We start from the raw sequence: 243793 nt of genomic DNA, 5'->3' as shown, positions 1-243793 counted from the left end.
GTTCTAAAGCTACAATACCTGTCTATGTATGAAAACTGCTGTTACTTGCAAAACTCCTTGTTGGTCACTGACGATTTGAGCTCTAACCAGAAGCTGCCAAGTGGCTTCTGACCTTAGCCCAATGAGCCATAGGTCCAAACTTCCTCCTTCAAACAGTAAGGCTGTGACCAGACTACAGAATGCAAAACCATGTATGGGGGAGAGAGCTATGTTTCACAGCCACTGTCCTGAAATAAAACTGTCTTTATTATACATGGCTAATTGCAGGTTTTCTGCACCTTCTCACTGTCTGGTATCTCTGCATCTATCTAGAATCCTTCTGAATTATTTTACTTCACCTTCATCAGAGAAATACCAGACAACTTTACATAATCATCTCAAAATTACTGTTCTTTTGAGGGCTGGTAAACTATATGTTCCATTCTATGCATCCGATGAAGTGGGCTGTAGCCCATGAAAGCTTACGCTCTAATAAATTTGTTAGTCTCTAAGGTGCCACAAGTATTCCTGTTCTCTTCCTTATAATTTAACAGATGCCTCCTTCAAGAAGAGAACTTCAAACTCCCTCCAGAAGGTTTGCTCATTCATTGGATATTTCAGTCTCTAAGTCTTATGCAGACAGGAAACCTTCAAAATAAAGAAGCAAAAAAGGGAATCTGTATCCTGTCTGGTTTCAGAGTAGCAGCCGTGTTAGTCTGTGTCCGCAAAAAGAAGAGGAGTACTTGTGGCACCTTAGAGACTAACAGATTTATTTGAGCATAAGCTTTCGTGAGCTACAGCTCATTTCATCAGATGCATGCAGTCTGGATCACTTAAATGTTAAAGTCTGAATGGTTGCATCCTGAGGAGAAAAAAATAAATGGTCATGACATGTACATTTACTACACTTGTTGTTTATAGTTTATGTCCCTACAATGAATGTTTATCTTGAAACTTGCAAAGAAAATGTATCCCACAACAGGAATTTGACTCCAAAGAATAGAGTGGATGACAAAACAGAAAACTCACAACTCACTTTGAGAGAGGCTTCCACTTCCTCTTTCCAAACTACTTTGTTGTATGGTAAACCGCCAGAATATCCTGCTGGTGCAAACAAATCTCTAAAGAACAACAACAACAAAAATGTTTAAATTGCTTTAAAGAGTTGTGCTCTGTTTATATTTCATGCAACAACTGATTCCAGTGACCACTCTTCTTGCATCTGCTGCCATGTGTCTTCTCTTCAATTTCTGTACTAGATATACCATATCTCACCACTTCTGGGCTCTCTGCTGGTGCAATATTCTTAGGTGATTCTCTGGATAAATCTGTGAATGAAACTATTAATCTGAAAAACCTTCAGACAATCTAAAAGACAAGAGAAGAATTTTCACCTTAGGCTTATACATAAGGCTTCTGGCTTTAGGTTTGCCCCACAAAACCCTCCCAATTAAAAAAGAAATTGGTGTTTATCCAATAAACTCTGGAAATGGTGCACTATGGAGGTGAGATTTCTAACGTGCACTAATGTGTTGCATATTAATTGGTCTACATAGGCCCTGCTGGTATGCACTAAAGCACTATACTAAAGTTCACTAAGGAACATCTCAAAGAGATTACTCATTACAGTATATGATACTGAAATAAGTAATAATATGCATGACTCATTACCATATGTACAAAGAGCCCCAAAAAACCCCAATTTTTGGACATCTTCATAAAACTCAAAAATTGCTAAAAAATAAACCCTGAAAAATGAAATGATTAAACCCCCCAAAACAGAAGTCCTATTTATACAAGAGACTACTCTCCTTATCAGCAAAAAAAAAAATGAGGCGTACTTGTGGCACTTTAGAGACTAAAAAATATATCTGGGCTTAAGCTTTCATGGGCTAAAACCTACTTCATTGGATGCATGCAGTGGAAAATACAGTAGGAAGAGATATATACACAGAGAACATGAAAAAATGGGTGTTGCCATACCAACTGTAACGAGACTAATCAATTAAGGTGGGCTATTATCAGCAGGAGAAAAAAAACTTTTGTAGTGATAATCAGGATGGCCCATTTCAAACAGTTGACAAGAAGGTGTGAGTAACAGTAGGGGAAAGATTAGCATGGGGAAATAGTTTTTACTTTGTGTAATGACCAGAGGTGAAAGTAAGCCGGTACGCCCCGGTACGGCGTACCGGCAAGAGCCCATGTGCCGTACCGGGATGGATCGGCTTCCCCAGGTGCAATTTAAAGGGCCTGCGGCTCCCAGCAGCAGCTGGAGCCTCTGGCCCTTTAAATTACTGCCGGAGCCCTGGGGCGGCGATTTAAAGGGCCCGGGGCGGTAGCGGCAGCGGAGCCCTAGGTCCTTTAAATGGCCCCAGAGCCCCACCGCTGCTTCCCCAGGGCTCCAGGGATGATTTAAAGGGCTCGGGGAGGTAGTGGCGGCCGGAGCCCCATCCCCGGAGCCCTGCTGCTGGAGCCCTGGGGAAGCGGTGGCGGAGCTCTGGGGATGATTTAAAGGGCCCAGGGCTCTGGCTGCCGCTACCGCCCGGGGCCCTTTAAACCGCTGCCAGAGCCCCCGGCTGCCGTTGTTACCCCGGGGAGCGGGAAGGAAGCACTTGCTGGTACACGGTGGGCCGGGGCTGACTCTGACCCCCAGCCCTGCCCCTTCCACCTGAGGCCCCACCCCTTCCGGGGGCCAGAGCTGGCCCCAGCCCAGCCCAGGCCCATACCGGTAAGGCCCTAGACTTACTTTCACCCCTGGTAATGACCCATCCACTCTCAGTATTTATTCAAGCCTAATTTAATAGGGTCCAGTTTACAAATTAATTCCAATTCTGCAGTTTCTTGTTGGAGTCTGTTTTTGAAGTTTTTTTGTTGGAGAATCTTCCTACTGTATTTTCCACTGCATGCATCCAATGATGTGGGTTTTAGCCCATGAAAGCTTATACCCAAATAAATTTGTTAGTCTCTAAGGTGCCACAAGTATGCCTCGGTTTTCTTTTTTTTTGCTGATACAGACTAACACGGCTACCACTCTGAAACCTGTCTCCTTATCAGATAAATTGACTTGTTCTTGGTAACTTCAATTTAAATCCAAAGAAATATCCAGACCTAAGATTACAAGTATCTAGTGCCAAAGGAATAAGGAAATATGTTGCTGCAAGCTCACAATTTAAATTAGACGTGTACAACAAATAACAGTAAGCTTATCATGTAATGCAAGTCAAGAAAAGGAAAAAACACAACCAGGAAGACCTGTGGCATAGGTTCTGACTGTGTGGGTGCGCCGGAGCACCCACGGAAAAAAAGTAGTGGGTGCTCAGCACCCATTGGCAGCCCCACCAGTCAGCTACTCCCCTTTCCCCACAGTGCCTCCCGCTTGCTAGTGGGCCCTGCTGACCAGCTCCTCCCACCTTTTCCCCCAGGGCCTCCTGCCTGCCGGTGATCAGCTGTTCAGCAGCATGCAGGAGACACTGGGGGAGGAGCAGGGGCAGGAAGAGGCAAGGTGGGGGCGGGAAGAGGTGTGGGGGGGGGTCGAGCACCACCTGAGAACTCAGGAAGTTGGTGCCTCTGCCTGCCAGAACCTCGCAGGTAGAAGACTGCTACTTTCATTAAGGTCTGGAATGGCATAATTCAGAACAAGTGGTTGTTTGAGACTATTTACAAGAAGTAACTTCCTCTAACTTTTCTGTAGTCCAATCACTTACCATCAACACTATTTCCTGTTTTCTCCTGTCAAAGAAATAGACATTCAGACTCTGTACACAAAATCTGGCCAGAGTGTGTATTCAAATATGACTCTACACCCAACCTCCACATTGAACACAAATTCAAGGTAGTTTTCCAGCTACCATGTATCGAATAAAAATTTGAGCTGTTCTGCATTTGTCACTTCTCTTAATGTCAAGAATCTAGATAGCCAGTTTACCAGTGATTTCTCTGCCTTCCTATCAACTTAGTTTTACAGTAGGTAGCCTCCTAAGGGCGCCTTCAAACTTGCATTACAAATTGTGACCTTGCTCAACCTAGAGGATAGTATCCATGTTGTTAGGGGGCTTATTCATTCACCTACTTACTTCCCTGGTCCTTCTCGCATGAACAGAGAGCAACAATACCCGAAGTCCAAAGGTGCAAACAATTCGATGTTTATTGAGGTGAACTTCCAGCAGGCATGATTCCAGTTTCCTTCCTTAGTGTCCCCCTTCCCAGCTCTTACACCACGGAGGCTTACCTGTGTCCCTGTTCCCATTTCCCCCTTTAGCTAAACACAGTTCCAATTTCCCCACCCCCATTCCCCTGTTCCCATTTCCCCCTTTAGCAAAACATGATTCCAATTTCCCCACCCCCACTCCCTGTTCCCATTTCCCCCCCACATACCCACACCCACTTCCTGACTGACTGCAGACTATATAGTAAAACTTGAGTTCTGCTTAGCTATATCTTAACCGATCATTTTACTGAAATTTAACTAACCAATCCTAACATATTGTAACATGATTCTGTAACCAATTATATCCCACCACCTTAATTAGTTTACACCCAGCAAAATTAATTATACAGCAGACAGGAACAATCACAGAACCAGACACAGATTATACAGACAAACAATAGCAAAGTGGGAACTATAATGATAAAACAATACAGAAGTGAGGATTTTACATCCCAGCTATTGATAAGTGAGTTCTTGCCAGACAGGATGCTATCAAACTAAGTTTCCTTTTACATTTTCTAGGCACTTCCCTTTCTCTGGAGGCGATAGGCATTATCAGGACAGGATTGTATTCCTAACAGCCCAATAGCACCTTATTTCAATGTGACTAGGTTGGAATGTGAGGATGTGACCGGTCGCTTCCCAGCTTATGGCTGCCTCTTGCTTAGCCAAAGGCCTTAGCCTAAGAACAGGGCCTCAGACTGTCACAGTAAGAGAAAAGAAAAGGAGTACTTGTGGCACCTTAGAGACTAACCAATTTATTTGAGCATGAGCTTTCGTGAGCTACAGCTCACTTCATCTGATGAAGTGAGCTGTAGCTCACGAAAGCTCATGCTCAAATAAATTGGTTAGTCTCTAAGGTGCCACAAGTACTCCTTTTCTTTTTGCGAATACAGACTAACACGGCTGTTCCTCTGAAACCTGACAGTAAGAGAAGGCTCTTACACCGGCAGACAGTGATTTTGATTCTTTCTTTTATACCTCTATAACTAGCCAAGTGGTAAGAATACACCTAAATTCTTAAGAGTATAGGCCTTTACAGACAGGCCTGAATATCTATATCTTAACACGTGTGCCTTTTTCTAAATAAAAACAAGCTTCTATTGGCTCTCACATCCTTGTCAAATTGAAAACAAGTATTCAGCAAAAGGGGTTCACAGCAGCTTGCTCAAAGTTCCATGGATCCCACACAAGACCAGTTACCTGAACACCAAGTTCTTCCCTCAATAAGGTTCGGTGAAATATGGAATTTAATCTCACAGAACCTAAGGAGCCCTAAAATTTCAATCAGGCAGGGTCAGTAGATCTTGATGTGATGGTTTCCTATGCTAGTCCAGAGAATAGAGCAGGGGTTCTCAAACTTCATTGCACCATCACCCACTTCTGAGAACAAAAATTGCTACATGACCCCAAGAGCGGGGACTGAAACCTGAGCCCACCCAAGCCCTGCCACCCCTGGTGGGGGGCGGGGGGGGCAAAACCAAAGCCAGAGTTCCACCGCTCTTGGTGGTGGGGAGCGGTGGGACAAGAGTTGAATCCCAAGGGCTTCAGCGCCAGGTGGGAGGTCTGTTACCTGAGGGCTCCCCCCATACTCAGGGCTCAAGCCCTAGGGCTTCGGCCCCAGGCAGTAGAGCTCGGGCTTCAGTCCTGGGCCCCAGCAAGGCTAATACCAGCCCTTGCCAACCACTTGCCACTTTGGGGTTCCGACCCACAGTTTGGGAACTGCTGGAGTACAGCAATGCCATTTGACCCCATCAGATTCAAGTTTCAAGAAAACCATAGAGGGAAAGTGATTTTACAAATCATATGGTTTATTCATTGTAGTGCCGGAGTCCAAACACAACTTGCTTTTACCAAAACCTTGATGAAAGCTGCAAATTTTCAGGGCTGAGAAGTCCACTTGGATAGGAACACTTGCCAAAGATTGCCAAGCTTCAAAGGGAAAACCTACATTTCTCAGAGTTACAGTCCATCAGCAGTGTTTTTCCTATTGCTTCTTTCTACTCAGAAACAAAGCAACGGCTTACACTTTCAAGTAAAGAAGTATGATTTGCACTATCTTTGACCAGGCTACTTGAATTCAGATGAGAGAAAAAACAATGCTAATCTATGCAACTGAAAGACTATGAGGTGGGCTGAGCAGGAGGACATGGGAAACTGAGAACTAAATTCATTCTTCACAATATTCATCTTCAAAACACAGGACAAGCGACCCTGTCCCCATTTATCCAGAATAAGAACACATCATATGTTGCACAACGCTGAAAAGGTGTATGGCTGATTGTCTCTTAAAATCTATATTTCAGACTCCTACTCCCCTTTCTCTGATCGCCAACCTGGCAAGCTTTTAAAAGTAATTCTTACTACAACTCTGTATCTATCTCCTGGGCCCTGGCTTTCCCTTTCCAGGATATGTCAGTATCTAAGTGATGGTGACAATGAAGGTGCAAAAAGTTCTGGGCAGGAATTGTATGGACACAAGATATTTTCATGCTTTGCTCCTTGTTAGTAATTTGAAAGGACTCGTGGGATTTGGCTTGTTTTGTTTTGGCATACTTATATGTCCCCACCAAGGCTGCCAGGATTTCCCACCCCCGTCCTATAATAAGGGACTCTTTTCCTTGCTTTATTTCCATACTATTCCAGGCTCTTGCTTACCTCCTTATACCAGCAGAGCTCAACAGCTATCAGGATCATATAAATGCAGAACTGCAGGAAACCTTGAGAGGTCATCCGCTCCATCCCAACACACTGAGGCAAGACCAACTATGCCTAGACCATCCCTGACAGATGTTTGTCTAACCTGTTCTTAAAAACCTCCAATGATGGGGATTCCACAGCCCCCTTGATAAGCTAGTCCAGTACTTAACTATCCTTATAGTTAGAAAGTTTTTCCTAATATCTAACCCAAGGGTCCCATGCTGCAGGCTAAGCACATTAGTTCTTGTCCTACCTTCAATGGACATGGAGAATAATTGATCACCATCTTCTCTGTGATAGCCCTTAACATATTTGAAGACTGTTATCAGGTCACCCCCCAGTCTTCATTTCTCAAGACTAAACATACCCCGTTTTTTTAACCTTTCCTCATAGGTCAAGACTTTTTATCTTTTTTGTTGTTCTCCTCTGAACTCTCTTGTCTACAACTTTCCTAAAGTGTTGTACCCCAAACTGGACACAATCCACCATCTGAGGCATCACCAATGCCACATAAAACGGAACCTCCCACTACCTCCCATGTTTTACACACAACATTCCTGTTACTACACAAGATACAGAATATTTGCCTTTTCTGAAACTGCATCACATTGAATACGAGTAATAATTTGTGATCCGCTATAACTATGAGATCTTCTCCTTCAGTGTTGCTGCTTTCCCAATTATTTCCCATTTTGTATTTGCTCATTTTGATTTTTTCCTTCCTCAGTGTAGAACTCTGCACTTGCCTTTACTGAAATTTATCTTGTTGATTTCAGATCAATTCTCCAATATATCCAGGTCCTTTTGAATTCTAATTCTGTCCTCCAAAGTGCTTGTAACCCCTCCCAGTTGAGTGTCATTCAAAAATGTGATAAGCAAACTCTCCATTCCATCATCTCAGTATTTAATAAACATACTGATTAATTCTAGACACAGGACAGACTCTTGTGGAACCCTAGTAGATATGTCCCTCCAGTTTGACAGCAAACCATTGATAACTACTCTGAGTACAAAGAAAAAAGAGTACTTGTGGCACCTTAGAGACTAACAAATTTATCTGAGCATAAGCTTTCATGAGCTACAGCTCACTTCATTGGATACATTCAGTGGAAAATACAGTGGGGAGATTTATGTACATAGAGAACATGAAACCATGGGTGTTACCATACACACTGTAACCAGAGTGATCACTTAAGATGAGCTATTACCAGCTTGGGGGGGACGGGGATGACCTTTTGTAGCGATAATCAAAGTGGGCCATTTCCAGCAGTTGACAAGAATGTCTGAGGAACGGTGGGGGGAGGGGGGGATAAACATGGGGAAATAGTTTTACTTTGTGTAATGACCCATCCACTCCCAGTCTCTATTCAAGCCTAAGTTAATTGTATCCAGTTTGCAAATTAATTCCAATTCAGCAGTCTCTCGTTGGAGTCGGTTTTTGAAGTTTTTTAGTTGAAGTATTGCCACTTTTAGGTCTGTAATCGAGTGACTGGAGAGACTGAAGTGTTCTCCAACTGCTTTTTGAATGTTATAATTCTTGACGTCTGATTTGTGTCCATTTATTCTTTTACGAAGACACTGTCCAGTTTGACCAATGTACATGGCAAAGGGGCATTGTTGGCACGTGATGGCATATATCACATTGGTAGATGTGCAGGTGAACGAGCCTCTGATATTGTGGCTGATGTGATTAGGCCCTGTGATGGTGTCCCCTGAATAGATATGTGGGCACAGTTGGCAACGGGATCTGTTGCAAAGATAGGTTCCTGGGTTAGTGGTTCTGTTGTGTGGTGTGTGGTTGCTGGTGAGTATTTGCTTCAGGTTGGGGGGCTGTCTGTAAGCAAGGACTGGCCTGTCTCCCAAGATCTGTGAGAGTGATGGGTCGTCCTTCAGGATAGGTTGTAGATCCTTGATGATGCATTGGAGAGGTTTTAGTTGGGGGCTGAAGGTGATGGCTAGTGGCGTTCTGTTATTTTCTTTGTTGGGCCTGTCCTGTAGTAGGTGACTTCTGGGTACTATTCTGGCTCTGTCAATCGGTTTCTTCACTTCAGCAGGTGGGTATTGTAGTTGTAAGAATGCTTGATAGAGATCTTGTAGGTGTTTGTCTCTGTCTGAGGGGTTGGAGCAAATGTGGTTGTATCGTAGAGCTTGGCTGTAGACAATGGATCGTGTGGTGTGATCTGGATGAAAACTGGAGGCATGTAGGTAGGAATAGCACTCAGTAGGTTTCCGGTATAGGGTGGTGTTTATGTGACCATCGCTTATTAGCACCGTAGTGTCCAGGAAGTGGATCTCTTGTGTGGACTGGTTCAGGCTGAGGTTGATTGTGGGATGGAAATTGTTGAAATCATGGTGGAATTCCTCAAGGGCTTCTTTTCCATGGGTCCAGATTATGAAGATGTCATCAGTGTAGCGCAAGTAGAGTAGGGGCATTAGGGGACGAGAGCTGAGGAAGCATTGTTCTAAGTCAGCCATAAAAATGTTGGCATACTGTGGGGCCATGCAGGTACCCATAGCAGTGCCGTTGACTTCAAGGTATACATTGTCCCCAAAAGTGAAACAGTTATGGGTGAGGACAAAATCACAAAGTGCAGCCACCAGGTTTGCCATGACATTATTGGGGCTACTGTTCCTGATGGCTTGTAGTCATCTTTGTGTGGAATGTTGGTGTAGAGGGCTTCTACATTCATAGTGGCTAGGATGGTGTTTTCAGGAAGATCACCGCTGGATTGTAGTTTCCTCAGGAAGTCAGTGGTGTCTCAAAGATAGCTAGGAGTGCTGATAGCATATGGCCTGAGGAGGGAGTCTTCATAGCCAGACAATCCTGCCGTCAGGATGCCAATGGCTGAGATGATGGGGCATCCAGCATTTCCAGGTTTATGTACTCTGAGTACAGTTTTGCAACGAGTTTTGCACCCACTTTATAGTAATTTCATCTAGACCACATTTTCTTAGTTTGTTTATTAGACTGTCATGTAAGATTGTGTCAAAAGCCCTACTAAAATCAAAATATATTTACACATAGTATTTTCCCCCAGCCCCCATCCACTTGGCAACTGACCCTGTCAAAGAAGGAAATTAAGTAGGTTTGGCATGCTTTGTTCTTAATAAATCCATGTTAACAAGTACTTATCAAAATTGATTAGTTTATAATTTGTTCCAGTATCTTTCTGAGGTATCAAAGACAGGCTGACTGGTTTATAATTCCCTGGGTCCTCTTTGTTCCTTTTTTAAAGATAGGTATTTTGTTTGCTCTTCTCCAGTTCTCTAGGCTCTCATGCATGCTCCATGAGTTTTCATAGCTTCCAAGGCCAGAAGGGAACATTATGATAATCTTGTCTGACCTCATGTATAATACAAGCCATAGAACTTCCCCAAAAAATTCCTAGAACAGACCTTTTAGAAAAACATCCAATCTTGATTTAAAACTTGCCAGTGATGGAGAATCCACCATGAACCTTGGTAATTGTTCCAATGGTTAATTCCTCTGACTGTTAAAAAATTTAGTCTGAATTTGGCTAGCTTCAACTTCCAGCCATTGGATCTTGTTATACCATTCTCTGCAAGATTGAAGAGCCAATTATTAAAAATTTGTTCCTCATGCAAGGATGTTTTAGCACTGACAAAAGGAGACTGCTAACACTCAAACTGGTAACCCAGGGTCACATAGCTTTTTCCCCTACTCACTATAGAGAGGTTCATCAGGAGTTAGTCATCTTGTTCCCTAGTGTGAATTGGTAGTCTGTAGCAGGTACCATTGTGTGCTTTATCTGTTTGGACAGCAAGCCCCAAGCATTTAAGATAATTTTCTTTCAAGTTATCAGTAACTCAGAACCAGGCAATGCCCTTCCTGAGGGAGTGCCATTCCTGTTCCCCTTTTGCCCACTTGATCTCTAACTAGGTTATAGCTATTGATTTTTAACATTCCAGTTGTGCAACTCATGTCATCAAGTTTCAGTAATATTAACTATATCAAACTTAGGCTCATAAATGAGGAATTCCAAGTCTACTTATTTTGCCCAGGCTCCTAGCACTGGTATATAGCCAATGAAAGAATTCATTCTCTTCACGTCCTTTGGTTCCTTGATTAATGTTCTCAACATTAACAACAAGGAGTCTGGTGGCACCTTAAAGACTAACAGATTTATTTGAGCATAAGCTTTTGTGGGTAAAAACCCCACTTCTTCAGATGCATGGAGTGAAAATTACAGATGCGGACATAAATATTCTGGCACATGAAGAGAAGGGAGTTACCTCAAAAGTGGAGAACCAATGTTGACAGGGCCAATTCGATCAGGGTGGATGTAGTCCACTCCCAATAACAGATGAGGAGGTGTCAATCCCAGTAGAGGCAAAGCTGCTTTTGTAATGAGCCAGCCACTCCCGGTCCCTATTCAAGCCCAAATTATTGGTGTTAAATTTGCAACATAAGTGGGCATATCTTCCCTCTTTTTACCCTCTCCTTTTGTTATTAATTTACAAAAGGGGAGGACAAAAAAGGGGAAAGATAGGAGTACTCAGTCAGATCTTGAAGATAACTAATGGTTCCAAGATTGGTTCACATAGTTCCTTAAGTAAATCTGAGGTGGATTTCATCAGGCCCAGACAATTTGAATACATCTAATTTATCATAATATTTCAACCTGTTATTTTCCTCTTCTGGTTTGTGTTCCTTTTCTCTTATTGTTAACATTGTGTTAAACATCTAGTCAGAACCTTTTCAGTGAAGACTGGGAAAAAAAGGTATTAAACACCTCAGCCTTCTCAGTGATGGCGTCATCCATTATTCACAGGCCTCTCCAGTGAAGTAAGGCCTTTCACTTTCCTTCCTCTTTCTCCTAATGTAGTTTAGGCTCACTTCTTATTACTTTTTATGTCCCGTGCTAGCTGTAACTCTGTGCTGTGTCTTAGCCTTTCTGTTTTATCCCGACATCCACATGCTAGTCTTTTGTACTCCTGGCAATCTGTCCAGGTTTCCACTTTTTGTAAGATTCTTTTTTGATTTTCCGGTTATTAAAGAGCTCCTGCTGCAGCCATATTGGTCTCATTCTCTCCTGCCTTTCCTCTACAGCGGGATACTTTCCTGTTTTGCCTTCAAAGATGACAGCTGAGCCCTCCTGGCCGGCTTGCGCAAGGGGTAGGCCTGGGGCCGGCGCTCCTGTAGCAGGAGAAGGATTTTACTACACCAAAGTGTGCAGTCCCCAACGGGGCCGGCGCTCGCTGGGTCCCGGGGGGAGAGCTCCGCTGGTGGCGCCGTGAGGAAGGCCCAATCCGGGCAGCTGAGTGAAGCGGGTCAGGACTCAGGACCAGCCGCGTCACACGCACCCGCACCTGACGGGCCCCGCTGGGGAAGGGGGGGGGGGTGAGGGGACGCCTCTGGCGGCGCGCCCGGCAGCCGGGCCTAGCGTTACGCGCTGCAGCCCCGCCATGGGGGCCACGGTGCGGCCAAGGTCCGTGCCCCACGCAGGCCTCGCACCGAGGCGCCCCCGCCGTCCCGCTGGCTCTATGCGACTCCCCCGCGCCGTGACCTCCGCGCTCCTGGCCCTTTAAGAGCCGTGCCGCAGGCAGCGTGCGTATTTCCAAGGCAACTGTGGGCGGGAGCTGGCGTCAGCAGCAGCGTGTGGGCGCTGGGGCTGCCGTGACGTAGCAGTCAATGAGCAATAACAACAGCGACGTGGGGCGGTTCGCCCGTGGCCCATGTCGTCTTGCGCATGCGCGGCTTAGCGGCCTGCTTCTATTTATGTGGGGGGGCTCCAAAATGGCGGCGGTGGTAGCAGCCAGAACGTAGGGGGCAGCTCCGATCGGGGGGGGAGGGAGGAGGAGCCGGCGGGGGAGTGTCGCCGTACGGGTGAGGCGGGGGGCCGGTGAACGGGGGGGGGGTGGGGGTCGGAGGATGGCGGAGCCGCGTCGGGTGCCGTTCATTAGTCTGGCACCCGTGAGGCGACGAGAGGGCGAGAGCCCGTCCCTGGAGCGCGAGCCCGGGGGCCGCGAGCCGGAGCAGCAGCTATTGCTAGGGCGCGAGGGGGTGCCGCCGCCCGACCCGCAGCACGAGCTCTCCCGGGCGGAGCCACAGGTTCAGCTGCCGCGCGAGACCAGCCCCCGGCCGGAACCGCCGCGTGAGACCAGCCGGCCTGAGCAGCAGCGCGAGCCCCCACGGCCGGAGCCGCCGCCGCCGCCGCCGCAGCAACAGCCCCAGCAGCAGCGCGAGAGCAGCCGGCAGGAGCCGCCGCCGCCGCAGGAGGCGCCACCGCCACGCCAGACGGTCCGCCTGGAGGTGGTGCTGAAGGACCCAACCGAGGAGAGCTGCGTGGAGTTCAGCTACCCCGAGCTGCTGCTGTGCGGGGAACCGCGGGTACGGGACCCCAACTCCGCCCCGGGGACCTGCGCACAGCGCCCACCGCACGGCCCCCCCCTCGCCCCCGCCCTCGGAGCGGGGCCTGCTCACTCTCCCCGCCCGGCTCAGAGCCGGCCGCGCCCGCAGCCTCTCGGCCCCGGCGGCGCAGATAAGGCGGTTGTTGCTGAGCGACTTTTAGCCTGGGGGCGGGCCCCGCCGGAGATGGATCGGGCAGCGCGCTGCTGAGGAGCCCAGTTGCCCTGCTCCTCTGCCCTGTGCCTTGTGCGGACGGCGGGGCTCCATCTCCGCACTTGCTGGCTGGTGTCTGCGGCACGAGCCCCTCCTTGGGCTCCAGTATGCTGCCCCAGTGCGTGGGGGAGGCCTTGCTATTACTACATGTCTCTCCCAGGTCTTTCTGCCCTGTGAGTGGGTCAAGTGTTGCCTTTCCAGCAGTTGTGAGCTCTTCCAAACAGCTGCGGAGTGAAACTGACCGCTCCTGTCAGGTCACAGTTGTCTGCAAGGTTTTGACCAGCAGGATGAAACTGAGTCAGAGCTGTGCCAGGGTCTTGGCTTGGCAAAAGTACAGTGTTAGCAGTAGCAGTACTGGAGGCATGTGTCTGTAGACTCAGGCTTATTTGGATTGTTAGAACTGCTGAAAACTTCACCTAGTGGGAAAAAACCCTGAATTCTGGAGGGGACACCCCACAACTGGTGGGCTAGGCCCCTGAACTCCCCAAGAAAAGCTTCCCCTTTGGCACTGGGGAGTGGATTACAAAAAAGCTTGTGGATACATCTTTATGGGAGCTAGGCAGCACCTGCTGCTCACTAGAGACCAGCATGTGGCGCAATGCTAAAGTAGATACTCTAGGGCGATCTTATTCTTATCAGTTCTTGAGTGCTGCCCATCACCATAATATCTGAGCATTTTTTTGTATAATATTCTGGCAGCAGTGAAGTCGCTAGAGGACTCCTGTAATTATTGCTTTTCTTTCTTTTAATATATAGAAAATTCTGGGGTATGTTTTCTCTTTTTTGGGGGGGTGGGGTGATGAAAGGGGGTAGCTGACATCATTCTGGTTATGGTGGATATATTGATTTCAAAAGGCTTAAATGCTGTTGTCTGTAGCACCACTAGACTTGGAAAACCAGAGCATTGGGTAGATAAGCCCCGGGCTCTCCTTCAAAGCCTTTCAAGAAGGTGGTACTGCAACCTTACTTTCTCACCCCCACCCCCTTGATCCTCTGCTCTGTTTGGAAGGAATAGCATCACTTTCTCCTTGAAATATAGAGGGATAACAGAAAATAAACAACTTCATTCCTAATTATTTCTGTGGGATCTGCTTTCCAAAGTGAGATCCCTCCCTGTAGCTACTGTGAGAATACAGTGCCAGTTCAGGCTACTTAAATGGCTGGTCTGCACTTTGCTGGAAAACTGTATACTGCATATGGGGCTGTATGGAATATTACAGTTATCATCTTTGTTCACTGTTCTGGTATGAACATTAAGGAGTGTTGGGAGAGGGGGTTGGAAATTGATGTTAAATGTTCAGAGTTTTGTGTTTGTGGAGGTTAACTTCTTCCCAACTTTTCTTTAGCCCAGTTTCTCCTGAAGGTCTTAATATACTTAATTCTGATAACATCTAATATTCATATCTGGCTGGTAGGTGATAATCTCATATACTTCCTTTCCACATCTCTTTTCCCTCTTTGAAAGCAAGAGAATATGAATTACGAGTTTTGACCATTGTTAGTGATTGTGCTGACAAGGGTCTTGCCTACACTAAAATAACCATATTGCTTTAACTATGCCAGTATAGTTAAAGTGTAAACTTCTGCCTGTGTGCATATGGATATACTAGTTTAAAGGTGCATTAAATCAGTATAGATGTTCCTTTAAGGGAATGGGAATAAGCTATACTAGTCTGAGTCCACCCTGGGGTAGTACTGGTATACCTATAATGGTTTAAAAAAATAATGCCCCTCACTGATAGTTATACCAGTAAAACTTTCACATGTAGACTAGTTTAAAAAATATTGGCAGGTTAGTGGATTTTAGTACCACTGGGATGAAAAGGAACATGTTTCACGTTGGGTATCGGAAAAGACAAGAATTATACATGCGCTTAGAAATCAGTGCTGTTTATCAATTCCCTGCAGAGTCCTGCTTTATAATAATAGATCATGATGTCTTCTCTCCCCTGAACAGTGTGAAACCATCAAATGGTGAGATTTTTTCCATTAAAGAACCTCCATCCTTTTGGAAAAAGAACAGGAATACTTGTGGTACCTTAGAGACTAACAAATTTATTTGAGCATAAGCTTTTGTGGGCTACAGCCTACTTCATCAGATGCATAGAATGAAACATATAGTAAGAAGATTCTCTCTCTCTCTCTCTCTCTCTCTCTTGAGAGCATGAAAAGGTGGAGTAAGAGGCTAATTACTTAAGATGAGTTTTAGCAGCAGATATTTTTTTCCTGCTGATAATAGCTCATCTCAATAAATTAGCCTCTTACTCCACCTTTTCATGTTCTCTATATGTGTGTGTGTGTGTATATGTATATGTATATGTATATATATATATCTTAGAATCATAGAATAACAGAGTTGGAAGGGACCTCTGGAGGCCATCTAGTCCAACCCCCTGCCCAGAGCAGGACCAATCCCAACTAAATCATCCCAGCCAGGGCTTTGTCAAGCCTGACCTTAGAAACTTCCAAGGAAGGGGATTCCACCACCTCCCTAGGTAGCGCATTCAAGTGTTTCACCACCCTCTTAGTGAAAAAGTTTTTCCTAATATCCAACCTAAATCTCCCCCACTGCAACTTGAGACCATTACTCCTTGTCCTATCATCTGCTATCACTGAGAATAGTCTAGAGCCATCCTCTTTGGAATCCCCTTTCAGGTAGTTGAAAGCAGCTATCAAATCCCCCCTCATTCTTCTCTTCCGTAGACTAAACAATCCCAGTTCCCTCAGCCTCTCCTCATAAGTCACGTGTTCCAGATCCCTAATCATTTTTGTTGCCCTTTGCTGGACTCTCTCCAATTTCTTCACATCCTTCTTGTAGTGTGGGGCCCAAAACTGGACACAGTACTCCAGATGAGGCCTCACCAGTGTCAAATAGAGGGGAACGATCACGTCCCTCGACCTGCTGGCAATGCCCCTACTTATACACCCCAAAATGCCATTGGCCTTCTTGGCAACAAGGGCACACTGTTGAGTCCTATCCAGCTTCTCGTCCACTGTAACTCCTAGGTCCTTTTCTGCAGAACTGCTGCCGAGCCATTTGGTCCCTAGTCTGTAGTGGTGCATTGGATTCTTCCATCCGAAGTGCAGGGCTCTGCACTTGTCCTTGTTGAACCTCATCAGCTTTCTTTTGGCCCAATCCTCCAATTTGTCTAGGTCCCTCTGTATCCTATCTCTACCCTCCAGCATATCTACCTCTCCTCCCAGTTTAGTGTCATCTGCAAACTTGCTGTGGGTGCAATCCACACCATCCTCCAGATCATTTATGAAGATATTGAACAAAACTGGCCCCAGGACTGACCCTTGGGACACTCCGCTAGATACCGGCTGCCAACTAGACATGGAGCCATTGGTCACTACCCGTTGAGCCTGACAATCTAGCCAGCTTTCTACCCACCTTGTAGTGCATCCATCGAGCCCATACTTCTTTAACTTGCTGACAAGAATACTGTGGGAGACCGTGTCAAAAGCTTTGCTAAAGTTGAGGAATAACACGTCCACTGCTTTCCCCTCATCCACAGAACCAATTATCTCATCATAGAAGGCAATTAGATTAGTCAGGCATGACTTTCCCTTGGTGAATCCATGCTGACTCTTCTTGATCACTTTCCTCTCCTCTAAGTGCTTCAGAATTGATTCCTTGAGGACCTGCTCCATGTTTTTTTTCCAGGGACTGAGGTGAAGCTGACCAGCCTGTAGTTCCCAGGATCCTCCTCCTTCCCTTTTTTAAGGATTGGCGCTACATTAGCCTTTTTCCAGTCTTCAGGGACTTCCCCCGATCGCCATGAGTTTTCAAAGATAATGGCCAATGGCTCTGCAATCACATCCGCCAATTCCTTTAACACTCTAACACTCTTCTTACTATATGTTCCATTCTATGCATCTGATGAAGTGGGCTGTAGCTCATGAAAGCTTATGCTCAAATTTGTTAGCCTCTAAGGTGCCATGAGTACTCCTGTTCTTTTTGCGGATACAGATTAACACGGCTGCTACTCTGAAACCTTCCTCTTTTGAAACTGTTGAACAGTAGAGGCTTAAAAAAGAAGTGTTAAGGTAAAGACAGGAGTGAAAGTCTGCTCAGTTAAATGAGGATAACAACAAAGGGGGAAAACAGTTGTTATATTATAGAGGCGCAATTGTGACTCCATAGCTACTAGTATTGAATTTTTCACTTAAAGCAAAGAGATATGAGACAAGAGGGTAGCCCTGCAAGATACAGGGGCCATAGGCCTTGGGGTGATAGTAATCTCTTTTGGCCCTGCTGTCTTTCAGTCTGATACTTCTCACTTTTCTGTATATATCACAGATGTAATTTTTCAAAGCAAACTAAAATATCAGGGAAATGGCTTTCATGATGTTAAAACAGAACTGATTATATTTGTCATCTAGAAGAGCCACACTAACATTTTGCCAGTTAATGCAATGAGGAAAATATCCTTATTAAAATGAGGCTTAAGAACTAACACCCTTATCCTTTATGGCTGTTTCAATAGAATCTCTTTGGGCCTGTTTCTTCCTTTTCAGCAGAGATTAACGTTGTTATTAGCAGTGTATTTCTCTCTCTTTTTTTTTTTTTTTTATAAGTAGTAGTTTTATCTTTTAGAATTCAGCATAATTTTTAGCAATATATCAGATTTTAAAATAAGGTCTTTATATAAACTTGTTGAGTTTTACACATTACTATTGCACAAGGAAGATTAGTTTTTGAAAGCTTTTGTTTGCTGTCCACTTGCGTATAAGGAGTTGCTGAATTTCACCATAACTGTTCCCAGTGAAAGTTTGGTGTTGCGTAACAAGATAGGGAATACGCCTTTCCATCTTACGGTGTCTGATAGAATTGGAATAGCCTGAGAGGAATCCCCAAGAGACAGAAGATTACTGCAAGAAGTGGAAGGGCATTTCAGTTTTCTCATACATATTTCCAAAGGAAGTTATAACTTTTAAATGTCACTATAATAATTGACCCCTTGTTGGCATACTAAGCAAAGAGTCCAAAAATGTAATGGCCATGAAGAGTGAATTCCTCTTTCTGGCCTAGAGATGGGTTTCCCACCCTGAGAAAGAAACAGATGGTGGGTTTACATGGAAGAAATATATGCAGCCCTTGCTCTGTTTTTCCTCTGGATAGATGGAGAAATTAATTTGTCAAGGCTTTTAGTTTAGCGCTGACAAGATGTGCTGTACTAACCCTAAGTATGAAAGATTGTTGTGTGTGATTAGCAGGATGTCTTGGTAAGTTGCAGTAGTAGTTGTCCTTAAATGTTAAGAAGTCTGAGGTATTAACTAACAAAGGTGATATTACAATCTAGTGTGGCTTTTAGGGGTCCCAACAGGAGGGAAATTAACCTAGAAATAAAAGGCTGAGATATGCCAGTGCAAGATTGTGCTTGTTAAGTTGTTACCTCTGCTGCCAATGTTTTGTCTTCATGTAACATTTAAAGTATAAGATATGTTCTCTAACTTAAGTATAGATCATGATTTTTCCATTTAGGAATGAAAGTGACCAAGGGGTTTAGTTTAGTTAGCCCTGCAGTAAATTTTTGATACCATTACAGAATGGTATCAATACCAGATAAGTAATTTCTTCTACCTCTTCTCTAAGCACTTGGTTCAAAAGCCCTGTGAACTTTAGAAATGTGGGCCTTGCAGACCTACTTCACCGTGGCCCTATCACATTGAATAAGATAACAGTTCACAATCCTTCGTTGTGCTACAATTGTAGCTATTTGGTCCTAGTTTGGTCTTCCATGTCCTAATTAGAGAAGGCACTTATCTTTCTGTAAGTTTAGAATGTCACTAATTTTCTTATCCTGAAATGCTAAAATAAAACTAGGATAGAAAGGCCAGGCTCAGTAAAATTAGTTGGCATCCATTAATGATTGCATTAGCCCGAAAAAACATTTTGTGGACCATTTTAGTATTTTTTGTTACAACTCCCCCATTCTATTGATGAAATCTTGTCTGAGGAAAGTAATCCGGCTTCCTTTGCTATCCCTTACTCCCAAACAAAAATCCTTATATTCTTGTCTCCACTCCTCTCCTCTTCCCCCCCCCGCCCTGTCCTTATGTCAGTATCTCCACAGCTGGGTGAAAATGGCTTTTTTGAAACCAGTACCTCTTTCCTGCTTATTTGTACAGTGAAGTCATAATCTCTAGTTTGCAACGTCCCTGTGGCTGCCATAGCAGCAGATGCGGACAGTGATGAGCTGCCAAAAGCTGAAGAACTGGTTCCTTCAGTCGCTCCGGGTCTTCGGTGGCACTTCGGCGGCAGGTCCTTCACTTGCTTGGGGTCTTTGGCAGCACTGAAGGATGTGCTGCCGAAGACCCGGAGTGAGTGAAGGGCCTGCCGCTGAAGTGCTGCCGAAGACCGAGAGCACCGCCGGGTGAGTAAAAATTCAAAAGGGATTTTCAGGGGAGCCTCCCCAGCTGAGAGCTCAGGCGGGCCAGACAGGAGGGAGTTTGCCCATCCCTTTAACAACTGGTTCTAAACCGGCTTCAAAATTTAACCACCGCTTCGTGCAAACTGGCTCCAGCTCACAACTGGATGTGGACAGTATGTACTGTGACTCCTTATTGTTCGGAGGAGCAAGGAGGAGATGGTGAGAGAATGCAAAGGGAATTACCCTCTTTTCCATTTTTGGCTATGCTTTGAGTGTCATAGTTCTTTTGCATTGCTTCCATGCTGAAAATATACCAAGTTCATCTTTTTATCATCCCAAAATATCACATCACAAAGATGTTGATAAACAATAAGGAAGTTGTAATTCTTGGAGGTAATTCTTCCTTTTGTTGCTCCTCAAACCACAGTTCTCCCATTTCTGCTAAATGCTGAGACTTGCCAGGTAGGATAATTACTTGGGCAAATGGGTATACTGTACCTTGGAATATGCCTGATTTCAGATATGCCAGCAAAAGAGTTATGAACTAAAGTGTAATTTCTACCTCTCTTCTCTCAGAAGAAACCTGCCCACTCAGAAGATCCATTTAATGATGAACAACGTGAGCGGTATGAGGTGGAAATGCTGGCCAAGAAATTTGAGGCAAAATATGTGAGTATTTTAGCAGAGCTACTGTAACACCCCATTTATTAGTAACAACATCAGTTGCTAACATTTTCAGGTTTTTTTGGGTATGGTTGCTACTTTGACTTCGCAGCTGATTCTTATAACTATATCAGTCAGGTTTCTCATCTTATTTAATTTGCTCAGGTTGTAATGGACGCACTTTCAGTCTGATAACTAATAACTATGCTAATGAAAAAAACTCAACTAGATATTATCTGTGCCTTGGAACATGTCCTTAGGTGGGTTCCCTAAGCAAATACCTGCACCTCTTATACAGTGGTCTGTACTCATGGTAGATCTCTCAAGGGAAGAAGTCAATTGCACCTCTTCAGTACTGGATGGGAAATCTCAGAGGAAAAACATATGTGCTGCAGAATACAAGGATGGTGACAATAGATGGTACTCTTCTCTCTCTATTTGTACCAGTGATGCAGACCACTCTGCAAGAGGATTTTTCTCCCCACGCTACCATCACAGTCCACTTGTCCAAGTCTTCAGATGTCAGTCATTATTTAATGCCTTTTGTCAGGCAGCTGCTTCATCAACAAAACCCCCCAGAAATTCTGATGGTGCAGTTTTTTTGGATGAAAGATAAAAATGTAGGTACTGACCACTGTGGTTATCGTGATTAAGACCATGATTTTGCCACGGGTATTTTTATTAAAAGTCACAGACAGGATATGGGCAATAAACAGTAAATCACAGAAGTGTACACATACTAATGCAGTTTTCACTAAATCAATACAGAAGCTTTTATATTGCCTATTAAACCTTATATAATTTTGACAAGATCTACTGACAAGATTAATTGTTAGAGGGTAAAATGGTCATTTACTAACAGAGCTTTCCGTGATTCTCAAAGCCAAAGCCTGAGCCCCACTGCCTGTAACTTAACTTGTTACCCAGTAGTGCCCTGCTTGTTACTCGCTAATGTTGGCCCCGGCAACAATGGTTCGCAAAATGCTATTTTCAACACTTGTACTGCAGATGTTAAAGGAAATAAGTGATTTCTCATTTTTTATAAATTCTAATGCTGTTATTGGAATTTTCAAGAACTCGAGGACATCTCTTAAAATCACCAAATCTGTGACCTCTGTGACAGAATCATAGCCTTACTCATAATCTTTTTTCCTAACACTGGTTGTGTAAGCCGTGTTGATACCGTATTCTCTCTTTCCTTGAATTGTTGTGGAGTAGTATTGGGCACTGTTAAATAGTTGCTACATTCCACCTCCAACGTAGATGCAGCAAGATAGAGCCATACTTGTTTTGGGATGCCTCTATTGGAAAGTATAATAGAAATGTCAGTCTTGAATGAGTTTTATCAGGCAGCTGCCACATCACAAAAAACTTGCAGGCTGCTAGGGACAAGCACTAACATAGTACTGAGAGTAATTTGAACAACACTGCATAGTAATGTAAACAAGCCAGGGTGGATAAAAATCAGTGATTTTTAAAAAAAGGATTTTAAAAATTTAAATAAAAATAATTTTTACTTTTTAAATAGGTTGTCATAATTTCACATATGTTAAGGCATAAATTTACTATAATCTATTAACATCACTTAAAACATTAAATAGTATGTTTGGTGCTGAAATTTTTCAAGAAAGTCAAACCACTGAACTGGGGAAGTCATGGGCCAAGCACCTGGAACCAGAGTTTGACAGCAGTAACTGCCAGTGCAGAGAATATTTTTCAGTTCAGTTCAATGAGTAGTTCATTCAGAGTTGAAAAACTGGTTGGGAATGAAAAAGCAGGAAAGCTTGTTTTCCTCTTCAAATGTGAATAAAAAGTAGGCATAAGAGGATGAGATCTGCTGGTTCTAAAATCTTGAAGGATATGGTGACTAGAAACAATTACTTTAATTCACTAACTGCAGATATTTTCTTTGTTTAATAAATCAGTGAGTTCTAAATGCAAAACTTATTTTGATTAAACTTGTTTCTTGTGTCTGGCACCTTTTTAAGGTAATTATATTTAATAAATAAACTAAATGCTGTTGTGCATTTTTCTTTGATTTCCAATTTCAATCCAAATAGAACTTGACAGAAATCATAAGTAAAAATTAATCATATAGTAAATAAAAAATCACCATCTACTAACTTGTTTAAAAAATTCAAATTCAAATATATGTTAAGCTATGTAATTGCTTAAATAAATGTGTATAGAGTATATCCTTCTGGTTAGTAAGAAATTACTGAATTTGGTGTAAAAACTACATTTAGTTGCAAATAAGCATGTTTGAAATGGTTACCAATGAATGAGACTCAACTTTTTCTTTCGGAAAATAGCTAAAACGTACAAATGCAAAACAAGATTAAAATCGGTTACTTAAATCAATGTTCCCTGCTCGGTAATTTAAATCATGATTAATTTATTTTAATTGTTTTGATTTTCTTTTAGATAGTCCACCCTGAAACAAGCTTCCACTAATAAATGCCAAAGTAGAAACCAAGAGATGTTATCTAACACCACACCCAGCCAGCTCCTTAAATTCACATGGATAGTCTTAGATGATAAATTATGAGCTGGCAATAAAAAAAATAACTTAATTGTATTTAGAAGACTTCAATATCCAGAGCTGTCAGTGTGGTGCCTTTCATTAGAAAAAAGACTTTTGGTATTAATGTCCCTATGTAAACTGATTTTTCTGACTTCTCTGGAATTTTTCCTATCAAAAAGGCAAGTTTCCTTAATAGGATAAGAAACATTCAGTCTGATATCAATATATTATGCAGAGATAATTGTTTTTAGGTACAATACCTTAGATGTGTTATGGGGGATGAGATTGCTAATGAGGAGAGATGACGTAGGTACATAAAATGTCTGGTATAGAAAAAGGCAATTGAAAGCTATTGTTTACCCTCTCCAATAATAAAAGAGCAAGATGGCACTTACTAAACTTGAGAAAAATTTAAACTGTTAAAACCAATATTTTTATACAGTATATAATTATGTTATGAAATGCATTTCCTTGATAATGTCTTGAAATATTGTGGAGAGACAATTTCTTCGTATTTAAAGGTGCAACTAAACTCCTATCCTAAGTTCAGTTTTTACCTCCCATTGCCCTTGTAACTTTAAAAAAAAAAATGTTAACTCAGTGAAGTAGAACTTTTTTCTGAAAACTTAGAGTCTCTATTTTCTGGTTGTAGAGATTTAAAAACTAACTATTTTTGGAAAATTAAACTGGTTAATGTTTGTATATATTGAGAATGCCCCTAGGGGGCATGAAGGAATGTTCAGGGAGGCACAGCGGGGCCTGGGCCAGCCCCCATAGTGTTCAGGGAGGGAGTACCACCCAGCCCTGCTCTGCCCCCAGCTCTGCTCTAGCGCTGGTCTGCGATCCTGGCCCTGAACTGTGGCTTGGCCCCAAACCATTGCTCTGATAGATTCCATTACTGGTGTGGCAGGGAGAGGGCGACAGAAAAAGTTTGGGGATCACTCATCTAGATGCTGTGGTTCGCCGGAACACCCAGTTGATTCAGCTGGTAAATAGCCAGCATCAGAACCTTATGCGTAGGCTAGTTTTCAAGCAGACCTGTGTGTGTAATATATATAAATAAATAAAAATCAGGCATAAATCTCATTGAACCAAATGAAGAAGGAAAAAAGCATGCCAGTAGAAAATTTTTCCATAAAAGTAGATGCATACTATGAGCAGGGACACCTTTACATAGCTGCTCATTTGATCAGGCAGAATTTTCTAGGTGGATTGACTCCTGCAAATGTTAGACTTCAACACAAAAAAGTGTGCTCTGAATGGGCCCCATTCTCCACTTGATCCATGCAGCCACTTCCCTTCCCTGGCTAAATCAAGTCTATGGTCTGTGATTCACATTACTACCCAAATGACCAATCCATGTAATTCTTCTAAGATCACGCTGAGCTTTCAACACCACATAGATTACAGATGCTAGGAGGGAGAGTGGACCCAGAACCTTGTTCTTTCTTTTGGATGTAGAGGCTTAAGTCACTTAGAAGGATGGAATCATCAGGCACTAGTTAAACGCATTAAGTTTTGAGTGCATATTGTGCAATGAAGTATTTTCATTGTCTTCTTGTGTTCAGAATAATTCAATACATGGTTTTCTGCACATCACATTTAATATGAAAAGACACAATTACACAGTGCATACTTTACTATGGAAAAAAAGTAATGAGCTGAAAGGTACTTGGTCCTTCCTCTTCAACTGCCACTGATATCTGCAGCTAAAACTGTATAGGCTTCTGATTCTGAAACTTAGAAATCTAAGTGCAGTCTCTCTGCATCTTAAAAGCACCACCTTTATTTCCACATTGGTAGGTGGTGTCTCTTGGATAACTTTGAGAGACATAGGCAATACCTTGAGTGATGTGTATATGTTAGATTGAATTAGCTGAAATGGCTGTAATTTTTGACTTTTTCAGTGAATGGCTTTGATTTGACTAGGGATTTTCTTTGACGTTGTTACTTTATTTTTGAAATGCAGCAGATTGTAGTATATTGCTACATCTTGTCTTAATTTGTACAGGTACAGATGCTAAATTTGCATGTGAAAAGGTGAAAGCTTTAATGTTTGGGTTTTTTTGGCCAAACAATTTTTTTTAAAGTTTGGATGGCCAGCACCAATAATAGTCTTAGTGTGCTAAGAATTTTGTTTAGTGGCTCAGTGTTAGGACACTTCACTTCATTCCAACCCAAGAATCTACTTTGTGACAACTTAAGTCCAAACCCGGTGCACCTGGGTACATCTGGTATCCACAAGCAGGTCTCAGACTCCAATATCTCAGGTGGTGTCTACAAGTGGGTCTTACAGTTGTGACTGCAAACCATCTGCAGCAGAGTGCAAGCATGCCCACGAGAAGCACTCTAATTGCAATCACAGACAGTTCAAATGTCTTCACTTGTTTGAGTGTAACTTACTGCTCCCTAGTTTTGTTTTATTCCACTCAAGCTTTCTGTTATGTTTGTTTACACTTTCCCATGCCTGCATCCTCAATTGGCTGGAGGACAGCCCCATCCTTTCATACTGAAAAACCATTAAAGTTTTACTTTGAGAAGATGACGATCCCTAGAAGCACTATTCAACTTTTTTTGGACATCTTTCCCTGGTAATATTGCTAGAGGACCATATTAAAATTACTGCCTGATGGCATTTCTCAGTGCAGTGATATAGCTGGCCTGGGTCTTAAGGAAAATGTCAGGGTTCTGTTAGTCCTTAATCAAGGCAGCTTCTATTTTCTGCTATAAAAAGATATTTAAATTATGGGGACACACAAAGTAGTCATTGAAGCCCTGCTCCATATGTTTATCTATTGGTCTTGCTTCAGTTCATACCGTCAAGGGAGATGTTTAGTTTATCATTATTAGGACATCCCTCAATCTGCTTCCTTTCCAAAAGAAGAATTCTTCCATGAGAGTGTTTTAGGGAAGAAAATGGTTGACTACATGTATCAAATACAAATATTTAATCTGGAGACCGGAGTTCTGTTCCATGCTCTGCCACAGACTTCCTGTGTAACCACAGGTGAATCATTTAGTTCCTTTGTGCCTCAGTTTCCCCTCCATAAAATGGTGTTAATACTTCCCTACATCCGATGTTTTGTGAATATAAATATATTAAAGATTGTGAAGCGCTCAGATACTAGAGTAATGGGAGCTATATAGATATATAAAATCAGTGTTTTGTATATAATTCAACTTTAGGGAGGTCTTGTTTGCCACTCTTGAAAGAAACTGTTGAAGTGTTGAACTGTTGGATCCAGTGAAATACATGGGGATGAAGCATGCTTAGAAGGACATTGCTCTTGAGCCATCTTAGAGGTGGCTCAGAAGGCCAAAAATGTAAGAATTAGCAGACTTTCCTGCATGATTTATATTGGAGACCCAAGAGTGAGAATCCTGTAGGAATACCTTGTACGTCTTTAAAGAGAATTAATTTTCCTTTCAGAACTTTGAAAAATGTTCTGTACGTGTGGTGACATGAAGTTATTCCAAGTTTGACCTGCTCTTTGAATGAAGGAGGAGTTGGGGAATGTGTTACAAAATTAAAACCAGAAAGCTCAAACCAAAAGCTAAATTTGCCCTTGTATAGTTTTTCCATAGTTGCCATTTCATATTGAAAGGGATATGCTCAAGTCATCTTGTCTTTAAAAAAAAAAAAAAAAAAAGGGGGGGGGGGGGAGGGAGGGAGAAGAGGGCTTCGGTCTTGTTCAAATTAGTTTGTCTACCTGCAGCTATAATACTTTATGATGAGGGTTGTCAAGCTATTAAAAAAACTAACCTCGATTAATTGCGCTGTTAATAGAATACCATTTATTTAAATATTTTTGGATGTTTTCTACATTTTCAAATATATTGATTTCAATTACAACACAAAATACAAAGTGTACAGTGCTCACTTTATATTTTTGTTTACAAATATTTGCACTATAAAAACAAAAGAAATAGTATTTTTCAATTCACCTAATACAAATACTGTAGTGCAATCTCTTTATCATGAAAGATGAAATTACAAATGTAGAATTTGTTTTAAAAAAAAACAACCCACAAAACCTGCATTCATAAAACAAAAACTATGTAAAACATTAAGGTCTACAAGTCAACTCAGTCCTACTTCTTGTTTGAGCAATTGGCTGAACAATTTTTTTACATTTAGAGGAGATAATGCTGCCCGCTTCTTGTTTACAGTGTCATCTGAAAGTGAGAACAGACATTCACATGGCACTGTTGTAGCCGGCATCGCAAGATGTTTATGTGCCAGATGCGCTAAAGATTCATATGTCCCTTCATGCGTCAACCGCCATTTGGTCAACTTGAATGTCAGCTTTGCTCATGATTTCTGGTGTGGATGTTATAAAGAATTTACACACATCACCAACTAATTTTTTTGCATAAGTTTAAAATATAGCCATTGGATATTAATGGCTTTTTGGTTTCTATATTCACTAGTTCAGAGTTGTCCTAGGTGTCAAAGAGGTGAAAAACTCTTATCTGATTAGTAGTCTCCTAAATTGAGCCATCCTTCCAGGATTCTTGTTTCTATGTCACAGACTTCATTTGATACCAGAACAGTGTGATTCCCAGACTGGCTTACCACAGTTTTGTTTTCTTTGCAGGGTGGGAAGTTTCACAAGCATCGAAAGGATCGTTTGCAGGATCTGATTGATATAGGTTATGGCTATGATGAAACAGACCCTTTCATCGATAACTCTGAAGCTGTGAGTAAATCTCATTTAAACAGGAATAAAGACGTGAGGCAGTACACCGGACCCTAGCTAGAACGCCGGATTTGGGATCCATGCGGGGACTGCGTTAAAATGAATTGCAATTAAAATAATAGGAATACTTGTGGCACCTTAGAGACTAACCAATTTATTTGAGCATGAGCTTTCGTGAGCTACAGCTCACTTCATCGGATGAAGTGAGCTGTAGCTCACGAAAGCTCATGCTCAAATAAATTGGTTAGTCTCTAAGGTGCCACAAGTACTCCTTTTCTTTTTGCGAATACAGACTAACACGGCTGTTACTCTGAAACCTGTAATTAAAATAATTAAATTTGGGATCCATGGCCGTGACCGTGTTATATGCAAATTCGCGCTATATATGCGTGCGTTCCAGCGAGGGTCCGGTGTACTTATTTCTAAGGAGAGTGAGGGGAACATACTTTTTACTTTCTGCTGTGTGCATGGTATGAATCCAAAAGACACAAATGACTTCAGGCACCCAAGAAACTATTATTGTATTAATTTTTATAGCCATTCACAGGCATCATTGCATCAGAAGAACAAAGGTACACTGTATATTAAAATTAATTATTTGCCTTACTATCCCATAGATAATTAAAACCAGAGATTTTAAAAATCAAATTGACTTCCTTATTGATCAATAGTTCACTTTATCATACTTCGCTCAGCTTTGTTCGTGAAATTAGACTAGTTTTGTTTGACTGCGTCTCCTGTTCTGGCAAAATGCTGGTATGTTTGGGTTTCCAACACTTCAGAGGAATGTTTGTTTTTTGGAGGAGAACCTAATCACCTTGTTTTCATTAACTTTAAATGTTTTGTTATTGAAATAAGTACATAAGGAGTACTGGTGATAAGCCAGTATGGCTTAGAAGCAAGATTCAATAGCTTATTTAACCCAAACTTCAGAAACTGGACATCCAGTCGAAGTGAAGTAAATAGAAGCATTAACTCACTCCAGGTAAAATCTTAGATGGAAATTAGGCTATGGCCTAGTCTACACCTAAAACTTAAGTCAGTCTAACTATGTTGCCCATGGGGTGTGAAAAATTCACACCCTCGAATCAGCCTAAGCCTCGGTATACACACTTCTAGGTCAATGGAGAAATTCTTCCATTGACCTAGCTAACTGCCTTTCAAGGGGATGGATTAACTACTGTGACAGAAAAAACCCTTCTGTGACTGTAGCAAGTGTCCATGCTGTAGTTCTGCTATAGTGCTTGTAGGGTAGACCTATCCTAAGAGGGTATCTGAAGAGAAGTTAGATATAAAAACAAATAGCTGGAAATTCTTTAAGTATACCAGAAGCAGTAAACTCATGAGGAATTCACTGAATATCAGACAATTAAGGGAGCAAACAGGCTGAGGGAAATCCTATTGCCTGGATGCCCCAGATAAGTGAAGTGCTATCCAGGCAAGTAAAAATGCAGGGCTTTTTGCCTGTAGGACAAGGACAATAGTGGCGGTCTGGGTGTAGGCTGAGTCATATCAGGCCCAGCAATATTGAGCTGCTATTCATAGAGGAAGGTGGCCAGAAGGCTTGAGAGAGAGTGGAGCAAAGAGAACTGAAGTGAGTCATAGCCAGAGGGAAGGAGAAGGAAATTGGACCCAAGAGAAGTGTGTTGCTTGGCCTACGTCATGCAAAGCCTCTTTTGAATGTAATGTTGGTTAGTACTTTAATCAGAGGCAGAAATTAAGTCTGGGCTTTTCAGTGATAGTTATGTGCTCAAATGCAATTAGAGTAGCTAGAAAGACAAGCAACAGTTGATTTCTTGCTTGAGGGCCACTGTGAATTCTCACTTTGCTGTGGAACTGCCTCAAATAGCAGTGTCTGTTGTAGGGTGCTCAGAAGATCTCGTGTGAGGATGACTGCATTGCCCTACTTTGTATAAAGGAGGTCAGCCAGCTCCCACCCACCTCTGTTCATTTGCTGCAACTACAGAGAGCAAACTGAACGTGCTTTCATTTCCTCAGGCTAGAACTTCCCTTAGTCTAGCTTGATGTTTACAAGAAAATTGTTAGTTTAGAGTAGCATAGGACAGGTCAGTGTAGACACCCTTCCCATGTCTTGGGAACCTGTCAGGTCTCAAAGCAGGCTAAACTAAAAGTGACATCGAAGACCAAATCAGCACCATCTATTCAGGTCCCAGTAGCATTGGTGGTGATGCAGGCAGCTCCTACATTTTGCTGCCTACCCTCACTCAGCACTACTGCCCTCTGCTCTGACACCAAACCTATCCTCCATTGTCCCTATCTTGGCACTGAGATCCACTCAGAGGCCCATCTGGCTAAAAGGAAGGAGAAGAGGAAGCACATCTCCCTACAAGAGAGACATAAACAGAAGAAAAGGAGGAAGTGCTCTCTCTTGACTCATGAGGGCCTGGAAGACACTTAAACAGTACTTAAACTGTCACCTCTTCTCCACGTGCCGCTAGAGCTAGACATCTCAGCACCAACTGGACTCCTCATTGCTGCAGGTCCTGATAAAACTTTGATCTCTCCATGCCTGAGTGGGGAATGCACCATGGAGGCTACTAGCCACCACATCACATGGTTTGCTGCCTGACTTCGCTGACTTCTCCAGTCTCAATCTGGAACTGCTGCAGGGTACCTTGGACTCTTTCAGAAATAAAACCGGAGGGTCCCCCAATTTGACCTCAAGATTCTGGTCCCCTTCCCTTGCCTTAGATCCAGACAGTCTTCACCTCATCTTGTGGCCTTACATATGGGACTCCATGAAAGACCTGCTGGAGGCTGCAAGATCAACTCTGGCATAGACCTTCACACTGACATCCATGCCAATACTCCTTTCAGCACAATCTCCTCCTCTAGCATCAGTGCTTTTACCAGCATCTCTATTCCTCACTTGGTGTCAATGCAATCTTCCTTGCTTTCACCAGATTCCTCAGATCTGCAGGTATTCTGTCCTTCATCTGAGAAATACAATGAGGTTTCTTCCTAGGAACCATATAAATCCCCTTTAGAGAAACATACAGGTGTCACCTCATCAGAGGACCAGATAAGTGCTTCATCTCTTTTCCCTTCTGACTAATAAATGTTTCAGAAACTATTGGGCAATCGCAAATACTTCTCCAGCTAGCTGCAAGCAAGGGGTCACAGCACTGGAGAAATCCTGTGATTCCCCCTGTTCAACATATTACAGGTGCAGATCGGGGAGAAACTGCCTCTGCCTACTGGCTTCAGCCTTCTCAGTCCAGCCAAAAATATGTCTTTAAAAAATATTTTGGCCCTGCCTGTATCCAAGATAGTGATAGGATATACCCTAAAAGACACCAGTTCCTGCTGCAGCCTCCTTTGGCAAACTCCATGATTGTATCTGTAATAAAGGAGACTTAAGGGGAACAAGACATAGGACACTTAAGGGCAACACTCTGTCAGAGAGAGAGATGAAATTTGGATGTTTTGGCAGGAGAGCTTACTTACGTGGTTCAGTAGGCCTTCAAGTGGCCAGCTATAAAGCTGTGATATCCCACTACAGTTATGGTTTGTTTGATGCCATAAGCCCCAGCCTTGAATCCTTGTTCAAGGAACAGAAGGAAGTGGCCAAGACTCTGGTCACAAATAGTCATATACTTGCTTGATGCTCTTGAAGAGCAGCCTGGGTTGCCTTAGATGCTAGTGCAAGAAAAATGGCCACAGGAATGGCTCTTGGGAGGTGCTTCTGGTCTTTTACCTGGATCCTGGGGTGGGATTGGGCAATTCCCTTTTGAGGGCACTGCCCTTTTTAGGGACAAAATGATGAAGACCTAGAGATGATCATGGCCACTCTCCACTCCCTGCAATTAACGCAGTTCTCTTCCTCAACTCTGAGGTTTTTCTGCCTGTCATTTTGCTTCCAAAGACAAGCTCCCAGGCAACACCAAGGGATACATCCCCAGAAGTGATATCAGCCACCTCTTAAACCTGCTACTGGCAAATAACCTCAGCAGTATAAAAGTAGGCTTCCTCTCTGTGCATTGTCACACCCCTCAACATCCGCTTCTAAAAAGCAATTTTGACTGTCTGAGTCATGTACCATGTCTCCAGTCTACATCTCCTCTCCATACATTCACACTTTCGGACTTTGTCTTTCTGCAGCACCTGTTGCATGATTACTTCTGATTGCTGGTTACTGGACACCATTTGTGACAGATTCCATCTAGTTTCATACATGACCATCTTGCCACCCTCACCTTTCTCTTCAAACACCCATCCTATAAGAGCATCCTGGTGGAAGAAGTGGATTTCCTTTTTCAAGAAGTGAGTCAGAGAGGTGGGACACTGAACAGTGTCTGCAGGAAAACTCAGGGAAAGTGAGAATAAAATCCTATTTCCTGATCCCCCAACAAGAGCAACTTTCTGAGATTCTTGACCTCAGAATTCAGAACAGATATATAAAAGCATTCAAGTTCAGGATGCTCTCTAGGGGACATCTCTTCCTTATACCAGTGGATAGGTGTGCAGCTCACAATTTAAAGAATGCCTGCTTTTATCTGGCAATCAAACATGCTTACATCAAGTATGCTACCAATTTTGACTTGTCTACAGCCCCAACAAGTGCCTCACAGTGGCTGGTGCACATCTCAGACATGAAGGAATATTTGTCTACCCATATTTTTGATGACTGGCTCCTGAGGGCTAACTCACTGAAGGACCTCTCCTCAGAGATCATTACATGTGCAACTTCTTCCAGTCTTTTTGGGACTGTTAACTGGAAGAAATTGACACTTCAACCTGTACGAAGAATCATTTTAATCAGAAGAGTCTTGGACTCCACTCAGGCCAGTCTGTCTTCCACAAGAAAGTTTTCAAATTCAAGACCCTCTGGCAATTCTCAGGGAATAACCAGTATGTACTACGTGATTTCCTCCCCCCCACTCCCACCCCCAACACTATTAGGCCTGATGGTTTCATCACTCTCTCACACCCTTTGCTTGTCTGAACATGAGACTTTTACACCACTGGCCATGCCAAATGTACGGTCTTCAAAGGAGACTGTTCCTTCTCAAGTGTTCCAATAGCTTCATTAGTGGGAACAGGCACTGCTGCAATACAAATAAGTCACAAGGACCATGTCCTCCAGGGGATACCTTTTGCTCTCCTCTCTCTTAACATCATAATCCTCACCAGTGCCTCCAATCTGGTCTGGGGTGTGCATTACAAAGACTGCCAAGGACATAGGCTGGGAAACACTTGAGTCTATACCCCTTATCAAGATACTGGAACTTAAGTCAACTTGGTGGGTCCTCAAAGCCTTTCGGCTATCTCTGCAACAGTGTGTAGTATGTGTGCTTACAGACCATACCACTGTCATGTAACACAGCAGCAGATAGGGAGGAGTACTGTGTATTTGTAGCTCTCTTCTTCCTTCCACAAATATCTTTGGCTGCGGTGCATCCAAAGCCACCCAGTAGCTCTTTGCCTTGCAGGCGAGGTGAACGTGTGGGCAGACTTGCTTAGCAGGAAGTCTCAGGATCATCCATACAAGCAGTCCTTGAATCCAGCAGCCAGTGTGCTATTTCACAGATGGGCCCAACCAATAATAGATATATTTGTGACTGAACAAAAGACCAGATGCCAAGTGTATCGCACAAGAGCACTCGGGCGAAACCCTTCTTAAGGATGTGTTTCTGGTGGGCTGGAGTCAACATCTTCTATGTCTTCCATTCCATTCTCTTAATCCTCGAGGTCATAAGAAAATCAGGTCAGACTGTCAACATCATATTAATTGCCACAATGTGGCCTCATCGGCACTGGTGTCTAGATCTTCTGCAGGTGGCCCAGAGAACCACCATACCTGCTGCCTTATATCTCTGGATGTCTGCCTCAATAGCAAGGGAAGATTCTGCATCCCAGCTCAGAGAGAGAATCATAGAATATCAGGGTTGGAAGGGACCTCAGGAGGTCATCTAGTTCAACCCCCTGCTCAAAGCAGGACCGATCCCCAATTAAATCATCCCAGCCAGGGCTTTGTCAAGCCTGACCTTAGAAACTTCTAAGAAAGGAGATTCCACCACCTCGCTAGGTAACGCATTCCAGTGTTTCACCACCCTCCTAGTGAAAAAGTTTTTCCCAATATCCAACCTAAATCTCCCCCACTGCAACTTGACCATTACTCCTTGTTCTGTCATCTGCTAACACTGAGAACAGTCTAGAGCCATCCTCTTTAGAACCCCCTTTCAGGTAGTTGAAAGCAGCTATCAAATCCTCATTCTTCTCTTCTGTAGACTAAACAATCCCAGTTCCCTCAGCCTCTCCTCATAACTCATGTGTTCCAGTCCCCTAATCATTTTTGTTGCCCTCTGCTGGACTCTTTCCAATTTTTCCACATCCTTCTTTTAGTGTGGGGCCCAAAACTGGACACAGTACTCCAGATGAGGCCTCACCAATGTCGAATAGAGGGGAACGATCACGTCCCTCGATCTGCTGGCAATGCCCCTACTTATACATCCCAAAATGCCATTGGCCTTCTTGGCAACAAGGGCACTGTTGAGTCCTATCCAGCTTCTCATCCACTGTAACCCCTAGGTCCTTTTCTGCAGAACTGCTGCCGAGCCTTTTGGTCCCTAGTCTGTAGCGGTGCATGGGATTCTTCCGTCCTAAGTGCAGGACTCTGCACTTGTCCTTGTTGAACCTCCTCAGCTTTCTTTTGGGCCAATCCTCTTGTCTAGGTCCCTCTGTATCCTATCCCTACCCTCCAGCATATCTACCTCTCCTCCCACTTTAGTGTCATCTGCAGACTTGCTGAGGGTGCAATCCACACCATCCTCCAGATCATTTATGAAGATATTGAACAAAACCGGCCCCAGGACTGACCCTTGGGGCACTCCACTAGATACCGGCTGCCAACTAGACATGGAGCCATTGATCTCTACCCGTGGAGCCTGACAATCTAGCTAGCTTTCTATCCACCGTATAGTCCATTCATCCAGCCCACACTTCTTTAACTTGCTTGCAAGAATACTGTGGGAGACCGTGTCAAAAGCTTTGCTAAAGTCAAGGAACAACACGTCCACTGCTTTCCCTTCATCCACAGAACCAGTTTTCTCATCATAGAAGGCAGTTAGATTAGTCAGGCATGACTTGCCCTTGGTGAATTCATGCTGACTGTTCCTGATCACTTTCCTTTCCTCTCCTCTAAGTGCTTCAGAATTGATTCCTTGAGGACCTGCTCCATGTATTTTTTTCCAGGGACCGAGGTGAGGCTGACTGGCCTGTAGTTCCTCCTTCCCTTTTTTAAAGATGGGCACTACATTAGCCTTTTTCTAGTCTTCTGGGACTTCCCCTGATCGCCATGAGTTTTCAAAGATAATGGCCAATGGCTCTGCAATCACATCCTCCAACTCCTTTAGCACTCTCGGATGCAATACATTCGGCCCCATGGACTTGTACTCGTCCAGTTTTTCTAAATAGTCGCGAACCACTTTTCTCCACAGAGGGCTGGTCACATCCTCCCCATGCTGTGCTGCCCAGGGCAGTAGTCTGGGAGCTGACCTTGTTCGTGAAGACAGAGGCAAAAAAAGCATTGAGTACATTAGCTTTTTCCACATCCTCTGTCACTAGGTTGCCTCCCCAATTCAGTAAGGGGCCCACACTTTCCTTGACTTTCTTCTTGTTGCTAACATACCTGAAGAAACCCCTTCTTGTTACTCTTAACATCTCTCGCTAGCTGCAACTCCAGGTGTGATTTGGCCTTCCTGATTTCACTCCTGCATGCCCGAGCAATATTTTTATATTCATCCCTGGTCATTTGTCCAATCTTCCACTTCTTGTAAGCTGCTTTTTTGTATTTAAGATCAGCAAGGATTTCACTGTTAAGCCAAGCTGGTCACCTGCCATATTTACTATTCTTTCTACACATCGGGATGGTTTGTCCCTGTAACCTCAATAAGGATTCTTTAAAATACAGCCAGCTCTCCTGGACTCCTTTCCCCCTCATGTTATTCTCCCAGGGGATCTTGCCCATCAGTTCCCTGAGGGAGTCAAAGTCCGCTTTTCTGAAGTCCAGCGTCCGTATTCTGCTCCATCTTGCAGTGCGGAGGCTAATTGGAAGACAGTTGCTGATTTTGGAGGGTTCAGACATCCCTCTTGCAATCCAGGAGGTTCTCTATCCTAAAATGCAATATGCAAAAATGGAAACAGTTAACTGTCTGGGCCATAGGTAAGGGACTCACTCCATCTCCAGTGGAGATCCTTGCAGTTCTAGAGTATCTCCTACATCTTAAGTTTCAGGGCCTAGCCATACTCTCCATAAAAGTCCATTTTATAGCAATATTTTGCTTTCTTGCAATTTTGTTGGGGACAAATCCACCTTCTCTCATCCTACAGTCTCCAGGTTCCTTAAAGTTATGGTAAATGTACTTCCTGCCTCTCCTTTCATGACCCCTAAATTTTGTTTTAATGAAGCTGATAGGTCCTGTGTATGAGCATCTTGCATGAGCCTCTTCAACATTTATTAATCAAAATTAGCTTTCCTGATCGGTATTACCCCTTCTAGAAGCATGAGATCAGTGCTTTGATGGCCACTCAACCTTATATACTGTAGTACACAAAGACAAGCCCCATTCCAGCTTCATGCATAAGGTGGTCTCAAATTTCCACTTACCTCAATGTATTTCCCCCCAATCCCATTCCCACTTAAGAATCTTGTCTACATACTGTAGATGTAGTGAGGGTACTTTTTTTTTTCTTAAACCTGAAAAGAGAGAGAGCTCTTTAGAAAATACTAATGGGCTACTTGTAGCATTTAGGGAGAAATGCCAGGTAGAACCCATTACCAAATAGACTTTCATATTGGGATAGGTGGTGTATAGAACATTCCTACATGTCAGCTAGGAAACCAGTACTCCTTGATTTAAAGACCCGTTTTGCAAGACCCACTGTATCAGTGGCAGGCCTTAGCTAAGATTTCCTGGTGGAGATTTGCAGAGCAGCAACTTGAAGTTCAATGTACACTTTCACCAGACATTGATCCTTGGATTTAGCATTCTGCTCTGATGCATAGTTTGGGAATGCAGTGCTACAGCGTGCATTTAGCGAAGAAATCCTTGCCTGGTGCACTTCTGGTAGAGCACTGTTTGATAATCTCTCTGCAAATTAGAATACTCAGAGGCTCTCCTAGGAGAAAGAGGTTATTTACCAGTAGCTGTTGTTCCTAGAGTTGCCTCTGTGTTACTGCATCTCCACCTTCCCCTCTACCTCCAAGCCCTACCTAACATAGGACTTTGCAGCTGGGAGATGTTGTCCACTGTATGAAAGCCCTTGTCTACACTACACAGTTTTGTCAGCAAAAGGTAGCTTTTGCTAGCAAAACAGTGGAGGTGTACACACTACAAAGCTACTTTTGGCAGCAAAACTCTGCTGTTTTGCAAACAAAATAAAACCACCTCGATGAGAGGCGTAAAGCTTTTTGTGACAAAGTTAAAGTGACAAAGCATCAGTGTAGATTCTGCCGTTCATTATGTTGACGTAACTGGCCTCCCCCAGTGTCCACCGTGACCGCTCTGCTCACTATACCCCTCCCCTTTCAAAACTCTGGGAAACTTTGACATTTCTCAGGGTGGAGAGCTCTCAGAGGTGATGAGGATGCAGCTCCTGGTATCTGAGGAGTATGTGGGAGAACTCAAAGGGAATCACAAAATCATTAATGTGGAATCAGCTGGCAGGCAAAGTGAGCAGCTGGAGGGGAGGAGGGGGAGAGAGCGGTGTTAGGGGAAGAGGTTGCTGAGCAGAGCTGGGGACCAGTGTGCGGAGGAAGGGGTGAACTGGGGGAGAGTGTGTCAGCAAGCTCTCGCTTAATTCAGACAGCAGCCCAAGCAACCAAACCTGGGGGACAGGGACACCCCTCCCTCACGCACATCAGTCCTAAGCTCTGCTCAGTAGCCTCTTCCCATAACGTACACGCTTCAACACACACTGTCTCTCACATACACAATCTCTCTCACGCTTCCCGAACACACACACTGTCTCCCCGACGCTCGCATGCTCTCTCTCGCGCACGCACACACCCCTCCTGTCCTCCTCCCCCTATCCATGTCAACTGAAAAGCAGCTGGCAATCTAGTAGGATGCCCATGGAATGATGGGATTGAGAAACCTGCATCATGCTACGCTGTACTTGCCCCAGGAGGTATTGCAAACTCTTCCCAAAGTATCCTGTGGCCAGTTGCTTAGTGGGATAGCTTCCCAAAGTGCACTGCTCTCTGTCAATGCAAGAGCTGCTAGTGTGGATGTGCTCTGTCACCAGACACAAGGATCATAGTGTGGACATGCAACAGCGGTTTAATTAAAGCACTTTAATTGAAACAGCATAACTTCTTTGAGACAGTTCTGTGGTGTAGACAAAGCCTAAAAAAAGTGCACTGTTACCCTCACACAAGCTCTCTTGTGCACTCCTCTATAGAGACAGCTTTTCAGGGCACAACTGTACCTCGATGCCAGGAGTGCAATATCCTGTAAGTGTGAATGCACAAAGGTTACTAGTAAGTAACCTCTAGTAAGTTACTAGTAAGTATCTTTTCTTTTTTTCTTTTCTTTTCCCCAAGGAGGACAAAGTAGGTAGTTTAGTAGCTTCTAGAACCTGGCAAATGTCACGGACAGTTAGTTTAAGATGAAGAATAAAGCTATATTGCAAACTACAGTCAGATAGTTCAAAGACAGTTGTTTTTGCCAAGCAAGCCTGAGTAGGCTTTGTAGTAAAATAAACAACAATTTGATTTGCTATTTTTATAGTGTAATTTGATTCCCTTTAGATGGGAAAGGTCCTCTGTACTACTTGTTCGTTACCAATATAATAATTGCAATTGTAGGCCTAGATTCAGCAAGGTACTTAAGCAGGGATCTAACTTCAAGCACGTGAGCACTCCCATTGACTTTGATGGGACACCTGAGGTGCTTAAAGTTAGCCATGTGTTTAAGTACCTTGCTGAACTGAAGCCTTTGGTGCTGTCAGGGCCAGGTAGCTTAACATAGTGTCAAATATTAATTTCCAAACTAAACATCTGTATTTTTAAAAATTAGCCACAGACTTAGTTGACTTTTTTTACGAAGAGAAATGTCTGGAAAACATCAAATCACCCTGAGTTCCTTGGGTTTAAAAATAAAAATAAAATCAAATAAAATCCTGAATCACCAGAAGGCAGTACTGACGGCCCTGGTCCAAGTAATCTTAAAGTTTGCATGTGGTACAGAAGAGTATGTTAAATCAATATGAAAAACTGAGGACACTTCTCACAATTCATGGAAATCTAAATATTTATTTAATAGCAGATTTTTTTGTAACTTGCCAAATGCATGAGTCTTTCTGAAAAGAGTAGTTCTCTTCTAAGTGTTACATGTATGTGACCGCTCTGCATATGAAATCTGTGGAAGCAGAAAATGGCAATTTGTCCATAAAAAAAGTTCTCACTTCTGTAAAATGAAAAATGAGATCCAGAAGTTCGTCACCTTGATTTATGTCACTTATTCAGTTACTAAATGCAACTTCAGTTTTAGAGATCTTGCAGTTGCATGAAAGGCAGTGATCAAAATTTATGTGATTGTGACCTATTTGGAGCATACCTAAGAAACTGAGCTGGGGCTGAGACGGTCAGAGTTAAGGAGATCAAGACAGGCAGATTTGCGGACATGTGTTTCATGATGGACATAACTACCACTATGACTGAAGTCTTCCTTACTTCTTTCTGAGGAGGGGATCTCTTTTTGAAAATTTAGAAAGTGCTTTGTCATTGTTCATAGTACTGAAAGACAATCCTGGCCATTATTTCTGAAAACTTACCCTTAGGGGCAGCAAACCTGAAAAGTAAATATTTCTGGATCTTTAGCGCTATAAGTGCAGAACAATCAGATCTACATACTTGAAGCTGCCAGATTACCAGGCTCCAGCAACTACCATTCACATGGTTTCAATTTCTTGACTCCATACAGTGGGCTAATGATTGTGATCTTGGTCTAAGACTGACAAAAATTACACAGGTATTGAGAGAGGAGATAAAGGAGAATGTGCTATGTCGGTGCTTAACTATAAAGTTACACTTGAATATTATCAAGCTTACAACAGATGACATTGCACATGCATGTTTAATAAAAGCTTTTAACCACTAAGCCCACCTGCATTTCAGGCTAAGTTGTGCTTGACGGAAATGTGTTCTTAGTGTCCTACAGCACTGTAGTGGAAGAACATAGATTTTCCACAGTGAGCTTAACAAAAACAAGCCCATGTGTCTATATATACACCAAACCATCTCCTGGACTTAATACAGATGTGACTGTAGAGCTCAGTGTGAATGTTTCTGCCCTGTCAGTTTTTTTTTTTCTACTGGCTTGAAGCTGGAGTGTGGGATACAACGAGTAAAATATTTGTGGAGACAACAAATGGTAGTATTAGTAAAAGGCTAAACCAGTGTTACTGCCTATGACCAGATCTAGATTTCAAAACCAAATAGACATCTATAATATTTAGATATTTGAATATTTGTTTAGATTGCATCAGAACTGAGACTATGGTAGTTCTCTTACATAAAGAGACAGACCTAAATATTTCTGTCTGAGAATTAGACATGCTCAGTATAAGAACAAAAATAAGGAGCCCTTCCACAGTAGTCCAAAACAGAATGCCTAGAGTGCATGATTGTCTGAAGAACTGCCTTTAGACAGTCATAACAGTAATTGATTTCATTCTTAACTTTTGAGAATGAGTCCACAACCCAAGAGAGGGACAACCTTTCTTAAGACTGGCCACATGGGGTCAAACCAGTCATCCATCTAGCCCAGTATGTTGTCTTTTGACAGTGGCCAGTGCCAGATGCTTCAGAGGAGGTGAACAGAACAGGGCAATTTATCTAGCGATCCATCCCTTCTTTTCCAGTCCCAGTTTCTAGCAGTTAGAGGTTTAGGGACACCCAGTGCATAGGGTTGTGTCCCTGATCATCTTGGGTAATAGCCCTTGATGGACCTGTCCTCCATGAACTTATCAAATTCTTTTTGGAACCCAGTTATACTTTAGGCATTCAAAACATTCCCTAGCAATGAGTTCCACAGGTCGACTGTGCAAAGTATTTCCTTTTGTTTGTTTTTAAACCTGCTGTCTATTAATTTAATTGGTTGACCCCTGGTTCGTGTGTTGTGTGAAAGGGTAAATAACACTTCCTTCACTCCATTTATGATTTTATAGACCTCTGTCATATCCCCCCACTAACCATCTCTTTTCTAAAGTGAACAGTCCCAATCCTCTAAATCTCTCTGCATATGGAAGCTGTTCCATACCACTAATAATTTTTGTTGCCCTCTCTGTACTTTTTCCAATTCTAATATATCTTCTTTGAGATGGGGCAACCAAAACTACACACAGTATTCAAGATGTGGGCGTACTATGGATTTATATAGTGGCATTACATTTTTTGTCATCTTATCTATCCCTTTCCTAATGGTTCTTAACATTGCTTTTTTGATTGCTGCTGTACATTGAGTAATGTTTTCAGAGAACTATCCGCTATGACTCAAAGATCTTTCTTGAGTGGTAACAGCTGATTTATACCCCATCATTTTGGAAAACACAATGTGCATTACTTTGCATTTATCAACATTGAATTTCATCTGCCATTTTGTTGCCCAGTTGCTCAGTTTTGTGAGATCTCTTTGTAACTCTTCTCAGTCTTCTTTGGACTTACTCAAGATAATTAATTTTGTATCATCTGCAAACTTTGCCACCTTACTGTTTGCCCTTTTCCAAATCATTTATGAATATGTTGAACCTCACTGGTTCCAGTATAGATCCTTGGAGGACCCTGCTATTTACCTTTCTCCATTGTGAAAATGGACCATATATTCCTACCCTTTGTTTCTTGTCTTTTTAACCAGTTACTGATCCGTGTGAGGACCTTCCCTCTTATTCCATCATTCATTTCTTTGCTTAAGAGCCTTTGATGAAGGACGTTGTCAGAGGCTTTCTGAAAGTCCAAGTACACTATATCCACTGGATCACCCTTGTCCACATGTTTATTAACCCCCTCAAAGAATTCTAATAGGTTGCAGAGTAACAGCCGTGTTAGTCTGTATTCGCAAAAAGAAAAGGAGTACTTGTGGCATCTTAGAGACTAACCAATTTATTTGAGCATGAGCTTTCATGAGCTACAGCTCACTTCATCGGATGCATACCGTGGAAACTGCAGCAGACTTTATATACACACAGAGAATATGAAACAATACCTCCTCCCACCCCACTGTCCTGCTGGTAATAGCTTATCTAAAGTGATCATCAGGTTGGGCCATTTCCAGCACAAATCCAGGTTTTCTCACCCTCCACCCCTCCACACAAATTCACTCTCCTGCTGGTGATAGCCCATCCAAAGTGACAACTCTTTACACAGTGTGCATGATAATCAAGTTGGGCCATTTCCTGCACAAATCCAGGTTCTCTCACCCCCCTCCCAAAAATCACACACACAAACTCACTATCTTATATATATTATATATATAATATATATATCTTTATATTCTCTGTGTGTATATAAAGTCTGCTGCAGTTTCCACGGTATGCATCCGATGAAGTGAGCTGTAGCTCACGAAAGCTCATGCTCAAATAAATTGGTTAGTCTCTAAGGTGCCACAAGTACTCCTTTTCTTTTTTCTAATAGGTTGGTGAGGCATGATTTCCCTTTACAAAAGCTGTGTTGACTGTTCCCCAGCAAATCGTGTTCATGTATCTAATAATTCTGTTCTTTACTATAGTTTTAACCAATTTGCCTGGTACTGAATTTAAACTTACCAGCCTGTAATTGCCAGGATCGCCTTTGGAGCATTTTTATAATTATGGTTTCACGTTAGCTATCCTCCTGTCATGTAATACATGCTGACTTAAGCAATAGGTTGCATACCACAGTAGTAGTTCTGAAATTTCATATTTGAGTTCCTTCAGAACTCTTGGGTGAATACCATGAAGTCCTGGTGACTTATTACTGTTCAGTTTATCAGTTTGTTCCAAAACCACCTCTACTGACAGCTCAATCTGGGACAGGGCCTCATATTTCCTCCCTAAAAAGAATGGCTCAGGTGTGGGAATCTCCCTCACATCCTCTGCAGTGAAGATTGATACAAAGAATTAATTTTGCTTCTCTGCAATGGCCTTGTCTTCCTTGAGTGTTTCTTTAGCACCTTGATTGTCCAGTGGCCCCACTGATTTTTGGCAGGCTTCCTGCTTCTGATGTACTTAAAAATTAACCGCAATTTTTTTTTTTAATAAGTCTTTTGCTAGTTGCTCTTTATTTTTCTCATCAGACAACCATATCTGAAGTCTTAGCTGCTATGGTCCTGTGATAAGAATTTTTCCCCATGCCTGACAGCAAATAAAGAGGATTAGGACATTTCAGAAAATCATTCAGCTTCTTTACATTAGGAACAAGGAGGAACAAACTGATAGGGGACCATATGTTTTTTCATACAAGAATTCTGAAGGAGCTTCAGAATGAAGTAGTTAAGCTGCTCCCAATATTTTGTAATCCACATTGTAATCAGCTAATACAGTGGAGCATTAAAAGTTAGCAAATGTTGTACCTATTTTTTAAAAAGGCATTCGGTGTGATCATGGGTGTTATAGATCAGTTAGCATTATTTCAGCGTTGGGTAAAGTGGTCGAAAACAAATTACATATAGAATTGTAAATTAGACATATGTGTTGTGATGGGAACAAACCAGCATAACTTCTGTAAAGGAGAGTCAAGTCTACTAGAATTTTTTTGAGCAGGATGAATTTTTGTGGACTTTCAAAAAGCCCTTTGACACTTTTGCAAGCCGCTGTTGAAACATCATCTGGTATCTTTCTGTCCATCTGTGTCTCACTGATCTTGTTAGCCATTTGCTTATTGAACCACTGGATAGTTTATATTCTGCTTGTTTGGTTTTATACATATTGAATGAAATCCTTAAAATTTCTGTTTGTCTGGTTGATTCACTAACTTTCTGTGGTATAGTTCCTGCTCTTCTCCTTCATCCCACTTCTTTTACACAGCTCTCTTCTCCGCTCATGTCAGTACTTCCTGCCCAACCCTCAACAGTTCACTCCCCGTTTTTGCTTTCTTCTCTCTCACTGCCACCATTTTCTGGCCTGGGATGACATTTGTCCCAACTTTGGCTTCCCCCAATCTCCCTGCAGAATTGCCCTTGTCATCACTTGCTCCCATTCCTTTGAACTTACATATTCTAACTTCACTAAATCTACTCCTGTTCCCAGTGGAATGCCCACTCCATCTCTAAAAAGAGTCATCATTCACAGCCTTTCTTTTCCGACTTCCTTTATCTCCTTGGATCACTAGGAGTCTATGAAGAAAGTTATATGGCTGCATTGACTTCTTCCACTACAAGTTCCCCCCCTTTGTTGATTTTTATGCCTGAAGTCACTGTTGCCTGTTACTACTGTTGATTCTCACCTTAAACTTCCCTCTGCACCTTCTTTTAGCAAGATTTTGCGGACTTTTTAAAGAGAGGATTGACATCATAGTGTACTTCTTTGCGCTGTCTGCCTTCCACTTTCTCTCCCTCTAACACCACCTCCCCCTCACACTTGCATGATCTTTTTTGTGACCTCAGTGTGTTTCAGTGATTCCTCATTCCCTTTTGCCTCACTACTACTGTTTCCTCCTTCATCTTCATTTAACCTCTTGCCTTTTTCTCCAGTGCCTTCTCCATTTAACTCTTTCTTTTTACCCATGACCTTATCAAATATTATGATTTACAACCACTGCCACATTCATCTCCAACTCCCTACTGGATCCCCTCCAGTCTGGTTTCTGCCTCCTTTATTCCATTGAAACTGCTGTCATCGAGGCTTCTAACAACCTCTTCCTAGTCAAATCTTAAGGTTTTTTAATTTATGCTCCTCCTTCTAGCGCTCTACTGCTTTTGATACCATTGATCATACCCTCCACATCTTAGCCACCCTAAGCTTTTGCTATTCTGTTCTTTCCTGGTTCTTTACCTACATCTCCTGGCTTTTGTGGACTACCTCTTTTGATTGGGTGGTGGTCCTCAGTTTCATCCTTCATTGTTTTGTTCTTGATTTTTTCCCCCTTCTCGTTTTTTATCCTTTCATGAAGTGAGCTCATATGCTCTTAGGTCTTCAGTTACCATCTCCATCCCAGTGACTCACGTTCACTTGTTTGCTCCTAATTTGTCTCCATCTGTTCAATTCTGGATCTTGGCCTGTCTCCAACATTTCCTCTTATTGGTGTGTGTCAGCTCAAGCTGACACAGCCGAAGAGCAATTCCTTTTCTTTCTTGCAAGCCGTCGCCTTCTCCATTTCTTTTATATTTGACAAGCACCAATCTCCCTGTTGCTCAGGCCTGTATCTTGAGGTCACCTTTGACTTTTCCATCTCCTATGCTTCATACCTCTAAGGCACATCCAAATGCTGTCTCTTGTTCTTTCAAAATAGTTCAGAAATCCGTTTCTCTATCCACACACTGCAGTTGTGATAGTTCTTGTAATCTTTTTTCTGTAAATGTCTTCTCTCTGGACTCCTAGTCACCAGTGTTGTACAGACTTCCCATTCTTTCACCACTCCCTACCCATAAAAAATGTTGTCGCTAGAATCATATTTCTCACTCATCAAGCTGACCATCTCATCCCTTCCACTCCCTCTTCCACATCATCAAACTTAAGATGCTTGTCTCATTTTCATTGTCCTTTCATGCTGCCGCTCAATGCCCCACTCTTCCAGTCCTCTTGCAAGCACTTCTTTCATGACACTCTGTGGAATGTTGTTCCTGAGTGAATCAACGAGACTGCTACTCTCTGTATTCAGAGCCTTCTTGAAGATTCACTGCTAGCAAAATATCTACAAGAAATTGACTAACATATGACTAGGCTGTGGGAGAGGGGGGTAATGTATGGTTTTTTGTTTTTTTTTAAGTTTTTAGTAAATTATAGTACTTACCACGACCAGTTACCATCTCAACTATTCCATTTAATATTATACCCTTTCTCTATATGTCTTTTAGTCTAAACTTTGAGGTAGAATTTGTGCTTTTTGCTTTTTTTCAATCTATCTAGAAATCAACTATAATGGTGTAGGTGCTACACAAAATAAAGAAATACTGTTGTGGATTAGAAACTGGCTGAGTGAGGGTAAACCAAGTAGGAGTAAATCTCTAGTTACGAACATGGCCTCTCAAGGATGGTCCTGCCTCAGCTCAGGGAGCTGGACTTGACTTCTCAAGGTTCCTTACAGCCCTACATTTCGATGATTATATTGCATAAGGTTAATTTTGGGGTGGTATAGGGTTTTATGCTACCATTGGTGGTATATGACACAGTCATGAGCTGGGAATGGTAAGGTGGTAACTTTTGCAGATAACCGTTCTGTAGGCTACTTGAGAAGATTGTGAGGAACTTCAGATGACTGTCAAAGCCAGTTGAATGGACAACATGGTGGTAATGTAATTTAATGTTGACAAAGTAAAGGATGGTGGAAATAATGATATGAACTATTCAGACACGCCGCTGTAATTAAATGTAATTACACAAGAAGATGACCTGGGTATCACTGCAGACAGCTCAGTGAAACAAACGCTAAACTGAGCAGAGGTTCAGAAAAAAGCAAATAAAATATTACAATATTTTCAGTATTATACTTTTAACACTGAAAATATTCTAAAACCCCAACATAAATTGATTATAAATATTATAAATCCTGTACATAAATTCATGGATCCCCTTACCTGCAATATTCTGTTTTGTCTGATCACCTTATCTCAAAATATATAGCAGAAATAAAGGGTCTAGGAAGAGGCGATGACAATAATTAGAGGCACAGAAAGATAAGGACCATTTAGAGAGAAACTGAGAGAGGATCATGGAGGCATGCCAAAAAAATGAACGGTATAGAGAAGGTATCTTTCTTATACTAGAAAAATAAGAGTGAATTCTGTGAAACTGAAATGCAACACATTAAAAATTGATAAAGGGAAATATTTTTATTCAATATATAATAAATCTGTGGAGTCTGTGGCTAGCGGACCTTGGTGAGGCCAAGATCTTAGTAAGATTTTGAAAAAAAATCCCAGTATATTAAATAAATATTAAGTCTGCATACTGCAGGATGTAAGTCATTCAATAACTGATGGAGTTGGGAAGAAATATTCTATGTTGACCTTTGGGAAGTTATTCCGTAATTGTCTGCTACGTGGTTCCATGTATCGTCATCTGAATCTTCTGGTAGTAGACACTGTCCGAGACAGAATATTGACCTAGATGGACCACTGTTGTTTCATCTCCTAACAGTTTGTGTTTTTTGGTGTGCCACCGCTGCCACTCCATGGATAGTGTGTCATCACCACTGTGGTGACCCTAGCCTTCTCCCAAAGATGAATTTTTATTAGTTTGCTTCAAAAGCAGTGGATTAGTATTGTGACACTAGCACTCCACAGCGTTGACAAATAACTTTTCAGCAGCATTGGTATGTTTTATGATTTGAAATCTAGCAAGTTATGTAAGATGTTTGTGTTTAATACCTCATGTTCAGAGATTGTATTTAAGTAAGTGAATTGTTTCCGATTAATAAGGTGATGTTGGTTAATCACCTGACTCTTCTATTTCCTGCCCAGTATGATGAATTGGTTCCTGCATCTCTGACAACCAAATATGGGGGATTTTACATCAACACGGGAACATTGCAATTCCGCCAAGCATCTGATTCAGAGGATGAAGACTTTGCAGAGGACAAAAAGCACCGGCCACCTAAAGTGAGTGATCTTAGTTTCTCTTCCTTCTGGAATTTATGGCTGATTTGAAAATCAGGAAAGGCTTCATAATCTGGCTACAACAAAATGAGAAGACTGAGAGCTTGCTGATAAATAGATACAGGTGATGCAGGGGTGAAAGTGGGCCGGTATGGCATACCGGTAAGAAGCCAGTACTGGCCCGTACCCAACCGATGTTAAAGCGCTGCCATGGCAAAGGACGCTCTGGCAGGGACTACTGGCAGGCAGTGGGGCAAAAGGGGAAGCTGCCTCAGGGCTGGCGATTTAAAAGGGTGCCTTCCCAGCTGCTGCTACCACAGCAGCGGCCAGAGCCCCAGGCCCTTTTAAATCGCCCCTGGAGCCCTGGGTGGTGTGGGCCAGCCAGTGTGGATGGTCTGGCTGGGGGAGGCTGACCCCCAGCCCTGCCCTTTCCACCCAAGGCCACGGCCCTTCCAGGGGCTTGGAGTCAAGCCCCCGTACTGATAAGAATTTAATATTACTTTCACCCCTGAGGTGATGTCAGTCTCATTATTTTGCTGCTCTCATATAAGGGATTGGGAAGTCACAAGGTTTCCTAACATAAATAACCTGAGATTTCTGCAGGCTATCTAGCCTTCCAAAGCTACGCAGCGGTTTAAAGCAGGCAAACAAATTGGACCCATACCATTTTTAAAAACTTGTTGAAGTCTGCTCATGTTATTTCAATAAAAACCAACATCGCCATATAAAATAAAATTCAATGTGAATTCCTCTAGATAGGGAGGATATTTACAATTTCATGAAATATATTTGCAAGATTAAAATTGTTCCTAATGCCCAAATTAGCCTTGGAAAAACATTCCCAAAATATTTATTTAGTTCTGTTCTGAAAAGTGACTGCGTTTTATTAAAATTTACGCTGTCTGTTTCTGTCTCTGGTTGGTTACAACTCATTCTAGAATCTGTTTATACCACCCTTTGGACGGAGCCAGTGGGATTGCATGAGTTCTGTGTCCGTCCTAGAATTTTCCATCTTCTCTGATGTCTTTGCCTGCTGTCTGGAATTTTTCTTTACTTGGCAGAATAGTTGTGGAACCAGACATGTCTTTTCCAAGGCTGCTGTTGAATATTCAATTTATGTATCTTTTAAATTTTTAAAAACATTTCTTAATATTTCAGTATTGCCATACACTCTAATAGCACAAGGGTGGTACCTTATTCACGTAGCTGAAGTAGTGTAACTTAGGTCAACTTTACCCGAGTAGTGAAGACAGGCCCTTTCAACTGTTGAGAATAGGCCACTTCCACCTTAATTGAATTGGCTCATTAGCACTGACCCCCTCCTCCCCCGCCACTTGGTAAGGCAACTCCCATCTTTTCATGTGCTGTGTATCTATACCTGCCTACTATATTTTCCACTCCATGCATCTGATGAAGTGGGTTATAACCCACAAAAGCTTATGCCCAAAGAAATTTGTTAACCTCTGAGGTGCCACAAGGACTCGTCGTTGTTTTTGCTGATACAGACTAACACTGCTACCACTCTGAAATATGTCTAATTTGTCATCTGAAGTGGTGAGAAGCAAAAAGAAAGTACATAAGAAAATATGTAATTGGGACCTTGAGCTCGTGGTTGGCTAAACAGGTGAAGGAGTGCCCTTCACTTTTTTTTTTTTCTTCTTCTTTAACCCAATTGCTTAGTAGTGATGTCAGCTCTGAATTGCTAGACATAAGGCTGAAGCACTTTTTATATAATAATAACATTGTAGAGCAGAGGTAACACTATCACCGTTTTGGTTCTTTAGGTATCCAAACTAAAAGAAGGAGAGGACCGCGGGATTAAGAAGCGGAAGCGGAAAGAGGAGGGGACAGAGAAGGAGAAAAAGCCTCGGAAAATGAAAGTTCCTAAGCAGCTGGGGTAGGTCTGTCTGTCAGGTTTTTAAAGGAGAGGGCACCTCACAGCAACAAGAGAAGCAATAGCTTAATGTTCCCTCACCCCCTGTTGAGTTTGTTTGCCAGTCTTTACTTTTTTGCTGAATATAGTTAAACATAAATAGTGTAGGCAGAATTTGAGTTTTTTATTTTTGAGGGATATCGATTTTTTTTAAAAGCTTTTTTAGATTTTTATCTGTTTAAATTTTCACAGCTCTGGAAAGTTATTTGACTCCAGCTGTTTTGGTGCTAGAACAATGGGAGGAGGGGGGAAAACATGAGAACTTTCTGCGATGAGGGAGTTTATTTCCCCCATGCTCCTAGTGAAATGGTTAAACTATTGTTTAACTTTCCAAATTTACCTTCAGATAGAGAACAAGCCTGAAAAATTTTCAGCCTAAAGGTGCAAGGTTATGAATGACTAAAGTCAGTGTTAAGGTTGACGAACAGTTTCCATTCTAAGTGCAACTGTTCTGGCTATATATGAGAGAAATGGGGATAGATCTGAAGGTGCTATTGTAGGTCTTCTGAGTGAAATAATCTGCTATTGAAAACCAACTCAAATGTTTCATAATCTTTTCTACTTTTTGTTTGACATTGAAGTCATTATGCAAACCTGAAAAAGCCAATGTTTGCAATATATACTCTTATTGTGACCCTTCTGCCAACATGTTGCAGTCATCTCTTATCTATGTAAGTTCTGGCATTTAATGTGTTGCAGTACCTAGTAAATGGAAAAATAGCAGGTTAGCCATCCATAGCAACAACAAAATATAATAGTCAAGCACAGACAGTTTTCCCGTCCAGTCTTGTTTTCCTTTGGCCTCAGTTGTTTTTAATCCTTGGTCCCTTTATTTCTTCTCTTCTCACTACCAGTTTTGATCTTAATGCAATTTCTAACAAACTTAATTGGTTGACCATTTAAAGTGGAGAAGTGCTTCTCCAAATAGCAAGTACAATTATATGTATTATTCAAGGTATTAAAGGCTTGCAAAATTATGCCGTTAAGTTTAAAGATTTGGAGTTTTTTGGATGAAGAACTTTAAGTAGTTATGCAGAATGTAAGTTTTGGACATAGGACATTTTAAAAAATGCCAATATATTGCTATCATAACTCTACCATTCCCATCTTCAGTATTCCTTCAGCATGATCTTTATCATAAGGAATTTAAGCAGTCTTCTGCAAGATGAAATCGTAAATCTGAAGAGTGATGTAAACCTAGGTGGTGTATATACATATACTTGTGTAATTGTCTCATCCATTACTATCTGCTTTTGTATACCATGGTGATAGGGTTTTCAGAGAGCCTAATGTACACAGACAAATACAGAAATAGAATGTTATGACACTCTCTGTGCTGTTAGTCCAAAAAGGAGTGTGTTATGCGCTCTACTCATAGTGCCATCTTTAGCTAAGGTTACACAGCCATTCTGCATTTCATTTGCTTAGTTATAAGTATGCCAAATTTTAGCCACGTGGGCTGAAATTTCCCATGCTGGGTGCCTGCCTCAGGCTGGCTTTTTTGTTTAAATTTCAGCAAAAATGGTTCAGTAGTTTGTGAAAATAAGATGAGGGAAAAGTAAGTTGTTTTGCCCATCAAATCAAATCCAAAAGCTGTGTCACTGAGAAGTTTAGTGCCACCATGCTTTGGAACAGTGACTGGAAATTTGACAGGGATGTCATCCTGGCCTTGGACGTGTCTCTTGCTGTTCCTGTGATTAAACCACACACATTTGTCCAAGTTCTAAAGATTTGGGGGAAAAAAAAAATCTCAATTCATACATGCTCAATAGAGTCTTGTTGGAGTTTGACAGCTAAATTCTGCAGGGCGGCAGAGGCTGAGCAAGACTTGCTTTGTAGTTGCTGCTCCTGGCTGCAGTGGCACTGAACAGCTGACTTCAAAAAAGGGAGACGGTCTCTCTTTGTAGTCTGTGTTCCCCTTGCTGGGGCTCAGGCAGCAAGGAGGAAAAAGCCTTCTGACTTAAATGCAGAGGGGATGAGAACTGGACCTGGGATGGGTGTCAGTAGAGAGAGTAGATTGGGACAAGAGGATTGGGGGAGACCAGGGCTGGGATAGAATTGTGGGAGTAAGAGCTTGCCTTGTGTGGTGGGAGGAGAGACTGGAATTGGGAGCCAGCTGTGGGGAAGGGAAATGTGAACATGAAAAAGGACTGGGAACCAGTTCAGGGGGAAGACTAGGATTCAGAGCCATTGCAATAGGAAAGAGAGATCACATGAGGAGCCAGTGGTAGGTTAGGGGCTGGGACTGGCTAGATAAGGAGGTAAGGAGACTGTAGTGAAGAGCCTGGGGTGGGAAACTGGGAGTGGGAGCTGAGGTGGAGGAATGAAGACTCCAACATGCTGTTCAGAGGGGAGGCTAGTATTTACTAGCTGAGAAAACTGAGACTGGGATTAGAAGCTAGAGGGGGGATACTGATACAAAGAGCTGGTGGAGAGGGCAAAGAGAGGATTGGGATAGGTATAACTTGGAGAGCATGGGGCAGAAGAAGTTAGGCCTGAGGGGACCATTAGAGTGCACTCCCCTCCAGAACCTGGAATGTAACCCAAAATTCCCAAATCTTGTCATTACCTCTGCTGTCAGCAAACATCTGTGAACCCCATTAGTAGTGTTTCTTTCCATATACATGATGACAATCTGATAGTGCTATCAGTAACTCTGTTAGCTTAAGTGGCAGAGATCTGTGTTGTGAATCTGACTCTGTTGATGACCATGTAGGTGACCATATGATTCCACATGATGGAATGTCTGTTTTTTCAGTTTGGTTTTTTAAAAACCAAAGGGATTACACTCAATTTAAAGTTAAAAGAATGTGAAGACATTAAAAGAATGTTAAGTTTGCAAAGATAGGCACTCAAGTTAGCAAATGCAGAATGAAGGTTACCTGTGCAATCATAATTTGGTCCCCTTGTCCATATGTGTTATAGCCTTTAGTTATGTGGTCACATACTATATGACTTTGTAAATGACTGCAGGATCGCTAATGTGACGCCACTTTTTAAAAAGGGGTCCAGAGGTGATCCTGGTAATCACAGGCCAGGAAGCCTGACTTCAGTACCAGGCAGACTGGTTGAAACAATAGTAAAGAACAGAATTGTCAGACACATAGATGTATATAATTTGTTGGGGAAGAGTCAACATGGTTTTTATAAAGGGAAATCATGCCTCACCAGTCTACTAGAATTCTTTAAGGGAGTCAACAAACATGTGGACAAGGGGGATCCAGTGGATATAGTGTACTTAGATTTTCAGAAAGCCTTTGACAAGGTCTCTCACCACGGTTTCTGAAGCAAAGTAAGCTGTCATGGGATAAGAGGGAAGGTCCTTTCATGGATCAGTAACTGGTTAAAAGATAGGAAACAAAGGATAGGAATAAATTATCAGTTTTCAGAATGGAGAGAAGTAAATAGTGGTGTCCCCCAGGGGTCTGTACTGGGACCAGTACTATTCAACTTATTCAGAAATTATCTAGAAAAAGGAGTAAACAGTGAGGTTGCAAAATTTTGCAGATGACACAAAACTATTCTAGATAGTTAAGTCAAAAGCAGACTGCGAAGAGCTACAAAAAAATCTCACAAAACTGGCTGACTAGGCAACAAAAAGGCAGTTGAAATTCAGTGTTGATAAATGCAAAGTAATGCACATTGGAAAACATAATCCCAACTGTACATGTAAAATGATGGGGTCTAATTTAGCTATTACCACTCAGGAAAGAGATCTTGGAATCATTGTGGATAGTTCTCTGAAATCATCCACTCAATGTGCAGCAGCAGTCAAAGTGAACAGAATGTTGGGAATCATTAAGAAAGGGATAGATAAGAGAAAATATCATATTGCCTCTCTATAGATCCATGTTATGCCCACATCTTGAAGACTGTGTGCGGATGTGGTTGTACCATCCCAAAGAAGATATATTAGAATTGGAAAAGGCTCAGAAAAGGTCAACAAAAATTATTAGGGATATGGAACCGTTTCCATATGAGGAGAAGTTAATGAGACTGGGACTTTTCAGCTTGGAAAAGAGATGACTAAGAGGGGATATGATAGAGGTCTATAAAGTCATGACTGGTATGGAGAAAGTAAATAAGGAAGTATTATTTACTCCTTCTCATAACACAAGAACTAGGGGTCACCAAATGAAATTAATAGGCAGCAGGTTTAAGACCAACAAAAGGAAGTACTTCTTCAGACAACACACAGTCAACCTGTGGAACTCCTTGCCAGAGGATGTTGTGAAGGCCAAGACTATTAACAGGTTTCAAAAAAGAACTAGATAAATTCATGGAGGATGGGTTCATCAATAGAATCATAGAATATCAGGGTTGGAAGGGACCTCAGGAGGTCATCTAGTCCAATCCCCTGCTCAAAGCAGGAGCAATCCCCAACAAAATCATCCAATAGCTATTAGCCAGGATGGTGTCCCTAGCCTCTGTTTACCAGAAGCTGGGAATAGACGACAGGGGATGGATCACTTGATGAGTACTTATTCTGTTCATTTTCAATGTTGGAAGACAGGATACTGGGCTAGACGGACCTTTGGTCTGACCCAGTATGGCTGTTCTTATGTATGATTGGTAGACTGTATATAGCTATAAAGCAGAATAGTGTTTGTGCATCTACTTTACAAGTCTCAGTAATGCATTATGGTGGCTGTTGTCATTGAGATTAAAACTTCTTATGGATGGGAAGGTTGTTTTGAGTTTCTTCTCTCCCCAACTTCAGAGCAGTAATACAGATGCAGAGTTGAGACTGGCTTGTTGCTCAGACAGAAATTTGCAGTCTAGATAGGTGTACATTAACAAATTGCATGGAGAGGGCATGTCTACTCTGCCCTGCATTTTGGAGTTAGGAAATGCGAATAGCTGTGTATACCAAAGAGCTGTGCTTTATCTCTCCTATGAGGATACTGTGAGTGCAGTCTTAAAGGTCCTGAGATCACACTAATATAGATTTGAGTTCACGCTCAGAGCGTCTGCATGGGAGAGTTACAGAGCAGCACTTTGGTACACACTGCTATCCACGTCTCCTTAGTCTGAACTGCGGGGCATTATAGACATGTCTGAAGTTTGGCATCAGAATTATATACCTTAGCTGGTGATTTCCACAGTTTATTTTTTATAATAATTGTAATAATACTCTGTAGTAGCACTTCAAACCATAACTGTTAACTAATGAAGTTCTTGTTTGGGAATTTCCATGGTTTTGCATTCATAATTAACGTTTAAATATCCATCGTAATGCCACAAAACCTTGAGCAGGGAAGAGAGAAGCAGGAAAAATTAAGTACAATAGAACCTCAGAGTTACAAACACCAGCGTTACGAACTGACCATTCAACCACACACCTCATTTGGAAGTACACAATCAGGCAGCAGCAGAGACGAAAAAAAAGCAAACGCAATACATTTAACTCAGTACTGTAAACTATGGGGGGGAAAGCGGGGGGGGGGGGAACGCAGCATTTTTCTTCTGGATAGTGAAGCTTCAAAGCTGTATTATGTCAATGTAAACTTTTGAAAGAACAATCGTGTTTTGTTCAGAGTTACAAACATTTCAAAGTTATGAACTACCTCCGTTCACAAGCTGTTTGTAACTCTGAGGTTCTAGTGTGTGCAAAAGGAGCCTGGAGTCCATGAAGATCAGGATCTCTGCTCTGACCAGGGCCCCTTACCAGCTATATTTTCTCTTCCCTTCTCTCTTTTTCATGTCATGAAGTCTCCTTCACATCTTTAGTCTCCTTTTTTCATTTTGCCCGTCTCTTCGTGCCCTTGCTTTCCTTTGCTCCATTCACATTGGTTAACGGCAGGTGCCCAGAGAGGCATGCAGTGAGAAATATATGTTATATGACGAGATAACTGGCTCTGTGGATGAGGGGAAAGCAGTGGACGTGTTGTTCCTTGATTTTAGCAAAGCTTTTGACACAGTCTCCCACAGTATTCTTGCCAGCAAATTAAAGAAGTATGGGCTGGATGAATGGACTATAAGGTGGATAGAAAGCTGGCTAGATTGTCAGGCTCAACGGGTAGTGATCAATGGCTCTGTGTCTAGTTGGCAGCCGGTATCAAGTGCAGTGCCCCAGGGGTCGGTCCTGGGGCCGGTTTTGTTCAATATCTTCATAAATGATCTGGAGGATGGTGTGGATTGCACCCTCAGCAAGTTTGCAGATGACACTAAACTGGGAGGAAAGGTAGATACGCTGGAGGGTAGAGAGAGGATACAGAGGGACCTAGACAAATTGGAGGATTGGGCCAAAAGAAAGCTGATGAGGTTCAACAAGGACAAGTGCAGAGTCCTGCACTTAGGACGGAAGAATCCCATGCACCGCTACAGACTAGGGGCCGAATGGCTCGGCAGCAGTTCTGCAGAAAAGGACCTAGGGGTTACAGTGGACGAGAAGCTGGATAGGAGTCAACAGTGTGCCCTTGTTGCCAAGAAGGCCAATGTCATTTTGGCGTGTATAAGTAGGGGCATTGCCAGCAGGTCGAGGGACGTGATCATTCCCCTCTATTCGACACTGGTGAGGCCTCATCTGGAGTACTGTGTCCAGTTTTGGGCCCCACGCTACAAGAAGGATGTGGAAAAATTTGGAAAGCGTCCAGCGGAGGGCAACAAAAATGATTAGGGGACTGGAACACGTGACTTATGAGGAGAGGCTGAGGGAACTGGGATTGTTTAGTCTGCGGAAGAGAAGAATGAGGGGGGATTTGATAGCTGCTTTCAACTACCTGAAAGGGGGTTCCCAAAGAAGATGGCTCTAGACTGTTCTCAGTGGTAGCAGGTGACAGAACAAGGAATAATGGTCTCAAGTTGCAGTGGGGGAGGTTTAGGCTGGATACTGGGAAAAACTTTTTCACTAGGAAGGTGGTGAAACACTGGAATGCGTTACCTAGGGAGGTGGTGGAATCTCCTTCCTTAGAAGTTTTTAAGGTCAGGCTTGACAAAGCCCTGGCTGGAATGATTTAGTTGGGATTGGTCCTGCTTTGAGCAGAGGGTTGGACTAGATGACCTGCTGAGGTCCCTTCCAACCCTGATATTCTATGATTCTATATAGAAAGTGTTGCTAGAAAGGTAAGGTGGAAAGCAGTATTGTTGCTCTTTATGCCTCCAGTCTCCTCCTCCCTGCATTTTTCCATGCCTCTCCTATACCATTCCCTGTAGTTTTCTAACTGTATATCATCTTCAGATTTCATGTGTAAAGATTTCAGTGCTGAATGTTTCAGTGCTTGAAGTGCTGTGATACTCAGGCATTCATGCACTAGTGAAATCCTAACACGTTAAATGTGGAGTTTGAGCGTCAACTTCAAGTAACTCATTGATGTTGAGCTCTAAGATGATACTGAATTCCAAGTTGATAATGCCAAATAAGACAGCATTTGAGGCACTTGCAGCATGTTTTTTCCTAATGCAGACTTTTCTCCTCTGATTCTTCATGTTCTCACTACAGTGTATTCCTTTTTACACCTATTCATTTTTACCTCTATCTGTTGTCATTCCTTTATTTACTTCTTAGTCTACTATTTTTCATCTTTTTGCCTTGTTTCTTCTCATGTACATCTTCTTTTTGCTCCCTACAACTTCACCTGCCCTTCTTTCCACAACTAGACTCTCCTGTCCTGCCTGCTCCCGTTACATTTCATAACCACATCAGGTTTCCTTTCTCAGTAAATCTCTGTTAACCTCCTCAGTCCCTAGCTTTCTGCTCCAGGCATCCATCCTATCCAGTCTTCCTACCAATTTAGTCTTTGTTAGTTGAGACTTAAAAATATATATCCAATGGGACAGTGTCATGTTTTCTGTTCTCTGATCCTGGAGAACTTTTTATAGTCCTCCAAAATCTTAAATATTTGTAACAAACAGGCAGGGTAACTAAACTATCTTTTACTTTGATCCTTCCTATTCTCTCTGGATAGTACACAAAGATAAAGATTCTTAATTTGACTCTTGGGAAATTCTCCATGAATTAAAACTGACCTGATTGTGAGTGTCTAAGAATTAAATATGAAAACCTGTTATTGCTTATAACATGCTAAAAAAATCATGAGAAATTGAGGAACTGTATAAGAACTTCATTTTTATTAAGTAGGATATAAACATTAATCCTACACTTTCAAAATTCTTTGGAAAATTTTCTGCCATATGATAGTTAAACATACCAAATCACAAGCAAACTGGTCACCATTCAAATGTTTGGAGGGCAATACAGGAAATAGCTTTAGAATATAAGTTTAGACTCTGTCTTAACTATGGAGTCTACTGATTCCTCCATAATTTGCTCTTCACCATTCATTAGGATAAGCTTTACTTCATTAATACTGTATTGTGTGCAGGATTTAGTAGTGGTGGATGATGAAGAAATGGGCAGCGTGCAAAAGGAGCAGTTTGGTTGGAAATGAGGTCTTTAATGTTTTGATTGGGTAAAAATCTCATGGTGCATGCACACAAGGCTGACTTTGCTCTTAACATAAGAACATAAGGATGGCCATACTGGGTCAGACCAAAGGTCCATCCAGCCCAGTATCCTGTCTGTGGACAGTGGCCAATCCCAGGTGCCCCAGAGGGAGTGAACCTGACAGGTAATGATCAAGTGATTTCTCTCCTGCCATCCATCTCCACCCTCTGACAAACAGAGGCTAGGGACACCATTCCTTACCCATCCTGGCTAACAGCCATTAATGGACTTAACCTCCATGAGTTTATCCGGTTCTCTTTTAAACCCTGTTATAGTCCTAGCCTTTACAACCTCCTCAGGCAAGGAGTTCCACAGGTTGACTGTGCGCTGAGTGAAGAACTACTTCCTTTTATTTGTTTTAAACCTGCTACCCATTAATTTCATTTGGTGGCCCCTAGTTCTTATGGGAACAAGTAAATAACTTTTCCTTATTCACTATCTCCACACCACTCATGATTTTATATACCTCTATCATATCCCCCCGAGTCTCCTCTTTTCCAAGCTGAAAAGTCCTAGCCTCTTTAATCTCTCCTCATATGGGACCCGTTCCAAATCCCTAATCATTTTAGTTGCCTTTTTCTGAACCTTTTCTAATGCCAGTATATCTTTTTTGAGATGAGGGGACCACATCTGTATGCAGTGTTCCAGATGTGGGCTTACCATGGATTTATATAAGGGCAATAAGATAGTCTCCATCTTATTCTCTATCCCCCTTTTTTTTAATGATTCCTAACATCCCATTTGCTTTTTTGACTGCTGCTGCTGCACACTGCATGGACATCTTCAGAGAGCTATCCACGATGACGCCAAGATCTTTCTCCTGATTAGTTGTAGCTAAATTAGCCCCCATCATGTTGTATGTGTAGTTGGGGTTATTTTTTCCAATGTGCATTACTTTACATTTGTCCACATTCAATTTCATTTGCCATTTTGTTGTCCAATCACTTAGTTTTTTGAGATCTTTTTGAAGTTCTTCAGTCTGTTTTGATCTTAACTATCTTAAGCAGTTTAGTATCATCTGCAAACTTTGCCACCTCACTGTTTACCCCTTTCTCCAGATCATTTATCAATAAATTGAATAGGATTTGTCCTAGGACTGAGCCTTGGGGAACACCACTAGTTACCCCTCTCCATTCTGAAAATTTACCATTTATTCCTACCCTTTGTTCCCTGTCTTTTAAGCAGTTCTCAAGCCATGAAAAGATCTTCCCTCTTATCCCATGACAACTTAATTTACATAAGAGCCTTTGGTGAGGGACCTTGTCAAAGGCTTTCTGGAAATCTAAGTACACTATGTCCACTGGATCCCCTTGTCCATATCTTTGTTGACCCCCTCAAAGAACTCTAATAGATTAGTAAGACATGATCTCCCTTTACAGAAACCATGTTGACATTTGCGCAACAATTTGTTCTTCTATGTGCCTGACAATTTTATTCTTTACTATTGTTTCAACTAATTTGCCCAGTACTGATGTTAGACTTACCAGTCTGTAATTGCCAGGATCACCTCTAGAGCCCTTAAATATTGGCCTTATATTAGCTATCTTCCAGTCATTGGGTACAGTAGCTGATTTAAAGGACAGGTTACAAACCATAGTTAGTCGTTCCATAATTTCACATTTGAGTTCTTTCAGAACTCTTGGGTGAATGCCATCCGGTCCCGGTGACTTGTTACTGCTAAGTTTCTCAATTAATTCCAAAACCTCCACACTAGTTATTTTTATTATTATTCTTCCTCCCTACTTGGTTATTTTTGAGCTGTTGTGAATTCCCACAGAAAGTGATTTTGTCATTGGCAGTTATATGCGTTCTAACAGAAGTTTCTGTTCTCTGCAGAGTAATGGCTTTAAATTCACACAAATCTGAGAAGAAGAAGAAGAAGTTATACAAGGACTCGCTTTCTCTGGCAGCCATGATCCGGAAGTTCCAAAAGGAGAAGGAAGCCCTGAGGAAGAAAGAATCCAATCCAGAACCCCCAGTGACTGTTGCCATCTCCACCCCTAGTAAACCCCCTTCCTCCTCTGCTACCACAGGAAATGATGTCTCAGACTTGAACCTCAGGGTTACCGATCCTGTCCTCTCCATTTTTGGTAGCACAAATGAGCATGAGCTCCTGCAGGAAACCGAAAGTGCCCTGGAGATTCTGGGAGAGATTGACTTTGACAAGCTGCTTGACGGCACCTCTAATGGCAGCCCAGCGTCTGAGCCATCAGGAGAGAATGGAAGTGCCACTCAGCCAACCAATACCTCTCAGGTCATGACACCAAAGCAGGTGCCTGCCCTCCCAGAAGGCCTACCTGTACTTCTTGAAAAGCGCATTGGAGACCTACGAATAGTAAGTGTAAACTCATTGGTAGGGGATTGCATTCAAGGATCATTGAGAGCCGAGAGTAATAGTTACAGCCTGAGCTGTGATGTCATACCCTTAAAATGCTGGTAGAAATATCAGGAAGGGATCATAATTGTTTGGTTGACCCCCAGGGGCTATGAGTAAGATTAATTAGATGAAACTAAGCAAAGATGATGTAGGTTGAATATAAAGGAAATATTGTTCTGTTTAGTTTATTTCAACTTACAATAGCTTGTGGAATGCTTTCCCTAGGGAAGTTGTGGTAACTTCATTGCTTGAGCTAAAATGACTAGACAAAACAGTTGAATATTCTGTACAGAAAAATCCAGCACTAGTGAGGTTTGGGCTCGGATAGACTAGATGACTTAAATCTTTTCCATCTTTAACTCCTAATTCCTTGCTCATTTATTTTGCTAATAATGTCTTTTTATTCATGCCCTTCTTGCCAAGTTCAGTCAGGAAGGAGTAAACCTGTGATATTTTTAAAGAGACTTTCCCAGTTTGTGTTAGGGAGAGACACCTGAAAATATGTCCTTTCGATTTCAGTGGTAATTTTTAGAACTTTGATTCTTTTGCTAATTTTAATGATTTCTAAACATTTTCATTTGTGGAGGTAGGAAGGAGGACAGAGTCCAAGTTCATTCACAAAGATACTGTCAGGTGTAAAATCTTTGAGGATTTAGGTTTTTTTTTTTAAATCTAAGTTATTTTATTGTCATCTTAATCTTATTGAAACTGAAAGTATTGATTTTTTTCACCATGCTGCTTGTTTACTGTGTGCATATCAATTTGAAGGATGAAAAATAAACTAGTCAGTTTTTCTTTGAGTGATTAAATGTCCATTCCACTTCAGGGGTGCGTGCACCCAGTGCACTACAGTCAATTTTTTCCTTCAGTAGGACCCATTGAGGCATCCCCAGCTACCCTGCACTGCTGCATGGTGTTACAGAGGGTGGGGCTGTCCCTGAGCTCCCCCTTCTCAGTTCCTTCTTACTGCCCATGACAGTTGTCATGCTATTGCAAGTTCTGTTCTTCTATTTATATATAACTTGTACACATTTTTATTAGTTTAGTAGTTTATAGTGTTAGCAATAGTTATAAGTTTTTCTTTTAAATGTTTTTCAAAAACTTCAGTTCTCATTACTGGAAACCGTACTAGGGCATGTCTTGGTCACTAGAATTTAAGCCCTGCTGATCCTGCAAGGAACTGATGCCACTGAGTGACTTGCATTCCTGTTGCCTGAAGCGTCTTGGGGGGTTGCACATCAGAAATCAGTCTCAATTTTGTAGGGACTTTAAACCTAGAACCAAGAAAGACAGGACAGGCAGACTTAAATTTCTCCTCATACAAGAAGCGCTGTGCCTTCCTGCTTGGAATGGATGCTGAGTGCTTTGGCTTCAGTGAGGAGCACTCGACCTGTATTGTGTGAGTCTCTGCACTGGTCACCTTTCCCAGTGCTAAGGAAGAAACATTGCAGGTCTGCCTCCAAAGGGAGAGGGAGAATCCGTGGCACCGAAGTTCAGCAGGCATGCAGATAATGGAAGTAGAGAGCACTCGAAGCTGAGACACTTCCTGAGGCAATCGTCCGCTCAGGCAGAACTGTCAACTCTGGCACAGGCACTGTCATATCCAGCTCCTGAAGTGGCACTGTGAGGCTCCTCTGTGCTGTCTGCATTGACCCGTCAGCCAGAGGCAATCTTGGTGTCATCAACTCCAGTGGCTTATACTGCTGCAAGTGACTTATTGAGTCTCTTGGTACCATTGTCTGAGGTGGTGTAGAGTCCTCTTATCTGGCACCAAAGACCACAGGTCAAACTTTGCCAGCTACTACAATACAGACTTTGGTACCATGGATGCCTCATTGCGTGGTGCTATCAAGAGTGAAGCTGGTGACTCCTCTGGTCCATCATCCCAGGATTTCCAATGCTGATCACCAGCACGAACATGAACAGCGCCTCCCTTCCTCCTTGATCAGAAGAGGCTGATTCATCTTCGGACTATGAGGTTAGCTCATATGTCTTGCAGTCATGTCGTATATTTCATCATTCCCCTCTGAGGTCTTAACACCCTGGCACCCAGAGCAGGCACTGTCCTGGCTGATGTGTAGCAATCTATGGCCTGGAAGTAATTAGGCTCCTGGGCCTAACCAATTGCTGTTTTGGAACCCTTGAGAATTGCCACCTACTTCCAGGTCCTTTCCACACCCACTCCATTCTGCTGCATCAAGTAGGTGTCAAGTACCATCCCACCAAGGAGATCATGCCTGGTAACAGGCTCAGTACCACGCAGGAGGATGTTGCTCAGGTGAATCTCCCCTTTGAAAAGCCAGGGGAGGGTCTACCTCTGCCAATTTTGGCTTCATCCTCTTCATCACCTGATGAGATGGTGGTTTCGGAGGATTCGTCACCCCCACCTGTTGACTGTTTGGCCCATGAAGACCTTTTAAAAAGAGTGGCTTCCACCTTGAATATCCAGATGGAAGAAGTTTGAGTCATCCCACGGGCTGATAGACATTTTAGCAACTGCAGGACCTTCTTGGGTGGTGCTTCCAATTAATGAAGCTATCGTGGAGCCCACCAAGGTTTTGTAGCAAACTCTGTCTTCCCTTCCTCCCACATCAAAGCTGGCTAAGTACAAACCCTTCAAATGTGTATGGAGAGGTGTGTGTGGGGGGAGTGTTGTGTTTTCTCCTCTTCAACCAGTTTTGACCCTGGTTACAGATGCTTCTGTCCTCGGGGTGGGCTCAGCTGGGTTCCCTGCAGGTGCATGGTTTGTGGTCTACACAGGATTTAACTCTGCATATAAATGACAGAATTGAGGGCCATTTAGCTGGCTTGTCGAGCTTTCCATTCCCATACCAAGGGAAGAAATCTGTGTGTACTTACAGACAATATGGCAGCTACATTTTATGTGAACATGCAAGGAGGGGCATGCTCAACTCTGTGCTAGAGGCAATCAATCTATGGGACTTTTCCATCACCAGTTAAATCAGCCTCAAAACCTCTCACCTTCCATACATGAAGTACAATTTGGCAGACCAGTTAAGCAGATTGTTTTACCAACCACCACGAGTGGTCTCTGCTGGGCCTTTCCAAGTCCATTTTCCAGCTGTGGGGGACTCCCCAGGTAGACCTCTTTGCAATGAAAGTCAGTAGGCAATGTCATCAGTTTTTGCTCTCAACAAGATCACAGCCTGGAATCTCTTTCACAGACACTTTTCTGTTACCCTGGACAAACCTGATCTTGTACGCATTTCCTCCAGTTCCACTCCTTCCCAGAGTATTGTTAAAAATCAGATAAGACCATACAATAGATCAGACTTATAGCTGCCAGTTGGCTGTGGCAACGCTGGTTTTCCACTTGATCAAAGTCAGTCACTCTGCCAGCAAACGCACATCTAATCTCTTGGGACCTCCTCCACCCCAAACTGCAGGCCCTCCACGTGACAGACTGGATCGTTCTGTGGCTAACCTCCTCGGAAGAGACTTATTCAAGAGGAGTTAAGATATGCTTTTAAATCATAAAAAAAAATCCACTGGATATATGTATCTAGCAAAGGGTAAGAGATTTTCCATCTTGTCCCAGCAGAAATCTGTTTTCCCTGCTCCGATTACCAGTGCATCATATACCGGATTATCTGTTATCCCTAAAACATTAGTTTAATCAAACAAAGTCCATCTAGCAACTATTTTGGCTTTTCACCCTCTGATAGTCATTGTCTTTTTCAACTCTATGGCAATAAAGTTTTTGAAGGCTCTGGAGAGGTTGTACCCTCAGGTAGAGGATCCTGTTTCCCCTTGAGACTTGAACTTGGTGTTATCAAAACTAATGGGTGCTCCCAATTAAACCTTTAACTATATTTTCCTTGCTATATCTCTCAGTGAAGCTAGCCTTTTTGGTGGCAATCGCCTCAGCCAGCAGATTAGGTGAATTATGTATTCTAATGAGGCAAGTAACATATCTTTTTTTGGGCCAATTTCTGTTGGTGAGGGACACAACCTTTCAAAAGCTTGTCTCTCTCTCTCACCAATAGAAGTTGGTCCAATAAAAGATATTGCACCACCCACCTTGTAGCCATGTTCTGCAAAAGCAGAACTGAAGGACTTGAGAGCTACCTTACAATCTCGTGTGTGTGTATGTATACACACCTACAAATAAGAATAGGTATAGTAGGTCACACACTGCCTAGAGGTCATGTCCTGGTCCATTTTCTGTTTTCCGTAGATTCTCTGAAAGAGCAAAGCAATGCTCTTCATGTTCTACATCAACAAGCAGTGGGGAGCAAGGTCCCCCTCCTTGTGTGCCAAAGCCATGAAACTCTGGTGCATAACCCATCAGATCCATATATCCATGATCTACCTCCCAGGCTTTCAGAATACCATAGTCAATGCCCTTAGCAGATGCTTCACAGGACTACAAATGGGAGCTGGATATTCAGATTCTCTGAAGTATATCCCAAAGATATACTGTCGCAGGTCGACCTTTTTGCCCTCTCTGAAAACAAGAAGTGCCATCTTTTCTGGTTAATAGGGGGTCTGGGTCACCATTCCTTGGGAGACGCCTTCCTTCTACCTTGGAAGAAGGGTATTTTTTGAGCGTTTTCCCCCTCCCAAACTCCTAAAATTACAGGCCATGGAAACATATCAGACAGGACAGAGTCATAGTTATCCTTATAGTGCCTAACCGGCCCTGACAACTTTGGTACTTGTCTGTCCAACCGAAGTTCCAGCTGTTCTTCACCTCCAGTCTCAGAATGTGGATTGCATGCTTTATCCCAGCCTAGCTGTTCAGTGCCTCAGGGCTTGGTTCCTCAATGGTTTTCAGGGAGGGCTAGAGCATTCCTGCTCTGCAGACGTACAGGTGCTGAGCAGAAAGATGTCAACCTGCACTACTTACCTACAAAAGTGGAAGAGCTTCTCTCACTGGGTCAGTTATTGCTCCTTTCAGCCTGATTCTGTTCCAGTTCCGCTCATCCTGGATTACCTGCTGGGTCTGAAGAAATTAGGATTCTCCATCAGTTTGGCTAAGATACAATTGGTACAGTTTTCATCCCTTGGTAGAGGGATTATCTGTATTTGCTTAGCCAGCATCATCTAGGTTAATTAAGGGGTTGGGCAATCTCTATCCCCACATTAGACAGCCCAACCCTACCTTAGACCTCAACCTTATTCTCAGTCACCTTATGAGACTTCCATTCGTACCGATGGAAAACTGTTCCCTGCTCCATTTATCTACAAAGACTGCCTGCTTAGTTACCACAATGTCAGTCTGTACAATTCAGGAAATTAAGGCTTTAGTGGCACATTCCTTCCCTTATGGTGTTCAAGGGTGAGGTCTCCTTATGCCCATGCTCTGAATTCTTACCAAAAGTTCTGTCAGATTTCCATCTTCATCCATCCATCTACCAGTATTTTTTCCAAAATCTCGTAGTTATCTGCAGGAATCTTTCCATACCATGGATATTAGAGCTTTGTCCTTCTATTAGATAGGACCTGACAATTTTGGAAGGTACCCCAGGCTCTTCATCTCCACCGTGGATAGGTCCATGGGATTTTCTGTCTCTACTCTGTCAGAATAGATATCTCATTGCATTTCCACAGATGTCCAATTTCCTCTCCCCCACCTTAGGATGATAGCACGTTCAATCAGATCTCAGGCAACATCTGTGGTATTACTTAAAAAAAGGGGGGTGGGGTGGGGGGGAACCAATTTCTGAGAGAGAGAGAGCTTCCAAATACACATGTACAAAACAGTATACCCATATCCATGCCGTCAGATATGGTATGGTACTTAGTTCTGCGGTATTATCGTCCGTTATGGACTCTGTTCCAAAGCTCCCTCCTCCAGGTGACTTCTGAGCAGTATCCCCTTGGAAAGTAGAGCACTCATAGGGACACTACACAAGGAAGAAGTGGTTATTCACCTTGTGCAGTAACTGCAGAGTTTTTTTCAAGCTGGCCTCCCCACTGATGCTCCACTACCCTCTGTCCTTCCCCTTCCCTTAGGACTGTTCCCTGGGGGACACTGGGATAGAAAAGAAATTGAGGGTGGATTGCCTGTGCACCCCATATAGCCTTGGTGTCTGGCATGAGGAGGCCTAGGGCGCATGTGCAGGCCAAATGGACACTACTAGCTGAAAATCTCCAATCAAGGGCTTAGGTGCACATGCGCCTCTTAACATGGAGCAACCGTAGGGACACACATCTTGAAGAACGGCAGGTATTGCACAAGGCGAGTAACCTCTTCTTCGATATGTGTGGCACATGTCCGTTCCATGGCCCAACTCCTTCCCCTCTATATTGAAGTCTCTTCAGTAAGAAGAAACTGAAGAGGGTTGGGTATACCACCATCCAGAGCGGCAGGGGGTGCATAGGCCAACTCAGTGGATACCACTGAGGGAAAAATCTCCAACAACAGTGCACTTGGAGATGCACACACGTGAGGGTGCAATGGACGTGTACAACACATCTACTCCTGGGTTAATTCTGCGCTCCAAAATTAAAAATTATGCACACAGTATTTTAAAATTCTACATACTTTTGTTTGTCAAAATAACATGATATAATCATGCTCCCGTTGTCACCTCCGGGCGACCCAGGGTTCCTGCTGTCAGCCCTAGGCGACCATGCTGGGGGGGAAACCTCAAATTCTGTGGGGAACATTAATTCTGTGCACATTCTGCATTGTGCAGTGGCACAGAATTCCAGCAGGAGTACACATCTTGAAGAACAACAATTATGGAACAGGTTAGTAATCGCTTCTTTCTCGTCCATTACTTGTCCAAGTTCTCCTATGCTAACAGAACTTTGCAATTTTTGGGACTCAGAAATTAGAGAGGAATGTTTTATTTAGAAATGTTTCCATCTAAGATACAAAAATGCAATCCTTTCTATTGGACTTTAAATTTTGAAAAAGCTTGTTTTTACTAAATTCTAATTTTTAGATCAAATATTACCTGAAAGTCTCTCTTAAATTTACTGTTTTCCCCAAGTGTGTTGGAGTTTCTTAACTGGTGCTTGGAGAAATGATTTTTTTCTGAGGATCCTTCACTTCCTTCCCTTTTTCTGTGCATAAGTTTACAAAATTCTTACTTGGTCTAGGGTAATGGTTAATACCTTTTTTTTTTTTAAATGAGTGATTAAAATATTCATAATCATCATGGTAAAAGTGAGTATTGTGTCTAGCCTAGTACATTTTTATGCCACATTTTGCTAGGCTTCACTATGTGACTTAGTCAAGGCCTCCTGACAGAGTACAACTAGAAATAAACACAGTCCAGATCCAGTATGTGGTGATGATCTGCCCCAAGTTGACCCTCCATTTCACCGTGTACCATGTTACCCAGCTGGTCTGGAGAAGGCTTTTCAAAATAACTCACACAGTCTCATCCTTCAGCATTTGATCATTGTGGTGTTTTTCTGAATAGTGTGGTAACTTCTTAGGAAAGCAAGCCTATCCTATAAGAATAGGAGGTGGCCTGGACATCAGTTGAGTAAATGTTTGGGAAAGAAAACTGTGTTGTGATTTGATTTGAAGAAAGATGCTTCCTTGGCATACAGTGAAATGTGGTCCCCTTGTTTAAACATTATCAGTGAAAGAAAAAACATTTTAAAAGGCACAGAGATAAATGGTTCCCACAGACTATATTTAAAGTTGTTTTTTTTTTAAGGTGGTTGCAGTTTTATAAGAGTTTTCTCTGTTGTTACTAGGGTTTTTTGCACAAGTTTGTAGGATGGGGAGAAGAGCTGGTGGTCAGTTTAAAAATGAGTGGGTTTATTAAATGATTTGTTTTACATGACAGCTTTTTTAAAATGTAGTTCAAAAAGCCATCAACTGAAGATTTTTAACAGGCTAAATAGTTCTTGCTGAGTCATCTTTTCATAAATGCTCAGATTGTAGGAGTATGAGTTATCTAGTCTGGTCAGCTATGGATCACATTGGCTGCAGACAGTGATGTTAACATAGGTGTAATATCTTTTAAAACCGTGACATTCATTTAAATTAGGACATGCTCCTACTAAACATTTCTTTTTTTTTTTAAGTAAAAGTAAATTCCCAAATTTGTTTAAAAAAACAAAAAAAATCAGGTAATTCCTTCCCCCTCACATACTGCTACCTCCACTGTTGTGAGACAAGTAATATTTAATTTCCAAGTAATTCTAGTGCTTTATAGAACAGAAAAAAGTCTACCGGGAAGCAGTCTAATAGGGAGACTGCAGGATGACTTTTTCTACTGTGAGAGTAGTTGTCCAAATACCATATAATCCTTACAAGTCAACAGTTGAGTATTATCCTAGAGAAATCTATGTGATAAAATGTATCCAAATCTCTAAATGTTTATCTCTTCAATGGAAAACTACCATGTGTGCCATTTGGCAGACCTACAGTGCTGAGATCACCTTTGAACCTTTATGTTTGGGGATGTTATTTTCAAGCATGTACTGTCTTCTGGGGAACAGGCTCCGAGGGTCATTACAGTACTTCAGTTATTCTTGGTCAGTTCAACTCCTCTCACCACCCTAACTAATCTTTCTCAGCAGGTGTTCTGATACGAGGCTAAAAATGATGCAAGAGAAATTAATACAAAATATCTGAGAGTGAGGTTAGAGTGGGGGAGGAAAAACACCATATCAATGTGGCTGTCAAAAGGAATGAGATTTAGTGTGGAATCCACTTCACAAAAATTAACCCTTTTAAAGACACGCTGGGGTTGAAATGCTTGCTATTAAATCCACTGTCCTGTGGCAACGTTATAAGGAAAGTTCTTGTAAAGTTTATGAATGTTTCTTAATAGTCTTTTACAAAACAAGTGCTTCAGGGTTTTAAAAATAGATACAGATACAATGCCAGATTTCCAGACTCTACAATAAGAAAGCAGTGAACACGGTCCAGCACTTAAACTAGTTTGCTATTATAGGCTTGTCTGTGCATGATTGAAGGACAAAACATATAACACAAAAAGCTTTTTTTAATGATTTATTATTGAATATTAAACTCCTATTTTCTTATGCAGTACAAAATGCACTATCCCAACAATCAGCTATTTCACTTTCAAACATACATGTGTCTATTACAAAAGAATGAGAACAGGTATTTCAGTATAACATTGTCAGCTCAAGACATCATCTGTCTGCAATTTAATTGCTATTGTCAGAATAACACATTGACTGTGGAAATAGATTGGAGAACGTTTTTCATTTTTTAAAAATTTGACATTCCCTATATAGTCAATTGCACTGCTGTGTGATTATCACATTATCTATAGACTCACATATTAGAATATTACACTTGCACAATGCTCCAGGCATTCACAGGCACACTCTTTTCAGTGGCCTAATGTGCTAAAAATAGTAGTGAAGATACAGCAGCATCGGTTAGCAACGTAGATACCCAAGGTCTCCAGGCCAGCTTGTACAGCCTGTGTTATAGCCCATGCCACTGTCTTCACTCATATTTTTAGTCTCTTACCCACGTTAGCTTTAATCTAGCTATGCCTACCAGAGCTGCCAATCACACCTTCAATTTCAGTGTAGACTGAGATCAATGGAAAGGAGTAGGAGCAAGGTCATCTTCCCTCCCACTCCCCATAGGGCTAGGAATAGGAAGATACAGGAACAGGAGGCGGGAGCACAGATAGGATCTCCACTCCACAAAACCAAAGCTGGAGAGAACACTGGACAGCACCATAGAGGAGGATGTGGATGTGGCTCCTGTCCGCATGGTTCCTTCACAGGGATTCCATCAGGAGCAGTGGAGATAGGTCCCCTTAGGGTATGTCTACACTACGAAATTACGTCGAATTTATAGAATTCGGTTTTTTAGAATTCGGTTTTATATATTCGAGTGTGTGTGTCCCCACAGAAAATGCTCTAAGTGCATTAAGTGCATTAACTCGGCGGAGTGCTTCCACAGTACCGAGGCTAGAGTCAACTTCCGGAGTGTTGCACTGTGAGTAGCTATCCCACAGTTCCCGCAGTCTCTGCTGCCCATTGGAATTCTGGGTTGAGATCCCAATGCCTGATGGGGCTGAAACATTGTCGCGGGTGGTTCTGGGTACATATCGTCAGGCCCCCGTTCCCTCCCTCCCTCCGTGAAAGCAAGGGCAGACAATCGTTTCGCGCCTTTTTTCCTGAGTTATCTGTGCAGACGCCATACCACGGCAAGCATGGAGCCCGCTCAGGTAACCGTCACCGTATGTCTCCTGGGTGCTGTCAGACATGGTACTGCATTGCTACACAGCAGCATCAACCCATTGCCTTGTGGCAGCAGATGGTACAGTACGACCGGTAGCCGTCATCGTCATGTCCGAGGTGCTCCTGGCCACGTTGGCCAGGAGCGCCTGGGCAGACGTGCGCAGGGACTAAAGTTGGAGTGACTTGATCAGGTCATTCTCTTTAGTTGTGCAGTCAGTCCTATTGAACCATCTTATGGTGAGCAGGCAGGCGATACGGATTGCTAGCAGTCCTACTGTACCATCTTCTGCCAGGCAGGCAAGAGATGAGGATGGCTAGCAGTCCTACTGCACCGTCCTCTGCCGAGCAGCCATGAGATGTGGATGGCTTGCAGTTCTTCTGCACCATCTGCTGCCAGCCAAAGATGTAAAAGATAGATGGAGTGGCTCAAAACAAGAAATAGACCAGAGACAAATGAGTACAAAAGACAATGTTTTGTACTCATTTGCGTCCCCAGCCCCCCCGTCTAGGGGACTCATTCCTCTAGGTCACACTGCAGTCACTCACAGAGAAGGTGCAGCGAGGTAAATCTAGCCATGTATCAATCAGAGGCCAGACCAACCTGCTTGTTCCAATAAGAACAATAACTTAGGTGCACCATTTCTTATTGGAACCCTCCGTGAAGTCCTGCCTGAAATACTCCTTGATGTAAAGCCACCCCCTTTGTTGATTTTAGCTCCCTGAAGCCAACCCTGTAAGCCGTGTCGTCAGTCACCCCTCCCTCCGGCAGACAATCGTTCCGCGCCTTTTTTCTGTGCGGACGCCATACCAAGGCAAGCATGGAGGCCGCTCAGCTCACTTTGGCAATTAGGAGCACATTAAACACCACACGCATTATCCAGCAGTATATGCAGCACCAGAACCTGGCAGAGCGATACCAGGCAAGGAGGCGACGTCAGTGCGGTCACGTGAGTGATCAGGACATGGACACAGATTTCTCTGAAAGCATGGGCCCTGGCAATGCATGCATCATGGTGCTAATGGGGCAGGTTCATGCTGTGGAACGCCAATTCTGGGCTCGGGAAACAAGCACAGACCTCATAGTGGGACCTCATAGTGTTGCAGGTCTGGGACGATTCCCAGTGGCTGCGAAACTTTCGCATGCGTAAGGGCACTTTCATGGAACTTTGTGACTTGCTTTCCCCTGCCCTGAAGCGCATGAATACCAAGATGAGAGCAGCCCTCACAGTTGAGAAGCGAGTGGCGATAGCCCTGTGGAAGCTTGCAACGCCAGACAGCTACCGGTCAGTTGGGAATCAATTTGGAGTGGGCAGATCTACTGTGGGGGCTGCTGTGATGCAAGTAGCCCACGCAATCAAAGATCTGCTGATATCAAGGGTAGTGACCCTGGGAAATGTGCAGGTCATAGTGGATGGCTTTGCTGCAATGGGATTCCCTAACTGTGGTGGGGCCATAGACGGAACCCATATCCCTATCTTGGCACCGGAGCACCAAGCCGCCGAGTACATAAACCGCAAGGGGTACTTTTCGATAGTGCTGCAAGCTCTGGTGGATCACAAGGGACGTTTCACAAAATCAACGTGGGATGGCCGGGAAAGGTACATGACGCTCGCATCTTCAGGAACTTTGGTCTGTTTCAAAAGCTGCAGGAAGGGACTTTATTCCCAGACCAGAAAATAACTGTTGGGGATGTTGAAATGCCTATAGTTATCCTTGGGGACCCAGCCTACCCCTTAGTGCCCTGGCTCATGAAGCCGTACACAGGCAGCCTGGACAGTAGTCAGGAGCTGTTCAGCTACAGGCTAAGCAAGTGCAGAATGGTGGTAGAATGTGCATTTGGACGTTTAAAGGCGTGCTGGCGCAGTGTACTGACTCAGTTAGACCTCAGCGAAACCAATATTCCCACTGTTATTACTGCTTGCTGTGTGCTCCACAATATCTGTGAGAGTAAGGGGGAGACGTTTATGGCAGGGTGGGAGGTTGAGGCAAATCGCCTGGCTGCTGGTTACGCGCAGCTAGACACCAGGGCAGTTAGAAGAGCACAGGAAGGCGCGGTGTGCATCAGAGAAGCTTTGAAAACCAGTTTCATGACTGGCCAGGCTACGGTGTGAAAGTTCTGTTTGTTCGTTTCTCCTTGATGAAACCCCCCATCCCTTGGTTCACTCTACTTCCCTGTAAGCTAACCACCCTCCCCTCTTCCCTTCGATCACCGCTTGCAGAGGCAATAAAATCATTGTTGCTTCACGTTCATGCATTCTTTATTCATTCATCACACAAATAGGGGGATGACTACCAAGGTAGCCCAGGAGGGGTGGTGGAGGAGGGAAGGAAAATGCCACACAGCACTTTAGCAGTTTACAACGTTAAAATTTATTGAATGCCAGCCTTCTTTTTTTGGGGCAATCCTCTGTGGCAGAGTGGCTGGTTGGCCAGTGGCCCCCCCACCACGTTCTTGGGCGTCTGGGTGTGGAGGCTATGGAACTTGGGGAGAAGGGCGGTTGGTTACACAGGGGCTGTAGTGGCAGTCTGTGCTCCAGCTGCCTTTGCTGCAGCTCAACCATACACTGGAGCATACTGGTTTGATCCTCCAGCAGCCTCAGCATTGAATCCTGCCTCCTCTCATCACGCTGCCGCCACATTTGAGCTGCAGCCCTGTCTTCAGCCCGCCACCTCTCCTTCCGATCATTTTGTGCTTTCCTGCACTCTGACATTATTTGCTTCCACGCATTCATCTGTGCTCTGTCAGTGTGGGAGGACAGCATGAGCTCAGAGAACATTTCATCAAGAGTGCGTTTTTTTTTTTCTTTCTAATCTTCACTAGCCTCTGGGAAGGAGAAGATCCTGTGATCATTGAAACACATGCAGCTGGTGGAGGAAAAAAAAAGGGACAGCGGTATTTAAAAAGACACATTTTATAAAACAGTGGCTACACTCTTTCAGGGTAAACCTTGCTGTTAACCTTACATACATAGCACATGTGCTTTCGTTCCAAGGTCGCATTTTGCCTCCCCCCACCACGTGGCTACCCTCTCAACCCTCCCCCCTCCCCGTGGCAAACAGCAGGGAACATTTCTGTTCAGCCGCAGTGAAACAGCCCAGCAGGAATGGGCTCCTCTGAGTGTCCCGTGAAGAAAAGCACCCTATTTCAACCAGGTCACAATGAATGATATCTCACTCTCCTGAGGATAACACAGAGAGATAAAGAACGGATGTTGTTTGAACGCCAGCAAACATACACTGCAATGCTTTGTTGTACAATGATTCCCGAGTACGTGTTACTGGCCTGGAGTGGTAAAGTGTCCTACCATGAAGGATGCAATAAGGCTGCCTTCTCCAGATAGCTTTTGCAAAGGCTTTGGGAGTACATCCAGGAGAGCCGCGAATGCCAGGGCAAATTAATCCTTTCACATGCTTGCTTTTAAACCATGTATAGTATTTTAAAAGGTACACTCACTGTAGGTCCCTTCTCTGCCTGCCGGGTCCAGGAGACAGCCTTGGGTGGGTTTGGGGGGTATTGGCTCCAGGTCTAAGGTGAGAAACAGTTCCTGGCTGTCAGGAAAACCGGTTTCTCCGCTTGCTTGCTGTGAGCTATCTACAACCTCATCATCTTCTTCTTCGTCCCCAAAACCTGCTTCCGTGTTGCCTGCATCTCCAATGAAGGAGTGAAACAACACGGCTGGGGTAGTGGTGGCTGAACCCCCTAAAATGGCATGCAGCTCATCATAGAAGCGGCATGTTTGGGGCTCTGACCCGGAGCGGCCGTTCGCCTCTCTGGTTTTCTGGTAGGCTTGCCTCAGCTCCTTAAGTTTCACGCGGCACTGCTTCGGGTCCCTGTTATGGCCTCTGTCCTTCACGCCCTGGGAGATTTTGACAAAGGTTTTGGCATTTCGAAAACTGGAACGGAGTTCTGATAGCATGGATTCTTCTCCCCATACAGCGATCAGATCCCGTACCTCCTGTTCAGTCCATGCTGGAGCTCTTTTGCGATTCTGGGACTCCATCATGGTCACCTCTGCTGATGAGCTCTGCATGGTCACCTGCAGCTTGCCATGCTGGCCAAACAGAAGATGAGATTCAAAAGTTCGCGGTTCTTTTCCTGTCTACTTGGCCAGTGCATCTGAGTTGAGAGAGCTGTCCAGAGTGGTCACAATGGAGCACTCTGGGATAGCTCCCGGAGGCCGATACCATCGAATTGTGTCCACAGTACTCCAAATTTGACCCGGCAAGGCCGATTTAAGCACTAATCCACTTGTCAGGGGTGGAGTAAGGAAATCGATTTTAAGAGCCCGTTAAGTCGAAATAAAGGGCTTCATTGTGTGGACGGGTGCAGGTTTAGATCGATTTAACACTGCTAAATTCGACCTAAAGTCCTAGTGTAGACCGGGGCTCAGGAAGGCAATGGATTTGCAGCAGGAACCAGTATCATAGAATCATAGAATATCAGGGTTGGAAGGGACCCCAGAAGGTCATCTAGTCCAACCCCCCGCTCGAAGCAGGACCAATTCCCAGTTAAATCATCCCAGCCAGGGCTTTGTCAAGCCTGACCTTAAAAACCTCTAAGGAAGGAGATTCTACCACCTCCCTAGGTAACGCATTCCAGTGTTGCACCACCCTCTTAGTGAAAAAGTTTTTCCTAATATCCAATCTAAACCTCCCCCACTGCAACTTGAGACCATTACTCCTCGTTCTGTCATCTGCTACCATTGAGAACAGTTTAGAGCCATCCTCTTTGGATCCCCCTATCAGGTAGTTGAAAGCAGCTATCAAATCCCCCCCTCATTCTTCTCTTCTGCAGGCTAAACAATCCCAGCTCCCTCAGCCTCTCCTCATAACTCATGTGTTCCAGACCCCTAATCATTTTTGTTGCCCTTCGCTGGACTCTCTCCAATTTTTCCACATCCTTCTTGAAGTGTGGGGCCCAAAACTGGACACAGTACTCCAGATGAGGCCTCACCAATGTCGAATAGAGGGGAACGATCACGTCCCTCGATCTGCTCGCTATGCCCCTACTTATACATCCCAAAATGCCATTGGCCTTCTTGGCAACAAGGGCACACTGCTGACTCATATCCAGCTTCTCGTCCACTGTCACCCCTAGGTCCTTTTCCGCAGAACTGCTGCCTAGCCATTCGGTCCCTAGTCTGTAGCTGTGCGTTGGGTTCTTCCGTCCTAAGTGCAGGACCTTGCACTTATCCTTATTGAACCTCATCAGATTTCTTTTGGCCCAATCCTCCAATTTGTCTAGGTCATTCTGTATCCGATCCCTCCCCTCCAGCGTATCTACCACTCCTCCCAGTTTAGTATCATCCGCAAATTTGCTGAGAGTGCAATCCACACCATCCTCCAGATCATTTATGAAGATATTGAACAAAACCGGCCCCAGGACCGACCCTTGGGGCACTCCACTTGATACCGGCTGCCAACTAGGCATGGAGCCATTGATCACTACCCGTTGAGCCCGACAATCTAGCCAGCTTTCTACCCACCTTATAGTGCATTCATCCAGCCCATACTTCCTTAACTTGCTGACAAGAATACTGTGGGAGACCGTGTCAAAAGCTTTGCTAAAGTCAAGAAACAATACATCCACTGCTTTCCCTTCATCCACAGAACCAGTAATCTCATCATAAAAGGCGATTAGATTAGTCAGGCATGACCTTCCCTTGGTGAATCCATGCTGGCTGTTCCTGATCACTTTCCTCTCATGCAAGTGCTTCAGGATTGATTCTTTGAGGACCTGCTCCATGATTTTTCCAGGGACTGAGGTGAGGCTGACTGGCCTGTAGTTCCCAGGATCCTCCTTCTTCCCTTTTTTAAAGATTGGCACTACATTAGCCTTTTTCCAGTCATCCGGGACTTCCCCGGTTCGCCACGAGTTTTCAAAGATAATGGCCAATGGCTCTGCAATCAAAGCCGCCAATTCCTTCAGCACTCTCGGATGCAACTCGTCCGGCCCCATGGACTTGTGCACGTCCAGCTTTTCTAAATAGTCCCTAACCACCTCTAGCTCCACAGAGGGCTGGCCATCTCTTCCCCCTTTTTGTGATGCCCAGCGCAGCAGTCTGGGAGCTGACCTTGTTAGTGAAAACAGAGGCAAAAAATGCATTGAGTACATTAGCTTTTTCCACATCCTCTGTCACTAGGTTGCCTCCCTCATTCAGTAAGGGGCCCACACTTTCCTTGGCTTTCTTCTTGTTGCCAACATACCTGAAGAAACCCTTCTTGTTACTCTTGACATCTCTGGCTAGCTGCAGCTCCAGGTGCGATTTGGCCCTCCTGATAACATTCCTACATGCCCGAGCAATATTTTTATACTCTTCCCTGGTCATATGTCCAACCTTCCACTTCTTGTAAGCTTCTTTTTTATGTTTAAGATCCACTAGGATTTCACCATTAAGCCAGGCTGGTCACCTGCCATATTTACTATTCTTTCGACTCATCGGGATGGTTTGTAATCCTAGGGAGGAAGAGAATCCTTAATGAACTGAGATGAGGGATTTCACTGTTGGTATAATTTATCGAGTCGTGTTTTTCCCTTCAAGTGAACAGTGAACCACTGACCCAGTATGATTTGATTTGATTTTTTTTTATGGGGGGAGGATATCATTGCTGGTGGTATCTTTTGGAGGAGACATTAAAACAAAGGACCTAATAACTTTTCATTGAAAGGTCCTTTGGCACTTTTAGCAAGAATGGGGTACTAACCCCAGAGACCTGGCCACAGTCTAAATTGAATGATTGTTTTGCCTGTTTGCACTTCTCCTGCAGTTTCAATTGGATATAGTAATATTCTTCACTTCCTATTCTAAATAGTCATGTAGTGGTTTTGTATTACACTGTTATGGTGGGTGTATTTCAGGGCAGGGTGATATATGGCCATAAAGGTAGTTTGTATATCATTTAAGTCTGTAAAGATCTTTAGGGTAAAATGTGCTATAAATTTCTTAGTACTTTTATTGCTCTCCTTCCAGGCTGCCAAGCTGTTTGATGAAGAAGGCAGGAAGAAATTCTTCACGCAGGATATGAACAATATTCTGCTGGAGTAAGTGTTCACCTCTTCAGTTCTGTATGTTTTGGGATGTTATCTTTAAATTACTCCTACAAAGACCTTAAAAAAGGAAACTAAACAAGTGGGGAAGACAAGTTAATCTCAGCCAGTTAGTGACCAGCTGGAAGATCTGTACTGGTGACAAGTTCCAATACAGAGATGCATCTGTATGGTTTATCCAGTGTAAAATATTTTTCAGTGCCCTGGGCCTTGAGTTCGTTAGCATAGTTCTGTGGAAGTTTGCATATCACTTCCCTACAGTCCCATGTTTGAATAAAATGAATAATTTCAGATTTTATTAAGAAGGAGAAACCTAGCCCATTCTAATTCTCTAATCTTTGCAGCACAGTGTCTGGTGTGGGAAGGTGATTTTGTATGGGGGGGGGGCGGTCCTTATATGATCATAGTGTAGGTTAAAAAGAAATATTTTAGAAAATGTTAAATTATTTCTGAATAAATGTAACAGCCACAGTTGACTCATTCATGGCATGAAATTGGCATAGTAATTGCAAATTTGAATGGCATACAAACCATGTTTAGTATTGCCAGGGTAATATTTATTAGATTAGCTAACAATGAGAGTACATTCAGAAAAATATGCTAATGGACTTTAATCTCTCTGCAAAAATTAGTCTTACTGACACACCTATAGAAAAACACTCCACCCTTCATGTGTGTTTGTATGCATAACTAGAGTATGTGATGTACACAAAGCGCCTTAGGTGTCTGCACAGTTTCCATCCTCACCCAGGATTGCCTCACTAGTTAGCTATCTCTTTGTTTGTTTCTGTCAGTATTGAGCTGCAATTACAGGAGATAAGTCCTATCGTCCGTCACAACGTGTACTCCCATCTTGAGGCTTTTGTGCCATGCAATAAGGACACACTGATAAAGCGTCTGAAGAAATTACACCTCAATGTCCAGGTAAAAGGGGGAGAGAGAGTGGCTTCTGCAGGAGTCATGTATGTAACAGTAAGGGCAGGGTGTGAGAGACTGAAGGCAAAGCTAGTTTTCCAGGTATTATTTCAGGACCTTTATGGCGATGGAACTGCTTCATCTTGAAGGTTAGATGAGATCAGAAGTCAAGAAGGTTGTGGCTGTGCCTGGTGTCTAGCTCTGCTCTAATGGTAGATTACACAGATAATAACACACAATGAATGGACAAAAAAATTGGGTACCTGATTGTACAAAATTCCATGCAAATAAGCCATTATCGTAATAGGAGGTTAGCCAATTTAACCCTTTTTGTGAGTAAATATGCTGCTTTCATAGAATCATAGGGTTAGAAGGGACTACAAGAATCGTCTAGTTTAACCCCCTTTTGTACTTATTATGATTGTCAGGTGATTTTCGTGCTCCATTTTCACCGTTGCTTTGCTTTTAAATATGGGTGTGTATATTTTCCCTGTGAAGATGAGTAAATTAAGGTATTTTGTGATCTATGATTGAATAGTAGAGCTGCCCTGGTGGTCTGTTTAATGCATTGCTACTTGTGTGAGTAGTTAGAGTTGGTGGTGGAAGAGCTCAGGACCAAGCCTTGTTCAGGACCTGGAAGCGTTCATGGAGGTAGACGGCTTGTCACCTATGTGGTATGGAGGAGGGGCCGGGGGTGGGAGGATGAGTAGATAAATGCCACATGTTACATGCTAAAACGTCCTCTTGCTGGTTGTAGGAATGTTGTTAAAGCCTTTCTCGGCAAATGGTTGCAGTGGCCAGGCATAAAATAATTAAGAGAGGGAAAATGGTAGGTGCATAATATAATATCAGCTTAACATTTGCTGGAGATCTTTTGCTGTGAAGATGATCATTCCTCAAAATTTGGCAGTCTTGCATATTGCCCGAATGGCTTGTATACAACTGGGAATTTTTGGCCACTTTAATTTTAAATTACTTACTAGCAAGTGTTGGTACCCACTTCAGTCCATTTTTCTTTCTTTTCTATCAAACACTTTTAGCCCCTTTTTGGTAAAAAGGGTCCTCTGAAGAGACCAAGAAGTAATGCTGTGAGAAATGCATAAAGATAGAAATGTTTTTCTTTCTAGATATTTGCCTTTTTTTTGGTCTTTCGGTTTCAAGAACATCTCAGCTGTATTAGCAATTAAACAGTATACCATTGTTTTGTATCATTGTTAACCAAAATGTGGTAGTTCAGTGCCATTTTAGAGAACCATGTTGGAATTTCCCATGCTTTTTTGTTACTACCAATAAGCAGGTACTGCTTGAACTGTTTCTAAAGTTTCCATACGTTTTGATGGGAATATTGATTAGAAATCACTGTTAAGGTCTGATTGCAGTCTCTGAGCAGCAGCTCATAAAACATGTTGGGTATGTCCTTTGCAGTGCATGTACCAAGATTACTTTGGTGTTGTTGCCTCTTCCCAGGATGACCGTTTGAGGGATCCACTGCAAAAGCTGAGACTGGCTGTCAGCAATGTCATGCCTGAACAACTATTCAAGTATCAGGAGGACTGTCAGGCTCGCAATCAAGCCAAGAATGCAAAGTGCGTACTTTTGAAGTCGGGATATTTGTATTTGGCCAGGGGATTCATACAGGAAACATGGGTTAAATTTCCATGTTTCTCAATTCTGGGGTATAAATACTGCAAAGGCAGTGTACTCAGACCATATGCATATAGGGGTGTAAAGGGAAATTGGGACAGTGCAAAGTACTCTTTGATTCCTTCAGCTAATTAAGTAACACTATCCACTAACTCTGAAAAGAAGTCTCATTAAGTGACTTTGAGGTAAGATCTTAAGGACAGGAGGAAAAGGAGGCTGTAACATATAAAGAGTGGGAAACAAGAAGAAGATGGAATTGAGATGTATTTTTTTATGTTCTTGATTATTTTTGTCCTGATTATTAAAACTCTTATCTCTTCACTGCATGAGGGAAACTGATTTGGGCTTGGGTTTTGGTATAGGAGTAAGAATTGACTGGTGAGCATCATAGAATCATAGACTAGAATCATAGAATATCAGGGTTAGAAGGGACCTCAGGAGGTCATCTAGTCCAACCCCCTGGTCAAAGCAGGACCAATCCTCCATCTGTCATCACATTCACAGCACTAGACTGACAGTGAGCAGTCCTGAAGGAGTCTACACAACTTGCCCTGGCAGCCAGAGGTTGTGCGAGTCACATGGAGAGATGGAGTGGGAGGGTCAAATGTTTGCCTCTTTGGGAACGGTATAATGAGAACCTGAGGGCTGCGCCCCTATTTTTACAGCCTGGTAAGAGAGAATTCGTGCCTTTCTAAGGGGAATACACCATGTGTCTGTGTCTTTAAGTCCTAATTCTCTCACAAAAAATTTGTTCTAGATTGCAAGCAGAAGATGAACGAGAGAAAAATGGGTCAGAGGAAGATGATGATGAGAAGCCAGGAAAGAGGATTATTGGGCCAAGAAAGAAATTCCACTGGGATGATACAGTGAGGTGTGACATAACATTCCCCTTTTTCACCTTGCACAAGTTTTTTAACACACCTGTGTGGACACTGAGCCACAGCACCATCTAGTAAACAATCCCAGTCAGAAACAGACTTGATAGAGATTTGGAAAGGGACAGGTGCAATATGGCTTTATAAAAAAAGATAGGTATGAAGGAAGGCATCTCAGTTTCCCATGCAGCTTTGTTTCTGAAACTTGAGGGGTGGGAGACCTGAATCCCCACTCCAGTCTCTTTATACCACATAAAAATGCTGGAGCAGTATAAAAGGCCATGCGTAAAATCCTGTATCCAGCCAAAGGGAGGATATCCCTGATGTAGGAATTTCAGAAGACAGTTGAAAAGCTGCATCCCAAGGACTTACCTTAAAAACTTTAATATAAGAGGATGTGCTGGGGGTGGGCTGCATCACATAGCACTGTTTTGATTTTGGACAGCACAGAACCTCACCTGACATAATGATGACTTGTTTACTCCAGGAAATTTAACAGTTACTGAAAATTGTTTGGTTTTTTTAGCAAATGGATTTCACTAAATCAGTATTTAAAAAGGTAAAAATATCCCAGTTTAGGCAAGACTTAAATTCACTTCAGAGCAGAAACTAGCACTAGTGAAAAGTGCTGGATTTGCAGCTCTTGGACACTGATGAGGTCTTTGCCCATCTACATCTGTGGCCAATATATCACAAGCTGGCCTAGAGAGACTACCTGTAGAGTCAAGAAGGGAGTTCAGTTTTTGTCCCATTCATTCAGTCTGTCCACCAAGGCCTAAAAAGGCAATTTTTTTGGTATAGCTCAATGTCAGGTGCTTCAGTGACAGTAAAAAGACAAGGTCCCTGCGCAAATGAGCTTGTGGTCTCAATAAATAATGTACTGTGATGTGGAATACGGTGTATCAATAGAGTTTTAGGCATCCTCTGTTCTAAGAAGAAATTGGAGCCATGACAGACCAGGTGAGGGAGAACGTTCCAGACATGGGGATGCCATATAAAAGAGGACATGTCAAGAATTGGAGGGCACAGAGGCAGTCAGTCATAAGTCAGGCTGCATATCTGTCACGGAGTCCATGACTTCTGCAGTGGCACTCCAGGGTTGCCTGAGCAGATCAGGCAGCCCCTAGGCCAGTTGCACCAGCTGCTGTTGGGGTAATCTTGGGCTACTGCGGTCCCTCCACCCCCAGCAGCAGCAGTTTAGGTGTGGGAGGGGGCTCAGGGCTGGGGCAGAGGGTTGGGGTGCAGAGTGGCACTTACTTTGTGGGGGCTCCCTGGAAGCTGCCGGCATGTCCCTGCAGCTCCTAGGCGGAGGGGTCAGGGGGCTTTGTGCACCGCCCCTGTCTGCAGGCACCGCCCCTGCAACTCCCACTGACTGCGGTCCCCAGCCAGTGGGAGCTGCAGAGCCAGAGCTCGCGGCAGGGCCAGCGTGTGGAGCCCCTCCCGGCCTTCCCTCCCCCTATGAGCTGCAGGGACAGGCTGGCTGCTTCCAGGGAGCTGCACGGAGCCAGGTAGGGAGTCTGCCAGCCCCACCAATCCTTCCCTCTTGGCACCAGCAGGGTTCCCAGGGCGTGTGCTGCCCGCCCCCGCCTCCCTCCCGCCCCCCCAGCACCTGTGGCGGTCCTGGACTACCCTCCCCCAGCACCCGCTGCAGCCCCCGGCCCAAGTTTTAGTTAGGGGTATATAGTACAAGTCATGGACAGGTCACGGGCTGTGAAAGTTTTACTGCCCGTGACCTGTCCATGACTTTTTTTACTCAAAATATCCGGGACTAAAACGTAGCCTTAGTCATAAAGCCTGGAGGGAATTAAGAGGGAAGTGGAGAGGTGGGTCATCAATGCCAGTTACAATGGTTGTCTTTTACATTAGCATCTTTCCTACAAAAGTGGACTGAGACTCGTGAGCTCTTTTCACAGAGTGCAGTGAACAGCCCATTACATGGCAACAACTCTTCCATTCCTCAGTCTTTCTGCTGAGCGTTCAAATTGACTTTTGCAGTCCATTGAATGGTTCATGCCTGGCTTCTCTCTCTTTCTCAATAGGGCTTTGTTGTGTAACCTTGTCAAGATCAAGCTGGGATGCTATGAGCTAGAGCCAAATAGAAGTCAGTCTCCTGAGGATTACCTCAAGACCTTTATGGAGACAGAGGTGAAACCACTCTGGCCTAAAGGCTGGATGCAGGCTAGGTAAGATACTTGCTTAGTATCTCTGATTGCCACCGTGTAACAGCTTCTTGAGTCTCACTTAGGGTGACATGTTTCTACAGACAGTTGGTATAAAGGGACACTGTCATAATTTTAAAATACTGTATATATCCTATTACTGATAACATTTTATGTCATTGAAACTGAAAGTTTAAAAACATCTAACGTTCATTACTGGTGCAGTTTATTTTTTTGCATTTCACCTGGTTTGAACAATGTAGCTACTTCAGGTTTTCTCCTTTGCTCTTTTATACTAACATGATGCTATAATATTTAGGTTCCCTTAAGGGGAATGTTTTGGTAACACATCTCCTAATTGAAATGAAATGTTCCTAAAAATATTTCAATTATGTTCTGTAAATCTCTTCTAAATATACTTAAATATTGTGCCATACTACGTGACATTGTCACTTTAAAGGGTGGCTGGCAGGCATCTTTCGCATTACCTTGTTAAAGTAGTGAAGGTCATGTAAAGTTACCAGCTGTGCTTTAAACTGTGCCAGCTGAATTGGAACAGAGTTGTAGGAAGATTGACAGATTTTACAAATTAATTTGTTTCTTCCAGCCCTCAAGATTCTGTGTAAATACAGAAGAGTGCTTTTAGTGGAGAGTTATTCTCTCTGTTGGTCTGCCAGAGGTTGAGTTTACTAACCTTCAGAGCATGGTCCAAGGCGCATCTTTTTGGAGATATACAGGAAATTATGGGGTGATTGCTGGGGAGACTTCTCCTGTGATGTTTAGGGTGATATAGGAAGTAGCGCTGTCTGTGTAATCTCTGACCAATTTAATGTGTGACTAGATTATGGTTTTAATAGGTCAGTGATCTCATATTATAGCGAGAGTGCACAGAACATTTTATTAATAATCCTTTGTACTTTTATTTCTAAACTGTCCCCTGCTAAGGCACTTATGTCATTGCACATCATCCAAAGTACAACAATTTCTTAATCTTGTTAAAATTCAAATAAACCAATGAACCAAGTACCATGCAGAAGGGAAAAGGGATGGTAATAATGAGGCTAAAATGCAAGTTTGAAATAAAGTCCTATGGTGTTCTCTAAAAATAGGAAGAGATAAACAGAGTCAGATGGTAAAGAGGTGAGTAAATTCCATACTTTAGGGCCCATCGCAGAAAAGGCATAATTGCCTGCGAATTCTAAGACATAACTAGTCTTGGAAGGATAAGATTTTTGTGAATAAATGTTGATTTCACCATACATACAGAAAATGAAAAATATTTCCATAGATGATGAAAATTTACAGATCGGAAAAGTAAGAAAAATGCTGCATGAGAACTTTTTAGAGTTAAAATCCAGTTATTTAGATTTCAGAATTAGGCTTATTACAAATGGACTAGCAAGTGAAAAATAAAAACATATATGTTTTGTTGATTTAAGGATATATACTTTGTATATTTTGACATGTGATGTTGACAATTTGTTTTAACATTGATAATGCTTTAACCCTTTGAATCTCATCATTTACTCTCGTTAAATAACTGACACCCCACCCCATACTTTCTGCAACTGTGAATATTGATAAAAATATTTGTAAAAAGCTTAAAAGTAAACATCAATATTATCCATCAAAATTATTTTAAAATATGAATTCTGCCATGCTTAAACATAATAGTTGGAGTTCTAAAAGGTGGGTGGTGTCAGAGTTTGGGTGATGATCTGAGACTCAAGGAGGTCCTAAGTGTAGCCAAAAGCCAACACTACTTATGACTGAAAAAAATAAGTAACCAACTAACTAGCTTATAACCCAGAGTAGGGAAAACCCGCGGGCCACATCCAGCCTGTGGGACCGTCCTGCCCGGCCCCTAAGCTCCCAGCTGGGGAGGCTAGTCCCCGGCCCCTCCCCCGCTGTACCCCCTCCCCCGCAGCCTCAGCACATTGCACCACCGGTGCTCTGGCCCGCCACTCCTGCCGTGCAGCATGGCGGCGTGGCTGGCTCCAGCATGGTAAGGAAGCAGGGAGCAGTCAGGGAATGGGGAACAGGGGGCCTGGGTAGGTGTGGGAGTCCCAGGGGGCCCATTAGGGGGCAAGGGTGTGGAAAGGGGGCAGGGCAGTCAGGGAGAAGGGGGCATTGGATAGGCGTGGGAGTCCCAGGGGGCCTGTCAGAGGGCGGGGGTGTGGATAGGGGTTGGGGCAGTCAGGGGACAAGGAGCAGGGGGGTTTGGAAGGGTCGGGAGTTCTGAGGGGGGGGCAGTCAGGGGGTAGGAAGTGGGAGGGGGTGGATAGGGGGTGGGGGTCAGACTGTTTGGGGAGACACAGCGTTCCCTACCTGGCCCTCCATATAGTTTTGCAACCCCGATGTGGCTCTTGGGCCAAAAAGTTTGCCCACCCCTATTCTAACTTGTCTACCATCGCATAAGCAGCCAATGTAAAGAATACAAGGGAGGATGTAATGATTTTCTTAAATTAGTGAGTAAATGTGCTAATGGATAAAAACTTTCATGTTTACATGGGTATGTCTATTATTACTAAAAAAAAGAAAAAAGGAGGACTTGTGGCACCTTAGAGACTAACAAATTTATTTGAGCATAAGCTTTCGTGAGCTATAGCTCACTTCATTGGATGCATTCAGTGGAAAATACACCCAATGAAGTGAGCTGTAGCTCACGAAAGCTTATGCTCAAATAAATTTGTTAGCCTCTAAGGTGCCACAAGTACTCCTTTTCTTTTTGCAGATACAGACTAATACGGCTGCTACTCTGAAACCTGTCTATTACTATTATTAATGTGTTTATTATTTATATACTGCTGTAAATATATCTGACTCTACAAACAGTGAAGCACATGCCCTGTCCAGGAGTGTTTACAGTCTAAGATAGACAAGACACAGGACAACAGTTTAGGTAAGAGAGGGTCAGGAGAGATTATTGGTGAGGAAAATTAAGTACCGGAGTACTGTTGCAAGGTCATCCTAGCATAAATTAAAGCGAAACCTGTGCAAACTTTGCTACTGAAAACATTGTACCACTTCTGACATATGGCTTTCGATGCAATGAATGTTTGAAAAGTGTCTTCAAGATTTTTAATCTTACTACCTCCAGATGAGTGGTCTCAACAAGTGGGGCTACATAGGAGAAGAGTCGTCTCATCTCAATTACTTCTTCCCAACAACAAGATTTCTGTTTTATCAGAGTTAAGGACTAAGCAGTTTTATATATTCATCTGGTAATTACGTGACAGAAAAATAGCTTGCTGAGTCTACAGAGAAAGACATACATAATTATATATCCACATGCTGACCCAATTGTATCCTGCATTTAGAGGCTATTTCACCAAGAGAGCTCATGTATACTGAAAAATGTGGAAGATATGTGATATACATCAGGGATGTGTCCTATCAAATCAGACATGACAGTTTTCCATCACTATTAAATATGACCTGCACCCACTCCTGGGTAGTTTTAGAACACATCAACAAAGATTTAGTCACAAAACAGCCTACTTTCAGTCATATCAAAATTGCTGAGAGGTCCAGCATGCCCATCTGACCCTGCTCTAAAACCAGCAGAATACTCTCAATCATGGTTTCAGTTCCAGAAAAAGAATGGACCAATCTACCCAGGTTGTTAATTTTAAGTTTACCTATAAACCTGAATAGCTGTTTTCTCAACAGCCAAAATAGACACATCAGATTGGGTGGTTGACTGTCACTCCAGCATCAAATGGTACCTTTTTGAGGAGGGGGTGGGCCTCTATGTGTTTGAGGGTGACCAGCACCCATAATTAAGCATTTTGTTGATGATGGTATCATATTCAGACTATTTGCTAAGGCTAGCCAGGTTGAATGATGGTCATAGTTCTCAATGGTAAGTCTTAATGAGCCCAGAAGACCACAGGTATCCCCAGCTTCCCAACATGTACAAAGGAAAAAATGGAGTACTTGTGGCACCTTAGAGACTAACAAATTTATTTGAGCATAAGCTTTCGTGAGCTACAGCTCACTTCATCGGATGCAGTCAGTGGAAAATGCATCCGATGAAGTGAGCTGTAGCTCACAAAAGCTTATGCTCAAATAAATTTGTTAGTCTCTAAGGTGCCACAAGTACTCCTTTTCTTTTTGTGAATACAGACTAACATGGCTGCTACTCTGAGACAGGAAGAAATGATGCAATCAGAGAATACAGAAAGACCAGCCTGAAGCCAGTCCTATCTACAAAGAACATAGCATACTTGACTGTAGGAACCACTAACTAGACACAAGAGTTCATGGTGTGTCTGTCTCTGAGGATAAAGATCATTTTTGTTCAGTCCTATCTTTTATGTATACCCCATGAATTCCTTGTACAGGAAATAATCTGACTTCAGGATGCTTCCCTGCCATCATCTCTAATCTCTGCCCCCAGCTGCTTCAGCTCCCACAGATGGAACCAGGGTGGTCTCTGAGCATAAGAGGCAGCCAAGTTTATATAAGTAAAGCAGTCTAAAGCCAGTTAACACGGATGATAATAGCAGTTGCTGAGCTGATCGATTTCTTCCAACACTCCTATAAGGGAAAGTTGAGCATTTCTTTACACCAGTTAGCGGGAAACAGTCCATCAGTCTGAGGGGCCGTAGAGGAATGAAAATACTCTGGTGTGGCATAGCTCCTTCACTGAAATGTGAGGTTGTAATGCAGTTCAGAAAGATGACCAAATACCCAAAATAGACAAGATCCAAAGACAGGTATATATGGCTGTCGTTATGGGAATGCACTTGTATTTCTGTCCAAAAATCTGTTTTCTAAACATTAATAAGCACCCTTGTGAAATAGGCAATCCCCATATTTTATTGATGGGGAAACTGAGGCACAGAAATGCTAAGTGACTTGCCAAAGGTTTTGCAGCAAGCCAGTGAAAGAGACAAGAAGAGAACTTAAGTCTCTTGACTCCCAGTTGCATGCTATACTTACCAGTCCGTGGAAAAAAGAAGCTAAGGCAAAACAGGAGAAATTGATCTTGTAACGCATGTTCCATTGCAGTGACATTATAAGAAACAGAATAACTAATGTAGACTTGATCATTATTATGTGTGATTCATACTGGTGTGACAGCTTGACTTTTGAATGTTGTACCATTTTTGATACATAACATTCTGATTGGCTTGCATTTCAGTTAATTGAGCTATAAAATATAATTTTAGGGGGAGAGGAGGGTGCATGCAAATAAGGTTTTGGGGTGATGCTGGCCAGAGATTTTTTACTACATCTGGTGGACTGGTCAGCAGTCAAGCTATAGTATATTCTAATGGGTATAGTAAACAAATTTGTGCCAACAAAAATTTGATTCAGCTGTGTAGGAGATAAAATTGTGCAATTTGCTACTGCCCTGGAAGATAAATATCTATCTGTACAATTTCTGGAATATTGGCAAGGCTATACATAGTGACTAGGAAGAGGAAGAAATTTCAATATAACTTTTTACAGAAACTTTTTTCTTTAAGTAAGAATGGGCATCAGCAGACTCCAAGGAGAGTACTTTGTAGTCCTTTATATTCAGAAAGCTGTCCATGGAACCTTTTAATCTAAAGGTGTACATAGGAAGGAAGAAGTGGGGGGAGGGAGGGTTCCTGTTGTCTGACAATGGTGAAGATGACCTCTTACAAACCATATACTGTGGTGTAAATAAGCAATTAGCACTTAACATGTGGAGTATCTCTTTTATTAACCAGCCTGCCTATTTGATGTGTTTGTAATTATACTTGGTATGTTCCATTATTTATGCCATTTTTTGGCTTTGGATTGGTGTTTGTTCAATGGCAGGAACTATATAAACTGAAAATTAATGAGGCACTTTATGTTGAATCATGGATAGGTGGATAAGCATGTAACATTCCAGATGAGAATGGTTTGAGGATATAAACAAGAGGTCTGAAATATCTAGATTCTGTGGAATGACAGGTTCAGCTCAGTTCTTTGCTCTTATGAACTAAATAATACATTGAATTCCATGTAGTTTACTGCTTCAGGGAGACTGTCAGAGGAAACATTCAAATCAATGTTTCGTCTATTCTGCCTGGACACTAAAGATCTCCTGGCATTTGGTTAGTAGGTTGCCCCAGTGTCACTGGCCAAAACCTGTCACCGCTCCCCTACCCGCTCCCACTGTCATGTGATGTGCTGTGTTTATATGCCATCTGCCTTTCTCCCCCACAGGGGTTATATTTCATTGGTGTGCATGTGTATAGATGAAGTGCTTTGGGATCTTTCAGGATGAAAGGCATTATATGAATGTAAAATATACTTGATAAACATTCAGTTTACTGATAGCTTTTTTTCTTCATCTGGAAACCCCACCATCCCTACCCGCATTGTATGTTGTGGGTGGGGGGTGGAGAAAGTGGTTTTTTTCATTGTTGTGAGGCTTTCATCTTTCTTGGAGGGGATTTTGCAGTTAGCTTTTGCTGAGTGTACTAGCATAGCTGTTATGGGAGCCCTGCTGCAGCCTGTGCATGTTCTTTGAACTGCATAGAGTTCTTTTTGAGTGTCTTAAACTGAATGTTCTCGTTAGCTTAAACTTTTATATATTGTTGAGCACAGTATTTTTGTTCAGAAAATTCAATATTTCCAGTTCATTTTTTGCTTTAGAATTTATGCTGCCCTGTCATTTGAGTATTGCCTCTAATTTCAGTTCCTTTAATATAGACCCATTACTTTGCATCTTGAGAACGTTGTAATTTCCACCCCAGATTCCAGGTTGATGGTGGTTGGTGTGTCTCAGTTGAGGAAAGGATCTTAAGGTAAAGAAAGTGCACAGGAAGGAGAATGAGGAGAGATAAAACTGTTTGAATACGATAGTAGTAATTAAGCAGAACAAAACAAATTTGTAGAGGAGGACATTCATATTCTCCCTGGATTTTCTTTATAGGCGTTCAGTGGCTTGGGAGCAGGAACAGTAGATGGGATGTGAGACAAGGTTGAAGACTAGTAAAATTGATGGAAGTAAAAGGGAGCGTAGGACTAGAGAGCAGCCGAGAGAATGGAGTCAAAAGAATTAACAATGGAATTGAGGAAGGGAAGAGGTTTGGAGTTGTAATGAAAAGACACTTGGGTGAGTTTTTGTATGGGATTTGAGTTTTCTTATGGGATGTATGATGATCTGCTCTTGGACCTGCCTCATGCTACAATGCTTCTTATATACTAGGAAACATGTTTTTCTGCTGTGGTGTGCCTCTACACACACAGCTCTAGACAGCTGTTGAGGATTAGGTGAAATGGTGGGTGAGTTGCCTGATAGAAGCCATACAGAAGAATGCTTCGTTATCCTAGTGTAAATGCCTTGCCTGGGGGGACGGGACGGGAAGGAGGAGGGACTGTAATTCACCACTGATGCAGCTCCATCAATGGTAGCATCAGTGGAAGTTCTAGTGTAGACAGCATGTAGGCATTTTTACCACCATGTTGTTCAACCCATCTCAGAGTAGGATCTGATGACAAGATAATAACACCTGAACCCTATCTACATTAAAACATCCACTGTTGCTCTCATTGGTAGAGCTGTACTTGTTGATTCCATTGGTGAATTTTTGACCATGTCGAAGCAGCCTAAGTGATGTAATTGTGAGTAGCAATTTTTTGGTATTCTGTACGTGATGCTGAGATGTTTGGGAGCTAGCATGTCTTTTGGATTCTGCTTTCCTCCTCCCCCATGGTAAGGAAACTATGGTGTGTAGACCCTTGCAGTGCCAAAAATTAATTTAAATCAAGGACCATGGTGTTACTCCATTACAATGTGTTGAAGTATTGATGGGATTTTTTGGTTGTACGTTGCACTGAGAGCCTTGGCAAGGGGAGGGGGACATTTTAAAATACAATACTTCTATCCCATTGAAGGTAATATTTGTCTACATTGCTTTCTGCCAGCTCAGTAGTTATCTATATCGAATGTGAATTATAATCTGTTTTGCAGCATGCTTCCGTTCATGGATGACTGTTTGTTTTTAACTATACCAAGACAACTGTACAAATAAATTGCTTGTTTCGTGCTTAGGGGGCAGATAAACAAATGGCCTATCTGAAAATCCAGTAGTAGATGAGTTGCGAGTAACCATGTCATAGTTGCTCATGTAGAATCACTGTATGTCTTTCTCTTTCTCCCTCCCTCTCTTTCAGGATGCTCTTTAAAGAAAGCCGAAGTGTTCACAATCATCTCACTTCTGCTCCGTGAGTACAAAGCTGGCACCTGCTGGTATCCCTTCCTTGTGCTTCAGTTGTCTGGGTAGCTGTGGTGAGCCTTGTGTGTTGCTCTATTTCTTAGGAGTTCAGACTGATTCTGGCTTATTTTCACTGCTTCTACCTCCTGCTGTTCGTTTGTTTTGCTTGAGGAGCTTTAGAATACAATGGGATTTTGTCTTTTAATGATTTAACTCTCTGACCTACCACTTTGGTGTTCTTGAGGCACTGTGGTTTGCGTAATTCAAGTGTGAAGTGGTTAAACAGCTGAAACAGATATTAATACTGGTATAATGCCTTTCATCCAAGGATTTCACAGTGATTTATGAATCCTAAACTTCACACCACCCTTGGCAAATAGGTATTATAGCATGTGGGCATTTCTTTCACTCTTTCTCTCTTCACTCCACAAAAACGCATCTACTAAGATATCCACTCTGATTTGAGTGAAACTCTACCTTCCCTAACCCTCAAACACTGCTGCTCTTGTCTGTGAGAACTCATTGTAGTTCAGACAGAACTGGAATAGTCATTTATAACTTTGAGCACCAAGCAAATTGTAACTCCTGTAATAAGCAAAAATAAATAAATAAAATTCTATGTTAATCTTACAAATAACAGACTAATGGTCCATCAAGTATAGTATCCTGTTTCAGAGCAGGGCATAAAAACAGTACAATGCACTAAACTATTTAATACTTTTGAGGAAATGGAAGGGCAAAGGTATGTGTGTGGAGGAGGATGCAGGTGGGAGTATGGTACTCCTCAGAGTTTGCATCTGAGGATTGTTGTTAGCCCTTATTGTTGTTCGAGCTGGTATAACGGCAGATGCTATTCATATTCATTTAAATGTTTAAACTTTTTTGCATCTTACTAAACTGGTTGCCTCAATAATATCACAGAGTTCCAAAAGTTAATTATCGACATTTTGCCATTTTATAAGCTAATCAGACAGAAGTTCAGTCTTTATTGCTCTTTTGTCCTTTTTAATATTTATTTTTCCTGTATGGTTTGATAACAAAATACAGATGTGAAAACATTCAGGGCACCCAGATGCCATAGGTTGTTCTCAAATCTAATAGCAGGTGTATGAGGAACTTTTATCTATGTAATAAGATTTCATGGTTGCCTCGGACATTAGGCTTCAAAGTGACAATATAAAGTGACAAACTGCTACAAGCATGTTTGAGAGTTCTTTTTATTCAGATTATCACCAGGTTCAATCATCATTAGGACTTGCAGTCTATTACCATCCAATTCACAAGTTTTCAGTCATTTTGACTTACAACTAAACTCATGTAACAGCAAAGTATGTATCTATGCCACATCAAGAGTTCTAGACCATTGTGATATCAGTGATAACTCAACCAATCGCCACCTTTACTGTATATCTAATTTGCATGGAACAGTTTCCTTAATCGTGTGAGGAAGATTGCACATTGGTCAATTACTTCTCCCAACTGCCACACCTGTGGAGCAGTACAGGCATTCAGCTACGGGTATAACTATCATAGATCACTCCAGATTGCACAAAGTTATACCTGCTACCAAGTAGGCAAACACAGTTGTGACTGAAATAGGCTGAAATATGAGTTTACATTAAACTGTGTAGTCTCTATTATAATTTGGAATAAAAATATTCTCTGCCTCAAAAGGGCAAAATGAGTCTCTTTTAACTTGGTATTTATGAGGCAGAATTAATAGTCAGCAAGCATATTAGATGTATCTAAGGAAGCACAGGGAAGCATGACAAGCATGATATTGCACTACATATCATCTCTACTTCCTCCTTTTTGCCCATTCCGTCTCATCCTTAACTGAACTTTTGTCTCAGGGACTTTTGCAGTTTAGATTGGGGGAGGAACAGTCTTCTGTGGTCCTGTGAACTTACTGCTCTGATGATTATGTCTTTTAGAATTAGAATGACTAACCCTCTGTCTTTTCTCTTGATTTGTGTGTGTGTGTCTCTCTCTCTCTCTCTCCTCTGCTTTAGGGCAAAGAAGAAGGTGATTTTGGCACCTAAACCCAAAGTGAAGGTAAATATTGTAGCCACCCATACAAATGTTCAGGAAGTGATGTTGAACATGGTGCATGTTAAAAACAAACAAACAAACAAAACCTTTTTCCATAGCTAAATCACTAGAACTGGTTGAAAACCTTCCAAGGGAACAGTTTTCCGTCAGAAAATGCTGACTTCATGAAATCAAAATGTTTCATGGGAACATTGATTTTGTCGAAATTTTCTACAGAAAATGAAACTTAACATTAAGGTCAAAATTTTGTTTCAACTTATTATATTATGAATTATAATATATAACAAGTCTGTTTTGACATAAATTATACATGAAAGTCAAAACAAAGTAAAAATGAAATGTATAATTTCAGTAAGATCAAACTGAAATATTTCAGAATATTTCATTTCTCAAAAAATACTGAGATTTCAATTTTTCATCCCAATTTGGGATTAAATCAAATTTTGGAATCTCAGAATTTCCTATGGGCTAGAAATTCCATTTTTTGACCAGCTCTTTTTATCACACACTTGATCCAGGTTCTTTGAGTGGACCCATTTGGTAACCTCCCTAAAAGAGCATATGCACATTTTTAAAAAATCTGCCTCCTGTTCGTTGTGGCCTCTCAAGTGTTTGGCTTAATGGCTCTGTTGACAAGGAGGAAATATGGTGGAATCCAGTTAACATCAGTTTGCACAATGCAATCTTTGTTCACATACTAAACCATTTATCATGAATATATTGCTAATGATCCTGTTTTATATCAATTAAAAATCACTGGTTACTTGTTTCAAACAGCACTTAATTGCATGTGGTGGCACCACATGCAGTTACTCACTCTAGAGACTTATGCCATAGGCTTTAAAGTGGGTAATATACCATTTGGCTTTATTGTAATTTTAAGTTATAAAGCCATTTCAAATGGGCTGTAAGAAGGTACTAAATGCGTTAAAGTATTACAAATTTTTTAAAAATGCATGTGCTTTGGTGAATTCATTTTCGTCTTAAATTAGGTCGTAGCACTGGAAAATTTTGCATATTTGGGTGGACAAGTTGTGTAGTAAGCTGATGTAGCCTCTAACTAGGCTTGACTGTATTTCATCTGAGTTCCATTGTAGTTATGTTTGTAGCTCAGATTTGCCTTAACTTTCAGCATACTGAAGACTAGCTCTGTAAGCCTCTATAATACAGTTTACTCTTTCATATTCCAAGTGGAACTACAGCTCTAGGTCTTGCTCCTGTGAGCAACACTGAGTATACTGCTAACATACTCCAGGAATATGTCGGCCTGGTACAGTAGATCATGTTGTCACTTTGTTACATTATGTACACAGGACTGAATTTGACTGAAACTACCCATTTTAAAATGTTGCATTCTAGAACCACTTCCTTGCTGCACCATCTCTTCCTGTGTGTGTTCAGTCATGCAGGCAGAGAAAGGTGGGACAGTATGCCATAATGTGTAACCTTATTGATATCTAGATATTAAGGGGTGAGTGCCTTACATATTCTAAATGTCAGTTTCTTTATAGGTCTCCTACAAACTCTGACCCAGATCCTCGAAAAGTATTTAGGTGCCTAACTCCCATTGTAAACAATGGGAGTTAGGCACCTAAATACTTTTCGAGGATCTTGGATCCTGTTCATAGCATGGTCATTATCTGGGATTTTGCATCAAGATGGCATGGAGGCCATTCCCAATGCCTTACCACTTAACTCACATTTTTACATTCAGTGTTCTTAATATGATCGCTTGCAGAGCATAATACCTGTTCCTCATAACTGAATATTATGTTTTCCCCTTCCCGTACCCTATTACCTGGTGAACAAGGTATTCTGTACTGCAGCATCTAGGTATCAGATAATGCGTTAAAGGAAATCTTTAAAGGAAAAATACAACAATAGAGCTTTGCTTCTGGATTTGCAGAATGATAGCATTGCTAAATAAAGTTATGTTGATCTGCTTTGGAGAGGGCATTGTGACTTCCTATTGTTTTTCTATATTTTTATCCCATACCCCCAACCCCCCACCAGGACTCCAGTCCAAAGAAAGAGCAGAAAGCCTGTACATCTTTGGTGACTTCAGCTTGTGTTACTACACTGAATTCCAGCGCACCTATCAGTACAGTAGCTAGCTCTATCTGTACATCAGCTCCAGAGACCATCTGTTTGGATGACTCACTGGATGAAGACCTCTCTTTCCACCCACCTTCTCTGGATTCTATATCTGATGCTTTGGCAGTTATCAACAATGGAGCCAAGATCTTGCCCGTGGGGTCCACCATAGACACACCAACCTCAAGACCTCGCCCTGGGCTGAGAGAAGAGAAACTAGCAAGCATCATGAGTAAGTTGCCTCTAGCAACTTCAAAGAAGGTAGAGCCAGCTCAGACTCCACATTCATCCAGTCTTATCGCTGGTCACACAGGACCAGTACCAAAGAAGCCCCAGGACTTAGTTCACACGGGCATCTCTTCAGGCCTTATTGCTGGCTCTTCAATTCAAAACCCCAAGGTTTCCTTGGAACCTTTGCCAGCCAAACTACTTCAGCAAGGACTACAGAGGTCAAGCCAGATCCAAGCTGCTTCCTCTTCGCAGACCCATATTTCTTCCTCCTCCAAGGCCCAAGCAGTTACTTCCTCCTCCTCTCAGAAGTGCAAGGATGCTGCTATCGTGGTATCCTCTTCAGAGGGCCAAGGTGGTTCTTCCTCAACATTACAAGTGACAAAGATGCACCAGCATTCAGCTGTCCAACAGAAATATGTGTCTCCTCTACAAGCAACTATTAGTAAGTCACAGACCAATCCAGTGGTGAAACTGAGTAGCAATCCCAAACTCTCCTGTTCATCCCCAGTCATCAAGAGTCCAGATAAGCCAGTAATGTACCGCCTTCCTTTGTCTAACCCCTCATCTGGAAGTGGTTCTCAAGTATCCCACCCTCTAGTTTCTCGGACAACATCCAGCACCTCTACCTCTAGTAACTGTTTTGCCAAGACTATGGTGTCGCAGGGTTCTTCCCAGGGTTTCAAGCCTCCCTTCTCCATGGCTGCCTCTCCTAAACCTGCTGCCTCTCCCAAGTCCACAGCATCCAAACCCTCTGTCACACCCAAGCCCACAGCATCATCTAAATTTCCATCTAAATCAACCTCATCCTCCAGGCCCACAACATCACACACTTCTTCCAGTTCAAATGCACTAGTATCCCAGAGTAGTCACTCCAGTAGCAGCCCCCTTCATAAACAGCCCAGCGGAGTAAATATCAGCAGGCAGTCTCCAACAATGAATTTGCTGCCCTCTAGTCGCACCACAGGCCTTCAGCCTGCAAAGAACCCTCAGGCCTCTTCAAAGTTGCCCAACTCTTCTCCCTCTGGGACTATTGGCAAAAATAACTTGAGTGGAGTCGGAATGAATGTACCTGCCAGCAGGGGCAGTAACCCTAATTCAAGCGGAACAAGTAGGACTAGTCTCTCTGGGGGAGCAGGAAGTGGAACACAGGGTGCTACTAAACAATTGTCAACGCCACACAGGCCATCTTCTGCCTCAGGGTCTCCAGTTGTAGCAGCCAGCGTGCAGGTATGTATCTAATGAGACTTAATTGTGGGACTCATAATGTGATTTACTTTGAAGTTTCTTTTTGTCACTATCCTTTCCCATAAATGTGATTGAATATTGGTCGTGAACATGTTTTCACTAAATCTTTCTAATGCATATGCTGAAATGGTTTCACACTGGTGAAAGGGATGCTTCCTCACAGGGGCAGGGTTCCAACTGACCTTAGGGTTCAGGAGGGAAGGAATTTTCAGCACAACATATATTGGCACGTCTGTGGTGTAATGGAGCAGATTTTGTCTTCTCTGGAATACTGAGAAGAGATATATTAGATTTTTGTGGACTACAACTACTTAATGGTATTTCTGGAGATTGCAGTGGAATTAAGCATTGGTGAACTGAGGCCATTCCTTCTGTGTTTGATTTCCTTTATTGTAATGGCACTGATAAAGAAGGGTGTCTAGTACATCTACTAGCCACTCTTCCAGGATTGACTTGTACAATGAGAATTAAGTTGTGTAGGGTTAGAATAACAAGTATGACCTCTGTTAAATTGATGGATAACCAGCATAATTTTAATATTTATGCTATGGAATACTTTCAGAAGGCGTATGAAAGCCCAGGAGTGTGTACACATCCTGGAAATGAACTAAGTAAAAAGGGCTTGGGCAAGATTTGATTGTACATGAATAAAAACAACGCTTCATAGTTGCTCATATGAGAGAGTTTGAAAATATGCCCTGGCCAGACTTGCGGAAGTTCTGGTACCACTAACCAGGGAAGAGAATTTACAATTTCCAGAGTATTCTGTTCCACTTAGTAGGAATAATTAGGTTATTGGCAGGTTTGGGCAAAACAGATTCTCAGATTAATCGTCTCTTCAGGTCTGAGATTTTCAGTTCTCAGGTTAACATTTGAGTAAAGCTGGAGTGTAAATAACTACCTTTTGTTAGCATATGGTTCTCCACACTCTTATCCATAGGCTATTGTTTATGCTTTTACAATTCTGTGTGCCAAATTCATGGGACACATCTTTCCTCTACTATCCCTGCTGCACAGAAGAACTGAAGAAAGTAGGAAATAAAAGACCTTGTGATCGTGTAATTAAACACTATATCGTAATGCATATGCACAACTGTGCTGACTTAAAGTTGCATAGTAGACAACCATACATTTGACTTTTTCTCACTTCTTGAGAGCTTGACTTTGCAACCTAAATAATATTCCTTTAACATGGCTTTTTGTATGTAGTGTCCTAGGGTTTTGTTTGTTTGTTTTTTAAGAAAAAAGTAAAAACAGATATATTATGTACATCTGTAATGGCCTCCTTCATAAAGCATCATCAGCATCCTTTGAACCCTAAATCTGTGCTGCAATGCTGAAGACTTGTAGCACTTACAGATCTCACTTTATTAGCTGGCAGCAAGAGAAATTTGTTTATGCCACAGTAAGAAGGGATTTACAGGCACCATATGCTGGATTTGGAGGTTTATGGGGGAGTCTGGCCCATTTTTTTTCTTCCTGATTGAGGAGTTGAGGGAGCACCTGCCCTATGTGGTACCCCCACCAAGGAAGGGGATGTGATGCTGGGGCCATCCACTGAATTAGAGGATTATGGTTCATAGATAAGGCCAGAAAGGACTATTGTGATAATCTAGTCTGGCCATAGTAGGACTTCCCTGAATTAATTCCTGTTTGAATTAGAGTATCTTTAAAAAAAAAAAAAATTAAGAAATTGTAATCTTTAATTTTAGAAATTCCAAGAATGTTTTAGTTCTGGCTATGGCTATGGAGGTGCGACAACTTCACTTCAGAAAGCACCTCCAGGCTCTCCAGCGGGAAAAGCGAACAGCAATATGGGCTTCCCTGAGGCAGTAGAGACAGTGTTGGTGCTTGTCATTCATAGAGAATGAGTGAGGGCAGGAAAAACAGTTCTTAAACCCAGGACTGGAAGGCACAGTCCATGGGAGGAGGAGGAGATCAGATTCCAACCAGTGAAAACTATAACTATCTACACACTACGAAAAACAACAAAGAACTATATAGGAGGTAGAATAAAAGTTCTCTTTGCGTAAACACTAAGATCGCAGAGGAACAGCGGTTCTGACTCCAGCCATGTGGCGGTAAGAGGGAACTGGAGAGGCGTCAACCCATATGGCTTGTTGTTTTTTGGAGGAGGACACAGTGGATGGCTGTGGACGCTGCTGTGTGCTGTACTGTACTGCAAACAGCGTTTCCTTCTGCATCCATGTATCCACCTCCATACTGATTACTGCTCGCTACTCATCCACGATTGGAATAAATACAAGGACCACTACTTGAAGAGGTTACTTACCTGTAACTGGAGGTTCATCAAGATGTGTGGTCCCTATTTGTATTCCAATAACTGCTCGACGGGCATCGACCTGCACGGCCTGTTATAACCTCGGCTGGGAGCACAAGGAGACACATGATGTATGGGTCAGCGGACACTGCTACAAAAACCCTCCAGTGCATGGCCTGCACACGCATCCATGATTGGAATACAAATAGGGACCACACATCTCAAAGAACCTCCAGTTACAGGTAAATAACCTCCTCTTATTTATTAACTCATCCAGCCAGCATAAACTTGTAGCACTTACAAACCAGCCAGCAAGCCAGCTGTCCAAGTCTGTTCTGAAAGTGTGAACAAAGAAATCCTTTTAAACGAACTGCCATTGCGTACCCATGGTATTGATCAGAGAGCTCTGAGAAAGTTTGTTGTGTTTTAACAACATATCCGTAGAACCTAAAGCAGCAGTTTATTTGAATTTTTTTAAGATGCACTAAGATCCTTCTCCCAGCTTTCAAAATAGCTTTATTCTTTCTGTTTAGTCATCCTCTTGCAAGCTTGAAACTGACATTTTCCCTTATTGTTCTCAGTGATTTATTCTGAGGTATGCATTCTAGTTGTAGTAGAACACTTGGGCTTGCTGGGGCTGTATGATTTTTTTTGCTTAGTTTTCCCGTATGGCCTTTACCCCTTCCATCTGATGCTGTAATCTCCTCAGATGTAAACCACAATGGTCGTACCTGATCAGAACTTGCATTAAAAACTTCCAAAGAGGAGATCCAACAACTCGTTTCTGGGAGACTGTGTGGTCTAGTGGATAAAACACTAAACTGGGACTTGTGTTCCATTTCCGGTTCTGCCACTGGCTTGCTGGGTAGACCTGATACCTCCTTTTGTAAATTGCTTTGAGATCTACAGATGAAAAGCATTTATATAAGAGCAAAATTCAGTTATTAATTTTTATTAAAGAATACCCAGGCTTCTGTGTTTTTAAAAAAAAAAAAAAAAATTCATGATATTCTTCCCACTGAGCTGTTACCGTAGTAGCACAGTACCCTGTTGTGAGGTGCTGGATTGCTGTAGAAGTGTCAGCTTTTGAATGGGATGTAAAATAGAACGCTTGACCACTCATCACCGTTAAAGATTCCATGCTACTTTTTGAAGAATAGGGACAATAGCTCTGGTTATTTGGCCAAATTCCAATTAGGGTAATTACGTTCTGCCTGCCTAAACCAAAAATTAGTCCTACAGTTACACCTAGAAAGATTCTTTACTTTCTGTTAAACAGTTGTGGCATTTTACAACATATGACTTGTTGTGGGGATGGATATATATGCTATCTGTCATAGGCAGCGATACGCTTTTTAAAACATGCTGTTTATTGCACAACAAATCAAGAGAACCATATACAACATTATATAACTCCAACTAATGAAAGCATGTATTATGTATGTGTACAGATATACACAAAGTATTAAAGGCTTCAGTTCTGCGACACATGCACTTTTGTTAAAGTACAATGCATGTAAAAATACACATAATCTACTGAAATGCTCATGAAGCAGACAGGAGCTTGATTATTAAGGTTTTCTCTACAGATCAACAGAAAGTAAACTGCCTGACGCTTAATTTATCTGTCTCAGAAGGATAAGGGGCTGGTTGAGCTGACTGTAAGAATATGAACCTGTGGTTTCTGGAAGAATAGGTATTTCATACTTGATGCTTTCTCCATTAAACTATTACCTGCTGAAGGTTGGAAGTTTTATTCCTATGGAATGTCTTTTCCAATTAATGAACATACAGCCATATTGCGTAACTACATTGGCTTGATTTTTTTTCCAAAATGTGAAATAGTGAATGATGACCATTTGAATGTCCGCATAGTTACTGTAACCTTCTCTCCAGCTTGTTAGACTCTGATATCTTCCTGCTCCAGTTAATCTAAAATGCAGTTTCCTTTTCTTAACCATGTCTCTTGCTTCTTGAATTTCTGCATTACTTCCTGCTATTTTCCTGTATGAAGTTCAAGCTTCTCTTCACCTTAATGGTTCTCAGTAATTTTACCCTCGTCTTTTTTGTCTTCATCTCCTTCCACTACCTTCTTTGCTGCTTTCTGCACCACCTCATAGGTCTGAAATACCCTTCCCATTAATAAACAATAATCTCCCCTCAACTTCTATATTAAGAAAGTACTACAGCCAAAATATATTCTGTGAAACATTTGAGCTTCGTGGCCAAACCCTAACTGTGTCTCCTCCCCTCTCTTGTTTTCACTTGTGCCTTTAGTTGATGAGCCCTTTGGGTAGAGGTGTGTTATGTTTGGCAGTGATGCATTTACAGCAATATTTAAAGGATGAATACAACTAGGTTTCAGAATAATAAGGGGGATCACATTTTGCAGTGGTGGTGGTTGTCTGTCTGTAGATTCAGGACAGAATTGCAGTTCACATTGGGAAGGTTTTCTCTACAATGAGGGAAGCTAGTAACTTGTTTTAAATGAAAGTTTATATTTTATTATAACCCTCCTCCTGCCCTTAAAACAACCAACCAGCCATGAGTGATACCAGAAAGTTGACAGTGGTTCATACACCTTCATGCCTTATGGGTGCGATCATTCTGATTATTTTAGCTTCTCCAGATTAAGTATGGAGGCTTTGTCTCCTTTGTCCACCGAGCTCTTGTTGAGAAAATCAAAGTTTTCTTGTATGACCAATCTGAGATCAGGTGGGGAAAAAAGCAATGTAACTGTCTTGAACTCTGTCCTTAGTGGTCCAAGTGACATACACAATCCTGTATTGATCCATCAGATCAGACAGGGTGCTTGATTGACAAAGGTAGTTGAAGTAACTTAAACTTCTAAATGGTATTTGACTTGATATCACTTGACATTCTGATTAAAAAATGTTGCACTATACAAAATCAATCCTATTTAATGGATTAAAAACATGTTAACTGATAGCTCTCAAAGGAATTGAAAATGGGGAATCTGAGACCAAGGGCAGTAATTCTAGTGGAGTCCCATAGGAATCTGTTTTTGGTCCAGTACTATGCACAAGAACATCAGAATGACCATACTGGGTCAGACCAGTGGTACATATAGCGCAGTATTCTGTCTTCCGACAGTGGCCAGTGCCAGGAGCTTCAGAGGGAGTGAACAAGACAGGGCAATTTGAGTGATCTATCCCATTGTCTAGTCCTAGCTTCTAGCAGCCAGAGGTTTAGGGACACCCAGAGAGTAGGGTTGCGTCCCTGAGCATCTTGGCTAGAAGCCATTGATAGCCCTATCCTCCATAAACTTACATAATTGTTTTTTAACCCAGTTTTACTTTTGGCTTTCACAACATCCCTCTCAGTGAGTTCCACAGGTTGACTGTGTGTTGTGTGAAAAAGTACTTCGTTAGGTTTGTTTTAAATCTGCCGCTTATTAATTTCGTTGGGTGACTTAAGGGGTAAATAACACTTTGTCCACACCATTCATGATTTTATAGACCTCTATCATATCCCCCTTCAGTCATCTCTTTTCCAAAGTGACCAGTCCCAGTCTTTTTAATCTCTCCTTATGTGGAAGCTTATATGGAAGCTACTCCTAATAATTTTTGTTGCCCTTTTCAGTATTTTTTCCAATTCTAATGTATCTTTTTTAGGATGAGACAACCAGAACTGCTCACAGTATTCAAGGAGTGTGTATACCAAGGATTTATATAATTGCATTGATATTTTCTGTTTTATCTATGCCTTTCCTAGTGGTTCCTAACATTCTGTTAATTTTTTTGACTGCCGCTGTACATTCAGCAGATGTTTTCAAAGAACTAGCCACAATGACTCCAAGATCTTTGAGTGTTGACAGCTAATTTAGATCCCATCATTTTGTATGTTTAGTTGGAATTTTTTTTCCAGTGTGCATTATTTTGCATTTATCATCTGCCATGTTGTTGCCCAGTCACCCAGTTTTGTGAGATTCCTTTGTAACTCTGCAGTCTGCTTTGGATTTAACTATCTTGAGTAAGTATTCAATATCTTTATCAATGATCTGGAGGGAAACTTGATTGTGGGTAAAGTTTGTAAATGACACTAAAATCAGTGGAGCAGTAAATAATGGGGACAGGTTAGTTCTTTAGAGCAATGTGGATTGTATAGTAAGCTGGGCTTACTCAAACATGTGTGCAGCTAAATCCATGCAGGACCAAAGAATATAAGTCACTTATAGGATGGGAAAATGTATTTTGGGCAACTGTGACTTGAAGAAAAGGACTTCAGGGTCATGGTGGATAACCAACTGAATGTGAGCTCACAATGCAGTGCAGCTACTTAAAAGCAAAGGCAATGTACGCAGGGGAATATTGGGTAGAGTAGGAAGGGATGTATGGCATTAGTGAGACCATTACTGGACTACTGTGTTCAGTTCCATGTCCATGCTTCAAAAAAGGCAAATTGGAAATGATTCAGAAAAGAGCTACAAGAACAATTCAAGGTCTGGAAAATCAGTTTTATGGTGGAACATTAATGATCAATCCATGTAGGTTATCCAAGAGATGGTTGGATCCAGATAACTTGATCGCTATCTAGCTATCTTCATGGGAAGAAGATTTCAGAGAGTCGAGGGTTTTTTAATCTAGCATACAAGGCATTAAAAGATCAAATGGCTGGAAGTTGAAACTCGACAAATTCAGATTTGAAGTGAGGCACAAAATTTTAAGTTAGAATAATTAGCCATTGGTGGATTCTCTGTTGCTTGAAGTAACTAAATCAAGACAGAATATCCTTCTAAAAGGAGGATGGGCTGTGTTGTGCAGGACGTCACCACAGATGATCAAAATATGGTCTTCCTGGCCATAAAATCTATGGCAATGGTGGTGTTGGCACCTAGCAACCATGTTTGAAAAGTACTTTTTCTTCTTTGAGTGATTGCTCATGTCCCTTCCATCTTAGGGGTGTGTGCACCATTGCTGGAGATTTTTCCCTTAATAGTATCCATTGGGCTGCTGTAGCACCCTCTGGAGCCACACACTTATGCGCTGGTATAAGGAGTGCTGCTGGCCCCGCACCCTCGGAGTTTCTTCTTACCACCCATGGTAGTTGTTGGAACAATCCTCCTTACTTCAGAAAGGCTTCTTGCTAGTGATTTTCAGACTTTTTCTACATTTGTGGTTGTCATAGTTGTAGTGTATATAGTTCAAGTAGTTTTAGTGTATATATTTAGTGTGAATAATTAGTTCCCATTGTAGAGGGTCATCTTCGCACCAGTGAATCGGCATGCCCCAATCCCTGGGCTGCAAGCCTATGCCCGTGAGTGAACCGTACTCCAACTGCTTAAGGTGGCTAGGCAACGCTCGTGTGAAGGACAAGTACCTGATCTGTTGGGACTTCAGATCCTGCATCAAGAAAGACGGGGACATCAGACTGAAGGCTCTCCCCGAGGAAGCCGCGCTCAGACCTGTCTCAGAGCCAAGCCACTCCAATTTGGAGCAGAGTACTTTGGCATCGGTGTGAAGTGCTCCCCTGACATTGAGCTCTTCCTGTTGCCATTCTCCATGTCCAGTGCTAAGGAAGAAGCATAAGAAGCAGTGCACTAAGAGAGGGTACTTGCTGGTGCAGAAGAGAGGCAAGTGGAGAGAACAGAGTTTAGTGAGACCCAGGCTGGGCCACTCTTCTACCCCCGGACCAACGCTGAGGGCGTTGAGCCTGGTGCGGGACCCTCCATCAACACAAGGAAGCCACCATGGTGCTAATGGACTGATAATGCCATTGACCCCACAGGCTTTTCAGGTGACTAGGGACCTTCCCTCTCTTCTGGTTCCGCCAACCCCAGCGGGGGACCTACCAGCTCCAGTGTCCAGAAGCAGGAGGGAACAGGGTGCATCAGGAACCTTCCTGGCACTGGGGCCCCCAGCACCATCTAGGAGCAAGCCATACCTGATACCAGCATCCCTATCTCTGGCATGCCACTGGTCCCCAGACTCCCAGCACCATATGGAGGCAGAAGTGGGTACCGCTCCACCATTGTTGCCGAGAGAAGAATCCTCTTTGGAGTCCAAAGAGAACCTTATGTACTGCCAAAAGCCCACCACCTTATGTACCGCCAAAAGCCTACTCTCCACCGCACTTCAGTGTTGGCACTTCAAAGCTGAAGCTAGTCCAAAATAATGGCAGTCTGATTATTAAGCGTAGCTTCATGTTGATAGCTCGTTCTACTACTGCTACTTCATGAGCTGCTGTTGGTTTTGACCTTTTAAAGCTGTAAATGGCTTGGGTCTGAGTTACCAGAGTTCACCTCTTTCATTGTACCTTGCAGCTGTAGGTGAGATCAGAGGCACTTGAGCTGGAACTCTCTCTGTATATGTCTTCAGTCCCAGAATGTTCTTCCCTGCCCTTTGCTCTGCCAGAGCCTGGATTTGTTTACTTTTGAATGTGCTAGAAAGCTCAGCTCTGTTTCTCAGACATTTCACAAGAGAACAGTTGGAAGAGATTAGAGTCATAAAGTTTAAGGTCAGAAGGGATCACCAGATCATCTAGCCTGATCTCCTATATATCACAGGCCACCAACACTCACACACTAAAGCCAACAACCAAAATTAGACCATGTGCCATAGGCAGAGAATAGGAGGGACCGAGGTGCACCAATGCCTAAGGCCTGTGCAATGGCAGGGAATTATCATATGACTTCTGTGTCTTTGGAGAACTGGTGATTATAATTATATAGGCAGTAAACAGTTGACTTAAGTGATTTTGCATATGATATATGGGTTATTTTTAAAGACTCCTGTCAAAGGGAAGGGTAACCACCTTTCTGTATACAGTGCTATAAAATCCCTCCTGGCCAGAGGGAAAACCCTTTCACCTGTAAACGGTTAAGAAGCTAGGTAACCTCGCTGGCACCTGACCCAAAATGACCAATGAGGGGACAAGATACTCTCAAATCTGGAGGGGAGGGGGGAACAAAGGGTTCTGGCTGGCTGTGTGATGCTTTTGCTGGAAACAGATCAGGAATGCAAGCCTTACAACTCCTGTAAAGTTAGTAAGTAATCTAGCTAGAAAATGCGTTAGATTTTCTTCTGTTTAATGGCTTGTAAAATAAGCTGTGCTGGAGGGAATGTATGTTCCTGTTTTTGTGTCTTTTTATAACTTAAGGTCTTGCCTAGAGGGATTCTCTATGTTTTGAATCTGATTACCCTGTAAGGTATTTACCATCCTGATTTTACAGGTGATTCTTTTATCTTTAATTAAAATTCTTCTTTTAAGAACCTGATTGATTTTTTTCATTGTTCTTAAGATCCAAGAGTTTGGGTCTGTGTTCACCTGTACCAATTGGTGAGGATTATTATCAAGCCTTCCCCAGGAAAGGGGGTGTAGGGCTTGTGGGGGATATTTTGGGGGAAGACGTCTCCAAGTGGTCTCTTTCCCTGTTTTTTGTTTAAAACACTTGGTGGTGGCAACATACTGTTCAAAGACAAGGCAAAGTTTGTACCTTGGAGAAGTTTTTAACCTAAGCTGGTATAATAAGCTTAGGGGGGTCTTTCATGCAGGTCCCCACATCTGTACGCTAGAGGTCAGAGTGGGGAAAGAACCTTGACAACTCCAGAGCAGGAATTGTACTTTCTTTTATGAAAAGCAATTGTTATCCCTGTTTGTTGTTTCTTGTGGGATGCAGTAGGCCTCCATCTAGTTAGGATCTTTCACTGTTAAGGCTAGTCCGAATGAATTAGTAGAAATAAAGCTTTCCATAAACAATCAGGCTTATTTCTTTGTCCTTCTGGGACACCAGGTATGCTAGCATTCCACTTGCTTGCTTTGTATTTTCTTTAACCACCTTCATCTTAGTTTTGTTGTTGATGTAGTTAGCAGAAGCTTTCACCATTCTGTCAAGAACTGTCCTCACTTGGTTTCTCCTACCAGAGTCTCTACTAACATTCAAGGAGATTTCCCCTACATCTTGGTGATCTCAGTTCACCTTTTAAAACTATTATGTATTTAATCCAAGTTTACTATTCGAAAACACCCTATTTCCTCGTACTATATTCAGTACATGTCTGTGACTCAGATGCCTGTTACATGTCCATGTTGGTTTCCATTCAGACAGGCTCTCCTGTTTTTTGTTTTTGTTTTTCCTTTTTACCTTGATTCTTGAATGAACAAGAATTATTTGGTGAAGGAGGAAGATTGGTGAATGAGCTGGACAGTTGCTGGTATTTAGATGGCAGGCTAATTAATGCATTTTGGAATATTCTGAATATTCCTGGCTCTTCTTTATCCATCCTGGAGATGAAATTAACACAAATGTAATTTGGATATCAGATGGTATGCAGAGATTATATTTTCTCTGAGCAAGATTTTTTTTTTCTGCCTTCCCTCTGAAATTCTCATTAGTGTGATTATGGCCACTTATTTGCAGTGCCATGTATCTCTTGAAATGGAGCCATTTTTAAATATAGTTGTGGTTTTCAGGACTCCTTATTGTAAACATCTTGTTATGAAATAAAAAATCTACTAGTGTACTCAGTGTTTTTAAAGTATATATTTTGAAGGGGAAGAGGTTCCACATCTCCAAAAAATTCAGAGCTACTCTTACTAGATTAAAAATAACAATGCAAAACATTAATGGGAAATTTCCTCTTTAGAGCTCTGATTACCCTCCTTCTCATGTACAACCAGCAAAGAAATGGTGTTATGCCTAGACTGAAGGCAATCACAAGAGATGAACAAGAATGTTATTATGCCTGAATCTTATAAAATTGAAAATTGTGCTTATATAACAAGCCAAGAATGTGAGGAAAAACTCAAACATTGATAGCAGATACTTTTAAGGAATTAAGCTTGGTATTTTAAGGAACACCAGATATAACACAAACATTTCAATTCTTTAAATTTTTTTAACTTTCTGTTCTTGGTTTTGTCTCAGTACGGCTTTGATTGTAAACTCCTTGGATCAGGAACTGATTTTTTTTTTTCTGTGTCTGTACAGCACCAGCACCTAGCACAGTGGGTCCTGGTCCATGACTAGGGCTCCTAGGTGCTACAGTAATACTTTCAAAAAATTGCTTATTGTTATTTGTAACCCCTGTCTCTGTACAGTCAACAGCAGGAGCATCATTACTGGCAAATGCCTCACCTCTGACGCTTATGACATCACCCCTGTCTGTAACCAATCAGAATGTGACATCTGCACCATTGACTCCTTTTGGGATGCTGGGTGGCCTTGTTCCTGTGACTGTACCCTTCCAATTTCCCTTGGAGCTGCTTGGCTTTGGGACGGACACAGCTGGAGTAACAACCACCTCGGGATCTACCTCAGCGGCTTTCCACCACAGCCTAGCTCAGAGTAAGTGAAGCTAGTTATTCACACTGCAATGTAATTCAGCGTCCTTACTTCACCACTTGCGAACTCAAATTGGGAAGGAAGTGATGGAAACACCATTGCTTGAGTTACTTTAAAGTTGGACTGGGCAAAGTACAGTGTTATAATGTGTTATATAATTCTGTAATTGTGTATGATTCTAAAAATTAATCACAGTTTCTAAAAATTAGTCAGTTTTCTTCAAGATGATGACCAGCACTAACATGTTCATAGTATACAATGGGATTTGAACTTACTTTTTGTATTAGTTTGTCCCACCTTTTTAGAAGAGAGAACACAGTTTTATTACAGTAGTTTCTGTGCTATAAGTTTTACAAAGCAATTAATCAAAAGACTGGTAATGCAGAGACACTTGGTCTAGGTCAGAGCCATGCTCCTCTCGGTAGCAGCTCACACAGAGCCTCTGATACTAGAACCATTTTTAACTGCAAGGGAGAATATTGACCAAGACAGGATTTATTATCTCCTAGTGTAGAAAAAGCCTTTAGATTTTCCACTTGGATTATTATTGGAGGCAATAGGGCCTTTCTGTTTACTGAAACAGTCCGAAGGATTGCATCTCTAACATGCCCTGAGCACAGGTACTGAATAAACCCATGGCTGAATGGACCAGCTTTTGGTGATGTTAACCCATTGGCCCTTTATCCCACATGTGACAGTGCTATCATGTAATTCTTGATATCTCATTTAAGGTTTGGGGTATGGCTTAAAACAAGTAATGGGAATGTGCTGATGTGCATCTAGTTATTTATGTAGCGCCCATCAACATAGCTCTGAAAATAAGAGGCTGCTGTTTTTAAACATGACAGCCTTCTTGTATACATTGGATTTGAATTCCTGCTTTTTTCCCCAATCTTTTCATTTCATTCAGATTTACTGAAGGGTTTGCAGCCAGGTGCCCAGCATGCAGCAACACTGTCTCATTCACCTCTGCCTGCTCATTTGCAGCAAGCTTACACAGGTAAGGAAATCCTTTTCCCCTCCTCCCTTTCACAGAAGTTAAAAACCTAAAGGCCAAATTTATGTTTTTGGCCTGAGAATTTGTCTGGGCTTCAGCTTCCTTACTGGGGACCAGATTGATGATGATCTGAAGATAACGAAGACAACAAAGGAAGTGGCTGGAATATTCTCAGGCTGCAGTAATGGCAAATGGTGCTCATGCTATTGCAGTTTTATGTGTGGAAATGGAATGGTGGGTCTTTCATTCATAAATTGTCACTACTATTGACTCAAAAGGTCAAAAATCTTGGAGGTAGTGAACTTTCTTGCACTGGAAGCTAGAGACCAAAGATTGCAATGAAACAGAATTATTAGTACCCATTAAATAATTTTATTGGTTACAAGATGAATGAGGGACTTATTTGTGAAGCCATTCTTCCCCTTTGGAGGTGACACTGAACTTCCATTTACCAGCTTCTTGATTTTTCTGTAATTCCTTTGTATACGTACAACACCTCATAATTCCAATAGGAGCAGGAGGTTGAAAACTCCTGACAGATTAGCTCAGACAAATATTTTCCCTTCCCTGAGAGGATTAGTTTGATTTTTTTTTTTTTTTTTTTTTTTTGCAGTATGGTCTAGAGCAGAGGTTCTCAAACTGTGGGTCGCAACCGCGTTTTAATGGGATCGCCCGGGCTGACGTTAGACTTGCTGGGGCTCAGGGTCAACCCTAGGTGGTAGGGCTCAAGTTACTGACCCCCCGACCCAGGGCTGAAGCCCTTCAGCTTTGGAACCCCCGCCTGGGGCAGTGGGGCTTGGGTTTTGGCCCCTCTGCCCATGACAGTGGGGCTTGAGTGGGCTCAGACTTCAGTCCCTCCTCCTGGGGTCATGTAGTAATTTTTTGATCAGAAGGGGGTCACGGTGCAATGAAGTCTGAGCACCCCTGGTCTAGAGCTGTAGCTCACGAAAGCTTATGCTCAAATAAATTTGATAGTCTCTAAGGTGCCACAAGTAATCCTTCTCTTTTTAAGGATACAGACTAACACGGCTGCTACTCTGAAAACTGGTCTAGAACAGTGGCCCTCTGTCATGCCTGCTCCAATTAAGGGAGGTAAATTGGAGCTGGTTAGAGAAACCTGCACCTAATTGGGAAAGGGGAAACAGCTGCCAGACTATTAGCCTGTGGCTATATACAAACCCAGAGGAAGGAAGGGGGGAAGCCAGAGAGGGAAGCCACTAGCTCTTCCCTTCCGGGTGCTGAGGCTAAGGAATCCTCAAGGCTGAAAACCCCAAGCTGTGTAGAGTGAGAAGGTGGTGGGATTGCACCCAGTAAATAAACTGCACCAGTGATTGCTGAACCTGAGGGTCTCTGAGTGGTTTTCGGAGCAGAGCACAGGCAGGACCAAGGGGGACCCTGCTACACCCTGTTACAGTCCACAAGCTCAGCATGGCTGAAAAATCATTCCACAGTTGTAAAGGATCGTGCAATTTAGGACATGGAATTTTCTTGGCTACTTCATGAGTTGTGGCTCAAACAGGGAATGGGGGTCTGAAGTGGGCAGAGTGGAGCTGGGAGTGTTCTTTATTCCACCCACACAATGCTCAGCTCCACAGGTTTTAGGAAAAAAGAAAAGGAGTACTTGTGGCACCTTAAAGACTAACCAATTTATTTGAGCTCCACAGGTTTTAGGCTGTTTCAAGAGCCTGTGAAAGCAGTTAAACCTTTCTTACTCATCTGTTTGCTTCAATAAGTCCTTGTGGCAATAAGTACCATAGGTTGATTTTTATGTGCTTTATTGCAAAGAGTACTAGAGACACCTGAGGATTAGACTTAGCACTCTCCCAAATGACAATTTAGCTGTTATTTCAAGAAAGAATAGTGTATTGTGCTGAGTGTTAAGCATCAACAATTTTAATGCAAATTAAATAAGTTGGTGAGAAGATAATGAGGGACTCCACTCCGTGAAGACAGCACATTATAGTAGTGTTTGAGCTGGGCATCCCCAATTTAAATTTTAGTTTTAAAAAATAACCAGAAGCCGCCCACATCCTGTAGACAACTTATCAGTCAGTCACAGCCTTTGGTGCAAACAAGTACATTCATTTACTGCAAGTCACAGTTGTGCACTCTCACTAGCTGCTGGAATTCACATATTTGGGGCAACCAACAGGAACACAGTTCAGTATTCTGCAGTGCGGGTTGCTTTATTTATAGTGTAACTCACATAATCACAAGAGAACTTTATACCTGTGTTTCTTTGTTCCTCTTCTTTCCCCCTTCTACCCCCACCCCCAAATTCCAGATGGAGGCCAAAGTAAAGGGGACACTAAGTTACAGCGGAAAACCCAGTGACTTCTGGATGAGCAAGGGAGCATGAAGCGGTTCTGATTGGCTGATGGAATCTGCCCAGTTGGGAAAGTGCTTACATGGTCACAGGGCTGCTGTTTCTGTCAATGTTTACATACTCTCATCCCAAGCACTGTGGTGGGAGGAAAGAAGAAAAAGAAAATACTCGATCAAATAGAGGAGGAAAAGGAGGAAAGGCTTTCATGCAGATTGATCATAGTTTGAGCTTACCTAAAGAAACTCAGCCTTTTAAAATCTATTCTGACTGGCAAGTTTCAGTTGTCAAACCCACAGTGGCACAATGTTTACTTTCTGGGTAATGCCTAATGATAAGGAGGAAGCATGAAGAGCGATGGAGTAAATTTCTCCATCTATCCTGGGAGGTAGGAAGCCACCCACTTTAACAATTTGAAAGAATATAAGTGGGCCCTGCAAAAGAATGCAAAAGAATATAAATGGGCCCTGAGTGTATCATATGGTTGTGGACCTTACGTAGTACAGACCAGAGACGGTCTGCTGCTTGGGCAGTCTGACGTAAATAAGAATAAACTTTCCACAGATAGTTTCTGATACAGACATTTGTCCAACATTACCTCTTTGGAAAAGCCTAATGAATACAGGCCTTGTTTGGTTTTGTGGGTACTGTGGCTAAAGCAGTCTCATTACTCCCCAGGCAGAGCTCCCTTTCAAAGAGAGAATCCTGTTGGAGAGGCAGGAGAAGAGTAAAGAGCGGTTTACATTAGTTTCTACTCCCAAGTTAATTTTAGCACAGAATGTTTGGTATTTAAAGAAAAAATTCTGTCTTTTTTACATAAAATGGAATCTAAATTTTGTTTCAGATCAGACAGCATTCTTATCTCCCCACACCTAATTTTTTTGGAAGATGGACACTATGGTTTTCCACCCTTAAACTTGTTTCATTTCTTCAATTGGTTCTCCTTGTGTATCTCTGCTATTACCGTATAGAATCTACATCCTTCATAAAACACAAGGGCACTTCCTCATCCTTGCTGGATCCGTTCCCTCTTCCATCCAACTACTTTCAAAAGCTAGACATGGTAGTGAACCCTTGAGCTCAGGAGAGCTGGATGTGGTTTACTTCAGAGCCAAGTTATACTGCTTCAAGCATTAGCCAAAGAGGAATCGTTCAAAAGCAATCTGGGGTGCCTTTTCTCCTCCTGGGGCTGAATGTGTTGTCTCTTTAGCATTCCTGGCCCCTTCTGGCCTGGGGTACTCATGACCTGAACTCTGCCCTGCATGGTATTACAAGACAGCAAGGCTGGCTTTCATTTTTGGATAGCAATATATTGGGTAGTCCGTTTGTATGTTTAGGAAACGTTTAGCACACATTGCACTTTTGATAATAGGATAGAAGAGGTTCTTAGATTAAAACTTTATTGTTGAGTCCCATCTTTCTATAAGCGGAAAGAAAAGCATGGCAGAAATTGCAAGGTAAAAGTAAGAAAGTATGGGATCTTCTGATCTGGAATATCACAGTTTCTGATTTGAGGTCCTTTCTGTTGCAAATCCAGTATATCCCTGTGATCAAAGATGCTGGAATTCTAGTCTGTCTTGAACTTTCCAGTAGTTCTGATCTGAGATTGTACTTGTGACTGACCGTCACCTCACACCTTCCAAGTACAAACTTTGACCTCTGGCTATTAAATCTCTAGTGTTTTTGCTAGACCAACTTTTAGCTTTCCATTTTCTTTGACATGTGAACTATTTTTCTTAAGACCAGACAACAATTCTTTTTTCTATTTAGATCTCTTTAATTTTATATATATAAATTATATATAAACATGAATTTAAAATAATATATATTGTATATATCATATAAAAATAAATGAATGTTGGGTTGAGCCCAGCAATAAAGGATTTTGCACAAGGAATTTCTGTAAAGGACAGATTGAACCAAAATAAGATCCATTAGGTTTTGAATTTCACCCCTGTGGCACTAGGCAAATTGTGTTTTTCTGCTAATGTAAGTGTTCTGTAGGTGGCATGTTGGTTAGACAAAATTACAACTCTTAGCATCAAGGTTAATTTCAAAAAGGGTGTATATATTCATACAGACCCTGGCATTCCTACTCAGATGAAAATTCTCCAAGGCATAAGACTCCATTAACTATTCAGAGGGTAGCATCCAAGTTTTGCTTTTGTGTGATCTTTTACCCCAGGAAGGGAGGAAGGAAGCAGATTCTGTGAGGCCAGAATTCTTTGACCTATGCCAAACGTACCACACTTCTAATAATGCATGTAGCTGAGGGGCTGAAGTGGAGAGCCACCCAGCAGCAATATGTGGAAAAGACCCCCCGCTCCAAGAGAACTCTGCCCTCTTCTATACTTCCTCCCTCAAAGTGTCTCGCTCATATTGCCATCCTTTACTTCCATACTACTTTTTTTTTTAAGTGAAATTCTAGATCTAGTGACAGGTACACAATTGACAGTCCTGGAGATCGGAGCCCCTTATCCGTACAGCACAGACAATGACAGCACAAGTTTCCTTTCTTCCGCAAGTGTGCCTCATTTGCAGAGCATCATCTCTAGGATTGAGAGGGGAATTCAGTCTCCACAGCCCATTCAATCATTGGCCTGTTTGTTGAGAATGGTAACAAGAAGGCATATTAGTACTAGTTTTGGAAATAGTTGTATGATGTGAAACTGAACTGAGGTCACAAACTCACTTCATATAGGCCACTGAAACAGTAACTATTTTTAGTCACTACCAGTCTTATGGGCCACTTTGGAATCAAGTGACCCAAAGGAGAAAGATTCTGTATTTCAACGCCTTCTCTATGCTCCACTTGTTCAACCCAGAAAGACCAGGTCAAAAGATAACTACAGAGTAATTCCCGGGATCTTTGCAGAATGGGGGAGCATGAGCAGATGTGCAGTGAAGGATATCTGCAACATCCCAGTGCAAAATTAGACTAATACACTTCTTGCACAGCAACTTGTTGTTTAAGCTGTTTTTCAAGAGTTACTATTTTTAAGGGCCTTTGGTAATATATATAAGCTGTTGTACATACTAAACCCTCAGTATTCACAAGCAATAAGAGCCAGTTGAGCTGTCTTTCTGGGCAGCTGACCTTAATTTGGGGATTGTTCGTGAGCTGGATTATCAAGCTCACTCTGAGCCTCAAATAATGCAAGCAATAATTTCAAACACAGGTTTTAGATGCTAAAAACCCTTTGGGTAATGCCTTCTGCTACATGTTCCAAAGCTCCAAAAGGCATAGGTAGCAATTTTAAATCCTCTGGGAACTTTGCAAATAGAGAAAGGAGCTAGGCTAGGTGAACCACAACCTGCAAAATTTCTAATAATTTGGATCATTATTGCTGTGTTCTCCGCCTCCCCAAGATAGATGTTGATGACCTAAATCGTTATTTTTTGCCCATCATTCTCTATTATTTTGCTGTTAAAATGAATTAGTAATATTGAGTCACCAAGTCATGAGTGGATGCTGTGGGTTTAACATCTGTTTTCAGCTAATCAGAAGTGACTTTTAATAACCTGGGTTCTGCTTTTTGTTTGAATCCTGTCAAGGCTGTTTGGTGCATAGATTTTGGGTGAAACAGGCACACAGGGTCTTGTTCCTTTCCCCCACTCCAACTGCCTGACACTTCCTCCACGCTCCTCCTCCACTTGGTCCAGGACATGAAAGCAGAGAAATCCTTCAACTCTCCCAAGCTGCCATCAGTTGTGCAAACCATAACCTTCTGGGGGTTGTCTCTTAAGACTCCAACTAACTTTATCACTTTTGCTGCTACATTTGTAAAATGAACTTTTGGCTGTATTTATTAGCAAATTTTAATCTAGTTTACAGTTCGTTTTTGGAGTAGTTTTTGCCCACAGATGGATTAGGAGTGATGGGGTGTTTGATTTTTTTTTTGAGTGCATTGTTAAAGGCACAGTGATCCCTCTTCTATTTTAGTTTTGGACTTTCTTTGAAGATGGAATTGCAGGAAAAAGCAACACCTGCAGTCAAGCAAAGCTCTGGAAGGTTTACACCCCGGACTCCAGCTCCCCATTTTTTGCTAAGATGGGGATCACAATAGGGACACTTGCTGTTTTGTTTTCTTAAAATGAACCAGAAGGTAAATGTGGTAGGTAAATGACTGGTTAATTAACACTTTATGCAATTTTAATTTTATAGAAGTTTAAAAATAAAAGTTGGTAGATTCTGATTGGTCCTAGCTCTGGTGAAATGGCTGTTACCCCTCCATGACTTACTTGATTCAGGCCTTTGTCCTTTGTTTAAGTGCCTTTTCTTTATTTTATTTTCCCCTCTCCCTTCCTTTAAACTATTCTCAGAGATCCTAAAGTGCTGGGAGGCATTTGGGAGAAAAATTTTAAACTTGCCAAGATGACTTTATGCTGTTATACTATTTTCCCTTTTGTAAAAAGTGTGTGTGTGTGTGTGTGTGTGTAATAAGTTATAGCTGCTGTACCATGGCATTCATTCTGTATGCTCTCTCACACACAAAGCAGTATTCCTAAGAATCCTGTTTTCCTTCTGAAAGGTGGACATTTGGGCACAGATGACAGTATAGTAAGGTGGGGGGAGTGAGAGAGAGAGGAGTTTAGTGGGAAAGGAATTTGATGTACTTCCCTTTGGAGGTCTATGTTTGAATCTTGTTTAGGTCGCAGATGAAATTAGTTTGGTAGTCTCAATCTGTCTACCTGTAAGTATTAGACTGTCTCTCATAACCACTCCTAGAGTTTGGAACAATTCCCCACAACTGATGGCCCTTTTAGTAGAGGAGACAGCTAAAATACTAGGTTGCAACAAGTCTGAACTGAGATGTATTACAGGGAAGCTTGCATGGTGCTATCCACATCTGCCTGACATTAGTCATGCCATCAGTTTCTAGCTTAAATTAGTACTTAAATTCACCAAAGTTGTGCCACTTTCTCGCATGCAATAGATGAACGGAGTGGGCTTCCTTATATTGTTCTCAGCAAATTAGTCTCAGTAAAATTTAAAACCTTGTTATAATCCACAAACTGCTTAAATCACACACCAGAAAAAGTGCATTTTTCCAGCTCTTAGCAAAGATTGGAGTAAGGTGTCATGTTGTTGAGAGACTTCATTATTTGTAGAAGATCTACTGATTAGCAATATAAAGAATTACAATACATCTTAACTACAGTGATCAAACTAAATGAACATAGATTTTCTTTGTTTATTAAATTTTGCTTGTTATATAACAAGCAATCTGCTAATAGGTGTCAAGTGATTTAATGCAAATTAGCAAGGTTTTACTATATGCTGAAAATAATTGAACAGATGTCTAGCTTGCATTTCTATAAAAATGTTCAGAGAAATCAGTGTTGACTAGTCAAAAGCAAAATTAGATGTTGACTAATGCTGAATGTTGCTCCACCTACAATAACAAACGTAAGTAGGCTATGGTGGTTCTGTGCGGTATTTCTACTAGGTAGTGTGACAGGGTTGGTCTGGATGCAATGTGGAGGAGGAAAGAGTGGGCTTTCCCCTTCCAGAAACCAGATCAAGGTTTGAGAACTTCCCTCCCTAATTAGGAGCAGAGTTAATCTAGGGAGCAAGGTGGGCTGTCAAGTACCAGGGTTTGGTTTTGTGAGAGAAAATAGGGTATGGACGTAATTTTAGTTTTTAACTTACCCAAAAGCTTTTTTTAATATGTTGAAAATCATGAATCTATCTATCTAATCTGTGATCCTGCCAGCACAAAGCAGCCCCAAAGCTGGCTTACCCACCTTTCCTGAGACCCAGCAATTTCTGGCTGTTAACATAGCCCCTTGGGGCTATGGGTAGGTGAAGTAACTTAAAGAATCTATGAATCTGCTCCAAGGGACCAGCGTGGCATGCAGCTGTCCCAGGACTGGGGGGAACACAAAGGTGCCCTCCAGCCATGTGTGCACCCCCTACCTGAGTTGTGCTGTACTCTCCTTAGCTGAGGCAAAGGATGTCTGTCTACATTTTTAGTATCCAACGTGATAACTGTAACTCTATAGAGCAACTCTTAGAATGAAGAAAATCTTTTTGCTACTTATTCCATCTTTCTAGAAATGAACTGGAACTTCTCCTTTTCTCTCACCACACCCTTCTGGCTGTAAAGCAGGAAGCTGCTAATAATTTTTTAATACTAATGAAAGTGTCCAGTACAAGTGGGATACACTACCTTTGGTTAACTTTGACAGTGTTCTTGACTGCCCAACAACAAAAGAAAGGATGTGAGGGGGAAGATCTGTTGTCCAACCAAAACAAGTTGGGAGATACTACCAAGTTTAAGATAAACCAAATAACTAATGACACCCAGAGCTTATTTGGAACTGATTAGTTTCCACCTATGGGGGGAAAAAACTGTTTTGTGTTCTCAGCTTTTTCCAGATAAGGCCTTAGTTTGATTAGTAGTCATGAATATCAACTATGCAGATAAGTATTCTTTACATATTCCAGTGTTATGTACACTCCTCACCCTGCCCCCATTAACAAATGTTAAACTTCTACCCAAAGAAACAGGACATAGTTTTTGAATGTCTGTACTACAAAAAAGTATTTTTTTCTAACAGGGAAAATGAACTTTGTATTCAAAAAAAAAAAAAGAAAAAAAACCCATTTTCTTGTGCAAACTCTAGTATCAGAAGTGTAATGAAATGGCTTTTGAAGGGAGACTAAAATCTCCAGTTGGTGATAAGTTTGATTCTGAGAGCTTTTTAGATAGTTGCACAATATTCAGCTCTGCAGAACTGGACCAAGAAGCCACAGCAATCGGATGTATAGATTACACTTTTGGGTGGTGAGGGATTGATTTCCTGTACCCTTCCTACCACCGAAATATAGGATTTAGTAAATGCAATGTTTAGTGAACTGACTGCTTTTAATTAAGGGGAGATTTTAGCTAGTCAGTGGCTGGATCTCTTATAAATGGAGCCTCTTCTAAATAGAGGCTGAATTGGGATCCCCACTGCCTTCTTTTTCACTGCTCAGTGTTGCACTTGTTACAGCGGAACAATCCAGCTCAGAGGCAAGAGCTGTAATGAATCTGTTTTAAAGTCAGTATTTCTATCTTGCTGTAGCAATTTGTGCAATTTTCTTGCATACATTCTCACGGTTTAGACTGGGATTTGTTTCTCTCCAGCATATTTATTTAGGACTATTGATTTAAAGAAGTAAAATACATTACACTGTTAATTAATTATTCCTCTCTACTTCCCCCCAAAAAGTCTCTGCTGAGCATTGTTATATTTTAGCAGTTAAATTAGTCCCCTTTCTATGTGATTTGTCTCCCTTGTCCAGCCTCCTTCCCCTGAGGGTCGGGGATCAAATGCATTTTGTGGTTAAGTAATCCTTAGAATGCTGGTAATTTCTAGGCTACCAGTCAAAGATGCGTACTACAGTAGGAGGGTATCTGTTGCTCTAATTTACAGAGAGAGAAAGCACTGTACTAGAACTCTTCCTTGTGAGCAGACATGGGCGAGTCCTTTTACCTCTGCCTAGTGAAGGCATTTGCTCAACAGCAGAGCTTCCAAGCTTAAAACTTGCTTATTCTAATTGCAGCAAGAGTCCTCTCAGTGAAAGGGTTTAGGCTGCAGTATCCGGTTTACTGTTTCATTCAAAAATATATGAAAGAGTTAACCAGCTTAATTCTACTTGGCTGGCTGGTGCTCTTGAGAATGTAGATTATGTATAGTGAGGGGCTGAAGGCCCTTTACATGGGTACTTTCCTGACTGTCATTGCCAAGTTTAGAACAAAAAAATAGCAAGCAAGTGCTTATTGTGCCTCAACTAAATTAAAAAGAAACTGTCAGTATACAGACTTTTGTGATCCTCCTTAATACCAAGAAAGGGAATGTACAATTCCTGTGCAATGGCAGACATATTTGAAGTGGGGATTCTGTGATTTTTTTTTTCTTTTTTATTCCACACGAATTCACGTCTACTTGCTCCTTAATACCTGCTTACTTCAGAACATGGGGAAAAGCCCTTGGCTTGGTGAAAGAAAGAGCAGGCCCATGTGCTTATCTGATGAACTCCCCTGTAAAATGCTTCCCCCATGTGACAAGAAGCATGTATAACAGCCCTTGAGGAGAGGGGCCTGAATAACCAAATCCAGCTACTTATTGGTGATGGGTGCCAATTACTTTGGTTTTGTTTTTTTACAAAGATGCGTTCCACTAACTTAAAGGGATACTGTATTTTTAAACAAGTGATTTTTGATTTCTCTCTCCTTATAAAACTGGACCTGAACACAAGTTTTGAGTTGATTTTTTTTTGTAATAATCTCAGGACCTGAAAGATTGTAGCATTTAGTGTGTCTTAAAAATTATGTACTGTACCAGCCATGGATTTTGTAAATACACGTGTCTCCCTTTTTTTCTATTATTTTAGGGTTTTTTTTAAAGAAAGTATGTAAGGCTCTTTGCCAGAGGAACTGGTGCCTGCTTAATTTCCATCCTGAACTGGAGCAGGAAAATGGGGGAGTTGCTGCCATAAAAGCCTGCACCAGTTCCAAATGTGTATGCTTGCTGATCAGTTTAATACATGCTAGCCATTTAACTGGGAAGCTAGAGTTTCCTGTGTGCATTCCCAAGTGTGGTTGGCAGTGCTTTGTCCACCTGGGAGGTTCCTGATAAAACTCTTCACCTTGATACTGTGATGTTTTCCCTTTCCTCCCAAATATTCAGGTTTATTGTCCTACCTTTTGCAGGACAGTTCAGTTTTTTTTTTGACAGGTCACATATCTGACATTCTGCAAGAATAGCTGGTGGAACTTAATTCCTTTTATCATGCTTTGGTCCCGCAGGATAAAATTGCAGAGAAGGCAGTGCTATCCCCTAACTACATATGTGCACTCACTCTTGCAGATCCCAGTGGGGTAACTGAATCTACTGAACCTGCCTCACAGGTCCCAAACATGTTCTGACCCTTCCTACTTTCACTGTCCTAAACAGGGTGCTGAGATTTTTTGGCAATAGGCTTGCTCTGAGATTCCAAGTGTAGCTAGCAGACCTGTGTTCTAAAGTAAGAGCCTTATTTAATTGAGTGTAGATGTTTCCTGTCCTTAATTGGGACAGGGTTCTTTTTCATGAGTGTATTTTTCTTTTGTATGTGTCATGTGTCTGTGCTGTATTAAATAAAGAGGAATGTACATATTAGCAGTGTGTGTGTGGTTGTGAGATAGATAACTTCTCAGCAGCGTAAAGACTGGACTATTTACATCTATCTAAGCTTTCCGCTGTAGCTGCCTTCATTCCACGTGTTGGTTCAAATAAGTTAGTTTCATCAGCGACCCACTGCCAGGTAACATGATCAATTCCCCCACGGTTGGGGGAAGAACGCCTCAGCTTCAGCCTGCAAGCAGCAATAATGGGACAGAGCGGGAGGAAGATTCTCAACTCCAGCGGGCGGGGGGGAGGACTGGTAGCTATGATTAAATAAACGTGTAAAGGCAGGGGTGTTAAACTACATCTTATCTTCCCCTTCTCCCCCCCAAGGGCTGGCTCTGCACACGGTGGCGGTGCTGGGCCGCTAGGTCTTGTTCTCAGCTTTGCTCTAGCGCGCCCCCCGGCTGTAGCTAATCTGCTCGTTTCTGACACTGAAGAAGAGCCCTGCACTGAACTTCGGTTGGCCCATCAGTGTTCGCCCAGCCCGCCTGCGGCTGCAGAGGGGCGAGCCTTCAATTAGCCCGGGGAAATGTCGGCCCGGGTTTGGGTGATCAATTAACCCCGACCCCGCGCGTCAGAAGCTGCTGACCGTGCCCCAGAAAACTCAGTCCGCCCGGGGCTGGTAGCGGGCTGGGTTGGGGGCGAGCGGAGCAGCGGTGCCGCTTGCTCCCCTTACGGGCCACCCAGCATGCGGCAGCCGGGGGCGGCGCCGGGCGGGGCACGACCTCCCGGCCGCGGCGGCGGGCGCCCGGTGGTGGTCCTGGCACGCAGCGGGGCCGCCCGCTTTGCTCCGCGGCCTCCCCAGTTCAACGTCGGGGCCAGGTTCCAGGGACACGCACCGCCCCCAGCGCCATCATCGCCCCACGGCCTTCGGGTAAAACTACACTTCCCAGCGTTCCGTGCAAGGAGAGCGGCCGTTCCCATGACGTAGTGCGCCTCGTTGGTGTGCAGACACGATACGTCCCAGAAGGCTGTGCACACAGCTTCCTGTCTACAGCTCACAGGAGCGTGCTACTAGATTGGCCAATCGGCGTGCATTAAAAGGAGGAGGGGTCGGATGAAGGGAGAAATGAAGGAAGGAAGAATTGCGCTTCGTGGGAGCCCCAGTGGCCTAATGGATAAGGCATTGGCCTCCTAAGCCAGGGATTGTGGGTTCGAGTCCCATCTGGGGTGAAAAACATTTTTTTCCCCTTCCCCAAATTGTTTATCCGTTTGCTCGGGACAAGTCTTTGCACAAGTGTGCTTTCAACGCGTGGGGTGGACTGAAGTCACTAAAAGAGACTTGTGCCCAATAGAGCCTTATGCATAACGCTGAACACTTGAAGTGTAACAGCTCGCCCTCCCAGCGGAGAGTGTCTTTGACTGACTGCCCCACAGTGGGGGGAGGAACCACACTCCATCTTACTGAACCTGAGCAACATACAGTTGTGTCAACGCCAAGCATTTAAATATCATTGGTTTGGTTTCAAACTTACGAGACTTTATTAAACGTGGTTTTTTTATTTACCCACATCCCAAAAAGCAAATGAAAATAACCAAAAATGTCTTATTTTAAAGTTTTTTTAGCGCTTGAGGTTGATAATATTATATGGTGATCAGGTTCAGTAAGATAGACCCCTCTGGTTGCCCACCCCCTCCCCCACTCTGGGAACATAGCTTTGGGCAGATTCAGCAAAACAAGTTGATTGGTTCATTAACAAGTGGAAGACAAAATATATGGCTATCAATGTCCCAAAAGCAACCATTAGACTGGATGAAGAACCACTAGAAAACAGGTGGGCAAACTTCTTGGCCGGAGGGCCGCATCTGCGAATAGAAATTGTGTGGCGGGCCATGAATGCTCAGAAAATGGGGGTTGGAGTGAGGGAAGGGGTGAGGGCTCTGGGATGGGGCCACAAATGAGGAGTTCAGGGTTTGTGAGGGGGCTCGGGGGGGTGAGGGCTCTGGCTGGGGGTATGGGCTCTGTGGTGGGACTGGGGATGAGGAGTTTGGGGAGTAGGAAAGTGCTCCAGGCTGGGACTGATGGGTTTGGAGGGCAGGAGGGGAATCAGGGCTGGGGCAGGGGGTTAGGAGGGCAGGAGAGGCTCAGGGGTGCAGGCTCCACGCAGCGCTTACCTCAGGCAGCTCCTGGAAGCAGCAGCATGTCCCTTCTCTGACTCCTATGTGGCGGTGCAGCAAGACAGCTCTGCACGCTGCCCCATCCACAGGCACTGCTTTGTGGTTCCTAACCAATGGGAGCTGTGGGGGCAGTGTTTGGGGCGGGGGCAGCATGTAGAGAGGAGCACCCTGGCTGCCCCTACGCGTAGGAGCTGAAGAGGGATCATGCCGCTACTTCCAGGAGCCCTGTGGAATGGCCCCCGACCCTGCTCCCTGGAGCGCCGGAGCAGGGCAAGCCCGACCCCACTCCCCAGCAGGAGCTTGAGGGCCTGATTAAAACGGCTGGTGGGCCAGATCCAGCCTGCGGGCCGTAGTTTGCCCACTCCTGCACTAGAAGAAGTAAGTTATTTTATCTAGCTAAGGAGTGAGATGTGTAATGATGATGACACCATGCTATTTGTCACACAACAAATATAAAAAAACACCAAAAATGTTCACAAACTTGAAAAGATTTGAAAAAGTAACATGGATTGGCCCTCATACAAAAATATGTTGCTGTTTTTTAATGCTAGCATCTTGTCTTCCCTCCTTTATGACATCATGGAAATCTATAAAAGACGTTGATATGAAAATCAACTCATAGTAAATGTCTATGGAAGATCTTCCAAGTCCATTGGAAAGAGTTTCTTGCAACATCAGAAACTCTGAAGTAGAGCAATCAAACCGTGACATGAAGATAATTGACATATTTAGGACACACATTAAGAATGACAGTAACATGACTTCTATGGCAAGTGATCATATGAACAGGCCACTTAAGACAAACATTCTACAGACCAATTGAAAAAGAAACCATGTCCATCAACATGACACTCAGAAGCCTGAACAGACCAGCACAAGAATTAAATAAACAGCAGATAATAATGAAGGTCCTGTCCTCCAGAGGATGAAGAGGAGAGGTGTGTATTTTTGTTTGTGGTTTTGTTTTTTTTTTGCGGCGGGGGGGGGCGAGGGTTGATATTGTTGTTTGGGGGAGAGTTGGTGGGTTTTCTTTTTTAGCTTTTAGGATTCATGTTTTTGAGGTTTTTTGCTACGTAAGAAATAGAAACTCTTAAATTAAAGCTGAGAGGCTCATGGACTCATTTGACTCCAGTGGTTGGGCTCATACAAAAACAGATAGCAAAATTCAAAATAAAATAAAAGTTAGTAACACTAGCTTGTGGCACTGAGCTGTGCACACCAGTTTGTTGCTGTGGATCTGCTCACTAGACACTAGGACTGCAAACATTCATTTGTAATTAAAGTGCTACTCATCAGTCCTAAGACTCCAGGCACTCAAAATACAGCAAAGGAGGCTTAAAAATAGCTCAGATGCCTAAAGCTCATGTAAAACACAGAAGGAAAAGTGCAAGTCACTTGTTTAGCCTGGATTATTTAATTCCTGGTCTCCTGCCCCGCATGAGTAGCCCGACTCAGTGTCCCTGGCTGAGCTCGTCACTCGCCAGCCTGCTGGAGCCACTTCGCTCTGTACGGGCAGGGTGGGCTTGTGTGTCCACACCCCGTTTGAGTCACAACGTGTTACGGGCTAATTTCCCTCCGGCGCAGCGGCTGAGGCCTGCGAGCTTGGCAAGCCAGACAAACTAACCCGAGCTGCGCCTGCCCCGCGGTGGGGCGGTAAATGCGCCAGGCCCCTGCAGGGAACACAGGGAAGTGGGGCGGTGCCTGGGACTCAGCGACTGACACAGAGGGCCGGGGCCCCGCCCGGCGGGATCTCTGGGCGTGGGGCACCCCGGCGCGGGGCGCTGCTGAATGACACCGCGCCGCAGCCCCCCGCCCGCAAGGCCCCCGGGACGGGCCGGGCGCATGGGCGGCGCAGGGACCCGACAGCGCTGTGGGACAGCGGCCCCCTGCCCCCCCCCCCGCCGAACTCGGGCAATAAACGGGACGCGGGGGAGGGGGGGGCACTAAATCCGCGGGGAACGAGAGTCGTTGGGGCTGGAAGCAAAGTCCGCGCCAGAACCGCCGCCCCGCAACGCAGCTAGCGCGACTCGCCGAGCTCCCTCCCTCAATTGCAAGTCCGCCTCGGGGCTCGATAGTCCTCCCTGCCAGCGCTTTTGGTGGCCGCCATCATGCAACTCGGCCCTCTATAGCGCAGCCTGGCGGTGTCTCTCCTGAGGGCGATTTGCGGGCTCGTGCGGCGCCTGCTCTCTCCAGCCGCCCTCCCTGAGCGCGATGGGTAATTCAGCGCCCGATTGCGCCGCCCCCGCCCCCGGTTTTGTTTGAGTTTTTTAGCGCTCTATTGCTCTCCCCTAATTGGGGAGGAGTCGGCGCCAGATGGCTGCTTCCCATTGGCTGATTGGTGAGGCGGCTGCACCCCATTGGCTGAGGGCACAGAGAGACGGGCGCGGAGGGGGAAGATCAAGAAGATGGCGGGTCTGGGCTCGCCGGTCCGTACCCTGCGGAGCCTCGTTCGGGAGCTGCGCTACGTGAGCGCCCAGGCGGGCCGCCCCTACCGGGACACGGCGGCCTATCGGCACCTCAGGGAGGCCTTCCGCGCCCACCGGGTACGGGGCGGGACGCCGCGAGCCGAGCCTCCCCTCCCCCTCCTGTAGGAAGCTGCCGGCAACACCCCCGTGGCTCCGACCCTCCCGCGTGGCCTGGGGAGCTTCGCGAAACTCCAGGCAGGGCTCCGAGGCCGTCCCCCGCCCGCACACACCACGAGCCAGGGCGGGGCGCTGCTCTCTGCTGCCCCCTGCAGCTGGAACCTGGCCGGGGCTCCGCTGCCACGTTCTTCGCCTCGCGCGGGGGCGGGGGGGGGCCGCGCTCTTCGCCCGGGGGCCTCAGCCCGGGCCCTGGTTTGCCGGTTACTCGAGCCGGCTGCTCGGGCGGGGCAGAACTTGGCCTCCGGAGTGGAGCTGAGTGGACACAACAGTCCCGCCGCTGCAGGAGCCGGCCGCTGGCTGCGCAGCGCTCACCGGAGCGAGCACGTGGCGCTCAGCCAGCCCCCGGGGGCCGTTTTTATACACGCCCTCCCCATGGTGGGGGACGCTGGCGGCAGAAAGGCCACTGCGGGGCTTGAACAGCAGGGGCCCTTTCGCTTGTCTGCCGGTCGGGCATGTGCTAAGCCTGTTGTTTGGCTTCCTCCTGCCTGCAGGTCACCAGTGAGAAGCTCTGCAGGGCCCAGCATGAGCTGCATTTCCAGGCTGCTACTTATCTCTGTCTTCTGCGCAGTGTCCGTCAACACCTAGCGCTTCACCAAGAGTACCACGCCAAAGGAGAGCGCTCCACTGAGGAAGCTGCTGGCCTCGTGGGCCTTAAACTGCCTCAACAGCCAGGCGGGAAAGGATGGGATTCATAGGAAGGGAAGAGTTCACTGGAATGTTTGCCTCTCACAAGGACTTAAAAATGACATTTGCTTGTTACAATTCCTATTTATTGTTAAATAAAACAGTTTATTGAAACTTCATTTAGGTTTCCTTGCTTAGGTTTTCTATTATTCTTAGGCTTAGATTCTCACCTGAAGGAGACACAATCTGCTTATCAGATGCTAGTTTCTGATATGACAGACAATATCCAGGGAAACAGGGCAAAACTCTCCCCTGATATGAGTGCTGATTTGTCTCATCTTCTAGAAACTTTCCTTCAAACAGTTATTTTCTAGCTGTTCTCCATGTAGTAATTGGCCCTTTTAAGAGCAAAGACAGCTTGGAAGAAAAATACCAGAGGATTCCTAAGGAGCACAAGAGGTCAAGACCTCAAATCTCTGCTTATTTGGAAAGATTTCACTAGCACGTACCACCACTGTAGCCCCTGCAATAGTAATTCAAAAAGAAGAGCACCACCTACCAAATCATCAATTTCTACTGTGGCTGGGTTTTTTAAATTTCTCCAGAGAATAAAATTGGGTTTTCTTTAATGCCTTCAATATGTTGTATATCTTAAATGTTTCACAAAAGAGGCCTGAGGGACACTTGTAAGTATGTGGATTATGAACGTAAATGTGGCTACTATTCTTTGCTTAGCATACGTGCTGGGATACTAAAGGGGGGGAAAAACCCAGCAACATGCTTTCCCCTTAGTCAGTAAATCAAGGTCTTCAACCTTTCATGATCCACCCAACTTCGAAAAAAGTTCTATCCCCAACTGCCTACTTCAATGAAGGGAAGAGGGTATGAACTCCAAAGTCATGGGGTCTTCATGGAGAATGCCCTACCAACAGCTCCTCTGTTGATCTCAAGTATAGAAGTATCACACGAAGAGAGGTGGCATCTCAAGTAGAAAGGTCCCAGGCCATTTAGGGTTTGAGAAGTCAAACTACTTGAAAGCCAAGAGGCAGCCAGTGCATATCCCAGAAAACAGATGTAATGTACTCACAGAGCTATTTTATTTAAAAAGTCAGCTGCTGCATTCTGCTCTAGTTTCATCTTCCAAATGGATTTAAGGTAAAGCCTCATGCCAAGCTTATTGTGGTAGTCTGATTGAGAGATGACAAATCACTCCAGCCAGGTCTGAATCTATGAGGAAATGTTGCAATCTCTAGGCCAAACACACATGGGAAGGAACACACCTGGTTGCTTCTGATTCTATGAAAACAGCTGGAGTTTAGCCATCTTCCCCCCAACCTTCAACGCTAAAGGTTCCAGTGTTTGGGAGGGTTCAAGCGTCATTAGAGTCAAATAGTGGGGGTGGATGTAACCTCCACTAACTCCTCAAGATGCTTTCCCCTGCCTAGCATAATCATTTGGATTTTATCAGGACTGCTATAGGCTGTTAAAAGCCAAGACAGATATATGCTGGGAACTGAAATGAGTAATGTGATTGATTTCCACAGTTAAGTGTGCCTCATTTCTGGGTCCAGCGAATGTGATGAAAGGTAGCTGTACTATGTGCATCTTCCTTGTCAGATTCAAAAGCTTGGTGACACGTAAAATTACCAAACAGCAATGTAAATTAGCTGAATGAGTTTGAGACAAATTGAGGATGCTTCATAGAGTGGTAGAAAAGCAAAGTGTGTTGAGGTTAAAACCTAGTACTACTAACTAGCACGAAGCACTGGCTCCCTGGGCCAACCACTTTTTTCCTTTCTAGCACCTCTCAACCTAGTTTTTCCTCTTCTGTGGTGGGGTGGTCTTTCATATAACTCTTGAAACCCTCCATATACAAACAAATATATACACGTTAATCCCAGCTTTACTTCCCCATTGTTGTAGTGATTACCTTCTCTCCAGCTGAGAAGAGGAGAGTTCCCTTCCTAACTTGGTTAAAGTTGGTTATTTTTGAGCAACGCAACATACTTTTCCCTCTTTCAACTCAAACTTTTATCAAGAACTTCAAATCTATTATGTTAAATCTGTTTTTTGTTTTACATTTTGGTTCATACTAGCCATGTGTAAAACTATTTTAATGTGTTCCTGGACACAGATAGAAGAGTCTTTGCCTCTCTTGGGACTTGCAGAAATCAGGGGCTCTTTGGAGACACTAGATGGCAACATTGTTCTAGGGATTGGATAACTGGGAGGTTTGTGAGCTTGGATGGATAGCCATTGCTGAGGAGTACTTGTGGCACCTTATACTCCTTTTCTTTTTGCGAATACAGACTAACACGGCTGCTACTCTGAAACCAACCATTGCAGAGTTATCTTGGTTTTATACTGGAGATCTCTTTGGGTTGAGCTAATTCCAAGAGCTCTTAGATCATTGCTCTAAAAATGTAGGAAGCAGATCCAACCCATTGATCTTGCCAGTTACACCCACAGGAACCTCACTTTTAGGGGAGGGGTTTCTGAAGAGCTGCTGTTATTACAGTCATCTTTCTACCTGAACTGCCATAATTTCATTCTGCATTTTAATATGATCTCTCTCTGAACTTACCCTGATATGAAAAGGGGAACCTTAAGGTGATGTTCAATTCCATCAAAACAAAGGAGCTCAGAAGAAAGAAAAAAAGTGTTTGCTCAGGCATACATTGTTGCAGGTGCTTTGACATACCATGCATTTGCACTCACCCCACACAATTCCTTTCAAGTACACTTTATTGGCATTAAAGTTATACCAATATTACCACACTGTAAAAGGCAACAAAAAAAAGTCCATGCATACACATTACAAAAATAGGTGGTTGACCTTTATGCGTGGCAGTTTTAAGATGGAATTGTATGGTTTCCAAGGAAACAATGCATGTAAGAGTAGACACTGGGTGAAAAAGAGATATGGGTCATATTTTGACTAAAAATGAATACATCTTCACTCAATCTTGGGTAATTTTTTCATTAAAATAATGAAAACTATGCCCCATTGCCATGGCAACCACCTAAGGGGGGGCAGGTACACCATGCTTCATGTGAGAACATATGATTCTACAGGCATTAAAGTCATTATTTTTCAACTTCTTAGATCACAGTACTTTATACAACTACCTACAAATTGATTTTATGTATTTTTCCTCTGTTTGCTTTAGATTTGATGCTATGCAGCTGTGGTTCCTGAATGAACAATGGAATCTGATTTAGAAGTTCCCAGAAAGGCTCCATGAACAGAGCAAAGGTCTAAAAACATGAGTGATATGTGATGTAGATGCTCTTTTCACAGAACTGACCAAACCAAGAGACCTGGAATCATGGACCAATCTTTGAAGACAGGGGTTCTCAAACTGGGGGTCGGGGCCCCTCAGGGAGTCGTGAGGTTACCACCTTGGGAGTTGCGAGCTGTCAGCCTCCACCCCAAACCCCGCTGTGCCTCCAGCATTTATAATGGTGTTAAATATATAAATTAAAAACACTTTTTATAAGGGAGGGGGGGGGTCACACTCAGAGGCTTGCTATGTGAAAGGGGTCACCAGTACAAACGTTTGAGAACTACTGTTTTAAGAGCCACAGAGATCCAAAAATGTGCTACCATTATGCAATATAAAGACACCAATGAAGTACCTAACATATTTCACCATCTGAGACAGGGTGTACAAATGCCACACTGAGCAACAAGGGCTTAAGGGCTCATTTTGGGCTCAGCCAGCCCCGCCTCTCACACCTGCAGCAAATGCTCCACGTGCTAGAGGAATTAAAAGTCAGTGAATTATCTCAGTTGGGGAGCAGTGCTGAAGGTGAGCAGAGCGAAACCTAAAGGCTCTGACACAGCTGCCCAAAGGAGCCCACCATGAGGGAAGAGACAACCAAAGAGGGAAGTATCCTGTGGCCCTGGACAGCGGTGACTCCCTCTTGCTTCCTTTGGATTTTCCCACCAGGCAAAGACATTGGACTGAGGTGACCCCAGGGGGAGAGATGAGAGGAAGAGGCCAAGGGAGAACAGCCTTAAGTAGTCTTGGTTGCCAGGTTACTGGTAGCTCAAAGGGCCTTGGGTCAGAGCCTGGGGGAGTGTGAGGGCCCAGGCTCCCCTCCCCACAACATCCTTGGCAGTCCAGGGTTGTAGCCATGACCACTAGGCCACGCTTCCCAACCAGACCCTGCGTGGAGACCATTATACCATCTCAATTGTAGAAAGATCACACTCACACACGAAAACTTTGCAACAGCTTGAAAAAACAAGTAGAACCTTGCAACTATAGTGAAGAAATTGGCCATGAATTGTACAAATCAATAAGGGGAATGGGCTCATCATCCACCAGAGTGTATAGAAAAAGTCTATGTATTCTGTAACAAAGTATCCACGTATGTGAAAGGGACCAAGTTCGAAGAGCCACTGTGTCTAGCAGTAGATCTCAGGTCAGACAGGAATGTGTGGAAAAGAGCAAAATAGAAGGACAGAAAGATATTGACTGTTACATCAAGAGAGCTGGTAGCAGCAGAGGCACACTGTTGCGATCTTGTTATAGAGCCTACACAAGACCAACAGAAAAGCACAGGTGTCGTTAAGATGATGATGATAGCATATACTCTATGAAAGAAAAAGCAGTATATGATAGGTTATCCAGTTATATCCATGCTGATTTATTTTCAAAGCCTTGTTTTGTATCAATGGTGAATCTCACACAGAAATTTGTGACCAATATGAGCTATCTTGATATTAAAAAATATCAAGCCACAAACAAAGAGACCCATTCAGAGAAAATTAGAAGCAGACTTCAGGAACAGCCTGGAGATTATATCAGATAATCACATACTTGTGGTGATACCAAACAACCTGTCTAAGGAAATATTAGATTCTCCCTGACTAAGAATGAATTCAGCTCAGAGGCCACTTTTCTCAGAAGAGCCTGATCAGGTCTTGAAGCCATGTACCATGATCAGATGACTGGATTTGAAGAAATCCAACACTGAACAACTATAGCCTCCACCACCAGAGAGGCCTGATGATGATTACACCCTAACGCCAAAATCTCACAGACTTCCTCAAGATGTTGTTAGCAGGGGACACAAACGAAACTATATCATCCTCACAAATTCAAAGATTCATAAAGTCCTTTTCACAAGATTTTATATATGCATTAGTGTAGGTGTGCTGAAACTTGCCAAGCATATCTTATTACCATGGGCAGTGAAATCCCTTGTGAGGGGTTGGGTCACAGATACCCGCTTGGGACGGTCACCTGATGTGCTGAGACTACCTCTGAGCCTGTTTTCCCTGCCAGCTTGGGACTTCAGAACCCTGTCTTGTTGAGTCAGACACGCCAGTCTGCTCTGACACAGACCCAGGGTCTGAACCATGGGCCCCAAAGCTGCAGACTTAACTGAAAACAGCTTAAGAAGTGCTCCTGTCTCTAGCACCCAGACACCCAACTAAATCCATTTTACTCTGTATAAAGCTTATACAGGGTAAACTCAAATTGTCTGCCCTCCATGACACTGATAGAGAGATATGCACAGCTGTTTGCCCCCCCAAGCATTACTTACTTACTCTGGGTCAATTAATAAGCAAAAGTGATTTTATTAAGTATAAAAAGTTGGATTTAAGTGGTTCCAACTGATAACAGACAGAACAAAATAAGTTACAAAGCAAAATGAAACAAAACACGCAAGTCTAAGCCTAATACATTTAAGAAACTGAATGCAAGTAAATCTCACCCTCAGAGATGTTCCAATAAGCTTCTTTCACAGACTAGACTCCTTTCTAGTTTGGGCCCAATTCTTTCCCCGGTATAGTCCTTGTTCCAGCTCAGGTGGTAGCTAAGGGATTTCTCATGACTGCAGCCCCCTTTGTTCTGTTCCACCCCCTTTTATAGCTTTGGCATGAGGTGGGAATCCTTTGTCTCTCTGGGTCCCCACCGATCCTTCTAAATGGAAAAGCACCAGGTTTAAGATGGATTCCAGAACCAGGTGACATGGTCACATGTCCTATGAGACCCCAAGCCTTCATAATTCCTGGCCTGACTCACAGGAAGGCTTGCAAGTAAACAGAGCCATTTACAACCAATTGTCCTAGTTGATGGGCGCCATCTAGATTCCAAACCACCATTAATGGCCCACACTTTGCATAATTACAATAGGACCTCAGAGTTATATTTCATATTTCTACTTTCAGATACAAGAATGATACATTTATACAAATAGGATGACCACACTCAGATTATAAGTTTTGTAATGATACCTTACAAGAGACATTTTGCATGAAGCATATTCCAGTTACATTATATTCACACTTATTAGCATATTTTCATAAAATCATATAGATTGCAACGTCACACCCTCCTCCTGAATTTACTGCCAGAGACTTGGCAGTCCATGGCAGAGGCAATATACCTAAAATTCCTCTTTCGGCTCCCCTCTGGGGAAGACACTCCAGTGTCCCCCAAAAGGGAAGGGGATCCTGATCCAGCTCACAGCTATGACAGACCCTTCACTGGCCAGCAAAATCCCGCCCCCCCTTTCACTTAGGTTGGGCTTGCTTCCAGCTATAGAGTCCTTGGGGGCTGTTCCCACTTCAGCAGTCACCAGGACTCCAACTTCCACCTTCAGGATACATGTCTCTGAGCACCTCTTCCACTTCATTACAGCCAGGTAATGCTTTTGGGTTTCAATTTGTGCTTGTCTGTGGGTCTCAATTTCTTTGTCTTTTAAGTCCAGGGTTTGCTGGTGGGCAACCTTATTTTTTTTCCAGGGCAGCCTTTTGTGCTTTAATTTTAGCCTGTTTCTGGGCCTCAAGTTCTTTGTTTTTTAAGTCCAGGGCTTGCTGGCTCTCTCTTTCCTTCTTAGCAATTTGTAACCTGTGCAGTTTTAGCTTCTTCTGAGCTTTACTCTGACCTATTTTGCTGATTTTCCTGCCTTTATTTCCCTTACCTGCAATAAGCAAACAAAAAATAACCAGTAACCACTTTGTCTGTTCTCCAGCGACCACACTCAAAACTCACTTAAAATCACTACCAGTGTCTCAAAGCAATCAGCTGCGCACAGAGCCTGCTGACTACGCCATTGTGAGGTGTTCGGTCACAGAAACTCCAAGACTGTCACTAGATGTACTGAGAACAAATCTCCCTGCCAGAGAAGGCTTCCCTCCACTCCCGTCTTGCTGATTAAGACACTCCAGTCAGCTTCAGCACAGACTCAGAGGTTGGGCCATGCCCCCTTGCAGTTCACTGAAATGGAGATCCACTTAGCTTAAGGGCTTCATAGTTAGCTAACAGAGACTTTCCCAGCTCCCAGTATTCAGTCTTTCTGGGAGCCTAAACCGCAAATAAATCCATTGTACTCTGTATAAAGCTTATACAGGGTAAACTCATAAATTGTCCGCCCTCTATAACACTGATAGAGAGATATGCACAGCTGTTTGCTCCCCCAGGTATTAATTACTTACTCTGGGTTAACTAATAAGCAAAAAGTGATTTTATTAAGTATAAAAAGTAGGATTTAAGTGGTTCCAAGTAATAACAGACAGAACAAAGTAAGTTACCAAGCAAAATGAAACAAAACATGCAAGTCTAAGCCTAATACATTAAGAAACTGATTGCAGATAAAATCTCACACCAGAAATGTTCCAATAAGCTTCTTCCACAGACTGGACTCTTTCCTACTCTGGGTCCAGCAATCACTCACACCCCTGTAGTTACTGTCCTTTGTTCCAGTTTCTTTCAGGCATCTCTTTAGGGTGGATAGGCCATCTCTTGAACCAGCTGAAGGCAAAATGCAGGGGCTTCCAGGGCCTTTATTATTCTCTCTCTTGTGGGCGGAAACCCCTTTGTTCGTCTGTGCAAAGTCACAGCAACAAGATGGAGTTTGTAGCCACCTGGGCAAGTCACATGTCTATGAATGATTCAGCTTTTTGCAGGCCGAAGCCATTGTTTACATGTTAGTGTGAACGTTCCCAGGAAAGCTCAGATGTGGATTGGCGTCTCCCGAAGTCCATTGTCAGTTAAGTGTTTCTTGATTGGGCACTTACCGAGAATAGTCCTTTCTCAAAAAGGTGATCAAATGCTTCACTGAGGCTACTTAGAATCAAACAAACACATTGAGATACAAGTACGTACCCAATATTCATAACTTCAAATAAAAAAAATGATACACACAGACAGCATAATCATAACCAGCAAACTACAACCTTTTCACAGACACCCTACTTGCCTTCCTCTGCACAAGACCCGGTGCAACCATAGGACCCTGGTTGCAACAATGATTTATACGGTCACAGATCATGTAAATAACATCACATCCCTCACAGGCAACATGGAGTTGATTAAGATACTCAGCCAACAGGTATATCATACAGTCAGTGGAATGAAATGAAATGGACACAGGCTCCTGTCTACAGAAGCTGATTAATGAGGATGAGTCAGGTGTGGCAATACCACCCATCATTCTGCCCTTCCTCCCCACACCTTTGGCATATGATAACATCAACAGACTTGGGGAAGATATTCAGTGCAGGAACATCACTGAATAATTGGTACTGCAGTGCAGCCTCAGATATCAACAGTTAGAGAACCCAAATCTGAGAACCCAAGAAGCCTCCACGTGCAGAGAAAGTAAATTGATTTTTTTCCAGTATTTGTATTATTGTGGGCTTGATAGGTCACTTGCCAATGTAGTGATGGCAGAATATACAATAACATTAGTAGCATGGAAAAAGCTTCAAAAATATGGACAGAAACATTTCTATTACATTATGTAGTATTTAGATGTCAGGAATGGTTTAATTATCATTTTGTAGATTTAGATTTGAAATTAATGTCTTTAACCGGATACCAAAATGCATCCGTTTGATTATATTTTATTCAACACGTTCATTAGCAACCAAAGCGTTTCCTTTCACTGAAGTCCTTATACAACAAACATCTGCATATTAGGAATACTTTCAGAAACTGACGGCGAACCAAAAACCACCACCAGGCTCAGTTCTACTAAACTACTCGGCAAGAAAGTCCACCGTAACTTTCCACCGTCTGTTGAGACCGAGCTGTTCCCAACACAGGAAGAGATTTTGCCCGTCCAGATGTTGCCAACGGACTATTTTTTCGGTTTCGCTCAGATTACACTAGGCGTGTGCCAGCGACTCAGCCAGGCCACAGCGGGGACCGCGCGGCCCCTCCAGCCTCCTCAGGCAGAACGCGGATTGTACTAGTCTTGGGGGAAGGGGGGGGGGCAGGTTCTTCAGCATTTATCGAATGGGGAAACGCAACGATTGGGTTCGCCCAACTCGAGGGAGGTGGTTGGAGAGGACGTCACACAGAAAGAGAGCGAGAGCCCCGTGTCCAATCAGCACGCGCGCTAGCCCAGCCGGACGAAAGGTTCTAGAATCCAATCAGGAAACGCGGAGCTGCTTGTGTCACAGACAGATATAGGTCTCCTGGCCCAATCAGGGGGTGCTCAACCTGATAGCGCTGACGTCGAAAGGGGCGGGAGTGGAGAGAGTGCGCGCGCGCGTCGCGCGGCTTTCCGTTACCCCTGGCGCGCGCGCGTGTAGCAAGCGTGAAGGGTCGCGCGCGGGGGAAGCGAAGTCGCGAGACCGAGAGCAGCGCGAAGCAGTTTCCCGCTTTGCCCTTCGGCCCGAACCGCGAACGCGAGGCGGAGGCGCCATCGTAGCCCCCACCGGCGGCGGAGAGAGGCTCCGCCCGGACCCGTAAGGGGGAGCGAGCGCAGCATCGGGCCCGAAGCGCTGTAGGCCGCTGTCGGCGGAGCTCACACAGACTCCGCCGGCTCGGCCGGGCCTCGCGCGCTCAGGATGTCGGCGCAGGCCCAGATGCGCGCCATGCTGGACCAACTCATGGGCACGTCCCGGGACGGTAAGTGCCACCCGGCCGGGGGGCGGGGCTGCTGCCCCCTGCGGTCACAGCCAGGGGCAACGGTTGGGAACAGCAAGCGAGCTAGGCTGGTAGCGATGATTGGCAGGACGAGCGCCAGCTCCCCCTGCCGCTCGGGGCGGGGCTAAGGGGTTAAAGGTCATCGGCGGCGCACGGGGCCGGCCGGAGGCGGTTACGCGCTGTGTGAGGGGCGCGGGCGGGGCTGGCCCTATTGCGGGCCCCTAGCGGCTGTGGCGAGCTCTTCCCGCAGCTCGCCGCGGTCTCGGCGCCGCTTCCGCCGCCGCAAGAACCGGGCTGCGAGTCTGTAACGAAACCCCCATTGCCCGCGGCCCCGCGCGCCCCAGCTCGAGCCCCACAGCCGCGGGCTCTCCGGTCAGGGGGTGGAAAAATCCATCCTTCCCCTTGCTGGTCGGCGCAGGCCTGTCCTCCGAGCCGGCAGAGTCCGCGACCAGCCAGGGTTCGGGGAGCAGGCCGTCCTCCGAGCCGGCCCGCGCGCCCGGCAGAGGACACCCCCCGTCCCCCCAAGTCACAGATAAACCCTTGTAAAGCCTTCCTCGTAGCTCGTTGTTCTGAGACATGGCAGTTCGCTTTGTTCGGACAGGAGAAATCAGCCTTTCAGGTCGTCAGGTGCAGAGCCATGGCGGGAGGTGAAATAGTCTGTCCGAGGGAAGTCTGACCCAAACCATCATTTCAATCAACAGGCGGGAATGATGATCACTTTTGAAAGTGAGAATCAAGTTAATAAAATTTACTCCAGTGGGGCTGAGGCATCGCCATTAGAGTTGTTCAGAAAGTAGGTAAAAGGGAAGATTAATGTATGCAGGCTGATTCTACAGGCGATAGACTAGACCATAGAAGGACCTTTCCAGTGATACCGTTTGACATTCTTGCTATTCAGTTTTCCTTTTATTAAAAGAAATTATTAATAACAAGCTGACAGAATATAGCACTGTCATTGAGACATAGTTTAGATATTTTAAATGTTATATGCAATACTGTTGAGAATGTATCAGACAGAGCATGAGCTTGACCTTCAGGCTACATTGGCAAATCTTACCTGTTTTCCCAGACTCTTTCTGGCAAGGGTATATTGAATAAGATTGAGAAATGATTGCATAGGGGCTCAGCTTTTAAGAATTTCTCATGAATGCTGTTTGGGGGAAAAAAAAGTGGAAAGTGGATTGGTAGTAGAGCATGCCATAATTTAAAAAAACAGTTCAAGTTCTGTAGTGGTGACTAGAGTGAAACTCTGCTCTGGAGGTTTGGAAAATTAAGTCATTTAATACAACTATATCAAGACTTACAAATGAAGATGCTTTAAATATAGGCAACTAAATAAGTGGTCTTATTTTCAGAGCTGCTGAAGTTAATGAAAGCTGCAGATGTAGGTGCCTAACTTTAGGTACTTAAATTTGAAAATGTTGCCCTTTTTATTGTTCCTTTTGAACCTTATAGATTTATTTTGACTGCCACATTCAGACAGAAAATAAGGTGTAAATTTGTAATTGTGAGTAATTAATCACTGGAACAGTTTACCAAGGCTCCTGGTGGGGATTTTCCATCAGTGATTTTTTTTTTTTAATCAAGATTGGATGTTTTTGTGAATGATCTGCTCTAGGAATTATTTCAGGAGGTTCTATGACTTGTGTTATACAGGAGTCAAATGTAATGATCACAGTGATCCCTTCTGGCTTCAGAATCTGTGAATCTATGCCTCAGTAACTTGCAGATCAGATTTTCTCAGTTTACAAGTAAATGGGTGATTTTTTTGATGTAACTGCCCGCCCTGCAAACTCAGTTTTGGTTCTGAAAATTCAGTAACAAAAATCCTGCAATTGAAACTTAGGAACCATTGTTGAAATGCTGAATACTTATAAGAGATAACAGTAAACGCTAATAACTAGGGCTTGAAAAATATATCAGACTCCGATTGGCTCAAATTTAGATACAAAAGATAAAGATGAGGTATTGAATAATTGCAGTGTTGCCTCTCCTCCTGAGCTTTCCCAACGGTCAGCAGCATAAAATTGATGTGGTCATTGACAGTTTCATTGAAGTTCACGGGGTTATGAGTAGCAGCAGTGAAAATGAACACAGCGTTGCTGCTGCTTAGCAAACTATGACCAGCTGCAGAAGTACTGGAACTATATGTAGATTTGTGCAGATGGTATGTTCCATCATTTACATTGGGTTCATATATGGAAGTGTATTTGCAACATTAAGGACTAGAAACTTCCCTATTTAAAAAATGGAAGCTTAGAACATAAGAATTGCCATACTGGGTCAGACCAAAGGTTCATCTAGCCCAGTATTCTGTCTTCTGACAGTGGCCAATGCCAGATGTCCCCGAGGGGAATGAACAGAACAGTAATCATTGAGGGATCCATCCACTGTTGTCCATTCCCAGTTTCTAGCAAACTGAGGCTAGGGACACCATCCCTTAGATTAAGTAGTCCTAATTTAGAGAGAAGGCAGAGGTTATATGTGTGTAATATATATAACCTACTGGGGGAAGATGAGGGTATATCAAGCATATCTCTTAGCATAGTAAATTAAGGAAATATATTTTTGCATAGTATTAAGTAAAACAGTCTCTTCCTGAATTTAGTGGTATGTGTGTTATGGCAACTTTGAAAATTCTGTTTCTTATTTTCTTTTTTTAGCGCTGGAAATATGTATCACTGTTTTGTAACAGTAATCCGTTAATTTACTTGCATGCCTTTTTTTCCTTTGCATATGCTGTTTTTAATCTAAAAACTGTAATTGGGATGAGAGGATCAGCATCCAGTTCTAACTCAAGTACTTCAAAACTTGCTAGTAAAAGGGAGAGTGGGAGAGGCCCTCAAGTTGATAACACTTAGCCCTGAGCTTATTAAATTAACTTTTTTTTTGTACATTCGATAGACACATTTTCTTTTAAATTCTTTTAACAAGAATTAGTGTCAAACTCCTACTACTGTTAGGTAGTAACTTTGTCCTGACAGTAAGCCCTATTTGCTATTTTTAAACTGAAATATATTTGAAAATAAAGACCTTTAACTAAAATTGGCAGTGACCATGTATGCTCAGTGTCAAGATGTTAAGACTAGTTTTCATTTTGCTTTACTACTGCTTACTAACAGAACTCTAGTATTTACTTAGTAGGCAGTAACATTTTATTTAAATGTTAAATAGTTCAATATTAAGACAAGGTAGAAACTTGTCTTCCAATCTCTTATTGATCTGTCATTACCATCCCACAGAACATGTTTGTTGAAATTACTTAATTTAGTACTTAAGGAAGTACATATTTAAGTTTTTAATTATTTTCAGCATTTTACATATGTGATTGTGACCATGTAAACACTCTGTATAAAGTATCGAGCAAATGGAGTCCGACTTCTTTCTAAGGTGAAGTGACGTAGCAAGTTGTAGTCATATAGTTCAGGATATGGCATTTATCTTGTATGCAAATAACCTGACAAATGCTGTAAAGTCAAAGTTGAGTAGTCTGTTGATGAGGTTTATATGAGGAAAATTAGGGATTAAAAAAAATTAAGTTATATAGAAGAAACTATTAAAATGAGTTGACTAGAGTAACCTTTACAGCTGTATAGGTTACTTGTGTAGTTTTAGATCACGAGCATTTATAAGAACTGGAATCTAAGTGGAAGCAGAGTACAGACTAAATGTGGAATTGTCTGGAAAACAAAACCTTCTCTAAACATAACGTGTTAGGATTTAACCACCTCATCATGAGACTCTCAGGACTTCTTAAATCCATTTAGTCCATATATACATGATTGGTGGGGTGGAGAACAGGCCAGCACTTCTATGTATGCCATCCTGTTTAGTTTAACCACTGCCTTTGGAGCCTTCAGTTCAATTCCTTAACTGTGGTCTGCAAAGGACCTCTCCAGTCATTGCTCCAGCTCTTTCCCCTGACTCCTGGAAACACACAAAATATAATTTCATAGTGAAGTCTTTGGCTTCCACTCTGGTCCAAATCTCTTAAATTTTGCCTTTTGCACCAGCTGTTTCAACTCTTCAATCAATGCTTACCCGTGGTCTTTGCCTATTTGTCTATTTGCACTTCAAAACCTCTGAAGCAGCTTTGCACGTGTCTCATATTTTAGGCACCTGTTGTTTAGTTTCAGTGCCAGTGGTTTTCTTGGAATTGGGAACCTGTCTTTACCACCCTGGTGCTGGCATTTGTGATGCATCTGCAGTGCTCTTCTGCATCATTTGAACCTAATATCTCTTGGAGGTGTATTTTTTTTTTTTTTCTGAAGGACATAGGGAGCCAGGAAGACCACTCACAACCTTCAAACCACATCCTTGCAACAGGACTATTAGTGACAAATGAGCATATTTGTTACATTGTCTACGCATAGAGTCAACCACAATGTTAAGGAGTGCCAGATATATTGGCAGATGTCACCTTGGGCTCTAAGAAAACATGAAGAATGTCTCAAATGCATCCTCCCGGCAACTCCAGAAATTCATGTACATCTGACATGAGTCTGCGCCAGAATGCTTCAAAGGATAAATCTTCAAGGCAGAAGCCTCAGTTGGCCAAGACATCTGAGTCATTTGACTTTGTGTCTGTGCCAGTCCTTTTGGCTCAAATGTAGCACTTCTGTGGTCAGCTCAGTGAAGCAGCCTAGTCATTGAAGTGTCCCACGCCATCACCTTGGAATACAAGTGCCCTAACAAGTCTTGTCTCTGTCATACACTGGAAGTCTCAGCTTTTAAAGTCAGTGATACTGAGCTCCAGTCAACTCATGAAGTATTAGAAGAAAATCAATAGCTCTCTGACACATTGCTGACAAAATCTCAGATTCCAGACTTCAGTCAAGAAGCCTCAAACTCCATCTGTGTTCATGTTCTTGAGATGGAGTTAGTGATTCAGTGATCCATTATATGATTGGATTTGACATCCAATACAGAATGGACAGCAAGCTCTTCGGCCTCAATCACCTCTGATCCAAGACACACATTCTCACTAAATCATTCATTGAACTCCAATATGCAGATGAATGGGCCCTGTGTGCCCACTCAGAAGACTATCTTAAAAAAATCTGAGGCCTAAAACCAACTCGGCCTCACATGCAACGCCAAAATAAAAGTACTCCTTCAACAGGCTCTGCATCACCAGGATCCTGCTCCCATAATTCAGATCAATGAAGAGACCCAGGAGAATGTCAAGCACTCCCTTTACCTTGGTAGCTGTCTGTCACAGAAAGCTTTGACATTGACAAGGAAATTCAACACTGCCTTTCATGCTCTAGTACAGCTTTCAGATGCTTGAGAAAATGTGTCTTCAAAGATCAAGAATCAAACCAAGCTTCTCATGTTCCAGGCTTTTTTTATCCCAGCTCTCTTGTATGGTGCTGAAACCTTAGCCATGTAAAGTGGACGCCTCAAGGTTCTTGAACGATACCATCAATGGTGCCTCCGCAAGATCTTCTGAATCAAGTCGGATGACTGACACATCTAGGTCCGTGTTCTGTCCCAAGCCAAAACTTCCAGCATTGAAGCTTTGACCTCCAGCATTGAGGCTTTGATCATCCATCACCAACTCCATTGGCTTCAAATGCCAGAAAATCAACTCCCAAAGCAGCTAATGTTCTCACAACTGAGCCGTGGCCAACAGACGAGGGCTGGACAAAGAAAGTTTTTCAAAGACACCTTCAAAGCCAACATGAAGAAGTGCAGTATTGACATAAACTCAAGGGCTTGGGTTTCCCAGGACTGACCAAAGTGGAAAAGGACCTTGTGGCAACGACCCCAGTATTTTGAAATCTAACTGAGAACAGGAAATGGAGAAACAGGAAAGGAGGAAAGAATCCACTGCAGCCCAACTCAACAGTCCAGATCTACCCTTTCCGTTGGGAAATGTCTGCCCCAGTTGTGACAAGATCTGTGGATCCTGGATTGGTCTCATTAGCCACTTGCAGATCCGCTAGTGATAACTGGCAATCATTTTATGGAAGACAGTCATTCTCAGACTCGAAGAGCTCGCCAATGACATGTTTGCCAAACCAGCGAGATCACTGCAGATCTTCTGTGAGGCTACCATGAGGTCTCTAGTACCAGCTTCAAACCATTTCTTTATCCCTGTGTTGGGAACAATCAGAGTTCTCAGTGTAGGTGGGTATATTTTGTATTGTGGCTTGTTCTCTCAATGCACAAAAGTTCCAGCTTTGACACTATAGGTTCAGGTATCTCTTGCACTTGGGGCTACAAGAAAATTGGTGCTTTCCAAGGCAGTTTCATGGTCACCTTGAACACATGCATTCTGAGAGTTGTTTAATGGAGCTACAAGTTCAGGTTTTCAGAAAAAACTAGCCTGATGGCTTCTCTGTCCCTACCCCACTGAGAATATGTTCATGCACCTTGTCAGGAAGAGACGCTGCAAGAAATCTAGTACTTCCTCACAGAGCCTGTGAGCCCATGTTCTTAGTTGCTACTGTGAACAGAGTGGTCAAATAAGTACCTAGATACACAGTTGTGGCCGTTGCTTTGTAGTACCCATGGTGCATCTCCACATGTGACAACCTCAGTGGACCCTGAAATCCCAGAGAAAACAAGTGTCATAGGGGGTCTCTAACATTGTATACAGGTAACTGCCAAGTCCATGCAAACCATCCTGGGGAAGCCCTTCTCCATATATTTGATGATTAAAATGTTCTTGTAAATTTTCCTTGAGAGGGACTAAAGTCCTTGCAAACTCCAGCAACTTTGGAAATGTTTTGTTTAGAATTGATTCAGTAATTTTTATGAAGACCATGTCAAAGTGGCTGGATCTGTTTTGTGTTGCTGTGACGTGGCTGGTGTGAACTAGATAGTCATGTCAAACCTCACCGAATCCAAGGCAAGTTTGTCTCCTCTGCCTCTCTCAGATACTTGGCTCACAGACATCTTCATCGTTCTTTCTCCACATGTTTGCAAAACATTACTCCTTAAATTCATCTATAAAGAGGGAATTATGTTTTGGTTTCTTTGCACTACAGAATTTGTTTACAGAGTAGGGAATAGCAAACTCTTCTGTCCTGAAAAGTTTGTTTTATCTTAGGATATCCTGTATCTGAGTTGGCTGATCTTGAGGTTTTTATACTTTTTTTAATGCTGTCTGTGTTTTGTTTGATGGTAGAAGGTATTTAACCCCTCCCTTATGTGTTTAATTTTGTTTTTATAAACCTGCCTGGTAACATTATTAGTTTTGGACTTAGTGTTGTGTGTTGCAGCCTTGCTCTCTTTTGGGACCTCCCATGTACTTTTTACTCTCCAGGAATGAGAATCTTGTTGGATGGTATCTTTAGAGAAGAAATCATTCCTGACATGCAATTCTTTTCTGAAGCTGTAATTCCAACAGGATTCTTCTCACCTGCCCACTGCTCCCTCAGAGTTTGGAGGGTTTTTTATTGAAGTGATCTTTGTTTTTTGCAGCTTAATTTTATTTCACTTCTTGATGCAGATTTTTAACATCAGGTGGCTTGTTTCTTTTGGGACGTTTACCTCCTTCGTAATTGGGAACTGATGGGAAGGTTCCCAGGGCAGTGATCCATGCTCAGTGACTGGCATCCATCTGCCATTCGGGGAGTGAGCTGCTGACTTGTGATCAGCCCCGCTGCTGCTGCCCTTTAAATAAACAAACCTAAAAAATGTTCAAGAAATTCTCTCTGCCAGTCGCAGGCTGCAGAGTTGAGACCTAGGATTTAAGATCCTGTTGGAACAACATCTCTATAAAAATAAATTGGTAGCTTCTTGCCTCTTGGGACAGGCTTGGGAATAATGTTCCTTCTTGATACGTTGCATGTTCAGAAGTAAATTTTAAGTGAACTGTTCGTGACTGTGGCGTATAGCTGTCAATTTTATATTCTCAGGGAGCAGTGTAAAGTATGAGGGATACTGTACTTAGAATATATTATTCCTATTAATATATTATGGTAAAGACAGCGTGGTAGGTATTAAACAGATGTCAACTTTTAGTGTGTAAGCTGTGAGGAAAAAACCTAATTTGTCTTGGTAAATATAGCTTAATACAGAAAAAACTAAGCGCTTGATCCTGCTCTCCAAATGCAAAGAGACATCGCCATTGTGTTTGGTTGCATTGCACTTGTGCCTTGGTATTAGAGTTTAAGGTTTAGCACTAAATGATAATTCCTGCTAGAATGTGTGATTCTAAAATGGAAGGAATAAATTGCTGTTCATAGTATGTTACAATATTGTGAACAAGAAATGGATTGAAATGAAACTAGTCTGTAGTTAGTTATTGCAAAAGATGGTTGAAATATACAAACTCCTTGCCAAAATCAGCAGTCAAAATGTACTGTAAATTCCTTCAAGCATGAACTGAAGGAAAATAGTGGATGTTCACAGCAAAGTTTGATTTTTGGAGGGTGTTTAAAATGACTTGTACTTATGAGGATCGATCTTGAGAGCTTACAGGTACTAAGGACAGGTTTCAGAGTAGCAGCCGTGTTAGTCTGTATTCGCAAAAAGAAAAGGAGTACTAGTGGCACCTTAGAGACTAACCAATTTATTTGAGCATAAGCTTTCGTGAGCTTCATCCGATGAAGTGAGCTGTAGCTCACAAAAGCTTATGCTCAAATAAATTGGTTAGTCTCTAAGGTGCCACTAGTACTCCTTTTCTTTTTACAGGTACTAAGTGTGCTCTTAGCCCTTAAATTTTATTTAAAGCTCAGCAGTATAATTGGTCTTAGCTGTTGACTTTTGTTGCTTTTTAGTCAACTTTTTTTTATTTAATGTAGCAAAACAATTTCCTAAAACGACTGTTGCATTATTACTACCATTGTTTGGGGTCTGGTCTCCTCTTGATGTGTGTATTAATACTAAGAGGGGTGTTGTGTGCATGCATCTCAGGAAATGAGATGGATAAGCATAGAAGCATCCTTGAGAATTGGCTTTTTTCCTGAATAGCTTCATTCCCATTTAAAGTTCTTCTCCCACTCGCCCCTAGTGTAATACATCACAGAAATATGGTTTGGGTCAGATATTTGTATAAAACTGAAGCTGCTGTTTCTTTAGGTGAATTAAATCAATCCTTTTGAGTTTCCATATAAATCCACTGTCAATCAACATAAATAAATAAAATCCAATTGAGAGCACTGAAATGGGTCATAATAGAATAGATGCTGATTGCTGTAACACATTAATACATTAACGTTACATTTTTAATAAGTATAAGCCCTGAAGACCAACCATGTAATACTCTGCAGGAGCAAGGTTAAGAATAGGGTTGGTTGGTCATTTGACTAGACCAAAAATAATTGACAGTATCTGACTTGTCAATTGACCAATATCAAAAATAGTCAAATATTTTAAAAGACTAATTTATTAGAATAGTAACAAAAAAAAATAAGGCTTTGGTGGTCTCCAGTAAGCTTAGCCTCAATACATATGTCTAATTACAAAAAACTAGTTACTTAACTGAGTTATTTTGTCTCAGAAAAATGTGAAACACAATGGAATCAAGGTTAAAAAAAAAAAAAGGCAGTGTGGTGCAATCAAAAAGCTAGGCTACAGCTTACGAAGGGGTTTAATTGTATTTAATCAGTTAGAATAATTTTAAAACACTTTAAAATTATTACTACTTGCATTTAGATTTTTTTTTCCCTTGTGAAAACACAAGGTTATATTCATAAATATTTCATAGGTTTGTTTAGTGACTGTTTTCATATGGTAACATATTAAAGTGAATGCTGTGGCTGCTTAATTAAATCCAATCAAACCAAGAGGAACATTCATTTTGATTAGTAGAACTCTTGTGAACCTTGGCTTATTCACACCCAAATCACTTGGTTATTGGAAAGCTTTGGGAAGGAACATCTGCTATTGCATTACAAAAATAATTCTCACAACGTTTCTCCCTTTGTAGCAGACTGAGCCCCAGGCATTTGGTGGTTTCTTGTCTTTCTCCCCTCTCACACACCTTATCCAGCAAAGGCACATACAAAATGAGCCCTCACCTTCTCATAGCAGAAGGTCATCAATTGGTTAGGAGTAGACTGCTGTGACTGCATCTTCTTCTATGATGTGTGAAGATATCTGTGCAGTTTTCGGAAAGCACCAATTCACAAAACGCTTGAGACAGAGTATTCAAGGGGATCTAGCTGTGGAATGAGCTCTCAGATGAACTAACTCAGAACTTAACCACCTTTTAGGGTATGTTGCAAGAGCCTTCTCTTTGAGAAAGCTTTTCTATGATAACAGCAGAGTTGATTAAAAAAAATCCAAATATATATTAAACCAGTCTTTTATAACCAGAGAAAAGAGAAGAACAGAATGCTATATATGTGGATCCAACTTACCCAGGAAACATTTAGGTACTAGAGTGAAGACATAATACAGAATCCATAAATAGTGACTAGAATGTAAATGTGGAACAGTTTCTTAAAGCTGTTGTCACTCATGCGTTCATTTTTGTAGCTACACTTCTACCCCGATATAACGCTGTCCTTGGAAGCCAAAAATTCTTACCGTGAATCTTAGGTGAAACCGTGTTATATCGAACCTGCTTTGATCCAGCGGAGCGTGCAGCCCCGCCCCCCAGGAGCGCTGCTTTACCGCGTTATATCCGAATTTGTGTTATATCGGGTCGCGTTATATCGGGGTAGAGGTGTACCTCTGTTTTCTCTGTATTATCCCATCCCTTCATCCTAAATCTCACATGCTAAGTAAATGGAAAGGCAAGAGAGACTGAGTACATTGCTGCTGTACAATTAGTGGTTGATTGTTGGAAAGGTACAAAGAATGCTCCCTCTGGAGCTTAGTGACATCTCTAAAAACACTCCTATCTCCCTAGGCCTGAGGAACATAAGTCCATTAGCTACTCCCCAGTCTCAGTATCCCTCTCTGTAGTTCTAGTAGGCCATCAGCTATCTTTTTTTTTTTTTTAAACACTCCAGTTGGTTTTGTTCATTTGTTATGTACAAGAATCTTTACAGTCAACATGTATTTCTAGATGCTGTGTTGAAATTGCTGGCAGAGACTATTCTATACAAACTGAACAATCTGGCCCCTTGTTTTATTTATAAAGGTTCAATGTATCTTTGCCTGCCTACTTCAATCTGCAAGGGAGTGTCAGAAAGGCCCCGCATTCGCCGAGCCGTGAGTTATCACTAACTTTTCAGATGTGTTAATGAATGTGGAACAAACGCAGTTATGTGTTTTTTAAAAAAAAAATGGACCCCCAAAAAAGCCTTTTACTGCAGTAGCAGGCGTGATTGAATAAGGGATTATTCTAAATTTTTAGTTTTACAAATAACCTATTAAAACTGAAGACTTAGCCTCTAGAAAACCTATTGTTGAACTGCTCCGAAGCTGTTCTAGCCTGTGAATTACTGGTTTTAAGATTGTGTTGCATCCTACAGGCAAATTAAGTGTGTCTTGTTCTGGAAATTTTCAGTTGTTTAACAACTTGAATGAAGTTCAGCCCATCTGAAAATGTTACGTTTTAGTTTCCTATGCATAGCAGTGATATTTAAAAATGAGATTACATAATAGAATGAAGGGCATGACCATTTTATTGTATAGCTAACAAATGGATTGGGCTTGTTGAACCATTTCATAGATTTAAAATTCTGAGATGTTTCAGGTTTATTAGAATGGAGAAGTGACTACATTCATAACTGCAAATATATCCACCCTCTTTAAAGTACTTTGGTAATGGGATGGGAAAAAGTTGCAAACTGAACTCATTGTACTTTTTCTCCAACAGCTATCCTTGCTTCAGTAATTCACCAGTAGGTTTTCATTTAATAGTGATGTTAGGAGGTTATTGTATTTTAATGAGTAGATAGACACCCTGTGAGATTTTGAGATGTTTTATAACTCCTGTATCTCTACAGGAAAAAAATCTTTGAGTGACCTCACTTCCAGAAATGGAATAGTGACTGTTCCATTTTGACTTTTTAAGGAAAACAAATCCTGCAATAAAAAACATCCCCAATAATTGGTTATTTGGAACTGAACTATCCAACCTTGTTCACAGATGGGATTTTTTAAACTTGCAATTGGACCTCATTGTGTGGTAAGCAGGTTGATGCTTCTGCTGTGATGCAGGAGCTACACCATTATGAAAATAGAATTAAAATGCTTCCAGCTCAGCAACATGCAGCAGATGGGGTCTATGACATGGGGGTTGCAAGCTTCTGTAAAAGTAATGTTACATATAGGCAATGTCTATTTGTGTGACTGGTTCTTTCAGGTTTCTAATCACTTAATCCCTTCTTTTGCCCTCTATTTACCCTGCCCCATCAGAAGTAAGGGGATGCTTTGCATCCAAGAAGAAAGTAATGGAAGAAATGGCAGATGGTGCTCAGTGGAGGCTCTAAGTGTGTATTATTATATGTTTGTAAGACTGTTATATGCTAACTGCCAAGTAGAAATCTATTATGGTAGTTTACACAAAATCTGGAACAGACACCTATATAGCATCTTACATTGATGCTATCTTAGCAAAGTGTTTTTACCTAATACACTGCTTTTTTCAAGAAAAAATATATTAAAAACACTTGAAAAAGTGGAAGCTTATAATTACATTTAAACAGCAGCATATAGTATGTAAAAATTTAATGCATAGTTAATGTTTGGGTGTGGATTAAAGGGTACTTAATCCTTTAAATTTTAGCTTCCAGTAGGGTTTCTTTGTTCATTTTGGGGTAAAGGAATTGTTAACACTTTGAACGTAAAACTTGCAAAAGCAGGCTGGCTTCTCCATTTGTGTAACCTGGAGTGTCTTCATTTCTATATTTCAGGGGACACTACTCGTCAGCGAATCAAATTCAGTGATGACCGAGTGTGCAAGAGCCACCTCCTAAACTGCTGCCCTCATGATGTCCTCTCTGGAACTGTATGTAATTTAATCTTGTATTTTGATTACAGAAACAATAACAGAAATCCGTTCTTCTGTTTCAATCTTAATTATGCCAGCAACATACCTCTTTTTGACATTTAAGTTAACTTGACTGTTTTTTTAAAATGTCCGCCTTAGTTTTCCCTCTAGTGTTGTAGGATAGTTTGGCCAACTTTGTACATAGCCAAAGTCTCTCTGTGTGTGTGTGTTAGAGGTTATAGAGAAGGAATGAATGTTTGAATATTAAATATCTTGTAATAGAAGCTATGATGTAAATTGTGCATGAAGTCTCATGTAGAGAAAGTAGTGCTTTCCATTGTAGGATCCACTACAATGGCCTCTCCTTCCAGGTATTCTGCCATTTCCACTGATCTTGAAGGTGATTTTTTTTTAAACCTATCTTGAAAATAAATAAAAAATCCTAGATACCATCACTACCTGTTCTGGCACTGTTCTGCTTATGTTATCCTGGTTGTTGGTAGTTTTTTTGCCTCCACATGCTGAGCCAGAGGTTCCTCTGCTTACTCTTTCCTGGATGGATTTTTTTGCTGTCATCTCTCCCTTTCATAACTTTTAAGTATTGAAAGGTAGCAGGAGGGCTCCCTTAGCCTGGTGGATTTCTGCAGCACTTCTCCAGTGCTAGAAGTAGTAGAAGTATTATGACTCAGAGTGATAATCAAAGGGTGTGCCACACGTAGGCAGCCCTCCCCCCCCCCCGCCTATTCAGTAGCAGCACTGGAAAAGGTTTTTGGGGGGCCATCTGAGGCAGAACCTGAATTTTTTGTTTCATATTTCTTCACCAATTTTCTATGCCTTCTCTTTTCATCGTTAAGCATGTCCTTCAGAGAGATTTTCCTAAATGGAGCTTGGAAACAATGTAAGGACTTGTTGGAAGACAGAAGAACTGAAATTAGTAGATTTGATGGATAATGCACCTGTCCCTCAGTGTATTTCCCTGGTAGACATGGTGGCTGGTTCAGTTTACCTTAATTCCTAAGGGATGGTCATAGACCCTTTTAGGGTTCTTCTCCACAGTATTCTAAGGTGCACAAAGGGCTCACAGAACACAAATACACAGATTTACCCATTAGTAATCCTTGCGTTCTCTGTACTCGTGATCTAGGAGTTGCAGCTCTATCCCTCCCTTCTCTGAAGTGGCCTTTACGAGAGCAGAAAGAGAAGAGAATGAGAGAAATTGAGGAGAAGGAAAAAGAGCAAAATAAATAAGTTATGGGGCTGATTTGGAGGACTTAGCTTTTCTCCTAACAGTGTGGAAGGTAGTGGATTCTAAGTAGCTGAACCTAGAACAGAAAGGGCCATGTACAGAGCACATCTTTAGCTTCACCGGATTACACAGACATTTGTGTTCCAACTCTCTTTCCTCATTTCCTAAAACAGACTCTTCCTTACTTTAGCATAACAAAGTTTGTCCTGGTTTGGAAGAGCATTGTTATCTCTACAGTGAGCTCAACAGCCGTCCACTCCCCCTCACCCGCAAGCCTTCTAAAAATGTAAAGCAGTTGATCCCCAAGTCACTGACTCACTTCAAGCTTCATTCTTTTTTAGTCATGTTCAGCAATCAGACTTTCTGTAGCACTCCAGGAATACCATGGCTAATCCACTACTTCTTATTCTCAAATCTTTCTGTGTGCTAGCAGGTTAGAAAACAATGATGGTCTATGTATAACCACATATATTGCTCCACCTTTGTCCTCTCCTTAATTCATTATTATAGGAAATATGAAGAAAGGGGGCACGGGGGAGTTAATATCTGTTGGTTGGTTTGTTTATTTTCTGTAAGGCTATCCATGATGTGATAAGATTCTCTGCAGATCCCTTTTACTGTCAGTAGCTGGGAGAGGTATGTGGGCCATAACAATACAACATTCAGATGCGTTGTGAAACACTAAATTGCTCAGAAAATAATTCCCCCCCCCCACCCTCCCACAAGTCTATAAAAAGGTTGCTCTGACAAGCACCTTCCTGGCCTAGTTTCCATTAATCTACAGATGAGCTTCAAAGTCCTATACTGATCATAAAAACTCCTATTTTTGGTGTGGGCCAAACTTCCTGGTTCAAGAAGAATGAAAAAACTTAGTCTATTTTCAGATGTGTGCGTTCTCATTAAGTGCATTGAAGACTTCTGTCTTTTTCTGGACCTCCCTACTCTAAATGTTGCATTGTTAGATTATTTAATGTCGAGTTCATCTCTTCTAACCAAGGCACCTCAGGAGAATCAGTCCCCTCAAGACATATCTCCATATTCCTAAATATTTTTATCAGCAACACTTTTTCCACCTCATTCAAAGGGAATCCTCAAGGTACTGAGAGTCTCCCACAGTGTAGCTCTGAACCCAACGAAAAACTGAGTAACTTACTCCCTTCATTAGGAGCAATTGGAAGGGAATCCCCAGAGGAAAGCCTTTGTGACCTATCCTGTATCCTTCTGTTTACTGAGAAGCCTTCTTTAAGAGCAGGAGTTCAAATGAACTTTCTCATGGTTCTGGGGAAATGACCATTTCAGGAAGCCTACAGCACCAGTAAAAGGGGAACATAAAAACTTGTAGTTTGTCTGACCAATTATTGCCCTTGAGAAATGTCCATGAGATTCTGCAGAATATTATTACAGACCATAGGAAAATCATGATATATCTGACTTCTGGGGAAGAATCAAGAAAGGGTTACCGAACTTCGAGTCCATCAGAATCTTCTGAAGGAACAAATTCTCTTGTTCACAGCAGCATATGTCCTAAGGTCAGCCTTGTATATTGACTGGTTTTTGCAGTAGAGGATTGGGAGTTCAACCACAAGGCTTTTAAGCTATTAGTGGCCAGATGGAGTCTCCTTTAAATTGAGCTATCTGTGGCTAATCCGATGAGCAAAGTGCAGTTTTTCATGCTACATACACACAATTCCTCTCCCCCTGCCCTGTTGACATTCTGTGTGTGTGTGTGTGTAAAAAGAAAAGGAGTACTTGTGGCACCTTAGAGACAAACCAATTTATTTGAGCATAAGCTTTCGTGAGCTACAGCTCACTTCGTCGGATGGATACTGTGGAAAGTATAGAAGATCTTTTTATACACACAAAGCATGAAAAAATGGGTGTTTACCACTACAAAAGGTTTTAACACCCATTTTTTCATGCTTTGTGTGTATAAAAAGATCTTCTATACTTTCCACAGTATGCATCCGACGAAGTGAGCTGTAGCTCACGAAAGCTTATGCTCAAATAAATTGGTTAGTCTCTAAGGTGCCACGAGTACTCCTTTTCTTTTTGCGAATACAGACTAACACGGCTGTTACTCTGAAACCTGTGCGTGTGTGTGTGAACATTCATATGAACACAAGACAGAGAAACGCAGTGGTGGGCAGACCTGTAGGCTTATACATGATCTTGTCTGGCTTAATAGCCAAGTGGCCAATCAGGAAAAGGTGTTAGTCATCCTGATTTATTTTTTCTACCTTGACTAGGGTTTCCTTGAATATTACATATGTTGGCAGAAACCCTGTATGTAGACTTTCCTGAGGATCAAAGACCATTCATAAAGTTCCTCTGAATAATCCAGATCTCTACATGTATAACTTGGGATCCATACTGATAGTGTTTTTGAGCCATGGATGCTCTAAGGAATTGCTTGATTTCCTTTAACACTTTGAAAGGACTTCACTCAGCTTCTCAGGACTGTTTGGGGAGGTTGTTTTCCTAGTGCTTTCTCAGGGGGATTAACCTGTTTTGGCTGACTTTTCAGATGAAATTCCAGATGACCTGTAAAGCTTCTGTAAATTCTAAGATGGAATTTCAAGAGTTCAAGTCTATGTATTAGAAACAATGTACACAATTTCTTCTATTTCCTACTTTTGCATCCTCTTATGTCTTGCTTCTCCAAAGCAATTTCTTAGGACGGCGCTTCTGTTGGGCATTCAAAGTAGAGTAATGGAAGCTAAACAGAGTATTTTGGGCTCTGTCAAAGACATCCTTTGAACAGAGGGCAGAAGCGTTAACCATGTTGTGAACCTAAAGTCCCTTATAATATTGGCCATTGTTTCAGCTAGGAGAGTATCTCTCTAGTAAGTGACCCTACATGCAGACAAGGTGGTTTTCAGACTTATTTCTGATTTTGCCCCTACAAAGACTATTTCTGCGTAGTTGGATGAGCACTCCAGTTTTACTAGCTGCAAACATTCAAAAATAAGTTGGACTCCAAATCATGAGTGGCTTAAAAATCATGATTTTTAATTGTCTTTTGGTTTTGAGCCTTTAGAATTCATATCTTCAAGCTTTTCTCCCCAGCCATGAGGGCAAGAAACTATTTTTTTTCTTGTGGAAGCAGAGATTCTTGCATAATGATTCCAAGAACAGGGGCTTTAAATTAAATTAAATAAAAAAGAAATACCCATCAAGTATTGCTAGTCTCATGACAAAATCTTGAGAGATGGCAACACTTTAGATTGCTATTCTCTTTCATTGCTAATCCTTCGAACAGGTTGGAATATTAACTTCGTATTCTGTGTGTGGTTAAGGGATATAAAACTGTATTTGGTATAAAGCCATATGTTTTAAAAAAAATGATTTCAAGGCCGATCAGGAGCTCCTGAAAGGAAATAGTGCTCACTCCACCAGTGACTTGCTGGCTTTGCAAGCAGGAAGCTACAGTGCTTCATATGACTAAACCAGTAGCCTTGAAAAGCCTTCTGTTCATATCTTTGGCAAACTACTAAGCCTTAATATTTGTCTCTTACCTGCTGTTTTCGTATGCAGAATCTCCTAGCCTTCTCTCAATTTTGTCTAATAAAACAAATGCAAAGCTGTATCACTTATAAATACAGTATATAAATGGTCTCACCATACATCAGATATGCTCTTGCTTTGATTGGGGAACAAATAAAACACTCGGACACAAGTGGATCTTCTGCTTCTGTCTTCCTCTCAGAGCAATGGATCGCTAAAATGTACATCTCCCTCCATATTTTTTGGAAGGGAGTTTGTGCACTTCTGGCCATTTCCCATAACTACTGCTTAGAGTGATGAATCCTACCATGGAGAAAGGATAAAACTACTTTTCTTACCTGTAGTTTCATGTTTTGTATATAGGATCTGCTACTCTGGACAGACCCAGGATATTATGGGAGATTCTGTTGATGACTGTTGAGCTGTCACTCATCTGGGATGTGAGAGACCTGAGTTCAATTGACTGCTCTGCCTGATGAGGTGAAGGGATTTGATCTAGGGTGTCGTATATTGGCTCTCTTCATCAGGTAGAGTGGAGAATGGAACTTGACTCCCAAATCACATGTGAGTGCACCCTAACTACTGATCTAAAGCTTACAAGGGAGGCTCCTCCTCTGGTTGTATCGTGAATCCTTTCCTTTTGTCAAAATGCCTGAAAGTCTAAACAATTTTGGGACAAAACATTTTGTTTTGATATTACTGCAGTGTTTAGTGTGTGTGTGTGTGTTTGTTTGGTCAATATATTCATGAATAGTTTTGGTCAACCTGAAACTTCCTTTTTCATTGAACAAACTATTCATCTGAAAATTTTGCCCAGCTCTACTTTGAAAGCCACTGCATGGATCACACAGCTGTGTATATTCCAGCAGGAGAAGCTGGCAAGGAGAGGGGGAAGAGGAACTTTTATTGTATACTCTAATACACAGTGGAACAGTGGAAGTAAGAGAATAGATCCTATTTGAAAAAGTTAAAATTAAGGTTAAAAAAACCCCCAGTGTATTCTGTTCTATGTGAATGTCTGTTTACTCAAAGCAGTCTTCAAGTTCTTTACAAATAATACTATATCATGCGGTAAGCTGTAATATATTAGTTATCATGGGCCACAGAAAGTGACTCCATGTAAAACAATGTCTCTTCTAAACCTGGTTTTGACATTTTCCTCTTTTTCTCTCACAAAAACTCTTCTTTCAGATTGATATTTTATATACTGATGCCCTGCTCTTTCAATCTGACTATATGGGCACAGGGTTCATCTCAGGCATTATGTGGATGCAGGGCTTAACCCATACATTTCAGACACAAGAGAATTTTTAGGAAGTTTGAGATTAATTGACCCAGCTCTTTCCAGTTATGAGTCTTTCCAAATAGAAAAGTCATGTTTCTCTCACTAACAATCTGTTTATATAAGATTTTTTTTGACCATTTATATCTGAAGTACTTTGTCCTAAAGGCTTCAGACTTATTTTTATGCCTTTTAAGCCCAGTGAAAACTAGTAAATAGGCTTAATTTTTCCATTTTTTAAAAAGAAGTCCTGAATTCTTTAGTATTTTTCCCTTTCTAGTATTACAAACTCTACACAATATTGGTGGAGTTTCTAAGCTATAATTAGTGGTATGGAGCTTACAAGCAGCCTGCAGGTTTAAGCACTGTGTTGGCCTCTGTGTACTTTACAAGGTTTGCAAATCAAAACCTATAGAGCTTATACATGTCTTTACAGTGTTATATTTCAAATTTCTGTATAAATAGTGAAATATCAGAATACTAAAATGAAAAGTAAGAAAAGTTTCAGACAAATAGTTAATAAAGATAAGGTCATTAATACATAGGTAGGGCCCTTCGTTTTCAGTTTTTATTTTATTTAATTTTTTCCGGGAATTTATCAGTGTGTGTTACCCAAAAAACAGGTGCAAATCAGTGCAAAAAAACTATTAATAATTTTTCTGGGTAAATACTGGGGTTTATTTTGGTGAGTGGAAAGGCGGGGGGAGAGGGGGGGAAGTATTCAGTAGATTAATGCTTTGAATTCCATTCATCAGTGTGGTTTGCTGTAGAACTAAAATAATGCCAGCTCTGAGTTTAAGATAACAATATATCTCCAATCCCCAAATAAAACTTTTCATTGGAATAAATAGTTCACTGTTGTAGACTTAGAACTATTAGCTTATAAATATTTACATTTAATAATTGGGCTACCCCATTTGCAGTGCATACACTCCACTTCATCCTTTTCTCCTGTTTTTTGTTTTGTTTTGTTTCTCCTGTTTTGTGTTTAAACTTTTGAATATTTGTATATGTTCTGAAACATATTCTGACACAGATTTTCACTTTCTTCTCATTTTAGTGTGTCAAATATTTAAACTGTTATCTGCTAACAGCTTGAAATGTGTACGTGATGGGTGTGAGATTCATCCAAACAATCAGATGTGTGTGTACTTCAGAGCTCGTGTGCATGCCTGTTTGTTTAGAAAAGTAGAGTAAAAATCGGGAAAAAATGAATAATACTTTCTGTAAAATGTGGGAAATTTTTGGTAAAAATCAGTTTAAACTGAAAATGAAGGGGCTTATACATAAGTTATAAATAATATATGTTCAAGAAATTATTAAAATGTTGTTTAAAAAAACCCAAACACTAAAGCCTTGAAATTGAGGAAATTCACTTTTGCTTTCCTGCAATAATCTTAACTCTGCCCCATTAAGATTGACCATACTTTCCTATCAGATACTCAGGCATGCCACAAAAATACTGCATGTTGTCTTGCGAATTGCTATCCCATATACAACTGATGAACCTCTTATGCTTCCTTTTTCATTATGGGCCAGAGAGCACCTTGTCTCACATTTTGCACATTCCGTATGCCTACCATAAAGTACACTATGTAGGTCTGATCCTGCAAGATGCTGAGTACCTTCAACGTCTCTTGAAGCCATGGCACTTAACACCTTCCAGGAGGCTTGCAGGATAGGACCATATGGCTAGAGGCTCCAAATTATCAAGATACTTAAGATCATGGTTAACTTTGAGCGCATGAGTAGTTCTATTGACTTTAACAGGACAACTCACGTTGTTGAAAGTTAAGTACATTCTTACGGTTCTTGTTAAAATAGGCCAGAGCTTTGACTACATTTACTTCACCTTCCCAGTATTGGTCAGTCTCCAATCTCTAGATGACTGGCCAGAGCTCACACTTTAGTATTTACACAGCTGGTCTGTAAAATCCTAATATTGCAGACGCCCTTGCAATACTGGCCTGAAATCACCCAATGTCTGATAGAGTGGGGAAGGATGGTTGCAGGCTATATCTAGTGAAAATCTATAATGTTGTAATTAATGTATTCCAAAGGAAAGTATAGATAGGGGAAAGATTAAAGGGGTGTGTGGGTGTTTAATTCTGTGGAGAAACGTGGAACTCTAGATTGGTATTTTAAATCTGATGCCTAACTAAAAATCTAAAATGTTCTTTACAATACTTTAGGTCAGGAGTTTTTCCAGTTAGTAAGCTCTCCCACAAAAAATAGATACTCTGCCCATTCACGTCATAAAATAAGTTAAATCCTCATCAGTCTTCACGCCCCTCTGGTGCCTACAAGAAAATATAAGCTTTGCAGCATATCCAGAAGACAAAAAATTCTGGCTCTGTTGGATCAAAAAAGGGAGTGAATTCCATAATAGAAGACACTTCATAAAAAACTCCCTTTCATGCTCCAGCTTGAGTACCTCTCTTCTTCTGTACTGCCACAGTGGAAGACAAAGATGCAGTACCTCAGATACCAAACCATTTAAGACTTAGGTTGTTGGGTTTTTTTTAAAAAGGCACCTTGAACTTCTCCCAGAAACTTATCAGGAAGCAGTGTTGCTCCTGGAAGTATTGATGTTATATGCTGCTACAGTATGGCTGGCTCATCATATGGCCATCTATATTGTGCACTAGTTCCAGTTTCTGAATAGTCTCTTTGCAACCCCCTGTAGTGCTTATTATACCAGTCTTGTCTCAAGGTGGCAAAGAAGTGAATGATTGATAGCAAGATCTGTAACAGAAACAAAATTGTCACTCTAACTAGATCCAGATTCTTGGAAAAGACCTGTTTAGCTACAGCTGTCAGTTAAAATGCCAAAAGCAGCTCTGAATCATACAGTTCCAGAAGTGAATTTGGGGTACAAATGGTGGATGCTCTCATCCAGGGGTACCTATACTCATCTTTCAATTGCTATCCCCAACCTACCATCACTGCTTCAATCTTGTTTTAATTAATACTCATCAAGCTTGCCCTCCTCTGTTCTGTCTTCATAAAGACACTGAGTTTATTCATTTCATTGCACCAGCTGGATCTAATGTGATTGAAAAGCTGAACATTCTGAATTCAGTGCAGTCCATATTTCCTTACTAACTCTGATGGCCTCATGTACATGGTACACAAAAGGGGTGGCAAAACTGTTTCCTGAAAGAGCTTATGTGTAGGATCTCTTAATACAGATGAGTAGTTATCTAAAACATGACTGACTTGGAACTAGGAAGTTGGAGGACTTGAAAAATTGCCATTTAATCTGCTTCCACCTTTTTGCTGACCTTTTCAGAAAAATGGAAGGTTTTACATATGTGGATAGTTGGCAAGATTTGATGACAAGCAATAGTTTCTGAAGCAAGAGCTCCATCGCAGGATGTCATTTGTCCTTAAGGAAGTTTTTTCCCTTATGGATATATTGATAGCCTCCAATTCAGTATTGCCACACTGGCCTTTGCTAGCGAAGGGCTTACATCCGGTTTGCAGTGAGAGAGTTAGCAGATGCTGTGGTGGAGGTGAAGAACTCTTCTTTGTCTCTTGCACTGTTCCTGCATGTGACTGCGAATACTCTTATACATTTGCAATCAAATTCAGCCAGGGACTTCCAGTGCTGTAGCCATTCTGCTTGTGCTTTACCTTCCTCTGTAAACCATCATGATTTGTAAGGGTGAAGTTAAGAGGACATTTAAAGGTCACTATATCATTGATGGAGGACAAAAGGTTGTTGTTCAGTCCCAACCCTTCAATAGTGGCCTGATGGCAAACAATATATTACTTCAGAGCCATCTGGAACCTCAAGTTTCATCAGCCTCTAAGGCATGGACGACCACAACATGCGCTCTCTGTCCCTATGGAAAAGATGTGTCCTGACCTCAAATCACAGAAGATAAGACATCTGTCCTGATTAACATTTTCTTTCTCCATCTCCAGTCCCATTCCAAATACTTGACTACACTGTATCTGGCTCTGTCAGCTGATTTGCAAACCAATTTTTACAGTGCCCTAGTTGTCATGGCACCTGATATCAATGAAAACCTGAATCTATGCAGAAGTCATTAACTTCAGTGAAGTTACCAAACATTGTCAGCCTTGGTGCCTCAGCACAGTGAAGAATCCGATTGGTTCAGCAAAGGCCTCTTTGGTGTTTCAGAGTGACCAGTGTACCAATATTAACCCCATTCCAAGACCTGAAAATCAGATGACCACTTATAACTACCTTTTAGGGCTGTAGACCTCCTACATGTGACTGTGGCTACAACAAGCCCAGCAATACCCTCTGCCTGAGTTCCCTGTGTCTTGTGCTGCACAGTATACTTGGCTGAAGTCTGTTGAGCCAACAACTACAACGTCATCTAGCCAGGTTTTGTTTAGGTCTGCAAAGCTTGGTGTAAGAACGTTAAATCTGAATATTCTCATGTCCAAAATGTTGTTTTTGATTGCTTTAGTGTTTTAATATATTAACTAAGTATAATTTGTAATTTTCCTTTTAGTCTAATCTTCTGTCTCTGAATTGGAAAATTTTCAGATTTACTTTTATCACTCCATCTCATGCTGGACATATTTCAGATCTTATGTCAATATTTTCATATCACTTATTACTGCAAATCATCAGATTGAGGTAAAGTTTTGTGTACATCTGGAATGGGGGAACTCTGTCCAAAGTGGTGACAAATTTGATAGTTCCCTTTTAAACCCAAGGTTTTAACTCTTAAGTGGTTATAATTTTACCTAGTCCTAATTTCAACAATGCTCTAGATACAATGTGCAGTGCTTTCTGAGGCTGCAAGACAGACACTTTCTAATGTTGATTAATTACATTTGTCAAAACATAATTCATTATTCTCGTAATCAAATCTTCTAACTCCAGTTGAATAAAGAATTGGAATCTGCTAGCATGGAAAGCAGACCTGCATAATAACTTACATGGCCACTAACTCTTAGTTGCTTATGTCACCTAACAACATGATTGTCACAAAGTTCTGTGTAGCAATTATAGGGAAATAATCCAGTCCTCTTGCTACTCTCAACAATTAAATAAAATCATAAATGGAAAAAATACCGTAGATTAACAAGATGAAGAGTATGTAAAGAACTAAAAGCTTGGGGTTTTTTAAACTAAGAAAGAACATTTAGGGTTCTTTACTTCTCCACAAACATTTTAAAATGTTAAATTTAAACATACTTTTCACTGATGTGAACTATTGGAGACTGTTCTCTTAAATGTTTACCTTTGTGAATAATTTATACTGCTAGTAATTTCTGAACGTCTGGCAATACATTAGGTATTTTGTTAAAGTGAAATTGTCTTTGACAATTGAAGTCAAGTATCAGGTAACTTTCAAATTTCCCCCTGCTGTTAATACTGTGCTTATTTAAAAAAAATGCTTTAAACCCATTTTTATGATTCTATTTTGGTTGTTAAACCAGAGCAGTGACTTATTTCTAGTCTCTGACAATGGTCAAGTCTCTCCATGCATACTGACAGTTGCATGCATGAGGTCATGTTTTAGCAGGATGGCCACTGCCAACAAGTGGCTTAGAAATTACAAATTATTGTTTCTTCTGAGATACTTTTCATAGTTTATTGATTACATATTTCTCATTGTTATCTTGGATTGTTGATTTAAGGAAAATTCTACTCATTTTGTTTTTAAAAATGTTATGTGATATAGTCAAAAGATGTTGGTAACCTATTTTTGTTGTCTTAAGTATTTTCACATGGGGGGGAAAATCAGACACATCTTTGCAGAATCTCATTTAGCATAAAAACATGGTGTTTTGGGTAACACTTTGTTCCTTCTCTTGGTATGAATCGATTGGGTTATGTTTATCTTGCTTTGTCTTGCCTCCTTACAAACTCATGGGTAGCTAATTTCATTAGAACGTTATGCTTTATTGTAGCTGAATTTCAAATTAGAAACAGAATTTAACTGCTAGCTGTGTGTACCCTTATGGGCACACTTTAAAAGAATTCTGTGCTCTTCGCAGGATTTTTCTCCATAACATATAATGGGCAGTGGCTCAATCCATTTCATTTTCTACCTCATTCCTTTTGCCTCTTCCTCTTCCCACAGCATCCTTTTAGTACTACTTTAGATGAAAGATAAACTATTTAAGGGGCTGGGGCTTTTGGGGGGGGGGTTGGTTTTTAGTTTTTTTTATTTCTTAAGTCTTAAGATATGCACTTGTCTTCGCTCATCACAAAATCTTTTGAGGGAGAGGGAGATTTCAGCCAGACTTTTTATTTAACCTGTCCAGTTCTAAACAACGCTTCTCTGTAAGAAAGCTTAGATTACAGCAGTTTCAACAATGATTAAGACTAAGTCATTTATCTCCTAGTCTGGGCCAACAACTGTCACTGCAGATTATCCATTACCCAGTTAGCTGAAAACAGTGCTGCAGTGACTTGGACCTTTTAAATTGTTTAGCTAAATACAGGATGTCTATTACTTCAATCTTTTTCATGAACTTTGGTTAATGAGCATGTTTTAAAATAGGGTGGGAGATGATGGTTCTCAGGTCATACAGCACAAATAGGATCTGACTTAATGTTAGTCATTTTTCTGCTTTATTTCTTCTGACACCTGCATGCTGTAATCATTCCAAATGCCACATTGTTATTGTAGCAATATTAAAATAATCTTATCTGAAGTTCCATTAAGAAAAATGGTTTAATTTCCAATATTTTACAATTGAAAAAATCATACACACTCCACTTATAGTAATATTTCTCCTACAGATGAAGCTATACCTCTTCTCCCACTCCACCCCCAAATAATCATTTGTGTCTATTTTCAGAGGATGGACCTTGGAGAATGTCTGAAGGTGCATGACCTGGCATTAAGAGCAGATTATGAAATTGCATCCAAAGAACAAGACTTTTTCTTTGAGCTTGATGTATGTTTTTTGCCTTAAAATATACTATTCTCTCTACCACTGGTTATGCACATACAATAGATGTAACATGCTAAGTATAGAGAGAAAACATAAACCTTGTCCACAAAGTGATAGATTTGGAGGGTGGGGCTCTTGCATGATTATCTAGATACTACAATGATGGGAGCATATAAATAGCTAAACACCTAGTCTGTGGCTAGACCTGAGTATTGTGTTTGTGGCTAGGCAGTTAAGTTTCCATATCTGTTATCCCCATAACTCTGGATGTCATCTGACTTTTGCCATCAACTCCTGTCTCAAAACTGATTGTGGTTCATTATAGTGCATAAATGGCTAATCACAAATTACTCGTGAGCGAATTCTGCACCAAAAAAAAAAATACAAATTATGCACACAATATTTTAAAATTCTGCCTATTTTGTCAAAATAACACAATATAATCATGCCAGTTTCAATTATTTTAGTACTTTATTTAAAAATACTCATCAACAAGTATGTCTGTAACAATACAGACAATGAAAAAGGTTCAGGAAATGTTTTTTTGACAAATAGGTTCCTTACTAGGCAGACAGTAACCTTAGAGTAACAGAGTAAACACCAGAGCTATGAACTGACAGGTCATCCACACATCTCATTTGGAACCGGAAGTACACAATAAGGCAGCAGTAGAGGTGTTCCCCCTCCCAACCACCCTCCAAAAAAAAAGGCAAGCAGGATAGTATTGTGTTAAATGTAAACTACTAAAACGGAGGGAGGGGGTTTAAAAAAAAAAAAGATTTGACAAGGTAAGAAAACGGCTTCTGTGCTTGTTTCATTTAAATTAAGATGGTTAAAAGAAGCATTTTTCTTCTGCATAGTAAAGTTTCAAAGCTGTATTAAGTCAGCATTCAGTTGTAAATTTTGGAAAGAAGAACCATAACATTTTGTTCAGAGTTAAAAGCATTTCAGAGCTGCAAACAACCTCCATTCCTGAGGGAACTCTGAGGTGCTACTGTATTAATATAGAACTTTGATTAATAATTCATTTAAACTACAGTACAGAAATGTAGTTCCCGCACCCATCAGAAGCAGTGCAAAGGCTTGAGGGAGTCGGGTAATGGAGGAACTGAGGGAGAGGGACATAATTGCTGGGAAGGAGCCTGGGAGTGAACCTGGAAGGCTGTTGGGTGTGGGTGGGAGAAGTATGGAACAGTTGTTTCTTGGGGGGGATGCAGGGGAGAGTGATAGGGAGTTGGGGAGCCTCCACCATGCAGACTCTGGCTGATCCCTAGCCTCTCCCATTCAGTCAGGCACATCTATCCCTGTGTGTCTCTGCTACCCTGTCCCCATGTGTCCCTTCACCCCCACTCTGATTCAGCCCCCACCCTAGTTTGTCTCCCCCCTCCCCAATTGGCCTTTCTGAATCCCAGTCTGTGACCTGCCCTGTGTGCCTCTGCTCTATCTTTCCCTTCCCCCCATATGTGCCGCCTCCACCTGGCTCTGTGAGCTGGGTGTTGTGAGGAACGCCTCCCCCTGATGCCCCCAATACCGCCTCCACTCCACCCCTTCCATGAGGCCCTGCCCCTGTCCTGCCTCTTCCCACCCCTTCCCTGAAATTCCCACCCCAATTCCTCCCCCTCCCTGCCCCCAGGGGGTGCAAGAGGGGGCTCAGGGCAGGGAGTTAGGGTGCAGGGTTAGGCAGGGGGTTGGGGTGTGGGGTACAGCAGGGGGTTGGGGTGCAGGAGGGGTGCGGCAGGGGGCTCAGGGCACGGAGTTTAGCGGCAGGAGGGGTTTGGGGGGCGGGCTCCAGCCCGGCACGTACTGGGGGCAGGGCAGGCTCCCTGTCTGCCCTGCCACTGCGCTGCTCCAGGAAGGGGCTGGAACCTGGGGGAAGGGTGGGCAGAGGGCTGTGTGTGTGTGTGTGAGGGCTGTGCTATGCTCCTTCACATACCTCCCCCGAAGCTCCCATTGGCTGTGGTTCCCCGTTCCTGGCCAAAGGGAGCTGCAGGGGGCGATGCCTGGAAGCAAGGGCAACACACTGTAGGTAAGCACTGGTTGGGGCGCGGGGAGCTGGTGGGCTGCAGAAAATAACCTTGCGGGCCACATTGAGTCCCCTGGGCTAGTGAGTGACTGCCCTTTGTTTTGGCACCACAGCAGCCCGTAGTGGGCAAAAGACATAACTGTAGCACCTCCCCGACAGAATGTATTTTCTGCGGAGAGAAAAAAAAATTCAGGGGAGGACATGAATTCTGTGCGTGCACAGTGATGTAGAATTCCTGCAGGAGTAACAAATGTATGTTTCGAAGAGAGGCTTTAGGATGCTATTCTTATCCACAGAATTAAAAGTATATTTCTGTTTTACATCTGGGTTAACAGAATAGTCACGTTTGTGAGCTCCTAACGCCTTATATTCACTAGAAATAAAGATATATTTTTAACTCATGTTAAACTACTCCATGTTAATTAACTCTAATTTACAATCTCAATGATGAAACGTTTTTAGTTTTAACCCATATTGGCTGGTTTGAGGTAAACTCTACGCTGCTTTCTGAGGACTTGAACACTGGTTAAAAATGATCCCTTTTTCTTAGTGAAGAGATCCTAAAAGGAGTTTATTAGGTAATTCCCACACATTCTCAAATATGGCTTTGCCTGGATTTTTCTTGTCTAGGTGGCTTTGCTTGTTGTTTCTGGCTGTGATAGTCTTTTGATGTTTTAGGCAATGGATCACCTACAGTCATTCATTGCTGACTGTGACAGAAGAACTGAAGTGGCTAAGAAAAGACTAGCAGAAACTCAAGAAGAGATCAGTGCTGAAGTTGCAGCTAAAGTAAGCGTTTAAAACTGGTTCCTGACATGCTGCAAAGCCCTTTTGGATTGCTTAAGGGAATACTTACAATTGGGGTGATTTTCCTCTATCAGAAAGTAACCATTTCTTATTTAGCACAAGTGCAACTGAGGTGAATTCAAATGAGATTACCCATTAGTGAAATTCAAACCATTTTCTGAAGGAAGGAAGTTTAGGCTTTGACAGGCCACCCAAACTGAGGATTTTTGTTTGAGAGATACCCTCTTCTCCCCGAATCTCTTCCTAAAATCATTGTTTCCCAAACTTTTTACTAAGGCGACCCACCCAACAGCATTTTGTCTCCTTTTTATAAAACCCACCATTACATATATGCACCCTCAACCCTGGCTCCACAGCCCTAATCCTGGCCTGGTGCATGTGGGAGTTCAGAGCAGTGGTTCCCAAACTTTTAAGGGTCATGCTCCCCTTCACCACCACCCCGTGCCCCTCCCCCAACTGGGCTGGGGAGAGGGGGAAAAGGATGACATGGGTAAAGGAGCAGAGGCTGGGGGGTCATAGCTGGGGGTGGTGGGAATGGAGCTGCAGCCAAGGGCCAAGGCTGGGGGCAGGAGTGGAGACGCAGCCAGGCTGCAGTGGGGGCTGGCAACTGCGTGTGGAGCTGCACCAAGGCTGGGGACGGGGCCAGGCACGGAGACGGGAACTGGGGATGGAGCAGAGCTGGGGCTGGCCTGTGCCCACTGCACCCCCTTGAATGTTCCTCCGCACCCTCCTATGGGGTGCACCCCAGAATTTTGGGGACATCTGGTTTAGAGAGGGAGCCTGACCCATGCTAACCCCACAGCAGCAACTCTTGTCCCACGGGGCTGGGCCTGGCTGTTTGTTCAAGCCGAGCCTGGCTCGCCAGATGTGAGTGACCCTGCAGTCCTGTGTGCCAGGTTGCAACTCCCAGAGTGGGGATCTAGGGCAGGAGCTGCCACTGCAGAGTGAGTGCAGGGCAGGCTCGGCTCGTTCTCCAGGCCCTCCACTCCCCCATCCTGGTGCCTCCCCTCTGGGCCATAAGTGTGTATTTGTCTAGGCAAAATATCCTAGAGGATATTGTGAAGTCCAAGACTATAACACAGTTCAAAAAAGAACTAGATAACTTTTTGGAGGATAGGTCCATCAATGGCTATTAGCCAGGATGGGCAGGGATTGTGTCCCTATGGGGCACTGGGCCTTGGCCACTGTCGGAAGACAGGATACTGAGCTAGATGTGGCCTTCTTATGTTCTTAGGCCAGGGCCCGGTGATCTGGTCATGGACATAACTCCTCTAATACCTTTCTGCAACCCACTCATTGGTTAGGACTCATTGTTTGGGAAACACTGCCTGAAAGGAGAAGGAAAAACAGGGAGACGACTAGTCATCCACTTCTCCTTCAGGAAACTTCAGTCTCTGTGGTGGAGCATGCCATGAAAAAGTGATAACTCCATTTTTGTCCCGAATCTCAGCAGCTGAGAGAGCTTAGAGGTTCATGATGTCTCATCTAGTTTTTGTAACTGAAAAATTCAAGTCTCCTTCCAGTGAGTGCATGCACATGTTTGGAGGAATGGTTATATTAAAATATTAATTCTGCAAACCTATTTATTGGATAGAGAGCAATGACTTTACAATTTTTGTATTGTTCAGGATTTGTAAACAAATTTATGGTCTCGAAGGGGAGCATAACCAAAGACCAAGCAAGGAGAGTGCAGATAGCCCTTTCAGCAGCCTTGAGAGTCTTGCATCATAACAGTTACCATCATAAAAATCCCAGATACAGCTGCAGAAATGTCCTAACTTGAAAATTTAATAACTTGTGAATATGCAGGGTGGATTTCCTACTCTGGAGTATACGTGTTGGAGAATACAGGGTGGGTGGGGCCTACACTACTTGTTCATATACAAATATCTCTGATCCACATGTGTGTCCATTGACTTAGCCTTAAAGAGTTTATTTTATATATCAATGACTTCTGGATATTAATCCCAACAAGCACGTTCTAGCTTCTCTGAGAAAAATCCAAACCTAAAACACATGAAAACCTGCCAGTATTGAGGTCCCCCTTGTTTTTCCAAGGCTGAACGAGTTCATGAATTGAATGAAGAAATTGGGAAGCTATTGGCCAAAGTAGAACAGCTGGGAGCTGATGGAAATGTGGAGGAGTCCCAGAAAGTAATGGATGAAGTGGAGAAAGCCAGGGCAAAGAAGAGAGAAGCAGAGGTAATTTTGTTGTCTTTACATCTGTGAATTCATTGACACTTCATTCCAGATGGTCCTTATGAGAGGAGACCAGATCTTCTTAAACCATATTTTTCTGAATAATTTGGTTTAGAATGCTCAGCATGTATTGAAAAATTTTAAACTGTTTGTATTATTTTTATTTCCAAAATGGAAATGGCTGAGTGTATCTTTGACTTGAACTTTTATGTAAAAGGGTTTTTCCTTCCAAAAGTCTATTTTGTCACCTACATTTTTTGAATGCCCAAAAATAATAACTTAAAATTTATCAGCAGCTATGTACTATACAATTGTTATCAATCAGCAGCACATCCTTAATTTTGATTCAGGGATTGAGGCAATCAATTGTAGACAGGGTGGATTTGATTTAATCAAATCAAATTGATTTAAATCACTAGTTAGGAAGACTTGATTTAATCATGGATTTCTACATAAGGTTATAACAACCAAACTTTTAATACATATTCTTCACAACTCAGAGACAGATGTAGGTTTTATTTTTAGAAGGTGCACACTATACGTTTTTAAAGTGATTTATTTTGAAAACTTTTCAGATTAGTTTACCACTATACCAGAAAATGAATTATTGTTTGGTTATTTCATTTACCAAAGGTAATTGAAGCAGATATTTATGAAGTCAGTGGGAGGTGAACTATCTCCAATTCAACAGGTTAATCAATATTTGGAGGATTCACCAGACAGACATTTAAATTGTTTTATTTAACTAAAACAACGAGGTTATGTATTCTGGATGTTTTTCTTCAACAGCAAACATATAATATTTTAACAAAACAAGCATATGATTTTTTGATTTTAGTTAAACATTCAAGTTTTTTAAAATGAAGTTTGTTTTTGTTTAAATTGTTTTAACTAAAATAGTTAAATGAAATATTAAAAATAAATAAATTGACTGTCAGCCAGGTCAACATGAGAAAGTTAAAATATTGACTTCTACAGCTAATACAGTCGTCTTCACCTTTATTTTCCTGTTTGTTCATAATCTGGAAAAGAAAAACAAAGCTTTCCTGCTTTTTCAGGTCCCAAAACAATGTCTCAGTTTGGAATGAATTACTCCAAAGGAAGAAAATACTCTTTTAACAGCAGTAGCTTCTTCTGCAGGTGTAGAAAGTGAGATGATCATTTCAGCAGTCTCTGAATCCAAGTGCTTAAGTGACTTCCACCGGTTCACTGGTGTGACTTTCTTTAAAACATCATCAGCAAACATATATTTCTTGAATGGTTCACCCTTAGCCCTGAAGTTTATTATAGTTGGCATTATGGAGGGATGATTGTTGGATGTCCATGTCATAGCCAACTCCTTTTCTTCAGCAGTTAAGGTTTGACCCTGGTACTGAGTATTGAGAATATTCGCAAGAAAATGAGCTGGAAATAGTGCCTGACCCATTCTGGTTTGGTTTGTTTTTTAATGCTTGTAATTTAACTCTCTCTTTGCATATTTCTCTTTTTAAGATCTCACTCAGTTCTTTCAAAATTTCAACAGCATCAGCAATAAAACAGCTATTTCCCTGCATTTTGTTCAAGGCTACAGAAATAGGCTTCAGGGTACTCAGCATGTGCTCCTCATTTCTCTTAAGCCCAATGTTGAGAACTTTGGCTGTGACAGTGCCATCTATTTTTTCACGATTTTGTTCACAAACTGTTATCAGATTAGGCCAGTTCTTGATATAGTGCTCAAAACAGTCCACTACTGAGTTCCATCGCCCATCTTGTGGGAGAGTTAGCTTGGTTCCCTTCACTTTTTTCAGAGCAGCGGCTGCAGAGTGGTGGTTACGGAAGTATTTTGCAATTTCAACAACATTAGCCTTTATTTCTGGAACACTGAAGTCTTTGGCTAGGAGGTGCATCAAATGAGCACTGCAACTGTATGTTATTAGCTTGGGACTCTCTTCTAAAATTCTTCTCAACTTGGATACATTTGCAGCGTTGGTCTGTGACCAAGCTACGTACTAGTCATTTGCATTTTTTTTCACGGTTTGTTCTATTCTGATATGTGTGTATTTCCTGATGTATCAATTGCTTCTGTAAGGAAGACATTCCCTTCTTCTGTTGTCACACAGGCACGTACAACAGGATCATTGTGGACATTGCTCCCCACCCATCAAGACTCAGGTTAACAATTTCACTCTCTAGACCTTTTGCACAATTTCTCTTTCATACACTTTATCCAGCAATTTGCCTGCGACATCTGTTCTGTTGGGTGGACTGTATCCTGGTCTTAATGACTGAACCATGTTAATGAAGTGTGGGTTCTCAATCATACGGAAAGGAGAGTTTGTTGCATAAATAAATGGGGCAATTTTTTCATCAATTACCTCTTTCTGTAATCTGCTGGTTCTTATCAAAAACTTATCTGTGGTTGTTTCTGAACGACGGAGATTTTCTTTTCTTTTTGCTACAGGTGATATACTGTGGCTATGTGGCATACATGATGTGACTGAAACACTATCATTGGCAGATAACTCTGAAAGTATAGAAAATGATGGTGAACTTGAAGGTGGATAATCTTCAGAATCCTGTATGTTGAGGATGGATTCTCCTAAACAAAATAAGTCAATGTAGTTATTTAATTATTATTACCATACTGCTCATTGCATTCTCTGACACTCAATACTACTTCAAAGGTGAAATTGTAAAAGGAAGATCTGCCTATTTCAGCTATTTATTTTTTATTCAAACTGCATCTAAAATGATAGTACCATAGAGTAACAACTATATTTTTTACTCAAACATGAGAATTCAAGAATAGTCCAGAAGGAAGACAGGCGGTCCTTAAGAAAGAAGTATGAAATAAAAAAACTTTACCAACCTGAAGATCCTGCATGTTCAGACATGTGCCTTTCCTCATCTTCAATGCAGCTCCCTCCTGAGAAGGAACACTTCTCGTGATGTTGTTTCATTCGGGCAACCAGGCCTTGCATTTCTTTGTTGCACTGTTTGCCTGTCTTACCCACAGGTAGAGGAACTTAATTAAATTATTCCCAAACTTGGTCTCTCTCACGGCCTGCTGCCATTATAGGTTTTCCCTTCTAGTGAGAGAATGGTATGGTAGATGTCAAATCAATGAAGGCTACAATCAGAAAGACCTCAAGACTTCTGGAATATGCTGCTCAAACAGTTTCACTTTTGTTTCTACTGCTTGTCCCTCCCTTCTCAGATCTATTTCCAGATTTCTTCTTGTCCAAATCTATTCTGCCCCCAACAGTCTTCTATTCATTGAACTTTTTGAAACTTTGCACTTTTAGAGAGACGTAAGGGATTGACTCTGTGTACACAAATTTGCAGAGGGACAATAGGGTTGAGGGCTGTTATCTCTTACCTCTACGTATTTATTATTTATTTATTTAAAACCATTTTTGCTGTTAACAAGCATGTTCTCTCTGGAGATTCAAATGCACAGTTTCAGAACTGCAAAACTAAGCATCTCTGATGGTATCTTCTAGACTGAGCATTGAGTCCAATTGGGTAGATAGAAAGATTAATCTAAATCTATACAGAAGCCCCTGGAACCCCATAAGATTGGGTCCCTAATCCATGAACTATTGAAACTCATTTACAAAACTTTTCTTAAACATTACATGAATATATTGTCTCGTACTATAGAATTAGAATTTATAGTTCCTATTCCATGGTGAGATATCTTTGAGCTATAATGTATCTTAATTAAAACTATCTTTAGATAGGTTTTTCCCTCAAAAAGCGTTCTATCAAAAAAAAAGTCCGAATTAAATTAAAAAAAAAGGATTTTTTTCATCGTTGATTTTTCTTCACCCTGATTGTAAAGCTAACTTTGCTACAGAGTTAGATGGCCTAAATATATCCGAGTATTTTCACCACTATTCTGTAACTGTTCAGTCCATTGGGGTCTCTGTTGGTGTTCCCACATTTTTTTTAAGGTAATCCTACACTATTTCAAGTGTATTTATTTCCACAGGTAAGGCTTTTACTTAAGTTGAGCTACGTTGGTATGTTTAGTTTCTATGGACGGTGTATTTGATTCTACAGTTGTTAAGACCAGTCGGTGTCATGGCTAGTGCTGGTAAGAAGACTAGTTTTCAGCCTTATGCATCGTAAGCTACGCTGAGTGAGACTTTTTCAAAGGTGTGTAACTCTAACAAGACAAACCAGTTTTCACTGGAGCTCTCAAAAGACACTTTTCACTGAAAGCTATTTCCATGTCCTATTTCTGCTTTCTAGCTGATTCTTTTTGATGCTTGAGCAGCTTAAAATAACTGTTTAAACAAAAAAAAAATTCAGAGTATTGTGTGGCTTTGTTCCTTCTCCCAGCTGTCCTCATATACTCAAATGGCCAAACACATTTTGCTCAATTAAAAATAACTGTTCAGTAGAGATCAATGCTGGAAAGATGATTTTTCAGGATAGCATTTTAAATAGATTAACTATGGAAGCCACTGTGCAATCTTCATAGATATGGTGCTCACTGCTAATATTTACCAGCTACGTTGAACTCTCAAAAATTGTCAGGCTCCTCCAAAGTAACCTGCTGTGGAGCAGAGATTAAAGAACAGGTCTGTTTTCTTTTGTCTTTATTTGGAAAGCAAAATGAATTGTCCATGGCCCTGTTTTTTGTAGTTAGTGTCCAAATAATGTTATGTTTAAAAATAATGACACTTCTTTGTATTTTAATGGAGACATTTGATTTATACCTTACATGGATAAAATTAATAGTAAAACAGGTCTAATATAGTATCCTGAATTACTTTGACTCTTAATTGAGAGGTATAACCCTTCATGTATGTTGCTTCTAGCAGGACATTCTTGTGTTCATATTTTCACGTATTGAAGAGTAAGAAGCTCTCAAAATGTATCTTCCCCCCCTAGGAAGTGTACAGGAATTCAATGCCTGCCTCCAGCTTTCAGCAGCAGAAGCTCCGTGTTTGTGAAGTGTGTTCTGCCTACCTTGGTCTTCATGATAACGACCGACGACTTGCTGACCACTTTGGAGGAAAACTGCACTTAGGGTTTATCGAAATAAGGGAGAAACTTGAGGAGCTCAGGGTAAATCAGTCTGTCTTATTTATTCTTTCTCTTTTACTGATGACTTAATCACATATGAGAAGATCTTAGAGGAAACTTTCTATTATGTGTGAATTTATTTGTTCATCTTGTAAATTTAAAACTTTTGAGGCAGGCCCATATTAAAAATTGGTAAGTTAAAGATAATGATAGGACAGTTTTATATGAAATGATCTCTTGGTATGGTGAGTTCATTTAACAACCTGCATTTTAATGTAGCCAAAGGCAAGATCATAATCTCTGAACAAAGAACGTAGGTCACACTTACAGAAGAGGGAACTGTATCCTGGAATGCACTGACTCTGAAAAGGACTTGATGGTCATGCTGGATAACGACCTGAACATGAGTTCTCAGTATGATGCTATGGCTAAGAAGGGTAATGCTATTCTTGGATGTACAAGCAGGGGGAATATTGAGTAGGAATAGAGGTGGTATTTCTTCAGTGTTCAATGTGAACAGGACCGTTACTGGAATGTGGTGTCCATGCTTCAAAAAGGATGTTGAAAAATTGGACATGATCCAGAAAAGATTTACAAGAATGACTAAAGGTCTGGAAACCCTTCCTTACAGTGAGAAATGAAAGAAGCTCTGTCTATATAACGTATCCAAGCAAAGCTTAATAGGTGATTTGGGCACCCTGTAAAAGTAGCTACATGGGGAGGGAGAAGTTGGTAGTAGATGGCTCTTCAATTTAGCAGACAAAGGCATAACAAGATCCAATGCCTGCAAGTTGACGATAGATAAATTCAAACTAGAAATATGATGCAAACTTTTACCAGTAGCTTAACCATTGAAATAACTTACCTTGGGATGTGGTGATTTCTCCGAGATGTGGTGATTTCTCCATCACTTGAAACCTTAAGATTGAATTAAATGGCAGAAACTTTAACACAGTTAAGGTTTCCTGGTGATAGCCCATGACCTTCAGAAAACTTAAACTTCTGAAAATTAGGAAATAGAGTTAAGATAAAAGCCCCACATAACCTTCTCCCTCTTTTAGCGATGCCCCATAACACACATGTTCGCTCTTTGCCTTTTTATTGTAATGTCAGGTTCTACCTGCACTTGCACTATATTCAAACAGAAAACTGTGCTTTCCTCAACACATCATTCAGTCCAGACTGCTCTCATATCCCACCTCACTACTGACAGTACCTGTTGGAAGAAGGCCTCAGTGTCCTGCTACTGACACAACCTACATAATTCTTGTATTGAAATGGTGTGGACTGGAACCCCAAGGTACTCATGTGCGCCTCTTTTCTTTGATAATGCACATGGGGGGGACTCAGACACAGATCTCATATTACAATCACAGCTCTTTCAAGCTGCTTCAGTTTATTCCTTCACCATTCAAGACAGCTATACCTAACACAATGAATGCAGCTGGAGTGCATGCAGATAATTCCCAGTGGCATTTGTCAGATTAAAGGAATTGCAGAGGTAAGGTTGCATGGGCATGTACCTTGACTATTTCCTGGTTTTCAGAAGCTTGATTTTGTAGAACTCAACATTCTGGAAGGGCTTGAGCTATCATGCAATCTTAACTGTATCTTTTGCCATTTAATTTCCTAGCCTTTTAAAAAAAGAAATGTATGTTGGTAAGAGTTTGTGGTCATTTAGGCAGTTGTAATTCTCACTGAGGTTTGCAGTTGATATGTTGTTGTGGCTAAGTAGTAATAAAAGTCCTAGCTTTTATATAGTGCTTTTAATCAGTAGTTCTTAAAGAACTTTTATATTGTTATGCCCATTTTACACATGGGAACCTGAGGTGGAGTGACTTGCCCAAGGTCACCCAACAGGCCAGTGGCAGAGTTAGGAATAGTCCTAGTCCAGTGGTCTTTCCACTAGGCCACACAATTGCTCTGTGGTTCCTAACTGCTCCTATGCATATTTTGTTATGGTGGAATCAAGAAAATGGTCATGCTTTGAAATGTTTGCAATGTGTAGTTGCTTACTGGGCCAATGAGAGAAATCTCTTTCACAGTCTATATCCCAAACCCTTGACAGTTTTATTACATGGTTGTTAAAGTAACTTGAGTATGCAAGAGAAGACTGGTGGGTCTGTCTCCTTCTCCCTCCTGCCCCACCGTTCCCCACAACATGTAACGCCTCCACCACCACCATTTCCAGCTCCCCTTCCTCTTCCCATTCCATCAAGCCATTAGTTCACACTGTAGAAGCTTTTAACATGTAAGAAATTGCTTCCTGCTGTCTCCTGTCCTGTGCTGCTACGTATACTTATTCCAGACAGCAGGTTACTGGAGGGATGCACGCTACGTTGACTAAGTAGCCCAGGGTGGGCACTGAGCTGGCTTCCCCTCTCCCATTTGGGACTCCTGCCTCTGGTTCAGCCAGGCTTCTCCACCCATTCCCCAGGGCCATCCAGTCTGCATTTCTTCCAAAGCAGGCCAGTCCCCTCACCCACACAGGGGTAATATGTATCTTAACTATTCATTTTCTGGATTTCAGATGTTTAAATTTTTGATACTTTCAGTCTCCCTACCCCAGATTCCATCTCAGATGGAAAGTCGGGAAGAGGGGCCCAGGCACCGCAAGAGGAGCACAGTCCCCCAGATTTCAGAACACACAACAGGAAGAGAGAGGGGCGGGGCTCCCCGAGATCCCAGCACACACAGAATGGGAGAATTCAGAGCTGACAAGCCCTCACACCACCTCTAAATTCCCAACTTTGTCTGCTCTCCTTGCTCTGCTAATATGTCTTTTCTAAATGAGTCTCTAGCTTAACTAGAAATTGTGGGCTTGATGCAAGAAGTACTGAGTGAAATTCTGTGTCCTGTGTTATGCAGGACTATGTTATCATAATGGTCCTTTCTGGCCTTAAAAATTATCTATGTATTATGGTTTTGCAATTCAGTGAGATATGTAAGCATGTGCTTAAGGTCCATTAACTTCAATAGGAGTTAAGAACAAGTTTTCCTGAATTGGAGTCCAAATGCAGAAAATGCTTCTGTTAGGATCATGAGTAAAAGTGCTAGTGGACCCAGAATGTTGTTTTGTGTGGTTATGTGCGATATTTATGAGAAGGCATTAATGCAAATAGCTCCCTGGAACAAGAATAGTTATTAAAAATAATTACAAGTAAATTGTCATTGTTGTACAAGGAATTACTTGACATCAAAACTATAAGAAATTGAATACTCAGCTATTACCACCAACTGAAAAAATTGTCCATGGATAATTATTCCAAATTCCTAAAGTAAACTGTATTATGTAATCTTTGGAGTACGTCACTTACAAAAAAAAGATAACTGTCCTCCTTCCTCAAATTCTCCTCGAGATATAATCAAGATGGTCTGGGACAATTCCACAATTCAGAAGACCTTTATAAAGAGATGAATCTCTTGCATTATGCCCAGAAGGTGGAAAGACTTGGAGGCTTTTCCTAATGTCCAGTTCCAGTGTGTTCCATTCCTAAGGGCCCTCTGCTCAGGGTGCCCTGCCCCTAGCTGTAGTGAATTCAACCTACATACTACTAGCTGAAGCATCCTTTCTCTGATTGTAACTGTCGTGTTCACAGTGTGGAGAGAAGTAGCCTCCAAACCAGGGTCTTTGATGCAGACTAAGACCTTATTTATCTTCCAGTGTAAACAAAGGAAACTCATTAAATTTCCAGCTCTACTCATTCCGATTTACCACCCACTGGCCAGAGTGCGATAGAATTAGTATGGAAACTCTCATGGTGAAATCCCACTGCTTTTGAACTCCCTTCCATGAGAAACTTTGAATTAGTATAGTTCTACCTCCTTCAGGTCTTGATATTAATACCATCTCTTCTCTGTAGCTCTCTTGTAATAATGGCCACTTCCTAAACAAAGTAAATAAGGCAAATATGATGCTGAGAGAATGAGAAGAGGGGGGATAATATATGTTCACAGAAAATGGGGAAGAACCAACTGTTAACTGTTTTATATGACTTTATATGACCTTTCAGCTGAAGTGATGTATTGAAAATGTCCCTTTGTTTTTAGAGGGTTGTGGCTGATAAACAGGAAAAACGAAATCAGGAACGCCTGAAACGCAGAGAAGAGAGGGAGAAAGAAGAAAGGGAGAAGCTAAGGAGGTAGAGATCTGCTGTTTTTGACAGCATACATTTAATAATCATTCTAAAATCTATGTAAGACTGAATTTTCTTGTATGTTTGTGTGTGTCTGCTTGGTGGCAGAACAGGCTGCATTTGCTGAAAATTCTACATGAATTGAAAGTAATTTGCTATTTGACTACTTTTCTCAAGCCTATAACTCCTTATTTCTGGTGGAATACTTTTTCTATATAAGTAATGGATACAACTGGGTGAATATACACATGATCAAATACTGACTTTTCAGTGTGATTTCAGACATGTAATTTTCTCTGAGAGTTAACAAGTAGATTATAATTAGGTGTCTTTTAGGGAAAATACTTTCCAATCCATCTATGCAGGGTATCTGAAATTATCAAATTAGACCTAAAAAAGAGGTGAATATATGATTGGCAGTTTTGGAGCGGTCCTGAATCTTCTCCATGAAATACGCAATCACTGTTTCTAGGAATTCACATGCAGACTTGTTTAAACTGCTGTTTGCATGCATTTTGTTGTGACCTCAAGAAGTCCACAATGACTTTCGACAACAATGTTGATGAGCTCACATCTCAGCTGTGAAATCCCCCATAAAATCAGGTGTTCTGTGCATCAGAAGAACAGAGGGACAGTATTTTCCTTAACTTTCTAAGGTTTTCATGAAAAACAAGAAAGAGTTTAAATAAAATAGGGAATTTTTGTGGCATGCTATACTCAGAAAGAAAAGAGAAGCAGCATTTAAACAGTCAGATCAATGTAGTATTGGGAAATCTTCCTCTAAAAAGACTGTAACTCACATTTTAAAAGGGCCTTTATCATAACTGTTTTTTATAGAATAAGAAGTGTAATGGTAAGTCGGGGTCGGCAACCTTCGGCACACGGTTCATCAGGGTAATCTGGTGGCGGGCCGTGAGACATTTTGTTTACGTTGACCGTCCGCAGGCACGGGACCCCTGCAGCTCCCAATGGCTGCGGTTCGCCGTTCCCGGCCAACGGGAGCCGCAGGAAGCAGCGGCCAGCACATCCCTGTGGCCTGCCATGCTGGCCGCTGCTTCCTGCAGCTCCCATTGGCCGGGAACGGCGAACCGCAGCCATTGGGAGCTGCAGGGGGGCTGTGCCTGCGGACAGTCAACGTAAACAAAATGTCTCACGGCCCGCCAGCCGATTACCCTGATGGGCCGTGTGCCAAAGATTGCCAACCCACTTACCCTGTGGTAAGTAATCAGTTCCTTTAGCTTGTTCTCTTTGTAATGTTCTGCATTTTCGAATTGTGAATCTGTTTGTATAACAAAAGCTGATCACCATTTTCCATTTGTTTCAGGTCCAGATCCCATAGCAAGAATCCCAGAAGGTATGTAATCTGCAGGAAAGGGGTACTAGTAGTGAAGTCAGGCTTTTAAAAGCTAGAACTTTTATAAATTTCATTGTCAAGCATTACTAGACTGCAGTGTCCTTGTTTAGCACCAAAGCAGCATAGAGGATGGCCATTCTCAACAGATTTATACTGCACTGATCACCATGGTATTGGACTGTGTATGCACATGTGTTCGCCCATGGCGAACAAGATGTTTTTTTCCTCCTCTGATAGTAGTTAGAACATGTTAAAAGGCTTGCATCTGTGACTGCTTGCAAGCTGATGGTCCAAGTCCTTTAGCTTAAGCAATAGACACTTGTCCTTTTAGACCCATAGGTCCCAGGTTCAGTATCCACAGATGACCCGTCCAGAGGTGTCAGTACTTAGGCAATGCACCTTGCCTCTTAAGCTTCAGTTGGAAGCCACTAGTTTGCATTGCCGTCCTTTTCAATAGGAAAGAATTTGTAATAATAAACCTTCAGGGGTTTGAGAGCCTGCAAATATAGTCTTGTGTTAGTGGCCCTAAACCAGAATATAGCTCTTGTTTTAAAACTTCAGTGATAGCTGGTGCATATCATGTCGTAAATAGAAGGCTTCATAGACAGAACTGCAACATAAAGCACCTACCCAAAGGCTCATTGTCACAGCATCTTCCATAACATCAACACTCTGTAACTTTATCTGTTTGTTAAATAGACTCTGTCAAATAAGCACTTTGATTTCTTTGAAAGGTAGTGGCAAATGGCCAAACGTACAGAGTCTTCCCTTCATCTGCTCTAAATTTGGTTGGACTTGTCAGAGGGGAATTTGGAGGATTCCCTCATCACTTTCCTCCTTCGGGCCAGTCTCTCTGAGAAATGCATAATAGCTGTGATAATTGGAAACTGATCTCTGTACAGACCCAATACTATGTACAGAGCACTAAATATTGGTATACTGGTAGAGCAGCTGACTGCCTCATTCACTGTAAATCCTTTCTTTCTGTTTCCAGATCTAGGTCTCGAGATCGCCGCAGACATCGATCTCGTTCTGCCTCCCGGGAGCGAAAGAGAAGAACTCGCTCCAAATCCCGTGAGAAACGCCACCGTCACAGGTCTCGCTCCAGCAGTCGCAGCAGGAGCCGCAGCCATCAGAGAAGCAGGCATAGTTCCAGGGACAGGAGCAGAGAGCGCAAAAAACGGTAAATGTTGGCCTCCTGACAGAAGTAGTTTCCCTTCCCTGAAACCAGAAAACAATTGTAACTGTTTCCAGAAACTATGGCTAGAAATGTAATTGTTTACCAAGAACACTTAGTAATTTTAAACACCTTGTGGGGCATTTCCAGATTTCAGTCATTGTTTTAGCATGAGCAGTGATACAGAAACAGGGTTACCTTTTGTCTGTTTGGCGGGGGAGGGAGGGAAGGAACTGCTGTGACAAAGTGCAACATATTTGTCAAATTGTGAACCCCGTGCTGTACTGTGAGTGAAAATAAGCCTGAATGTTCCTGAAGATAACCTATTGTACTGCATTCCAGACAGCTTCCCTGCCTGGGAAAGGTGTTTGATATCTCATTGAAGGACTGTTGCTGAGAGCCATTTGTTGTGATTTTTGTATTACTGTAGCATCTCTGAGCCCTAGTTGTGGACTAGGAGCCCATTGTGCTAGGTATTGTCGAAACACAGATCCAAAAAAAACCCAGTTTCTGCCTCAGAGACCTTATGGTCTGGTATACGACAAGAGACAACAGATGGATACAGACAGACAAGAGTACAGGGAAGCAGCGAGACAGTACTGGTCAGCTTGATAAGCAGTGGTCTCAGCACAAGAGCAGCCAAACCATTGTTAGGTTTTTTTTTTTAGGCATCATGGCAAAGCAGTGCCTTGAGGAGGGTCTGGAAGGAGGAAGTTTATGGGGAGCTTCTCCCAAACGTGTGGTTGAAAGCACAAAGATGCCTATTAGAAAATTTAACAAGTAGGTGATGGAGGCTGGCATCTTGGGCCACTTGTAGGTGAGGATCAGCATCTCGCTCTCTAATGAGAGATGATAGGTATGTGGGAATAGGCTGTCCTTAAAAGTGAACACAAGCAAGTTATGTATGTTGTGATAGAAAAAGGGGAGCCAGTGGAGGGTTGCAAAGAATGTGGTCAAAGCAACAGGCTAGGAAAACAATCTTTGCAGCAGTATTCTGAATAGATAATCAGGCAAAACTGTATTGTCAAGAGTAGAGAATGATGTTGCAGTAATTGGGACAAAGATGAGATCTTGGATGAGAGTTTGAGCTGTGTGGATGAATCAGAAAGGCAATATTTTAGATGTTATGCGCAAAGAATCTGCAAGACTTAAACTTGGCCTAGATGTGAGGACCTAAAGAGCGGTCTGAATGAAAAATGATACCCAGGTTATAGGCCTGTGTGACAGGCAGGATTGTGGTGGTGTCCACAGAGATCAAGAAAGGCAGTGGGGAAGTCTTGGTGAGAAGAAAATTAGGAGTTTTGTTTCAGCTATGTTGTGTTTGAGCTGACAGCTAGACATGCTCAAGAAGATGTCAGAGAGACCAGATTAGATTGTAGTTTGCATAGAAGGAGACAGGTCTGGAATAGAGAGGTAGATCTGTGAATCATCAGCATCATGATAGTAGTTGAATGTATGTTTGCAAATGGGATTACACAAAGATAAAGTGTGGAGGGAGAAGAGAGGGTACAAAGCACAGAGCCCTGTGTAATCTTCACAGAAAGTTGGTGGAGGGGGGAATGAGGAAGATCTGATGTACATGTTGAAGTAGTAGTTAGAGGTGTTACATGTTGAAGTAGTAGAGGTGTAGAAAAGGCGTATCAAAAGAGAGTGCTATGGAAGCTAAGGGAGGGCATGATTTCAAGAAGTGAAGTGTGGTCAGTGTTGTCACAGAAGGCTGCAGGTCAAGCAGGAGGATGGAGTACTGGTTCTGAGCTTTAGGAGGAAAAAGTCATGAGAGATTGGCTAGAGTGGTTTCAGTGGAGTGCAGCAGATAGAAACCAGATCAGAGAAAGTATAGGACTGAATTGGACAAGAGGCACTCCAGACAGAAATTGTAGACCATGTGTCCAAATAGTTTAGAGATGAAAGGGAAAAAGGCATGATAGTTGAAGAGGCAAGTGGAATTAAGGGTGGTGTTTTTAAGATGTCAGAGACTAAAGTATGCTTGTATTGTGAGGAGAGTTGGAGGTTGAGGGGGGAAAAAGTAAGGAAAGGCATAAGAGTGGACATGAGTGAGATAAGGGTGTGGGATGGGATTACAGTGACAAGTGGAAAGGTTACAGGAGGAGAGCAGATTAGAAACTTCTGTGACAGGAGAAGGAGATGAGAAGTGTAGGACAGGGAAGGGAAGCCAAGGTAAAAGGAGGGGGAAGTTCATATGCTGTATCTTGTCAGTTTTCTCTTGAGAGAAATCTGAGATCCTGTGCGGGGAGAGAGGTAGAGGCAGGAGGAGGGGAGATTTTGAGGAATCAGTAAAAGATGGCTGGGGTTCTGGGTGTAGGATTCAATTAATGTGGAGAAGTGGAGTTGCTTAGTAAGGGAACTGGCAGAACTGAAGGAGATAAGAATGAATTTGTAGCAGAGGAAGTCAGCCTGGTCACAGAATTTCCTCCAGAGATGTTCTGCGGTGTGAGAGCAGGAGCTGAGGAATTGGATGTCAGGGTGAGCCATGGCTGTGGATTGGCAGGGTGGACCTTGTGATGGGAGGGGAAGGCAAAAGAGGAGAGGGTGGGGAAGTATGAAGCAAGGAGCTAATCAAACACCTCAGTAGAGGAAAGACAGGAAGGAGAAGGCTAAGAAGTCACAACTGATCAACACTGATGGATTGGAAGTCATGGAACATCTGATAGACAGAGCGGGGAGCTGTTGATTTTGAATGGCTCAACTACTGGCACATCCTCATGGATGAATGTTTTTTCTAAACAAGGGGGGCAGGCATGACTCGTGGAAGGGGCTGGAGTTTCCTAGTGGAGCATGTGGCAGAGAGATGGCAACTGAACAGTGGGGTACTGTTCTGTGCCAGGGTCCCACCTTCACCATGCAAAGGAGAACTTGCAGAGACAGAGAGGGGTTGAGCAGGTTGCACTCTGCCCAGCCTGAAGTGCTGGAAAATCTTAGACTTACAAAAGGGGAGAGATCAGACATGGGGAAGATTAATCTTAAGACTTTTGTTGTTTTCAGAGAAATCTCTCTCTCTCTCAAGTGCTTTAAGAGTAAAGTCACTATGGTTAACAAATTCTTATTAGTCTGTATTGTTCTTCATTAGATCTCTGTTTATTCCTAGGCACCTACACTATGAGCTTCCAGAGCCTTCTGGAAAGCTGCATCCGTTGGGGCCACTTGCCCCTTCCTCCCCCTCTTATCCTGGAGGGTTCTGAAGGTAGGAAATGGGGAGTGGCCCTAACTGCCTTACAATTCATTTTAACCACCAGAGGGGCAGAGAACCTATATTGAACACAGGTTTCAGTGTGGGAGCTGTGTTGGTTTATATCAGCAAAAAGAACGAGGAGGACTTGTGGCACCTTAGAGACTAACAAATTTATTTGAGCATAAGCTTTCAGTGTCCTTGATGCTTTCCTCATCTATTCCCACCACCCATCTCTTTGGTAAACTTTGGGGCAGATTTTGTTTTTAGTTAGTTTGTGAAGTTTTTCTTTTAAAAGAGGATAGCAGATGCTTGTCTGACACGGGTTTTGTCTGGACTGACAGGAGGGGGTTGGGCCATTTCACACCACCCAGCTGACAGGGGAGGCTCCTCCGGCTCAGTCAACTAAGTCTGGCCATTTGTAAGTCTAGCATCAGCTTCGGCATCTGGTCCTCCTCAAGGTTCCAGGGTCTGTCCAGGTTGACCTCAGAGACCTAATGTGCCTAAAGGGGCTCTCTGGCCACTGGATCCAGTTTCCAAAGGATCATGATCAGCAGAGTCAGGATCTGGAGCTGCAAAACCCAGATCTGGGGCTGCAGCAAAGCATGGGTTCAGGCGACAAAAGGGAAAAAAATCCGAATTTTACAGCTAAGCATAGATGAGTGGCTGGCAAGTTCATATCCAGAGCCAGAACCAACGTGGATCCTGAGTGATAACATGGATCCAGATTCAACAGCCAGATATGAATAACTGCCAAGCATGGTTGCCAAGAAGAGATCATATTGCTTGGGATGTAGCCAGCATAAGAATCAGACATCTTTAACTATTGAGAAGTAATTTGTCTAGTGGTTCTGCACCACTAAGACCAGGGGTGGGCAAACGTTTTGGCCCAAGGCCCAAACTGGGGTGCGAAACTGTATGGAGGGCTGGGTAGGGAACGCTGTGCACATGTTCCCAAACACCCTGGTCCCCATCCTCTATCATAGAATCATAGAATATCAGGGTTGGAAGGGACCTCAGGAGATCATCTAGTCCAACCCCGTGCTCAAAGCAGGACCAATCCCCAATTTTTGCCTCAGATCCCTAAATGGCCCCCTCAAGGATTGAACTCACAACCCTGGGTTTAGCAGGCCAATGCTCAAACCACTGAGCTATCCCTCCCCCCTACCCATCTCACTTCCCGCCCCCTGACTGCCCCCCTCAGAACTCCCCCATCCAACCCCCCCCATCTAAACCCCCCCGTTCATCATCCCCTTCCCCCCCCCCCGAACCACTGCCCCCAGGGACCCCCTGCCCCTTATCCAACCCCTCCCCCCCCATCCCCTTACCATGCCGCTCAGAGCAGCATGTCTGGCAGCCATGCTGCCCAGCCAGAGCCAGACACGCTGCCACTCTGCCCTGCAGCAGTGTGGCTGCAGGGGAGGGGGGCTAGCCTCCCTGGCCATGAGCTCAGGGGCCGGGCAGGCCAGTCCCACGGGCCATAGTTTGCCCACCTCTGACTAAGACCATGTTACTGAAATTCCAACACCATGATCTTGGCAGAACTACTTGCCTTATTGATTCTGTACCCAATATAGTGGCTTGAGGAAACAAATTCATTGTGGAGAAACCCTTGCAACACTGGAAAGGGGGAAGAACAAGCTTCTGATCAGATCCAAGTTTGCAAGATACAGATGCTGAGATCTGAAAGGCTGAGAACTGATACCTAGATGAGACTCCCTTCAGATCTGAGGGTCTATACCCACTAAAGTTCTATTGATTCTGAGAGATTTCAAGTATACAAAGATTTCTCTGCTGTGCAGCTTTTGTAGGAGAGACAGGTTACGGTGTCACAGGATCAGTCTGATCCAGAAAGGATTGCCTTTTGGCTTCTGACCCTTTTTGTAGCCCTCAAATGCAAAGGCAAAAAAAGATACTGAAGTCCAGGGAATTAAAAAGCATGTTGCCAAGGTTCTGCAGAGAAGATACCATGCTGTAGGACCTATTTAGATTTAGAGATGTATATGATGGGCTTTGAGGCCCACTCTGATATCTCCTAGATCAGTGGCTGTTAACCTTTACAGACTACTGTACCCTTTCAGGAGTCTGATTTTTGTCGTGTGTACCCCCAAGTTTCACCTCATTTGAAAAATACTTGCTTACAAAATCAGACACAAAAATACACGTGTGTCAACACACTATTACTGAAAAATTGCTTACTTTCTCATTTTGACCATGGAATATAATTATTGTACTTATATTTCAGTGTATAGTGTATATAGAGCATTATAAACAAGTCATTGTATGAAATTTTAGTTTGTACTCATTTTGCTAGTGCTTCTCATGTATCCTGTTGTAAAACTAGGCAAATATCTAGATGAGTTGATGTAGCCGTTGGAAGACCTCTGCGTACCCCCAGGGGTACGTGTACCCCTGGTTGAGAACCACTGTTCTAGATCAGACATAAATAGACACATGGATTAATCAACATAACCTCTTGCAAGAGGAAATTTTATCAGAATATTATTGGGCTCTGTATACCTAGCTTCTGGTTCTAAACGAGGAAGGAGTCCAGTGTCTGGGATTGGCTACCAATGACATTACGCCTCCCTCCTATGTGTAGTAGAAACGCGTATAGGCACGGATATTTAGCTTTAGTAAGCGAGCCTGGCTCTAAGGGAGTACTCTGGTACAATGGAGCAGTGGACCCGCCTTTCGGGTCTCAGTAAACCTAGCTTCTGTTCATTCCAATTTGGAAGGACCGTTGAACCTAAGGGTTGAAACATCCATTGCCTACACTTAAATGCTGCATAAGGTTTATTTCCTGGCCACAGTGTGAATGAGGTTTGCCACCTCTCAGACAGGGTGGACAACAGGACTACGTGGCATGGAGAAGTCTGCTGTCTGGTTGTACTAATATCCTGAAGGGCATCATACTTCTGAGTTCCAGAGAAAGAGCTCTTTTTAATTTCCAGAAATGTTCCAGACTTACCCCCCTTTCTGTGCAATTGTTGCATATTTATTTCTTTATACGTATCTCTAATTGGAGTTGAAGAAGATCTCAATCAGTAAAGCTGTACCTTTCTGATCGCCATTTCTATGGCAGTAAGTGTTGCCTGGCTGTCATGACTCTCTCCTTGAATGTTTGAGTGTTTGTCTCTATATAGACTTGACCCTCTATGTGTCTAGATGGTTCTTCCCTAGTAGTTTACACAACTTTGATACTCACTTAGAAAATTTGTGGTCACTAAAGCCTTGATATATTCCAGAACTGTAAGCTTTTCTGCACTTGACAGGTTCCTTATCTATGCAGTTACTTGATAGCTTTAATACCAGGTTATGTCTGAGACTTCAGCAGAACTCTTTAGGACTCTACAACCTTTTCTAGGAACTACTTAGCTACAATGCCTCAGTATCTTCCAGATGCAGGATTTCATAAGATGGGGAAGAGCATGCTTTCCAGAAAATTCTTTATATTCCAGTTGTGTGCAGTAATAGTCCTAGAGGGTGGAAATGGGTCTTCACCTTCATCTCCATCCACTCCCAGGTTTGTGATCTTGGGGGAAGATGTAGCTCCATGTAAAGACATAGCAGCTGAGTGAAAGACTGCCCTGACCAGCCATGCTCTTCTCCCCGCCATCAAATGCAAATCTGTCTAAATTATGATGGACAGCATTACATGAATGTATCACACACACCACGGAAGAGGAGTTCGCTCTAACAATTTCTGACAGGGAAATTTCCTGTTCACAAAGTCAAATACCTTCATTGGATTGGTTCTGTGTCTTATCTACCAGGGAAAGAAGACGTATTGACAGATTCTTTGAGAAGTTTCATTCAACTATACAAGTACTCTGTTTGAGGTCTCCATCTTGTATTACCTTGTTCTGCAAATGGGTTAAATATGACTAAAGTCCTTTCCGAATAGGGATAATGTGCCTTCCTATGGCTCTGAACCAGAGATAAGTATGTCCTAATGTACCACTCCTTTCCCGCACTTGGAACAGGAAATTCTTTGCATGTTGCCCTTGATTTATTAAACCAAAAGGGATTTTGATGTTAGGTTGGTATAAAGTTATCAGTAGTCGTGGTTAGAGATGGACAAGTCTGTCATTCAGTATTTTGGTTATGATGTATCCATCAAGTCCTGCTTTCCGAACAACTGAGTCTCCTGTTTCCATCCAGATTTGAAGTTTCTCTGGTTGACATCTTGACTCTATATTGTTCGGTCTCTTGATGGAGCGTTTATGCTGATGTCTGAAAGTTGAAAAACACGAGCATTTAATCAGTCAGACCTACTCTATGAATCCCTTTCAATTCCCCATCTGAACAATTCCTAAGTTGGTGAACTTGATAAGGCTTCCTTGACTGTTGTTTTGACTATTACATTTGAGATAGTTTTGTGGGTTTTTTTTTTTAAAGAAACTCCAGCCAAAAGACATTTGGTTGTCATCTTTTCTAACATCTGATACACATTGACAGTCTTTCTTCCTTTAGGAATAACCTTCTCTGTGACAGGGTTGCTCTCTGTACCTCTAGAGCTGCTTGGGGTAGTTATTTTGCTGTAAGAGCTGCATTAAAGTAGACTAAATTCTCCATTGTAATGTTTAGGATGTACTGCAAATGTTGCAGAAGAATAGGTTCATTTGTCTCACCCTAGGGTGTTCCCGTCTAGCATGAGCTGTGGGATTGTAATTTTTATCCTCGTAAACCTCAGGGGTTTCCATTTAAACATTGGTCACATGTTCTCTGGACTGTGTCTCTATGAAGATACTATTCTTGATAGTATAGATAGTCATTAGGCTTGTATCTCAGAAACTATCTCCTTTAAGTTTCATTCTTACAGAACAGGTGGTCCTGCCCTCATGTCTATCCTAAATGAGATGCCTGGGCTTTCCATCTTATTCTGACCACTTGCATGTCTATATGGACCTACGCCTCATTTACATTCAATGAGGAAGTATAGAAATATAGGATGTCCACCTCTCCAGGCTGAGGAAGGATTAAATATACCTGCAACATCCCTGACAGATATTTGTCTAACCATTTCTTAAAACCCTCAATTATATGGATTTCACAAGCTCCTAGGTAACCTGTCCCAGTGCTTTACTAACGTTATAGTTAGAAAGCATTTCCTAATATCCAATTTAAGTGTCTCTTGCTGCAAACAAAGCCAATTACCTTTTGGTATCGTACTTTGTATATTCAGAAAACTTTGCCATTATTTATATGGGGCCAAAGCTTATCTATAAGAACTGCAAGCCCTTGGAGAGATGGAGCTGACATAAGAGGAGTCAGGCCCTCGTGGTCCAAAGATTGTCCATGTAAAATGCACTGTTTCACAATTATCATCTGACAGGGCTTCAGTCTCCTGGAACTGTCAGCCCTTATCCAGGACAAAAGTAGCATCCATGGCATACCTTCACACTGTCGTCATCACATCATGTTGCATGACTGTTACTGTACATATATATGTGGTCTTGTTTTATTTTGTTTTTTTTTAGCAAAATTTTTCCCTCATTAACACTACTTTGAGTGCTTACACATAACCATTCCAATTAGGTTCTGAGCACAGTTGCCAGAATTTTTTCCCCTAGTGGCATCTGTCAGGTCAGCTCTAGCTCCGTATGGTGTTGCACGCTCATAACTAGAGCCCTGCATGGATACAAAATTAGTATACGTATCCATCCGCAATCTGCAAAAATGGTCTGCAGATATCGACATCCACAGTTGTAGATATAAAGTGGAGATTGGCAGATTTACAGGACTCTACTCATACCGCTGGTGTAAGAGGCCTTACCAACCCCGCTCCCCCTCAGTTCCTTCTTACCGCCTGTGATGGTTGCTGGAACACCTCATTTGCATAGGGAATTTTCTCCTTGTTTTCCAACTGACTCTCCCGCTTCCTCAATGCCTGGACCCACCTTACCTCAGATCATTGTGTTCTAAGCACAGTAGAAGTGGGATACACCATCCAATTTTTGTCTACCCCACCTTCTCACCCATCTTCTGGGACCCTTCTCACGAGCAACTCTTAGAACAAGAAGTGCAGTCCTCCATTCGGAAGGGAGCTGTGAAAGAGATTCCATTCCACTTAAGAGGAAAGGGGTTCTATTCCCATTATTTTCTAATCCTGGAAGCCAAGGGTGGTCTCAGATCTACTATTGGCCTGCATCATCTCAACCACTATCTCAAGAACTTAAATTTCACATGGTCTCATTGGTTTCCATCATTTACTCACTGGGAGTGGTATGCTGTCCTCTATCTAACAGATGCATACTTCCACATATCAATCTTTCATGGCCACAGAAGGTTCCTAAGATTTGTCATGAACCAAGTTCCTTACCAGTTTGCGATTCTTCTTTTCAGCCTGTCAGCCGCCCCATGTGTCTTCACCTAATGTATGGTTGTGGTGGCGGCCTTCCGCAGAAAAAATGGAGTTCGCTTATTCCCGTACCTAGACAACTGGCTAGTCAGAGGCCAGTCCAGAGCTCAGGTGGAATCCAATATCCATCTCATCCAGTCAACCTTCTGGGCACTAGGCCTACTGATAAATGATCAGAAATCCACCCTTCTATAGAGTTCATCAGTGTGATTCTCGATTCCATGCCTATGAGGGCCCTACTTCAAAAGCAATTTTCCGGGTCAATTATGGCCCTGAAAATGTCCCTCCAGGTTTATCCAGTTATGACAACACAAAACTGTCAGGGACTTCTGAGCCACATGGCTTCATGCACATATGTAGTGCAACACGCGAGGCTACATCTCAGACCTCTCTAAGCCTGGTTGGCCATGGTATACTCTCCCTTGCATCATCACCTGGATTTGGTGCTCACTGTTCCTGCTCATGTCCTCAATACACTGACGTGATGGCTGAACCACTGCATAGTATGTATGGGGGTACCCTTTTCACAGCCTCTACCGTCCATGTTGCTAGTAGCTGACTCCATAGCCCTTAGCCAGGGAGCACACCTAGGGTCCCTCAGGACTCAGGGCCTCTGGTCTCAGGAAGAGCTTTCCCTGCATATCAGTGGCAGGGAGTTCAGGGCAATTCATCTAGCCTGTCAGGCGTTCTTATCTCACATTACAAACAAAACTGTTTTAGTTCTCACAGACAACATGACAGCCATGTTCTACATCAACAGACATTGCGGCATGTGTGCTCTCCTGTCGTCCGTCTCCACCCCCCCCCCCCCAAAATATTAGGAATCAGCCCAGCTGTGCGAGTTCTGCATTACACACTCGATCAGTCTAGAAGCATCTTACCTTCCGGGAATTCAGAACCAGCTGGTGGATCACCTCAGCAGGTCTTTCTCCTCTCACCACGAGTGGTGCCTCCAATGGGACATCTTCCAACAGTGAAAGACTCCCCTTATAGACCTGTTGCTACCTGAAACAACAGGAAATGCCACCAGTTTTGCTCCCTACGAGGCCACAGCCCAGGGTTTCTGACAGACTCGTTCTTGTTGTCATGGACAAATCACCTGTATTATGCATTCTCTCCTCCTTGGCTGATACACAAGGTTCTGATGAAGATTAAGCTGGACCGGGTGCAGGTCATTCTCATAGTCCCAGCATGGCCCAGACAACATTGGTTTACCACCCTGTTAGGGCTTTCAACAGAGACCTTGCTATTGCTCACGCTACTCCCAGACCCGATCTCCCAAGATCACGGTTGACTGCTTCATCTGAACCTCAGCTCTCTTCATCTAACACTAGCATCTAAGCTAGCAACGTGCTTGTTGCACCTCTCCTGGAAAGTGGCCACCTTAGTAGCCATCACTTCAGCCAGAAAGGTTTCAGAAATTGGGGCACTTACATCCGAACTCCCATATATGATCATCTTCAAAGATAAGGTTCAGCTGCTACTACACCTGCCGTTCCTCCCAAAGCAATTCCATTGCAGTCAAGCTATCTTCCTGACGGTATTCTACTCTAAACCGCATGTGAACAGAGAGGAACAACGCCTACACTTTTTGGATGTTATGCAGGTTCTGGTTTTCTATATACAAAGGACCAAACCATTCCGCAGATAGACTCCGCCGTTCATAGTGATAGAGAATGAAGGGCCTTCCCATCTTCGCTCAGAGAAGTTCATCCTGGATTACTTTATGCATCCTAGCATGTTATGAACTCAGATGTATCATCCCTAGCTAACTTGACTGCTCGTTTCACATGATTGCAGTCCTCTTCGGCCACTTTCCTAATGCAATTCCCTATTCAGGACATCTGCAGAGTGGCAACTTGGTCATCCGTGCACATATCTCAACGCACTATGTCATCACCCAACTAGCTAGAGACAACGCCAACTTCAGCTGCGCAGTCTTGCTGTCAGGCTGTCTTGAACTACAAGCTCCTCTCTACAACTGCTTGTGAGTCACCCAAATTGGAAAGGACATGTGCAAGCACTTGAAGGAAAAAAAAATGTTATGTTATTAACCTTTCTGTAACTGTTGTTCTTCAAGATGTATTGCACGTGTCTATTCCAAAACCCACCGTCAGTCCCCTCTCATTGGAGTCAGTCGGTAAGAAGAAACTTAAGGGGAGCAGAGTCAGCAAGGCCCTTTATACCAATGCTGTGAGTGCACAACACCAGAGGGGTGCTTGGAGCCAACTTGATGGACATGTGCAACACCTCTCTAAAAACAACAGTTACAGAAAGATTAGTAACCAGGGTGTGTGGTTTTTTTTGTTTTTGTTTGTTTGTTTGTTTTTGTTTTTTTTAAGAAAGTGAGAATTTTGGTCACTTCTGTTCACTCTATGCAGAGCTGATGCTTGTTTTAAGTATTCTGTTGACCTTGTTTACCCAGAACTCTTCAGCCTACCTTCTTGCAGGTTGTACTGCTTACTAAACTCCCACAAGCAGGAATGTGCAGATGCCACTCAGAAGAAATGAAGGTTATTTACCTGTAACCGGAATTCTTCGAGATGAGGCTCTGCATATTCTCACACACACACACACATGCACACCCATTTCCTACTTCTGGAGTGTCTCAGGGTAAGTATTCCAAAATTAGTGGAAAGAACTGGAGAGCAGGTAGGGCCACTTTCCCTTTCTATCCTCAAAAATCTAGGGTGGGTGGAGGAGAGAGGGGAGAATGGCCTCAACAGACACTGCTTTCCAGAAGGTACTGAAAACTCACAGCACAGGTGCCATGATTCCCATAGTGTGACTATGCAGAGGCTCATCTCAAGGGAGTCCAGCTACAAGTAAGTAACCTTCATTTCCTTGCTTTCCTGCCACGTTGTCCCACAGGCTTGGTGGAGCTCTGGAAAGCAACTGGGGCGTGGGGTGCACAGTAGGGCTCAGACACTGATTTGGGGGTGTAGGACCTCTGGGTGGTGGCACCCTAAGTCCAAGGTAGAGTGTCAAACAGGTCTGAACCTGAATGTGTATCCATAGTCCCAGAGCTAGAGACAGTGACTAGATTCTACCCAGACCCAGTTGATTTGGAAGCGCAATAGGATGTGGTGATTGGATCCACTCATAACAGACTGACCATACAGGGTGGTAACTAGGCCAGGTTGTAACAACTTTTATAATTTCTTAATTCTTTGGTCTGTAGTTTGAGTTACTGTGTGTAACTGATACTATGTACTTCTATATGACCCTCCATCTGAGGGCCTCCAGATGTTTTTTAAATATTTAAGTTTCACAAAAACTCCTGTGGAGTAATCCCCCTTTTACAGGTGGGGGAACTGAGGTTGTCACTTATCCAAGCTCAAAAAGGAAGTCTGCATCAAAACTTGGGAACAGATTGTAGATCTTGTCCTTTGAAGAGTTAAGATAGTGAGACACTAATACAAACTCTCAACACCATTCCGTTAGTGGAGACAGGGGCAATCTCCTATATTAGTTTTAAGTACACAGGATTTCTTGATCACTATGATAATTTCCCTTTCCATCATTTAGTTTTTTTATAACCCTGGAAAGCTTCGGGGGTACTATCACTTAGAGCCTTTTCGTCTATAGATTCAAAGTGCTTTACAAAGGGGAGTAAGTATTAACCCCTTATGGGGCTGGGAATATGAGACACAGATTTTTACTTGATTAAAGGTGTACCGCAAATCTGCAGAAGAAAATTCCTGTGACTGTCTGACAAGAGTTCTTGAAAGTTCAAATAATTATAGTTAAGCATCTAAAAAATAAAATTACTCAAAAATGCTAATTTTCATGAGTACAGATGAATAAAACAACTCTGGAGTCTGTAAACAAAGCTGTTCTTGAGGGATGGCATTCCAAAAACTAGAAGACTTCAGTAGTTTGCTTTCTGTTTATAAAAAGAAGGAAAGAAAAATGTTTCATATCTCAAACTCACTGTCTTATCAACCTCAAAGTGTGCCAGAAAATTCTCCTTGGGCTGAAGACCACACATGAGAAATTTCAGGCAGAAACTTTTATTGGTGAAAGTTTCAGGGGAAAGGGTCAAAATCAGAATTAATGAAAAGCAAGTTGCAACCTTAAGCTTAGCTCCCTAATAAATGACAGGTTTCAGAGTAGCAGCCGTGTTAGTCTGTATCCGCAAAAAGAACAGGAGTACTTGTGGCACCTAACAAATTTATTTGAGCATAAGCTTTCATGGGCTACAGCCCACTTCATCAGATGCGCAGAATGGAACATATAGTAAGAAGATGTCTATATATACATACAGAGAACATGAAAAGGTGGAAGTTGCCATACCAACTCTAAGAGGCTAATTAATTAAGATGAGCTATTATCAGCAGGAGGGAAAAAAAAAAACGTTTGTAGTGATAATCAAGATGGCCCATTTCAGACCATTGACAAGAAGGTGTGGGGATACAGATTCAATTTGTGTAATGACCTAGCCACTCCCAATCTCTATTCAAGCCCAAGTTAATGGTATCTAGTTTGCAAATTAATTCCAGTTCAGCAGTTTCTCATTGGAGTCTGTTTTTGAAGCTTTTCTGTTGCAAAATTGCCACCTTTAAGTCTGTTACTGAGTGACCAGACAGGTTGAAGTGGTCTCCGACTGGTTTTTGAATGTTATGATTCCTGATGTCAGATTTGTGTCCATTTATTCTTTTGCATAGAGACTGTCCAGTTTGGCCAATGTACATGGCAGAGGGGCATTGCTAGCACATGATGTCATATATCACATTGGTAGATGTACAGGTGAACGAGCCCCTGATGGCTTGGCTGATGTGATTAGGTCCTATGATGGTGTCACTCGAATAGATATGTGGACACTGTTGGCAACGAGCTTTGTTGCAAGGAGATAGGTTCCTGGGTTAGTGTTTTTGTTGTGTGGTTGCTGGTGAGTATTTGCTTCAGGTTGGGGGGCTGTCTGTAAGCGAGGACTGGCCTGTCTCCCAAGATCTGTGAGAGTGAGGGATCGTCTTTCAGGATAGGTTGTAGATCTTTGATGATGCGCTGGAGAGGTTTTAGTTGGGGGCTGAAGGTGACAGCTAGTGGCGTTCTGTTATTTTCTTTGTTGGGCCTGTCCTGTAGTAGGTGACTTCTGGGTACTCTTCTGGCTCTGTCAATCTGTTTTTTCACTTCAGCAGGTGGGTATTGTAGTTTTAAGAATGCTTGATAGAGATCTTCTGGGTGTTTGTCTCTGTCTGAGGGATTGGAGCAAATGCGATTGTATCTTAGAGCTTTGCTGTAGACAATGGATCGTGTGGTGTGTCCTGGATGGAAGCTGGAGGCATGTAGGTAAGTGTACTTCAAAAATGCTGACTCTGCCAGTCTACTGTTTTTAAATTGGATATGGGGGGCGGGGGTGTCTGTGTTTCCTGACGGCTTCTCATGTATTTGTCTATATGGAACCAAACTGGGGTCTGTCTGCAAAAGATAAATACAAAATTTTAACACAACATGTTTTTTGTGGCAGCAACAGATTCATGACTAATTTGGGTTCTCAAATGTATTGCACTTTTCAGATCCTCAAAAGAAAGATCTTCCAGAGACAAAGAACGGTCAAGAGATCATGACAGAACATCACGTGACAAAGACAGGAGCTCAAGAGAGAGGTCACCCCGAGATAACAAAGACAGGAAACGTTCATATGAAAGTGCTAATGGCCGATCAGAAGACCGGAGGAGTTCAGAGGAGCGCGAAGCAGGGGAGATATAACTGCTGTACAGTCACCGGATCCTCTAGCTTCCTATGGAGTTGCATACTATGGTTTAGTTTACAGTTATTCAAAGGGACACCAGTGAGCAGTTCCAGACACTGATGCAACTAGGGTAGATGTACAGTATATAAAAGTGGTTATAACTAAGTCTGAATTGAACCCCTTCAATTGATGATGCCTAAAGCTGTGTCCTTGACTTTGACCAAGCTGTAAAACTTATCTGAACGATTTCTCTTTATCCAGGATGACAGTTTTATGTACCAAGGTGCAGCTCTCACTGTTTTACTCTCCTTTCCAAAGCAAGTTAAATAGTGACAAATTATATTGTACTACTTGCCTTGGGTGCTCTCAATCCTTTATAAAATTCTCTAATTCTGGTCCAGTCCAAACAGCAGCATTGAACGCTTTTTTAAGAGGGCGGGTGGGTACTAAACTTTTATTCTAAGGTTGTTTCCCAATGATTGTATGGAAACGTAGGAGTTGGTTACAGTCAGAGCATTTAGACTGGAATATGTGCCAGAGAAAGCTGAAATGTCGTTTTTTACAGTGCCTATTTAGACTGGGGAATTGAGCAGCTGTTGCATTACATCTTTTTTTATTTTTATTGAAATTTTGAAATCAAAGCCAGTCCCATCTTTCTGTACCATTCGGTATGTGTTCAGTATATTTGGGTTTTTTTCCATAAGGACTTTTTCTGCTTTTTCTTGTGGGATGTAAGCTGTACATCCTTAATTGTAAAAATAAATAAATAAAAATAAAAAAATTAAAAATAAACTGCATTGTCCGGTAAGTTAACATTGAGCACCTTGGTGTCTCAAGGTGAATGTGGCTAATTATTGGTGTATGTTCTTTAGTTAGGTAAATTGTATGAGAAGAAACAGTACAGAACTTTCTCATTTGGAGAAAAATATTTTAAATACACAACTCTACTACTGGAAGTTCTGTCTTTCTGATGAGACCTAAAACAGACCATGACTACTCCAAGATCATGAAGAGACAAAAGCTCTTAAAATCCGTGTCCTGGCTGTTACCAGTTCATACCTTTAGCGGCTTCGACTTGAAAAAGTTAGTTTTTACTTCTCCTCCTAGAAATGAACATTGTGTTGCTGACACAGAATGTGATCCATGTTCCACCCCAGAGGCAGTTGCGTTTCTGTTGAGAGTGAGTGATTCCTTATAAAGGGACCCTTTTGGGATCCTGCACAATGAAAGGTGTTTTAGAAATGTAAGTTATGTTTATATTTATTTGTCCTAGTTTGAATTTCTGCACCCTTGAACTACACAATGATGTAGTGATATACTGTCGTTGTTCAAAAAGTACCACAGTGTGTCCTTCGTACCCTCAGGTAAGGGCACATGTGAGCCCTTGCAACACGGACATGTGCATGTTTTTGCCCCCTCCTATCTAGTGACTGTTACTGCATGTATTTTTTTCATTGGGTTACTGTACCATTCAGTTTATACTCCAGTCCTGAAGTGGGCAGCACAGTTGCTCTGTACTAATCAGGTATACCAGTGTAGTTCTAGCAGTATTTTATCCTAAGATAGACGGTATGGGCAGGGCACATTTACATTTTAAACTATATGTAGGAGCGTCATAGATGCTCAGAAGGAACTGAAATTTGTTTTTGTACCCTGTGTGGCACATTCCATCCTTTTTTTAGGTCAGTGACTTCAGGAACTTACAAAGATGTTACAGCAGTTTTGGTGGAACAAATTTTACAATGCCGTGAAACCATTCTTAAATCTGGAGCATGAATTTCCTTCTCCAGCAATGTTTTGTGAAATTGTCTATATTTCCAAGTGTACTGTAAATACAAATCACCAACATCTGTCCGTCTAGCACAGAAACCTACTGTGACACTGCACCCCATATTCTTCACAGTGATACGATTATGATATGTTTATGGCATAATTATGATGCATTGTGTGCAAGATGGGTCATGTAAGGTGTCATTGAAAAGGTTATGATATGCTCAATATGATTATCCTATTTGTATGCATGCATCATTTTTGTATCTGAAGTTATAAATACTGACTATGTATCTGTACTTCAGATGTAGTTCCACCTGGGTATCACCCACTAGACAAGTGGGAAGCTGGTGGTTAGAGAGTCTACATGTAACTGCAGCTGTGTCTGTCCCTACCTGTGTGAATGCTGATGAAAGTGCAGGCTGGAGGGTTTTGAAGCTTGTCACAGCAGTACAGTGTGAAAGGAAGCCCAGGTTGGTGGGTCAGATGGCTCAGTGGTATCCCAGTTCCAGGTAGCATCCCGGGAGGAACCTATCACAGTGGCATGGTCATACTGGATTAAATGCACAGCTGCTTGTTCTGAGTGAGATTTGCACTTCATACACTAGTGATGATTTTAAGTCCTATTTAAGTGTGGTGGCTAGAGATCAGTCAAAGAGTTAACCAGTTTGTTATTTTCTGTTTGCTTATTTCGGACAAGAGAAGTAGAGACAGAAAAACAGGAAAATGAGTGAAACTAGTAAGAAACTGGAGCATATTGCAGGCAGAAGAGAGAAAAAAAGAACACAAGACTTTTAGAATTAAAATCATTATAGATAAAAGAAATGGAAGCAGAGAATGCCAGGCAAGAAGCTGCACACTGAAAAGCCATGGAATTGCAAGTCAAAGAAATCAAGGCCAGAAACTAGCCATGGAAGAGAAGGAAGAAGAGAGAGAAATCACCAGCTGCACTTGATAGAGAAGCAGAACCAGAGTCCCCACACACCAGGAAGTCCCACCTCTCCAAAAATCCACAAATGGGAATGGTTGTGTCCTGCATACAGTGTGACAGGATATTGCTAAATATTTTATCAGCTTCAAAAGGCTGTATGTATTTCATGAGATTCCTGAGGACCAAAAGATGCCCACTTTGGTTACAAAGGTGTCCTGGAGAGCTCTGGATATATTCAACAAGATGCCAATTAGAGGTGCTTCAGGTTATGGTAAATTCAAGGAAATGGTTTTAAAACCATTTCAGATGACACGTGAAACATATAGAGTAAAATTTCAAAGCCTTAAGAGGGGTGCTGGGATGAGTAATGTGGTATCTGTGAACCAGATGAAAGATTTGATGGAAAAGTTGGTAAGGGGAAAAAGTGTTACAAGTTTTGAAGGAATGTATGATCTTGTTGCTCAGGAACATTTCCTGAGTATATGTAAAGATGATGTGAAACAGTGTTGATGGGATAAAAAGATGAAAACTGTTGATGAAGTGGCTACCCTACATGATGAATTTGAGAAAGCTCAAGCATCTAATGCTAACAAATCACAGAAGGAGGGGTTTAAACCTGGTGTAAAGCAAGATCACTGCTTTACCCTTTGGAAGAAGGAGGGTGATCAGGAGGCAGGACACTCATCTCTTCCCCACCCCCCGAACCCTACCGCCATAAAAACAGGAGAACCCAGAAGTAATTCCACAGAGCACCTGAGGAATAAATGTCCCAAATTGAAGGAAAGTAAGCCTGGTTGTCTGAGGTCCCAGAGGGGACCCAGGTGGGAACACCCATAATTTACCTCACAAGCTTGAGGGAAACAAGGCCTGATGAACCAGACAGGTAACACGTTAAGGCTGTCAATGGCATAGTGCGCCTGGGGTGGAGGGATACTGGGGCCCAGATTTCTCTGGTCCAACCAAGTGTGGTCCCAGAGGCTAGTATTTTGCATCACCAAATGGCCAAGATAAAGGGGGTTGGTCTGGACAGGTTCCCCATGCCAGTAGCAAAAGTTCATGTGGAGTGTGAAAGTTTGGAAGGCGATTTAATTATAGTAATTCTAGAGGACCTTCCAGTGGACATGTTGGTAGGGAACGATTGTTTCCACAAGGCCAACTCTGTTGGTGTGGTAACCTGCAGCAAAAAAGAGTATTGTGTTAGGGTCCTCAAAGGGGGAGAAGAGGGTATTGTCTATCAGTGAGAAGGCTATTCCAGCTGGTAGCTGCAAGCCTGTTGCAGCTAAATCTGTGACACAACCTGCTCTAGAGAACACGGAGGTGTCTCTCTCTGAGGGGAGCATGGAGAAGGATGATGGAACCTTAGAAACCATTGAAGAGATGGATGGGGGTTCCATTGACACTACAGTGCAGGGGGGCAGCATGCTCCCAAGTCAGAGAAAGGCAGAGTCAGGCCTCTATCCAACTGAAAGCAACACATCCCCAAGGGCAGGAGAGATATCAGTAACTGAGGACATTGTCCCAAGTGTTAAGTGTCAGGAATTTGCAGCTAAGCAAAAGGCAAGACCCCACTCTAGAGAACATAAGGAAATGTGTCCTGGAGGGAACTCCAGGAAAGGAGTGGGGGAGAAGTTTTCAAAAAAGAGGATGGGAAGCTGTATAGAGAGGCTTCTGTGGGAAGAAACAGAGGCCCTGGGCAGCCCTATAAGCAGTTGGTTTTAGCCACCAGCACTGTGGAGAACTGATGCTGGTAGCACATGATGGTCCTTTTGCGGGTCACTTGGGGATACAGAGGTCTTAGGACAGGATAAAGAGGAATTTCTACCAACATGAGAGATTATTGCGTGTCTTTTGTAGTGTGTCAAGAGAGGGAAAGACGCATAGGACTCCAGAAAGCTCCCCAGATTCCCTTAACTGTCGTACAGGAGACATTTTTCAATGTGCCAATGGACATTGTGAGGCCTATTCCATGCCCAGCTCGGAGGGGGAACAAGTATTTCTTAGTGCTGATGGATTTCGCCACTAGTTATTCTGAGGCAGCTGTTCTGTCTAATACAGAAGCTGAGACGCTGGCAAGAGCCCTTCCCACTATTCAGGAGAGTGGGCTTCCCTAAGGAGATTTTGTCTGACTGGGGGGCTAATTTTATGTCGCAGATATTCAACGAGCTATGGAAGGTGTGTGGTGTGAAACAACTTAAGGCTGCCCCCCTATAGCCCCTAGGCCCATGGGTTGGTGGAAAGGTTGAGTGGGACCCTAAAATCCATGCTGGTAATGTATGCCAAGAAAAGGGGCCAAAACTGGGACAAGTTATTGCCATTGCTGTTGTATGTTTACAAAGAGGTAACCCCAGGCGTCCACAGCGTTTTCTCCATTTGATCTTTTAGATGGGAGAAAAGTAAGGGGACCGCCTGATCTCATTAAAGACGCATGAGAAGGGAGCAATGAGGTGAGGGAATAACCAATATCTGAATCTGCACTTTAGTGTAATGAAAACTAAAATGAAAAGAGAAATTTAAGGCTTAAGCCATAAAGCAAGAAGGTCAACTGTATAATTCAAGTGACTGAGCAACGCAATAGGTGTCCAAAAGCTGAACTGCTAAGGAGAATGTGGTGTCTGGTGGAGAGATGAAATAGATCTGCTCTGCTCCCAAAGCCGAACAGAAGGTAGCAGGTCAGTGGTCTAAGATGATCACACCATTATCCGTCCCTGGTATTACAGACTAAAGGGACAGCTCTCTGCGTATGCAACACAGAGTGAACTTGAAACAGCCAAAAGAATCTCCCTAGTGGCCGTGATGGTTCTGCTGCCTTCTGCATCTGCCATCTGCTGTGCTGGAACCCACTGTGTGGCATAACGGAAAGCAAAGGCTTCTCGGAGGCAAGGACGAGACAGAGCATGTGAGGGAAGGGGAGGAGTCAGAGCTAGGCTCTAATATACCCAGTTCTCAGCTGGCTTAAGGTCCTTGGGGATGCTTCCATTTGGGCACAGTGGAGAATTAAGCCCAAATCTCTGAAATAGACCAGAGTAATTGATCACTGAAATAAGCATCTTGGCCTGGTATCCCCATTTATATAGCTATTGTTACAGGAAAACGGTCTCTTACATTTTAGCCCATGGCTGGTCTTTTAAAATAAGTAATACAGAAGTAAAGATGGATCAGCTGTCTCACTGGTTTGATGGGGATATAGCAGCTCAAGGGCATAAAATTCTCATTCACTTTAGCAGAGTTCAAAGCCAGCTAGATAGCAAATCAATGACACATTTCTGTGCACCATCTGAGCAAGACCTTGCTAATTTGCTTCTAAGTCCCCATTCTATTGTCTAATTTGCACTACCATAAGCTTTAAATTGTGCCCCCTTACTATCAGCATTTACTAGTCACCTATATACTGATGCATCTGACACTTGCTTGGGTGCTGTACTGATGCAAGCAGGGGAGGACAACAAGAAGCACCCTATTGTCGTCTTAAGTAAAAAGCTGTCCCCCACTGAACAGAATTATTCTGTCATAGAAAAGGAGTGCTATGCCATAGTGTGGGCTGTTAAGCAACTGAAACCTTACCTCTTCAATAGAAAGTTCAAGATTTTATCAGACCACTCGACCTTAATATGGCTAAACAGAACCAAGGGCTCAATTTCCAAACTGCTACACTGAAGCCTAATCCTGCAAGAGTTTGACATGGAGATTGTGCACATAAAGGGGGAGGAGGACATGGTAGCAGATGCCCTGTCTAGGAAAGAAGAAATTGGGCTCACTGCCTACGTATTAGTCAGTGACTAATTCTTTGGCAGTAATCTAAGGGGGGATGTGATATGTTTATGATATGATTATGGCATAATTCTATGCATTGTGCGCAAGATGGGTCATGTAAGGTGTCATTGAAAAGGTTATGATTTGCTGAATATGATTATCCTACTTGTATGCATGCATCATTTTTGTATCTGAAGGTATAAACACGGACTATGAATCTGTACGTCAAATGTAGTTACATTTGGGTAACACCCACTAGAGTAGATACTTTCAGTCTAGATAGCTGGTTGGGAAGGACCTATTCAGGGCAATGAGCCATTAGCGAAAGAAATAGGCCTTAGGAGAAGCTTATCTCCCACCTGATGAGCCTTCCTGAGAATGCTGTAAGTAATGGCTGATATGACTCTACAAGGACATGTGACCAGGCCACATGATTCTGGACTCCATCTTGGGATGTCTGTATTTTTCCACAAACTGGTTGGGGAACCAAGTTTTGAAACAAAGGGTTTCCACCATGTGCTAAAGCTATATAAAGCAGGGAGTGACATCATCTGGTGGGGTCACTCCCCACAAAAGAAGGCTCTTGGAAACATCTGAGGAATAAAGACTGAACTGGGGGAAGTGCTGGATCTGAGTTTTGACTGGAGTGCTTGGGGAAAATCTCTGCTTGGTCACCACAAGTGTGCATTGTCCTCTTCACATTGAAGGAGAGGTGGACCGGGCATTAAACCCATATACTGACCAGATTTGACCATGGCAGGATGGTACTGCTCTGGGGTCCTAGGCTGGGAAAGCTGGTGGTTAGAGAGTCTGTGTGTCACTGCATCTGAGTGTATCCCTACCTGTGTGAATGGTAATGAAAATGCAGGCTGGAGGGCTTTGAAGCTTATCACAGCAGTACAGTGTGAAAGGAAGCCCAGGCTGGTAGGTCAGAGGGCTCAGTGGTACCCCAGTTCCAGGTGGCACCCGGGGGGAACCCATCACACCTACATGTCCTTAAATTTGGTAATGGCATATCAATCACCCAAATAAGATAGTCAGTTTGAATTGCATCTTGTACAGGAACACTCCACTTTAGTAGAATGTCCTTTAGCTTCTGAGATGTTTTCTTACAAGGGTAAGGAGGACTTGTTTGGCTTTATGGCTTATAGAGAATGACTTCATTCTTATCTCGCTGATTTTAGCTTGCAGTATTAGGGAGTCCTGGTGCAACAGGTGAAGAATGCAGAGCACACAATCCTCACTCTGAAAGCTAGAACCATGCCGAAAAGGACCCTGAAGGATGCCATCCACTGCCAATATGTGGAAAACCTGAAACGGAAGCCAGACCAGGACAAGGCATTCAAGGGGACGTGCAAGTGGGATGCCAGCAACCACTTTCTCCCCTGGGGCAGTTTAACCCGATTTGCTGACTGGAGGTTCATCCACCGGGCCCAGCTCAACTGTGTTCCACTAAATGGAGCAGTCCATCATGGAAATCGGAACAAGCCATGCAGGAAGTGCTGCTATGCCAACAAGACCCTACCCCACATCCTATGTAGCTGCAAGCCCCATTCCAGAGCTTGGCAGTTGCGACACAATGCCATCCAAGATCGACTAGTCAAAGCCATCCCGCCACCCATAGGGAAGGTGACCATAAACTCCACCATCCCCAGAACTGACAGCCAACTGCAACCGGACGACATCATCATCACCAAAGAGGACCAGAAGAAGATCATGGTGGTGGACATCACAGTGCCCTTTGAGAATGGGACCCCGGCCTTCTACAACGCCAGAGCTTGAAAGGTGGAGAAATATGCCCCTCTGGCCGAAACCTTGAGAGCTAAGGGTTACCAGGTTCAGACATGCGCTGATTGTCGGAGCCCTGGGTGCATGGGATCCCAGTAACGCGCGAGTGTTGTGAGAATGCGGACCCGGTCAGTGCTGTGCCCGGCTGATGCAGCAACTCATGGTGTCAGCTGTCATCTGGTGGTCAAGGGTCACCTACATAGAACACATCATGGGATATCGGCAATACCAAGAGGGATGAGCTGGAGTGCTGATGAGAAGTGTAGTCAGGAAAGTAACTGAAATGCTTTCTTGATGGATTTTCTAAATAGACAGCCTACCCTAAATTCTCAATTACTGAGGGGCAATCTTCACTCATTGGTACGTTTTTCTTTCCACAACCAACTCTCTGTATAACTTTCCATGAGTGATGTATCCAAATACTTGAATGCTAATATCTAAACTGTATTAAATTTATTCACCTAAATGTGGGTTATTGCTGATTATGCACTATATGTATCTTATGACTTTTACAAAAAACTGTGTATTTGTGGATAATTTAAGCACTATACCCAGATGTACAGACACACTCTTCTCAACCTGTGTATTATATATTTTTTTAACATTAGCTTTAATAAAATTTTTATTTCTGTTTAATGTAACAAAACACTTTATCTGCTTAGATTCATCAGTAGTAGAGACCAAGGGGAAAAATTACATTAAATTATGCAAAAGATCCTGATGGGTTGGGGGAGGGGATGTTTCTTGGGCCTCTTCCTTATATTTATTTATTTATTATAGGCTTTACTATGGAGCTTGTGACTGTAGTGTCTGTGAGGTGCACAGATACTAAAGGATTTGTCTTGCAACCACCCTGTGAGGTAGGGTAAGTATCTCCATTTTACTGCTAAGGAGCATGAGGTAAAGGGAGGTTTCATGACTTCTCCAGGGTCTCACACATCTGGGAGCATAATGTAATGAAATCTCATTCCGCAGGCAAGTTATTGATGTAATTTGATTCATAAAAATCTACAGAATCATAATTTCAGTGGTGTCATCTGGCATAGCAGCAGGGACTCACTACCTCCCCAGTGCCAGCTCCTTCAGTTGGTGGAAAAATGGATAATATAGTGTCATCAGAAATGGGTTGAGGTGGGAATCGTTTGAAAGCCCTTTCTGCCACAAACACAGTGGTATCCAATGTGAACAGCCTAGAACAATTACGTAGATATATTTGAGAAAATGTTTAAAAATCAACTTTAACACAGGGGTACATTGCTTACATAAAAAAGGTCATTGATCTTTGGTAATCCTAGGAAAGTTAGCCTTGATATGTAGGACTGAAAACATTTATTCATCAAGTCATCATCAGTGTCATGTCCATCTCGGGCACCACTGCTAGACATGTTGTCACACTGATCCTCGTCCACGCAGCACTCACACTTCCAAACAAGGAAGGCTGCTGGCCAAAATTTGCAAGGTGGTGAACATCTGGTCTTTGCAAATGAGCATTTGATTAACCGAAGGATTGATTCACGATCACATGGTATTTCACACACAACTAGTGTGATCAGTCCATCTTCCAAGGCCCATCCATGCCCAATAGGGGAGGGTAATTTTGGATGTGCTTGATCATCCTAGAGCCACTCCATTGCTTGATAATTTACCCTCTTGATAGTAGGTATAAATACATCCCTTGTCAGTGGCCATTCTGTCTCCATTTGTCTACTTTTAGGAAAACATCCATCAATGTAGTTCTGCAAGTGTCAAAATGTTGATCTTCAGATGGTAAACTTGGCATATGAAAGCCTCCCGGGCATTTATGACCTCATCAGTGATTGTCTCAGCCATTCCGAGCTCCTTACGAGTGAGGAGAGACTCTTTGGAGGCTGAATCAAATGCCTTCTGGTAAGAAAACTTGGTCTTTCTAGCCAACCTTCCAGTAGTGTCACATTTTGAAAGGGTATGGAAACCTGGCAGTGGAGTGGCTTTTAATGGCCTGAGTGATAGGAACACATCTCTGATGGATGTACAGTAATTCTGTTCCCCAGCAGGCACAAAACCAGAATCCGGTGGAAGTCTTGGGTAGCATCTCACAGAAAGTACTAGAACATCTGTGTCTAGCACAAAAATTTCAAGTTCAGTAGTCTCCCTGTGGCATTTATGGCATGCAAGATAATTTTTTGTCAGCCTCCTCATGGTGACTACAAAGTATTTCCACTGAACAGTGCGAGGCAGCTGCTTCATTATGCCATGTGACTATGAAATTCTTTGAGCAATTCTTTACATGCTGGAGCATTTTTCCTGCAAAGTACGTGTTGTCAGATGCTACCAATCTGGTGCTCTGCTCTTGTTCGATGATGATAAGTCAGCTGCATGCGTGTTCCCTCTGTGTGCTGCTCCAGCTCTGCGCAGATAGCTAACACAGCAGACCAGACTAACAGGAAGATTGTGATAGAGACAGGAGTACAACCTAAGTCTGATTACCAGTGCCTTCACTACAAGGCCATTCTTCCTCTCCTTCAGAACTGGGATCACCTAAACTCTAGCCGGTAGGGAGACTGCACGGATGCACCCTACAAATAATGACCGACCCTCCCTTCTCCACAAGCTGTAATGGAACCAAGCTCCCTTAAACAGGTGATTCTTAGGGGGAAGAAACAGTATGAGCTGCTTATCTGAATAGTTCCTGCTGGCCAGCTTAGTGTGACATTGGCCTTGATGTCTGAGGCTGGTGGCTTGCTCACTCCTGGCAACCATTAAAGGGATCCTGATCAGCTTCTGCTGCCTCACAAGGAGATACAGAGTAATACCCAATGCTCAGAATATTGAAGTCAACACAACAAAATAAAGCCATTAAACTGGGACTGTTTGCTGGGCTTCAGCACGGCTGTTCAAATGAAGTTCACTTGCGGACTACAAATCTGCATTCTCCACTTGAACAAACTGGCCGTCGCTATCTATTTTCATTACAAGCTTTTTTTGATGGTGTGGTAATTAAAGATTTATCAAACTTGGTAGGTACGTTGAGACAAAAAGGCAGGGATTGGAACTAAATAACTGGGGGTTGTTGGTTTTCTTTTCTCTGCTGGCAGCATAGTCCTTGCATATACTTCCTTGGAGTTTCTGAGCATCATTTTCTGGTGTGGCATTTCACTAGCGCTTGGTTGCTGCGTCAGTTCTCACTTGTTTACCATGGGCTAGTACAGATTCATTACTTCTACCTTCACACCTGACGGCAAGTTTCTCTCTGACCAGATCTCATTCTTATAGATCAAGGGTCTCAAACCTCAATTTACTATAGGGCCAGTGCCAATCCTCAAATCCTCCTAGCAGGCCAATAATGTCACTGAAGATCGTGTTCAGAAAAGAAAACATTTATATTGTACTTCTTATTTCAGATTTCTTAGAAATAATAAAACTGTCATACAACTTTATACAATTCTTCACCTGCCAGAGAGTTTTTAGTGTTTGTCAGACACCTGGCAACGCTTCAGTTCTGTCAGTTTGTTGATGTTTGGCCTCAGTGACTGAGCAGTTGAAACCTTCAGGATTGCAGCAAGGTGTGCATCCAATAGTTGTGTTCAGTATTGTCAGCGTTCCCTCCCCACTCTGAACTCTGAGGTGCAGATATGGGGATCCACATGAAAGACCCCCTAAGCTTATTTCTACCCGCTTAGGTTAAAACTTTCCCAAGGCACAAATCCTTTCCTTGTCCTTGAATGGTATTGCTGCCACTACCAAGTGATTTAGATAAAAATCCAGGAGAAAGGGCCACTTGGAGTCCCTGTTTCCCCAAAATATTCCCCCAAGCCCCTTCACCCCCTTTCCTGGGGAGGCTTGAGAATAATATACTAACCAATTGCTTACAAGTGAGCACAGATCAAACCCCTGGGTTTTTAGGACACTGAAAATCAATCAGGTTCTTAGAAGAAGAATTTTATTTAAAAAAAAAAAGGTAAAAAAAATCACACCTGCAAAATTGGGATGGAAGGTAACTTTACATGGTAAATAAAAAGATTTAAAACACAGAGCATTCCTGTCTAGGCTTAGCTTCAAAGTTACAAAAATCAGGAATAAAACTCCCTATTAGCATTGGGAAAATTCACAAGCTAAAACAAAAGATACTCTAATGCATTTCCTTGCCTTTACTTACAATTTTTGTCATCTTAAATGCTCATTTCAGGTAGGTTTTTAGGAGATGTTTTTTCCTGCCTGGTCCCTCTCTCATCCAGAGAGAGAACAAACAAAGAGCACAAACAAAACCTCCCCTCCCAGATTTGAAAGTATCTTCTTTTCTTTTTGGTCCTTTTGGTCAGATGCCAACCAGGTTATTTGAGCTTCTTAACCCCTTACAGATAAAGGAGGGGTTTTATGCTGCCCGTAGCTCTATGTTTATGACAGGTATTTTGACTTGTTTATATTCATTGTGGAAAAAAGTGATGCTGCCTCCATGGCTGACTCTGCCCGGCGACTAGCGATGATATCTCTGTCCCTCTCCCCCAGCCAATGGGAGCTGCAGGGGGCGGTGCCTATAGCAGGCAGAGCTGGCAACATGGTGACTGTATGCGTCTCTCCTCCATGGGCTGCAGTGGGGAGGTTCTCAGGCCACGGATGGCCCACAGGCCGGGACCTTGAGACCCCTGTTATAGATGCTTCCCCAAATGCTTTGTGATTTCACTAACTGCTACTCTGACCAGCTCCATGCTCTTCTAGAACTTTCTACAGCTGATAGAACATCCTTATTAGTTCTCCTCACTAGCTCCTACGCTCTTCTAAGTATGTTTTTATTAAATTTATAATTGCAGGCTGTTCTTTCTGTTGGGTATGGACTGTTATATTGTTCTCTGGTTCATTACACATGGTTTATTGTGTGGGTATCAGACCCAATGATCAGTGATTTTAAGGACACTGTGGCAATCCAAGATGGAGTCTGAAAACTGTCATCTTGTGCTCCATCTTGTGACCTCTGTACACTGTCAGCCTGGTCTGGATGAAACTGGACTGAACAGGTTTTTCCCGCCACTGGGCGATCCCCAAGGTTCCATCACCTCAGACTGTTTCCCGCCTTTCTACAGATTGTACCATGTTTTCCCGCCATAGATTCTATAAAAGAACTGTGATCACAGGCTGACGGGGCAGTCCATCATAGCGAATGTGTGCGCGGTTTTGGGTCTTCATGGCACTTGTGTATCAGCGAAGAACCCCCTTCGTTCCCGGAGTGAAAAGAAAAGAAGACACATTACCATCTTATCTGTCCTGCACCTGGAGAACATCACCATCCAGAGAGTTCCTGGTCTGCTTCTTCTGTCCTGACATCCATCGAGGGACTCTCCAGTGTTCCTCCTCCAGGGTTTCAATTACCTATGGAGTAGAGGTTCTGGACTTCACCACCGCCACTGAAGTGCTGGGTATTGAGTGAGAAAGCAATTAGGGTTTCTAAGTTGCGGGTCATATTTCTTGAATGCCAGGGTGGGTTTAGTTTTATTCTTGGGCCTGAGCTTCACGCTCGCAGGGAAGAGCTGCTGTGTCACTGGGTTGGTTTGTTATATAGCTACTAGTCATTTACATTGACCCCTTCCATATCTGTGTAATTCTATCCCCTAATACATTTGCCTGTTTGTTTTGAACCTTATGTCTTGTCAGTTATATTTATTGTGCACCACACAAGGGGAGAGGGGAGGAGATCTGCCCCAGTCCACCCATGACAGATACGGCAGAGAGCAAATCTGCTCTTTTGAGAAGAAGGGGCTTGTTTCTGTTCCGATACCTACACCACTTCACACATTCAGAGTTATTTTGGCTCCCCTTTGAGATAACATTTCCTCATAAAGACCCTGAGTATCCCCTGTGCCACCTGGAAAATATTAAACCCAAGTGTATAAATGTGTTGGGTACTTACTTCACCTGTGTGAAATTCACTCTGCAGTTTCAAATGGTTCGGGTATATTTCGCCTCTTGTCCAAAACTGTTCTGTAGCATTGCTGTGCACCTTTAGACTTTTTTGATGTTTCATCCCAAGGTTGGTTGCATGTCAGTAGTGAGGAGAAATGATTCCTGTGTAGTGTGAAATACTTGGGATCCTTCCAGATGACAGGTACTGTAAAGATCAAAGTAATCCTCACTTAGAGATGTAGTAGAAATTAACCTTTCCAATATCGTGATGTTGCTGCATATTTAATTTTTCAATTTTTGGGGGTGTTGTAGGAAGAAACAGATGAGAATTGGCAACACCATGGACATAGACCCCACTGCAACCTCTTGTTATGTTTCACTCACTGCTTGTGGAAACACACCTGCTGATGATTGGGTGTTTTGGAATTTTCACCTTCCTGTGGCAAGGCTTTACCAATGCAACTCTCATCTGGTAAGTTACTGCTTGGCAATGGTAGAGGCCAGATAGTTTCCAATTACATTTGCTTCATCCTGCTTGCAACTGTTTCTTTATCTTTCTTTGCTCCCCACCTTCTAAGCCCAAAGGAAAAGCACTGAAAGGTCAGAGTTTAGTGGAGAGACTGATCATTTGAGAGTATAGGTTGTCTGTACGATGCTTAGGTGATCATTTTTGAGATCTTGGAAAGTGCAAATAACCTACTTTCCTCTAAAAGTCTAAATATGAATTCTGCTTCCTGGGTCCCTCTATATATTACCTGAAAAGAAGAGAAATATTATTGGCAAAACATTTTGTTTTAGAGTAAAGTGAGGATTTTCCTTTATTGAGAGTCCTTTGAGTCTTCTTCCGGTTTCCCCTATAGTTTTCATGGTCTGCTCTATTTTCCCCATTGTGGCCCTGGGCTTGGGGGAGAGAAGCTTATCAAATGCAAACTCAATCATGTGACACAAAGCTGGTATAACGTTTTACTACAGGCACAAAAACAAGTCGTGCTAGCCATAATATTAAACAGCATGGCAATCTTTCACCAAAGGCGTTCCTGCCATGGGTCATATGAAAGCCATGCAGCTAGACATGAAGGCTTCGCTCATGCTGTGGAATAGTTCCACAGAAAATAAAGTTCTCTCCCTGCCATCTTTAGATCTGAGTTTTTTCCCCGTAACCTTTTCTTCACAGTAATTACAGTATTTGTAAGTGTGTATACTGATATTAGTTCACCTAGATAACAATAACTTTATATGGTTTGCCTCCCAAACACTGGGATATGTGGGGAAGTAGTAGTATCCTCATTTTACAGATGGAGAACTGAGGTTACAAAAGACAGAACTGAGAATTGAAACCAGATCTCCAGTGTCCCGGTCCAGCATCTTGACGACAACGCCATCCTTCGGCCCTGTTTTGTGGTAGTTACCTGCCACCTGGCACCCTTTTAAAAATGATCTGCAGACCTTAAACTGTTTTTATGGTCTCAAATCATTCACATCACATACATAAATCTTAAATTACAAACCTATTAACATTTTTAAACAAAGAAGTTGAAAATGAGTTCCTGCTTTACGTCCCTGCCAAGACTTGAATTCGGGGTTCTTTGTAAATTCTTCTGTACTCCTCCCAATGCAGCAGCAGCAGGTGAGATGACAAGAACCTCAAAACCCAAACCACCGTTTTCAAGTACGAGTCCCTTCTGTGCCTCTGTATTTGTCTTTCTGTCTACGTCAGGTGAATCAGGGACTGTGTATCTTATTTTGCCCTGGAGAAAATAGAACTCTTCACTTGGGTTGTAGCGGGTAAATAAAGGAGAAATTTATTTATAATGTTTCAACATGTTTAACTTGACTCTGTGTATAACCTCTGTGATGCATTTGGGACCATAAATAGTTTTCACAAGTTTTGCTCCTTCCCTCAACACTTAAAACTGCAGTGGAGCACACTTGCTTGTAATTTGACCCCCACAAAAATGCCTGATGCTCTTTCTTGTATTCTACCCACAGACAAGCATCTGAACCTATCTCTTACCCTTCCCAGACCCTAGCTTCACTCCCTGCAGCCTGCCCAGATGCAAGCATCTTGTCACCAAGTTCTTCCAGTCTCCAGGTGCCCTAAAGCTTGATTACTTCCTTTGTTTCCCCTTCCCAGAGTTATCTTAAAGTCCTACTCACTTCCATTTTGATCTGAAGTGTAAATAATCAAGTGTGGTCATGCTAGGTGTGAGAACTGGAATGATCTGATCTCTGACAAAACCACTTCATCACTCTCCTCTCCTGCCTCCTGGGTAACTCACTTTAGGTGTCTGAGTGCCGAGAATATAAATGGATTCAGTGGGCAGCATAGGGCACTGAAGCAAAGACAATCTAGTCAGTCCTCATTCTCCTGGAGCAGTTTAGCTTCTGGATGTTGGTGGTTCAGCGTCTACTGCTGAGTGGATGCGATCTGTGAACGAAACTGTGGAATGTGGGAGAAACTTCAAGTTCTGGTTTTGTTTGGTTTTAAATGTTTGTTTTTATCCCATGGTTGTGACCCTGGACAAGATAGAAGCTCCCCTTCCACCACTTTAGGAGCCCAAGCCCTGTAGACTTGTTAGGTGCCTGGGAATTGCACCCTAGATGGGTTAATATAAATGCCACACAACTACCAGTAATAGTGCATTTATAACCAGGCACCACAGCTGACTACCCACTCCCTTGACAGGGCCTCTGTGTTGTAAAACCAGAGCGGAATATTTCATAAGTGAGGAGAGACATTCACTTTCTTTAATTCTGTTTATTACAATCAGGTGATATCTGCAGTTACACTTAAGCAGAAGGACACATGCTGTTAAATATAGTAACTAACGATTTCACCACTTCCTTTAAGCACAAGGAAAAACAATCAAGCAGACACTGGGTCATTTACTGCTGAAGAGAGGCTGAGGCATCATGATGAAACAGGAACGCTGACAAGGAAGAGGGGAAGGACTATGGAGGAATTTACACCAAAGTCAAACCTGCCAGGCCCCACTCAGCTGATGAAGGAAAGACTCTCTCAGCTGGATTAATTTTAAGACACTGTTTACATAGTATACAAGCTAGTATGTGTGATACCACTGCCATCTAGTAGACAGATTAAGCATTAAACTCTGCTGCTAAAGCCTGTACTTCATCTGAGATCTGCCTTCGTTTACCACCGTGAAGGGGTGGGTGGCCTTGTTTGGCCTGATGATGACTATCACCCCATGCTTCTGGAAATCTCACCATCCTTGCACAAGCCAATCTGGTGACTTCCCTCATGGTTTCTCAGTAGTTAATTGCTAATGCACCTGGAGCCTTCCACTCAGTATTTCACAAGCAGGGCAGTTGGAGAAAGGAACACCTCTCATGTCACTTCAAAAATGACCCCTTCAGGTTGCTGACCAGAGGATGAGATGCTCTGAAAGGGAATACTGCTCCATCACTCAAGGGAGGGAAAGATGGGAAGTGATAGAGAGGTTGGTTCCTTTCTATTCTAGTAGCAGGTGAAGTGATGAGTCTTCTATCCAGAAGTATCTACCTTAAAATGTATTACATGGGCTTTCAAGATTATTGCTAACTTACATACATATTGACAGAAGGATCAAACTGGGACATCTCTAGGTGCAAAGTGCATGAAGATTTGTTGGTTGCTTTTGATATATATGTTTTTATTTTCCTATATGTATTTACGTTCCTATGTTCATGTTAGCTTTTCCTGTTTTTTCTTCACTTTCAACTGTGGCTGGAAGTTCAAAGTCAGTGATTCAGTGCTGAGTCTTGGTGCTGGTGAGAGGTTTTAGGAGCCCAGAGATGGCACTTCCTCACCAGCCAGCTTCTTTGTAGGCATTGTTCAGGCGAGTGCAGATTTCGTTGGTCACCTTCTCAAAGGAAGCCTTGCAGTCTCCACCATATTTCTCCTCCATCAGTTGCAAGATAATGTCACAGATTATCTAAAGGAGAAGGGAGGGAGGGAAAGAAGCAGACCATGTGAACTCTCTCCATTCTATCTGTGAATAAGAATTGCTGTTTGTCAATTGGGTTCCTCCTAATAAGAAAAAAGTTGTCTGACTCTCTTTGGAGAAGGGAAAGGGACACAGAAACAGCTTTGCAATGTGTGGCATTCAGAACTGGAAATGGGTAATGAAAATGAGCCTTGGTGCAAAACCCACTCTGCACCATTACCACTGTTTGTGTAAATCTATCCCATATCTGATGGATTAATTTTGGCCACACTTGTATACGTAGTCATAAGAGCATATGAATTGCCATATAAGATAAATCAGTGGTCCATCTAGTCCATTATCCTGTCATAGAATCATAGACTATCAGGGTTGGAAGGGACCTCAGGAGGTCATCTAGTCCAACCCCCTGCTCAGAGCAGGGCCAATCCCCAACTAAATCATCCCAGCCAGGACTTTGTCAAGCTGGGCCTTAAAAACCTCTAAGGAAGGAGATTGACCAGTCTCTGACCAGTATTAGGCCATGTCTACACTACCACTTTTGTTGGTATAATGTATGTCTCTCAGGGGTGTGAAAAAACACACCTCTGAGCGACGTACGTTAGCCCAAGAGAAGCACTGGTGTGGACAGCACTATACTGAGAGAGCTTCTCCCACTGATATAGCTATCGCCGCTCATGGAGGCGGTTTTATCATGCCGACAGGAGAGCTCGCTCCCATGGGCATCGAGTGGCTAGATGAGCGATCTTGCAGCAGCGCAGCTGTATCGGTACAGCTGTGCCACTGTAAGCTCTCCAGTGTAGACACGGTCCTAGATGTTTCAGCGTAAGGTGCAAGAAACCATGTACTGAACAATTATGGATTAGCCTGCCCGTAAGGTAAGCTTTCTCCTGATCCTCCTCATTTGCTAGGTGTCTTATGCTCTGTAACGATGAGGGTCTTTATCTCTTTTTAAATATATCGGTAATGTCATTACAATACTAACCTACTTCCTAGGCAAGTCTTGAGATTTAATTAATGCTACCAGAATGCTTTGAAGGTTAAAATTTCTATGTACGTTCTATATAGTACTATATTACAAGCCTGGGTAATGTGATGCAGGGGGTGGAGGAAAGGACATTACTGGCAGCACATTAGTCAGTTATAATTATGACCTTTCAGCAGCCCCAAATGCATAAGCATCATCAAAGCCGATTGACACCTGTTCTGTCTCACAGGAAAGATGTGCATCCCATTACATGTGGTACATTTGAGGGGGGAAGTCTGCTGACTCACCCTAAAGTTCTTGGGGTCAACCTTGAGCTGCATGGCATGTTTCTTGCCCAATGGGTTCACTATTCCAAGGAAAGCATCAGTGCTGTCGAGGTGTTGGACCAAGTCATTGATGGTGGTGAGGACTCTCTTGCCATGACTCCTGACCTGATCTGACTGTTCCATCTCTTCAGCTGTGCCCATCCCTTTAAAGTGGGTGAAGTAGGACTTGGTGTCTGGGTGTTCTGTAAACATTCTGCAGTGGGTCAGAGAAGAAATGGGAGAGGAATACAAGACAGTTGAGCTACTTTTTGTTTTTCCTAAAGAGCTGAGCACTGAGGCATTGACACTGGTGTAGCTTCATGTTCAAGACCTTGTCTCATGTATTTCCTTGACTTCTCTCCTTAACTATAGTCATCACTTGCTCCCTTTTCTGTGTCACCTTTGGCTTTCTCTGGCCTTCTTTCCTAGCAAGTCAAAAGCAGAACCCTGCTAACTCCAGACCACTGTCCTGTAGTAGTCTGCCATTCCCTCCGCTCATCCACTTCCAGGATTTTTTCTTGTTAATTACACCTTAAAACTTGCTCAGGCTGCTGCCAGCCAGAAACCCAGTAACCACAATGACGCTTGCTTGCTAATACCAAATGCTCACAGCCTACCTGTCGTCTTCTCTTCTTAGCTAGTTTCTCTCCTCATTTATCAAAAGTATGTAACAGAAAATGCCTCCGGAGTGTGAGGCCAGGAAGCACATTCACCTTCTGTACCTGGATTAAAATCCTACCTTGTCCAGTTTGCTCACTTAAATGGATGTTTTATAAAACAAATTACAAAAAATAAAACGCCGAAATCCATTGGAAATTGGGAATTCAGTCCCACCAAGGATGTTGCAAGAGCCCAAGAAGATGGAAACAGGGAATCCAAGTGGTAGGCTCTTCCCCTTATCTAAATACATGAATAGATGGAGGGAACCCCTAGTTTGGGGAAGGCCCAGACTGCAGTTTGCTGCCTGCCTTCAGATGGTTAAGTGTTAGGTACCACTGGCATCATTCACTCAAAAGATAGTTTAGACTGAAGTCACCTGTGAAGGAAATGAGGCTTCTTTCTATAATCCCATCCAAAGTTTAGCGGCACCTTGACAAATCATGTAAGAACGCAATATTTCCCTCGCTGGACCAAACTAATAATTTATTTAGTCTGGCCATAGAAAGTTCCAACTAAGATTACCTGGGCAGAAGGGCTTATGGTTTAAAGGGGCACAAGTTAATACACTACAGAGGAATGAAATACAGAAATGGAGTGGAAGGTGGTAATTGTAATTGAAATTCCTCACAGAATAGCTGAGGTTCAGAGTGGCTATATACATGAGAAGTGACTGTAAAAATTGCATTGTGTGGTTCTAGGTTTGCGACTCAGTGACAATCATATCATTTTATAGGTAAAGATGTTTTTTTATTTCCCCAAAACTTCCAGCCCTGCAAGTTTAGCCCAGGATCTGAGACTAAAGCCAGGACTCCTGGCTTGGGCATCATTGCCAGTAAAAACAAAAAAAACTTCTGCAATCAGATGTTAGTCAGCAATTGTGCAGTTAGTGCATGGAAAGGAATAGAATCCAACTCATTCTCCATAAGCTGTGTTGGCTCAGAGCTAACAGTAATAAAAAGTGCTAAATCTTTTACAGTAAATACCACAGGGAACAGAGCTGTTGAATGAGACAGCACCATTTTTAAAATTATCTCTTTTCTGACCTTAGTTGTACTTTACAATATTCTAGGATGGAGAGGGAAAGAGCTTTATGTACATTTACTGAGGCTGATGCAGGCATTCGGAGTGGTGTGAAAGGAGGAAGGAGTGAGTGAAAGAGACACCAGAAACGGTAAGGAATCGCACCTGGGCAGATCTGTGGCAGGGTTAGAGTGGGTAAAGGCAGAGATGTAAATGCCAGCTGAGTTATTGGGTGCTTTGAAGATGAAGAGAAGAAGTTTGAATTTTTGGGAAGTAGAAGGAAAGCCAGTGTTAAGATTCTCTAGAGGAAAAGATCCAAGGAGAATGAGACTAGAAACAAAGCTATTAGTTATGTAAGAGGAGATCAGTAGCGAGAGCAATTTCTGTGGAATGAAATAGGTGAAAGCTAGATTGGAAAGGGTCAAGGAGAATTGAAAGAGAAGTTTTGAGGACATAGAAGTAAACAACTCATTAAAGGAGTTTAGAGGGACATAGGATCTGGATTCTGTTCCTGGTTCTATCACAGACTTGTATGTGGATTAAGGAAAGTCAGTTAACTTTCTGTTTTGTCTGTCCCATTGTTAGCTGCTTATGGGACAGAGTGAAGAGGAGTGTCTGACTAGCTGGCCTTTTCTTTTTTACTGTTCATTATTGTATATACCTCAGTTATATCTCTTCTTTTCAAGTGAAATCGTTCTAGTTTCTTTCATCTTTTCCAACCCACTTCACACTCCTCTTTTACTTTTACTTCTCTGAACCTCTTTTGTCTCATCTGTTTCCCACTGAGGTGCAGTATCTATAGCTGCTAATGTTTCCAGGCAAGGAATTGTGCGAAATGCACCAGAACAAGTTCCTAGCATGTAGTTCTATCAGTCTCTTTTCCTCCCCCTCTTGGCTAGCAATGGAATGGGATCTTTCTTTACCTGACCAGCACAGTTGTCCCATTGTCTTCAGCATTGGCATACATCTTCTCCCAGGCCCCACGAGCCCTCTGCACTTCTGCTTCAGAAAATGCCATGTTGAGATCAGAGTGCAGTGAGATGAGAGAGGAAGGGTAGGGAGTTGCAGGTAGTGTGATTTGTGCTCCTGCTCTCTGTTTCAGAGCTCTCTATATACTACCCTAGGGATTTAAGGGCTTTTGAATGGGTGCTTTGTTTCCACTTCAGTCAGTCACATTTCTGCAGGTTTTAGTGCTCTCTAATCACCTCTAATCAGGAAAGGAGGTTACCATGTGGAGAGGGAGGGATAGAATTCTCACTGTGAGAGCAGGGGACCACAGTACACAGAGAAGAGGGGTTGGGGTTTCAGTGGGCAAGGATGGGGTTTGGGCTGGCCTATCCAATGGCTTTTCAGCCATGGCAGTGTGTCCATTTTCTTCCATAAAGACACCCCCACACTGCTGTGGGTATCACAGTTGCAGGGTAAGTTATACCTTTGACCCCTCACTCAGTGTCTCTGTGGCCATTTTTCCAAATGACGGGCCCAGCGCCCACACATCTGAGTGAAATCCTGAGATTCACCCCGTCTTTAGACTGGGTCTCCAGGCTACAGCACACCTGTTACCAACCATATTTCCTCAGACGGTCCAGTTGGGATTGGCCTATGCAATAGACTTCCCCTCAGGAGCCATGAACACTAGGTAAACACAGTGACGTCCAACAGCTTCTTCAAAACAAAGTATTTATTTATCTACAGGAATGTAGCAATCAGGAGGAAAAAAGCCCTGCACCCACATAATGTCTTACCTAAGCTTAGCCTTCCCCCCAAACTTAGGGAGCCATGAGAGGAGGGTCAGTGTTTCCCCAGCTGTAACTCCTCCTTTGGACACTCTCAGCTTCAGGGCTCAGGCTTTTAACTCCTTCCTAGCTTTGTTTCTTTTTTCCACTTGGATTCTCACTATCACCACCACCACTTGGGGTTACTAGTGAGCCTGCTGAGCAGAGCCTGGTGGGGGCAAACCTGCAAACGCATTGATACCTGTAATGAGTATCGGTGATTGGGCTATCTGCAGACCTGCAAAAACCACCCAGGACTGAGTTAACTCTTTGCACCCATACAGCAGGCAGCATGGTAGCATTCAAATAGACAGAGGTACACATACTATCAATGAATAATAGACATCTCCCACGTTCTTCACAGAGTGCCAGTGAGTTTACGCTGATCCCTTTCTAGTGTGTCCCTGACCTTCCAGCTCCACTCCACAGCGTCTGTCACTGTCAGAGCAGTGACCTCCCTATGTCATCAGGGATGTGGGCAAGATGCTTTTATAATTCTTCGTGGTTTGATCATTCCATGCTGGCAACTCTGACAAGAAGGGGATATTTTTCAACTCATCCATTGCTGAGAACTGGCATCTGAATCAAACTCCACTAATCTGGCCATCACAGCCCACTCCCCATCTTGGTCTTTGTATCCCTCAAATTGGAGGGCTTGGGCTGGGAGAGTCTCTGTGGTCCTGGTCTGAACATTTATTTTGCCTATGCTGCTCCACCTCCTTTGAAGGCTTTTTATGGTGATGACCATCCATATCAGTGGGAGAGTTGTACACAGAGCTCTGGAGCCCTTTGCTGCTGCTGTTTGTTTAATCAGAGAGGGGTACTGCTATCCTAAGCACCACAGTTCATCACAGTCCTGACTTTCCAGCATTTCTGCTGTTCCAGTGCTCAGGTCCCTCACTCAGCTCTAGTAATTCACCTTACTCCTGCCTTGCAGGAACGCTGCTTTTCCAGGCCTGCCCCTCAATACACTTCCACCTTATCTTCTAACTTTCCTGCTATTCCAGTCCTTGGCAGCTCCTGATCTGAGTAAATATAGAATTATGTTCTACCATGTCATAGGTTGGCAGTATAGGCTCCAGCAGACGTTTTGCCCAGACTGAAATCACCTGACCCTTTTCATTTATGACCTTAGTTCTATCTTTGAAGGCACGTCCTTAGAAGTTCAGGCCACCACTACCTGAGCTCACTGCACCCCCAGTGGACCATGTAATTCTAGCACAATAGGAAATCAACAGCACTGAAGATCCAGAGCGTACGTGTTTCTTTCCCTTTCATTACCCTAATCCTATTGGTTTACAGTTATGATCCTCCTCACATGGCTCCCTAAGAGGTTTAAAAGAAAGAAAAAACTGATGAGCACACTACAGCACAACCTGCTCAGGGTAAGGGGGAGACAACTGATGGAGAGAGAGACAAGTGTCTGATAGAAACCTAACATGAGGTGGTATAAAAAGGTTGTAGAAAGAGAACAGAGGCTAATTATTCTTATTAGTCACTTAGGGCAGAATAGGAAGCAAAGGGGCTTAAGCTGCTACATAAGTAATTCAGGTTAAACACTAGGAGAATTTTTTTAATGAAGAAAAGTTCAGGACACAAAAACACTGCAGCGGGAGGTGGAGGAAGCAGTGTTTCTGGAACTATTCAAATGAGGGACAAAATCCCACGTATAAGGGATGATTTAGGGGGAGGAAAGGAACTGATCCTACCATGATAGCAAGCAAGGTGTTTCAGTGTGTCTGGTGTAATACACTGATATGGATCTGGCATCATAAACAAAAAGAAACAGTAGTTCCAAAGACACAGCCAGAAGCCTTCATGTAGACGGGTCTAGATACTGCAGAGATGGGTGCATTAGTAATACCAACAGAGACAAAGGAAAGGTGCTTAACCAAGCAATGAACCAGGGCACCAGCACTGAGGCTGTTACAGCCCAGCTCTGGGGCGCCTTCGTTTCACGTGTTGCACTTTCCAAGAGTCTTTCTCCATCTCAGCCCTGCTGCAAGGCATCTTCAGCACCTGCCTGGTAAATTCATGCCAGCTCAATTTCATTGGATGGGGCAAAGATCACTTCAGCACTCCTCCAGACTTGTCCATCTATATCAGCAGATGTCAGCTACACTGTGAGGTGAAGACCTCCTCTGGCCCTCAAGTCTCTCTGTTAGTATGTGTATATGGTGTGGAAGGGAGCATCTGTGGAAATTTGTGCACAAAGCGAAGGGAGTTGGTGTGTGTAGGAGTGGGGATCTCTGGGTGATGTCTGAGAGGTCTGTGTAGACAGGAGTTGTGTTTCTGTACAGAGAGGAGTGGGGAGTGCTTTGTGTCTGTATGGGGGTACAGACAGGTGGATTTAGAGGCTGTGTGTATAGTGGAGGTAGGGAGGGAGTGGAAAGGTGTGGGAGTATGCTATGTCTAAAGGATGGGAGGGGATACTGTTGTGTTGGGTAAGTAATGACGGAGGGCTCCAGCACACTATAGATGATCTCAAATGACTGCATTGAAAGTGAAAGCCCTCTCCTGTTCCCGCTCCAACAAAGAGCAGATTGAGGTAGAGCCTTAAGAATGGGGACTTCTGTTTTCTTGTACTAAATCCTTAGCAAAATGTCCTGGATTTCAGGAAAGCTCCTGAAGGTTGGGAGGGAGCAGCTGTGTTGTTGGAATTTCTGCACAAATAGGTCTTTGAAGGTAACTGCAAAACTGGGTCAGGGAAATTCTGACCAACACAGACCAGCAAGTAGTCACAGAAACTCGAAGGGAGGAGTAACGTTAAGATGACATGAGGTGTTGGGGCCTCCCATGCCTTAGAGCTATAACGTCCTGTTAGGAGCCGGGAATGGGAGAACTACCAAGTGAAGGTGCAGTGAGGGTCTTGAGGGCCACTGTCCTCCCTGATTACAGAGAGGTTTTCTTTTTCAAGGTGCCCTGAGAGGAAGGACTTCTAAAGAAGAGAATGGGAACATTCATTTTTCTTATGTTAAAGGATTAGACCTGCTCAGGGCACAGAGGTAGAATTTACTTTCCATTGGAATGTTCTTTTGTGTTGTGAGATGCCCTGTTCTCAGCTCTCTGTATTTTCTTCACACTAGAAGTATTAAATTTTTCTCTTGGTTAGAACTTAGACTGTTCTGTCTAGCTGTGATTACCTCTAGGGAAGGGGAGACCCAGGGAGCAGCACTCAGTCCCAGATAATTTCTTCCAGTGGGGCAGGCCACAGAAGTGGTGAGTGCATAATACATTTACCTGAAACTCTGCAACAGCTCATCTAGATGGGTACCCTCGGGGCACTTGCAGTAACAATACCCATTGCTTTGAGGGTACATTCTCTTTTCTCCAGCTTGTCCTGTTCTTCTCTATCTCCTTTTTGTAGGCAGCATGTCAGAGACAAATCTTGGTTCCATAGATAGCGGTCTTTTCCCCTTCTCCCTCAGTCTTCCTAGTTACAGCCTGTGGTCCTTTTAATTTCTAAAGTATTAGTCTGTATATTATAATTAAGGCTACAATTTAGTCACTGGTATTTTTAGTAAAGTCATGGACAGGTCCCAGGCAATAAACAAAAATTCATGGCCCATGATCTGTTCATGACTTTTACTATAAATACGCCTGACTAAATCTTGGGGCAGCCGCTGCTGTGGAGTGCGCCCCAGGGACCGCTGCCGGGAGCCGCCAGAGCAGCGGCTGCTCTGGCTGCCCTGGGGGGGGCTGCTGCTGCAGGGCTGGGCAGTGGCACCAGCTTGGGGCGGGGGGGGGGGGGGGGCAGCGGCATCAGCTGCCAGGGGCTGCCAGAGCAGCAGCTGCTTGGGAGGTCCCCTGGGCCAGCCACAGCGGCCACTACTCAGGCAGTCCCCTGAGCCAGCTGCTTGGGCTGCCCTGGGGTCAGCCACACTGGCCGCTGCAGAAGTCACAAAGGTCACAGAAAGTCATGGACTTCCACAACCTCTGTGACAGACACGGAGCCCTAATTATACTGTCAGACATGACACCTCCCACAGAGATATTAGACACTGAAGATCTGAAGAGATTATCACTACCTCTGTTGAAACATCCTTTGTATGTCTCTTCAATCCATTAACTATTGTATTTATTGCTTTGGACAAACTATTTTTGATTTTCCTGCACAATTTAAAAAGTCTTTCTAAGGAGAATAGTTGTCTCCCAGCCCAGTTTTTCGCCTTATTTCCAAATAAAGATCTCACCCCGCACCCGCCTCCCATGGCCATACTTCAGAATGCCCACCTGCCTTTTGTCCTAACAAACAGGCTTTTTCCTTATATTGGTCCTGGTTGGAAGTGTTTGCCCGAAGCTGGCTTGGCAAACCTTTAAAGTGACCAGGCTAACTTTTCCCTTGTAATTCCCTCTTAAATGTATATCACTTTATATTGAATGAGAGTCATGGGCAGATCAGAGGCAACCTGTGCTGCTTGTCTCAGGTGCTCTTCAGCTGCCCTCTTAATGACACTAAAATTATCCAAGGGAGCTGTCCCTGTTAGTGTAATGGCTCCCCATGGTGGGGAGTGAGAGGTACTACTGTAGGGTTGCCAACTTTCTACTCGCACAAAACCGAACACCCTTGCCCTGCCCTTCCTCCAAGGCCCCACCCCTTCTCTGAGGCCCCCCCCACTCACTCCATCCCCCCCCCCCCCGTTGCTCTCTCTCCCCACCCTCACTCACTCGCTCATTGTCACCAGGCTGGCTCAGGGGGTTGGGGAGAGGGTGAGGGGCTCCAGCTGGGGGTGAGGGGCTCCAAGGTGGGGACAGAAATGAGTTCAGGGTGTGGGAGGGGGCTCCAGGCTGAGGCAGTGGGTTGGGATGCAGGAGGGGGTGAGGGCTCTGGGGTGGGGCCGGGGATGAGGGGCTTGGGGTGCAGGAGGGGGCTCTGGGTTGGGGGGTGGAGCCAAGGGGTTTGGAGTATGGGAGGGGGCTCTGGGCTGGGGCAGGGTGTTGGGGTGTGGGGGGGGTTGGGCTCCAGCTGGGGGTGCAAGATCTGGTTTGGGGCTGGGGCTGAGGGATTTGAGGTACAGGAGGGGGCTCTGGGCTGGTACTGAGGGGTTTGAAGTGCGGGAGGGGACTCCAGGCTGTGGCAGGGAGTTAAGGTGAGGGCTCTGGCTGGATGTGCAGGCTCTGGTTTGGGGCAGGGGATGAGGGATTTGGGGTGCAGGAGAGGGGTCTAGGCTGGGACCAAGGGGTTTGGATGGTGGGAGGGGGATCAGGGTGTGGGGGGGTAAGGGCTGCAGCTGGGGGTGCGGACTCTGAGGTGGGGCTGGGGGTGAAGGGTTTGAGGTGTAGGAGGGTGCTCTGGGCTGGGCCCGAGGGGTTCGGAGGGTGGGAGGGGGATAAGGGTTGGGGCGTGGGAGGGGGTTGGGATGCAGGCTCCGGGCAGCACTTACCTCTGGCAGCTCCTGGAAGCAGCGGCATGTCCCCTCTCCGGCTCCTAAGCGGAGGCGTGGCCAGGTGGCTCTGCATCCTGCCCTGTCTGCATGCACCACCCCTGCAGCTCCCATTGGCTGTGGTTCCCAGCCAATGGCAGCTGCAGAGCTGGTGTTTGGGGCAGGGGCAGCACGCAGAGCCCCCTGGCTGCCCTTATGCCTAGGAGCCGTAGCGGGGACATGCCACTGCTTCTGGGAGCTGTGCAGAGCCACAGGAGGCAGGGAGCTTGCCTTAGACCTGTTGCACCACCAGCTGGACTTTTAACGGCCTGGTCAGCTGTGCAGACCGGAGCCGCCAGGGACCCTTTTTGACCAGGCGTTCCGGTCAAAAACCAGACACCTGGCAACCCTATACTACTGGGAGGTCAGAAGCTGAGATTTCTGAGATAATGGTATCTCATATACGCTAGACACATTTATGAAAAAAAATAACTTCTGCCATTACTCTAGCTAGGATGACACTTAATCGTACTGGTGCTCATCCTGTTATACCAATAAAATAAAAACCAGCAGGATCTTATTAAAGGGGAAAAGGCAAAATACCACATTTATTGTGAATACAGAAAGAATCATAGTAAGCAGTTAGTTATAGCTATAACATTCCATTCAATCTCATATTTATTCATACATTCACACACACACACACACACACACTGCAAGGTAGTTATCATAGTTACCAGCCTTAGAGTTGCTCACGCCAAGCCACTGGCCAGGTGGCCTGGACATGAGGAGGGAGCAGGGCCTTGTCAGATGCACATCTGATGCTCCTGGAAGTTGGGTTGAAGAATCAGACCCCAAAGTTCTCACTTTCTAGAGTCCATTTTTATAGGAGTTTCTTCTTATGCCAGTCTATGGGAATTGCTTCATCAGCCATTCCTGATGGCTCCGTGCTGCTAGATGTTATTTTGTTCTTTGATTCTCCCATTCTTGAGGCTGTTGGGTGGATTCCAGTCTGCCCTCCGGGGGTCCTCTGGTTATTTCCACTTGACGCCTTCTTCAGCCGATGGACACTTGATTCTTAGGCTGGCACCTCCCTGATCATTCAGTTATTATCCACACCAAGCATCCATCCACATACATCCTCTATCTCTATTTTAATCACAATTGTTAATACAACAAAAGGGCGGGGAGTCTCTGGGTGCTGTTTCTGTTGTTACAGAGTATTGCTTTGAGTCTCTCTCTGTGTGAATTGCTTTGAGAACAGACTCTGTCTTAGAATATACTAATGCAATTTTGCAGCTTGCAAGTTTCACACATAGAGGGAGAGAAACAGTACCAAAAACCAGGAGACCTCTTAATTAGTAATACCCTGGAATTTAAACTATGGGGAATCAAACTCATATGTGATTTTAATACAGAACTTCTTTAATATGATCCAACAATCCTGTTTTATGGTAGCATTGATCAACTGGGATCAGGAGAATATCTCCCCTCTCCCACTTAATCTATCACAGTATAGAGTAAGTGCATTATGGAGAGTTTATTGCACCTTCCTCTGAAGTAGCATATGTTAATTATTGCCTGAGAAGGGATACTGGACTTCACTGGGCCATTGGCTTGTTCTGGTGTGGCAATTCCTATGATTAACGCTAAGCTATAGGAAGGCCAGCCAGGCATTCTCCCTGTGGGTGTAACGGGGTATCTAAATTCAGTTCCCTCACTCCCATGCCAGTAAAGGGGTGGGAGTACTGGGAAGGCTGTTTGCTTCCTGGGTGATCTCTCATGGTTAGATAACTGGTTTGCATCTGTTGACTCTCCACTGAGAGAGAAATACTGATCCCTGTTGCTGCCCTCTTCTGGACAATCATGGAAAGGAAACCTATAATTGGTATGACACACACAGGGACTTTGGAACTTTCCCTTCTTTCCTGAGATCCCTCACCCTGACATTTAGAGGGAACTCATATCTACTGAAAGGCAGGCAGCCCCTCGTAGTACCTTGGATAGCTTACCGAGTCTCCAGAGGTTAAAAGAGAAAAGTGCTGAGAGCCTGGCACTCAAGGGGTGTTAAAACTGAAAAGCCAGTGTTTCTTGCTTAATCGTAGACACATCCTCTTTGTTGCTGACTTCCCTCCTCGTCTTGGGTTTCTGAGAAATAGAAACTTTCACTTCTGTGTCTTTATCTAACAGCATGTTTGTTGAGGAAATTGAGCAAAGGATAATTTCTGCTGAATGTAAGCCAATATTTCCTAACAGTGAGATTTAGTGGATTGTGGAATAGTCTCCTATATCACTTGGGTTATTTGAAACTGGACTGGAAAAATCTTGGGGAGATTGCAGACAGCTGCAGTGGCACAGGAGCCAGCAAACAGAGCTGTAAACGGGGGAGTTTGAGTGGGAGTTTGGAAGGGGAGTTTGTCTTGTGGTGCTTGTTTGGGGTTTGTGTTTGCTGTGGGGGGTGGTGTTTTGGTGTGGTTTGTGTTTCCCAGATTAACAGGATTTAGGTGGGAAGGCTATGACAGATACAGAGGCAGCAGTGGGAGTGACTCATATAGTGGAAGACACAATGAAGATGACTGGATGTGGAAGCTGTTGTATGTACATGATCCTGGCGGGGGTACCTGGTAAGAGTTTTGTCTGCATGAAATGCCGTCTGATAGAGCCGATGGAGGAAAAGATCCGAGGTTTGGAGATGCAGGTGGAAAGTCTGGTTGAGTTTAGGAAGGGGTTTGAGCAGATTATGGAGCAAAGACATGAGGTATCTGAAGGGGAAAGCTCAGACTTGCAGATGGAAGCAGGACTGAGGAGAGGGAGACTGGGTGAGGAAAGTGGTCAATGGAAGCATGTGACTAAAAGAACCAGGCAGAGGAAAAGACAGGCTAGTGAAGGAGAAATAGAGCTCAAGAACAGGTTTGCAGAGTTGGAAAATGAAGGGGCTCAGCAGGTAGTCACTGAAGGTGGAAGGGCAAGGAAGAAGAGAAGAGCGGCTAGTCCTATAGGAAAAGGGGAAGAGTCAATGGAGACTACACCAAATATGAGCCCCAGAGGATACAGGATTGGTTGAAGAGGATTACAAGGGAGAATAAGAATTTAAAGAACTTGCAGCCAGAGGGAACGGGATAGACTGGAGAATAGCACCGTCACCAGGAAAAGGCAGGTCTTTGTGATCGGGGACTCTTTACTGAGAAGAATAGACAGGCCTGTAACCAGAGCTGATCCAGAGAATAGAAGGGTATGCTGTCTTCCAGGTGCTAAGGTACGGGATGTAGACCTGAGGTTGAAAAGGATCCTAAAGGGAGCAGGAAAGAATCCCCTAATTATCCTTCATGTGGGAACAAATGATACGGCTAGATTCTCGCTGGAAAGTATTAATAAAGGGAGACTATGCTAGGCTGGGGAAGATGCTTAAGGAAATGGAGGCTCAGGTAATCTTTAGTGGGATTCTGCCTGTTCCTAGAGAAGGACAACAAAGGTGTGACAAGATTATGACTATCAACAGATGGCTCAGGCAGTGGTGCTATAAGGAGGGCTTTGGGATGTATGGCCACTGGGAGGCATTCATGGACAGAGGACAGTTCTCTCGGGATGGACTTCATCTGAGTAGGGAAGGAAATAGACTTCTAGGATGGAGGCTGGCACAATTGATTAAAAGAGCTTTAAACTAGGAATTTGGGGGAGATGGTTGGGAGATGTCCAGGTAATCTCCACGCCAGATTTTAGCATTGAGAGGGAAGAAAATGAAGTAAGAAAGGATACAGCCGTGAGTAGGAGAATGTATATAAGGAGGAAGGGCAGTGTGGATACCAGTCTAATAGGTTATACTGGCTGTAGAATGACCGTGCCTAATAGGGTACAGAATGTGAGCGAGGCCAAACAGCACAAATTAAGATGTTTGTACACCAATGCGAGGAGCGTAGGTAACAAAATGGAGGAACTAGAGCTACTGGTGCAGGAAGTGAAACCAGATATTACAGGTATAACAGAAACATGGTGGAATAGTCGTCATGACTGGGCTACAGGTATTGAAGGGTATGTGCTGTTTAGGAAAGACCGAAATAAAGGTAAAGGTGGTGGAGTAGCACTGTATATCAATGATGAGATAGAATGTAAAGAAATAAGAAGTGATGGAATGGATAAGACAGAGTCCGTCTGGGCTAAAATTACATTGGGGCCAGGCGGAGAAGGGACCTCTGGTGAGTGTACCTTTTAAAATACTATACATGGTTTAAAAGCAAGCATATTTAATGATTAATTTGCCCTGGCATTTGCGGCTCTCCTGGATGTACTCCCAAAGCCTTTGCAAAAGGTTTCTGGGGAGGGCAGCCTTATTCCACTCACCATGGTAGGACACTTTACCACACCAGGCCAGTAGCACGTACTCGGGAATCATTGTAAAGCAAAGCATTGCAGTGTATGTTTGCTGGCATTCAAACAACATCCGTTCTTTATCTCTCTGTGTTATCCTCAGGAGAGTGATATCATTCATGGTCACCTGGTTGAAATAGGGTGCTTTTCTTAAGGGGACATTCAGAAGTGCCCATTCCTGCTGGGCTGTTTGCCTGTGGCTGAACAGAAATGTTCCCCGCTGTTAGCCATGGGGGTGGGGGGGTGAGGGGCTAGCCACGTAGGTGGGGGAGGCAAAATGCGACCTTGGAACGAAAGCACATGTGCTGTGTATGTAATGTTAACAGCAAGGTTTACCGTGAAAGAGTATAGCCATTGTTCTAGAAAATGTGTCTTTTTAAATACCACTGCCTCTTTTTTTTAGCTCCACCAGCTGCATGTGTTTCAAGGATCACAGAATCTTCTCCTTCCCAGAGGCTAATGAAGATTAGAAGGCAAAAAAAACGCACTCGTGATGAAATGTTCTCTGAGCTCATGCTGTCCTCCCACACTGACATAGCACAGACAAATGCGTGGAGGCAGACAATGTCAGAGTGCAGGAAAGCACAATATGACCGGGAGGAGAGATGGCGGGCTGAAGAGAGGGCTGAAGCTGAAAGGTGGCGGCAGCGTGATGAGAGGAGGCAGGATTCAATGCTGAGGCTGCTGGAGGATCAAACCAATATGCTCCAGCGTATGGTTGAGCTGCAGGAAAGGCAGCAGGAGCACAGATCGCCGCTACAGCCCCTGTGTAACCAACCGCCCTCCTCCCCAAGTTCCATAGCTTCCTCACCCAGACGCCCAAGAACGCGGTGCGGGGGCCTCCGGCCACCCGGCTACTCCATTCCAGAGGATTGCCCAAGCAACAGAGAAGACTGGCATTCAATAAGTTTTAAACTTTTAAAGTGCTGTGTGGCATTTTCCTTCCCTCCTCCACCACCCCTCCTGGTGCTTCTCTCCTCCACCACCCCTCCTGGGCTACCTTGGTAGTTATCCCCCTATTTGTGTGATGAATGAGTAAAGAATGCATGAATATGAAGCAACAATGACTTTATTGCCTCTGCAAGCGGTGATCGAAGGGAGGAGGGGAGGGTGGTTAGCTTACAGGGAACTAGAGTGAACCAAGGGGCGGTGGGTTTCATCAAGGAGAAACAAACAGAACTTTCATACCGTAGCCTAGTCCAGTCATGAAACTGGTTTTCAAAGCTTCTCTGATGCGCACCGCGCCCTCCTGTGCTCTTCTAACTGCCCTGGTGTCTGGCTGTGCGAAACCAGCAGCCAGGCGATTTGCCTCAACCTCCCACCCCGCCTTAAACGTCTCCCCCTTACTCTCACAGATATTGTGGAGCACACAGCAAGCAGTAATAACAGTGGGAATATTGGTTTCGCTGAGGTCTAACAGAGTCAGTAAACTTCGCCAGCGCGCCTTTAAACGTCCAAATGCACATTCTACCACCATTCTGCACTTGCTCAGCCTGTAGTTGAACAGCTCCTGACTACTGTCCAGGCTGCCTGTGTACGGCTTCATGAGCCATGGCATTAAGGGGTAGGCTGGGTCCCCAAGGATACATATAGGCATTTCAACATCCCCAACAGTTATTTTCTGGTCTGGGAATAAAGTCCCTTCCTGCAGCTTTTGAAACAGACCAGAGTTCCTGAAGATGCGAGCGTCATGCACCTTTCCCGGCCATCCCACGTTTATGTTGGTGAAACGTCCCTTGTGATCCACCAGTGCTTGCAGCACTATTGAAAAGTACCCCTTAAGGTTTATATACTCGCCGGCGCCAAGATAGGGATATGGGTTCCGTCTATGGCCCCACCACAGTTAGGGAATCCCATTGCAGCAAAGCCATCCACTATGACCTGCACATTTCCCAGGGTCATTACCCTTGATATCAGCAGATCTTTGATTGTGTGGGCTACTTGCATCACAGCAGCCCCCACAGTAGATTTGCCCACTCCAAATTGATTCCCGACTGACCGGTAGCTGTCTGGCGTTACAAGCTTCCACAGGGCTATTGCTACTTGCTTCTCAACTGTGAGGGCTGCTCTTATCTTGGTATTCTTGCGCCTCAGGGCAGGGGAAAGCAAGTCACAAAGTTCCATGAAAGTGCCCTTACGCATGCGAAAGTTTCTCAACCATTGGGAATTGTCCCAGACCCGCAACACTATGCGGTCCCACCAGTCTGTGCTTGTTTCCCGAGCCCAGAATCGGTGTTCCACCACATGAACCTGCCCCATTAGCACCATGATGCCCACATTGCCAGGGCCCATGCTTTGAGAGAAGTCTGTGTCCATGTCCTGATCACTCATGTCACCGCGCTGACGTCGCCTACTCACCCGGTATCGCTTTTCCAGGTTCTGGTGCTGCATATACTGCTGGATAATGCACGTGGTGTTTAATGTGCTCCTAATTGCCAAAGTGATCTGAGCATGCCCCATGCTTGCCGTGGTATGGCGTCTGCACCGAAAAAAGGCGTGGAACGATTGTCTGCCATTGCCCTGACAGAGGGAGGGGCGACTGACGACATGGCTTACAGGGTTGGCTTACAGGGAATTAAAATCAACAAAGGGGGTGGCTTTCTGAGAAACTGAATGGCCCCCTCAAGGATAGAACTCAAAACCTCAAGGATAGAACTCAAAACTGGGTTTAGCAGGCTGCTGATTTCACAGAGAGAAGGAGGAGAAAATGAATATAAAATAAATCTGGTCTATTTCTTGTTTTGAGCCACTTCATCTATCTTTATACATCTTGCTGGCAGCAGACTGTGCAGTACGACTGCTAGCCATCATCATCTCCTGGGTGCTCGGCAGAAGACGGTGCAGTATGACGACTAGCCATCATCTTCTGCTGGCTGGAGGTTAAAAGACAGCGCACTGCCAGTAGGACTGAATCGCCATGAGACGAAACAAGGGAAATGACCTGGCTGAGTCACTCTCATGTTTGCCCAGGCGCCCAATTAAAAGAGCACCCAGGACTACGTTGATGATGGCTACCAGTCATACTGCACTGTCTGCTGCCAAAAGGCAATTAACTGCTGCTGTGTAGCAATGCAGTACCACGTCTGCCAGCACCCAGGAGACATACGGTGACGGTGAGCTGAGCGGGCTCCAGGCTTGCCGTGGTATGGTGTCTGCACAGGTAACTCAAGAAAAAAGGCGCAAAATGATTGTCTGCCCTTGCTTTCACGGAGGGAGGGAAGGAACGGGGGCTTGACGATATGTACCCAGAACCACCCACGACAATGTTTTAGCCCCATCAGGCACTGGGATTTCTACCCAGAATTCAAATGGGCGGCGGAGACTGCGGGAACTGTGGGATAGCCACCCACAGTGCAACGCTCCGGAAGTCGACGGTGGCCTCGGTACTGTGGACACACTCCGCCGACTACAGGCACTTAGAGCACTTGTGTGGGGACGCACACAATCGACTGTATAAAACCGCTTTCTACAAAACCAACTTCTATAAATTCAACCTAATTTCGTAGTGTAGACATACCCTAAATGACTTGTCCGAGGTCAAATAGCAAGTCAGTGGCAGAGTTGGAGTTACAATTCGAGAGTACCTAGCTTCCAGTCCTGTGATCAGATTGGACTTCCTTCATTGTAAGAGAACAACATACAGATCAGTAGAGGCAGGGGAACTGTTGTGCTTTGCAAGGGTGTAAATACAAATTCCTTTCTTAAAGAATAAAAAAGGGGAGATTATGTGACACCCATTGACTCTGCCTTGTCTCTCCAGTGACACAAAACAAACACAAAAGCTGGCATACCTGGCCAGTGGAAGATCGCTTTATACAGGGGTTTATATGCCGCCCCCTATCTAGCCCCCAGGGTAGGGGGCATGGCAAACAAAAGGAGCTATGAGCAGGGTACTCATCCCAAGCTCCCAGAATGGCCCTTGCATTGGCTCCAGTCAACCAGCATAAGAGACAATCCAATTGTCCAGAGTCCTGCAGCAAAACCTTTTGTTGTAGACACAATTTTGAATGTAAAAACCATCAACATTTTTTCTTTAAAAAAAAAAAATCTTTCAAACCTTTATACGCGGTAAGGCAACCAAAAAAGGTGACATTTTATCTGTTTGAATGCTACTTTTCATATGCCAGGGACAGCTAGTAAAATTAAAGTGATCACTCTAGGGCAGGGGACAGAAATCTAATGTAAAATATCCCAAGAGCTAATTCTAATACAGTGTATCAACCTAGGTAACAGTTTGTATTTTGACATGGTAATTTTCACTTCTGAGAGTGTAGAAATGTACAATACAGGACCTCAATAATAGTTAATTAGGCCCTGATTCTGCAATGGATCTGTGTAGGCAGATCCTTCTGTCCATGCAAAACCCTATTAAAGTAAACTGGTGTAGGGGGTCTTCTCACACAGATCAGACAGCAGGATCAGAGCCTTAGATTGTAACCAACTCTTTCTTAGTAACCAGATTAGTTAGAGCCAGACTGCTTGGCCTGTGCACAGAGGAGCCTGAGACAGCTGAGAGTCCCTGTACTCCCCTAAACAGAGACTGCTAGTGCCCCAAAGTGGGTTTGCAGCAGCATTATTATGCAGAGCTGTGTGGTACAATCTGCACATGAATATCTATTCAATTAATGATGCCAATTTGCTTAAATGATGTAGTTAAATTATCACCACACTCTCACAATTTCATATCTAAACGCCCCAAAATTCATAACGTTTTGTAATTGTCCATGTACGATGGTTCAGAGGTTTTTTTTGTCTTTCAACCTGTCTAAATACTTAAGATATTTAATTCAAGATAATACTTAGTCCTGCCAGGAGTGCAGGGGACTGGTCTAGATGACACCTCGAGATCCCTTCCAGTCCTACAATTCTATGATTTCTTTAACATAATTTCACTGTTGCAAAATATTACGTGTTTACACTTTCTCTGATTTTTTTTAAAAAAAATCATATATTTGAATATTTGTCATAATACAGTAAAATCACAGCAAGCAGAATTAACTTCAGTCTTTAGAAAATGATGTCTGACAAGATGATAGCATAAGAAAATACAGCTGCAGGAAAAATACTGGACTAGAGAGACCATTGGCCTGGTCTGGCAGCAAACAGGATACCAGGCTAGATGGCGATAAATCTGATCTAGTGGGATATAGATAATTATACTGGACTACATGGACCACTGTGTTCAGATCCAGTAGTGTAGCATGCAGGATGCTGGACTAGATATTGTACCATTGGTCTAATCTAGCATGAGAGGGGGCGGAATACTGAACTAGACAAATTGTGTTGGTCCAGTCAGGAATGGCAGATAGCAGAATATCAGACTAAATGGGTGACTAGTCTGGGAAGAGGCAGGATTATCAGACTAGACAGACTATTGGTTTGTTCCAGTGTGGCAGGAAGTGAGTTACTGGACTGTATGGTCCACTTGGCTATTCCATTTTGACAGCTCATATATTCTCCTAATTGAACCCTATAGTCCCTTGAATCATCCAAGTCTGATGCTCTTCTTACGTGTCCTTGAATTGTGGAATCTTTACACGGTTAAAAAATCTATCATAACCGTCCGACTTTCACCAGATGTAACATCAGTACCTGTGGCTTTAAATTCCGTTAGCCCAAATTTAATATCCAGTCTCAGTTGGCGTTTTTTCCCCAGCTCTGTGTTTGGTGTTGGCACAGTACAGGAGCCGAGCATCTTCAGCCCTTCCTCATCTATGTATTTTGCATCCTCCTTTTCTGTGCAATAGAAACTAAAAATCACACTTGTCTGATCTGGTTCTGTGGGAGTGAAAGTATAACTGGCAACCTCATCTACCTCAACCAAATCCCCAATTCCCACCAACTTCTTGAAGAGATCTGTGCAATATACATAATGATCAGCTTTTGAGACTCTCTTTTTCTGTACATCATGGACAGCAATATCAAATGCCTCAGATATCTTTACTCCATATGTCAGAGCGCTGATTCTCGAGGCAACAATTTGTGGATTGTGCCCAAATAAAATGGCTCCCTTTATAATAGCTGCCTGAGATTCCTGTGGACACAGGATACGGTACTTCCTAAAGGTCTGATAGATCTCGTCCCTCAGGATAATGCTGGAAGCAAAGCCCCCAACCAGTAAAATATATTGGACTTTGGCCATCTCAGGCTTGTTGAGGATTTCCTGCAAGGCACCAATGGTTTGTCTGACACTGTAGGCAAAAAAGCTCTTCATTTTCTCATATGTAATCATGATAGTCCCATCACACCACAGAACTCCCTTTATACCGTCAAAGAAGAGAGAGATGTCCTTTTTCTTGTGTTCTGCCACTTTTGTTAGGTTGTGGTAGCAACGCATGTAGACCTCTTCTCTGTTGGAAGAGCATTTCTGAAGGCCAAAGTCGTACATCATTTTATGGCATTCTGCTGGGTGATTCTGTGCATATTTCTCCCATACTCCATCTTGGAAGATCTCCTTCAGGAACTCTTTGAACTTTTCATCCACTGTATCGCCTCCCCATCCTCCTCCTGATGCCTTATGTAATTCTTTCAGGGATTGGTTCTCTTGGATTTCATGTACTGTGATGTCGATGGTACCACCTAAGCCCCCAAAATGAGTAAAATTAGTTAATTTTTAAAAAGAAGTTATTGCCCTCACTTTAGCTGAATAAAAGGCTGCTTTCTAAAGAGAGTCCTTATCTTTACAAAAGTAAAAAAAAAATCTCACAATTGGCAAATGTGCTCTGCAAATTGGGATACAGAGCTGCCCGTTCTTTAGCTTATAATCTTTCCTTGCCCAAGGATTCTTAGACTTTGTCTACACTACCACTTTTGTTGGTAAAATTTTTGTCAGTCAGGGATGTGAAAAACACCTCCCCCTGACTGACGTAAGTTTCACTGGCAAAAGTGTTGGTGGGGACAGCACTATGTCAGCAGGAGAGGCTCTTCTGCCCGCATAGCTAACGCTGCTCTTTGGGGGTGGTTTAATTATGCTGGCAGGAGAGCTCTCTCCTGCTGACAAAGAGTGGCTTCACAGGGGACCTTAGAGCAGCACAGTTATGGCGGTACAGCTGTGCCACTGTAAGGTCCCTAGTGTAGACACAGCCTTAATTTCTGCATGCTGTGCAGCAGTGGTTCTCAGCCTTTCCACACTACTGTACCCCTTTCAAGAGTCAGATTTGTCTTGCATACCCCAAGTTTCTTCTTACTTAAAAATGACTTGCTTACAAAATCAGACACACAAATACAGAAGTGTCACAGCCACACTGTTACTGAAAAATTGCTTCCTTTCTCATTTTGTCTGTACGAAATTTTAGTTTGTACTGACTTTGCTATTGCTTTTGATGTAGCCTGTTGTAAAACTAGGCAAATGTCTAGATGAGTTGATACAATACCAAGCACACTGTTGGTGTCCAATAAATAGTTTACTCAAACCCAGTCCAAAGTTGGTAATAGCTGCGAGATATTACCATCTGCTGGAAGTTCAGTGGCCTGTAGGAAATGAGTTGGTAGGTCTCAGTCTAGTACCCAATGGCCAAGTGTCCACATCCCAGTTGATGCTAAGTCCCTTCTGAGTAGTCTGCTGAGATGTCAGAACTGAATGTGTGTGAAAACTGACATCTTGTGATACCCACACTCTCTGGCCGAGTTGGGGCACAATGCTGAGCATAGGGTGTCTGTAGGAAGCTTCCACTGCTGCTGCCCATCCTGAATTTGTTCTGCGAGAAACACAGACTTCTGTCTCCCAGGGATGTCAGTCTGTCCTCAGCACTAAGTTCACATGTTACACCAAAACAATAGCAAGAAACTAAAGAAGCTGTGTGGCAGCACTCTTGCTTCTACAGCAGGAGGTTATGGATTCAAGCTACACAACAGGAAATGGGTGTGTACCTATTGCTGACGTAGCAGGACAGTGTACAGTGGAGTGGCGTGGCTCTGATGACAGCAACTTGCACTGCTAGGATCTGATCAAAGTCAATTGAAGACAACAGAATCCTATTGACTTCAATGGGGTTTGGATCAGGCCCTTAAAGGGGCTCTCCTTTCATTCCTCTTTCTGCAGTGGCATGCCAACTAAAAATCCTGTCCAGCTGCTCCTAAAATGGACAGGTCAAATGGGCAGTGCCAGACTTTCTTCTGTTGTCCCCGGTTCCTCCGTACATTTTTTAGTCATTTGCTTTTTGTACAGCACTGCCAGGCATGCAGTTGTGACCCTTTTCAGTCATCTGCTTTGAGATCTCCTTGGACAATTTCTTATGAGAGAGCTGGCCACAAGAGCTGCCTGCACCATCACTTCTCCCCAGATGATGACGAGATCAAGGATCTCACCATGGCTGCTTGAAGCATGTTGTAAGGCTGCTGGACTAATATTGCAGCAAAGCTGATATATTTGGATCCAGGAGCAAATGGGCTGATCCTGGCTCTGCATCAGTTTTTAAACAGCGGAGGGGACATCTCGTCAACTTGACCACAGAGCTGTGGACTGAACTAACTCAATTTGCATCGAACTTAGTACACTTTGAAAGAGGACTCCAGAATGTGCGGTAAGTAGGGAGTTAGTGCACTGTAGGGGTTTGCATCGTGTACCAAGGTTTTTTAACCCACACTAACTCAACTTAGTACAGACTAACCCCTTCCCCCATCATGTAGACAAGCCGTCAGGTGCCTGCTCTTTCAGGTAGAAATTAAAGAACCCAGAGTAAGCACAGCCTGGGGGATCCGAGTTCAGTATAGAGCTCAGTCCCTTGCTCTCTATGCCAGAAGGGTCTGCAGCTGCTGAATAGACAAACTCTGAACGTAGCAAAGTTACCTCCACAGTCAACGACAACATACTGGGTCCCAGGTGACTCTTCAAACTTCACCACCTTCTGCCACAAACCCTTCTTGTGGGAGCTGCTTGCACCAGACTGAGGCAGCCTCTGGTTCTAAGGCGATGATGAGCTTCTCAGAAAACATGTCACTGATGAGTCCTGCCTAAAATCAGAAGAGAAAGTGATCGTTAACAGGAGTGGTGACGGGATCCTGGCTTCCCATCTCTGGAATGCACCATGAGCACAGTATGTTGGCCAGGTTCTTTTAATCTTGGGAATGTTGGTGTCAAGGCTGAATCCCAACTCTGTCACTTTGAGTGCAGAAGGTGGGGGCCCGCAAGGATTTAAAAAATTAACACTGGCCACTCCAGGCTTGTATTACACTCCCAAGGTTACAGCTTTTCTCTGACCTTGGCTTGGTAAACGTTGCCACCACCCAAATGCAAAAAAACCCCACCCCTTTGAACCCAGGAAGGAGCACTTGGAAATTCCTCCCTGTGGGGTACCCTCAAGCCCTTTCACCCCTGCTCCGGGGGAGAGCTGAGAAGAAAACAAAGGAAATTAGCTGTGGCTACCAGCTAATCAAACAACATGCACAAACCTCTTAGGACACCAAAAATCCAAACTTGTTCTTTAAAAAGGTAATTTTTATTAAAAACAAAAAGGAAAAATTACATCTGGAACTTAGGCTTTTTGCTAGATCTTAAAAGAAACAATTCCAAAAATTAAGCACCCAAACTAGCTTTTTTGGGGGTTCAGCTTAAAGGTTACAAGCAAACAAAAGCATCAGAGGTTAGCACAAAGGAGATCCACAAGCCAAAATGAGAAATAAACCTGATTGTGTGTAACTAAACATTCCCTATCCTAATTTCTTCTGGGTATGGAAGATACTTTTTCATACCTGGTTCAAACCTTACACAGCATTCGTGCTTATAGCATTGCCTGCTTATAGCATTGCTGCTCCGTGTCCCTCCAGCCCAGAGAACAACAGACAAAGGGAAAGTTTCTTTCCCAATTTTAAAAAGTTCTACCTTCCCATTGGCTCTTTTGGTCAGGTGCCCACTCCTTTTCTTTTACATGTGGGCTTGTTAACTCTTTACAGGTAACACAAGCAGAGAACAGACCAAGAGGAATTTTACAGCTAGCTGGCTGGCTGGGTGCCCATCAAAGGGAGCTACTCTCTCCCCCCCTCCCCCCAACATGTATCACAGCTGGGATGGCCTATCAGGAATAATGGTCTGTCTGTTCCATCTAGTCTGTTTTCAGCTCTGACTAGAGCCAGATGAGTCAGAGGAAGGTGAAACCCCCACCCTGCACTCATGGACAATTTATGTGCAATACTGTAACTGTGTGTGTGATGGGAGGGGAATTTCTACCTGATTCCAGCCAGTATTAGTGTATGCCATGACTTATGAAGATCCATAGTCCCTGTAATTTCTGTTCCAACTACTCTCACTGCAGATGCTATTCTCATTCAGAGAAGCCTCTCAGCCAGTAGTTAATTTTGTCACTTCTTGTAGTAATGTGTAGCAAGCAAAACAATGGTCCTCAACCTTTTCAGTACTGTAACACTTCTCCAGTCTAGGCAAGATCTAGTCAGGATCCTCCTCTAATTTAGCGGTATAGAAAGGGCAGAGCAGCTGTGACCCCCAGGTTGAGAACACTGGATGTAGAAAAAAAAAAACTTCAACCCCAACCCACTCCATGGTAGAGCAAGTGTTAAAATAAGGTTTGTTTAAATGTTGAACAATCCTTCTCCACTGTTGTGCAGTGAAAATTCTAGAGAGAATCTCAGAGGCAATCAAGCTATTACTCACTTTACCTCTTTAGCAGCCAGTCGCATGAACTGCCTGGCAGAAGCATCCCATATGGCTGGAACAGTAATGACCCAGGTGACATCCTCAGTGACATAGACAGTTTGGTATGAGGCCTCCCGTATAGTGTTCAGAGCATGGTCCTTCATGTACCGCAGACTTTCTGAGAATACTTTTAGGGCTGGAAACTTCTCTCCATTATCTGTTTCCAGTTCCATGTTAGAAGTGATTTTCTAGAAGTGAGAAAAAACAATGAATTATTTTTATTGTGGTAGCATAACCCACTGCTGGGTTTCTTACAGGTTCCCCTTCCTGCTGCCAGCTCACTGAGAATTGAACTGGGGACCTCCAGAGCCAAAGCACAAGAACAGCTTCTCTGTAACTGGGGTCGATAACCACTCAGCTTCTGGGGATTGGTGCAGAGGAGGACCTGTAACACACTCATCAGTGGGGTACAGTAGCGCCCTAGGAGCCATAGTCATGGACCAGGGTTCCTTTGTGCTTTGTACTGTGCAAACAGAACAAAATGATGCTCCCTGCTCACCCTCCCCCCCCCCCAAGATGCAGTAATCTAAGTAAGCAGGCAGAAGAACTCTGGAGCATAGATCACTGCACTCTAGGCCTAGGAGGTGCAGAGGCTCAAAAAGCCTATGACTGCCAGCTGCCTCAAATCTGTGAATGACTTTGTAAGTCAAATATTAACATGGCTATTAGAGCAAACTGTTTCCCCTGAGCCAAACTGCGATGCTGGCAGACCAGTTGCCAGCTCATACCAAGGTCCACATGTCTCAACTGAACACTGACAGACACACAGCTGAATCACTCTGGCTCACCGGTGTGTTAGTTAAAATAGGCCGGTGAAATCGAAGTGTAGAACTCACAGCCAGTTTGGGATTTATGCCCTGCTTCAGGACAGTGTCCTGAGGTTGGTACTCACATTCTTGAATCACTGAAGGCAACTTTACACACATTTTATACAAACCCCCAAAATTCCCAAAGCCCACTGCAAGAGAACTGGTGCCAGTCAGCCTGAGAGAGAACCAGCATACAATTTATTTCTTAGTTAATACACATTTAATACATACATAAACATTTGCAACCTGTATTATGCATACTTTTGAATAACATCTTAAACAAAACTGTTAGGCAGTAAAACTATTGGTGTTCTTTGTACAGGCTTCCCCACTTTGTTGCTGTTACATACTTAGAATTCAGTGCCAGGTTTTAACAGACAGTATATCTTTTTATACCCTTTTATACTTTGGCACGCACATACACAAACATTCACCACTAATCTTCTCTCAGAGATAATTTCTCAGGCTCTACGGTGTGGCCTTTTAATGTACATAGTTTGTCACTTGGATTCTGCAAAGCCTGAGGAGAATGGCTTCCTCTCCATTCCCCTCCAAACTCTTGGGACCATTGATTTTCTGAGGAGATTCTGAAGCTCCTTACAGCCAGCAGCAGTTCCAGTCTCTGAGCCAATAGCTGACTGTCTGAATTTCTAGTGAGAAGAGGAATCTATAGCCCATATCTAAGAGGTGCAAGTATTGCGATGCAGCCTTCACATCAGACACATCTCTTGGTTCTGCATCATTAGTTGCTGAATCCCCAGAGTTGCCTCCCATATTTATAATCTCTTTCCTTTGAGCTCCGTTTCTTGGCTCAGCTTTCCTATGGTAAATGTGTGGAACCTGCAACACAGCTGGTCCTTAATGGAAACTTTCTGTACAGCTTCCGAATCAGCTACTGAACATGTCTAGTAACTGCCTCTCCTCTAGGTGTCTCTGAGTCCTTCTACGTAAATTGCCCTGCCCTGTTCTCAGCACATGTGCAGAGACACAGCCTGGGGTTCAACTAAAATCCATGTCTCTCTTCCATGACTTCTCGCTAGGGTGACCGGATACCAAGTGTGAAAAATCGGGACGGGGGTAGGGGGTAATAGGTGACTGTATAAGCAAAAGCCCCAAATATCGGGACTGTCCATATAAAATCAGGACATCTGGTCACCCTACTTCTCGCCCATTCTTCATACTTAAAAAAAACCAAAAAAAACTGAATGCTGCAGTATAGGCCTGTTTTCACAATAACTGTTGGTAAGTCTCAGTCATGCTTTCAGAAATGGTGTTGAAAATGCCCATGTCCTGACTACATTAGCATTTAAATACTTTCAATACTAGCTCAGAAGGGGACCTGCTGCACATTTTTCAGTGCTGACTCAATTTCCTAATACAGACCAGGCTTTAGTTTTAGCCCTTGAGCCACCCTAAGCAACTCTCCTCCCTCCTTGGTCTTCACAGATACTTCTAGGTAATTTATTAAGTTGCCTTTAACCTAGTGGCTCTCAACCTTTCCAGACTACTGTACCCCTTTCAGGAGTCTGATTTGTTTTGTGCACTCCCAAGTTTCACCTCACTTAAAATCTACTTGCTTATAAAATCAGACATAAAAATACAAAAGTGTCACAGCCACACTGTTACTGAAAAACTCTTTGCTTTTTCATTTTTACCATATAATTATAAAATCGATTGGAATATAAATCTTGTACTTACATTTCAGTGTAGAGTACATAGAGCAGTATAAAGTCATTGTCTGTGTGAAATTTTAGTTTGTACTGACTTTGCTTGTGCTTTTTATGTAGCCTGTTGTAAAACTAGGCAAATATCTAGATGAGTTGATATACTCCTGGAAGACCTGTGCGTACTCCCCAGGGTACACGTACCCCTGGTTGAGAACCACTGCTTTAACCAGCCTACTCACGTTCCTTAATCCTCCCTCATAAATCAATCCCCCAGCTCGTTAAGCACTAGGGTTCCCACCCATCCGGTTTTCACCCAGTCGAGGTTTCAGCTTGTGTGTCCGGGGGCCATTTGACAAGCCCTGATGGCTGGTTTTTGGGTCTTTGGCAACTCTAAGTGGAAGGAAGGAGGCAGCACAGCAACAATAGCTGCTGCTGCCTCCAGGGCCAGGCGGCTCATGGCGGCACAGGGCATGCAGGGGCTTCGGGAAGAGATGGTGAAGGGGTGGCGTCTTGGGGGAAGAGACAGGGCAGGGCCTTTGGGGGAAGAGGCAAGGCAGGGCGTGGCATCTCAGTGGTCCGGTTACCGGCCCTTAGAAAGGTGACAACCTTATTAAGCACGTTCCCTGCCCGTTTCTGAATTGGCTGCTCTTACCAAGAGATTTCATTTACCTCGTTGTATAGCTTCATCTTGAAGTGGTGAAAGTAGTACCATTTGTGAGCTTCTCTGGAGGGGAGCGTGTGGTACTTCATGACAGCATCATAGCCAAACTTCATAAACTCACGCTTTTCATTGAAGAGGATGCACGTTGGGGTCTTCACAGTGTTGAGCCCGTGCTCATGTCCCCAGAACACCTGCCGGATTTGATCCGTGTGTTTCGCAAGAAAAAAGCAGTAGCCACTATAAGATGTGCCGAAATCAATGGCAACAATGAACAAGGACTTGCTTGCCATGCTCATGAACTTGAGAGAGGGAGAGACTTCTACACAGCTTGTTAGAACAGACTACTGAAAGTGAAACGGTTTTACAGTTAACTCTGCAGATGAAAACCTGCCCCTCCTTTTTAATTGGCTGGGTGATCACTGCAGATTCTGATGTGGGGGAGGGGGAGAGCCAGGGCTCTCTGCATAAATTCTGCAAGGAGGGGACAGCCTCACTCTATTGAGGTTTTGAGCTACACTGGATCTTGAAGGCACCAACTCCATAGTTAGGGCTGCTTTCCCTACTTGTTTGTGCAAGCAAGAAAGTGCTTGATACTTGGAGCAGTTCCCCAGACAAGTCCTGTAGATCAGCTTCCACTCAACCCCTCTCTCTTCTGTCCCCTCCTGTTTGGAAGAGACATTTGCTATTTTAATAAAAGCATGGAGCAAAGCACTTTGCCTAAGCCTGGCAGAGCTTGGCCAAACACTTCACTAGATCTCAGAAGAGACCTGCAGATACGACGAGTAGCGGGAACTCAGTGGGTAATCACAGCAGTTTAATAGCAGCTCTAAGTTTCTGTTTAAAAATAGTTGTGAAACTCTCATGCAGAGTTCTTCCTGTTGCCAGTGTTTGCAGCCAGAAACTGCATCTTTTTTTTTTTACTAATAGTTGCAAATTTCAGTCCAGAATGACTAACGCTGATATTTGCAACCAAAATGACAAGATACTGCACTTCCCTTACCCTCCCCCTGTATGAAATTTTAAAGTTCCTTGATTTTGCCCCTGTTGGAAAATTGCCGTTTTTGTTTCAAGTGCAAAATGATTGTTCCCGCACATACTGCGAGGGGAGAACAGGGTTTGCTTTTTCACTGACCATTGCTGAACTTGACCTTTTCTGCTCATTTGAGTTCACCCGCAGCCACACACACATGCACCCTGAATCATCCCATGGTCAGCTGTAAAAGCTTGGCCAGTATGTGTTTGTGCAGTAAGTGTTAACTACAGATGGAGCGAAGCTGCACAGTTCGGCTCCATAGCTGGACTTCCCTAAAATCTGGGGATATTTGGATCTGGAGTTTTGGGTCCGATCATTGTACAGATGGAGCAAGCTCAAGCTGCACAGTTTGGATCCTGTTTCAGTTTCAGAAGAGAGGTTTTCAACAGTAGTGATACCCAGTAAAGAGCCAGAGAACTGCTCCTTCTGTTAATATTAAACAGCAATTCATAAGCCAGTGGTAGTGTTGAAGCTACAGTCTCACTGAAGGGTATCATGGGTTTCATCTTTGTAGTTTATTTCATCATCTCCGACCCTAGAAGAGAATAATGGACTTGTGGTTACCACTGGCCCTTGGCTCCCGCATCCTTTATCTGAGGGGAAGGGGTGTCAGATCCTTCCTCAGTCATTAATTGAATTGAACATCTTGAACCTACACAACTCAGCTGGAAGTCTCTCCAGAACAATATTTGTCATGTATGGTCCCGGGAAGAACCAGGAAATACAGAAGCACCCATGAAACTGAAAAATATGTTTATAATGTTACAGCCTGCTTTCTTCTTTCTCCTTCTGTAACTGGGATGCTCCAAAATAAAAGTGTCTTTTAAAAAAAATGAAAGCTGGTTTAAGCAAAATAACTAGCTAGATTTTTTCCAACCTCTGAAATGGTTTTAGGTTCAGTTTGAGTTTTGTGTAGTGAGTTCTTATTTTATCTTGCCTAGTTCATCCTTCCCCAGTGATTATTACTATCATTTATCTTTCAGTCTTAGGGTTTTATACTGCCACCCATCATGGTGTGCCTGAGCACCTTCCACATAAAATCAGTAGCAGTAGTGAAGTCTTGAGTGGATTTAATGGAGTCTCTGGCACATGACTCTCTTTGGGGGTAAAAGCTCTGGTTGTGGTAGGATTTTTGTTTTGATTTTTTTAGTTTTTATTTATTTCCTTTTTTTCTTTGATATGGGTTTACTGGGTAGAACAAGGTATCAGTATTGTTGCTGTTATGTTGGAAAAGCTTCTAATGAGTTATCTCTCCTCCCTAAAAGCTCTGTGCCCCACAGAGGTGAAATTGAGGCTCCACAGGGCAAGCTCACAAATTTGGATGGAACCGATATGGACCCATTGGTGAAATATGTGGAAGACAAATTTGAGTAAGTTTGGTGATCTGAAATTTTATTCCATTTTAGACCCCTACCCCTGAGACCAAACAGTTGTTCATTTTCCTAACGGATCCCTGAGGATTGCACCTTATTGTCTTTTGTCCTCCTTGCCTTTGATTCAGACACCAGAATCTTTTTTTGGCTAGAGGGACAATGTGTGGCCCTCCTTGTCTCCAGATGTCTGCCTTTGCACCATTCCTGAGTCCTAGAAAAAGAGAAGGAGAGAGTGACTAAGATCATCACAGGTCTCCCATATGGCAGGGCAGAGCAGTGGGCTCTAAGCCACCAGGCAAAGCAGATATGTTTTTAACCATATAAGTAAGGTGAAACAATATGATGACTCTATTTTCCTTTCCAAATAATTTTCTGAATAGGTAATACCCCCTTGCACATCAGCAGGACAGAGGATAAAGTCACCCATCTTGATACAGAAAGGGCAGGTGGTAAACTTATATTTGGCAGAGACTGTGAGTGCAGCTGCTAGGGTAGCATACTCTGTTCCTGCAGCTAGAGGGAAGGGAGAAGCTTGCCTCTCTTAACAGTGACCTCTTAACAACTAATTAAGGGGTGGCAATGACAAGCTCTGAAAGGGAAGGGTGGCAGCTGGGATGCTGATGAGCATGGAAAGGGGTAAAGTGTGGGGGGAGACAAAAGAAGAAGTACCCTAAAGATACAATTTACGTGGATAAACGCTAAAATGAATTCTCCTAAAAGATCAAGAATAGTGATGAGCAAATTTCAAACAGTTTGGTTCCAAAAGTAAAGTTATTTTTTTCAGCCTCATCTGAACTTCATATAACTGGGCTGGAAATTCGATGAGAACAGGCTTTAGTGTGAGATTTCCTGCAACTTCTGCTGCTGGTCATAATGGGATTACAATGACAGCAGCCTGTATCCGTGGCATTTTGGAGCTTCCAATCCCAGCTAGACACAGGAATTACAGAGGCAGCCAGGATGGTGGGAGGGGGCAGAGGAGGGGGGATGACTGGAAATAGCTAATCAACCTTTTTCAAACCTGAAACGTTTTTCTTAGATTTTTTTTTTCAAACTCGAGACTTGGTTGATATAGGACAAAGTGATATAGGACTAGAAAGTGGTCCATGATACAGAGATTAGAGCTAGATCCAAATTTTAC

General features: G+C 42.9%; 6 protein-coding genes and 1 non-coding gene across 17 annotated transcripts; 4 read left to right on the top strand and 3 right to left on the bottom strand.

Annotated features, from left to right (window-relative positions):
- Positions 1-1089: 1089 nt before the first annotated feature.
- Positions 1090-12491, bottom strand: LOC140904922 (uncharacterized). The gene is made up of 2 exons (XM_073327297.2): positions 8095-12491; positions 1090-1347 (listed from the first exon to the last, which is right to left on the bottom strand). The coding sequence occupies exon 1, from the start codon at positions 9494-9496 to the stop codon at positions 8216-8218; it is 1281 nt and encodes a 426-aa protein (XP_073183398.1). The 5' UTR covers positions 9497-12491; the 3' UTR covers positions 1090-1347; positions 8095-8215.
- A 279-nt stretch (positions 12492-12770) lies between these two features.
- UBN2 (ubinuclein 2) lies at positions 12771-115960 on the top strand. 4 transcript variants are annotated; one of them, XM_073327286.2, is made up of 17 exons: positions 12771-13238; positions 20426-20515; positions 27632-27733; positions 47353-47490; positions 49272-49384; positions 59703-60201; positions 77382-77452; positions 78253-78382; positions 79841-79959; positions 80775-80888; positions 82932-83075; positions 91197-91247; positions 93250-93292; positions 95303-96841; positions 108201-108447; positions 109355-109444; positions 111726-115960. In XM_073327286.2, the coding sequence occupies exons 1-17, from the start codon at positions 12780-12782 to the stop codon at positions 111773-111775; spliced, it is 3999 nt and encodes a 1332-aa protein (XP_073183387.1). In that variant the 5' UTR covers positions 12771-12779; the 3' UTR covers positions 111776-115960. The 4 variants fall into 4 exon arrangements, with proteins under 4 accessions (XP_073183387.1, XP_073183386.1, XP_073183388.1 ...); XM_073327285.2 differs by having other exon boundaries at positions 20423-20515; XM_073327288.2 differs by lacking the exon at positions 12771-13238 and adding an exon at positions 13301-14192 and having other exon boundaries at positions 20423-20515.
- A 6063-nt stretch (positions 115961-122023) lies between these two features.
- Positions 122024-122096, top strand: TRNAR-CCU (transfer RNA arginine (anticodon CCU)). The gene has a single exon. It is a non-coding gene; the product is annotated as a tRNA-Arg (tRNA).
- Positions 122097-125270: 3174 nt separating this feature from the next.
- FMC1 (formation of mitochondrial complex V assembly factor 1) lies at positions 125271-126486 on the top strand. Its single transcript, XM_073327296.1, has 2 exons — positions 125271-125584; positions 126175-126486. The coding sequence occupies exons 1-2, from the start codon at positions 125447-125449 to the stop codon at positions 126376-126378; spliced, it is 342 nt and encodes a 113-aa protein (XP_073183397.1). The 5' UTR covers positions 125271-125446; the 3' UTR covers positions 126379-126486.
- A 9344-nt stretch (positions 126487-135830) lies between these two features.
- Positions 135831-194683, top strand: LUC7L2 (LUC7 like 2, pre-mRNA splicing factor). 8 transcript variants are annotated; one of them, XM_073327293.1, is made up of 12 exons: positions 146380-146534; positions 147248-147318; positions 148968-149062; positions 161875-161973; positions 164672-164782; positions 166859-167002; positions 171881-172057; positions 176066-176157; positions 177476-177505; positions 178500-178688; positions 181789-181884; positions 193753-193838. In XM_073327293.1, the coding sequence occupies exons 1-11, from the start codon at positions 146494-146496 to the stop codon at positions 181880-181882; spliced, it is 1143 nt and encodes a 380-aa protein (XP_073183394.1). In that variant the 5' UTR covers positions 146380-146493; the 3' UTR covers positions 181883-181884; positions 193753-193838. The 8 variants fall into 8 exon arrangements, with proteins under 8 accessions (XP_073183393.1, XP_073183396.1, XP_073183394.1 ...); XM_073327295.2 differs by lacking the exons at positions 146380-146534; positions 181789-181884 and adding an exon at positions 135990-136185 and having other exon boundaries at positions 193753-194681; XM_073327289.2 differs by lacking the exon at positions 181789-181884 and having other exon boundaries at positions 146382-146534; positions 193753-194683.
- A 17164-nt stretch (positions 194684-211847) lies between these two features.
- LOC140906495 (cytoglobin-1) lies at positions 211848-215976 on the bottom strand. Its single transcript, XM_073330534.2, has 3 exons — positions 215882-215976; positions 213261-213492; positions 211848-211976 (listed from the first exon to the last, which is right to left on the bottom strand). The coding sequence occupies exons 1-3, from the start codon at positions 215974-215976 to the stop codon at positions 211848-211850; spliced, it is 456 nt and encodes a 151-aa protein (XP_073186635.1).
- A 15341-nt stretch (positions 215977-231317) lies between these two features.
- LOC140906488 (heat shock 70 kDa protein 12B) lies at positions 231318-240541 on the bottom strand. The gene is made up of 4 exons (XM_073330521.2): positions 240255-240541; positions 237073-237297; positions 235250-235413; positions 231318-233040 (listed from the first exon to the last, which is right to left on the bottom strand). Exons 1-3 carry the CDS (start codon positions 240534-240536, stop codon positions 235291-235293), a joined length of 630 nt encoding a protein of 209 aa, XP_073186622.2. The 5' UTR covers positions 240537-240541; the 3' UTR covers positions 231318-233040; positions 235250-235290.
- Between the last annotated feature and the right edge of the window lie 3252 nt (positions 240542-243793).

This window comes from Lepidochelys kempii, chromosome 1, assembly GCF_965140285.1.
Source record: "Lepidochelys kempii isolate rLepKem1 chromosome 1, rLepKem1.hap1, whole genome shotgun sequence".
In the NCBI taxonomy this organism is placed as follows: Eukaryota; Metazoa; Chordata; order Testudines; family Cheloniidae; genus Lepidochelys; species Lepidochelys kempii.
The sequence above is the reverse complement of the archived record's forward strand: the minus strand, read 5'-3'. Positions and strand labels throughout refer to the sequence as shown.

Excerpts from the sequence above, each read along its gene's own strand:
- LOC140904922 (XM_073327297.2), bottom strand. The coding sequence starts at position 9,496 with ATGGCAAACCTGGTGGCTGCACTTTGTGATTTTGTCCTCACCCATAAC.
- UBN2 (XM_073327285.2), top strand. The coding sequence starts at position 12,780 with ATGGCGGAGCCGCGTCGGGTGCCGTTCATTAGTCTGGCACCCGTGAGG. Across the intron at positions 60,202-77,381 it reads GCATTGGAGACCTACGAATA|GCTGCCAAGCTGTTTGATGA; the intron begins GTAAGTGTAAAC and ends CTCTCCTTCCAG. Across the intron at positions 108,448-109,354 it reads CCACCACAGCCTAGCTCAGA|ATTTACTGAAGGGTTTGCAG; the intron begins GTAAGTGAAGCT and ends CATTTCATTCAG.
- FMC1 (XM_073327296.1), top strand. The coding sequence starts at position 125,447 with ATGGCGGGTCTGGGCTCGCCGGTCCGTACCCTGCGGAGCCTCGTTCGG. Across the intron at positions 125,585-126,174 it reads AGGCCTTCCGCGCCCACCGG|GTCACCAGTGAGAAGCTCTG; the intron begins GTACGGGGCGGG and ends TCCTGCCTGCAG.
- LUC7L2 (XM_073327289.2), top strand. The coding sequence starts at position 146,494 with ATGCTATATATGTGGATCCAACTTACCCAGGAAACATTTAG. Across the intron at positions 176,158-177,475 it reads GAAAGGGAGAAGCTAAGGAG|GTCCAGATCCCATAGCAAGA; the intron begins GTAGAGATCTGC and ends CATTTGTTTCAG. Across the intron at positions 177,506-178,499 it reads CATAGCAAGAATCCCAGAAG|ATCTAGGTCTCGAGATCGCC; the intron begins GTATGTAATCTG and ends TTCTGTTTCCAG.
- LOC140906495 (XM_073330534.2), bottom strand. The coding sequence starts at position 215,976 with ATGGCATTTTCTGAAGCAGAAGTGCAGAGGGCTCGTGGGGCCTGGGAG. Across the intron at positions 213,493-215,881 it reads GGGACAACTGTGCTGGTCAG|AATGTTTACAGAACACCCAG; the intron begins GTAAAGAAAGAT and ends GACCCACTGCAG. Across the intron at positions 211,977-213,260 it reads TTGACCCCAAGAACTTTAGG|ATAATCTGTGACATTATCTT; the intron begins GTGAGTCAGCAG and ends CTTCTCCTTTAG.
- LOC140906488 (XM_073330521.2), bottom strand. The coding sequence starts at position 240,536 with ATGGCAAGCAAGTCCTTGTTCATTGTTGCCATTGATTTCGGCACATCT. Across the intron at positions 237,298-240,254 it reads AGATGAAGCTATACAACGAG|AAAATCACTTCTAACATGGA; the intron begins GTAAATGAAATC and ends TCTCACTTCTAG. Across the intron at positions 235,414-237,072 it reads TGCGACTGGCTGCTAAAGAG|GCAGGACTCATCAGTGACAT; the intron begins GTAAAGTGAGTA and ends TTCTGATTTTAG.